Genomic DNA, 280,547 nt, shown 5'->3' with positions numbered 1-280,547 from the left:
TAAATTTCGGATTTTATAACCTTCCCGGCTTCTGGTCTTTGAGCAGGCAGGCTGAAATTTTAGAACGGAGGTAATTTTCTGAAGTAAAATGTGAGCCACATGTAAATTTTAAATTCTCTAGTAACCAAACTTTTAAAAGAAAAAAGGAACAGGTTGAATTGAATTGATTGTAACGATTTAATTAACCCAAAATATGAAAAAATTTTCATTTTAATATGTAAGAAATATGTGATTATTAATAAAGTATATAAATATTTGAAACGAAATCTTTGAAACTAACTCTGTGTTAGCACATCGCAGTTCAGACCAGGAACATTCCAGGCACCCAGGAGCCACACATGACCAAAGCTTCCACATTGAAGTGCAGCTCTGATGTCAGGGGATAAAGGGCCCCAGAGAACCTTTTCTGCCAGAGGTGAAGGCAGAGCCTCTCTCTACCAACATCTCCCTTCAGTTCTGAGGGTGGAAGAGATAGTGGCCATGGAAAGAGCAGAGGGCAGCAGAAATAAAATAACCACAAGAAGACCAGTGATGGCCACCTGTTGCCCATTTTCTTTCAGAGATCAGACAGTGAACAAAGAACGTTGGGGATAATAAAACTCGATGTCTTCAGATCTGTCCACGCTCTTGATCTCAAATGTTTAGATATGGAGAAAATAGATTAAAGGCAAAACTTATTTTGCTATTGGCCTTGGCCCTAATGGGGCTGTAGTTATCTGTTTTCTACTGTAGTGTGTGGGACTATGCAGGTATAAGCGCCAATCACATGCATACATGTCTACCTGTATTTCTGCATTACTCAACATTCTCTTACAAGACATCCAACTTTAAATCAGGGGAAAAAATCAGTACCTATAGGGTGCCCACTGTTAGAAGGTAACTAATAATTAACCTGTCATTGAATCCTGGCATCCTATCTGCACTGGGTACATGTATTAGCCGTTTAAGCATAACAAATCATCCAAAACTTATTAGTTCATAATTGAGATGTTCAGCCATTTAGGGTAGGCTGAGTGGGGTCGTTATTCCGGTCTCAGCTGAGCTCCTTGAGGTATGTATCATCAGCTGCTTGTTGACTAGCCAGCTGTGCTTCTGGGGGTGAGATTTTAGTTCTGGGACTGTCAACAGGGGCACCTTGCTTCTCCTCCCCATTGTATCTTATTTTCCAACTGGCTAACATGGCTTTATTCATGGAGATGGCAGCATTCTGAAAGAAAAGCAGAAGCATTCAAGACCATTTGAACCTGAGCCCCAAACTAGCCCTGTCATGTTCGCAAGTTTCTACCACCCAGAGACAAGAAGGCCAACCATATCTAGGGTTTGGAAAACAGATGCTGGATCTTGATGGAAACAGCTGTAAATGCACCTGACAATGGGCACGGACACAGAAGGGATGAAAAATTGCCACCATTTTGCAATCAGTATCATTCTACTTTTTTTCCATATGTGGTTCGTAGAACTCTTCTACATCAAGCAACTTGTCCAAAGACCCATGGATACTAAGTGGCTGGGCTGAAACTCAGGATTAACTCTGACTCCAAAGCCCATGCACCTCCATAGATCACACTACTAAAGTAGCTACCCTGCCCTAGACCCTTGAAATCCTGGAGAGTGACACTTCTACAAAAGAAGCCACATTCCTTTCAGATTTGTGCTCAGTACTGTTTATCATTGGGAATAATCATCTCAAGAAATTGTAGAAGCACTAGCTGGCTCATACCTGTATTTTTAGCACTTTGGTAGGCTGAGACGGGAGAATTAGGTGAGCTCAGGAGTTCCAGTTCAGGCTGGGCAACATAATAAGATGCCATTTCCATGAAAAATAAAATAAAATTTAGCCAGACATGGTGGTGCATGCCTATAGTCCCAGCTACTTAGGTGGCGGAGGCAGGCGGATTGCTTGAGCCTGGAAGGTGAAGGCTGCAGTAAGCCGTGATTGGTTACACCACTGCAATCAAGACTGGGTGATCGAATGAGACCCGTCTCAGAAAAAGAAAAGAAATTGAAGAAGCAGGCCGGGCGCGGTGGCTCAAGCCTGTAATCCCAGCACTTTGGGAGGCCGAGACGGGCGGATCACAAGGTCAGGAGATCGAGACCATCCTGGCTAACATGGTGAAACCCCGTCTCTACTAAAAATACAAAAAACTAGCCGGGCGAGGTGGCGGGCGCCTGTAGTCCCAGCTACTCGGGAGGCTGAGGCAGGAGAATGGCGTAAACCCGGGAGGCAGAGCTTGCAGTGAGCTGAGATCCGGCCACTGCACTCCAGCCTGGGCGACAGAGCGAGACTCCGTCTCAAAAAAAAAAAAAAAAAAAAAAAAAAAAAAAAAAAAAGAAATTGAAGAAGCATTTTGAAAAGAGATAGAATAATGTAAGGGAACAGCTGAGGGATGAATTTAGGAAATCGAGAGACCAACAACACATTATTTATATTTCATCATAGAAAAAAAATTGAAAACTTTTAAAAGAAAAAAAAAATTTTTTTTTTGAGACCAAGTCTTGCTCTGTTGCCCAGGCTGGAGTGCAGTGGCGTGATCTCTGCTCACTGCAATATCTGCCTCCTGGGTTCATTGATTCTCCTGCCTCAGGCTCCCAAGTACCTGGGATTACAGGTGCACGCCACTATGCCCAGCTAATTTTTTTTTGTATTTTTGGTAGAGACGGGGTTTCATCATGTTGGCCAGGCTTGTCTCGAACTCCTGACCTCGTGATCCACCCGCCTCAGCCTCCCAAAGTGCTGGGATTACAAGCGTAAGTCACCGCGCCCAGTCTAAAAGAAAAAAACTTTAGAGAAATTATATTTAACAGAGTTTATTTGAGCGTAGAATAATTTGCAAATTGGGCAACCTGTGAATCCAGAGCAGGATCAGAGAGACTCCAGCACAGCCACATGATGAAAACAGATCTATGGACAGAAAAAAGCAAAGGGACATACAGAAAATGGACGTGAGGTACAGAAACAGCCAGACTGACTGCAGCTTGGGATTTGCCTTATTTGAACATGGCTTGAACACTTGATGTTATTTTATTAGTAAAAACACAGTGGTTGGTACAATAATAAGTTACAGTCTATTTATATATCCAGCTAGGTTTCAGTTTACTATGTACCAAAAAAAAAAAAAAAAAAAAAACTATTGAGCAAAATTGAACAGGAAAGGGGGCAGCTTTAGGCTATAGTTAATTTAACCATTTCTTGTTTTTGGTCATCTTGTCAATTTTGAGAGATAGACCAAAACTTTATACATTGATATTATGTTGTCACCCTAAAAAATGTACTTATTTAGTCTCAAATCCCACTGTAAAATAGCAGAACTATGGATTTTTTAAAGTGGAAACAAGGATTTCTGGTAATTATTATTTTTTAAGGGTTACAGTAGAGGAGTTCTCCTTGTGTTGCAATCTACTCTTTAAAATTAAAAAAAAAAAAAAAAAAAAAAAGACCTGCTTTAGGATCTACCTATTTTCTTAAATTTTCAGTTTAATTATGTCACATTTAGCATGAGTGACTCCATTTTGGTTTTGTTTAGGCTGTTTGGGCCTAGTGCACAAGATCAGTCCAGAATGATGGTCTACAATTTTGTGTTAAAAATTCTCACATTTTGGTTAGGGTCCCACACAGGTCACAGTGTGACCAAAACTCAGGGTCTTAGTGCATCTCCCAGTTTCCATTGTTTTCAGTTCTTGTTCTTATCAGATAATTCATAGGTTATGTAGAGTATCTTGTAGAGCCAAAATGCTTTTTTTTTTTTTTTTTGAGACAGTTTTGCTCTTGTTGCCCACGTTGGAGGCTGGAGTGCGGTGGCGCGATCTCTGCTCACTGCAACCTCCACCTCCTGGGTTCAAACATTTCTCCTCTCTCAGCCTCCTGAGTAGCTGGGATTATAGGTGCCACCATGCCCGGCTAATTTTTAGTAGAGATGGGGTTTCACCATGTTGGCCAGGCTTGTCTTGAACTCCTGACCTTGGGTGATCCACCTACCTCGGCCTCCCAAAGTGCTGGGATTACAGGTGTGAGCCACTGAGCTCAGCCTCAAAAATTTTTTTTTTTTTAAGCTCTTTAAAAAAATGATGGGAACATGTCAAAGGCAGCCAGACTGAAAGAACTCCCAATGGTTCAATCTGGAACAATAAAAGCATCCAAATGAGTAATTAAAACACTGACCTATAAAATAAATCAAGTCAAATCAAATAAATACCCATGCATTCACACTGAAATAAAAATATTTAAATAAACAAACAAACAAAAAGGAGAGGGCAAATACTTTTTACAGAATTCCAAATACTAATCAACATAGATAAAATGCTAAAGAAATCATCACAAAACCACCACAGTTATTATTGTATCCAAGGCTAACTGAGGAGTGTAAAAATTGTAATTAACACTTAAAAAATAAGCAGTGTACGGCCGGGCGTGGTGGCTCACGCCTATAATCCCAGCATTTTGGGAGGCCGAGGCGGGTGTGTCTCAAAAAAAAAAAAAAAGCAGTATATTTGCATAGCACCAAAGTATCTGACTAAATTGTTCCCTTCATTTTTAAAGCAACCTATGACTAATAAAAGCAACAATTATGACTCTCCATTATTGGATTTATAATACATAGATGTAAAATTGTAACAGCAGCACAAAAGCTCGAAGAAGAAAATAGAATTTTTCTGTCATAAGGTTTTTATATTTTACATTTATGAAAACCATGTAGTACTGTATTACGTTATATAGTATTATGTGTTATGCTAAAGATGTACATTGTCCTCTAAAGAGGACTACTAAAGGGGGATGAAAGGGAGGGGGGCAAGGGTTGAAAAACTACATATTAGGTACTATGCTTACTAGCTGGATGCAATATTCTCATGTAACAAACCTTTAAATGTAACCTCTGTATTTATGATAAAAGTTGAAATTTTTAAAAGGACACTTATTGTAATCTCTTGAGTAACAAGTAAAATAATGCAAAGATGTGACACATGCTGATAAAGAATTAAGTTAAATATTAAAAAATATATGTGTAAAAGCATTCATGGAGGTTTTAATCAAAATAGCTCAAAGCAAGAAACAGCCCAAATGTCTATCAATAGGAAAATAAATTCACACATTCTAGAGCATCCACACAACAGAAAACTACTCAGAAATATAAAGCAGCAGGGTGGGCGCAATGGCTCATGCCTGTAATCCCAGCTACTCACTACTCACTCAGGAGGCTGAGGCAGGAGAATCACTTGAACCCAGAAGGCAGAGGTTGTGGTGAGCCGAGATCGTGCCATTACACTCCAGCCTGGGCAACAAGAGCGAAACTCCATCTCAAAAAACAAAACAAAACAAAACAAAACAAAACAAAAAAAACACAGGTTGGCCGGGCGCGGTGGCTCAAGCCTGTAATCCCAGCACTTTGGGAGGCCGAGACGGGCGGATCACGAGGTCAGGAGATCGAGACTATCCTGGCTAACACGGTGAAACCCCGTCTCTACTAAAAAATACAGAAAACTAGCCGGGCGCGGTGGCGGGCGCCTGTAGTCCCAACTACTCGGGAGGCTGAGGCAGGAGAATGGCGTGAACCCGGGAGGCGGAGCTTGCAGTGAGCTGAGATCTGGCCACTGCACTCCAGCCTGGGCGACAGAGCGAGACTCCGTCTCAAAAAAAAAAAAAAAAAAAAACACAGGTTTTCTCAAACGAAAAGTCTGATGTTGTAACAGTAGCTAAAAGGATATTAAGAAATATGTTTTGCTCATAGGATATTTCTAAAAAAGTCTCCAATACTAAAGGTGCTTATTTCACTAGACAAGTTATAAAACTGTTAAATACGGTATTACAGATGCAATAGTTTTTTATTTTTATTTTTTTCTTTGAGACTGAGTCTCACTCAGTCACCCAGGCTGTAGTACAGTGGTGCCATCTCAACTCACTGCAACTCCCACCTCTCAGATTCAAGCCATTATCCTGCCTCAGCCTCCTGAGTAGCACGGTGGCGCCTGCCACCATGCCCGGCTAATTTTTGTATTTTTAGTAGAAATGAGGTTTCACCATGTTGGCCAGGCTGGTCTTGAGCTCCTGACCTCAAGTGATCCACTTACCTCAGTCTCCCAAAGTGCTGAGATTAAAGGAGTGAGCCACTGTACCGAGCCCCGATAAAATAGTGTTAAGCAAAGCTAACTAAATGAACTGGATTTCTATTGTAATTGAGATTGATGACAATCAGATTCACTGAGAGTGAAAAAAATGTGTTGACTATTATAAAATAGTCATTGGAAAGCTTAGGCACCTGATAATAGAACCTCATGTATCTTCTGCTACTGAAGTCTAATATGATTAAATGCAGCAAAGCTTCAGTGCATTATGGCAAAGCATATTTTTACCAGGTAAAGAATGCTTTTAATGGTCTACTGACTGAGGACAGTAAAACTCTTTATAATCTAGAACCCAGAGATTGAGTCTGCCTGCCATCTACACTGCAGCAAGACTTCAGGACCTCGAACCTTGGGTTGATAATCTCATGACTCAGAAGGGCCCCTGCAAACATTTGAAATTGTATACCCATTGGAGATCTTAAGGTAAAGCTAACCAGTAAAGTTTCTTCTCAAGAGCAGATGGCAACATTAATATAGATAGCTTTTTTTTTTTTTTTGAGACAGAGCCTTGCTCTGTCATCCAGGCTGGAGTGCAGTGGTGTGGTAATGGCTCACTGCAACGTCTGGCTCCGGGTTCAAGCGATTCTTCTGCCTCAGCCTCCCGAGTAGCTGGGACTACAGGCACGTGCCACCATGCCTGGCTAGTTTTTGTATTTTTAGTAGAGTCAGGGTTTCACCACATTGGCCAGGCTGGTCTCGAACTCCTGACCTTGTGATCCACCTGCCTCGGCCTCCCAAAGTGCTGGGATTACAAGCGTGAGCCACCGTGCCCAGCCCAGATAGACTTTTTTTTTTTTTTTACAAGATCAAAAATGAAGACATCGCTGCTATCATACACTCTTTGTTTCTTTTTTTTTTTTTTTTTTTTTTTTTGAGACAGAGTCTCACCCTGTCGCCCGGGCTGGAGTACAGTGGCCGGATCTCAGCTCACTGCAAGCTCCGCCTCCCGGGTTTACATCATTCTCCTGCCTCAGCCTCCCGAGTAGCTGGGACTACAGGCACCCGCCACCTTGCCCGGCTAGTTTTTTGTATTTTTTTAGTAGAGACGGGGTTTCACTGTGTTAGCCAGGATGGTCTCGATCTCCTGGCCTCGTGATCCGCCCGTCTCGGCCTCCCAAAGTGCTGGGATTACAGGCTTGAGCCACCGCGCCCGGCCCATACACTCTTTGTTCACTGTTTTTTTCTTATGACTCTACAAATGACAGAAATCAAAAACGGTCTCTTGCGTGCACCCATGGCACACACTTGTATGTAGAAGATTTTGGCCGGATGCAGTGGCTCACACCTGTAATCCCAGCACTTCCAAAGGCCGAGGTGGGCAGATCAGCTGATGTCCTGTGCAGTTACTCCAGGAGTTCAGTCAACACTCGAGAAAACCCATAACCACAGCCAGACAATTAGGGCCAAGGCCAAATAGCAAAATAAGTGCTTTTAATCTATTTTTTCCATATCTAAACTTTGGAGTTCGAGAATGTGGACAGAACTGAAGACATAGTTTTTTTCTCCTGTGGCCCCATCGCCCTTTGTTCACTGCTTAATCTCTAAAAGAAAGGTGGGCAACAGGTGGCCAGCAGTGGTTTACCTGTGGCTATTTTATTCCTGCTGCCCTTAGCTCTTTCTATGGCCACTATCTGTTCCATCCTCGGAACTGAAGAGAGATTTTGGTAGGGAGAGGCTCTTCCTTCACCTCTGGCCCTTCACAACACTGACATCAGAGCTTCCATGTGTGGCTCCTGTCTGCCTGGAATGTGCCTGGTCTGAACTGCAATGTGCTAGAAAGGTAAAATATAGAGTTAGTTTCGAAAATTTAGTTACAAATATTTATATACTTCATTAATAATTACATATTCCTCACACATTAAAATGATATTTTGGATATATTGGATTACATTGTTGCAACCCATTCAACCTGTTCTTTGTTTCTTTTTAAAGTTTGGCTACTAGAAAATTCAAAATTCACATGTGGCTCACATTTTATTTCAGAGGATTACCTCCTTTTTAAAATCTCAGGCTGCCTACTCAAAGGACCATAAACCAGGAACGTAAAAAAGCTGAATTTTTTTTTTAATTTTTATTTTTTCGTTGAGACGGAGTCTCGCTTTGTCACCCAGGCTGGAGTGCAGTGGCATGATCTCAGCTCACTGCAACATCTGCCTCCTGGGTATAAGTGATTCTCCTGGCTCAGCCTCCTGAGTGGCTAGGATTACAGGCGCATGTCACCAGGCCCGGCTAATTTTTTTTTTTTTTGAGACAGAGTTTTGCTCTTGTTGCCCAGGCTGTAGTGCAATGGCACAATCTTGGCTTACTGCAACCTCCACTTCCTGGGGATTCAAGCGATTCTCCTGCCTCAGTCTCCTGAATACCTGGGATTACAGGCATGCGCCACCAAGCCCAGCTAATTTTGTATTTTTAGTAGAGATGGGGTTTCTCCATGTTGGTCAGACTGATCTCAAACTCTCGACCTCAGGTGATTCACCCACCTTGGCCTCTCAAAGTTAATTTTTTAGTAGAGGCGGGGTTTCACCATGTTGATCAGGCTGGTCATGAACTCCTGACCTCACGATTCTCCTGCCTCAGACTCCCAAATTGTTTGGATTACAAGCATGAGCCACAGCACTTGGCCAAAAAAAAAGCTGAAATTTCAAAACATTTGTTATTATATTATTTTCATTTGTATATAGCCATATATGTTTTTTTGAAATGGAGTCTCGCTCTATCGCCCAGGTTGGAGTGCAGTGGCATGATTTTGGCTCACTGCAACCTCTGCCTCCCTGTTTCAGGCAATTCTCTACCTCAGCCTACAGAGTAGCAGAGATTACAGGTGCTGCCCACCATGCCAGGCTAATTTTTGTATTTTTAGTAGAGAAGGGGTTTCACCATGTTGGCCAGGCTGGTCTTGAACTCTTGACCTCATGATCCACCCACCTCGACCTCCCAAAGTGCTGGGAGTACAGGCATGAGCCACCGTGCCTGTCTGCCATATGATATATTATTTACAAATGTATATGACCTTATATGCAAGGTTGAATGCAAATATCCTCTAGGGTGGGCCTGGCTCAGCTCAGGGAGGAAGTCCTGCCTGAGAGGGCTGCGGCCCATCATCTAAGCATATCTTCTATCACTCAGGGCCTGAGAGGGTGAGATTTTAAACATTATGCAGGCTGGGCACCATAGCTCATGCTGTAGTCCCAGCTATTCGGGAGGTCGAGGGAGAAGAATTGCTTGAACCTGAGAGGCGGAGGTTGCAGTGAGCAGAGATTGTGCCGCTGCACTCTAGCCTGAAGGACAGAGTGAGATTCCATCTCAAAAATAAATAAATAAATAAAAAGTTATCCAATCAGTGACTCTGGGCTGGGAACTGTCCCATCGGGCAAGCAGCTGAAGTGAAACAGTGTGGCTTCCAGGTTTGGTGGGGCATTTGTCTCTTGCTGCAGCTTGAGTTCCATGTCGTGTCTTCATTGCTCTGTGTCTTCTGCCCCTATAGACTCAGCCTCTGTGGCCCTGTGACCTGCAGGTATTGGGAGATCCACAGCTAAGACACTGGGACCCCCTAGAAACCTAGAAATGATGAGAGTGCCAGGAATGGGAAGAACTTTGTTCTGTGGGGTTCCCAGGTCGGTCCTACTTTTGCCTATTAAAACTTTATGGGAGTCACTGCAAAAATATTATAGAATTTAATCAAAGAGTGGTTCTAGAATTGTAGAGCACCCAGCTATGGTTTGTAGTTTGTGGTCTATGGGAGAGGCCTAAACGAAAGTGTTTTGTGTCAGGCATCTGACCCGAAACTCAGCCATTGTAACCCCTATGACCTGCACATATATGTCCAGATGGCCTGCAGGAGCCAAGAAGCCTGGAGCAGCCAAAAAAAACCACAAAGAAAGTGAAACAGGCTGTTCCTGCCTTAACTGATTAACCAGCATTACAACATTCCAACATTGTGACTTTTCCCTGCCCCACCTTAACTGATCAATCAACTCTGTGACATTCTTCTCCTTGACAATGAGTCCCATGATCTCTCCACCATTCACCTTGTGACCCCCTCCCCTGCTAACAATAGATAACCACCTTTAACTGTAACTTTCCACTGCCTACCCAAGCCCTATGAAGCTGCCCCTATCCTATCTCCCTTTGCTGACTCTCTTCGGACTCAGTCCACTTGCACCAAAGTGAATAAACAGCCTTGTTGTTCACTCAAAGCCTGTTTGGTGGTCTTTTCACATGGATGCACTTGACATTTGTTGCCGTGACTTGAATTGGGGGACCTCCCTCAGGAGATGAATCCCCTGTCCTCCTGCCTTTTGCTCCATGAGAAAATCCACCTCTGACCTTGGGACCTCAGACTGGCCCAAAAAGCACTTCACCAATTTTAAATCGGGTAAGCGACCTCTTTTTATTCTCTTCTCCAACCTCTCTTGCTATCCCTCAACCTCTTTCTCCTTTCAGTTTTGGTGCCACCCTTCAATCTCTCCCTTCCCTTCATTTCCTTTCCCTTTCTGGTAGAGACAGAGGAGACACGTTTTATCCATGGACCCAAAACTCCAGCGCTGGTCACAGACTTGGGAAGACAGTCTTCCCTTGGTGTCTAATCACTGCGGGGATGCCTGCCTGATTATTCACCCACGTTCTAGAGGTGTTTGATCACCACTGGGATGCCTGCCTTGATCCTTCAACTTGGTGGCGAGTACCACCTCTCCTGGGTGGCAAGTACCACCCCTCTCTCTCTCTGTGTCTCTACCACCTCTCTTCTCTAAACTTACCATTTTACTATGGGCAAATTTCCACCCTCCATTCCTCCTTCCTCCTTAACCTGTGTTCTAAAAAACTTAAAACCTCTTCAACTGTCACCTGACCTAAAACCTAAGCATCTTATTTTATTCTGCAACACCACTTGGCCCCAATACAAACTTGATAATGGCTCTAAAGGGCCAGAAAATGGCACATTCTATTTCTCCATCCTACAAGATCTAGATAAGTTTTGTCAAAAAATGGGCCAATGGTCTGAGATGCCTGACGTCCAGGCATTCTTTACACATTGGTCCCTCCCTAGTCTCTGCTCCCAATATGACTCATTCCAAATCTTTCTTCTTTCTCTCCTGTCTGTTCCTTCAGTCTCCATCCCAAGCTCTGAGTCCTTTAAATCCTCCTTTTCTACGGATCTATCTGAACTTTTCCCTCCTCCCCAGGCTGCTCCTCTCCATGTCAAGCAATTCTTCCTCAGCCTTCACTCCCTCACCCTATAATCTTTCTATCACCTCCCCCTCTCACACCTGGTCGAGCTTACAGTTTCATTCTGTGACTAGCCCTCCCTCACCTGCCCAACAATTTCCTCTTTGAGAGTGGCTGGAGCTGAAGCCATAGTCAAAGTTAATTCTCCTTTCTTCTTTATCTGACCTCTCTCAAATCAGTTAGCATTTAGGCTCTTTTTCATCAAATATAAAAATCCAGCCCAGTTCAAGGCCCATTTGGTGGCCACCCTTAGACTCTTTACAGCCCCTAAACCCTGAAGAGCCAGTAGGCCATCTTATTCTCAATATGCATTTTATCACCCAGTCAGCTCCTGACATTAAAAAAAAGCTTCAAAAATTGGAATCTGGCCCTCAAACCCCACAACAAGAATTAATCAACCTCACCTTCAAGGTGTTCAACAATAGAGAGGAGACAGTCAAGTGGCATCATCTTTCAGAACTGCAACTGCTTGCCTCCACTGTAAGACAAACTCCAGCCATGCCTTTGGCACATAAAAACCTCAGAACAACCAAACTGCAGCCTCCGGGCACTCCTTTAAAACCTCCTCATGGACCTTGCTTCAAGGGTCACAAAACTGGCCACTGGGCCAAGGAATACCCACAGCCTGGAATTCCTCCTAAGCCATGTCCCATCTGAGTGGGACCCCACTGGAAATTGGACTGTCCAACTAATATCACAGCCATTTCTAGGGCCCTGGAGCTCCAGCTCAAAGCTCTCTGGCTGACTCCTTCCCAGATCTCCTCAGCTTACTGGCAAGAGTGATGCTGCCCAATCACCTTGGAAGCCCCCTGGACCATCACAGATGCTAAGCTTTGGATAACTCATACAGTGGAAGGTAAGTCCATCCCCGTCTTAGCCAATACAGAGGCTGCCCACTCCATGCTACCTTCTTTTCAAGGACCTGTTTCCCTTGCCTCCATAACTGTTGTGGGTATTGATGGCCAGGCTTCTAAACTTCTTTAAACTCCCCAACTCTGGTGCCAAATTGGACAACATTCTTTTACATACTCTTTTTTAGTTATCCCCACCTGCCCAGTTCCCTTATTAGGCCAATGAAGGGGTGGCCTACCCCTCCACACCTGTGGGCATTTCTTGTTAGATGGAACGAGAGACTTGAGAAAAGAAATGAGACACAGAGACAAGGTATAGAGAAAGAAAAAGTGGGCCCAGGGGACCGGCGCTCAGCATACAGAGGACCCACGCCAGCACCGGTTTCTGTGTTCCTTTAGTATTTATTGATAATTATCTTTACCATCTTAAAGATAACGGAGTGGCAGGACAATAGGATCATTGAAGGGAGAAAATTAGCAGTAAGACATATGGATAAAGATCTCTGTGACATGAATAAGTTCAAAGGGAAATGCTGTGCCTTGATACGCATATGCAAACATCTCCATAAACCTCTTAGCAGCACTGCGCCAGCAAGTCCCGCCAGCAAGTCCCACCTTATGCCGTAAGGCGGTTTTCTCCTATCTCAGTAAACAGAGCATACAATCGGGTTTTACACCGAGATGTTCCATTGACCAGGGATGGGCAGGATTTTTAACCAGCAAGCTGCCTTCAGGCACTTGTTTAACAAAGACACATCCTGCATAGCCCAAAATCCATTAAGCCTTAAGTCACCACAGCACATGTCTCTTGCAAGGACAAGGTTGGGAGTAGGGTCAAGGATTAACAGCATCTCAAATACAGAACAAAATGGAGTCTCTTATGTCTACTTCTTTCTATATAGACACAGTAATAGGCTGATCTTTCTTTCTTTTCCCCACAGGCCAAAACACTTTAACAAAATTATCTGCTACCCTGACTATTCCTGGACTACAGTCACATCTCATTGCCACCCTTCTTCCCAACCCAAAGCCTCTTTTGCATCCTCCCCTTGTATCTCTCCACCTTAATCCACAAGTGTGGGATACCTCTACTTCCTCTTTGGCAACTGACCATGCCCCCCTTACCATTCCATTAAAACCTAATAACCCTTACCCTACTCAATGCCAGTATCCCATCCCACAACAGGTTTTAAAGGGACTGAAGCCTGTTATCACTTGCCTGCTAGAGCATGGGCTTCTAAAGCCTACAAACTCCCTTACAATTCCCCCATTTTACCTGTCTAAAAACCAGACAAGTCTTACATGTTAGTTCAGGATCTGTGCCTTATCAACCAAATTGTTTTGCCTATTCACCCTGTGGTGCCCAACCCGTACACTCTTTTGTCCTCAATATTTTCCTCCACAACTCACTATTCCATTCTTGATCTTAAAGATGCCCTTTTCACTATTCCCCTACACCCCTTGTCTCAGCCTCTCTTTGCTTTTACCTGGACTGACCCTGATACCCATCAGTCCCAGCAGCTTACCTGGGCTGTACTGCCACAAGCCTTCAGAGACAGCCCTCATTACTTCAGCCAAGCCTTTTCTCATGATTTACTTTCTTTCCACCCTTCTGCTTCTCACCTTATTCAATATGTTGATGACCTTCTTTGCAGCCCCTCTTACCAATTTTCCCATCTGGACAGTATCCTACTTCTTTAACATCTCTACTCAAAGAGGTGCCAAGTATCCCCCTCTAAGGCTCAAATTTCTTCCCCTTCTGTTACATATCTTGGCATAGTCCTCCATCGACATACATGCACTCTTTCTACAGACCATGTTCAGTTAATCTCACAGACCTCTATCCCTACCAGCAAAGCAACAACTCCTTTCCTTTGTAGGCATAGTTGGATACTTTCGCCTTTGGATACCTGGTTTTGTCATCCTAACAAAAACGTTATATAAACTCACAAAGGAAAACCCAGCTGACCCCATAGATCACAAATCCTCTCCCCACTCCTCTTTCTGTTCCTTAAAAATAGCTCTAAAAACTGCTCCCACGCTAGCTCTCCCTGACTCATCCCAACCCTTTTCATTACACACAGTGAAAGTGAAGAGCTGTGCAGTTGGAATTCTTACACAAGGCCCAGGACCACGTCCTGTAGCCTTTTTGTCCAAACAACTTGACCTTACTGTTTTAGCCTGGCCCTCATGTCTGTGTGCGGTGACTGCCACCACTCTAATATTTTTAGAGATCCTCAGAATCACAAACTATGATCAAGAGGTCCTCGAAATCACCAACTATGCTCAACTCACTCTCTACAATTCTCATAACATTTAAAATCTATTTCCTTCCTCCCACCTGACTTATATACTTTTTGCCCCCTGGCTCTTTCAGCTATACTCACTCTTTTTTGAGTCTCCCACAGTTACCATTATTCCTGGCCCGGACTTCAACCCAGCCTCCCACATTATTCCTGATACCACACCTGACCTCCATGACTGTATGTCTCTGATCCACCTGGCATTCACTCCATTTCCCCATATTTCCATCTTTCCTATTCCTCACCCTGATCACACTTGGTTTATTGATGGCAGTTCCACCAGGCCTAACTGCTACTCACCAGCAAATGCAGGCTATGCTATAGCCTCTTCCAATCTTTCATTGAGGCTACTGCTCTGCACTCCTCCACTACCTCTCAGCAAGCTGGACTCATTGCCTTAACTCAGGCCCTCACTCTTGCAAAGGTATATGGAGGCAATTGTAAATATGCCTTCCATATCCTGCACCACTGTGCTGTTATATGGGCTGAAAGAGCTCTCCTCAACACACAAGGCTCTTCCACTATCAATGCCTCTCTAATAAAGGCTCTCCTTAAGGCTGCTCTCCTGCCAGCCAAGGCTGGGGTCATTCATAGTAAAGGACACCAGAAACCAACTGATCTTATAGCTAAAGGAAATGCCTATCCTGACAGGACAGCAAAATAAATAGCAAATGCCTCCACACCCACAAATATTCCAGCCCTCACTCCAAAAGGTCAATATTTTTCATTCTCGTCTATCACCACCACCTACTCCTCTTCTACAAACCTGCTCTACCAGTCTTTTCCAACTTAGGGCAAGTGGTTCTTAGATTGTGAAAAATTTATTCTTCCTCACCTTAATCCAGGAAACAAAGATTATTTTACTTATTATCTCTCCCGCATAGGATTTGCAATCAGAACTATTGAACTTTCCATTCACATCACCACCCACACCAATGGGAAAAGGGTAATATAATAGGTCATTGACTTAACAACAGGGAATCCCATTCATATGATGGAAAATGGGGACAAAAAGCTTTGGTATGTAAAACATTATGCCTTCCTTGGTCTAAAAACTCATCGCCACTTACATTAAAGCTAATATGCCTGATTACTGTTTTTAGAGAACTTATACTATTAGGGCAGTTCCAAGCTCAAAAATATGCTAACTGGCACCTTTTAAGCCACATAAAAATGCACCCTAGACCCAAAACTTACTGGACTAACTCATTATAAAATTTTCTGTAAGATGTTCACGCAGTCTCTGGTCACACTTGTAGCAGTCCTGAGAAATATCACCCCTACCCCAATGACCCTCACTAAAAACTTACATTTTCTTTATCTTTTCTTATAACTTTATATTTTGTAAATAAACAGACAGGAATGTCAGGCCTCAGCCGAAGCTCAGCCATTATAACCCCTGTGACCTGCACATGTACGTCCAGGTGGCCTACAGGAACCAAGAAGTCTGGAGCAGCCAAAAAACCACAAAGAAGGGAAACAGCCAGTTCCTGCCTTAAATAACTAACCCACCTTATGACATTCTACCATTATGACTTGTTCCTTCCCTATCCCAACCGATCAATTGACCCTGTGACATTCTTCTCTTTGACAATGAGTCCCATGATCTCTCCACCATTCACCTTGTATACCCCTCGCCTGCTATCAATCGATGACCACCTTTAACTGTAACTTTCCACTGCCTATCCAAGCCCTATAAAGCTGCCCCTCTCCTATCTCCCTTTGCTGACTCTCTTTTCAGACTCAACCCACTTGCACCCAAGTGAATAAACAGCCTTGTTGTTCACAGAAATCCTGTTTGGTGGTCTCTTCACATGGATGCACTTGACATTTTGCAAAATACGTAATGAAGAAAACCAAATTTAGTAATTGGTTAGGTACAGTTACGTGGTTTCTTAATTTGTACTGTTGCGGGAAAGTAAGGAACTGGAGAGACCAAATGGAGTGCAGGAAAGTGCTTATTTAAGGTGTACTCTGGCACAGCAGACACGTGTCCTGAAAGTCTGAGCCCAGAACAAAGGAAACGAGTCCCCTTTAAGCATTTTGAGGTGGGCACTGCGTGAAGCAGGAAGCAGGCTTACAGAAATGAGAACAAAGGTTGCTGTGACATGTTTTCATGTCTTACATCTCTGGGAAAACTTGGTTTGCAGCTTGTGCTTATCTGTCTTGTGACTTTGCAGCTGTGCCGGGAAGAAAGAAACAGGAGCTTACAGAGCCTACAAAATGTGTGGAGGGTAGATATGGTTAATGTTTCTTGGGACAGACAGTTAATATTCTCTTCTAACTTTAACTTCAAGAGGGCTACTCAAATTCTTTTTAGCCTTGGCTAATACAGCAATTCATTCTATGAGCTATTGTTATTTCTCTTACTATTACTATAATCTTTACTATTATTACTTATGTTATTATTCTGTTATTTTATTAAGTTTCTACTTCAGTACATTAAAGGTGAAAATTTCCTGGTTATGTAATCAGAGCTTAATTGGTAGTTTATAATTGGTGAAGCCTGAATTTTGTTTCTCTGAATGTAATAATTAATAATAATGCACCTGAGTTACTTTTTTTTTTTTTAACTATGAACCCAGAAACTAGAGACACAGTCTAATTGCCTGCAACTTAATTATTTTCACACAGCATGGGGAACTGATTTTCTGCTGCATTTTTCACCTGTGTCCCAAGCAGGGTCTTAAGTCTAAACACACATGCCCTGTATCTCCAGCCTCACTCTGGCTTGCAGTAAGATACTAAATTTCCACTTTCTTCTGGAATTCCCAAATGCCAGCTTTTTCTCCCTAGTTCATATTAACACTTCTTTGTCTTTTCGTGTACTTTTTTATACCAAATTTTAATTAATCATTTTTTGGCAAAGCTCTAAATGGTGCTTTTAAGAAGTTATGTTATCTGTTTGTAAATATTTCCCGTGAGGAGAAGGCAAATAATAATCCCCTGATGCTGTATTGTAGAAAATCTCTGTGTCTCGCCGGGCGCGGTGGCTCATGCCTGTAATCCCAGCACTTTGGGAGGCCGAGACGGGCGGATCACGAGGTCAGGAGATCGAGACCATCCTGGCTAACACGGTGAAACCCCGTCTCTACCAAAAAATACAAAAAACTAGCTGGGTGAGGTGGTGGACACCTGTAGTCCCAGCTACTCGGGAGGCTGAGGCAGGAGAATGGCGCAAACCCGGGCGGCAGAGCTTGCGGTGAGCTGAGATCTGGCCACTGCACTCCAGCCCGGGCGACAGAGCGAGACTTCATCTCAAAAAAAAAAAAAAATTAAAAAAAAAAAAAAAGAAAATCTCTGTGTCTCTTTTCATTTTATCTTCTCTAGGCACAGATGTCTTATCAGAATGTTTTTGGGTCAAAGTTCTGTTTTGGAAAATTTATGGGGTGATGTGTCCTTAGCCACCCTTTAGTTTTTTGCTGGTCCTGGGTTTAGTACTATCTGAGGATAAACCAAGATATCTGCTATGGTTATGTCAGCTAGAGTGTCCAATGGATATCAGTTTCTGGTTTATTTTCTCTCTTAGGATGACCCGAAGTATGGAACATATCCTCTCAAGGGAGAAAGTGGGTACCCTGGGGCTAAGAGGAATCTTCTAGTATACTCTAACTTTGAAAAGGTGTTAAAATTGCCTTCACCCAACCCAGATTTCATTTCTTGGAGACAAATTGCTGGTCAACCAATCAGATGCTGGTAATGAGAGGAAAACACAGAAATAATTTCTGCCCGCTGGATTCTGTAAGGGGGCAGAAGAATAGTGAAATAAATATAGTAAAAGAAAAAGAGTTAAAAAAAAAAGTAGACCAGATGCAGTGGCTCACGCCTGTAATCCCAGCACTTTGGGAGGCTGAGGCGGGCAGATCACAAGGTCAGGAGATCAAGACCATCCTGGCTAACACAGTGAAACCCCATCTCTACTAAAAATACAAAATATCAGCCAGGTGTGGTGGCAGGCACCTGTAGTCCCAGCTACTCAGGAGGCTGAGGCAGAAGAATGGCTTGAACCTAGGAGATGGAGTTTTCAGTGAGCCAAGATCGCATCACTGCACTCCAGCCTGGGTGATGGAACAAGACTCTGTCTCAAAAAAAAAAAAAAAAAAAAAAGTGAAAAATTTGTGACCAAAAACAAAAAAAACAGTATTGGAACAGAAATTAAAAGAAATTAAAGAATGTGTAAGCAGAAACTCAGTTGTATGTAAGAAAACCCAATTCCTCCTGAGAAAGAGAAAGAGCTGGAATCCTTTAAAAATTAACTGCCTGTTTTTCTGTGGCTAGCGAGCCTCATCTCTCCTCCTTTCCTAGACATTATAAAGACCCTGTTTCTCTAGCTGTGCAGCTGCAAGGTCACTAGACAGATAAACTCAGGTCATAAAACATGTTTTTCCCTGGAAAGTAAAAAATTATGTAATGCGTGTGTCAGTTAATTGAATAACCGTCTTTGTTTCTCGCTTCTGTAATATGCTTCCCCCTGCACAGATCTTCCCCTGTTACCCCACGAAATGTTTAAAAGGTAACTTAAATCTTTGTTCAGGGCTCGGTCCTTTGAATGTTAATCCGACTGGGCTGGTGCACCTAAATAATAAGTATCCTCCTCAACCCCATCAGTCTCTCTGATTCCTTATCAATCCCACTACATTTCTGGGGGTTTGTCTGGAATTGGTGATTACAGATTTACTGTCTCCTTTGCCTGCAGGACTAGGGCCCTGGGGCCAGGGGAGACCCAGGGGAGACCCAGCCTCCAAGGCGTGCCACAGGGGAGCTTTACCCAGATGGAGACCGACTCTCCCCATGTCCCAGCACCCTGCCTGGCAGCACAATGGAACCAGGGATGGGGCTGCAGGACAATACCAGCACTTCAGGAACTGTGGTAAAGAGTAAGGGCCCAAGGTAGGAATGCCTGTCCCATAGGGATGAAGGGGAGCTTGATCATCTCCTGGGGACCAACCGCTAATCCAACCCAGAGTGGCTGGGGTAGCAGTAGTGGCCTACCAATTTGGACGAATTTCATGTCCCCACTAACGAAGTGAAAGTGGTTCACTTGATCTGGAGCCAGGAATTGGGAGTGTGTGGGTGCATGTGAACCTACCCAGGACATGAGAGAGGCTCGTTTCATCCGATGAGGAGTCCTGGGGTATGAGTGGTGTGTGTATGTGTGTGAATGTGGAAGCCTAACTAGGCTCACCCGGGACACGAGAGAGGCTTGTTTCATCCAATGAGGAGTCCTTGGTCAGGGGAGGCACATGAAAGTGTGTGAAAGAAACCACCACTCCTGCCACCCCCAGCCACTCTGGGTTGTTGTATTAGTGGTCAGCCCCCAGTCTTGGGAGAGGCCAACACAGGAGTGATGTGCGTCGACACAGATCCCTTAGCACGGACTGTGTGCTCCGAGGCGAGTGTGGGGGAATTCAGACCTAGGATGCTGCATACGGCTGATAGGACCAGCTTCACAGCCACAGCAAGCTGTGACAGGGGAAGGCATGTTCCTGGCTAAGCAGCATCCGAAACTCTCATAATAGGACCCAGTCTGGTGGACCTGAGAGTGAAAGTGAAAGTGAGAGTGAAAATGTGCCACAAGGAAAGAAGTGGGAGGGAAAGCATCAAAACCAACTCCTTTGAAGTGCATGATAAAGAATTTTAGAAAAGGATTTAGAAGTGATCATGGGATGAAACTGGATGCTCAAAAGTTAAGGACATACTGTGAATTAGAACAGCCCTCTTTTAGTGTCAGATGGCTGGCCGAAGGCAATACGGATGAAGAAATTGGTCATGTGTTTTAAGGTGGTGACTAGGGTCAGAGGACAGCCAGGGCATTCAGATCTAGTCTTTATATTGACTCATGGCTAAATGAATGCAGCTCTGCCTAGCAGTTTAATGTAGAAAGCTCGCAGCTCATGTCAAGAGAAATCAGCTGCGCTGGAAGCTACAGAGTTACAGGGAAAATCACAGAGGCTTGTAGCACTGCCGAGCCGAAAGTGAAAGTAAAAATCAGCTGCCCCAGAAGCTATGGAGACAAAACAAAAGTCTCAGGAAAGAGGAAATCAGTTTTGCAAGAACCACAGGAGGGAATGGAGACCCCTCCTCCGTACATTCCAATCTACCCCCCCTTTGCCAAAACTGACTGCCCTTAAGGAGCTGTGCAGCTGCAAGGTCACTAGACGGATAAACTCAGGTCATAAAACATGTTTTTCCCTGGAAAGTAAAAAATTATGTAATGCGTGTGTCAGTTAATTGAATAACTGCCTTTGTTTCTCGCTTCTGTAATATGCTTCCCCCTGCACAGATCTTCCCCTGTTACCCCACGAAATGCTTAAAAGGTAACTTAAATCTTTGTTCAGGGCTCGGTCCTTTGGATGTTAATCCGACTGGGCTGGTGCACCTAAATAATAAGTATCCTCCTCAACCCCATCAGTCTCTCTGATTTCTTATCAATCCCACTACATTTCTGGGGGCTTGTCTGGAATTGGTGATTACAGATTTACTGCCCCCAGTCTCACCAGAGAAGGAGAAGTCAGAGCTCTGGGAAGTTAAAGTGAAAGGCTCAAAAAGTCAGGCAGGCCATCTCAGGTCTAGCTATGCCCAAGTCATGCTTATGCCTCTTAAGAAGAGGACCCCCACTAGGACCCAGATGATGCAGTTCACCTTCAGCACCCACAAAAGTGCTGAGAAGCACTTCTGCAAAGGCTTAAAGGATGATACAAGAAAAAGGCAACCAATATAAAAATCTCAGAGGTTCTCCAGGGTGCATATAAAAGCACCAGCCAGTTTTATGAAAGACTTTATGAGGCATTTTGGTTGTTGTACACTCCATTTAACCCTGAGGCTGCTGAAAATCAGTGCATGGTGAATATGGCATTTGTAAGGCAGGCCCAAGGAGATATCAGGTGTAAATTGCAGAAGTTAAAAGCTCCATGGGTGTGAATGCTACTCAGCTTATTAAAGTGACTACCACAGTGTACATTAACAGAGATCTGGAGGCAAAGAAAAAGGCTGATTGGAGGCTTAAAAAAGGCTAATTTACTAGCAGCAGTCCTTACAAGAAAAGAAGCTGGCTTTGCAAGGAGGCGTGGATACAGGCATGAACGCAGTCATGGAAAAGGCTACTCTGGACAGGAGTTTGAAAGCTGGCCAAGGCTAAAGAGAAATTAATGTTCACAGTGCAGAAGGAAAGGACACTGGAAGGATAAAGTTCAAAAGAATAAAGGAAATGGTCAAGGCCATGGTATTAAAAAAAAACACTGGCCAAGGGCTACTGCACCCGGGAGAAACCCAAGACCCCCTGCACCTGCTGCGGAAGGCAGACTATAAAGTGTCGGGGAAAATAGCTGAAATCTCCTCTAAAAGTGTCCAGTATTTAAGCTTTTATGTAAGCCAAGAGGAAAGATGATTTAGTAGTGAACAAAAGCAGGCCGTTTGTGCACTTTGTATTCCAACCACCCTGCATCCAATAAGAGAGTTCCTAAGGGCAGCAAGGTTCTGCAGCATGTAGATCCCAAATTTCTTGCTCATCGCTAAGCCATTACATGAAGTGACAAAGGAGAGGAAAGAAAAATACCCTCCTCTAGGAGGCCAACCAAGAGAAGGCTTTTAAAGAAATCAAAGAAGCCTTAACTCAGGCCCCAGCTTTAGGACTGCCAGATCTAACTAACTAAGCTTTTCTTTTTATATATCCACAAGTGAAAGGGAGACCATAAGGGTTCTAACTCAACCATAAGGTCATGGCATCACCCAGTGACATATTTATCTAGACAATTAGACTCTGTGGCACTTGAGTGGCCTCCTTATTTAAAATTGCTGCCACTGCCCTACTGGTACAAAAAACTAATAAATTGACTTTAGAGACTGTGAATACCCTAAACCTGGCTACCTGGCTCCTCATCAAGTCAGTGCCAGGAGACCCCCCTTCTTTACTGCGTGGACATGGTAGATAAAGTGTTCTCAAGCCGGAGAGATTTAACACATTGGCCCCTCAGGGACCCAGACATTGAATATTTTGCTGATGGAAGCAGTTTCATACTAAAAGGAGTCTGCTGAGCTGGATATGCAGTGGTGACTTTGGACTCAGTAATAGAGGTGTGATCTTTGTCTACAGAAACCTCTGCTTAGAAAGCAGAGTTGATAGTTCTGACAAGAGCTCTCTGGCAAGCAAAAGACCAAAAGACAAATATTTACACAGATTCCAAATATGCTTCTGCCACTTTGCATGTTCATGAGGCTATTTACAAAGAAAAAACACTTTTAACTGCTGGAAGTAAATAAATAAAATACAAGGAAGAAATTTTACAGCTCTTAAATGTTGTATGGGCCCCAAAAGAGGTGGCACTGATGCACTGCAAGGGGCACCAAAAAGCAAGAACACTAAAGACTAAAAAAAAAAATAAAAAGGCAGACAAAGAGTCAAAGCAGGCTGCAATGACAACTCCACCTTCTAAAGAGGAAGCCTTAGCTATGCCTCTCCTCCTGGAGATTCCACTCCCAGAGATCTCAAGCTATGCTCCAAATGAAAAGGCTTGGTTTGGTCGGAAAACAGGAAAATATCTTAAAGATGCAAGGTGGCTATTCTCCGATGGGAGGCTAGCCACCCCAGAGACAATAGTCCAAGGTTTGTGAAGTAGATCCATCAAGGAACACACATTAGAAGGATGGCCCTAGAGACTTTGATAGGTTGACATTTCTACGTGCCACCGCTCTCTGCCATCACCCATGCAGTTTGTGAACAGTGTCTATCCTGTGCCCGGAATAATCCAAAACAAGGACCTGCTCAGCCCCCAGGAGTTCAGGAAACAGGAGCCATGCCCTGTGAAAAACTGTTTATGATCTTCAACGAATTGCACTGAGAGGGGGGTGTTGCAGGAAGTCAGGGATCCCAAATGGAGGGACTGGCTGAAACCATGGCAGAAGAACATAAGTTATGAATATTTCATGGACATTTATCACTTCCCCAATCAATACTCTTAAAATTTCCTATGCCTGTCTTTACTTTAATTTCTTAATCCCATCATCTTTGTAAGCTGAGGATGTATGTTGCCTCAGGACCCTGTAATGACTGCTTTATCTGCACAAATTTTTTGTGAAGCATGTGTGTTTGAATAATATGAAATCTGGGCACCTTAAGAACAGGATAACGGTGATTTTCAGGGAACAAGGGAGATAACCTTAAAGTCTGGCTGCCTGTGGGCTAGGCAGGACAGAGCCATATTTCTCTTATTACCAAAAACAGGTAAAATAAATATCGCTGAATTCTTTCCTCAGTAAAGAATATTAATAATTAACAGCACTGGGAAAAGAATGCATTCCCGGGGGTGGCCTCTAAAATGGCCGCCCTGGGAGTGTCTGCCTTATGCAGATGAAGATAGGAATGAAACATGCCCTAGTCTCCTGCAGTGCCCCCAGGCTTGCTAGGATTAGGAAATTCCAGACTGGCAAATTCTAGTCAGACCAGTTATCTGCTCTTGAACCCTGTTAAGATGTTTATCAATGACAATATGTGCCCAGCAGGACATGGACCTTCATTAGCAATTCTAGTTTTGCCCTGACCTTGTGATCTCTCTCTGACCTTCTGCCTTGTGATCTTTTGTTGCCCTTGAAGCACGTGATCTCTGTGACCCACACCTTTGATAATTGCTAATAAAAATTTGCAATTGCTAATAAAAATACATTCCCACCCCTTTGATAATTGCTAATAAAAACTTGCTGGTTTTACGGCTCAGGGGGCATCACAGAACCTGCTGACATGTGATGTCTCCCCCGGACACCCAGCTTTAAAATTTCTCTCTTTTGTACTCTTTCCATTTATTTCTCAGACTGGGTGACACTTAGGGAAAGTAGAAAAGGATCCACATTGAAATACTCGGGGATGAATTTCCCCTGATAGGGGGGTTATCAATACATGTTGGTGTTCATTTGCACCTTTTCAGGATAAGTCAAGTCCTTCCTCACCCAGACAAAGAAGGCACTAGAGGTGACCAAAGTGTTGTTAAAAGACATTATTCCCAGATTTGGACTGCCTCTAACTCTAAGGTCAGACAATGGGCCAACATTTGTGGCTGAAATAGTTCAGGGCTTAACTCAACTATTAAAAATAAAGTGTAAATTACATACAGACTACAGGCTGCAGAGCTCAGGTAAAGTGGAGTGCATAAACCAGACTCTCAAACAGCTGCTGAGGAAATTTTGTCAAGAAACTCATCAAAGGTAGGATCAGGTCTTGCCCATGGTTCTCTTCTGAGTCAGGTGCACTCCCACCCAACAAACTGGGTATTCACTCTATAAGATTTTGTTCGGCCGGCCACACCCCATCATAAGTCAGATTAAAGGGAATCTCTATAAACTAGGAAAACTAACTTTGAGAAGGCAAATGCAGGGTTTAAATATGGCCATGCAAAAGATGCATGGCTAGGTATAAAAAAAAATGCCTGTAAGTCTAACAGACCCAGTATACCCTTTCAAACCTAAGGACTTTGTTTAGGTTAAAAAAAATTGAAACCAACCACTCTAAGACCCATAGAGGATAGGCCCCATACTGTAATAATGTCCACTCCCACTGCTGTTAAATTTGCAGGTGTCACACCTTGGATTCACCATAGTCGGCTGAAACCAGCAGCAGCAGCGACTCCTGATGATGACCAGTGGATTAGCCAACAAGACCCAGATCACCCCACCCGAATAGTCCTACAGCAAAACCCAACCACCAGTAAGAAGGACAACTGCCCTGATCTGACCACACCGGAGGCTGGTCAGTCTATGTATGACTGAAGCTTGAGGATCCTGCAAGCTCTATGTAGTCACATCCCGGAAGCTGACTAGTTTATGCACAGCCAAAGCTAAAAGGACCATCTCCAGATAAGTAAATGTAGATACAATTCATAAGCCTAGCTATAATTCTGTCAATACTGATTGTTCTGTTGTTATATTATTACTGCAAATGCTTCAAATGTCTAAGCCCAGAGAAAGGTTTGCTGTGCCCATGTGTAGTATAAGCATGTTTCTATTACATACACTGATGTTCTTACCATTTTTGCCTACACTAAAAGGGGAGAAATCTCTAAAAAAAAAAATGCCCACACTGTGTAGACACTACCTGAGTAAGGAATACCATAATTACAACTCTACTGGACCATACCTACTATAAATGTACAGAAACAAAGTTAGGAACCTGCACATACAACCAGACCACCTACTCAGTCTGTGACCCAAGAAATAATCAGCTAGATGTGTGTTATGATCCTATGTTCTTACCCTATGAATTCTGGTTTAAGGTACACATTAAATCAGAGAAAAAAAAAAAGGAGAGCTTATAGCTTGAACCAAAAAAGCCCCTCCCTCCTATAAGGGCCTGTTTCCTTGTACTTTGATGCCTGCCATGCCACTTATGTTCATAATCCCAAAAACCAGATTATAAGACAAGGACATGCAATCCATTAAATTTTACTATCTTAAAGCCAGAGCTACCTTTTTGGTCTACAGGACGGACAGCACTATTAAGAGTTAATAGACAAGGAGCAGGCCTTGGAGTTCCACTACTAATTGTCAAAAAGACTAGAAGGACCCAAATGCTTCCAACCCCACAATTCCGGGTCCATAAGTCATTCTATAAGCATTTTCATCAGACAGTGCCTGAGCTTCCCCCATCAACTGAAAACTTATTTGCTCAACTAGGTGAAAACATAGCTGGCAGTTTAGGAATTTCCTCATGCTGTGTATGTGGAGGAACTAATATGGGGGACCAGTGGCCATGGAAGGCAAAGAAATTAATGCCACAAGATAACTTCACTTCGCTTAACCCTGCCAGTGAATCAACAGCCTCAGTCAGTGTTTGGCTGTGAAAAATCTCCATAATTGGAAAGTACTGTATCACCTGATGGGGAAAGGCTTTCACAGAGGCAGTAGGAGAAACAACTTGCCTAGGACAACAGTATTATGATGAGTCTAAAAACAAAACTCTATGGAGAAATGCCCAGAACGAATTCTATTTACCAGATCCAAACCCTTTCTCTCTTTTTATTATTATTATTATTATTATTATTATTATTATTATTATACTTTAAGTTCTAGGGTACATGTGCACAATGTGCAGGTTTGTTACATATGTATACATGTGCCATGTTGGTGTGCTGCACCCATTAACTCGTCATTTACATTAGGTATGTCTCCTAATGCTATCCCTCCCCGCCTCCCCACAATAGGCCCTGGTGTGTGATGTTCCCCTTCCTGTGTCCAAGTGATCTCATTGTTCAGTTCCCACCTATGAGTGAGAACATGCGGTGTTTGGTTTTCTGTTCTTGCAATAGTTTGCTGAGAATGATGGTTTCCAACTGCATCCATGTCCCTACAAAGGACACGAACTCATCCTTTTTTATGGCTGCATAGTATTCCATGGTGTGTATTCACCACGTTTCCTTAATCCAGTCTGTCACTGATGGACATTTGGGTTGATTCCAAGTCTTTGCTATTGTGAATAGTCCTGTAATAAACATACGTGTGCATGTGTCTTTATAACAGCATGATTTATAATCCTTTGGGTATATACCCAGTAATGGGATGGTTGGGTCAAATGCAAATCCTTTCTCTTGATTCTCTAAGCCACACTTGGCATCAACTAGAGGCTCCAAATGCTTGGAAGGCACCCGCTGGCCTATATTGGACCTGTGGAGCACAGGCATATCGGCAACTGCCGGCTAAATGGACAGGGGCATGTGTGTTAAGAACAATCAAGCCATCCTTCTTTCTAATTCCTCTAAAGCAACTGGAACTCTTAGGATACCCAGTCTATGATGAAAATAAAAGAACTAGAAGAAGCATAATCACAAAAATAGACACAAATGTCAAAAAGGATGTAGACATAGGAAAGTAAAAAGATAATGAATGGCCTCTTGAAAGAACCATTAAATATTATAGGCCAGCTACCTGGGTGCAAGACAGGTCATGGAGATACCGCACCCCAATCTATATGCTCAACTGCATCATAAGGTTGCAGGCAGTCCTTGAAATTATAACCAATGAAACATCAAAGGCACTAGATTTAGTGGCAATACAAGCAATACAAATAAGAAGTGCTATATATCAAAATAGACTGGCTTTAGATTAGCTCTTAGTCTCAGAAGGGGAATATGTGGAAAATTTAATTTAACCAACTGTTGCCTAGTAATTGACAGTAATGGCCGAGCTGTCATTGAAATCACAGCTCGAATGCACAAGTTGACCCGTGTTCCAGTTCAGACATGGTCTGGGTGGTCCCTGGATTCCTTTTTTGGAGGATGGTTCTCAAATTTTGGAAGATTCAAAACCCTCATTGGTGAGTTCTTGCTTATTCTTGGCATCTGCCTCATCCTCCCTTGCCTTTTATCCCCTGTTTATTAGGAATATTCAGTCAACTATGGAGGCAATAGTAACCTGACACGCTACCGTGCAGTTGATGGCATTAATAAAATATCAGTCACTGCCAGTAGAAGAAAAAGCTCAGCTCCATGAAGAGGTGGCAAATAGTGGTGCTTTCTATTAACACCTTTGTTATAAAAAGCACCAAAGGGGGGAAATGGAACAGAAATTAAATGAAATTAAAGAATATGTAAGCAGAAACTCTGTTGTGTGTAAGAAAACCTAATTCCCCCGAGAAAGAGAAAGAGCTGGAGTCCTTTAAAAATTAACTGCCTTGTTTTTCGGTGGCTAGTGAGCCTTATCTCTCCTCCTTTCCCAGACATTGCAAAGCCCCTGTTTCTCTAGCTGTGCAGCTGCAAGGTCACTAGACGGATAAACTCAAACCATAAAACATGTTTTTCCCTGGAAAGTAAAAAATTATGTAATGCGTGTGTCAGTTAATTGAATAACTGTCTTTGTTTCTCACTTCTTTAATATGCTTCCCCCTGCACAGATCTCCCCCTGCCACCCCACGAAATACTTAAAAGGTAACTTAAATCTTTGTTCAGGTCCTTTGGATGTTAATCCGACTGGGCTGGTGCACCTAAATAATAAATATCCTCCTCAACCCCATCAGTCTCTCTGATTCCTTATCAATCCTGCTACAGTATCCCAAAAGACAAGCAACAAAAACAACAACAAACTGACTCCAGTGAGATGGTGTAAGAACTTGCAAAGTAAAATGCACCTGGGACAGTCACCGAGAAATAGTGCAGTGTCTCCTGAATGGGTCGTTCTTGGGCACATAAGTGAGCAGGAGTGGGTGGAAGAATCTCTCAAGTGATTGAATGGCCTGATTTGAAACCTGAGTCAGACACATCTGTTATTTAACCAGCACTGCTATTTCTGGATTTGTCACCTTGAAGAGATTTGTTCACTTATTTTGATCTCAGTTTTTTAGCTGTAAATTGCATTATATTAGTAGGGCTTGAAAGGTAGAAAAATATTTACAAAGGGCATAAAAGAAGTGGGTTTCAAAAAATTAATATCATATATTTCATTTGTTAAAAATTCTCACTGGTGTGGTGCCTCACGCTTGTAATCCCAGCACTTTGGGAAGCCAAGGCTGGTGGATCACGAGGTCAAGAGATCGAGACCATCCTGGCCAACATGGTGAAACCCCGTCTCTACCAAAAATGCGAAAACTTGGCTGGGTGTGATGGCGCGTGCCTGTAGTCCCAGCTACTCGGGAGGCTGAGTCAGGAGAATCACTTGAACCCGGGAGGTGAGGGTTGCAGCGAGCGGAGATGGCACCATTGCACTCCAGCCTGGTGACAGAGCGAGGCTCCGTCTCAAAAAACAAACAAACAAAAAAATTCTCACGTGCTGGCCAGGCAGGGTGGCTCACACCTATAATCCCAGTACTTTGGGAAGCTGAGGCAGGCAGATCACCTGAGGTCAGGAGTTCAAGAGCAGCCTGGCCAGCATGGTGAAACCACGTCTCTACTAAAAATATAAAAATTAGCTGGGCATGGTGGTGACGTGCCTGTAATCCCAGCTACTTGGGAGGCTGAGGCTGGAGAATCACTTGAACCCAGGAGGGGGAGGTTGCAGTGAGCAGAGATCGTGCCATTGCACTCCAGCCTGGGCAACAAGAGCGAAACTTCATCTCAATAAATAAATAAATAAATAAATAAATTCTCCCATGCCTTTTTCTTTTTCTTTTTTTTTTTTTTTTTGTGACGGAGTCTGGCTCTGTCGCCCAGGCTGGAGTGCACTGGCCGGATCTCAGCTCACTGCAAGCTCCGCCTTTCGGGTTCACGCCATTCTCCTGCCTCAGCCTCCCGAGTAGCTGGGACTACAGGCGCCCGCCACCTCGCCCGGCTAGTTTTTTTTGTATTTTTTAGTAGAGACGGGGTTTCACTGTGTTAGCTAGGATGGTCTCGATCTCCTGACTTTGTGATCCGCCCGTCTCGGCCTCCCAAAGTGCTGGGATTACAGGCTTGAGCCACCGCGCCCGGCCTCCCATGCCTTTTTCTTTCCCAGAGTGAGTTTGCAAATTTTCTCAGTGTGTTTTTTATGTAGCTAGGTGATTTCAAGCAGAATTTCAAGGCTTAGCTTTCAGAATGCTACCAAGAAAAAGAAGAGGAAAAATATTTTATTTTTGCTGTTGGAAATGAACACATTTTCATGAGAAAATGTGGTACATAATTGGTGAGTTACATAGATTCATGAAAACATCAGTTTCTTTTTTTGCAGGGTAATTTTTGACAGTGAGTGTCTCTGTTCAAATCCTGTTATCTTGATTTCTGGGTTTCATGCTAAATTTTATGAGATGAAACTTGGTGCTGCCTAGAAGTGTTTCCATATAACTAATTGCTTACTTCGTGATTTTTAATGGAATTAATAAAATAATACATTTATTTTCTGAAAGAAATAGATACTTTTGCTTTTATTTTTATTTTATTTTATTTTTTAGAGATGAAGTTTTGCTCTTGTTGCCCAGGCTGGAGTGTAATGGCGTGAAAAATTAGCCAGGTGTGGTCGCAGGTGCCTGTAGTCCCAGCTACTCAGGAGGCTGAGACAGAAAAATGCTTGAGCCCGGGAAGCAGAGGTTGCAGTGAGCTGAGATCATGCCTACTGCAATGATCGATGTGTGACAGAAGACTCCATCTCAAAAAAAAAAAAAAAAAAAGAGAGAGAGAGAGAAAGAAAACATGCAATAAGTTTGTCCTGCATTTCTACACAAAGAGTAGAACTGCCATATATTTTACAACAAGTTCAGGCAGCTGCTTCTTGGTAGCAAAAAGATCTTTTCCAACAGTCCCATCAACTCTCAAGTTTCTCCTTTTGGAGACAAAAAATCTCCCCCGTGTCCCATGGTCCTGTAGAAGCCTAATTTTGTCACCCATAGCCACTAGCAAAGAGTGCAAGACAGATTAATCCAAAAAGATGGCAATTAACATCCTGTAGTGTGAAACCAGTTATTAGATGAGAGGGACTTTACTGAGTCTCTAACCTTCTAGATCTTAGGAAGGACTATAACCTTCCTAAGTTGGCCCTTGAATCCAAGTACAGTCAAGCATCCTTGCCTTGTATTAGGAGGAGCCTTTAACACACTCCGTCCTAGGAGAGACTCTGACTTTCCTAAGTTGTGCCTGTAACCCAATCTCATCCTTTACCCAGGTATATGCATCCCATTCACTCAAAGTCAGCCAATCCGTATCCACAGATAATTTTTTGAGGGGAGGATCTGAGGTTTCTTCAGTACAGTCCCTTTGTGGTTGCCAGGAAAATGTTACCAGAAAGAAGTCCTGATCCAGACTCCAAGAGAGGGTTCTGGGATCGTGCTCAAGAAAGAATTCAGGGTAAGTCATAGAGTAAAGTGAAAGCAAATTTGTTAAGAAAGTAAAGAAGGAGCCCGGTGCAGTGGCTCATGCCTGTAATCCCAACACTTGGGGAGGCCAAAGTGGGCAGATGACGAGGTTAGGAGATCAGGACCATCCTGGCTAACACAGTAAAACCCAGTCTTTACTAAAAACACAAAAAATTAGCCGGGCGTGGTGCCGGGCACCTGTAGTCCCAGCTACTCGGGAGGCTGAGGCAGGAGAATGGCATGAACTGGGGAGGTTGAGCTTGCAGTGAGCCCAGAACACACCACTGCACGTCGCCTAGGCGACAGAGTGAGACTTCGTCTCAAAAAAAAAAAAAAAAAAAAGGAAAAGAAAGTAAAGAAGGCCGAGTGCGGTGTGCCTCATGCCTGTAGTCCCAGAATTTTGGGAGGCTGAGGTGGGTGGATTACAAGGTCAGGAGTTCGAGACCAACCTGACCAACATGGTGAAACCCTGTCTCTACTGAAAATACAAAAATCAGCCAGGCGTGGTGGCACGCTCCTGTAATCCTGGCTACTCAGGAGGCTGAGGCAGGAGAATTGCTTGAACCCGGGGGGCGGAGGTTGCAGTGAGTCAAGATTGCACCACTGCACTCTGGCCTGGGCAACAGAATGAGACTCCATCTCACAAAAACAAAAACAAAAACAAAAAACAAGAAAGTAAACAAATAAAAGAAATGGCTGGCCGGGCATGGTGGCTCACACCTGTAATCCCAGCACTTTTGGATGCTGAGGCGGGCAGATCACAAGGTCAGGAGATCGAGACCATCCTGGCTAACATGGTGAAACCCCGTCTCTACTAAAAATACAAAAAATTAGCCGGGTGTGGTGGCGGGTGCCTGTAGTCCCAGCTGCTGGGGATGTTGAGGTAGGAGAATGGCGTGAACCCGGGAGGCGGAACTTGCAGTGAGCCAAGATCGCACCACCGCACTCCAGCCTGGGCGACAGAGCGACACTCTGTCTTAAAAAAAAAAAAAAAAAAAAAAGGGCATGGTCTTCTCTGTAGGCTGGTTGCACATTTTTATGCTTATTTCTTTTTTGTCTTTTCTTTTTTTTTTTTGAGATGGGGTCTCTCACCCTGTCACCCAGGCTGGAGTGCAATGGCACAATCTCAGCCCACTGCAACCTCCGCCTCCCGAGTTGAAGCAATTCTCCTGCCCCAGCCTTCCAAGTAGCTGAAATTACAAATGCACGCCACCATGCCCACCTAATTTTTTGTATCTTTTTTTTTTTTTTTTTTTTTTTTTTTTTTGAGGCGGAGTCTCGCTCTGTCGCCCAGGCTGGAGTGCAGTGGCGCGATCTCGGCTCACTGCAAGCTCCGCCTCCCGGGTTCCCGCCATTCTCCTGCCTCAGCCTCCCGAGTAGCTGGGACTACAGGCGCCGCCACCACGCCCAGCTAATTTTTTTGTATTTTTAGTGGAGACGGGGTTTCATTGTGTTAGCCAGGTTGGTCTCGATCTCCTGACCTCGTGATCCGCCCGTCTCGGCCTCCCAAAGTGCTGGGATTACAGGCTTGAGCCACCGCGCCCGGCCTAATTTTTTGTATCTTTAGTAGAGGCCGGGTTTCCCCATGTTGGCCAGGCTGGTTTCGAACTCCTGTCCTCATGATCCACCCGCCTTGGCCTCCCAAAGTGCTGGGATTACAGGTGTGAGCCACCGCAACCGGCCCTGGTTATTTCTGAATTATATTCTAGATAAAAGGTGGCTTATTTATGCCTCTCCTTTTTAGACCTTTATGGTGTAACTTCCTGATGTTGCCAGGGCATTTGTAAACTATATGGCACTGATGGGAGTATAGCAGTGAGGATGACCAGAGGCAGTCTCATCACCATCCTGATTTTGGTGGTTTTTATCCCGCTTCTTTACTGCAAGCTGTTTTATCAGCCAGGTCTTTATGACCTGTATCTTGTGCTGACTTCCAATTTCGTCTTGTGACTCAGAATGCCTAACCATCTGGAAATGCAGCCCAGTAGGTCTCAGCCTTATTTTACTCAGCCCCTATTCAAAATGGAGGCTGTGTACTTCTGACAGAGTCTATGTCTGGCTATATAATAAATAAGAAAAGAGAGCACTGTCTAAGTCATAATAGGAGGGATATTTCTTTCTATAAACTGTTCCTGGAGAACACAAAGGATGAAGAATTTTAGTAATCACAGCTATTTACCAGGGTTATCTATGAGTTTCATCTTTCCACCTCTTTTTTTGTCCTATGCATTTCTTCCATTTGACTTTTCCTCAGTTGTATATTATATAATAAATTGGTAAACATAACTACAGTGTTTTTCTGAGTTCTGTGAGTAGATTGATCAGATCATTGAACAATTTTTAAACAGTAGCTCAGGCACATGGATGGGCCTATGGGGTTTGTGACTGGCATCTGCAAAGAGGACAATGTTGTGGGACTGAGACCTGAACCACATCTGTGCTGACTCTGGGTGGTGTTAGAATTCAAATGTTAGACACAGAGTTGGTGTTAGAGAACTGCTTGGTATTCAGCAAAGTCTACTGATTTGGTGACAGAAGAAAGATATCACAGAGGCCTGGCCCAGAATAAAACTCTGGGTGTTTGGAAAGGGCAGGCTCTGCTCTCCTGTACACAGGTTGTCACATTTCATTGTCCTGTGATTCCAGGTCTCTTCCCAGGGTGAGAGAGAATGAAAACTCAGAGGAAAGGAGCTCTGATGACAGATCGCTTTTTCCCACAGCTGCCACCACAAAATTCCCACAAACTCACACACACACACACAAAATTGGAAATGAAACTGTTGACCACTTCAGTTCCTTTTAATGGTAGTTAGATGGCAAGAGCTGGCATTTGGGTTAAGTCAGCCAATTCAAAACCCACAGAGATCAGTTACCACGTATCAAATTTTAAAGCAGATTTGATTCATTAAAAGTATCTTAAGCAGCAGCAGAAATTGCAGAAATGAAGCAATTCAGTATTTCCACTAATGATAATTTGTATTAAACATGTCTTTCTATTCTGTGTTGACCATTTGACATCTGCGATTCTTAACTGCTTCATAAACCTGCTGAATCACAGGCCATAGGAGGAATCACGGTTGTTTACATGCTTTTTTCAGGCAGCTCTTATGAGCCTGCAAATGTTACATTATTCCCAACTACTGACACCAACATGCATTATTTTACTTTGTATTCAACAGGGAAATGCCCCCACGTTTTTGCTTCCAACCATCATGTTCATAAAGAAATAGTCCCAGTTCCCTGATAAGTGTGGTTTCCCGCCCCTGCATGACACAACCTTTGTGAGGCACCCCATGGCCTGCCTTGCCTCTTGTTTCTGGTGGAAGTGTATTAAACATCTTTTAATGGCATTCACCTTTCTTTTATGAATTAGGATTCAGGCAAAATTCAAAAAATCATGTTGCTGTGCTTTGTTACCAGAAATATGTGGTTGAGCCCAGCATGGTGGCTCATGCCTGTAATCCCAGCACTTTGGGAACCCAAGGCAGGCGGATTACTTAAGGGCAGTTCAAGAGCAGCCTGGCCAACATAGCAAAACCCCATCTCTAACAAAAATACAAAAACTAGCCAGGTGTGGTGGTGGGCGCCTGTGATCCCAGCTACTCAGGAGGCTCAGGTAGGAGAATTACTTGAATCTGGGAGGTGGAGGTTGCAGTGAGCCAAGATCACACCACTGCACTCCAACCTAGGCGAGAGTGAGACTCTCAGGAAAAAAAAAAAGTAATTGACAGTTTGATAAAAATAACAATTTGTAGGCTGCTCTAGGCAGAATAGACATTTATATTCATTCTTCAAATCCATGAACATAGAATGCTTTTTCATTTGCACTATCTCTGATTACTTTCAGTAAAGTTTTGTAGTTGTTCTTGTAGATATTTTACCTCCCTGGTTTGTTTTTTAGATGGAGTCTGACTCTGTCACCCAAGCTGGAGTGCAATGGCGTGGTCTTGGCTCACTGCAACCTCTGCCTCCGGGGTTAAAGCGATTATCCTGCCTCAGGCTCCTGAGTAGCTCAGACTACAGGCACGTGCCACTATGCCTGGTAATTTTTTTGTATTTTTAGTAGAGACGGGGTTTCACTATGTTGGCCAGGTTGGTCTCAAACTCCTGACCTCGTGATCCACCCACCTCAGCTTCCAAGTGCTGAGATTACAGGCGCCCGGCCTACCTCCCTGGTTTAATGTATTTCTAGGTATATTATTTTTTGTTTATGGCTATTGTAAAGAAAACTGTTCTTGATTTTTGTCATCAGCTTGAATGTTACTGGTGTGAGGAAATGCTATTATTCATTTGTGTATATCAATCAATTTTGTAGCCTGAGACTTTGCTGAAGTCATTTTTAAGGTTAGGAGTCTTTTGGTAAAATCTTTAAAGTTTTCTAGATAAAGAACTATATCATGGGTGAATAGTTTGACTTCTTTTCCTATTTGGATGCCATTTATTTCTTCATTTTGTTAGATTGCTCTGACTAGGCCTTCCAGAACTATGTTGAATAGGATTGTTTAGAGTGAAGTCTTATTTTTATTCTAATGAGAAATGCATGCAGCTCTTGCCTGTTCAGTATGTTAGCTGAGGATTTGTCATAGATGGCTCTTATTATTTTGAGGTATGTTTCATTAATGTCTACTTTTTTGAGAATATTTTAATGAATGAATACTGGATTTTCTTGAATGCTTTTACTACATCTATTTTGTTGATCTATTGTGTTGATCACATAACTTTTTGCTTTTAATTACATGGTGAATCACACATATTGACTTGCATATGATGAAACATCCTTACATATGTGATACAACGCTCACATGTTTGTGGCAACATAACTTTTTGATTTGCCTGTGAACTAAGCTTGCTAGTATTTCATGGAGGATTTTTGTTTCAATGTTCACCAAAAACATTGGCCTGTAGTTTTTTTGCTGTAGTTTTGTTGTTATGTCTTCACTAGATTTTGGTATCAAGATGATACGAGTTTATATAATGAGTTAAGGTGGAATTCCACGTTGATATTTTGGAATACATTCAGTAGAATTAGTACCAGCTCATCTTTGTATATATGGTAAAATTTGGCTGTGATTTTATATAATCCAGGGCTTTTTATGGTTGGTAGGTTTTTTATCACTAATTTTATTATATATTTTATACATTTTTGCCCTATTCAAGAATTCGGTTTCTTCCTGGTTCAATCCTTAAAAGTTGTGTGTATCCAGGAGTTTATTTATTTTCTCCAAATTTTTCTAGTTTTCAGGCATAGAGATGTTCAAAGTCTCTCATTTTTTGTATGTATGTAGAATTAGTGATTTCACATCTCTAATATTTAAATAGATGCAGAGTGCAAAAAAGAAAAAATAGATGCACAATAGAAGTTTGATAAAATTTAACATTCCCTTATGATAAATCTCTGAAAATATTAGGTATAGAACAAATGCACTTCAACCAATAAATGGCACATATAACCAAAAAATGCCATACTAAACAGGGATATGTTGTAAGCTTTTACTTTAAGAGCTAGAACAAGGCAAGAATGTCCACTCTAGTCAGTCTTTCTAAACATAATACTAAATATCCAAGAGAAAGAAATTAGAGAATAAAATCAAAGGCATGCAGATTGGAGAAAAGGAAGTTAAATGATTCCTGTATAATTTTATACAGAAATATATCCATGTATTTACAGCTAACTGATTTTAAATACAGGTGACTGTTTTTTAAGGGAAATAACAGTATCTTCAATAAATGATGTTTAGAAAACTTTATATCCACCTGCAGAGAAAGAAAAGTGAGACCCTCATCTCACATCATACATAAAAATAAACTCAAAATAAACTAGTCACTTAAATGTAAGGCCTAAAACTCTTAAACTACCAAAAAATAGAGTGAAAGCCCCATAACATTGGTCTGGGCAGCAAATTTTTTAATTTAACCTAAGTATCCCAGGACAGAAAAGGAAGAACAAGTCAGTCAGATCACTTCAAACTAAAAAGCTGCTGCACAGAATCTGATACAATCAACAGAATGCGACAACTAAAAAAAGGGAGAAAATATTTGCAAATTATATATGTGACAAGGGGTTAATATAAAAAATATATAAAAACTCAAATGACAATACAACAAAAATAAGTAACTATTAAAAATAAGTAGCTGAAATAAGTATTTTTCAAAAAAGATACATACATAATGGCCAACGGATATATTTAAAAATGCTCACTGTCAATTGTCACAAAAAGGCAAGCCAAAAAAGAAAAAACAAAACTAGGAGATGTCAACTCATTCCTGTTAGAATGACTCTTATTAAAAAGTGTTGGTAAAGATGTGAAGGGAAGGGTTGCACACTGTTGGTTTGAAATGTAAATGAAGACAGCGATTATGAAAAACAAAATAGAGATTTCTCAAAAAACTTAAACTACCATGTCATAAAAGCAATTGCGCTACAGGGTATGTATCCAAAACAAATAAAATCAGAATGAAGAAACATTGGCTGTTCTGTTGTTTGCAGCACTTTTCACAATAGCCACAATATAGAATAAACAGTTCAACATCTAATGAGTAAATGAAGACTATGTGGTAGATATATACAGTGGAATACTATTTATTATTTAAATAACAAAATTCCTTTTTTTTCTCGAGATTGAATCTCACTCTGCTAGCTAGACTGGAGTAGAGTGGCACGATCTCAGTTCACTGCAAACTCTGCTCAAGGGATTCTCATGCCTCAGCCTCTGGAGTAGCTGGGATTACAGGCGTGCACTACCATGCCCAGCTGTTTTGTTTTGTTTTTTTAGTAGAGACGGGGTTTTTCCATGTTGACCAGGCTGGTCTCAAACTCCTGGGCTCAAGCAATCCACCTGCCCTGGCTTCCCACAGTGCTGAGATTACAGGTGTGAGCTACCATACCTGGCCTAAAAAAAAAAGAAAAAAAGAAAAAAGACTATATTATTTTAAATCACATGGATTCAGCTGGAGGACATTGTATTAGTTCGGATAGGCCAGGCACAGAAAGATTAGTATCTCGATTTTACCTACACATGGATTCCAAAAAACTTAATCCCATTGATGTAGAGAGTAGAGTAAAATGGTGACTATCAGATGCCAAGGTATTTAGAAGAAATGGAGGGTTGGAAAAATGTCTGCCAAATAATACATAATTATAATCAAATAGGAGAAACAGGTTCAAGAGATTTATTGTTCAACATGGTGACTATAGTTCATAATGTATTTGGATTTTTGAAAAATGATAAGACAATGTCACATGGTCTCACCACAAACATGTTAACTATATGAGGTAAAGTATTAATTACCTAGAAATAATAACAATGTATATATACTTCAAAATATTATGTTCTACAGAAAAAGTACACATTTTATCTGTCAAGTTAAAATATTTTTAAAACATTATAAAAGAATAATAATGTGTCAAATACTGTGTCTTTGTGATTATATTGGCTAAATAGTATAAAAATGCATAGTTTGGGGACTATTGTCATTTAATTTTTTAGTCATAATCATAGGAACTTTGATATTTAACAGTATGTTCAAAATATTGTTTTACAGAAAAAGTGCACATTTTATCTGTCAAGAGAAAATATTTTTAAAACGTTATAGAATAAGAATGTGTCAAATACTGTCTGTGTCTTTGTGATAATCTTGGCTAAATAGTATCAAAAATATGTATTTTGGGGCTATTATTGTCATTTGTCAGTCATAACCATAGGAACTCTGATATTTAACAGCGTGTTCTGGACCCAGCACATTGCATGGGAGAAGCTTATGTACTTTAGGACTTTTACTTTAAGCTTAGGGCACCTGGAGTTTCTGGTGCTGATGATAATGGTATGAAAGACACTAAAGGGGCAGGTATTGCTTATGGTCCCATGACTGGCCACTCTGTGAACACAGTAAACTAGTTTGCATGCAAAATAACAGAGAATGTTTTAATCCAAAAGCTGTCATGATCTCCAAATGTTTTTCAGAGAAAATGACCCAGGAGTTGGCTATAGCTTGGTGATTAAAAATAAAAACCGTAGACTAAACTTCTCCTACTAAATATATATAAAATAAGATAATCATATAATATATATAAAAATATATAAATAAAAAAATAAGAGAAATTTCTTCAAATTGTAAAATCAATATGGAAAAGATATATTTTTCTAAAGTTTAAATTCAGAGGTCATTTCATTATTTTGCAACCTTTAACACCACGCTTAAAAGATTGTGCATGGAAATGTAAATTGTGCTGTAACTATATCATAGAAAATTAAATTTGTGGCTGGGCACGGTGGCTCACACCTGCAATCCCAGCACTTTGGGAGGTCGAGGCGGGCGTATCACAAGGTCAGGAGATCGAGATCATCCTGGCTAACACGGTGAAACCCTGTCTCTACTAAAAATACAAAAAATTAGACGGGCGTGGTGGCAAGTGCCTGTAGTCCCAGCTACTCGGGAGGCTGAGGCGGGAGAATGGCGTGAACCTGGGAGGCGGAGCTTGCAGTGAGCCGAGATCACACCACTGCACTCCAGCCTGGGAGACAGAGCGAGACTCCATCTCAAAAAAAACAAAAACAAACAAAAAACCCATTAAATTCATTTACTTACTATTAACTCTCTTAAAAATTTAATTTCCATATTTTAAAGCAAGTTTTATGTTTGCCACACTTTGTATAAGAATCTGATAAGATTTTTCTTTTAAAAATAAAGAAAACCAATGCTAATTTAATCCGCTTACCTATGGACAGTGTGTGCCTTTTATCATTTTTTTTTTTTTTTTTTTTTTGAGAGGGAGTTTTGCTCTTGTCCAGGCTGGAGTGCAATGGTGCAATTTCGGCGCACTGCAACCTCCGCCTCCTGGGTTCAAGGGATTCTCCTGCCTCAGCCTCCCAAGTAGCTGGGATTACAGGAATAAGCCACAACATGCGGCTAATTTTGTATTTGTAGTGGACACGGGGTTTCACCATGTTGATCAGGCTGGTCTCGAACTGCTGACCTCAAGTGATCCACTTGTCTGGGCCCCCCAAAGTGCTGAGATTACAGGAGTGAGCCACCACACCTGGCTGCCTTTTATCTTAATTAATTAATCTGAAAGTTATATTGATAAGCAAACTCTCCAGTTAAAATCCATTTTTGAGCGCACTAAAAATAGAATTTTCTCATCAAAATCTAGAAAGTACCATGTGAAATCAAACGAGGTGAAGAGAACAGTGAGAAAACTGTAGCTATAATTCAGAAGAGCTGTGATGCATATAGTTGGAAAATACATAACAGAAACGTATCTGAAGTAGAAAATAAGCAGAATTTCTCTTTTTTTCTGAGGAGTCTTGCTCTGTCACCCAGGCTGTAGTGCAATGGTACAATCTCGGCTCACCACAACCTTTGCCTCCCGGGTTCAAGCAATTCTCCTGCCTAAGCCTCCTGAGTAGCTGGGCTACAGGTGGATGCCACCACGCTCAGCTAATTTTTGTAGTTTTCCTAGAGACCAGGTTTCACCAGGCTGGTCTGAAACTCCTGACCTCAGGTGATCCATCTGCCTCGGCCAGAATTTCTCTATAAATTCAGCACAATTGTTTTATAGTCTGGAAAAAAGGTCCACTCCATATGAAGAATCAATCTTATTTCTTCACCATTGATATTTTTCATCTGAGTTGAAATTACAAACTAACTCCAGCAGGAATACTTATGAATTATTATGGAGCATTGATTACACAGTAAGAACTGTAATATGTTTGCCACATTTATATATAAAAAATCCTCATGACTTATGAAGCATCCCTAGTACTTACCTGAACAAATTGACTCAATAAATAAATATACTCATGTCAATTATAAAAAGTGAAAGGAACAATCACTAAAGAAAACTCAAAACTTATTGTTCTCTCCTTAAAAGAAAAAAATCAACTGCTCTAAGTAAAATGTAACTTAATACATTACTTTTGGAATTACATCTAAAAATTATTTTGTGTGCACTACATTTCATACAATTCTTATAATCACAGACCAGTTCATATAATACTTCCTAAACTATAAAACAAAAAAATATGTAAGAAACAAAGTATGGGTCTAGCATGAGTATCAGGCAAGTATATACAGACAGTTTGCATGAAAAGATTCAGAACTGTAAGTCATGGATTGTACAGTAATAAATTCAATACAAAGCACAAAGTATACATTTGCTTTTGGTATTTTTTAGGTTTTTAGTTTTATAGTAGTCACCTTATTAAAATGATTTACCATATTATTCTTTTCTTTTGAAAATAGTTACAAACTCACACACACACACGCACACTTATTCCATAATTTTCTTACATCTAAAGTTTGTCTTTAGACTAATATATATTTAACTCTATGTGAATCAAAAAGTCTGTGTGTGTGCAGGCAGACAGGCCACATGTTCAAAGAAAAATATATAGCAAATTTGAAAAAATATTAAGAGTTTAGAAATGAATTTTTGCTCATATATAATTTTTATTACAACCATAAAAATAACCCTATGGTAAATAACAATTTAATTGTTTATTTTAAAATTTTTAAAAAGTGGCTGGGCGCGGTGGCTCACGCCTGTAATCCCAGCACTTTGGGAGGCTGAGGTGGGTGGACCACAAGATCAGGAGATCAAGACTATCCTGGTCAACACAGTGAAACCCCGTCTCTACTAAAAATACAAAAGTAGCCGGGCATGGTGGTGGGTGCCTGTAGTCCCAGCTGCTTGGGAGGCTGAGGCAGGAGAATGGTGTGAACCCGGGAGGTGAAGCTTGCAGCGAGCCGAGATGGCGCCACTGCACTCCAGCCAGGACAACAGAGCGAGATGCCGTCTCAAAAAAATAAATAAAAATAAAAATAAAAAATAAAAAAAAGTGTAGAATTGGATTCTTTGTAAAACAAAGGAGAAATGTTACAGGTGAAGGATGCCTCACTTAACCCTGATATTATAATATATTGTATTCTTGTATTAAAATATGCCATATAGTGCACATATACTCATGTACCCACCAAAATCAAAATAAATTTAAATGATTAAAAACAAAATAAAAATTTAACCTACAGAAATATTAACTTATTTGCAGTTTAAAGCCACTGGCAAAAAAAAAAATTACTACAGATGTTAATCCATCATGTTACTAAATAGCATATTGTTACATCTTTTACCTATACCCTTGAGTAAGGTGGAAGAGGGTAAAGTTTGTGGTATAAAAATGCTTCATTGAATGCACAATAGTATTTAACATGTTAAAAATGTTAAGGTAAACTATTAACTTCATACAATCTAAAATTTTAAAAAATGTACTGCATCTTATCATATAAAAGTACAATAAGTACGATAATATACTACTAAATTTAATTTTAAAAATTAAACGTTTTTTCATAATGCAGAATTACTCTGAACACCAACCTCATGCATCACTCAATATTATAAGTTAACTCCAAAGAGCCTCTCCACTTATATTTTCACTATGCATCTTACATTCTAATGTCTTTACTTTTCAATAGAAAAGATCACAAATAATGCCCACCTAGTAAAAAAGAATCTCTTGCCAGCAGTGGCTCATGCCTGTAATCCCAGCACCTCGGGAGGCCGAGGTGGGTGGATCACGATGTCAGGAGTTCGAGACCAGCCTGGCCAACACGATGACATCCTGTCTCTACTAAAAATACAAAAATTAGCTGGGTGTGGTGGTGTGCACCTGTAATCTCAGTTACTCGGGAGGCTGAGGCAGGAGAATCGCTTGAAACTGGAAGTCGAATGTTGCAGTGAGCCAAGATCACACCACTGCACTCCAGTCTGGGTGAAAGAGCGAAACTCCATCTCAATAAACAGAACAAAACAAAAAAAGAATTTCTCATATCTTTGATACAGCAACAATTGATCCCATACTTTCACACACGAATCCAATAGGAATGAAGAAACAGCAGGAAACTATTTCAGAGTTGAATGACATCATTATTTACTTTTCAGAAAAATCTGTAATATTTTTCAAGAAATAAAGTATACTTTGAATGTAATTGTAACTGTAAAAAACCTTCTGATCCTCGTAAAGTCATATACAAATAATTTTTCTACCTTTAATTTTCTATACTCAGCCCTCTGATTTAGTATATCTGACACGTCAGTGCCTTATGTATTTCTACCGCAAATTCTCTGATATTTACACAGACTTAATTATGGATTAAATATTTTTTACTTTTACTGCATCTGCAAAAACATATTCTAGTATGAACTTTTTGTGTGTGTGCGTATTACAAATTTTTACTCTCTATTTACATACCTTAGGTTCAGTGCTTAATAACGTTAGTAGCTTTGCTATGTGATCTGTTTGATGAAATATTGATTGGGGTAAGTATTCCCAGACCATCTTAGGGCATTCTGTTAATATGTTCTGTTCTTTTCCCCTCCCTGCCAGGATTTCACATTTCATCTTAAAGGATTCATTGGTTCACTTCTACTATGTAAAAATATCTTTATATCTTATATTCCCATTGTTACAATAAAAGTTTATATTATAGCAGTTGATATGCAAAGTATGTGTTAAGCAAATTGCATATTAGATGTTTTATTCAAATGTCAAAGTAAAACTTTGTCAGTTAAACAGCTCATAACAATACCAATAAATTTCAAGTTGTCAAATTGTATGTATTGTTAAGATTTATGTCCCAATACAGGGGCAGCAATCTTTTTAAAAGCCACAGAGTATCAAAATGGTTGTCTAATAACTGAAACATATGTAGCCTTCTAGCTATGTAGCAACAATTGCCACTTGATGTTTTCCTGCATCCTATTTTCTTTTTTCCAAGGTAGGTATTTTGACAGAAGTGACAAATCTCATCTTTTAAAAATTAAAATCACGATGTTTAATAAAACATGTTTAATGTTACTTAGAATCGATGTGATGAATTTATTGTTTTCTTTTTTTTTTTTTTTTGAGACAGAGTCTCGCTCTGTTGCCCAGGCTGGAGTGCAGTGGTGCAATCTCGGCTCACTGCAAGCTCTGCCTCCCTGGTTCACACCATTCTCCTGCCTCAGCCTCCCGAGTAGCTGGGACTACAGGTGCCCGCCACCACACTCAGTTAATTTTTTGTATTTTTTGGTAGAGACGGGGTTTCACCATGTTAGCCAGGATTATCTTGATCTCCTGACCTCGTGATCTGCTTGCCTCGACCTCCCAAAGTGCTGGGATTACAGGCGTGAGCCACCACGCCCAGCCATGGACTCTCGTTTTCTAAGCTGTAGTTTTTGAAAGAGTGTTTTTCCAAATTTATCACATATTTGCACGATTTTTCTTCAACATGAATTCCCTGATATTGAACAATGTGTGAGAAACTGCTTCAGAGTTTTTCCTCTACAAAAAATGTCTACAATAAGATCTATGAAACAAATAAAGGCACTACAACCCTCTTTATATTTGTAATGTTCATCTTCAAAATAAATACTCTTCACTGTAAAAGTTTGTATTTTCTTTTCTTTTCTTTTTTTTATTGATGTTGTCTTGCTCTGTGGCCCAGGCTAGAGTGCAGTGGTGTAATCTCAGCTCACTGCAACCTCTCCCTCCCTGAGTTCAAGTGATTCTCCTGCCTCAGCCTCTTGAGTAGCTAGGATTACAGGCATCACAACCATGCCCGGCTAATTGTTATATTTTTAGTAGAGATGGGGTTTCAGTATCTTGGATAGGCTGGTCTCAAACTCCTGACCTCGTGATCCACCTGCCTTGGCCTACCAAAGTGTTGGGATTACAGGCCTGAGCCACCGTGCCTAGTCAAAAGCTTGTATTTTCTGAAAGATCTTTTGACAGTAATTGTACATATAATGATTTTATTAAGTATGAACTCTCTAGTGTTAAGACATGAACATATATTAATGACTTTTTCAGTCTTTATGTTTGCATAATTTATCTCAAGTATAAATGCTTTCCTGTGCAATAAGGTGTGAGCATTGGTTAAGTTTTGCCACATTGTTCACACATGTAGGTGTTTTCTCTAGTATGAATTATCTTACCTACAATCAAATGTGACAACAATTTAAAGGCTTTGTCTCATTCTTCAGATTTCTAAGATTTCTCACCAGCATAATTTCTTTTATGGTTAGAAAAGTTTGAGGTGTTGTCAAGAGCATTGTCACATCTTTCTTGTTTGTAGAATTTCTTTCCAGTATAAATTATCTTATGTCTGTTAAGAATTGAAAGCTTGTTAAAGGCTTTGCCATGTTTTTCACCCTCATAGGGTTTCTGTACAGTATGAATTTTTTTAATGCTTAGTAAGAGTTTGAGGACTGGTTAAAGGCTTTGCCACATTCTTCACATTTGTAGAGTTTCTCTCCAGTGTGAATTATTTTCTTCAATAAGATTCAAGGACTGGTTGAAAGCATTGCAATATTCTTCACAGTTATGAGGTTTCTTTCCGGGATGAATTTTCCTTTTTTTTTTTTTTTTTTTTGTGACAGAGTCTTGCCTTGTGGCCCAGGCTGGAGTAGAATGGCACGATCTTGGCTCACTGCAAACTGTGCCCCCTGGGTTCAAATGATTCTCCTGCTTCTGCCTCCTGAGTAGCTGGGATTACAGGTGCCCGCCACCACACCCAGCGAATTTTTGTATTTTTAGTAGAGACAGGGTTTCACCATGTGCCAGGCTGGTCTCAAACTCCTGACCTTGCGATCTGCTCGCCTCGTCCTCTCAATGTGCTGGGATTACAGGCGTGAGCCACCACGTCCTGCTGAATTTTCTTATGTTTAGTAAGAGTTGAGGACTGGTTAAAGGTTTTACCACATTCTCCACGTTTGTGAGATTTCTTTCCAGTATGAATTATGTTATGTTTAGCAAGGTTTGAGGATCGGTTAAAAGCTTTGCCACATTCTTCACATTTGTAGGGTCTCTCTCCAGTGTGAATTCTCTTATGTGTAGTAAGGTTTGAGGATCGGTTAAAAGCTTTGCCACATTCTTCACATTTGTGGAGTTTCTCTCCAGTATGAATTATCTTATGTTTCCTAAGGTTTGAGGATTGGTTAAAAGCTTTGCCACATTCTTCACATTTGTAAGGTTTCTCTCCAGTATGAATTATCTTATGTGTAGTAAGGTGTGAGGAATGGCAGAAGGCTTTGCCACATTCTTCACATCTGTAGGGTTTCTCTCCAGTATGAATCATCTTATGTGTGGTAAGGGTTGAAGAGTGCTTAAAAGCTTTGCCACATTCTTTACATTTGAAGGGTTTCTCTCCAGTATGAATTCTCTTGTGTCTAGTAAGGGTTGAGAACCGCGTAAAGACTTTGTCACATTCTTCGCATTGGTAAGAATTCTCTCTAATATGAATTCTTTTATGTTGACTTAGGTGTAAAAGCATGCAAAACGATTTGTCACATTTTTTACATTTGAAAGGTTTCTTTCCAGTATGTCTTGTCTTATGTCTATTTGAATTTAAATTTTCATGAAAGACTTTTATATATTTATCACATTGAAATATTTTGCTCTGGGTAGTTGTCAAACACTGGTTTAGTTCATTATAACCTTCTTTGTGCACCTTACACTCATCCACACTTGTGGAAACTTTTCTTAATTGTAAATTCTCATGTTCACATTTTCTGTATCTTCTCAGTATCACTTGTTGGAAAGAATCTTTTATGTCTTGCTCTGGCCAAAGGTCTTTGGTAAAATAAGAACACATAGCTGAAAGAAATAAAAACAACAAATTATTCAATTTACTAGACTCTGATAAACATACTTTACAAATCTAACCTATATTATACAAACTACATAAGCAAGATGCCATAATAAAATACCACAGGCCCTAAATCCTTCATAGACATAAAAATGTAATAAAAACATACTGACCAAAATACATGAGGAAAACTTATAAATAACTGTGTAAATTTCCCCAGGTGAGTACACAGGTGAGTACACAAGAATGCAAAGACACAGAAGAAAAAGAAAAGTCTGTTACATTTATCCAACACAGTTCTTCCTACTCCCCAATATAACATAGTGCCTTTCCACATAAATTGCTAACTTTTGGTTTCTTTTTTAGTAAACAAATACAATACTGGCACATATATCTACATTACTTGCTACTAGAGGCCTTTCCAGAAACTGGTCTCCCATAACATAAAGTGCTGAAAAAAATGGTGGTATATTTTGGAATTACAGTTTGGGTCTGCTGAGACCAACAGTAAATGTTACAGCAGCAGAGAGACTGCAGTACAACAGACAGAAAACAGATATAGCAAATGGTTACTGATTAAGATGAAGCAGAAATAAACTCCTTTAACTAAAATGTAAACACAAAATTTTAGACAAGATACATTCTAAGAACATGTTTGAGAATCTCCCAGGATCCGAGATAATTGTTTTCAGACTATGCCAGGAGAAAGCTACATGATAAAAATTGTGTCAGGTAGCTTTATTTAATGCCCGAATTTTAATCAAAGATTACAATGAATACAAAATAGGGCAAAATGGTTCTATCAAAAACATAAAATTGTCAGAAAGAAACCAAAAAAAAGTATATACTAATTTTAAAAATTAAAAATAAACTGAATACTCAATGAGTAAATTAGGAATACAGAGAACTACAGAAAATCAGAAAAAACTGAAGAAAAAAATATTCAAAATATCCAAAAAACAAATTGTAAAAGGTAAAAAATATCAAAAGAAAATATAACTCAAAAATTCTGAAAGAAAAAATAATGTCAAAATGAAGAAGCTCAACAAACAATTAGGATACACACAAAGATATTTATAACAAACACATATATAAGCACAATTTCAAAAGCCACAGACAAGAAGAGAACGGAGCTGCAAGATAAAAATGGTGTGTCATTTACAAGCATAGTCTCATAAGATAGTCAGTCAACTGTCAACAAAACCTTTGCAGGCTAGAAGGAAACTGTGTGATATAGTCAAAGTCCTTAAAAAAATAGCTATCAAGTCAGAATAATAACAGTCCTGCCAAATAAAAAGAAAGAAACCTTCAAAAACAACCAAATTCTGAAAAAATATATTGGCACTTCATATGCCCTAAACATAAAAGATGCGGAAAGCAGTTGCTTCTACTGAAAATAATATGATTAAACAAAATAATTTTATAAATAATTATATCATATACATTATTTTCTGGGGAAAAAAATGCACATACACAAAAATGGAATTTCTTAGCATTATAATAATATGGCACAAAAACATTTTTAATTATTCTCTAAAATTTGAAAGGTAAAAGAATAGAAATAATTATAAACATTTGTTAATGAATATACAACAAAATATATGATTAGCAACATCAATGACAAATTTGAGGGCAGATATGAGAAAAAATTTATGAATCCAGCTGAAGTTCATTTTTTACCAGATTAAAATACACTGTTGTAGCTTTTAGAGGTTTTATGTAATTCTCAATACACTATCAAGAATATATCTGTATAGATACACAAAACAAAGTAAGAAAGAAGTAAAAGCATATCAAGATAAGTATTTTTAGACACAAAGAAAAAGAGAAAATGAGGAACAAAGATACAAGAATCAAATAAAACAATAAAATAACATTACTAAGTCTTCATAAGCGGAGAAAAATAAAATTCTTTTCAGAGAAGCAAATGCTGAAGGAATACATGACCACCAGGCCTGCCTTACTAGATAGAGCTATGAAAGAAGGAATAAATATGGAAAGAGAAAAACCATTACCAGCCACTGCAAAAACACAGTGAAGTACAAAGATGAACGATGCTATAAAACAACTACATCAATGACTCTGCAAAATAAGCAGCTAGCACCACTTGGATAGAATCAAAATCACACATAACAATATTAACCTTAAATGTAATAGGTTGAATGCCTCAATTGAAAGACACAGAAGGGCAAGCTGGATAGAGTCATGACCCATTTGTGTGCTGTATTCAAGAGACCTATTTCACATAAAAAGACAAGTGTAGGCTCAAAGTAAAGGAATGGAGGAAAATTGACAAAGCACATAAAAGCAGAAAAAAAAGCAAGGGTTGCAATCATAGTTCCTTTTTTATTTTTGAGACGGTGCCTCACTCTGTTACCCAGTTGGAGTGCAGTGGTGCGATCTCAGCTCACTGCAAGTTCCACCTCCTGGGTTCATACCATTCTCCTGCCTCAGCCTCCCGAGTAGCTGGGACTACAGGCGCCCGCCACCACTCTCAGGTAATTTTTTGTATTTTTAGTAGAGACAGGGTTTCACTGTGTTAGCCAGGATGGTCTTGATCTCCTGACCTCACGATCTGCCTGCCTTGGCCTCCCAAAGTGCTGGGATTACAGGTGTGAGCCACCACGCCCGGCCTGCAATCATAGTTTCTGACAAAACAAACTTTAAATCAACAAAGGTCAAAAAAGACAAAGAAGTGCATTACATAATAGTAAAGAGATCAATTCAAGGAGCACCCGGATTCATAAAACACATTCTTAGAGAACTATAAAGAGACTTAGACTTCCATATAATAATAGTGAGAGACTTTAATGCCCCTCTGTTAATATTAGACAGATCATTGAGACAGAAAAGTAACAAGGCTTGAACTCAGTCACAAACAACACAATGCACATTCTTCTAAGTTCCACATGGCACTTACTCTAAAATTGATCACATGGCTGGGCATGGTGGCTCATCTTGTAATCCTAGCACTTTCGGAGGCCAAGGTGGGTGGATTGCCTGAGCTCAGGAGTTCAAGTCCAGCCTGGGGAACATGGTGAAACCCCATCTCTACTAAAAATACAAAAAATTAGCCAGGCGTGGCAGCATGCGCCTGTAATCCCAGCTACTCAAGAGGCTGAGACAGGAGAATGGCTTGAACCCGGGAGGTGGAGGTTGCAGTGAGCTGAGATCGTGCTATCGCACTCCAGCCTGGGCAACAGAGCGAGACTCTCAAGACAAAAAAAAAAAAAGAAAGAAAAGAAAAAAATTGATAACATAATTGGAAGTGAAACACTTCTCAGCAAATGCAAAAGAACTGTTATCATAACATTCTCTCAGACTGCAATGAAATCAAATTAAAACTAAAGAGTAAGAAACTCACCAGGCATGTGATGGCTCAGTAATCCCAGCACTTTTTTTTTTGAAACAGAGTCTGGCTCTGTCGCCAGGCTGGAGTGCAGTAGTGCAATCTTGGCTCGCTGCAACCTCTGCCTCCTGGCTTCAAGTGATTCTCCTGCCTCAGCCACCCGAGTAGCTGAAACTACAGGCATGCGTCACCACACCCGGCTAATTTTTTGTATTTTTAGTAGAGATGGGGTTTCACCATGTTGGCCAGGATGGTCTCAGTTAGAGGCCAAGGTGGGTGGATCACTAGAGGTCAGGATTCGAGACCAGCCTGGCAAACATGGTGAAACATACCATCTCTGCTAAAAATACAAAATATTAGCCGGGCGTGGTGGTGGGTGCCTGTAATCCCAGCTACTCGGGAGGCTGAGGCAGGAGACTCACTTGAACCTGGGTGGCGGAGGTTGCAGTGAGCCGAGATCATGCCACTGCACTCCAGCCTGGGTGACAAGAGAAGAACTCTGTCTCAAAAAAAAAAAAAAAATCAGAAATCAAAAAATTATTTAAAACCAATGAGAATGAAGAGACAATGTACCAGAATCTCTGGCACACAGCTAAAGCAGTGTTAATGGGGAAATTTATAACACTAAATACCCAAATGAAAAAGCCAGAAAGACCTCAAATGGACACCCTAACATCACAACTAAAGGAACGAGAAAACCAAGAGCAAACAAACCTTAAAGCTAGCAGAAGATAAGAAATAACCAGATTCAGACTGGAAATGAAGGACACAGAGACACAAAAAAACCCTTCAAAAAAAAAAAAAAAAATCAATGAATCCAGGAGATGTTATTTTGACAAAATTAATAAAATAGATGCTAGCTAGACTAATAAAGAAAATAGAGATGAATGAAATAGACAATAAAAAATGATAAAAGGGATATCACCATTGACCCCATAGAAATAAAAACAACCTTTGGAAAGTACTACAAACACCTCTATGCACAAAAACTGGAAAACCTAGAAGAAATGGATAAATTCCTGGACACATCCATCCTTTCAAGTCTGAACAGGAAGAAATTGAATCCCTGAAAAGACCAATAACAAGTTCTGAAATACAGGCGGTAACAAATAGTCAATAGCCTACCAACCATAAAAAGTCCAGGACCGGATGAATTTATAGCTGAATTCTACCAGAGGTACAAAGAAGATCTGGTACCATTTCTTCTGAAACTATTCCAAATGACAGAAAAGGAGGGGCCTCTCCTTAACTCATTCTATGAGACCAGCATCATCCTGATATCAAGACCTGGCAGATATACAACAAAAAAACAGAAGAAAACAAACAAAAAAGCCTTCAAGCCAATATCCCTGATAAACATCAGTACAAAAATTCTCAATAAAATACTTGCAAACTGAATCCAGCAACATATCAAAAAGCTTATCCACCACAATCAAGTCAGCTTTATTCCCAGGATGCAAGGCTGGTTCAACATACAAAAATCGATAAACATAATTCATCACATAAACAGATTTAAAGACAAAAACCACATGATTATCTCAATAGACGCAGAAAAAGCCTTCGATCAAATTCAACATCCCTTCACGTTAAAAACTCTCAATAAACTAGGTATTCACGGAACATACCTCAAAATAATATGAACTCTCTATGACAAACCCACAGCCAATATCACACTAAAAGAGCAAAAACTGGAAGCATTCCCCTTGAAAACTAGCACTAGACAAGGATGCCCTCTCACCACTCCTATTTAACATAGTATTGGAAGTTCTGGCCAGGGAAATCAGGCAAGAGAAATAAATAAGCGGTATTCAAACAGGAAGTCAAACTTCTGTCTGCAGAAGCTTGCAGATGACATGTTTGCAGACGACACAATCCTGGATCTAGAAAGCCCCATTGTCTCTTCCCAAAATCTTCTTCACCTAATAAGCAACTTCAGCAAAGCCTCAGGATACAAAATCAATAGGCAAAAATCACAAGCATTTCAATACACCAACAATAAACAAGCAGAGAGCCAAATCATGAATAAACTCCCATTCACAATTGCTACGAAGAGAATAAAGGAATACAGCTAACAAGGGAAGTGATATACCTCTTCAAGGAGAACTACAAACCACTGCACAAGAAAACCAGAGAGGACACAAACAAATGAAAAAGACAGAATCAATATTGTAAAAATGGCCATACTGCTTGAAGTAATTTATAGATTCCATGCTATTCTGACTAAACTACCACTGACATTCTTTACAGAATTGGAAAAAAAACTACTTTAAAATTCATATGAAACCCCGAAAGACCCCTCATAGCCAAGAGAATCCTAAGCAAAAAGAACAAAGCTGGAGGCATCATGATATCCAACTTCAAACTATGCTACAAGGCTATAGTAACCAAAGCTGCCTGGTACTGGTATAAAAACAGACACATAGGCTGGGTGCAGTGGCTCATGCCTGTAATCCCAGCACTTTGGGAGGCCGAGGCAGGTGAATCACGTGGTCAGGAGATCGAGACCATCCTGGCTAACACGGTGAAACCCCGTCTCTACTAAAAAATACAAAAAACTAGCCAGGCGAGGTGGCGGGCGCCTGTAGTCCCAGCTACTTGGGAGGCTGAGGCAGGAGAATCGCTTGAACCCTGAAGGCGGATCATGAGGTCAGGAGATCGAGACCATCCTGGCTAACATGGTGAAACCCGTCTCTACTAAAGAAAATACAAAAAATTAGCCGGGTATGGTGGCGGGTGCCTGTAGTCCCAGCTACTCGGGAGGCTGAGGCAGGAGAATGGCATGAACTCAGGAGGCGGAGCTTGCAGTGAGCTGAGATCACACCACTGCACTCCAGCCTGGGTGACAGAGCGAGACTCCGTCTCAAAAAACAAACTAACAATAAAAACAGACACGTAGACCAATGGAACAGAGTAGAGAACTCAGAAGTAAGACTGCATATCTACAACCATCTGATCTTTGAAAAACCTGACAAAAACAAGAAATGAGAACAGGATTCCCTTTTAATAAATGGTGCTGGGAGAACTAGCCAGCCATAGACAGAAAATTGAAACTGGACCCCCTTTCTTACACTTACACAAAAATTAACTCAAGATGAATTGAAGACTTAAATTTGAAACCCAAAACTACAAGAACCCTAAAATAAAATTTAGGTAATACCATTCAGGACATAGGCATGGGCAAAGATTTCATGATGAAAGTGTCAAAAGCAATTGCAACAAAAGCAAACATTGACAAATGGTATCAATTAAAGAGTTTCTGCACAGCAAAAGAAATTATCATCAGAGTGAACAGTCTACAGAATGGGAGAACATTTTTGCAATCTCTCCATCTGACAAAGATTAATATCCAGAGTCTACAAAGAACTTAAAAAAATTTACAAGAATAAAACAAAAAACCTCATTTAAAAGTGAACAAAAAACAAGAAGAAACGCTTCTCAAAAGAAGACATTTATGTGGCCAACAAACATGAAAAAAAGCTAAGTGCTCATTAAAGAAATGCAAATCAAAACTACAGTGAGATACCATTTCACGCCAGTCAGAATGGTGATTACTAAAAAGTCAAGAAACAACAGATGTTGGTGAGGCCATGGAAAAATAGAAATGGTTTTACACTTTCGGTGGGAATGTAAATTAGTTCAACTATTGTGAAAGCCAGTATGGCAATTCCTCAAAGACCCAGAACCAGATATACTATTGGACCCAACAATTCCATTATACTGAGTATATACCAAAGGAATATAAATCATTCTATTATAAAGATACATGGATGTGTAACTTCATTGCAGCACAATTCACAATAGCAAAGACATGGCATCAACCCAAATGCCCATCTGTAACAGACTGGATAAAGAAGATGTGGTACATATGCACCACAGACTACTACGCAGCCATAAAAAGGAACAAGATCATGTACTTTGCAAAGACAGAGATGGAGCTGGAAGCCATTATTTTCAGCAAACTAACACATGAACAGAAAACCAAACACCACATGTTCTCACTTATTAAGTGGAAGCTAAACAGTAAGAATACATGGACACATGGAGGGAAACAACACACACTGGAGTCTGTTGCAGGATGGGAGAGCATCAGGATAAATAGCTAATGTAGGCAGGGCTTATCACTGAGGTGAGGGGCTAATAGGTGCAGCAAACCAACACGACACACGTTTACTTATGTAACAAACCTGCACATCCAGCACATGTATCCTGAAATAAAATTACATTAAATTAAATTTTATTTTATTTATTTATTTTGAGACGGAGTCTCGTTCTGTCACCCAGGCTGGAGTGCAGTGGCGTGATCTCGGCTCACTGCAAGCTCCGCCTCCTGAGTTCATGCCATTCTCCTGCCTCAGCCTCCCCAGTAGCTAGGACTACAGGCGCCCGCTACCACGCCTGGCTAAATTTTTGTATTTTTTAGTAGAGACGGGGTTTCACTGTGTTAGCCAGGATGGTCTCGATCTCCTGACCTTGTGATCTGCCCGTCTCGGCCTCCCAAAGTGCTGGGATTACAGGCGTGAGCCACCGTGCCCGGCCCATTAAATTAAATTTTTAAAAAATGAAACTGGTAATAGTAACTTTATATCTTTAAGTAGTCATTTTAAATATAAATTAATTAAACTACTTATTTAAAAAATATAATCTCAGAACTTTTGGAGGCTGAGGAATCTGATCACTTTAACTCAGGAGTTTGAGACCAACCTAGACAACAGGGCAAAAAAGTGTCTCTACAGAAAAAGGTACAAAAAACTATCTGGGCTTGGGATGGCAAATATTTGCAACCCAGCTACTCAAGAAGCTGAAATGAGATCATCTGAGTTTGGAAGTTGAGGCTGCAGTGAGTCGTGATCATGCCACTGCAAACCAGCCTGGTTGACAAGAGTGAGACTTTATCTCAAAATTAAATAAATTTATAAAAAAAAAAAAATTAAGATGGCTTAGTGGCTTAAGTTAAAAAGCATACAATTTGCTGTCTATAAGAGACTCGATTTAGCATTGAGTCAAATAGGTTGAAAGTATCCCAATGGAAAAAGTCTGTATTCCATGCAAGTAGTAACCACAATTGGGTGAGGTGGTAATTATTATATTGGATATAATATGTTTTAAGTAAAGTACTAGCATAGGACAAACACGATATTATATAATGGTCAGATGGGTCAATTTACCAGGAAGCTTTAACTATCATATCTATGTATATGTGTACGTATATATAACATGAGGGTTCCAAAATATATAAAGCAAATTTTGGCAAAGGTGAAGCAAGAAATACATAGCAACACAATTGTAGAGATCAAGACGTCATTTGCAATAATAAGCAGAAAATTCAGATAAAAGATCAATAAGAAATCAGAAAGCAGACATTATAGACTGTTATTAGCTATTTTGCAAAAAGAGGAATACCTGAGTGTATAACTTATAAAGAAAGAAGGTTTATTTAGCTCATAGTTCAGCAGACCGTACAAGCAGGGTGTAACAGCATCTGCTTTCAGTGAGGGTCCCAGGAAACTTACAATCATGGTGGAAGACAAAGAGTAACTGGACATATCACATGGTAAGAGATGTCAAGCGTGAGGTAAAGGAGTCAGTTTCTTTAAATGAACCAGCTCTCATTTGAATTAATGGAGTGAAAGCTTTCTCATGACCAGGATGGTATGAAGGCATTCATGAAGAATTTGTCCCCATGACCCAAACACCTCCCACCAGGTTTCACATCTAACATTGAGGATTACATTGCAGAATGAGGTTTGCAGGACATAGACATCCAAACCATACCATAGACCAACTAGGCTTAACAGATAGGTATAAAACTTCTCAGTTAAAAGCAAGAAGCAACACAATGTTCTTATTTGCACCTGATGTATTCTGTTAAGACACATAACAAGTCTTATTAAATACCAGCTGGATGTGTGGTTGGTACCTACAATCCCAACAATTTGGAAGATGAAGGTGGAAGGATCACTTGGGATCAGAAGATTGACACCAGCCTGACTAACATAGTGAGACCCTGTCTAGTGAGACCCGTTACTACAAATAATCAAAAATTAGTGAGGCATGGTAGTGCAAGTCTGTAGTCTCAGCTATACAGGAGGCTGAGGTGGAAAGATCACTTCAGACAAGGAGGCTGAGGTTGCAGTGAGTCAAATTTATGTCAGTGTACTCTAGCATGGGTGACAAATATGATCCTGTCTCAAAACAACAATAAATAAGAAGACCAAAATCATACACTGTGTGTTTTCTGATCAAACCTGAATAAAACTAGAAATCTAAAGCAAAAGTAAAACTGGCAAATCCAAGAATATCTAAAAATAAAACACATGGGTTGAGTGCAGTGGCTCATGCCTCCAATACTAGCATTTAGGAAGGCTGGGCACGAAGATTGCTTGAGCTCAGAGGTTCAAAACTAGCATGGATAACATAGGAAAATCCTGTCTCTAAAAAAATTAAAAACAAAAATAAAAGACACTCTTCAACATACTTTTGTTCAATGGTCAATAAAATTAATTTTGTTAAGATGCCAATACAAACTACAGTAGTAAACAAATTCAATATAAACTCTTTAAAAATTCCAGTAGTACAGTTTCATTACAGAAATCTTGTGTATGGCCAGGCACAGTGGCTTACACCTGTAATTCCAGCATTTTGGGAGGCCGAAGTGGGCAGATCACCTGAGGTCGGGAGTTCGAGACCAGCCTGACCAACATGGAGAAACCCAGTCTCTACTAAACATACAAAACTAGCCAGGCATGGTGGCATATGCCTGTAATCCCAGCTACTCGGGAGGCTGAGGCAGGAGAATTGCTTGAACCCAGGAGGCAGAGGTTGTAGTGAGCCGAGACAGCGCCATTACACTCCAGCCTGGGCAACAAGAGCAAAACTACGTCTCAAAAAAAAAAAAAAGAAATCTTGTCTAAAATTTAAAAATTTGATTATGAACTATAACCAGCCAAACACCCAGGAAAAAGAACAAAGCGGCATTATACTTCCAAATTTTAAAACATATTAAAAGCTAAAATAGGCCAGGTGCGGTGGCTCATGCCTGTAAGCCCAACACTTTGGGAGGCTGAGGTGGGTGGATCACGAGGTCAGGAGATCAAGACCATCCTGGCCAACGTGGTGAAATCCCATCTCTACTAAGAATACAAAAATTAGCTGGGCATGGCAGTGCATGCCTGTAATCCCAGCCACTTAGGAGCCCGAGGCAGGATAAGCACTTGAACCCAGGAGGCAGAGGTGCAGTTAGCTGAGCTCACACGACTGCACTCCAGCCTGGTGACAGAGCTAGACTCCGTCTCAAAAAAAACACAAAAACTAAAATAACAAAAACAGTATGGTACTGACACAAAGGCAGATAAACAGATGAAAAAAATAGTGGAGACCCCAGAAATGAAGCCTTCTGTATGTGATTACATGATCTTCCACAAAGTTACCATGAGCACACAACAGAGAAGAGATAATCTTTTCAAAAAATAATGCCATAAACTGGGTAACACTGATAAAATAAAGTTGAATCATTTCCTTGAACCATATATAAAAAATATTTTATTTGCTGGTTTTTTTTTTGAGACGGAGTCTTGCTCTGTCACCCAGGCTGAAGTGCAGTGGAGTGATCTCGGCTCACTGCAACCTCCGCCTCCCAGGTTCAAGTGATTCTCCTGACTCAGCCTCCTGAGTAGCTGGGATTACAGGCGCCTGCCACCATGCCCAGCTAATTTTTGCATTTTCAATAGACACGGGGTCTTACCATGTTGGTCAGACTGGTCTCGAACTCCTGACCTCGTGATCTACCCGCCTTGGCCTCCCAAAGTGCTGGGATTACAAATGTGAGCCACCGTGCCCGGCCCTATTTGACTTGATTGATTGATTGATTTTTTGAGCAATGGAGTCTCGCTCTATTGCCCAGGCTGGAGTGTAGTGGCGCGATCTCGGCTCACTGAAATCTCCACCTCCCAGATTCAAGTGATTCTCCTGTCTCAGCTTCCCAAGTAGGTGGAACTACAGGCACGTGCCACCACGTCCGGCTAAGTTTTGTATTTTTTAGTAGAGAGGGGGTTTCACTGTATATTGGCCACGCTGGTCTTAACCTCCTGACCCTCATGTGACCTGCCCACCTTGGCCTCCCAACAAGCTGGGATTACAGGCGTGTGCCACTGCGCCCAGCCTATTTTTTTTTTTTTTTTTTTGAGTAGGAGTCTCATTCTGTCACCAAGGCTGGAGTGCAGTGGCATGATCTCGGCTCATTGCAACTTCCACCTTCCAGGTTCAAACAATTCTCATGCCTCAGCCTCCTGAGTAGCTGGGACTACAGGTGCGCAGTAGAACGCCGGGCTAATATTTGTATTTTTAGTAGAGATAGGGTTTCCCCATATTGGCCAGGCTGGTCTCCAACTCCTGACCTCAAGTGATTCACCTGCCTCAGTCTCCCAAAGTACTGGGATTATAGGCGTGAGTCACTGTGCCTGGTCAAAAAGTATTTCAAATAAAATGCTTAGACATAAACAGAAAAAACAAAAAACTAGCCAATCTCTTAGGAAAAAAAACTTGACGTGGGTCTTGGCATCATTTCCTAAGATACGACATTAAATGCATATGCAACAAAGGAAAGAACAGAAACATTTAACTACACTATACTTCAGAATTTCTGCACATTAAAAAAAAATTCAATAGACTGAAAATGTCGGCCGGGCGCGGTGGCTCAAGCCTGTAATCCCAGCACTTTGGGAGGCCGAGACGGGCGGATCACGAGGTCAGGAGATCGAGACCATCCTGGTTAACACGGTGAAACCCCGTCTCTACTAAAAAATACAAAAAACTAGCCGGGCGCGGTGGCGGGCGCCTGTAGTCCCAACTACTCAGGAGGCTGAGGCAGGAGAATGGCGTGAACCCGGGAGGCGGAGCTTGCAGTGAGCTGAGATCCGGCCACTGCACTCCAGCCTGGGCGACAGAGCGAGACTCCGTCTCAAAAAAAAAAAAAAAAAAAAAAAAAGAAAATGTCTTCTAGGAAATGGGTGAAAATATATGGAAATTACAAGTGATAGTTAATATTCAGAATATATGAACAACTCTTAAAACTGAACAATAAAGTTGAATAACTTGATTTAGAAATGAAAAAGTAAGGCCGGGCATGGTAGCTCACTCAGGTAATGCCAGCACTTTGAAAGGCCGAGGTGGGTAGATCACGAGGTCAGGAGTTCGAGACCGGCCTGACCAAGATGGTGAAACCCTCTCTCTACTAAAAATACAAAAATCAGCCAGGCGAGGTGGTAGGCACCTATAATCCAGCTACACGGGAGGCTAAGGCAAGCTGAGGTAGGCTGAAGCAGGAGAATCGCTTAAACCCAGGAGGCAGAGTTTGCAGTGAGCAGAGATTATGCCACTGCACTCCAGTCTGGGCGACAGAGTAAGACTTCGTCTCAAAAAAAAGAAAAAAGAAGAAATGAAAAAATAATTTTCATCAAAAAATATACCCAAATGGGAAAAAGAAATTTGAAAAGAAAAGCAAAATTAATGATTTGCAGAGAAACACATACAAATAAAAATGAGGCCAAGTGCTTGCCTCACGACTGTAATCTCAGTACTTTGGGAGACCAAGTCAGGTGGATCACCTGAGGTCAGGAGTTCGAGACCAGCCTGGCCAACATGGTGAAAACGCCGTTTCTACTAAAAATACAAAAATTAGCCAGGCATGATGGTGGACGCCTGTAATCTCAGCTACTCAGGAGGCTGAGGCAGGAGAATTGCTGGAATCCAGGAGGCGGAGGTTGCAGTGAGCCACTGTGCCACTGTACTCCAGCCTGGGTGACAACAGTGAGACTCTATCACAATCAATCAACCAATCAATAAAATGAAAAAACAAAATTGCCTCACACTCATTACAATGGCCACTCTACATTTTTTTAAAACACCAAATCTGTTGATGATGCAATGAAAATAAAACCTGTGTTGATTGTTGGTAGAAAACAAGGATGCAGCCATTATTTTAAATTGTTATAAATGCTTCTTAAATAATTAAAAATAGAATTATCATCAAATAGAGCAATCCCACTTAGGAATGTATTTCCAAAATATCCAACACGGGACCTGGGACATATTTGAACATCCATGTTTATTGTACCCGTATTCACAAAAGCCAAAAGGCAGAAGCAACCCAGGTGTCTCTTAATTTATAAACACATCAAAAATGTAACATATACATTCAGTGGAATATTATCACAGAAATCAAAGATTATCAAATATTATAATTAAATCAAATATTATCAAAGAAATCTTGTCACATTTTAAGATAAACTTTGAAAATATTATGTCACATGAAATAAGCCCAAAACAAAATGATGAAAACTATATGATTCCACTATGTATATGAGATATCTTAAGTAGTCACACTTTAAACAGAAAGTGGAAGGGTGTTTGTTAAGGGCTGAGGAGAGGGTAAAATGGGTTCTTGTTACTTAAATGGATACTGAGTTTTAGTTTACAAGATGTAAAATTTCTACTTTTGCATAACAATGTGAATATATTTAACATGACTGAAATTTACAGCTTCTTTTTGACACAGGGTCTCACTCTGTCACTCAAGCTGAAGTGCAGTGGCACAATTATGCCTCACTTCAGCCTCAAACTCCTAGAGTCAAGTAATCCTCCCCTCAATCTCCCAAACAGCTGGGACCACAGGTACACACCACCATGCCTGGATATTTTTTACAATTTTTGTAGAGAGGGAATCTCTGGATGCTGCCTAGGTTGGTCTCAAACTTTTCGGCTCAAATAATACTCCTGTCTTAGCCTCCCAAAATCCAGGGATTACAGATGTGGGCCACCACCAAGTCTGGCCCTGAAATGCGCACTTAAATAGGTTTAAGATGCTAAATTTTATGTTATGTGTTTTTACTGTTTTTTCTTCTCTTTTTTTGAGACGAAATCTCGCTCTGTCATCCAGGCTGGAGTGCAGTGGCATGATCTTGGCTCACTGCAACCTCTGCTTCCTGGGTTTAAGTGACTCTCCTGCCTCAGTCTCCTGTGTAGCTCAAATTACAGATGTAGGCCACCATGTCCAGATAATTTTTGTATTTTTAGTAGAGAGAGGGTTTCACCATGTTGGCCAGGCTGGTCTGGAACTCCTGATCTCAAGTGATCTGCCCGCCTCAGCCTCCCAAAGTGCTGGGATTACAGGCGTGAGCCACCACGCCAGGCCTGTTATGTGTTTTTACAACAATTAATTTTTCTAAAGGAAAAACAGAAAAAATACTGAATTATAAATCTTCTCAAAAATTACCTTCAAATCACAAAAGTGTTTCTCTCACACAAAGGAAATATATATTCATCATTAGACACAGGGAGAAAATAAGACATAATGAAAATATTTCCATGTCTACTCACTTAGACAAAATAGCCACTGAAAATCAGCTACGAAAATATATACAAGATAAGCCATAACTAATATTGGGGTCATATTTATAGATAAACACATACATATATAATCTGATTGTGACAGACATATGGCTGATTTATCTCTTAAACATCACATTGACTTAAAGTATACAAACAGAATTGCAGATTGGCTAAAATTATATAAGAAAAACTAAAAAATAAAATAAGCTAATATTAAGAAACCTACACTGAAAAACACTAATACGAAAACTGCACAACAGTAACAGACATGTTTACTCATAAAATCTGGTATGCAATATTAATATGCTATTAAAAAAGAATTGTCTAGATAACTACAATATTTGACTGTGTACTCATGGAAGGCATGTATTTCGAATAATTGGCATGCACTATGTGGCAGTAAAATTTCACAGAATATGCAGTATAATTATAAATAGAATATACTAATGAGAAACTTTTAATAAATAAGCATGTAAAAAAAGTGATAATTTTTATGTTTTAAATATATGCTATTCTTACACAAAATGAAACTGCTATAATCCAATTTCAGAAGCAAAGAATAGCATTACACTGCTAAATTAAAACTTATATTTTTCAAACTAGAGTTAGAGCCTCTGATATGTAAAACAAATATTTAGAAAATTATGTTACCATTTAGATATATGCTGAAGAAAGTGGTTGAAAATCCTGTAAATCCTTTTTACCTGCAGCAAACTTAAGTAACCATTCTAGTAATATGGAGTGCCTACCAATTATCTAATTTACTTCAGGCATAACATGTACATTCTAGCATATTGTCCTAAATTTGAAAAGGAAAGCAAAATTAATGATTTGCAGAGAAACATATAAAAATAAAAATGAGGCCAGGCACTTACCTCCTGACTGTAATCCCAGCACTTTGGGAGGCCGAGTCAGGTAGATCACCTGAGGTCAGGAGTTCAAGACCAGCCTGGCCAACATGGTGAAATCTAAAATTACAGACAAGTTTGAAATGGAAAATAGAAAGTAAAAATGTATGGAAAGAGTAACATCAGTGACATGAAAAAATAAAAGGTGCTGTATTTTATTATCCTCACCACAGCAAAAAATATTTTCAGTCATCCCTGACAAAAAATGCCTTTATGAGACAGTCAGGCATCAAGGCTCACATCTGTAATGACTGCTACATGGTACATTGAGGTTGGAGAATTGCTGCAGGCCAGGATTTCAAGACCAGCCTGGATGATTAACAAGATCCCATCTCCAAAGCAAATGCCTTTAGAAGAGCTTTGAGACCCAGGGAGAGAGATGTGACAGTCTGCTAAAGCCCAAGATTGAGAAGTGTTTTTTTTTTTTTCAGAGGACAGGCACTTATTCACGTGGGAAACTACAGGACCCCTGGTATTGGCTACACACCAAGAAATGGCCCACCGAACTTAGTCCAACAGAGAATTCTGAAGTTACTCTGTAACCATCCCAAACTCCTCCCAGTTACAGTCTAAGAGAGGTCCTGCCCTTCCAGAGACCTGGAGGAAGACACCCATTTGCAGCCATGCAGACAGGTCTACAGACCTTGGTTTTTACCGTGGTCCCTGAAGCAGTTCAGTGACTCAGTTCCAGCTCTCAGCCACAGTGCATGACCAGTTTTGCCTAAATAGAAATCCACACAGTGACCTGGGGAAATCCTCTCTGGTACTCAGTGAAAGGCAAACCCATTCACATCCTGATATAAGGGCTATTATGTATGGAGCTGACTGCAGAAACTGCCCTAGTGTCTGCCCTACAGATCAAAGTCTTAAAGAATATTCAATCTGTCCAGAAATAAAACGGAAATTACAACTACCCAAGCCCTTGTAACAAACCGTCTAAAGGTGGATGCTAGCGCAGACCAAGCAGTCCTATGACCGAGCTACAACCCCTCTTCACTACAAACCGAGAGGGCATAACATCACCCTAGGGACACAACAGAAAAAGATCTTTACCTCCTGAAACCTGTTTACAAAACCTAAGGAGCTGTTTGCTCCTGCAAATTCACAGATACCAATATAAAACTACATTGTGCCCATTGTCAATGTTTCTACTTTAATGTAGCACTGAAAGTGTGTGGCACAAAAATTAGTCAAAAACATTTTGAAAAAGCCATTGGAATTGAAGAGAATAAGTAAAAAGTTGCATTTTGTGGACCGTGTGATCTTATATAAAAATAACATAAACAGTACATTAAAATTAGTGTAAAAAGCCAGGCATGGTGGCTCACACCTGTAATCCCAGCACTTTTGGGGGCTGAGGCAGGCAAATCATGAGGTCAGCAGTTCAAGAACAGCCTGGCCAACGTAGTGAAACCCTGTCTCTAGTAAAAGTACAAAAAAAAAATAGCCAGGCATGGAACCAGGCACCTGTAGTCCCAGCTACTTGGGAGGCTGAAGGAGGAGAAGCATTTGAACCCAGGAGGTGGAGGTTGCAGTGAGCCGAGATTGCGTCATTGCACTCCAGCCTGGGTGACACAGTGAGATTCTGTCTTGAACAACAACAAAAAATTGTCTAAACTAGCCGGGCGCGGTGGCTCAAGCCTGTAATCCCAGCACTTTGGGAGGCCGAGACGGGCGGATCACAAGGTCAGGAGATCAAGACCATCCTGGCTAACACGGTGAAACCCCGTCTCTACTAAAAAATACAAAAAACTAGCCGGGCGAGGTGGCGGGCACCTGTAGTCCCAGCTACTCTGGAGGCTGAGGCAGGAGAATGGCGTGAACCCGGGAGGCGGAGCTTGCTGTGAGCTGAGATCCGGCCACTGCACTCCAGCCTGGGCGACAGAGCGAGACTCCGTCTCAAAAAAAAAAAAAAAAAAAATTGTCTAAACTAATAAATACAGTCAGTAAATTAGCAAAATATAAAATTAACATAAAAGTTATGGTGCCATACACTTAAACTATCTGATACAATAGAAAAAGAAAACAATCTTATTTTATAATAGTATTAAAATAATAAATTTCTCAAAACCAATTTAACCAAGAAGGTAAAAAATCTTTTTTTTTAGATCATACCTTTTTTTTTTTTTTTTTGAGACGGAGTCTCACTCTGTCACCCAGGCTGGAGTGCAGTGGTGCGATCTCAGCTCACTGCAAGCTCCGCCTCCTGGGTTCACACCATTATCCGGCCTCAGGCTCCCGAGTAGCTGGGACTACAGGCGCCCGCCATGGCACCCAGCTAATTTTTTGTATTTTTAGTAGAGACAGGGTTTCACCGTGGTCTCGATCTCCTGACCTCGTGATCCACCCCCCTTGCCCTCCCAAAGTGCTGGGATTACAGGCGTGAGCCACCACACCCAGCCTTTTATTATACTTTAAGTTCTAGGGTACAAGTGCACAACATGCAGGTTTGTTACATATGTATACATGTGCCATGTTGGTGTGCTGCACCTGTTAACTTGTCATTTACATTAGATATATCTCCTAATGCTATCCCTCCTCCCTCCCCCACCCCATGACAGGCCCTGGTGTGTGATATTCCCCACCCTGTGACCAAGTGTTCTTATTGTTCAATCCCACCTATAGGCGAGAACATGCAGTGTTTGGTTTTCTGTCCTTGTGATAGTTTGCTCAGAATGATGGTTTGAAGCTTCATCCATGTCCCTACAAAGGACATGAACTCATCCTTTTTTATGGCTGCATAGTATTCCATGCCGTATATGTGCCATATGTGCCACATTTTCTTAACCCAGCCTATCATTGATGGACATTTTGGGTTGGTTCCAAGTCTTTGCTATTGTGAATAGTGCCGCCATAAACATACGTGTGCATGTGTCTTTATAGCAGCATGATTTATAATCCTTTGGGTATATGCCCAGTAATGGGATGGCTGGGTCAAATGGTATTTCTAGTTCTAGATCCTCCAGGAATCGCCACACTGTCTTCCACAGTGGTTGAACTAGTTTACAGTCCCACCAACAGTGTGGAAGCATTCCTATTTCTCCACATTCTCTCCAGCACCTGTTGTTTCCTGACTTTTTAATGATCAACATTTTTTTTTTTTTTTTGAGGCGGAGTCTCGCTATGTCGCCCAGGCTGGAGTGCAGTGGCGCGATCTCGGCTCACTGCAAGCTCCGCCTCCCGGGTTCCCGCCATTCTCCTGCCTCAGCCTCCCGAGTAGCTGGGACTACAGGCGCCGCCACCACGCCTGGCTAATTTTTTTGTATTTTTAGTGGAGACGGGGTTTCATTGTGTTAGCCAGGATGGTCTCGATCTCCTGACCTCGTGATCCGCCCGTCTCGGCCTCCCAAAGTGCTGGGATTACAGGCTTGAGCCACCGCGCCCGGCCCAATGATCAACATTCTAAATGATGTGACATGGTATCTCATTGTGGTTTTGATTTGCATTTCTCTGATGGCCATTGATGATGAGCATCTTTTCACGTGTCCATTGGCTGCATAAACATCTTCTTTTAAGAAGTGTCTGTTCATATCCTTTGCCCACTTTTTGATGGGGTTGATTTTTTTCTTGTAAATCTTAAGTTCTTTGTAGATTCTGGATATTAGCCCTTTGTCAAATGGGGAGATTGCAAAAATTTTCTCCCATTCTATAGGTGGCCTGTTCACTCTGATGGTAGTTTTTTCTGCTGTGCAGAAGCTCTTTAGTTTATTTAGATCCCATTTATCTGTTTTGGCTTTTGTTGCCATTGCTTTTGGTGTTTGTCATGAAGTCCTTGCCCATGCCTATGGCCTGAATGGTAATGCCTAGGTTTTCGAGGGTTTTTGTGGTTTTAGGTCTAACATTTAAGTCTTTAATCCATCTTGAATTAATTTTTGTATAAGATGTAAGGAAGGGATCCATTTTCACCTTTCTACATATGGCTAGCCAGTTTTCCCCAGCACCATTTATTAAATAGGGAATCCTTTCCCCATTTCTTGAGTTTTGTCAAGTTTGTCAAAGATCAGATGGTTGTAGATGTGTGGTATTATTTCCAGGGGCTGTATTCTGTTCCATTGTTCTATATCTCTATTTTGGTAGCAGGATCATGCTGTTTTGGTTACTGTAGCCTTGTAGTATAGTTTGAAATCAGGTAGTATAGTTTGAAATCAGGTAGCGTGATGCCTCCAGCTTTGTTCTTCTGGCTTAGGATTGTCTTGGCAATGTGGGCTCTTTTTGGGTTCCATATGAACTTTAAAGTAGTTTTTTCCAATTCTGTGAAGAAAGTCATTGGTAGCTTGATGGGGATGGTATTGAATCTATAAATTACTTTGGGCAGTATGGCCATTTTCACAGTATTGGTTCTTCCTATCCATGAGCATGGAATTTTCTTCCATTTGTTTGTGCCCTCTTTTATTTCATTGAGCAGTGATTTGTAGTTCTCCTTGAAGAGGTCCTTCACATCCCTTGTAAGTTGGATTCCTAGGTATTTTATTCTCTTTGAAACAATTGTGAATGGGAGTTCACTCATGATTTGGCTCTCTGTCTGTTACTGGTGTATAGGAATGCTTGTGATTTTTGCACATTGATTTTGTATCCTGAGACTTTGCTGAAGTTGCTTATAAGCTTAAGGAGATTTTGGGCTGAGACAATGGGGTTTTCTAAATATACAATCATGTCATCTGCAAACAGGGACAATTTAACTGCCTCTTTTCCTAATTGAATACCCTTTAGTTCTTTCTCTTGCCTGATTGCCCTGGCTAGAACTTCCAACGCTATGTTGAATAGGAGTGGTGAGAGAGGGCATCCCTGTCTTGTGCCAGTTTTCAAAGGGAATGCTTCCAGTTTTTGCCCATTCAGTATGATATTGGCTGTGAGTTTGTCATAAATAGCTCTTATTATTTTGAGATACATCGCATCAATATCTAGTTTATTCAGAGTTTTTAGCATGAAGGGCTGTTGAATTTTGTCAAAGGCCTTTTCTGCATCTATTGAGATAATCATGTGGTTTTTGGCTTTGGTTCTGTTTATATGATGGATTATGTTTATTGATTTGCTTATGTTGAACCAGCCTTGTATCCCAGGGATGAAGCCCACTTGATCGTGGTGGATGAGCTTTTGGATGTGCTGCTGGATTCGGTTTGCCAGTATTTTGTTGAGGATTTTTGCATCGATGTTCATCAGGGATATTGGTCTAAAATTCTCAGTTTTTGTTGTGTCTCTGCCAGGCTTTGGTATTAGGATGATGTTGGCCTCGTAAAATGAATTAGGGAGGATTCCCTCTTTTTCTGTTGATTGGAATAGTTTCAGAAGGAATGGTACCAGCTCCTCTTCGTACCTCTGATAGAATTCAGGTCTGAATCCATCTGGTCCTGGACTTTTTTTGGTTGGTAGGCTATTAATTATTGCCTCAATTTCAGAACCTGTTATTGGTCTATTCAGGGATTCAACTTCTTCCTGGTTTAGTCTTGGGAGGGTATATGTGTCCAGGAATTTATCCATTTCTTCTAGGTTTTCTAGTTTATTTGCATAGAGGTGCTTACAGTATTCTCTGATGGTAGTTTGTATTTCTGTGGGATCAGTGGTGATACCCCCTTTATCATTTTTTATTGCATCTATTTGTTTATTCTCTCTTTTCTACATTAGTCTTGGTAGCAGTCTATTGATTTTGTTATCGTTTCAAAAAACCAGCTCCTGGATTCATTGATTTTTTTGAAGGGTGTTTTGTGTCTCTATCTCCTTCAGTTTTGCTCTGATCTTAGTTATTTCTTGCCTTCTGCTAGCTTTTGAATGTGTTTGCTCTTGCTTCTCTAGTTCTTTTAACTGTGATGTTAGGGTGTCAATTTTAGATCTTTCCTGCTTTCTCTTGTGGGCATTTAGTGCTATAAATTTTCCTCTACACACTGCTTTACATGTGTCCCAGAGATTCTGGTATGTTGTGTCTTTGTTCTCATTGATTTAAAAGAGCATCTTTATTTCCGCCTTCATTTCGTTATGTACCCAGTAGTCGTTCAGGAGCACGTTGTTCAGTTTCCACGTAGTTGAGCGGTTTTGAGTGAGTTTCTTATTCCTGAGTTCTAGTTTGATTGCATTGTGGTCTGAGAGACAGTTTATAATTTCTGTTCTTTTACATTTGCTGAGGAGTTCTTCCAACTATGTGGTCAATTTTGGAATAAGTGTGATGTGGTCCTGAGAAGAATGTATATTCTGTTAAATTTGGGGTGGAGAGTTCTGTAGATGTCTATTAGGTCCGCTTGGTGCAGAGCTGAGTGCAATTCCTGGATATCCTTGTTAACTTGCTGTCTCATTAATCTAATGTTGACAGTGGGGTGTTAAAGTCTCCATTATTATTGTGTGGGAATCTAAGTCTCTTTGTAGGTCTCTAAGGACTTGCTTTATGAATCTGGGTGCTCCTGTATTGGGTGCATAACTATTTAAGATAGTTAGCTCTTTTTATTGAATTGGTCCCTTTACCATTATGTAATAGCCTTCTTTGTCTCTTGATCTTTGTTGGTTTAAAGTCTGTTTTAGAGACTAGGATTGCAACCCCTGCTTTTTTTGTTTTTCATTTGCTTGGTAGATCTTCCTCCATCCCTTTATTTTGTGCCTATGTTGTCTCTGCATGTGAGATGGGTCTCCTGAATACAGCACACTGATGGATCTTGACTCTTTATCCAATTTGCTAGTCTGTGTCTTTTAATTGGAGCATTTAGCCCATTTATATTTAAGGCAAATATTGTTATGTGAATTTGATCCTGTCATTATGATGTTAGCTGGTTATTTTGCTTGTTAGTTGATGCAGTTTCTTCCTAGCATTGATGGTCTTTACAATTTGGCAAGTTTTTGCAGTGGCCAATACCGGTTGTTCCTTTCCATGTTTAGTGCTTCCTTCAGGAGCTCTCGTAAGGCAGGCCTGGTGGTGACAAAAATCTCTCAGCATTTGCTTGTCTGTAAAGGATTTTATTTCTCCTTCGCTTATGAAGCTTAGTTTGGCTGGATATGAAATTCTGGGTTGAAAGTTCTTTTAAGAATGTTGAATATTGGTCCCCACTCTCTTCTGGATCTCTTTCTGCCAAGAGATCTGTTAGTCTGATGGGCTTCCCTTTGTGAATAACCCGACCTTTCTCTCTGGCTGCCCTTAACATTTTTTCCTTCATTTCAACTTGGGTGAATCAGACAATTATGTGTCTTGGAGTTGCTCTTCTTGAGGATTATCTTTGTATTTCCTGAATTTGAATGTTGGCCTGCCTTGCTAGGTTGGGGAAGTTCTCCTGGATAATATCCCAAAGAGTGTTTTCCAACTTAGTTCCATTCACCCCATCACTTGCAGGTACACCAGTCAGATGTAGATTTGGTCTTTTCACATAGTCCCATATTTCTTGGAGGCTTTGTTCATTTCTTTTTACTCTTTTTTCTCTAAACTTCTCTTCTCACTTCATTTCATTCATTTGATCTTCAATCACCGATACCCTTTCTTCCACTTGATCAAATCAACTACTGAAGCTTATGCATGCATCATGTAGTTCTCGTGCCATGGTTTTCAGCTCCATCAGGTCATTTAACAACTTCTCTACACTGTTATTCTAGTTAGCCATTCGTCTATCTTTTTTCAAGGTTTTTAGCTTCTTTGCGATGGGTTCGAACATCCTCCTTTAGTTCAGAGAAGTTTGTTATTGCCGATTGTCTGAAGTCTTCTTCTCTCAACTCGTCAAAGTCATTCTCCAGGCAACTTCGTTCCATTGCTGGCGAAGAGCTGCGTTCCCCTGGAGAAGAAGAGGCACTCTGATTTTTAGAATTTTCAGCTTTTCTGCTCTGGTTTCTCCCCGTCTTTGTGGGTTTTTGTTGTTGTTGTTGTTGTTGAGATGGAGTCTCGCTCTGTCGCCCAGGCTGGAGTGCAGTGGTGCAATCTCAGCTCACTGCAACCCGGCCAAGGTAAAAAATCTTTACAATGAAATATATAAGATATCAATGAAAGAAATTAGAGAAGACAAAAATAAATTTAAATATATTTTATGTTGGCCGGGCATGGTGGCTCACACCTGTAATCCCAGCACTTTGGGAGGCCAGGGCGGGTGGATCACAAGGTCAGGAGATTGAGACCAGCCTGGACAACATGGTGAAACCCTGTCTCTACTAAAAATACAAAAATTAGCACAGCATGGTGGCGCATGCCTGTAATCCCAGCTATTAGGGAGGCTGAGGCAGCAGAATCACTTGAACTCGGAAAGTGGAGGTTGCAGTGAGCCGAGATTGTACCAGTGCACTCCAGCCTGGGTGACTGAGACTCTGACTCAACAAGACCAACAAAAAAATTCATGTCTATGGATTGAAAGAATAAATATTGTTAAAGTACCATATTATCTAAAGTAATCTATACATTCAATAAACTTCCTATCAAAATTCCAGTGGCGGCCGGGCGCGGTGGCTCAAGCCTGTAATCCCAGCACCTTGGGAGGCCGAGGCGGGCGGATCACAAGGTCAGGAGATCGAGACCACAGTGAAACCCCGTCTCTACTAAAAATACAAAAAATTAGCTGGGCACGGTGGCGGGCGCCTGTAGTCTCAGCTACTCAGGAGGCTGAGGCAGGAGAATGGCGGGAACCCGGGAGGCGGAGCTTGCAGTGAGCCGAGATCGCGCCACTGCACTCCAGCCTGGGCAACAGCGTGAGACTCCGTCTCAAAAAAAAAAAAAAAAAAATTCCAGTGGCATTTTTTTCACAATAGGAAATACAGTTTTAAAATTTACAAGAAACTACAATAAACTTCAAATAGCCAAAGAAGTCTTGAGAAAAAAATAACAAAGCAGAGAGACAGGACATCATAATTTATAATGTCAAACTATACTATAGTAATAAAAACAGGATGGAATATGTAGAAAAACTAATAAGAAACCCCTAATGGAACAGAAACCACTACTCTCACATATTTCAGACAGGATGCAAAAAGAGAACTAAAAAATAATTTAACAGAGTTTTTCAGCCGGGTGCAGTGGCTCACATTTGTAATCCCAGCACTTGGGGAGCCCAAGGTGGGTGGATCACTTGAGGACAGGTGTTCAAGACCAGCCTGGCCAACATGGTAAAATCTCTACTAAAATATCTCTACTAAAAATACAAAACAATTAGCTGGGTGTGGTGGCAGGCACCTGTAATCTCAGCTACCAGGAGATTGAGGCAAGAAAATTGTCAAACCCAAGAGGCAGAGGTTGCAGTGAGTCAAGACCACGCCACTGCAATCCACCTGGGCAACAAGAGCGAAACATGAGCAAATATTTGATGTTTGTGTGTTCACCCAAGGAAAAGGAGAAAGAGAATTTAAAAGCATAAAACAGAAGATGCCCTTTAGTGAGAGAAAATTTTAAGAAAATATTTAGTGTTCCCAGAAACTATATGCTTTGCAACACAGATTCCCAAATCACATTGTAAGGACTGGGTTGCCCTTTTTTTTTTTTTTGAGACAGAGTCTCGCTCTGTCGCCCAGGCTGGAGTGCAGTGGCCGGATCTCAGCTCACTGCAAGCTCCGCCTCTCGGGTTCACGCCATTCTCCTGCCTCAGCCTCCCGAGTAGCTGGGACTACAGGCGCCCACCACCTCGCCCGGCTAGTTTTTTGTATTTTTTTAGTAGAGACGGGGTTTCACCACGTTAGCCAGGATGGTCTCGATCTCCCGACCTCGTGATCTGCCCGTCTCGGCCTCCCAAAGAGCTGGGATTACAGGCTTGAGCCACCGCGCCCGGCCTTTTTTTTTTTTTTTTTTAACCTTTGTACCTCTCACCTGTGTCATCTCTTGTGTTCACTCTTACCTACCTGGGGATTCATCCACCATCTCATGTCTCTTCATATTCCAGGGCTCTTTTTCTTGCTCCAGACTGGTGATTGGGTCTTGCTTAGAGATATCAATACCTGCTTTATTAAAAATAAATAGCATAAAGATTGCTTATCTTCTCCAGTTACCAACCTAGTACTGTGCTCAGTAAAAAGGATGTAATAGAATATTCTAGAAAATTAATTCCAAACTACTAATTAATGAGACACATCTCTAACTACTTAGAAAATATTTTAAATTTATAGGTCCTTAATTTTACTACCTGGTACTCATGAATCAAAAACTGATGGTGGAAAATAGATTTTAAGATACGGGCAATGATATTTTATGCCACCAAATTTCTGGAATTACCACTAATCTAGAGTGAAGGATGCAGACCAGCTCAGGAATGTGGAAAGTTCAGGTCAAGATGAAACATGTTGAAGAAATTCTTTTCTACAGACAAATCATCAAGATTTTCTTGAAAACTGGGATCAGAAACTCATTTATACAAAGCATAAATTACCAAAAAAAAAAATTCTACAAAAAAAGAGACATAAAACCTTTAGAGTATATTAAGAATCGCGTATTAAAGTTATTCTCACCCAAGAAGACCAGGTTTTTGTAGTTCTCCAACATCACATTCCTATATAAATTCTGCTGAGCAGGGTTCAGGCATTCCCACTCTTCCAGAGAGAATTCTACGGCCACATCCCTAAATGTCAATGTCTCCTGAAAAACACAAGCACAGAGACACACATATATTTACCAGGTGGCCATGGGCAAAATGTATTATTTGACTTAAGGTGAAATAAGAGAGTAAAGGGAATTGGTTCTGAATTATAAGAATAACTGAAATTATCCAATAATTTTTAACACAGAAATATTCACAACACCAGTGTGTGTAATACTTTTCTGGATCATAAAGAATATAATTAAGGACACAAATGTATACATGTTTGAGTGCTATATTTACATCATAATGAGTTGTGTATGTTTTCAGACAAAAAAAGACATGTTGAGTTAGATGGTACCTCTCAAATTTAAATGCGTAAGATAAACTGGAGATCCTGTCATGAAGCTTATTTTTTTTTTCTTCCAGAAGATCTGGAATAAAGTCTGAGTTTTTAAAATTCTAACAAGGTCACTAGTAATGCCAATGTTTTTGACCCAAGAAGACTATTTTGTCAAACATTCCATAAGTGAAAGAGACTGTGTTTTTCCCAATTTTTCTGGCCTATAAACAAAGAGCCTTCATTTTCCGAAGACAGATACTTGCAAAAAACAAACAAAAAAACCTAAGAAAAAAGGGCAGGTGCCAGATTAAATGTGATGGTTTATGCACATTAGCAACATAAAGATACTTAATAATAAAGAGAACAACAATTAACTCTACAGTGAAAAAAAGTCAGAGAGCTCTTTAACCAAGCAAATTATTAACATCAATAACACTAGAATAAATTTTACGATGTGCTGACGCACACAGAACACAACATCACTGCTGAGATATTGCCCCTCAAAAAGTCAATTATAGACTGAATTTAACCATAAAGAAAAATCAGTTTTATGTGGTCAAGATATCTCCCATGTTCTATAATTTTTAATAATGATTTTAAGCAGTCCTTCTTTAGCATCCTAGAAAGCAGGTATCTCTGAATAATTTTCTCCAGAACTTCCTGGGTAATAAAAGCCATCCTGTTTAAATAAGCATTTTCTTAATCCTGTTCTGCATAGAACTAATGGAGAACACAGGTGACACCTCAACATTACATGTTCTCCATCCTTCCTAAGGACCCTAGCTTTCCCTCAATAGGAATCTTGAGTATCCACATCTTCCCACGTTCAACAGCCACAAAAGGAACACTTTAATATGGCAGATCATAAATTCATGGTAGGAATTCTGCATTGCATATAAGAAGCCATGATGTAGAGAAGGCTCTGGTACATAGGATAGAAATATTTTTTAGAGACCCTTGACTATCACAATAATTTTTAAAAGTACGTGAAACAAAATCATTGGGGAGGAAAAACACAAGTAGAGAAGTAAAGATTTGCAAGTACTAAACACATGGCACTCCAGCAGGCAGAGTGGACACAGCTCTTGATCTGAGACATGTTTAGCTGAAAAGAAGCCATTTTTCCTTTCTCCTCCTCCTCTGAAAATCCTTTTCAGATAAAACTATCAGACAAGTAACACCTGCATCTTGAGAACATTCCCTTAAAGACATCAGCACCACCTGCTTACCTACCAGCCTCACACTCACAGAAGGACCAAGACCAAAAAGTCTACCCATTTTTCTCGTTTATAACAGAAGAGATTCAGGAACAATGAGCTGCTCCACAGAAATAAAATATACGTTCCTCTTTTCCCGTCCACAGGTGCCCTCCACTGCCACAGACACCAACAATTTTTACTACAGTAATGAAAATATGGGCCACTGCCCTGCCCTGTCCCTACCAAACCCAAACAGAACAGATCCTAAAACCACCCTTTAGTGCAAATGTGGCACTTAACTCTCAGGAATGTATCTTGAAGCCTTCATACTTGATTCTGGTCTCACCAGAGTCACATGAGGCCCTTCATTAAAACAACATAAATGCTTCCACCCAGAATACACAGAACCTGTGGAAAGGGCATAAGTAAAGAGATTTCAGCAACTTTTTTTTTTTTTTTTTGAGACAGAGGTCACTCTCTTACCACACATATCTACATGTACCATGACGAAGATACCAAAAGCAACCTCAACAAAAGCAAAAATTGACAAATGGGACCTGTTGGGATAATCAGACCCAACACTAAGTCATGGGGGTGACAAAGTCTGGTGAAGTCAAAGGATTGAGAAAAAGGCAGTTTGAGAGATAAAGGTGGGACACCAGAGGGCCATCACCATCGTGGAGGCTGCAAAGGCCCTGAGCTCTGGGAGCCCAAGCTATTTATTGGTAATCCAACAAAAAAACAGGTGGTGAGAACAAAAAAACAGGTGGTGGAGGTCAAAAGGGCAAGCACATGATCTACAGCTGTGACAGTTTAGCATTTATAAGGAACACGTTCTGCTACTTGAGATCATGGGAGTAGGAACCTAGGAAGGCTAGAAGCAAGGAGCCAGCAGGTCTAGACACATTCCAGAGGACATTATGCAAGCCCTGCCTCAGTTTCCCTCCCAACACTCAGCTTTTTCCCAACAGGGACCTAATTAAAGAGCTTCTTCACAGCTAAGGAAACTACCAACGGAGTAAACAGACAACATACCAAATAAACAAAAATATTTGCAAACTATGTTCCTGATAAAGGTTTAATATCCAGAATTCATAAAGAAGTTAAGGTTTACAAAGAAAAAAAAAACTTCATTAAAAAGTAGGCAAAAAACATGAACAGATGCTTTTCAAAAGAAGACAAACATGTGGCTAAGAAGCATGTGCAAAAAATGCTCACCACTCATCACTAGAGAAATGTCAAAAACAAACAAACAAAAACCACATGAGATACCATCTCACACCAATCAGAATGGCTGTTTCTTAGAAAGTCAGTAACAGGCTCGGTGCAGTAATCCCAGCACTTTGGGAGGCCAAGGCAGGCAGATCACTTGAGGTCATGAGTTTGAGAGCAGCCTGGCCAATATGGAGAAATCCCATCTTTATTAAAAATACAAAAATTAGTGAGGCTTGGTGGCATACATCTGTAGTTCCAGCTACTCTAGAAACTAAGGCATGAGAATCTACTGAACCCAGGAGGTGGAGGTTGCAATGAGCTGAGATCACACCACTGTACTCCAGCCTGGATGACAGAGTGAGACTCTCTCTCAAAATCCAAAGTCAGTAACAGATGCTGGCAAGATTGCCGAGAAAATGGAATGTTTATACACTGCTGGTGGGAGGGTAAATTAATTCAACCATTGTGAAAAGCAGTGTGAAGATTCCTCACAGAACTGAAATTACTGTTTGACGCAGCAACCTCCAAATTGGGTATATACCCAACTCTGTCTCTACTAAAAATACAAAATTTAGCCAGGTGTGGTTACATGTGCCTGTAGTCCCAGCTACATAGGAAACTGAAGCAGGAGAATCGCTTGAACCCAGGAGGCAGAGGTTGCAGTGAGCTGAGATGGTGCCACTGCACTCTAGTCTCGGGAACAGAGGGAGACTCTGTCTCAAACAAACAAAAAACAAACACATGGAACAAATCTAATTGCCTATTAATGTAGACTAGATTAAAACAATATGGTATGGTCAGGTGAGGCGGTTCACACTTGTAATCCCAGCACTTTGGGAGGCCAAGGCAGCTGCATTACCTTAGCTCAAGAGTTCAAGACCAGCCTGGGCAACATAACAAAACCCCAGCTCTGCAAAAGACAGAAAAAGAAGTTAACCGGGCATGGTGGTGCATGCTTGTAGTCCCAGTTACTTAGGGGGCTGAAGTAAAAGGGTGCCTTGAGCCTGGAAGGTTGAGGCTGAAGTGAGCCAAGATTGCACCACTGCACTTCAGCTTTTGTGATAGAGTGAAACACTGTCTCCAAATAAATAAATTAATTAAATAAATTAGAAGATTTAATAAAAACAAAGTATGGTACATAAACATGATAGAAGATTATGTGGCCATTAAAAAAAGGAAAAAAAAAAAAAAAACAACCAGCTGGGCGTGGTGGCTCAGCCTATAATCCCAGCATTTTGGGAGGCTGAGGTGGGCGGATCACCTGAGGTCAGAAGTTCAAGGCCAGTCTGACCAAACACGGAGAAATCCCATCTCTACTAAAAATATAAAATTAGCCGTGCATGGTGGCACATGCCTGTAATCGCAGCTACTCGGAAGGCTGAGGCAGGAGAATCACTTGAACCCAGGAGGCGGAGGTTGTGGTGAGCTGAGGTGGTGCCATAGCACTTCAGCCTGGGCGACAAGAGTGAAAACTCTGTCTCAAAAAATAAATATATAAAACAAAAATAAGATTAAGTTATTTGCAGCAACATAGATGACGCTGGAGACCATTATCATTAGGAAGCTAAAACAGAAACAGAAAACCAAATGTATGTTCTCATTGATAAGAGTTAAATAATAAGAACACATGGACACAAAGAGGAGAACAACAGACTGAGGCCTAGTTGAGAATAGACAATGAAAGTACAAAAAGAAACAGAAAACATAACTGTTTGGTGTTATGCTTAGCACCTCAGTGACAAAATAATCTACACAAAACCCCCATGACACAATTTTACCTATATAACAAAGCTGCACATGGATCCCTGAACCAAAAGGAAAAGTCGAAAGAAGAAAAAAAATCCATGTGTGGGGAAGAGTGCAATGTAGGTGGAAGGAGCTGTTTGTTCCACAGATAGTGGCCCAGGTGGGGCTGGACTCTGATTTATTTCTGTGCCCATCCAAGTAGATGAGATTATGAACAGGTGGCTCAGAACCCTAGGTTGATGGGGAAAACAGGTTGCTGCTGCAGATTCACTATCTAGGGGTTGGAATATGCCAGCAGACTTAACACTTTTGTGGGTTTTTGTCAAGAAACACTAAGATCAACAATGCTGTGGAGAAATTCCTGAGGGTGGTGCCTAGTCCTGGGAGTGGTGTGCACATGTCAATGTCTAGTGGGCATGTTTGGAAGTGGATGGGAATCCTGTGGTGGCAGCTGTGGGAAAAGGGAATCTGTCATCAGAGCTCCTTTCCTCGAAGTTTTCATCCTCTCTCATCCTGGGAGGAGGCCTGGGATCCCAGGACAATAGGTAGTGTGAAAGCCTGTGTACAGGAGAGCAGAGCCTCCCATTTCCAGACACCAAGAGTTTTATTCCAGGACAGGCCTCTGTGATATCTTTCTTCTGGCACCAAATCTGTAGAGGTAGGTGAATACCAAGCAATTCTCCAATAGCAACTCAATGTCTAACATTTGAATTGTGACACCACCCAGTCAGCAGACCCTGATTCAGGGCTTAGTCTCACAACATTGCCCTCATTGTAGATGCCAGTCACAAACCCCATAGGCCCATCTATGCTTCTGAGCTACTGTTTAAAAACTGGGGACTCCCACAACCTTCCTCAAGTTCAATAATTAGATCAAGCTACTCACAGAACTCTGCAAAACACCGTAGCTATGTTTACTACTTTATTATAAAAAGTACAACCCAGGAAAAGTGAAATGGAAGAAATGTACATGAGAAAGAAAAGAGGTGGGGAACAATGAAGCACATACATAATCTAGGTAAATAGCTGTGATTAATAAAATCCTTCATCCTTTGTGTTCTCCAGAAATATTTTATGGAAAAAAACACCCTTCCCATTATGACTTAGATGGTGCTCTCTTTTCCTATTTATCACATAGCCAGACACACAGTCTGTCAGAGGCGTATTGAACCAGAGCAACTCCATTTTGAATAGGGGCTGAGTGAAAATAAGGCTGAGACCCACTGGGCTGTATTCCCAGATGGTTAGGCATTCTAACTCACAGGATGAGATAGGAGGTCAGCACAAGATACAGGTCATAAAGACCTAGCTGATAACACAGGTTGCAGTATAGAAGCTGGATAAAATCCACCAAAATTAACATGGCGATGACAGTGACCTGTGGTCAACCTCTCTGCTACACTCCCACCAGTGCTATGATAGTTTATAAACGCCATGGCAACATCTGGAAGTTATCTTACAACAGTTTAAAAAGGAGAGGCATAGGCCAGATGCAGTGGCTCAGGCCTTTAATCCCAGCACTTTGGGAGGTTGAGGTGGGTGGATCACGAGGTCAACAGATTGAGACCATCCTGGCCAACATGGTGAAATCCCCGTATCTACTAAAAACACAAAAATTAGCTTTGCGTAGTGCGCGTGCATGTAGTCCCAGCTACTCGGGTGGCTGAGGCAGGAGAATCGCTTGAACCCAGGAAGCGGAGGTTGCTGTGAGCTGAGATCACGCCACTGCACTCCAGCCTGACAAAACAGGGTGACACCGTCTCAAAAAGAAAAAGAAAAAAGAGGTATATATATTCCACCCCTTGTTTAGCATATAATCAAGAAATAATCATAAAAATGTGCAACCATCAGCCCTCAGGGCTGCTCTGCCTATGGAGTAGTCACTCTTTTATTCTTTTACTTTCTTAATAAACTTGCTTTCACTTTATGGACTCGCCTTGAAGTCTTTCTTGAGTAAGATCCAAGAACCCTCTCTTGGGGTATGGGTCAGGACTTCTTTCCAGTAACGTCTTTCTGGCAACCACAAAGGGAGTATACTGAAGAGACCTCTGACCCAAAGGAAAATCATCTGTGTGCACCAACTGGCTGACTTTGGGTGAGTGGGGTGCATATACCTGGGTAAAGGAGGGGATTGGGTTAGAGGCACAACTTAGGAGAATTAGAGTCTCTCCTAAGACAGAGTGGGTTAAAGCCTCCTCTTAAAAGACAAGGATGCTTGACTGAATTTGGATTCGAAGCCCAACCTAGAAAAGTTATATTCCTTCCTAAGATTTAAAAAGTTAGAGACCCCTCTCAGTAAAATCCGTCTCAGCTAAGAAGTGGTTTGACACTATGGGATATTCATTGCTATTCTCTTTGGATTAATCTGTCTTGCACTCTTTGCTGATGGCTATAGGTGACAGAATTAGGCATCTGCAGGACCATGGGACATGCGGATCTTTTTCTTGTCCAAAAGAGAAAACTTAGGTGCCAATAAGACTGCTAGAAAAAATCTTCTTTCCTACCAAGAAGCAGCCACCTGAACTTTTTATTATTGCTGCAATCCGTAGGTCTTTCTCTGGCCTCCTGAGCTCTTTGCTTTCCCACTCTGCCACAGGCAATGCTTTTTCTCTTTTCCCTTTCTTATCTTTTCTATTACTCAGAGTAACCATCTTGCCCAGAGGCCTCAAGTTGAAACCAGATCAGAGGTTGAATTGACAACAGGGCCCACGAGACTCCGTCTCAAAAAAAAAAAAAGAAAAAAGAAAAAAGAAAAAAAGAAAAAAGACAACAGGGCCCAACAGGGGCCAAGTTTAAGAGTTGCCAGTTTGATATTGGTTGCTAAGCACAGTGGCTAATGTCTATGCTGTCATACATATTTTGCTATGGCCAGAATAGAAAAAGATAATTTTCCTTTGTGTTGTGGCTTGGCCCCCCAGGGCTATGGCGGAGCCAGCCATGTGCAACTCAGGAAAAGGGAACTCAGAAGCCAGAACTCATGCTGGCAAAAAGGGTACACATTTCTTACCAGACTTCTGGCCTCTCTCTATGCAAACTGATGGAATGAATGGTAAAAAATTACTGTTACCGGCCGGGTGCGGTGGCTCAAGCCTGTAATCCCAGCACTTTGGGAGGCCCAGATGGGCGGATGACGAAGTCAGGAGATCGAGACCATCCTGGCTAACACGGTGAAACCCCGTCTCTACTAAAAAATACAAAAAACTAGCCAGGCGAGGTGGTGGGCGCCTGTAGTCCCAGCTACTCGGGAGGCTGAGGCAGGAGAATGGCATAAACCCGGGAGGCGGAGCTTGCAGTGAGCTGAGATCCGGCCACGGCACTCCAGCCTGGGTGACTCTGTCTCAAAAAAAACAAAAAAAAAATTACTGTTTATCTCCTATGTAAAGTTCTAATTAATTTGGAGATGTCTTTGTGAGGTTAGTCTTAAGCTGTAACAAATCTGTTGTACTTTGTGCTATAAATTTGTCTTTCTGTATGGCTCTGTCATTAAGAGGGGTACCTTAGGATAGAATGCAGGACCCCTTAAGGCTGCTGTTCAGGATGGCCTGGAAAAGTGCTCAGTCCAGTCCTTGTACGCTTGACTTTCACAATGGTGGCCCAGGTTCAGGGTTCCATTCCCAGCTTAGGGAATGAGTACTTTCTTGTTTGATATTTGGGTGACCTTTACTGTTTGTTGACTCTCTTCCCCTCCAGGAACCATCTTCAAGTTTCCTTTTTCAGAACACCTGTGAAGTTACTTTTGGTAAAATTCAAAAGCCAGAGATATTGGCTGTTTGACCTGACTAAAGTCTGGTAATAAGAAATTTAAAAGGACTTTTTAAAAGAGCACTATGGTTAAAAGTCAGCTTAATTAAAAGCAGATACTCAAGCTCTAACAGCCTGGGACTCCTTGGGAAAAAAAGTGAAAAGATCCTTCTCAAAATCTAAGTTTCTCTTCTGTTTTGCATTGCATTATCTGATTTTTTTTTTACTTTTGGGGGTATCAGGAATTACTTCACATTATAAAAGAACTTTGGCATGTAATAACTGGGTGAGAAATATACTTTTGGAATGGCTAAGGACAGTTATGGGGGAAAACTCAGCTCTTCACGTTTGGATCAGAGAAACATACTTTGGACCACTTAGGAAGTATGGAGGTGTCCCCATGTCCTACGGAGAAATAAGACTTCCCTTGGGATGAACTGATTCTCTCCTTTTTAGATCCAAGATCTGATGTAAAAATGGGAGCCTTAATTTAAGGGGATCCATTTTGTTTTCCAGCTGTTTACTTATTAAGCCATAAAAACTACATGCTTTCCTTGTTGTGGGCTAGTAATCCAATTAAGAAGCTGACAAAGAAAAACCTTACAACTACTGAATATTTTGTCAGAAAAGTAAAAAGTGCAATACCTTTTAGTTCATGTGACAAGCAATCTTTTGAAAATAAAAACAGTTTTAAAGATCATTGGGAAAATAAAAATGTCTTCAAAATATAAACATTTGATCTAAATTATACAGGTCACATATTAGATTTGCCAAATACTTAAAGGTCATAAATTGGTTCTTTGACTTTTAAAAACTGTTCAATTTACCTATCTTGAGGCCAGTAGATTCGAAATAAGGTCTTGGGACATACGGAATTAGCCATGCCCCCTAAATGTACAAAGGTTATAAAGAAAAGAGATTTTATATAAGAAAAGATGTTGTATAGTAAATTATTATCCTAAAATGACTGGTTATTTAAAAAGAGGGATGTTTAGGACAAATCAGAAAGCCCAAACATATTGTAGATGGTCTGTATAAGTCATGAAATAATTCACTAAAGGAAATTTATGCAAGAAATGTTGTACAATTTAAAGGTCATTAGGCCTCTGAAAGACTTCTCAAAATGCCACTATGACTGTTCACTGTATAACTTGCCTGCTTTACAGCTAGATAAGGCCTGGGACACATCAAGTTAGCCACACCCCCTAACTATTAATACACTGGAGTCAGACCTTATATATACTTGTGTCTGTGTCCTAGACTCCACGCCTAGTATGTAATTAAAATCCCTTACTTACCAAGGGTTTCATCAAAAGTAAAAGTTGCTAAGAGTTAACATTGTAACATGTAACTCTGACTACTAAAAAACAGTTTTACATGCAAGGTATGCAGAGAAAGTGAAATGTATTTTTGATAAAAGATTATAAGACATGGAAATGTGGATTTTTTGCCTAGATTAAAAGGTTAAAGGATTGTTTTAAATTAGAATAAAACTGAAGGTTTAAACAAATTGTGGAAGACCTGCTAAAATTTAATTGCAAAAGATTCTGTGTGTGAACATACTGACTAAAGTTAAATGGGTATTATTCAGTTTTTCCAGAAATTGAACATTGAGATAAAAACAATAGGTTTCTCTTAAAGCACTCATCTACTCTTTAACAACAAGGACTTTGTGAAGAGTTATAGAAGGTTTATGAGAGTATTACCTTATGGTCAAATACGAAAATTGGACATATTTTTCTATAAAGATTAAGAATTGGGTTTGACATCAATAATACACAAATATAACAGTAAAATTTGGCTCATTTAGTATAAAAATCACACAGAAAACATTGTCAAATGTGAAATCATGTTTGACTATTTTTGGACTGTTTGTGTAAATATGTTATTGGTATGTGTTTCAAAATTATGGGAAACTCCTGTAATTCTAATGACTACATGTATATCATTAATAATCACAATTGTTACATAAAATTATTGTATGGGCCGGGCACGGTGGCTCAAGCCTGTAATCCCAGCACTTTGGGAGGCCGAGACGGGCGGATCACAAGGTCAGGAGATCGAGACCATCCTGGCTAACATGGTGAAACCCCGTCTCTACTAAAAATACAAAAAACTAGCCGGGCGAGGTGGCGGGCGCCTGTAGTCCCAGCTACTCCGGAGGCTGAGGCAGGAGAATGGCGTGAACCCGGGAGGCGGAGCTTGCAGTGAGCTGAGACCCGGCCACTGCACTCCAGCCTGGGCGACAGAGCGAGACTCCGTCTCAAAAAAAAAAAAAAAAATTATTGTATGCCACAGAGCTAACCAAATTTCCCTGTCAATCATGTTTTTGTTTTTTTTTTTTTACTGTGACTGCTCTAAGACTTTTCCATCCAGACAATCATCTTATGTTGATCCTCCTCAAAAGATGATTCATAGTTAACTTAAGACTGTGACAGATGTTCTTAAATGCAAGTCTGTTGTAACTTTAGAAATTGTGACATTAGAGAAAAAACTTTCAGTATTCATGGAGAACTGAAATGTTCATGACTATGAAACAGAATAGGAATTAACTGAATGGAGTGAACTAATAGAAGACTGAAGTAATATTTTTTGACTTTGCATAAAATGTCACTGATCCTTTGTTTTGTTTTTCAAGGTCAAGAAAACTCTGACTAGTTAGGCAAAAATATCATCACCCCATTCAGCATGAAGTAGTTACAGAAAATGAATCTTCATCCCTCTACAACCCTTAGGATTAAGGATGCCCTTGTGGAAAAGAACGAGGAGATGTCAGAGGCATATGGAACCAAAGCAAATCTATTTTGAATAGGGGCTGGGTAAAATAGGGCTGAGACTGACTGGGCTGCATTCCTGAATGGTTAGGCATTCTAAGTAGGATGGACAGAAGGTCAGCACAACATACAAGTCGTAAAGACCTTGTGGATAAAACAGGTTGCAGTAAAGAAGTCAAATAAAACCCACCAAAACCAAGATGTGATGACAGTGACCTATGATCGCCCTCACTGCTACGCTCCTACCAGTGTCATGACAGTTTACAAATGCCATGAAAACATCAGGAAGTTAATGTATGTGGTCTAAAATTGAGAGGCATAAATATTCCACCCCTTGTTTAGCATATAATCAAGAAATAAACATAAAAATGTGCAACCAGCAGCCCTCGGAGCTGCTCTGCTTATGAGTAAGCCATTCTTTTATTCCTTTACTTTCTCAATAAACTCCCTTTTACTTTACTGTGTGGACTCACCCTGAATTTTTTCTTGAGCAAATTCAAGAATCCTCTTGTGGGGCTTGAATTGGGACCTTGTTCTAGTAAGAACTCTGCACATTTTCTTCTTTTTCCCATTAAAAGATTCAGCTGAATTTGTCTTCAGTGGTCTAAATAAAATTTTTCACAGGCCCCAGAACTTTAAACTATTCTCAGTCTGAGTCAACATAAAACCTCATTTTATGTCTCTTCTAAGAACATGCTGACTTCACGGTAAAAAATTCTCTGATTTAAAATCTGATTTTTCACCCTTCATTTGCCATTCCCCTCCCACTTTCTTTTCTTTTTTTTTTTTTTTTTTTGAGACGGAGTCTCGCTCTGTCACCCAGGCTGGAGTGCCGTGGCCGGATCTCAGCTCACTGCAAGCTCCACCTCCCGGGTTTATGCCATTCTCCTGCCTCAGCCTCCCGAGTAGCTGGGACTACAGGCGCCCGCCACCTCGCCCGGCTAGTTTTTTTGTTTTTTTTTTTTTTTAGTAGAGACGGGGTTTCACCAGGTTAGCCAGGATGGTCTCGATCTCCTGACCTCGTGATCCACCCGTCTCGGCCTCCCAAAGTGCTGGGATTACAGGCTTGAGCCACCGCACCCGGCTTCCCCTCCCACTTTCTTTCTAATCTTGTTTGCTTCTCCCTAGGAAAGAAACCCCTTTTTTGCCTAAACTATGCAATCCTTAAAGTTTTTATAGTTGGTACTTTTTCCTGTGGCAATACTCCTTTGGAATTCAATTTTTTTTTTTTACATAAACCTAACTTTGTTTGATATTCCAAAGCCTAGAAACTGCCTCAAAACAATAACACTTCATCATCAGTAAGACCCTCTCAGTTCCCTTTCATCTTAACCTTAACTGCATTTGCCTGTGGGTCCCCAACTTTCCAGGGCTCTGTTAGCAGAAAGGCTTCTTCCATGGCCGAGGTGAGTAGGCTGGACATCTGCAGGGGAGGATCCCCAGAAATAAACTAGCTGGTCCTTTAATAACCACCTTTTGTAGGCTCAATATTAGCCTTAGCTCTGAGACATTGGACTCAGGCTTTAATTTCCATGTTAGAGTTACTCACTTGGTTTTTGAAACTACGTGTTTGAAAAATCCAGCAAAATTACTCACAGTGTTCACATAAGGGAAGGAAATTTTAAGGTACTTACATTTTATACCTCAATAAGAAAAGCAAAAGTATCTACTCCTTTAAGAAAAATATATCTATTATTTTATTGTTTTCATTAAAAATCATGTAGTGGGCCGGGCGCGGTGGCTCAAGCCTGTAATCCCAGCACTTTGGGAGGCCCAGACGGGCGGATCACGAGGTCAGGAGATCGAGACCATCCTGGCTAACACGGTGAAACCCCTTCTCTACTAAAAAAATACAAAAAAACTAGCCGGGCGAGGTGGCGGGCGCCTGTAGTCCCAGCTACTGAGGAGGCTGAGGCAGGAGAATGGCGTAAACCCGGGAGGCGGAGCTTGCAGTGAGCTGAGATCCGGCCACTGCACTCCAGCCTGGGCGACAGAGCGAGACTCCGTCTCAAAAAAAATAAAAATAAAAATAAAAAAAATAAAAAAAATAAAAATCATGTAGTGAACAATTAGTTATATGGGAACACTTCTAGGTGGTACCAAGTTTCATCTTATAAAATTTAGCATGAAACTCAGAAATCAAGATAACAGGATTTGAACAGAAATATTCACTGTCACAAATTTACCCTGCAAAAAGAGCAACTGATGTTTTCATGAATCTATGTAACTCACCAGTTATCTACATTTTCTCATGGACACGTATTCATTTTCTACAGCCAAAACAGAATATTTTCCCTATTCTTTTCTTCAGTAGCTAGCATTCTAAAATCTAAGCCTTGAAATTCTGTTTCAATTCACTTACCCATAAAAAATACACACCTGAGAAAACTTTTAAACTCACTCTGGGAAAGAAAAAGGTAAATGAGAATTTTTAACAAATGGAATATATAATTAGACATTAATTTTTTTTCTAAAACCCATCTCTTTTATGCCCTTTGTAAATATTTTCCTGCTGGCCGGGAGTGATGGCTCACGCCTGTTATCCCAGAACTTTGGGAGGCAGAGGCGGGCAGATCATCTGAGGTCAGGAGTTTGAGACCAACCTGGCCAACATGGTGAAACCCTGTCTCTATTTAAAAAATACAAAAATTAGCCAGGCGTGGTGGCATGCACCTGTAATCCCAGCTACTCAGGAGGCTGAGGCAGGAGAATCACTTGAACCCAGGAGGTGGAGGTTGCAGTGAGCCGAGATCGTGCCACTGCACTCCAGCCTGGGCAACAAGAGTGAAACTCTGTCTCAAAAAAAAAAAAAAAATTGTCCTACCTTTCAAGCACTACTAATATAATGAAATTTATGGCTAAAAACCTGAGGTCAAAATAAGTGAACAAATCTCTTCAAGGTGATAAATCCAGAAGTGCCAGTGCTGGTTAAATAACAGATGTGTGTGACTCGTGTTTCAAGTCAGGCCATTCAATCACTTGAGAGATTCTTCCACCCACTCCTGCTCACTTATGTGCTCAAGAACCACCCATTCAGGAGACACTGCAGTATTTCTTGGTGGCTGCTCCAGAGGCATTTTACTTTGCAAGTTCTTACACCGTCTCACTGGAGTGAGGTTTTTGTTTGTTTGGTTTGTTTTGGGTCTTTTGGGACACTATTTTTTCTGTCACAAATTTTTTTGCTTTTTAACACTATTTTTTCTTTCACTATATTTATTTCATTATATTTCTGCCCCCTTAGACAATCCAGGAGGCAGAAGTTATTTCTGTGTTTTCCCCTCAGTACCAGCATCTGATTACCTTTTCAAAATAAGAGTGCACGAGAAGCTTCCTCTCTGCCCCAACGGATCCACTTGCTCCCTTGAGAGGATACACTTCAGACCCCTGATCTTCCTATGGAGGAAAATAAATCAGGACCTGATATTCACTAGGCACTTTAGCTGACATAACCACAGTGGATACCTTGGTTTATCCCCAGACAGTACTGAAACTCACGACCAGAAAAAACTAAAGGGTGGCTGAGAACACATCACCTCATAAAGTTTTCAAAGGAATACCTTGACCCAAAAACATTCTGATAAGATCTCTGTGCCTAGAGAAGATACAAGGAGAAGAGGCACAGAGAGCTTTTACAGTACAGTGTCAGAGGATTACTCTTTGCTTTCTTCTCATGGGAAATAGTTACAAACAGATAACAAACCTTTTTAAAAGCGTCATTTAATGCTTTGTCAAACAATAATTAATTAAAATACGGTATAGAAAAGTACACTAAAAGACAAAATAGGTGATAACGTGACTTAGGGAGGAAAATCTGGCATTTGGGAACGCCAGGAGGAACTGGAAATTTAATATCTTACTGCAAGCCAGAGTGAGGCTGGAGATATGGTGGAGGGGGGGTTAGATTTAAGACACTGCTTGGGACACAGTTGAAAAACGCACCAGAGGCCGGGCGCGGTGGCTCAAGCCTGTAATCCCAGCACTTTGGGAGGCCGAGGCGGGTGGATCACGAGGTCAGGAGATCGAGACCATCCTGGCTAACACGGTGAAACCCCGTCTCTACTAAAAAAATGCAAAAAACTAGTTGGGCGAGGTGGCGGGTGCCTGTAGTCCCAGCTACTCGGGAGGCTGAGGCAGGAGAATGGCGTGAACCCGGGAGGTGGAGCTTGCAGTGAGCCGAGATCTGGCCACTGCACTCCAGCCTGGGCGACAGAGGGAGACTCCGTCTCAAAAAAAAAAAAAGGAAAAAAAAAAAAAAAGAAAGAAAAACGCACCAGAAAATTAGTTCCCCACGGAGTGTGAAAATAAATAAAGCAGGATATTAGACTGAGGTGTCTCTAGTCTCTGGATTCCTACTTTTAAAAAAATCTGGCCAGGTGCGGTGGGCTCAGGCCTGTAATCCCAGCACTTTGGGAGGCCGTGGCGGGCGGATCACCTGAGGTCGGGAGTTGGAGACCAGCCTGACCAACATGGAGAAGCCCGTCTCTACTAAAAATACACAATTAGCCGGGCGTGGTGGCTCATGCCTGTAATCCCAGCTACTTGGGAGGCTAAGGGGCTGAGGCAGGGGGATCACTTGAACCCAGGAGGCAGAGGTGAGCCAAGATCGCCCCATTGCACTCCAGCCTGGGCAACAAGAGCGAAAATTCTTCTCAAAAAAAAAAAAAAAAAAAAAACTAACTGAAGTGCATTTGTAGTAAATTACTACATTGAGAGAAACAAAATTCAGCCTTAACCAACTATAAACTGTCAGTTAACAGCTAATTACATAACCAGGAAATTTTCACCTTTATTTTACAAATTAAGAAAACTATGTATCTGAACCTAACCAATTACTGAATTTGGTTTTCTTCATCATGCTGTTTAAAAGTCTTTCCTTCAAGCCCCGCCCATGAACCACAAATTACAAACCACAGCTGGCTGCTCCACAATTTTTGAATCACTCCTTGATTAAACACTTTAGTGTTTTTACGGTGACTCCTATACATTTTCAACAGAAGAAAAGAGGAACTGGGAACCCCACGGACCAAAGCTCTTCCCATTCTTAAACCCGCACCCCGAGTCAGGATTCTCCCCCGGGGACCCTCCAGTGGCCCCTGCACAATCCGGGTGAGACTCGGCGCTGCGGGTTCACAGCTGCCCTGAGAGGGCTCCAGGTCAGGGCCCAGCCACTAGGCAGGAAAAAGACAGCACGCCCGGGGTCCCGCAGTCAGGGCAGCCGCCATCTTATAGCTGAAGGGGACTGAGGCCGAGCTGAGCAAGGAGAACTCGGGACGCAGACTGTGAAGCTGACTGCCGGGAGGACCAAGTCCCGCCACAGCCACTTCCCACCGGTTACAACCCGCCCCTTCCCCTCTCTCGGGACGTCGGCCCCGGCACTCTCACCATTTCTAGGCTTCCAGGGGGTCCTCGCATCTTAGCTGTGGATCTCCCAATAACTGCAGGTCACAGGGCCACAGAGGCTGGGCCTCTGGGAGCGGAGTACACAGTGCAGTGACGGAGTGACCTGGAGCTCCAGCTGCAGCGACAGACAAAGACCCCGCCACATCCGGGAAGCCGTCCTGTCCGCTCCAGCTGCATGCCTGATTGGACGGTACCCAACCCAGCGTCGCTGATTGGATAACGTTTAAAACCCCACCCTCTCATGCCCTGAGTGACGGAAGATGTGATCAGATGCTGGGCTGAGTGAAGAAAGGGTGACAGCCTACCTAGACTGCAGCCTTCTCAGGCAGGGCTTCCTCCCAGAGCTGAGCCAGGCCCACCCCAGAGGGTATTTGCCTTTAAACTTGTGTGTAAAGTTATATGCATTTATAAATCATATATTATATGGCTATTCACAAAGGAAAAAATATAATTTTATAATAATTATTTTAAAATTTCAGATTTTATGACCTTCCTGGCTTTTGGTCTTTGAGCAGGCAGGCTGAGATTTTAGAAAGGAGGTAATCCTCTGAAATAAAATGTGAGCCATATGTGAATTTTAAATTTTCTAGTAGCCAAACTTGAAAAAAACAAGAACAGGTTGAATTGATTGTAACAATTTAACCCAATATGTCAAGAAATTTTCATTTTAATATGTGAGAAATATGTAATTATTAATAAAGCATATAAATATTTGGAACTAAATCTTTGAAACTCACTCTCTATTTTACCCTTCTAGCACATCGCACTTAAGGCGCCACACATGACCAACAGCTGCCACATTGAAGTGCAGCTCTGATGTCAGCGATGTGAAGGGCCCCAGCAAACCTTTACTGTCAGAGGTGAAGGAAGAGCCTCTCCCTACCAACATCTCTCTTCAGTTCCGAAGGTGGAACAAATAGTGGCCATAGAAAGAGGAGAAGGCAGCAGGAGTTGTTGGGGTCCGCGTGGTTCCCAAACAAAGGAATGAGCACACAGCACAACAACACAAGACAAGACAAACATGGCGGCCGCCTCCAATGGCGGGCTCTGCTTTATTTTATACAGTGGTTTGTGGAATGTTGCCAAGTCACAAGACACATTGTTGTTTTTCTGACCTTTCCCTTTCTGGATTTTCAAGATGTGTACACATAAACAAGCCCCCAGGGTCTGCTGTTAGCAGCTGGCTCCTTTGTCCTCCCTGTGCAGGGAAGGAACGCCCTGTTTGCAAGAGCAGGACTTATCCGGAATGCCCTGCTTCCTTTGCAAGAGCAGGACTTATCCAGAACGTCTGGTTTGCGAGCACGTAGTCCTCTACAGGAGTAAAATAATCACAGGTAAAGCACTGCTGGATGAGATCACAGGAGCGCGCCACCATGCTCGGCTAATTTTTTGTGTTTTTAGTAGAGACGAGGTTTCACCACGTTGGCCAGACTGTTCCTGAACTCCTGACCTCAGGTGATCTGCCTGCTCCGGCCTCCGAAAGTGTTGAGATTATAGGCGTGAGCCACCACGCTCAGCCTCAACATGTTTTTTTTTTTTTTTTTAAAGTTATTTTTGAAAATGTTGGGAACATGTCAAAGGGAGCCAGCCTGAAAGAATTTCCAATGGTCCAAACTGGAACAATGTAAGCATCCAAATGCATAATTAGAGCACTGACCTCTAAAATAAATCAAGTCAAATAAAATAAATACCCATGCATTTACACTGATACGAAAAACTTTAAATAAATAAAAAAGAAAAAAGAATAAGGAAAAACTTTTTACAGAATTCCAAATACTAATCAACATAGATAAAATGCTGAAGAAATCATCACAAGGCCAGGCGCGGTGGCTCAAGCCTGTAATCCCAGCACTTTGGGAGGCCGAGGCGGGTGGATCACGAGGTCAGGAGATCGAGACCATCCTGGCTAACATGGTGAAACCCTGTCTCTACTAAAAATACAAAAAACTAGCTGGGCGTGGTGGCGGGCGCCTGTAGTCCCAGCTACTGGGAGGCTGAGGCGGGAGAATGGCGTGAACCAGGGAGGCGGAGTTTGCAGTGAGCTGAGATCGCGCCACTGCACTCCAGCCTGGGCGACACAGCGAGACTCTGTCTAAAAAAAAAAAGAAAGAAAGAAATCATCACAAAACCACCAAAGTTGTTATTGTATTCAAGGTTAACTGAAGAGTGTAAAAATTGTAAATAACACTTAAAAAATAAGCAGTGTATTTGCATAGCACCAAAGTATCTGACTAAATTTTACCCTTCATTTTTAAAGCAACCTATCACTATTAAAAGCAACAATTATGACTTTCTGTTATTGGATTTATAATATGTAGATGTAAAATTGTAAAAGCACCACAAAAGATCAAAGAAGAAAATAGAATTGCCCTGGCGCCGTGGCTCACGCCTGCAATCCCAGCACTTTGGGAGGCGGAGGTGGGCGGATCACGAGGTCAGGAGTCCAAGACTATCCTGGCTAACAAGATGAAACCCCGTCTCTACCAAAAATGCGAAAACTTGGCCGGGTGTGATGGTGCGCGCCTGTAGTCCCAGCTACTCGGGAGGCTGAGGCAGGAGAATCCTTTGAGCCCGGGAGGTGGAGGTTGCAGTGAGCTGAGATCGCGCCATTGCACTCCAGCCTGGTTACAGAGGGAGACTCCGTCTCAAAAAAAAAAAAAAAAAAAAAAAAGCTGCCTGGGCAACATAATAAAAGCCTATTTCTACAGAAAACAATTTTAATTAGCCACTGTAATGGTGTGTACCTGAAGTCCCAGTTACTAGGAGGCTGACAGCTAAGAATTTTGAGGTTTGATTGAGCTATAATTGTGACACTACACTCTGGCCAAGATGACAGAGCTGTCTACAAATTCATGCACACACGTGCAAAATATAAGCTTGCAAGTTCTTTTATGATCCCGTGTCTGTGCATTACTGTAATAATATTGATTAGAAGCAGAGTAACTGTATCCAATACGGAGTTTGAGAGAAAACAGAAATATATCATTTGTACTTCAGGTGTCCTGATAAGGATCAGCGGAGGCCTCTGCCCTCTGACTTTATCTCTACTAAATGCATGAGAGGCAGAGTTTTTAACGTACTTTTTTTTTTTTTTTTTTTTTTTTTGAGACAGAGTCTTGCTCTGTCACCCAGGCTGCAGTGCAGTGGCGCCATCTCGGCTCACCACAACCTCTGCCTCCCAGATTCAAGCGATTCTCCTGCCTCAGTCTCCAGAGTAGCTGGAACTACAGGCGCGCTACCACGCCCAGCTAATTTTTTTTTTTTTTTTTTTTTGTATTTTTAGTAGAAACGGGGTTTCACCATGTTGGCCAGGATGGTCTCGATTTATTGACCTCGTGATCTGCCTCCCTCGGCCTCTCAAAGTGCTGGGATTACAGGGGTGAGCCACTGTGCTAGCCCAACATAAATGATTTTAACACAAGCAATATTCTGTAATATTAATGAACATAGAGGTTTTCTACTGATTATGATTTTTGAAATTCTTATGCCCTGGTAGACCAGATAGATCATCTCTGTCAACATCATTTTGTTAATACGTTTTCAACCTATTCTGATTCCATCCTTGCTTTTATTTTGAAAAAACGTAGATGCTAGAAAACGTTTCTACTAAATGGAAGAAAAAGCAAACATAAATTTCAATATTTACAAGTCACATTTATGAATATATTTTCTAATTAGAGAGTTACAACTTCAACTTTCAAAGAAAATGGTAAGGGCAGCTGGGCGCAGTGGCTCACCCCTGTAATCCCAGCGCTTTGGGAGGCCGAGGCGGGTGGATCACCTGAGGTCAGGAGTTCAAGACCAGCCTGACCAACATGGAGAAACCCCGTGTCTACTAAAAATACAAAATTAGCCACACGTGGTGGCACATGCCTGTAATCCCAGCTACTCAGGGGGCCAAGGCAAGAGAATCGCTTGAACCTGGGAGGTGGAGGTTGTGGTAAGCCAAGATTGTGCCACTGCACTCCAGCCTGGGCAACAAGAGCAAAAATTTCATCTCAACAAAAAAGGGTAAGGGCCAAACATAAAGAACATTTTTATTATAAAAAATTATCTAGTCTCTATATTTTGCAAATTATTTTTCTCTCATCAGTAAACAATTTCACCTAAACTAATATACAACCAATTTTATAAGTTTAGCTTTTTTAAATAAAATAAAATAATAAAACATTAAGACAACATGAAAAATTATAATACATATTACAATCCCCCATTCAGGTAAAGTATTATTAACTATGAAGATTTGATAAGTGGCAAATGTGACATTTTCAGATAGTTTTGTGATAACCAGAAAAAATTTATTAGCAATTTTCATAATAAGACAAAATGATACTTGAAATATTATAAAGTATTTAAATTATCTCATGTATTAGGATATCATGAATTCTAAAATATTATAAATATAGTAGAGGTTCTCCAAACTAAAAAATTAGAAGCAAAATAATTTATCATTAAAAATTGGATCTTTCTTTGTTTTAAAAATAAAGTTTGGCCGGGTGCGGTGGCTCAAGCCTGTAATCCCAGCACTTTGGGAGGCCGAGACGGGCGGATCACGAGGTCAGGAGATCGATACCATCCTGGCTAACATGGTGAAACCCCGTCTCTGCTAAAAATACAAAAAACTAGCCGGGCGTAGTGGCGGGCGCCTGTAGTCCCAGCTACTCGGGAGGCTGAGGCAGGAGAATGGCGAGGCGGAGCTTGCAGTGAGCCGAGATCGCGCCACCGCACTCCAGCCTGGGCGACTGAGCAACACTCCGTCTCAAAAAAAATAAAAATAAAAAATAAAAATAAAGTTTAAGTGTGATCATATGCAGAACACAACTAGACCCCTACCTATGTTAATACAATTACAATCTGACATGAGATTTGGGTGGGGATACAGAGTCAAACAATACCATTCTGCCCCGGCCCCTCCCAAACCTCATGCCCTTCTCACATTTCAAAACACAATCACCCCTTCACATCAGTCCCCCAAATTCTTAACCAATTTCAGCATTAACTCAAAAGTCCAGTTTAAAGTCTTGTCTGAGACAAGGCCAGTCTCTTCCACCTATGAGTCTGTACAATCAAAAACAAATTAGTTACTTTCAAGATACAATGGATGTGCAGGCATTGGGTAAATGTTCCTGTTCCAAAAGGGAGAAATTTGCCAAAGCAAAAGGGCTCCAGGTCTATCAAACTCCAAAACAGGGCAGTCATTAAATCTTAAAGTTCCAAAATAATTTCCTTTGTCTTGGTGTCTCACATCTATGCCACTTTGATGCAAGGGGTGAGCTCCCAAGGTCTTAGGCAGCACCACCCCTGTGGCTCTGCAGAGTACAGCCCCTGCAGCTGCTTTCACAAGCTGGCATTGAGTGCCCATGGCTTTTCCATCCAACTCATCTAAACGTACTTAACCTTAATCACTTTCTAAAATTGCTGTTTTCTGCCAGGCACGGTAGCTCACACCTGTAATCCCAGCACTTTGGGAGGCCGAGGCAGGGGGATCACGAGGTTAGGAGATCAAGACCATCCTGGCCAACATGGTGAAACCCCATCTCTACTAAAATACAAAAAAAAAAAAAAAAAAAATTCACATTGCAGGTTAGGGCTTACCATATACATTTTGATGAAAACTAAATTCAGTCTAAATCAAGGTAAAAGAACCATCTAGAGGTAATATTTTTATATCTCATTGGAATTAAGTTAACATAAACATGAAGCAGATTACAGTAAGTTAAGATATATGTTTTAAGGCCTAGAGAAAATACGAAAGTAGCTGGGTGCAGTGGCTCATGCCTGTAATCCCAGCACCTTGGAAGGCCAAGGTGGGCAGATCACGAGGTCAGGAGTTCAAGACCAGCCTGGCCAACATAGTGAAACCCCATCTATACTAAAAATAAAAAAAATTAGCTGAGCGTGGTGGCAGGCGCCTGTAGTCTCAGTTACTCAGGAGGCTGAGACAGGAAAATTGTTTGAACCCAGGAGGCAGAGGTTGCAGTGAGCTGAGATCAAGCCATTGCACTCCAGCCTGGGCGACAGGGCAAGACTCCGTCTCAAAAAAAAAAAAAAAAAAAAAAAAAAAAAGAAAGTAACTTCAAAAACATAAACAGTCTCCCACTATTATTGTGTGGGAGTTTGTTTAAGTCCCTTTGTAGGTCTCTAAGAATGTGTTTTATAAATCTGGATGCTCCTTGAATTGATTCCTTTAGCATTATGTAAACAATCACTATGGAAATTTAAATATTACATGGGACGTATCTAATATAAAAGGAAGCAGTAAAGGAAGAATAAAAATATGCTGGGCACGGTGGCTCACGCCTATAATCCCAGCACTTTGGGAGGCTGATGTGGGTGGATCACCTGAGGTCAAGAGTTCCAGACCAGTCTGGCCAACATGGTGAAACCCCATCTCTACTAAAAATAGAAAAATTAGCCAGGCATGGTGGTGGGTGCCTGTAATCCCAGGTATTCGGGGGGCTGAGGCAGGAGACATGCTTGAACCCAAGAGGTGGAGGTTGCAGTGAGTGGAGATCATGCCACTGCACTCTAGCCTGGGTGATAGTGTGAGACTTTGTCTCATAAAAAAAAAAAGAAAGAAAAGAAGAGAAAAAAAAAGAAAAATACGTGAAACAAATAAAAAGTAAAAAGCAAGCCGGGTGCAGTGGTTCACACCTGTAATCCCAACACTTTGGGAGGCCGAGGCGGGCAGATCACGAGGTCAGGAGATTGAGACCATCCTGGCTAACACAGTGAAACCCTGTCTCTACTAAAAATACAAAAAACTAGCAGGGCGTAGTGGCGGGCACCTGTAGTCCCAGCTACTCAGGAGGCTGAGGCAGGAGAATGGTATGAACTTGGGAGGCAGAGCTTGCAGTGAGCCGAGATTGTGCCATTGCACTCCAGCCTGGGCAACAGAGCAAGACTCTATCTAAAAAAAAAAGTGTAATAGTCAATGTAAATCCAACTATATTGATAATATCACTGGCTATGAATGGGTTAAATAATTAAATCCAATGGCAGAGATTGTCAGATCAGAAACTTTTATACCCGAACTTAAATAATAGAAAAAATAGACAGAATATCAGCAAGAAAATATAACACATGAACAACACTGTTAACAAATATAAATAGCCTTCTATAGAAATCACTCAAGATTAGAAGTACACATAGGTGGCTGGGTGCGGTGGCTCACGCCTGTAAATCTCAGTAGTTTGGGAGGCTGAGGCGGGTGGATCACCTGAGGTCGGGAGTTCAAGACCAGCCTGGCCAAGATGATGAAACCCCGTCTCTACTAAAAATACAAAATTAGCCAGGCGTGCTGGCAGGCGCCTGTAATCCCAGCTACCCGGGAGGCTGAGGCAGGAGAATAGTTTGAACCCAGGAGGCAGAGGTTGCAGTGAGCCGAGATCGCGCCACTGCACTCTAGCCAGGTGACAGAGTGAGATTCCATCTCAAAACAAAGAAGTACTCATAGGTTATTCTTTAGGCTAGATCATATGGTAGGCCATAGAGCAAGGAAACATCAATAAATTAAAAGGATAAACATAATCCAAAGTATGTTCTTTAACTTTCCTAGAAGGAAATTAAAAATAAATAAATGCAGAAAGTTTGAGAAACTCACAAATATGTGGAAATAAAACATACTTCTAAGTAACTAATGTGTCAAAGAAAAAAGACAAAATTTGAAAATATTTTCAAATGAATGAAAATGAAGCCACAACCTATCAAACATATGAGATGCAGCAAACTGTTCAGAGAAATTAATAGCAATAAATACCTACATAAAACATAAACAATTTAGAATCAATAACCTAATTTTTGGCAAAAATATTTAAGGACAAATTAACTATACCTGGGAAAAAGAATATCAGTTTGGGCAAGCAAAAGTCATGTAGTTAGTATATATGAGAAAAAACTGAGGAGTGAGGTGCTTGTAGGATTAGGGCTTTGAAAATTGTCCACATATTTCTAAGAATCGAGAAGCTCATAAGCATGTTCAGGGTCAGTCAAGGGCCAGGCAGATGCTCAGAAAGACCTAAGAAGATGTTTTCGCTCATCTCTGCTTTACCCTCAATCTCCAAACATGCAAGAAGAGAAGAAAGTAGCAAAGTTGTAATCTTCCTGGCTGTGTAATCCCAGCTGCAAGAATTATGAAATGTACATTTGAGGTGAGCAGGCATTTGAGGTAAATCTCTTTCAAATCACTAGTTCACATTAAGCTAAAGAAACAGATTTTTATTGCCAAACACAACAAAAAACAGTATTTTTAAAAAGTAACTTTTAGCCTGTAATCCCAGCACTTTGGGAGGCTGAGGCAGGTTAATCACGAGGCCAAGGGTCCAAGGTCAGCCTGGCCAAGATGATGAAACACCATCTCTACTAAAAATACAAAAATTAGCCAGGCGTGGTAGCAGATGCCTGTAATCCCAGCTACTCGGGAGCCTTAGGCAGGGAATTGCTTGAACCCAAGAGGCGGAGGTTGCAGTGAGCCGAGATCACGCCACTGCACTCCAGGCTGAGCGACAGAGCGAGACTCCATCTCAAATAATAATAATAATAATAATTTTGAAAACTAAACACAAAACTACAAGTTAAAGTAAGCAGCAACAAAAACCCAAAGGATAAGAGTACATGTGATTTTATGGTTTTTACATTATAGTAGAACAATGTCCAGTTTTCAGCAACAATAAGATAACCAGGCATGCAGAGAAATAAGAAAATATGGCCTATGAATAAGTAACAGATATGAACAGAAAAAGTCCTAGAGGAAGCCTAGGCATTAGAAAGCCTAGAAAAAGTCTAAATTACCTATCCTAAATACGCTGCAAATAGAAAATATTAATAGAGAAAGGGAGTATAAAATAAATTGAAGATAAAATTATGGGTTTTTTTTGTTTTTTTTTTTTTTTTTTTTTTTTTGAGACGGAGTCTCACTCTGTCACCCAGGCTGGAGTGCAGTGGTGTGATCTTGGCTCACTGCAACCTTCACCTTCTGGGTTCAAGTGATTCTCCTGCCTCAGCCTCCTGAGTACCTGGGACTACAGGTACCTGCAACCACACCCGGCTAATTTTTGTATTTTTAGTAGAGACGAGGTTTCATCATCTTGGCCAGGCTGGTCTTGAACTCCTGACCTCAGGTAATCTGCCCACCTCAGCCTCCCAAAGTACTGAGAAAACAGGTATGAGCCACCGCACCTGGATTCAAGAAATTTATGTTATCTACAAGATACTCTCTTTAGTTCTCAACTCACAAATAGTTTTAAAATGAAAGGATAGATGAAAAGATTTCATACAAATAGTAACCAAAAGAGAGCTGGGGTGGCTACACTTAGAAAATAAAGGTGTTAAGACAAAAGTGTTGTAACTAACTGACAAATGACAACATTTTATATTGAAAAAATTGTAAATCTATCAAGATAATATGACAGTTATAAATATATTTGTACCTAACAAAGATCCCAACATATAAAGCATAAAATGACAGTTAATGGCAGAAGTAGAAAGTTCTCAATAAGAACTGTTCGCTTGGGCTGGGCACGATGGCTCATGCCTATAATCCCGGAACTTTGGGAGACCGAGGCAGGTGGATCACATGAGGCCAGCTGTTCCAGACCAGCCTTGCCAACATGGTGAAACCTCATCTCTACTAAAAATACAAAAATCAGCCAGGTGTGGTGGCACACATTTGTAATCCCAGATACTCGGGAGGCTGAGGCACAATAGTCACTTGAATCTGGGAGATGGATGTTGCGGTGAGCCAAGATCACACCACTGCACTTTAGCCTGGGAGACAGAGTGAGACTGTGCCTCAAAAAAAAAAAAAAAAAAAAAAAAAAAATTGTTGGCTTTAATATACCAATTAGACCTAGCAGACACATTCAGAAACTCCTGTTAAAGTATTTTGAAATGGGCAAAAAATTAATTTTATTTTCAAATTGTGAGTTTGTTTACAGCAAGTAATTTAGCCACCTTACTCTTTTATGGCATTATTATTATTATTTTTTTTTTGAGATGGAGTCTCGCTCTGTCGCCCAGGCTGGAGTGCAGTGGCCGGATCTCAGCTCACTGCAAGCTCCGCCTCCCGGGTTCATGCCATTCTCCTGCCTCAGCCTCCCGAGTAGCTGAGACTACAGGCGCCCGCCACCTCGCCTGGCTAGCTTTTTGTATTTTTTAGTAGAGACGGGGTTTCACCCTGTTAGCCAGGATGGTCTCGATCTCCTGACCTCGTGATCCGCCCGTCTCGGCCTCCCAAAGTGCTGGGATTACAGGCTTGAGCCACCGCGCCCGGCCGGCATTATTATTTTTAAAAATATTTATTATTAAGAGCTTCGGCTTTCTTGCCATCATCATGTTTCACCTTACCTTTTAAATTTCCACCACAGTTTCACAGTTTCCATGAGGATGAGTGGGGAGCACAGAAACTTAAAACAACTAGCTCCACCCAGACCCCCAACAGGAAGTTACATCTGTGGGGCCCCCACAAATTCTGATGAAGATCATGTTAAGTGCCTTGTTGTTTATGTACTTGTAGTTTTTTGTTTTGTTTTCTCTCTTTCTTTTCTTTTTTTTTTTTTTTTTTTTTGAGACGGAGTCTCGCTCTGTCACCCAGGCTGGAGTGCAGTGGCCGGATCTCAGCTCACTGCAAGCTCCGCCTCCCGGGTTCACGCCATTCTCCTGCCTCAGCCTCCCGAGTAGCTGGGACTACAGGCGCCTGCCACCTCGCCCGGCTAAGTTTTTGTATTTTTAGTAGAGACGGGGTTTCACCGTGTTAGCCAGGATGGTCTCGATCTCCTGACCTCGTGATCCGCCCGTCTTGGCCTCGCAAAGTGCTGGGATTACAGGCTTGAGCCACCTCGCCCGGCCCTTTTCTTTCTTTTTTTTTTTTTTGTTTTTGAGATGGAGTCTCTCTCTGTCGCCCAGGTTGGAGTGCAGTGGCCCCATCTTGGCTCACTGCAATGTCCACCTCCCAGGGTTCAAGCGATTCTCCAGCCTCAGCCTCCCAAGTAACTGGGATTACAGATGTGAGTCACCACACCCGGCTACATTATCCCATTTCTATGTAGAATATTAAAAAATTCAAACTAATAAAAGCAAAGTGTAGAATGATGATTGCCTGGGGCTGGTGGTGGAGGAGAGATGTTGGTCAAAAGTCATGAGGCTCCCCTACATCCATTACCTTAGCAAGTAAGTTATTCTCTTCTCAGTTTTGATTCACCAGGGAATTGAATCATATCCTGAAGAATCAAAACTAAAGAAATAATTTCTTTATTAAAGCAATACAGGTTGTATACTAATATTTATTCCCTAAAGAGTAGAGTGACAAATTAACTCTATAGTCTAATGTACAGTTAATAAAAAATAAAGATGTAGAGTCATTTATTTTAACTGCATACTTGGGAAGAAAACCTTGGACTATAGGCCAAGAGCTTTTACAGATGTTAGCTCATAAAATTTGGGGAGACCTGGAATAGAAACATTCACCCTGTGCCCAAAGGGGATATAATTCCGTGTCTTTCACCCCAATTCCAGCTAGAAAAATGTGACATATTATAGCCCAAAGCATTTTATTATTTTTATTTTAGATTTGAGGGTATGTGTGCAGATTTGTCACATAGTTATACTGCATGATGCAGACATTTAGGCACTTAATAATCCCATTGCCCAAGTTATGTACATATGTACATTATACCTGATACATAGTTTTTCTTTCTTTCTTTCTTTCTTTTTTTTTATTGAGATGGAGTTTCGCTCTTGTTGCCCAGGCTGGAGTGCAATGGCACGATCTCGGCTCACTGCAACGTCCGCCTCCCGGGTTCAAGCGATTTTCCTGCCTCAGTCTCTCAAGTAGCTGGGATTACAGGCATGTGCCACCATGCTCAGCTAATTTTGTAGATACGTAGCTTTTCAGTGCTTGTTTTCCCTTCCTTCTTTCTTATTTTTAGAATTCCCAGTGTTTATGGTTCCCATCTTTGTTTCCATGTGCATCCAGTGTTTACCTCTCACGTGTGAGAACATGCAGTATTTGTTTTCCTGATCTGTGTTAATTTGCTTATAATAATGACCATTTGTTGCATTCATGTTGCTGCAAAGGACATTACTTCTTTTTTTTAATGTGGCTGCATAGTATTGCAAGGTGTATAAGGACCTCATTTTCTTTATTCAATGTAAGTTTCATGAGTACCTGGTTTATTTTGTGTCTTTTTTATTGTGAATAGTGATGCAATAAAGATCTGATTGCAGTGTATTTTTTTTTTTTTTTTTTTTTTTTTTGAGACGGAGTCTCGCTCTGTCGCCCAGGCTGGAGTGCAATGGTGCGGTCTCGGCTCACTGCAACCTCCTCCTCCTCCCAGGTTCAAGCAGTTCTCCTGCCTCAGCCTCCCGAGTAGCTGGGATTACAGGCGCCTGCCACCACACCTGGCTAATGTTGTAGTTTTAGTAGAGACGGGGTTTCACCATGTTGGCCAGGCTGGTCTCTAACTGCTGACCTCGTGATCCACCCGCCTTGGCCTCCCAAAGTGCTGGGATTACAGGTGTGAGCCACTGTGCCTAGCCGACTGCAGGTGTCTTTTTAGAAAAATAATTTATTCTCCTTCGGGTAGATACCCAGTAATGAGGCGTATGGGTCAAATGGCAGCTCTATTTTTAGTTTTTTTCAGAAATCTCCAAACTGTTTTTTAGAGAGGCTAAATTAATTTGCATTTTTACCAACAGTGTATAAAGATTCCCTTTTCTTTACAACTTCAACATTTTCAATTTTTAAATTTATTCTTATTATTTTTTTGAGACAGAGTCTCGCTTTGTCACCCAGGCTGGAGTGCAGTGGTGTGATCTCAGCTCACTGCAACCTCCGCCTCCCAGGTTCAAGTGATTCTCTTGCCTCAGCCTCCCAAGTAGCTGGGACTACAGGTGCTCACCACCAAGCTGGCTAATTTTTGTATTTTTATTAGAGACGGGTTTTGCCATGTTGTCCATGCTGGTCTCCAACTCCTGACCTCAGGTGATCCACCCGCATTGGCCTCCCAAAGTGCTGAGAATACAGGCATTAGTCACTGCGCCCAGCCAATGACATTTTAATAACAGACATTCTAACTGCTGTGAAATGGTATCCCATTGTCACTTCGATTTACGTCTCTCTGATGATTAGGGATGTTGAGCAATTTTTGCATGTTTATTGGCAGCTCTCATGTCTTCCTTTTGGAGATGCATATTCATATCATTTGTCGCCCTTTTTCTTATTAAATATCTTTCTTTCTTTCTTTCTTTGAGACAGAGTTTCATTCTTGTTGCCTAGTCTGGAGTGCTGTGGCGCGATCTTGGCTCACTGCAACCTCCACCTCCTGGGGTTCAAATTATTTTCCTGCCTCAGCCTCCCAAGTAGCTGGGATTACAGGCATGCGTCACCATGCCTGGCTAATTTTTGTATTTTTCTTTTAGTAGAGATGGGGTTTCACCATGTTGGCCAGGTTGGTCTTGAACTCCTGACCTGAGGTGATCCACCCGCCTCAGCCTCCCAAAGTGCTAGGATTACAGGCGTGAGCCACCGCGCCCGACTATTTCTTATAGATTCTATATATTAATCTTTCATTGTATGCAGTTTGCAAATCTTTTATTTCATATTGTAGCTTGTCTGTTCACTTTGTTGATAGTTTCTATTTCTTTGCAGAAGCTCTTTAGTTTAGATGCCAATTTTTGATTTTTATGTTTGTTGCACTCACCTTTATTAGTTTTAAGGTTTCTTTATTTTTTTTTTTCCAGAGGCCAGTGTCTAGAAGAGTACTTTCTAGGTGTTCTTGAATTTTTGTAGCTTGAAGACTCACAGGTAAGTCTTTAATATGTCTTTAGTTACGTTTTTTTGGTTGTTGTTGTTGTTGTTGTTGTTGTTGTTTTTTGAGATGGAGTCTGGCTCTGTCACCCAGGCTGGAGTGCAGTGGCCGGATCTCAGCTCACTGCAAGCTCCGCCTCCCAGGTTTACGCCATTCTCCTGCCTCAGCCTCCCGAGTAGCTGGGACTACAGGCGCCCGCCACCTCGCCCGGCTAGTTTTTTGTATTTTTTAGTAGAGACGGGGTTTCACCGTGTTAGCCAGGATGGTCTTGATCTCCTGACCTCGTGGTCCGCCCATCTCGGCCTCCCAAAGTGCTGGGATTACAGGCTTGAGCCACCGTGCCCGGCCTTAGTTACGTTTTTTATATGGGAAGAGGTAGGCATCCAGTTTTCTTGTGCATATTACTAACCAGTCTTCCCAGTACAATTAATTAAACAGGGAGTTATTTCCCCTTTATTTGTTGACTTTGTCAAAACTAAGTCGGCTGTAAAGATGTAGCTTTATTTCAGGGCTCTCTCTTGTGTTCTATTGGTCTATATGTATATTTTTGTACCTGAACCATGTTACACTGGTTACTGTAGCTCGTAGTAGTTTAAAGTCAGGTAATGGGAGGCCTCCAGGTTTATTCATTTTGTATAAAGTTGCCTTGGCTATTAGGGTTCTTTTATTATTCCGTATAGATTTTAGAATAGTTTTTTTGTTTTGTTTTGTTTTTTTGTTTGTTTTTATTTTTCTGAGACAGAATCTTACTCTGTCGCCCAGGCTGGTGTGCAGTGGCGGCAATTTTGGCTCACTGCAACTTCCGCCTCCCAGGTTCAAGCGATTCTACTGCCTCAGCCTCCCGAGTAGCTGGGACTACGGGCGTGTGCCACCAATGCCTGGCTAATTTTTTGTAGCTTTAGTAGAGATGGGGTTTCACTGTGTTAGCCAGGATGGTCTCGATATCCTGACCTTGTGATCTGCCTGCCTCAGCCTCCCACAGTGCTGGAGTACGGGTGTGAGCCACCACACCCGGTTTTTTTGTTTTGTTTTGTTTTGTTTTGTTTTTTGAGACGGAGTCTGATTCTGTCGCCAAGCTGGAGTGCAGTGGCATAATCTCAGCTCACTGCGACCTCCGCCTCCTGGGCTCCAGCGATTCTCCTGCCTCAGCCTCCCAAGTAGCTGGGACTGCAGGCGCCTGCCACCACACGAGGGTAATTTTTCTATTTTCAGTAGAGACAGGGTTTCACCATGTTGGCCAGGATGGTCTCGATCTCTTGAACCTTGGGATCTGCCCGCCTTGGCCTCCCAAAATGCTAGGATTACAGGTGTGAGCCACTGCGTCCGGCCTTCTTTTTTTTAATTCTATAAAAAATGTCATTGATAGTTTGATAGAAATACCACTTAATCTGTAGGCTGCTTTAGGCAGCATAGACATTTTAGTTACATTTTCTTCAAATCCATGAGCATAGAATGCTTTTTTATTTATTTGCATTGTCTCTTATTTCTTTCAGTAGTGTTTTGGACTTCTTCTTGTAGAGATATTTTACTACTTTGGTTTAGTGTATATGTAGGTATATTATTTTTTGTCTGTGGTTATTCAAAATAAAACTGTTCTTGGCCGGGTACAGTGGCTCACGCCTGTAATCCCAGCACTCTGGGCGGCCGAGGCGGGTGGGTCACCTGAGGTCAGGAGTTCAAGACCAGCCTGGCCATGGTGAAACCACGTCTCTACTAAAAATACAAATAATTAGCCTGGCGTGGTGGTACGTGCCTGTAATCCCAGCTACTCAGGAGACTGAGGCCAGAGAATCGCTTGAACCTGGGAGGCAGAGGTTGCAGTGAGCCGAGATCGTGCCATTGTACTCCAGCCTGGGTAACAAAAGCAAAACTCCATCTCAAAAATAAATAAATAAATAAATAAAACTGTTCGGGACTTTGAATGTTATTGGTGTACAAAAATGCTACTTGTGTGTATTAATTTTGTATCCTGATGCTTTGCTAAAGTCATGCATTAAGCTTTGGAGTCTTTTGGTGAAATTTTTTTTTTTTTTAGATGGAATTTTGCTTTTGTTGCCCAGGCTGGAGTGGCTGGAGTGCAATGACGTGATTCCAGCTCACTGGAACCTCTGCCTCCCAGGTTCGAGTGATTCTCCTGCTTCAGCCTCTCATGGATTTCAGGCATGCACCACCACACCCGGCTACTTTTGTATTTTTAGTAGAGATGGGGTTTAGCTATGTTGGCCAGGGTGGTTTTGAACCCCTGACCGCAAGTGATCTACACGCCTCGGCCTCCCAAAGTGTGGTATTACAGACATGAGCCACTGCACCCGGCCCAAAATCTTTTGTTTTCTAGGTAGAGAATTATATAATCAGTGAAGATTATTTGACTTCCTCTCTTTCTATTTAGATGACTTTTCTTCGGGGGTGGGGTCAGGGGGACGGAGTTTCGTTCATGTTGCCCAGGCTGGAGTGCAATGGTGTGATCTCCGTTCATTGCAAACTCAGCCTCCTGGGTTCAAGCGATTCTCCTGCCTTAGGCTCCTGAGTAGCTGGGATTAGAGGCATGTGCCACCACTCCTGGCTAATTTTGTATTTTTAGTAGAGATGGGGTTTCTCCATGTTGGTCAGTCTGGTCTTGAACTCCTGACCTCAGGTGATCCACCCGCCTTGGCCTCCCAAAGGGCTGGGATTACCGGCATGAGCCACCGCGCCAAGCTTTAGATGCCTTTTATTTCTTTATTTTGTTGAATTGCTCTGACTAGGACTTCCAGAACTGTGTTGAATAGAAGGGATAAAGTGGATATTCTTGTCTTATTTTTATTCTAATAGAGAATGCGTACAGCTTTTGCTTGTTAAGTATAATGTTAGCTGAGGATTTGTCATAGATGGCTTATTATTTTGAGGTATGTTTCATCAATGCCTACTTTGTGGAGAATATTGTCATGAATGTTGAACTTTCTTGAATGCTTTTTTCTGCATCTATTGTGTTAATCATATCATTTTTTGGTTTTATTATCTTTACATGGTGAATCACACTTGGTAGTTTTTTTAATTACTAATTCAATTAATTTTTTTTACATTTTTGCTTTGTTCAAGACTTCTGTTTCTTCCTGGCTCAATCTTGGAAGTTTGAGTATCCAGGATTTTATCTATTTTCTCCTAATTTTCTAGTTTGCAGGCATAGAGATCTTCATAGTAGTCTCTGAGGAGTTTTTGTATCTATGTAGGATTTATTGTAATTTCACAACCTTAACATTTAAATAGATGCAAAGTACAAAAAGAAAGAAATAGATGCAGAAGAAAAGTTTGACAAAAGTTGACACTCCCTTATGATGAATCTCTGAAAAAAAATAGGTATGGAACAATTGCACCTCAGCCAATAAATGCCACTTATAACCAAAAAATGCATAGCTAATAACATGCTAAACAGGGATATGTTGCAAGCTTTTACTCTAAGAGCTAGAACAAGACAAGGATGCCCACTCTAGTGAGTCTTACTAAACATATTACTAAATGTCCAAGACAAAGAAATTAGAGAGTAAAATCAAAAGCATCCAGCTTGGAAAAAAGGAATTTAAATTATCCCTTTATAATAATCTTTTATTTCTATACAATATCTGAAGTATAGAAAAGCCTAAGTCTTTACAAAAAACTATTAGAACTAATAAACAAAGTTATTAAACTTTCAGAATAAATAAGCTACTAAGTAGCATTTCTATACAATAACTATCTCAAAATGAAATTAAAAACAATTCCATCTAAAATAACTTTAGTAACTATGCTCTGAAATAAATATAACCAAAAAGTTGAAACATCTTACATTATACTCTAAAGAACATGAAAGAAATTAAGTAATATACAAATAAAATAATATTATTCATTTGTGAATTGGCATTATTAGTAATTAAATATCTGTATTATGCAAAATGATCTACAGATATAATGCAACCTCTATCAAAATACCAGTGACATACTTCATAGAAAATTTAAACAGTAGGTTGAGCATGGCAGCTTACGCCTGTAATCCCAGCACTTTGGGAGGCCGAGGCAGGCAGATCACAAGATAAGGAGTTTGAGACCAGTCTGACCAGTCGTGAAACCCCATCTGTACTAAAAATACAAAAGTTAGCTGGGCATGACGGTGTGCACCTGTTGGGCCTGTAGTCCAAGGTACTCAGGAGGCTGAGGCAGGAGAAACACTTGAACCCAGGAGGTGGAGGTTGCAGTGAGCCGAAATCACACCACTGCACTCCAACTTGGGCGACAGAGTGAGACTTTGTTTCAAAAAAAAAAAGAAATTTAAAAATGTATATCTAAAATTTGTATGGTACCATAAAAGATCCGAATAGCCAAAGCAATTAAAAGAAAAAAAAGTGAAGATATCCCTCTACTTGACTTTGAAATGTACCACAAAGCTATAGTAACTAAAACAGTATGGTACTGAATAAAAGCAGACATATAGGCCAACTGAGCAGAAAAAGAGAGACCAGAAATACATCTGTGTATTTACAGCTAGCTGATTTTAAATAAAAATGATGATTTCTTAAGGAAAGAACAGTATCTTCAATAAATGGTGTTCAGAAAACTATATCCACAGGCAGCACAGTAAAATGAGATCCTTATCTCACACCATATAAAAAAATCAACTGAAAATAAATTAGATACTTAAATGTAAGGCCTGAAACTACTACCAAAAAATAGAGTGAAATCCCCATAACATTGTTCTGGGCAGTGAGTTTTATTTAACCTCAAAATCCCAGGGAATAGAAGAAAAAATAGATTAGTCAAATTACTTCAAATTATAAAGCTTCTGCACAGAATATGGTACAATCAACAGGATGAGACAACTAAGTAATGAGAGAAAGTATTTGCAAATCGTACATGTGACAAGGAGTTAATATTAAAAATATATAAGAAACTCAAATGACTACAACAAAAAACAAATAAAATAAGCAAAAGGCTTAAATAAGTCTTTTTCAAGAAAAGACATAGATATGGCCAACAGAAATATTTAAAAATGCTCAATGTCAATTATGATCAGGGAAAGACAAGCCAAAAAACAATATGAGATATCAAGTCACTCCTGTAATATGACTCTTATTAAAAAGAAAAAGAATAAAGTGCTGGGAAAGATGTGAAGAAAAGGGAATGCTTGCATACTGTTGGTTTGAATGTAAATGAAGACAGCTATTATGAAAAATGAAATAGAGATTTCTCAAAAAACTTACAATCAAACTACCATGTAACACAGCAATTGCACCACTGGATGTGTGTCCAAAACAAATAATGCCTAATGAAGAACATTTGCACTTCTATGTTGTTTGCAGCACTCTTCATAATAGACAAAATATAGAATCAACAGTTCAAGGCCGGGCACGGTGGCTCACGCCTGTAATCCCAGCACTTTGGGAGGCCAGGGGTGGATCACCTGAGGTCGGAAGTCTCCCACTGTCGCCTGGGCTGGAGTGTAGTGGCTCCGTCTCGGCTCACTGCAACCTCCACCTCCCAGGTTCAAGTGATTCTCCTGCCTCAGCCTCATGAGTAGCTGGGATTACAGGTGTGCGCTACCACACTGCCTAATGTTTTTGTATTTTTAGTAGAGATGGGGTTTCACTACATTGACTAGGCTGGTCTCGAACTCCTGACCTTGTGATCCGCCAGCCTCAGCCTCCCAAAGTGCTAGGATTACAGGCCTGAGCCACCACGTCCGGCCAGGAAGTCTGATATTTTACCAGCATGTTCTGGACCCAGCACATTGCAAGGCAGGAGCCGATGTACTTCAGGATTTTGGCTTTAAGCTTGGGGCACTTGGAGTTTCTGGTGATGATGGTAATGGTATGAAAGACACTAAGGGGGCAGGTGTTGCCTATGCTCACATAACTGGCCACTCTGTGAACACCGTATAACTAGTTTGCATGCAAACTAACAGTAAATGTTTTAATCCAAAAGCTGTCAGGACCTCCAAAAGTTATCCAGAGAAAATGACTGAGGAGTTGGCTACAGTTAGGTGACTAAAAATAAAAACTGAAGACTGAACTTCACCCATTTAAAAAATTATACAGGGCCGGGCACGGTGGCTCAAGCCTGTAATCCCAGCACTTTGGGAGGCCCAGATGGGTGGATCACGAGGTCAGGAGATCGAGACCATCCTGGCTAACACGGTGAAACCCCGTCTCTACTAAAAAATACAAAAAAAAAATTAGCCGGGCGAGGTGGCGGGCGCCTGTAGTCCCAGCTACTCGGGAGGCTGAGGCAGGAGAATGGCATAAACCCGGGAGGCGGAGCTTGCAGTGAGCTGAGATCCGGCCACTGCACTCCAGCCTGGGTGACAGAGCGAGACTCCATCTCAAAAAAAAAAAAATAAATAAATAAAATAAAATAAAATAAAAAATTATACAAAATAAGAGTGAGAAATTCCTCCAAATTGCAATATCAGCATAGAAAAAAAATATTCCTCCAAATTGCAAATTCACAGAGGTCATTTTACTATTTTGCAAACTTTAACGTTTACACTTAAAAATAGAAGATTCTGCGTGGAAACATAAGTCATGCTATATCAAAGAGAATTACGTATAAAATTGCTCACTTACCATTAACTCTCGTAAAAATTTAATTTTTGCCAGGTGCAGTGGCTCATGCTTGTAATCCCAGCATTTTGGGAGGCCGAGGAGGACGGATCACCTGAGGTCAGGAGTTCAAGACCGGCCTGACCAACATGGAGAAACTCTGTCTCTACTAAAAATATAAAATTAGCAGGGCGTGGATGGCGCATTGTAATCCCAGCTACTCGGGAAGGCTGAGGCAGGAGAATCCCTTGAACTCGGGAGGTGGAGGTTGCGAAGCCGAGATCACACTATTGCACTCCAACCTGGGCAACAGGAGCAAAACTCCATCACAAAAATAAATAAATAAATAAAATAAAATAAAAAATAAAGTCTGGGTGCCGTGGCTAACGCCTGTAATCCCAGCACTATGGGAGGCCAAGGTGGGTGGATCACGAGGTCAGGAGTTCGAGACCAGCCTGGCCAACATGGTGAAACCCCATCTCTACTTAAAATACAAAAATAGCCAGGCGTGGTGGTGAGCACCTGTAATCCCAACTACTCAGGAGGCTGAGGCAGGAGAATCGCTTGAACCTGGGAGGCAGAGGTTGCAGTGAACCGAGATTGTGCCACTGCACTCCAGCCTGGGCTGTAGAGTGAGACTCCTTCTTGAAAATAAATAAATAAATAAATACATTTTAAGGTATATTTTCTAGCAAATTTTATATTTGCCACACTTTGTATAACAATGTAGTAAGATTTTCCTTTTACAAACAAACGAAACCCATGCAACTGATTTAATTCTCTCACCTGTGGACAGTGTATGCCTTTATCTTAATTCACTGATCTGAAAGTTATATTGATAAGCAGACTCTCCAGTTAAACCCACTTTTGGCTCACACCTGTAATCCCAGCACTTTGGGAGGCCGAGGTGGGTGGATCACCTGAGGTCAGAAGTTCAAGACAAGCCTGATCCGCCGGGCACAGTGGCTCAAGCCTGTAATCCCAGCACTTTGGGAGGCCGAGACGGGTGGATCACAAGGTCAGGAGATCGAGACCATCCTGGCTAACACGGTGAAACCCCGTCTCTACTATACAAAAAAAACTAGCCGGGAGTGGTGGCGGGCGCCTGTAGTCCCAGCTACTCGGGAGGCTGAGGCAGGAGAATGGCGTAAACCCGGGAGGCGGAGCGTGCAGTGAGCCAAGATCCGACCACTACACTCCAGCCTGGGTGACAGCGCGAGACTCCGTCTCGGGGGAAAAAAAAAAAAAAAAAAAAAAAAAACAAGACAAGCCTGATCAACAGGGTGAAACCCCATCTCCACTGAAACTACAAAACTAGCTGGACGTGGTGGCGCATACCTGTAACCCCAGCGATTTAGGAGGCTGAGGCAGGAGAATCACTTGAACCCAGGAGGCAGAGGTTGCAGGGAGCTGAGATTGCACCATTGCACTCCAGCCTTGGCAACAAGAGTGAAACTCCATCCTTTTTTTTTTTTTTTTTTGAGACGGAGTCTCGCTTTGTCGCCCAGGCTGGAGTGCAGTGGTGCGATCTCGGCTCACTGTAAGCTCCGCCTCCCGGGTTCACGTCATTCTCCGGCCTCAGCCTCCTGAGTAGCTGGGATTACAGGCCCCCGCCACTACGCCCGGCTAATTTTGTTTTTGTATTTTTAGTAGAGACGGGGTTTCACCTTGTTAGCCAGGATGGTCTCCATGACCTTGTGATCTGCCTGCCTCGGCCTCCCAAAGTGCTAGGATTACAGGCGTGAGCCACTGCGCCCGGCCTAAACTCCATCTTAAAGAAATAGAAAACAAAAACATTTTTTCAGGGCATTAAAAAATACCAAGTTTCTCATCAAAATCTACAAGGTACCATGTGAAATGAAACGGCATGAAGACAACAATGAGAAAACTGTAGCCACAACATAGAAAAATAAGGGCTGTGATGCATACATAGCTGGAATACACATAATACGAACAAATCTGAAGAAAATGAAAGCAGCATTTTTTTTTTTTTTTTTGAGACGGAGCCAGAGACGGAATCTCTCTGTCGCCCAGGCTGGAGAGCAGTGGCGTGATCTCGGTTCACTGCAACCTCTGCCTCCCGTGTTCACGCCATTCTCCTGCCTCAGCCTCCCGAGTAGCTGCAACTAGAGTAGCTGGAACTACAGGCCCCCTCTACCATGCCCAGTTAATTTTTTGTATTTTTAGTAGAAACAGGGTTTCACTGTGTTAGCCAGGATGGTCTCCATCTCCTGACCTTGTGATCCGCCCACCTCGACCTCCCAAAATGCTGCGATTACAGGTGTGAGCCACCGCACCAGGCCAGCTTTTTTTTTTTTTTTTTTTTTTAAAGGCAGAGTCTCGTTCTGTCGCCCAGGCTGGAGTACAGTGGTGCAATCTCGGCTCACTGCAACCTCCACCTCCCGGGTTCAAGTGATTCTCTGCCTCAGCCCCCAAAATAGCTGGGATTACAGGCACCCACCACCATGCCCGGGTAACTTTTGTATTTTTAGTAGAGACGGGGGTCTCACCATCTTGGCCAGGCTGGTCTTGAACTCCTGACCAACTTGTCTTAGCCTCCCAAAGTGCTGGGATTGTAGGTGTGAGCCACCATGCCCGGCTACATTTTTTTTTTTTTTTTTTAAATTCCAGCAACACTCAGCTTTGCAGCCTGGAAAAAGTGTCCTCTCCACATAAAAAATCAGTTTTATTTCTTCACCACTATTTTCTATCTCTGACTTGAAGTTACAAACCAACTTTAGCAGAAATGTTTATGGCTTTTTCTGGAGCATGTTACACAGCAAGAACTGCTATATATGCTTTCCACATTTACATATAAAAACATCTTCATGACTTACTAAGCTTCCCTTGTATTTACCTGAACAATTTGACTCCATAAATAAATTTACTTATATCAATTATAAAAAGCAAAAAGAACAATAACTAAAGAATAGTAAGCTTATATACAGTTCTCCAATTGAAAACAAAATGGAGTGTTCTAACTAAATAAAATGTAACAAAATACTAATTGTGGAATTACATATAAAAATTATTTTGCATGGACTACATTTCATAAAAATTATTCTTATAGTCACATTCCAGCTCATATAATGAATATTTCATAAACTATAAAATATAAAAAACACAAAAAAATTAGAGGTCTGTCATGAGTACCAGGCAAGTATAAACAGATAATTTGCATCGGGAGATTTGGAAGCATAAGGCATAGATTATACAGTAATAAATTCAATACAAAGTAGAGAGTATACGTTTGCTTTTGGCGTTTTTGAGGTTTTTAGTTTTCTAGTAGCCACCTTGTTAAAATGACTTGCTTTGTTCCTATATTGCTTTTTTTTCTGAAAATGGGTACAAACTCATACTCCATAGTTTTCTTACAGCTAAGGTTTATCTTTAGACTAATATATATTTAACTCTATGTAAATCAAAACTAAAAGTCTGTATGTGTTTGCAGGCAGACAGGCCACATGTTCAAAAATATATGTAAGAAAAATTTAATATTTATTTAGGACTCAGAAATGTATGATTTTATACTTGCATATTTTTTATTATGACCATAAAAATAACTCTGTGACCAATAACAATTGTGCATTTTAAAATAACTAAAAGTGTAGAATTGGATTGTTTGTAATACAAAGGATAAATGCTAGAGGTGATGGATACCCCATTTGCCCTGATGTGATTATATATTTTACTCCTGCATCAAAATATGCATAAATATGGCATAAATATATACTCATATTAGGTACCCACAAAAAATTTTAAAAATAAATTGAAATGATTGAAAAAGAAAAATTTAACCTACAGAAACAATATTCTTTAACTAATTTGTGGTTTAAACCCACTGACAAAAGAGATAACTTGAGATGTTAATCCAGGCGCAGTGGCACGATCTCAGCTCACTGCAACCTCTGTCTTATGGTTTTAAGCTATTCTTCTGCCTCAGCCTCCCAAGTAGCTGGGATTACAGGCACCAGCCACCACGACAGGCTAATTTTCGTATTTTTAGTAGAGACAGGGTTTCACCATGTTGGCCAGGCTGGTCTCGAACTCCTGACCTCGTAATTCATCCGCCTTGGCCTCCCAAAGTGCTGGGATTACAGGCGTGAACCACTGCGCCTGGCCCCTTATTGTTGTGATCTTTCATCTATACCCTTAAGTAAAGTGGAACAGGTTAAGGTTCGTGGCATAATAACACTTCATTAAATGCACAATAGTATTTAACATGTTAAAAATATTGGATTAAAATATTAACTTCACACATAATCTAACATTTTTAAAATATACTGGATTTTATTATACAAAAGTACAATTAGTACAATAATATACTAATTTATTTTCATTTAATTTTAAGTAAAATTAAAAATGTTTTCTTCTCATAATGCAAAATCATATTACTGTGAACACCTACCTAATGCATCATTCAATATAAGTTAACCACAAAGAGCCACTTCACTTAATTTTTCATCATGCATCTTACATTTTCATGTCCTTACTCTTTCATAGAGAAGATCATAATGGCCACTTAATAAAAAAGACTCTCACGTTTTTAATGCAGCAGTAACTGATCACATGCTTTCACACGTGAATACAACCAAAATAAACAGTAGGAAATATTTTGAGAGTTGAATTACATCATTATTTACAAAAAATCTGTAATTTCTTCAAGAAATAAAGTATACTTTGAACATAATAACTCTGCAAAAAACCCTTCCTACTCCTTTTAAAGTTACATACAAATAATTTTTCTACCAACTTTAGTTGTTGCTTTTTTTTTCCTTTTTTTTGAGACAGAGTTACGCTCTTGTTGCCCAGGCTGGAGTGCAGTGGCGCAATCTCGGCTCACCACAACCTCCACCTCCCAGGTTCAAGCAATTCTCCTGCCTCAGCCTCCCGAGTAGCTGGAATTACAAGGCATACACCACCCTACGTGGCTAATTTTGTATTTTTAGGAGAGCCGCGGTTTCTCCATGTTGGTCAGGCTGGTCTCAAACTCCTGGCCTCAGGTGATTCACCCACCTCAGCCGCCCAAAGTGCTGGATTACAGATGTGAGCCACTGCATCCGGCCCCAACTTTAGTTTTATTTTCTATACTCAGCACTCTGATTTAGTATATCTGAAGTGTCAGTGCCTTATATATTTGTACTGTAAATTCTCTGACATTTATACAGATTTAATTTTGGTTAAATATTTTCATTTTTACTGCATCTGCAAAAATATATTTTAGTATGAACTCTGGTGTCTTCTAAGCTGTACTTTTTGAAAAAGTGTTTAAAATTTATTAAATTTGCAAGGTTTTTCTTCAATATAAATTCCCTGATGTTGAACAAACTTTGAGCAACTACTTCAGAGTCTTCTTCTAGTACAAAATATGTACAATAAAATCTGTGATACAAATAAAGGTACTACAACCCTCTTCACATTTGTAATGTTCATCTTCAAAATAAATACCTTCTTCACTTTAAAGGTTTGTATTTCCTGAAAGATCTTTTGATGGTAATTGCACTTATATTCCTTTTATTAAGTATGAACTCTCCAGTGGTAAGATGTGAATAGATATTAATGGCTTTTTCATGGTCTTTATATTTGTACAATTTTTCTCAAGTATAAATGCTCTCCTGTGCAATAAGGTGTGAGCATTCGTTAAAAGTTTTGCCATTGTTCACACTTGTAGTTTTCTTCAGCATGAACTATCTTACCTATAATCAAGTGTGACAACCATTTAAAGGCTTTGTCACATTCTTTACATTTCTAGGATTTCTCACCAGTATGATTTTTTATGTTTAAAAAAGTTTTAGTTGTTGTCAAAAGCACTGTCACATCTTTCAAGTTTGTAGAGTTTCTTTTCAGTATGAATTATCTTTTTTTTTTTTCTTCCTGAGACAGAGTGTTACTCTTTACTCTTGTTGCCCAGGCTGGAGTGCAATGGCACGATCTCGGCTCACTGCAACCTCTGCCTCCCGGGTTCAAGCAATTCTTCTGCCTCAGCCTCCCAAGTAGCTGGGATTACAGGCATGCACCACCACGCCTGGCTAATTTTGTATTTTTAGTAGAGACGGGATTTCACCATGTTGGTCAGGCTGGTCTCGAACACTCGACCTCATGTGATTCACCCGTCTCAGCCTCCCAAAGTGCTGGGATTACAGGCGTGAGCCACTATACCCAGCCCATGAATTATTTTATGTCTGGTAAGAATTGAGGACTTCGTTGAAGGCTTTGCCATATTCTTCACATTCATAGGGTTCCTCTTCAGTATGAATTTTCTTATGTTTAGTAAGAATTCAGGACTGGTTAAAGGCTTTGCCACATCTTCACATTTGTAGCGTTTCTCTCCAGTATGAATTACTTTGTTCAATAAGGTTTGAGGACTGGTTGAAAGTTTTGCTGTATTCTTCACAGTTGTAGGGTTTCTCTCCGGTATGAATTACTTTATGTTTAGTAAGAGTTGAAGACTGGCTAAAGGCTTTATCACATTCTAGATATGTGTAAGATGTATCTCCAATATGAGTTATCTTATGTTTAGTAAGGTTTGAGAATTGGTTAAAAGCTTTGCCACATTTTTCACATTTGTAGGGTTTCTCTCCAGAATGAATTACCTTATGTGCAGTAAGTTTTGGGGACCGGTTAAAGGCTTTGCCACATTCTTCACATTTGTAGGGTTTCTCTCCAGTATGAATTATCTTATGTGCAGTAAGGTTTGAGGACTCATTAAAAGCTTTGCCACATTGTTCACATTTGTAGGGTTTCTCTCCAGTATGAATTCTTTTATGTTTAGTAAGGGTCGAGGACCAATTAAAGCCTTTGCCACATTCTTCACATTTGTAGAACTTCTCTCCGGTATGAATTATCTTATGTTTAGTAAGGTATGAGAATCGGTAAAAAGCTTTGCCACATTCTTCACATTTGTAAGGTTTCTCTCCAGCATGAATTATCTTATGTGTAGTAAGGGTTGAGGATTGGTTAAAAGCTTTGCCACATTCTTCACATTTGTAGGGTTTCTCACCAGTATGAATAATCTTATGTGTAGTAAGGTGTGAGGACCGGTTAAAAGCTCTGCCACATTCTTCACATCTGTAGGGTTTCTCTCCAGTATGAATTCTTTTATGTGTAGTAAGGTGTGAAGACCGGTTAAAGGTTTTGCCACATTCTTCACATCTGTAGGGTTTCTCTCCAGTATGAATTATCTTATGTGTAGTAAGGGTTGAGGACTGCTTAAAAGCTTTGCCACATTCTTCACATTTGTAGGGTTTCTCTCCAGTATGAATTCTTCTGTGTCTAGTAAGGGTTGAGAACCAGTTAAAGACTTTACCACATTCTTCACATTGGTAAGAATTTTCCCTAATATGAATTCTTTTATGTTGAGTTAGGTGTAAAAGCATGCAAAACGATTTGTCACATTTTTTACATTTGAAAGGCTTCTTTCCTGTATGTCTTATCTTATGTATATTTGAATTTGAAAATGTATAAAAGACGTTCACATATTTATCACATTGAAATATTTCACTCTGGGTAGTTGTCAAACACTGGTTTAGTTCATTGTAACATTCTTTGTGCAGATTACACTCATCCACACTTTTACAGTCTGTTCTTAACTGTAAATCTTCATGTCCACCTTTTCCATATCTTCTCAATATGACTTCTTGGAAAGAATCTTTTATGCCCTGCTCTGGCCAAAGGTCTTGGGCAAAATGAGAATATATAACTGAAAGAAATAAAAATAACAAATTACTCCATTTACTAGACTCAGATGAATATGCTTTACAAATGTAACCCATAAAATTATACAAACTACATAAACAAGATGGCAAAGCAAAAGAACAAAGGCCCTAATTTTTTTTTTTTTTTGAGACGGAGTCTCATTCTGTAGCCCAGGATGGAGTGCAATGGCATGATCTCGGCTCACTGCAACCTCTGTCTCCCAGGCTCAAGCTGTTCTCCTGCCCCAGTCTCCAAAGTAGCTGGGATTACAGGCACGCGCCACCATGCCCAGCCAATTTTTGTATTTTTAGTAGAGATGGGGTTTTGCCATGTTAGCCAGTCTGGTCTTGAACTCCTGACCTCAGGTGATGCGTCCACTTCAGCCTCCCAAAGTGCTGGGATTACCGCACTTTGGCGCACTGGCCACCATGCCTGGCCCAAAGACCCTAATTTTTTATGGACATGTAAATGTAACAAAAACATACAACAAAAATACATCTGAGGAAAATGTATAAATAAGTTACATGTGTGAAATGCCCCAGCTGAGCACAACATAGAGAGTGACATAGAAGAAAAAGAAAAGTCTGTTACATTTACCCAACACAGCTCTTCCTGCTCCCCAATATAACTGTGCCTTTCGAAGTAAACTGCCAAGGTTTGGTTTCTTCTTTAAAAGACAATTAAAATACTGGCACATACATCTTTATTACTTGCTTCTAGGGTCCTGTCTAGACACTGGTTTCTGTCTCCTATGGACATATACTGCTGAAAGAAACTGGTATACTTTGGAATGACAGTTTAAGTCTGCTGAGACCATAGCTAAATGTTACAGCAGCAGAGAGGCTGCAGTTCCACACACAGAAAACAGGTGTAGCAAGTTCTTACTATTAAGAAGAACCAAAAATAAACCAGGCGTGGTGGTTCACGCCTGTAATTCCAGCACTTTGGGAGGCTGAGGCTGGTGGATCACTTGAGGTCACAAGTTTGAGACCAACCTGACCAACATGGTGAAACTCCATCTCTACTTAAAAAAAAAAAAAAAGTAGCCAGGTGTGAGAGTGTGCACCTGTATTCCCAGCTACTTGGGAGGCTGAGGCGGGAGAATCGCTTGAACCCAGGAGGTGCAGGGTGCAGGGAGCCAAGATTGCGCCACTGCACTCCAGTCTGGGAGACAGAGCAAGACTCTGTCTCAAAAAAAACTAAAAAAAGAAGAAACACAAACTCCTTTAATTAAAAAATAAACACAAAATTGTAGATAAGACACATAATAGGAACATGTTTGAGAGACTCCCAGGATCTCTAATCAAGACAATTGTTCAGACTATGCCAGGACAAAGCTACATTATAAAGATTGTGACAGGTAGCATTTTTTAATGTCCAAATTTCAATCAAAGATTACAAATGCATACAAAATAAGGCAATATGGTTTTATCAAAAATGTTATAAAAGTTTCAGAGAGAAACCATAAAAAATGTATGTATTAATTTTAAAAATTGAAAACAAATTGAATACTCAGTGAGTGAAACAGAAAATGAGAACTACAGTGAGAACTACAGAAAATCAGAAAAATGAGGGTAAGAACAAAAATATGTAAAATATCAGAAAAACAGAAATTATGACAGCAAAAAATATCAAAAAGACTAACTGAAAAATCCTGAAAGAAAAAAATGACATAAAAAATGAAGAAGCTCAAAAAACAAACTAGGATATACACAAAGATACTTATAACAAACATATATGTAAGCACAATTTCAAAAGTCACATGCAAAAACAGCCTCTTGGAAACTGCAAGATAAAAGTGATGTATCATTTGCAAGCATAGTCTTATAGCCAGTGAATTGTCAACAAAAATTTTGCAGGCCAGAAGGGTACTGTCTGATATAGTCAAAGTCCTGAAAAAAATAACTATCAAGTGAGTATAATACCATCAGCAAATATGTCCTGCTGAATAAAAAAAACAAAACCTTCAAAAATAACCAAATTCTGAAAAAGTGTATTGGCACTCCATATGCTCTACATATAAAAGGTGCTAAAAGCAGTTGCTTCTACTGAAAATAACATTATTCAATGAAACAACACATAGTCATAGAAAAATACATTATTTTCTGGAAAAGATATCCACAAACACAAAAATTGAATTTTTAAGAATTATTATAATGGTACAGAAAACATTTTTAATTATTCTCTAAAATTTGAAAATTAAAAGCATAGAAATCATTATAAACATCTTGTTAGTGAATATACAACATTAAAAAATATAATTCAAACATCAATGAAAACTTTGAGGGCAGATGTAATGAGAAAAAACATTTGCATGCAACTGAAGTTTTTTTCTTTTTACCAGACTGAAATATATTGTTGTATCTTTTAGAGGTGTTATGTAATCCCCAAGATAGCACAAAGAATATATTTGTATAGATACATAAAACAAAATAAGAAAGAAGTAAACATATATCAACAAAAAAATAAAAAAGACACAAATTAAGAGAGAAAATGAGGCCCGGCACAGTGGCTTACGCCTGTAATCCCAGCACTTTGGGAGGCCGAGACGGGCGGATCATGAGGTCCAGAGTTCAAGACCATTCTGGCTAACATGGTGAAACCCTATCTCTACTAAAAATACAAAAAAATTAGCAGGGCATGGTGGCGGGCGCCTGTATTCCCAGCTACTCGGGAGGCTGAGGCAGGAGAATGGCGTGAACCTGGGAGGTGGAGCTGGCAGTGAACCGAGATCTGGCCACTGCATTCTAGCCTGGGCGACAGAGCGAGACTCCGTCTCAAAAAAAAAAAAAGAGAATGAGAGACAAAGATACAAGAATCAAACAACAAAATAACATTAATGAGTCTGTTTCAGAGTTTATATATATACACATACATATATATAACTAACTTTCCAATCAACAGACATACGTTCAATAAAGTGATTTATTAAAAAAATTTTGGGGCCAGGCACGGTGGCTCACACCAGTAATCCCAGCACTTTGGGAGGCCAAGGCAGGCGGATCACGAGGTGAGGAGATTGAGACCATCCTGGCTAACACAGAGAAACCCCCTCTCTACTACAAATACAAAAAATTAGCCGGACGTGGTGGTGGGCACCTGTAGTCCCAGCTACTCGGGAGGCTGAGATAGGAAAATGGCGTGAACCCGGGAGGTGGAGCTTGCAGTGAGCCGAGATCGCGCCACCGCACTCCGGCCTGGGAGACAGAGGGAGACTCCATCTAAAAAAAAAAAAAAAAATGTGGCTGGGTGCGGTGGCTCAAGCCTGTAATCCCAGCACTTTCAGAGGCCAAGATGGGCAGATCACCTGAGGTCAGGAGTTTGAGACCAGCCTGGCCTACATGGTGAAACACCATCTCTAACAAAAATACAAAAATTAGCTGGGTGTGGTGGTACCCACCTGTAATCCCAGCTATTCGGGAGGCTGAGACAGGAGAATCACTTGAACCTGGAAGGCGGAAGTTACAGTGAGCTAAGATCATGCCATTGCACTCCAGCTTGGAGGACATAGTGAGACTTTGTCTCAAAAATAAAAATAAAAATAAAAAACCAATGTAGAAAATAACCTATATGTGATAGTCCGTTCTCAATTCTAAGTGCGTTTTAAGCAGGTTACATGGAAATAAAGTGATAAAGAAGCAGAGTGTACTGAGTCACCAGCTACCTCCTTACTGCCTTCTCTTTTACCCAGCAGCCAGGCACCAATGGGTCAGGGCCCTTGCAACTACCCCCTCCCCATCCCACTAAAAAATTTAGGTTAATTTGCAACATAGATAATTGTACCCTTTCTTATCAGCTAAGTGCAGCCACTAGGGCCACAAGTCAAATGTCTGAAGAGTTCTGAACAGTTGCGATGCATTTTGGGCTGCAACAAAATGCAACAAGACAACTCAAAAGGAAACACCTAAAGCCCTTGCCAATAGGTGACATCTGGGAAGATTGTGGCCCCATAGTAGTCCCCATAGTAGTCAGTCTATGAGGAACTGGGGGAGGGGCCTGTGCGCTAAGAGACAAATTGTTTGCTGAAACTGTGCTGTGTGTGCCTGCATGCCAGACACTCAATCTTGCAAGACTGTCATTAAGTCTCACTTTTGCTGTTCTCCAGGTCTCTGAGTCCATTCTTTGGGTTTGGATGTGTGAGTTGGTTTCTCACACCAAGATCCAACTTGCCTTTCTACAACAGTCAGCTAAAATCTAATGATAAAAAAGGACTGAAAGTGGCAAGATGGATTTAGACATTCCATACAAATATTAACCAAATGAGAGCTGAAGAGGCCAAAATAATATTACACAAGCTACATCTTAAGTCAAAAACTGTCACATTTTATAAAATATACTTTAAGTCAAAACTGCAAAGAGACAAAGAAGGACATTAAACAATAATACATTCATTTACTGGGAGCCTATGTATATATATGTGTTTGTGTGTGTTTGTATCTCACGTTAAGTTTCCAGATATATATAGCAAATATTTACAGAATGGAAAAAACACCTAGACAGTAATATAATTATGGTAGGACATTTCAATACCCAACTTTCTGTAATAAAAATAATACAAGACAGAATATTAGTAAGTGAAGAGAGGACTTGAAGGCAGTATAAAACAATTATTTCTAACAGAGGTATAGAGAAGACGCCTCAACAATATCAGGATGCATGCCCTTCTCAATAGCTCATACAACATTCTCCTTGATAGACCACCTGGTAGGCAAAAAAAGAAGTGCTAACAAATTTTTTAAAACTGAAAATTTATGAATTACATTCTATGACCAAAATGAAATGAGTATAAAACAGGCAAAACCTGAAAAATTTACAACTATATAGATATTAAACACACTCTACAGCATGCTCCTGTTCAAAGGCTGAAATAATATTTTGAAGATGTCCATACTGCTCAATGTAATACAGAGATTTAATGCAATTTTTTTAAAATTTCTCATTGCATTTTTGAGGAAATAGAAACAGCAACTCCAAAAGTAGTATACGGACTCTCAAAAGACTATAAAGTACCCAAAGTCTTCAAAAAAAAAAAGGGAACAATGTTGAAGTCATTATAGTTCCTGATTTCAAAATACATTACAAAGTTACAGAATAAAAACAATTTGGTATGAGTACAATGGCTAAAAAGTAGACTAATAGGCCGGGCATGGTGGCTCACGCCTGTAATTCCAGGACTTTGGGGGCCAAGGCAGGTGGATCACAAGGTTAAGCGATTGAGACCATCCTGGCCAACATGGTGAAACCTTGTCTCTACTAAAAATAAAAAAATTAGCTGGGCTTGGTGGCATGAGCCTGTAGTCCCAGCTACTCAAGAGGCTGAGGCAGGAGAATCGCTTGAACCGGGAAGCAGGGGTTGCAGTCAGCCAAGATCGCGCCCCTGCCTCCAGCCTGGGTGACAAAGTGAGACGCTGTCTCAAAAAAAAGTGAACTAATAAAATAGAAGTTAGCACATATATAAATGTTCACATGGATGGCCATATGAAGTTATTTGCCTACCCATAATTATTGCAGCATTGTTACTGAAAGCCAATAGGTAAAAGGAATGCAAATTTCTGTCTCCAAATTATTCAGTAGATATAATTTAAAATATAAAAATATTGGAATATCACCTAGGACTTAAAAAGCCAAAAATATTCTAACAACTATAAAGATAAACCTTGATGACATTATGCAAAATGAAATGAGTCAGCCACAAAAAGAGACTGTAGGAGATATATGAAGCAGTTATACTCCTAGAAAAAGAAAACAGAGTGGTGTTTGCAAAGTGCCAGAAAATCAGAAAAATTGGTTCTTGTTTAATGTGTATTGAGATTTAGCTTTGCAACATATAAATGTTCTAGAGATAAGTTGCATAACATTGTCATATAATTAATAAGACTAAACAGCATATTTTATTTTTTTCAAAGATGGAATCTTGCTCTAGGATGGAGTGCATTGGCGTGATCTCAGCTCACTGCAACCTCCACCTCCCAGGTTCAAGTGAGTCTCCTGCCTCAGCTTCCTGAGTAGCGGGACTACAGGCACCACCATGCCTGGGTAATTTTTGTATTTTTAGTAGAGACAGGGTTTCACCATGTTAGCCAGGCTGGTCTCGAACTCCTGACCTCAGGCAATCCGCCAGCCTTGTCTCCCAAAGACCTGGGATTACAAGCGTGAGCCATTGCACCTGGCCTAAACAGCATATTTAAAAATGTTTGATAATAAATTTTGATATGTGGTTCTGACAAGTAAAAATAAATACCTAAAAAAGATACAAAGTTATGATAATTTGTATATAATCTTCAAATCCAAGAGTGTTTCTCCCACACAAAAATAATATAGGTTCACAATAGATATTGAAATTAGGAGATGACTGCTCACCTAGACAAGACTGAACAACCATTTACAACAAACCTACATAACAAATACATGTCATAAAAAATACAGAGATAATATTTATACAGGGAAACAAACAGAGATAATTACATTGGCAATAGACATATGGCTGATTTGTATTTGATTCTGCTCCAAACTGCCTTAAATTGCACAGAGTTAAACATTGTCATACACAATTATAATATAAACAAAAACATCAAAACACACTTAACTGGTGTGAAGTGGCATACCCTAAAATATATAACATAAAAATATAAAATCGCAAAACAAAAGAAAAATATGGAATGTAAAACTTATTGGACACCATCAAGTACATCAATATATTCATGAAATAAATCTTAGAAGATGATGAATATAAGGGAAAAAGTAATACAGAGGTAAATTAAAGAAAAAGAAAGCTGAGAACTTCCCAAATTTGATGTAATAAAAAAATTCTAACCAATAATACTCAATTCAAAGTAATTTTCCTTGAAAAACAAAATAAAAATAAAGACTTTCCTAAATTAAATTTCAGGGTGTTCATTACAACTAGCACAGTCCTACAAGAAATGGTACATGGTAGCCAGACACAGTGGCTCATGCCTGTAATTCTACAGCTTTAGGAAGCCAAGGTAGTCAGATCTCCTGAGACCAGGAGTTCAAGATCCAGTCTGAGAAACACATACTCTGCACATAAACAAACACAAATGCTAAAATGAATCCATTATGTTGAAAAATAAAATGATGCTAGATGGCATCATAAAACCATATGTAAATATAAAGCTCTCTATTAAATGTAAATATACAGACAGAATTTTTTACTATCATAATAATGATACATAAAACCATTAAGGTTCTGTAGATATCCTGCCTCAGTCTCAGATGCCCACCACCACACCCAGCTAATTTTTGTATTTTTATAGAAACGGAGTTTCACCATGTTGCCAGGCTGGTCTCAAACTCCTGACCTCAGGTGATCCATCCACCTCAGCCTCCCACAGTGCTGTGATTACAGGTGTGAGCCACCATGCCTGGCCTTATTTTTTTAATTTTAAGATGTTTTATGTAATCTCCATTTTAAGATAATTACAATATACTTCAAGATGATTACATATTTATAGAAAGTATGCAAATCAAAATGAAAAAATAAAGCATGTAACAATAAAGTTAAAATAAACAAAAATTAAGGTAGTAAAACAGGAAATGAGAAAAAACTTATCTACAAGAAACACATAAAACAGGAACAATGAGGTAGTTTCTGCAGATCAACAGACTTAGTCTTTCCCCCTGCTGGCTCTGAGCAATCCGGGCAGTACAGATGTACGGAATTTCCCCCAGTGCAGCACAGCCACTCCACCAAGGGGCAGCCAGAGTGCTTTGTTAAGTGGTTCCCAGATCTCACACATCCTGACTGGGTGAGACCCCCCGCAACAGACATCATCAGATAACTTATAAAGGAGTGTTCCCACTGTCATCGGGTCATTCCCCTTCTGGGACAAAGATCCCAGAGGAAGGAGCAAGCAGTCATCTCTGCTATTCTGCAGGCTCCACTGGTTGACACCTCCAGGTGTGGGAGAAACCCAGGCAAATAGGGTCTGAAGTAGATCCCAAGCAAATCACAGCAGTGCTACAGAAAAGTGGCCTGATGGTTAGAGAAACAAACAAACAGAGGCCGGGTGCGGTGGTTCACGCCTGTAATCCCAGCACTTTAAGAGGCCGAGGCGGGAAGATCATGAGGTCAGCAGATCGACACCATCCTGACTAATACGGTGAAACCCTGTCTCTACTAAAAATACAAAAAATTAGCCAGGCATGGTGGTGGGTGCCTGTAGTTACAGCTACTCGGGAGGCTGAGGCAGGAGAACGGCGTGAACCTGGGAGGCAAAGCTTGCAGTGAGCCGAGATCGCACCACTGCACTCCAGCCTGGGCAACAGAGCGAGACACCATCTCAAACAAAAAAAAAGAAAAAAGAAAAACAAACAAACAGAAAGCAACACCAAAAACAGCACAAACAAAAAAGTCCCCGCAAGAATCCCATCCAAAGGTCAGCAGCCTCAAAGATGCAAGCTAGAAAATCTCACAAAGATGAAAAGAATAAATCAAAAAATGCTGAAAACTTAAAAAGCCAGAGTGCCGCCTCTTCACCAAATGATCCCAGCTAGCATATCTCCAGCAAGGGCACAGAACTGGGCAGAGGCTGAGGTGGATACATTGACAAAAGTAGGCTTCAGAAGGTGGTTAATGATGAACTTTGCTGAACTAATGGAGTATGTTCTAACCCAATGCAAAGAAGCTAACAACCATGAAAAACATGACAGGAGCTGTTAACCAAAACAACCAATTTAGAGAGGAACATAAATGACCTGATGGAACTGAAAAACACAACATCAGAACTTCACAGTGCAACCACAAGTATCAATAACCATGTAGACCAAGCTGAGGAAGGAACTTCAGAGTCTGAAGACTATCTTGCCGAAATAAAACAGGCAGACAAGGTTGAAGAAAAAAGAACAGGAATGAAAGAAAGCTCCGAGGTCTATGAGATTATATAAAAAGACTGAACCTATGACTGACTGGGGTACCTTGGATAGGGAGAATGGAACCAAGTTAGAAAACATCCTTTAGGATATCATCCAGAACTTTTCCAACATAACAAGAAAGGCCAACATTCAAAATCAAAAAATCCAGAAAACCCCAGTAAGATACTCCATGAGAAGATCATCCCCAAGACACAAAATCATCAGATTCTTCAAGACTGAAATTCAGGAATAAATGATAAGGCAGCCAGAGAGAAAGGCCACATCACCTACAGACAAAAGTTGGTCAGACTAACAACAGACCTTTAAGCAGAAACCCTACAAGTCGTAAGAGATTGGGGGCCACTACTCAACATTCTTAAAGAAAAGAATTTCCAGACAAGAATATCCAGGAAAACTAAGCTTCATAAATAAAGGAGGATTACAATCATTTTCAGACAAGCAAATGCTGAGGGAATTCATCACCACCAGGCCTGCCTTGCAAGAGCTCCTGAGAGAAGGGTTAAACATGGAAAGAAAAAAAAACCATTACTAGCCACTGCAAAAACACACTGAAGTACAAAGACCAATGACACTATGAAAAAACTACATCAAAGAGTCTTCAAAATAACCAGCTAGCACCATGAAAACAGGATCAAATTCATACATAGCAATATTAACCTTAAACTTTTTTTTTTTTTTTTAGATGGAGTCTTGTTCTGTCACCCAGGCTGGAGTGCAGTGCACAATCTTGGCTAACTGCAACATCTGCCTCCCAGGTTCAAGCAATTCTGCCTCAGCCTCCCGAGCAGCTGGGATTACAGATGTGCACCACTATGACAGGCTAATTTTTATATTTTTAGTAGAGGTGGGGTTTTGCCATGTTGGCCAGGCTGGTCCTGAACTCCTGACCTCAGGTGATTCACCTGCCTCAGCCTCCCAAAGTGCTGGGATTACAGGCATAAGCCACCGTGCCTGGCCTAATCTTAAATTTAAATGGGCTAAATGCCCTCATTAAAAGACACCTAATGTCAAGCTGATTAAAGAGTCAAGACCCATTGGTGTGCCATATTCAAGAAACCCATCTCACATGCAAAGACACACACAGGCTTAAAATAAAGGAATGGAGGAAAATTCATCAAGCAAATAAAAGAAAAAAAGAGGAGTTGCAATTGTAGTTTCTAACAAAATAGACTTTAAACCAACAAAGATCAAAACAGAAAAAGAAGGGCATTATATAATGCTAAAGGAATCAATTCAAGGAGCATGCAGATTTATAAAACACATTCTTAGAGACTTACACAAAGGGACTTAAACAAACTCCCACACAATAATAGTGGGAGACTTTAACACCCTACTGCCAATATTAGACCAATAATTGAGACAGAAAAGTAACAAAGATATTCAGGATTTGAACTCAGCTTTGGGTCAAATGGACCTGACAGATATCTACAGAACTTTCCAGCCAAGAACAACACAATACACATTCTCCTAAGTGCCACATGGCACTTACTTTAAAACTGATCACATAATTGGAAGGAACACTCCTTAGCAAATGCAAAACAACTGAAATCCTAACAGTCTCTCAGACCACAGTGTAATCAAATTGGAACTTGAGAGTAAGAAACTCACTCAAAACTACACAAGTACATGGAAATTGAACAACCTGCTCCTGAATGACTTCTGGGTAAATAATAAAATTAAATCAGAAACCAAGAAATTATTTGAAACCAATGAGAACAAAGAGACTATGTACTGGAATCTCTAGAACACAGCTAAAGCAGTGTTAAGGGGAAAATTTATACCACTTCATAGCCAGGTCGAAAAGCTGGAAAAGATCTCAAATTGACACCCTAACATCACAACTAAAAGAACAAGAGAACCAAGAGCAAACAAACCCCAAAGCTAACAGAAGACAAGAAATAACCAGAATCCGAGTGAAACTGAGATAGAGAAAGAGACAGAGATAGAGACAAAAAACCCTTCAAAAAATCAGTGAATCCAGGAGCTATTTTTAAAAAACATTAATAAAATAGACAGAACACTAGCTAGAGTAATGGAGAACAAAAGAGAGAAGAAGAAATAGATACAATACAAAATGATAAAGAAGATACCACCACTGACCCCACAGAAATATGAACCATCAGAAAATATTATAAACACCTCTATGCACATAAACTGAAAAATCTAGAAGAAATAGATAAATTACTGGACACACACACCCTCCCAAGACCGAACCAGGGAAAATTTGAATCCCTGAATAGACCAATAACAAGTTCTCAAGTTGAGCAAGTAATAAATAGCCTACAAACTAAAAATGCCCAGGGGCAGATGGATTTACAGCTGAATTCTACCAGAGGTACAAAGAGGAGTTGGTACCATTTCTTCTGAAACTATTCCAAATGATAGAAAAAGAGGGACTTCACTCTAACTCATTTTATAAGATCAGCATCATTCTGGTACCAAGGTCTGGCAAAGATATAACAACAACAACAACAACAACAACAACAACAACAAGAAACTTCAAGCCAATATCTCTGATAAACATTGATGCAAAAATTCTCAATAAAATACTGGCAAACCAAATCTAGCAGCACATCAAAAAGCTTATGCACCGCAATCAAGTCAGCTTCATCCCTGGGATGCAAGGCTTTTTCAACATAAACAAATCAATAAATATAATTCATCATATAAACAGAACTAAAACCAAAATCCTTATGTTTATCTCAATAGATGCAGAAAAGGTCTTTGATCAAATTCAACATACCTTCATGTTAAAAATGCTCAATAAACTAGGTATTTATGGAACATACCTCAAAATAATAAGAGTCATTTATGACAAACCCACAGCCAATATCATACTGAAAGGGCAAAAGCTGGAAGCATTCCCCTTGAAAACTGGCACAACAAGAATGCCCTCTCTCACCACTCTTATCCAACAGAGTATTGGAAGTTCTGGCCAGGAAAATCAGGCAAGAAAAATAAATAAGGGGTATTCAAATAGGAAGTCAAACTGTCTCTGTTTCCAGATGACATGATACCATATCTAGAATGTCCCAGTGTCAGCCCAAAAGCTTCTTCAGCTGATAAGATGCTTCATCAAAGTCTCAGGATACAAAATCGATGTGCAAAAATTACAAGCATTTCAATACATTAACAATGAACAAGCAGAGAGCCATATCATGAATGAACTTCCATCCACAATTGCTACAAAAAAGAATAAAATATCTAGGAATAGAGCTAACAAGGGAAGTGAAGGACCTCTTTAGGAAGAACACAAACCACTGCTCAAGAAAATCAGAGAGGACACAAATAAATGGAAAAGATAGAAAGAATCAATATTGTAAAAACAGTCATACTGCCAAAAGTAATTCAATGCTTATCCCACTAAACTATTACTGACATCTTTCACAGAATTAGAAAAAACTATTTTAAAATTCATATGGAACCCAAAAGACCCCATATAGTCAAGACAATTCTAAGCAAAAAGAACAAAGCTGGAGGCATCATGCTATCTGACTTCAAACTACACCACAAGGCTATAGTAACCAAAACAGCCTGGTACTGGTATAAAAACATACACATAGACCAATGAAAAAGAATGCAGAACTCATAAATGACTGCTTATCTACAACCATCTAATCTTTGAAAAATCTGACAAAAACAAGCAATGAGGAACAAACTCCCTATTTAATGAATGGTGTTGGGAGAACCAGCTAGCCATATGCAGAAAACTGCAATGGGAACCCTTCCTTACACCTGTACAAAAATTAACTCAAGATGGATTAAAGACTTAAATGTGAAACCCAAAACTATAAAAACCCTAGAAGAAAATCTAGGCAATACCATTCAGGACATAGGCATGGATAAAGATTTCATCATGAAAACATCAAAAGCAACTGCAACAAAAGCAAAACTTGACAAATAGAATCTAATTAAACTAAAAACCTTCTCCACAACAACAACAAAAAAACTATCAACAGAGTGAACAGAATCGGAGAACATTTTTGCAACCTATTCATCTGACAAACGTTAATATCCAGAGTCTAAAAGGAACTTAAGGAAATTTATAAGAATAAAACAAACAACCCCATTAAAAAGTGGGCAAAGAACAGGGACACTTCTCAAAAGAATACATTTATATGGCCAAAAAGCAAACAAAGCTCAACATCAGGGATCATTAGAGAAATGCAAATCAAAACCAGAATTAGATACCATCTTATGCCAGTAAGAATAATGATTTTTTTTTTTTTTTTTTTTTTGAGACGGAGTCTCGCTCTGCCGCCCAGGCTGGAGTGCAGTGGCCGGATCTCAGCTCACTGCAAGCTCCGCCTCCCGGGTTCACGCCATTCTCCTGCCTCAGCCTCCCGAGTAGCTGGGACTACAGGCGCCCGCCACCTCGCCTGGCTAGTTTTTTGTATTTTTTAGTAGAGACGGGGTTTCACCATGTTAGCCAGGATGGTCTCGATCTCCCGACCTCGTGATCCGCCCGTCTCGGCCTCCCAAAGTGCTGGGATTACAGGCTTGAGCCACCGTGCCCGGCCAAGAATAATGATTATTAAAAAGTCAAGAAACAACAGATGCTGGTGAGGCTGTGGAGAAACAGAAATACTTTTACACTGTCAGTGGGAACGTAAGTTAGTTCAATCATTGTGGAAGACAGTATGGGAATTCCTCAAGGACCTAGAACCAGAAATACCATTTGACCCAGCAATCCCATTACTGGATATATACCCAAAGGAATATAAATAATTATATTATAAAGGTATGTGGATGTGTATGTTCATTGCAGCACTATTTACAATAGGAAAGACATGGAATCAACCCACACACCCATCAATAGTAGACTGGATAAAGAAAATGTGGTACATATACACTATGGAATACTATGCAACCATAAAAAAGAATAAGATCATGTACTTTGCAAAGGCATGGATAGAGCTGAAAACCATTATCCTCAGCAAACTAATGCAGGAACACAAAACCAAAAACCACATGTTCTCACTCATAAGTGGGAACTGAACAATAAGAACACATGGGCCAGGCACAGTGGCTCATACCTGTAATCCCAGCACTTTGGGAGGCTAAGGTGGGCAGATCACGAGGTCAGGAGATCAAGACCATCCTGGCCAACATGGTGAAACCCCATCTCTACTAAAAATACAAAAATTAGCTGAGCATTATTAGGTGCGTGCCTGTAATCCCAGCTACTTGGGAGGCTGAGGCAGGAGAATCGCTTGAACCAGGGGGTCAGAGGTTGCACTGAGCTGAGATCATGCCATAGCACTCCAGCCTGGCGACAGAGGGAGACTCTGTCTCAAAAACAAAAAAACAAACATGGACACACAGAGGGGAACAACATACACTGGAACCTGTCAGAGTGGGGGAAACAGCATCAAGAAAAATAGCCAATGCATGCAGGGTTTAATACCTAAGTGATGGATTGATAGGTGCAGTAAACCACTATGGGACATGTTTACCTATGTAACAAACTTGTAAATCCTATATATGTATCCCAGAATACACAAAAAATATTTTTTAAAAAACAATAACAATGAAACTGGTAATAGTAACTTTATTTCTTTAAGCAATCATTTTAAATATAAATTTTTTTTTTTTTTTTTTGAGACAGAGTCTCGCTTAGTCGCCCAGGCTGGAGTGCAGTGGCGCGATCTCGGCTCACTGCAATCTCCGCCTCCCGGGTTCACACCATTCTCCTGCCTCAGCCTCCCGAGTAGCTGGGACTACAGGCGCCCGCCGCCTCGCCCGGCTAATTTTTTGCATTTTTAGTAGAGACGGGGTTTCACAGTGTTAGCCAGGATGGTCTCGATCTCCTGACCTTGTGATCCGCCTGCCTCAGCCTCCCCAAGTCCTGGGATTACAGGCGTGAGCCACCGCGCCTGGCCTTAAATATAAATTAATTAAACTACTTAATAAAAAAATGTAATCCCAGGACTTTGGGAGGCCCAGGGGGGCTGATCACTTTAACTCAGGAGTCTGAGACCAGACTGTACAACATGGCAAAACTCTGTCCCTACTAAAACAAAAACAATAAAACAAGCTGGGCATGACGGCACATATTTGCAGCCCAGCTACTTGAGAAGCTGAGATGAGATCATCTGAGTTTGGGAGGTTGAGGCTGCATTGAGCTGTAATCATGCCACTGCAAACTAGCTTGGTTGACAGAGTGAGACTCTATCTCAAAAATAAATAAATTTATAAAAAGAAAAAGAAATAAGATGCCTGAGTAGTTTAAGTAAAAAAGCATACAATATGCTGTCTATAACAGACTCATTTTAGCATTGAGTCAAATAGGCCGAAAGTAACAGAATGAAAAGAATCTATATTCCATGCAAAGAGTAATCATAATTGGGTGAGGTGATAGTAATTATATTGAATATAATATGCTTTAAGTCAAGTACTAACATGAGACAAACACTGATATTATATAATAGCCAAATGGGTCAAGAATCTATAACTATCATATCTATCTATTTATGTTTACGTGTGTGTGTGTGTGTGTATATATATATATATAACATCAGGACTCCAAAATATATAAAGCATATTTTGGCAAAGGTAAAGCAAGAAATACATAGCAACATAATAATTGTAGACATCAAGATCCCATTTGCAATAATAAATAAAAATTTAGATAAAAGATCAATTAAAAAAACAGCATTATAGACTGTATTAACTATTTTGCATATAGACAAATACCTGAGAGTGGATAAATTATAAAGTAAAAAGGTTTATTTGGCTTACAATTTGGCAGACTGTATAAATAGTGTGTGCCAGTCAGTATCTGCTTCTGGTGAGGGTCTCAGGAAACTTACAATCTTAGTGGAAGACAGAGTAGCTGGACATATCACATGGTAAGAGACAGAGCAAGTGTGAGGTGGAGACAGGTTATTTTAATGAACCAGCTCTCATTTGAATTAATGTAGTAAAAACTTTCTGATTACTAAAAGGATGGTGCCATGGCATTTATGAGAATTTGTCCCTATGACCAAAACACCTCCTACCAGGTTCCACATCCAATATTGAGTATTAAGTTGCAGCATGAGCCTTGCAGAACATGGACATCCAAGCCATACCACAGACCAACCAGGCTTAACAGCATGTACAAAATTGTCCAGTTAAAAGCAAGAGAATATACAATATTTTTATCTGGACATGATATATTCTGTTAGGACACATAAAAAGTCTTATTAAAGAATACCACCTGGGAGTAGTGGCTGATACATCTAATCCCAACAATTTGGAAGATGAAGGTGGGAGGATCACTTGGGACCAGAAGTTTGATACTAGACTGGATAACATAATGAGACTGGGTCACTACAAATAGTCAAAAAATTAGCGAGGCATGGTAGTGCATGTCTGTAGTCTCAGCTACTCAGGAAGAAGAAAAGATCACTTAAGTGCAAATATGTGCTGAGGTTGCAGTGAGCCAAAATTATGCCACTATACTCCAGCCTGGGTGACGGAGTATGATCCTGTTTCAAAACAACAATAAATATAAGACGACCAGAATCATACACTGTGTGTTTTCTGACCAAAACTGAATGAAACTAAAAATTAAAAGCAAAAGTAGGCCGGGTGTGGTGGCTCACACCTGTAATGCCAGCACTTTGGAAGGCAGAGGTGGGCAGATCACCTGATGTCAGGAGTTCAAGACCAACCTGGCTAACATAGTGAAACCCTGTCTCTACAAAAATACAAAAATTAGCCAGGCATAATGGTGGGTGCCTGTAATCCCAGCTACTCAGGAGGCTGAGGCGGGAGAATTGTTTGAACCCAGGAGGCAGAGGTTGCAGGGAGCCAAGACCATGCCATTGCACTCCAGCCTGGATGACAGAGTGAGACTCCATCTCAAATCAATCAATCAGTCAATCAATCAAACACACTCTTCAGCTCAAGGTTCAAAAAAGTTTAATTTAGTTAAGTTGTCAATACAACCTACAGTGGTGAACAAATTCAATATTATCTCTATAAAAATCACAGTAACACACTTTTATCACACAAATATTGTTTAAAATTTTTAAATTTGATTATGAACTATAGCCAAACACCCATGAAAAAGAATAAACAGGCATTAAACTTCCTGATTTTTAAACATATTAGGCAAGGTGCAGTGGCTCACACCTGTAATCCCAGCACTTTGTGAGGCCAAGGTGGATGGATCACCTAAACTCAGGAGATCGAGACCAGCCTGGTCAACACTGTGAAACGCTGTCTCTACTAAAATACAAAAATTAGCCACGCATGGTGGCGAATGCCTGTAATCTCAGCTACTCGGGGGGCTGAGGCAGAAGAAGCGCTGAAATCCAGGAGGAGGAGGCTGCAGTGAGCTGACTGAGCCACTGCACTCCAGCCTGGGTGACAGAGCCAGATTCCATCTCAAAAATAATAACAATAAAAAATTAAAAGCTACAGTAACAAAAACAGTGTAATATTGACACAAAGGCAGATAAACAGATGAAAGAACAGAATACAGAGCCCAGAAATGAAACCTTTTGTAAATAATCAAATGATCTACAAAGCTGCCAAGAGTAAACAATAAAGATAACCTTTTCAAAAAATAATGTTAAAAACTAAATATCAATACTGATAAAATAAAGTTGGATCGTTTCTTTGAACCATATACAAAAACATTTTAAGTAAAATACTTAGACATACAAAAACTAATAAGTCTCTTAGAAAAAAATAGAAAGAAAACAGGACATTGGTCTTGGCACCATTTTCTTAGATAAGACACTAAATGCATGAGCAACAACAAAAAAAATTATACTATACTTCAAAATTTCTGCACATTAAAACAAAACATTTAACTGAGTGAAAATGCCTCCTAGAAAATGGATAAGAATATTTCCATATTACATGTGATAGTTAATATTCAAATATATATAAAACTCTTGGCCGGGCGCGGTGGCTCAAGCCTGTAATCCCAGCACTTTGGGAGGCCGAGACGGGCGGATCACGAGGTCGGGAGATCGAGACCATCCTGGCTAACACGGTGAAACCCCGTCTCTACTAAAAAAATACAAAAAACTAGCCGGGCAAGGTGGCGGGCGCCTGTAGTCCCAGCTACTCGGGAGGCTGAGGCAGGAGAATGGCGGGAACCCGGGAGGCGGAGCTTGCAGTGAGCTGAGATCCGGCCACTGCACTCCAGCCTGGGAGACAGAGCGAGACTCCGTCTCAAAAAAAAAAAAAAAAAAAAAAAAAAAAAAAACTCTTAAAACTGAGTAAGTTAAATAACTTGATTTGAAAATTAACAACTGGGCCGGGCGCGGTGGCTCAAGCCTGTAATCCCAGCACTTTGGGAGGCCAAGACGGGCGGATCACGAGGTCAGGAGATCGAGACCATCCTGGCTAACACGGTGAAACCCCGTCTCTACTAAAAAATACAAAAAACTAGCCGGGCGCGGTGGCGGGCGCCTGTAGTCCCAACTACTCGGGAGGCTGAGGCAGGAGAATGGTGTGAACTCGGGAGGCGGAGCTTGCAGTGAGCTGAGATCCGGCCACTGCACTCCAGCCTGGGCAGCAGAGCGAGACTCCGTCTCAAACAAAAAAAAAAAAAAAAAAAAAAAAAGAAAAGAAAATTAACAACTGAACTAAATTTTTATCATAAAAGATACACAAATGAAAAAAGCATTTGAAATGACATGCAAAATTAGTAATTTGTAGAGAAACACATAAAAAAACAATGAAAAATGAAATCATGTCATACCCACTACAATGACCACTATAAATTATTTAAAAACACCAAATCTGTTGATGATGCAATGAAAATAAAACTTATGTTGATTGTTGGTAGAAAACAAAGATGCAGTCATTATTGTTGAATGTTATAAATGTTTCTCAAATAATTAAAAATGGAATTATCATCAAATACAGGAATCCTGTTTAGCAATTTAAAATATGTAACACATGGAAGACATATTTGAACATCTATGTTTATTGTACTAGTATTCACAGAAGCTAAAAGGCTGAAGCAACCCAGTTGTCTCTTGATTTATAAACACATAAAAAATGTAACATGTGTACAGTGAAATATTATTCAGTCTTAAAAAAGAAAATCTTGCCAAGCGGTATGACTCACACCTGTAATCCTAGCACTTTGGGAGGCCGAGGTTGGCAGATCACCTGAGGGTCAGGAGTTCGAGACCAGCCTGGCCAACATGGTGAAACTCTGTCTCTACTAAAAATACAAAAAATTAGCCGGGCATGGTGGCACACGCCTGTAGTCCCAGTTACTCGGGAGGCTGAGGCAGGAGAATTGCTTGAACCCGGGAGGCAGAGGTTGCAGTGAGCCGAGACTACGTCATTGCACTCCAGCCTGGGCGACAGGAGACTCCGTCTCAAAAATAAAAAAGAGAAAAGGAAAAAAAAGAAAATCTTGTCACATTTTAAGATAAACTTTGAGAATATTATGTCACCTGAAATAAGCCAGTAACGAAAAGATGGCTACAGTGTGATTCCACTTATATGAGATATCTTAATTAGTCTTACTCATAAAAACAGAAAGAGGAAGGGTGTTTGTCAAGGGCTGGAAAGAGGGTAAAATGGGTTGTTGTTATTTAATGGTATTGAGTTTCAGTTTCACAAAATGTAAATATCTAAAAGTCTTTTGCATAACAATGTGAATATCATTAACATGACTGCCTGAAATGTAGAGTTGTGTTTTTTTTTCTTTTTTGGAGACAGAGTCTCATTCTGTCAAAAAGCTGGAGTGTGGTGGTACAATTATGGCTCACTTGAGCCTCAAACTCTGAGGCTCAAGTAACCCTTCCACCTCAATCTTGCAAGTAGCCTGAACCACAGATGCACAACACCATGCCTGGCTATTTTTTAAAAACATCTTGAAAAACATATGTCCATATTTTCCCAGACTGATCTCAAACTTTTGAGCTCAAATAATTCTGGATTACAGATGTGAGCCACCACCATGTCTGGCCCTAAAATGTACACTTAAATAGATTTAAGATGGTAAATATTATGTGTTTTTACAACAATTAATTTTTCTAAAGGAAAAACTGAAAAAAATACAGTTTTATAAATCTTTTCAAAAATTACCTTCAAATTATAAAAGTACACAAAGGTGAGAGAAACACCATCATTAAACACATGGTGAAAATAAGAGATGGCGAAAATATGTCCATGACTACTCACTTAGGTGAGATAAAACCACTGAAAATTAGTTAAGAAAGAACATATACAAGATAAGCCATAACCAATATTGGGGTCATATTTATAGATAAACAGACACACATATATATCTAATTGTGACAGACATATGGCTGATTTATCTCTTAATTACAAGAGATAAACCGAATTGCAAGCTGTCCAAAATTATAATACAAAAGTGAAACAAAAAAACACAATAACTCGATGTTAAGAAACCTACATTAACAAAACACTGAAACTGCACAATAATAAGTGACATATTTACTCATAGAATCTGCTGTGCAACACTGATATACCATTACAAAAGAATTTGTCTGCATAACTACAGTAATCCTCTCTGGTACTCAATAAAAGCCATACTCATTCACATCCCGATATAAGGGCCATTATATATGAGCCTGACTGCAGAAACCTGCCCTACTGTCTGCTCTACAGATCAAAGTCCTGAAGGATATTCAGTCTGTCCAAAAATAAAATGGGGATTACAGCTACCCAAGCCCCTGTAACAAGCCAACTAAAGGTAGACCCTAGTGCAGTCCCAGCAGCCTTGTGACCAAGCTACACCCCCTCTCCACTACAAACCCAGACAGCATTCTATGACCCTGGAGACATAACAGAAAAAGATCTTTACCTACTGAAACCAGTTTATAGAAGCTTGAGGAGTTGCTTGCTCCTTCAAATTCACAGACACTAATGCAAAACAATATTGTGCCCATTGTCAATGCTTCTATTTTAACGTAGCACTGGAAGTATTTGGCAGAATAATGAGTCAAAAACATTTTTAAAAAGCCATTGAAATTGAAGACAAGTAAGTAAAAAGTTGCTGTTTATGGATCATATGATTTTATATATAAAAAACCATGAACACTACATTGAAATTTGTCTGAATTAATAAATACACTCAGTAAATTAGCAAAACATAAAATTAACATGCCAGTATTGTTATTGTTCCATACACTTAAAACAAACTATCTAACAGAGAAAGAAAACAATTTAAAATAGCATTAAGATAATAAATTTCTGAGAACAAATTTAACCAAGGAAGTAAAAAATCTTTACAAGGAAAGACATGTTATTAATACAAGAAATTAGAGAAGACACAAATTTAAAAATATTGCATGTCTACAGATTGAAAAAATAAATATTGCTAAAGTGTCCTATTATCTTTTTTTTTTTTTTTTTTTTTGAGACGGAGTCTCGCTCTGTCGGCCAGGCTGGAGTGCAGTGGCTGGATCTCAGCTCACTGCAAGCTCCGCCTTCCAGGTTCACGCCATTCTCCTGTCTCAGCCTCCCGAGTAGCTGGGACTACAGGCGCCTGCCACCTCGCCCGCCTAGTTTTTTGTATTTTTTTTAGTAGAGAAGGGGTCTCACTGTGTTAGCCAGGATGGTCTCGATCTCCTGACCTCGTGATCCACCCGTTTCAGCCTCCCAAAGTGCCGGGATTACAGGCTTGAGCCACCGCGCCCGGCCTAAAGTGTCCTATTATCTAAGTAATCTATAGATTCAATAAATTCCCTATCAAAATTTCAGTGGCATTTTTCTTCGCAGTGATGGAAAATACAATTCTAAAATTTGTAAGAAACTACAATAAACTTCAAATAGCCAAAGCAATCGTGAGGAAAAAGAACAAAGTAGAAAGACATCACACTTTATAATTTCAAACTATATATCAAGAATATAGTAATAAGAACAGAATAGAATGTGCAGAAAAGTTAACAACAACAACAAACAATGGAACAGAAACCACTACCTCTTACACATTTCAAACATGATACAAAAAGAGAACTAAGAAAATAGTTTGGCCAGGTGCAGTGGCTCACACCTGTAATCCTAGTACTTTGGGAGGCCAAGGCAGGCAGATTGCTTGAGGTCACGAGTTTGAGACCAGCCTGCCCAACATGGTGAAACCCTGTGTCTACTAAAAATACAAAAAATTAGCTGGGCATGGCGGCGGGTGCCTGTAATTCCACCTACTCGGGAGGCTGAGGCAGGAGAATTGCTTGAACCCAGGAGGCGGAGGTTGCAGTGAGCCTAGATCGCACCATTGCACTTCAGCCTGGGCAAAAAGCGCGAAACTCAGTCTCAAAAAAAAAAAAGAAAAAAAGAAAAGAAAAGAAAATAGTTTAACGTAGAGTTTCTCAAAATCATGTAGATATTTGTGTGTCCCCAAAAACAATGGAAAAGCAGTCAGATTGTGAATCTCGTATGCCATGAAGAGGACTTTGGTTCTGACGGCAAACTTGAAGGGAGCTCACCAAAGGGAAAGAATCCTTAAAGAATTTAAAAGCATAAGACAGAAGATGCCCCTATGCAAGAGAAAAATTAAAAAAAAAAAAACAAAAAACCAAAAAACACTCAGGCTTCCCAGAAAATATTTGCTTTGGAACACAGCTTCTCAAATAACATTTTAAGCATTGGCTTTCTTTTTTTTTTTTTTTGGACCTCTCATTCATGTCATCTGTTGTGTCACTCTCACCTACCTGGGGGTTCATCTGCCATCACATGTCTCTTCATATTCCAGGGCTCTTTTCCTTGCTCTAGACAGGTGATCAGGTCTGGGTTAGAAACAGCAATACCTGCTTTATTAAAAATAAATAACATGAATCTTTCTCATATTCTTCAGTTACCGACCTAGTACCGTGCTTAGTAAAGAGGATGTATTAGAATATTCTAGAAAATTAATCCTAAAATACTAATTTATAACAGAAATTTCTAAGTATTTAGAAAACATTTTACATTTGTAGGTTCTTAATTTCACTACCTGGTATTCATTAATCAAAAATTGGTGGTGGCAAATAGATTTTAAGATATGGGCAACAATATTTTATGCCACTAAATTTCTGGAATTGCCACTAATCTAAAGTGAAGGATACAGATCAGCCCAGGAATGTGGAAAGTTTAAGTCAAGATAAAACATCCTGAAAAAATTCTTTTCTACATGGATAAATCCTCAAGATATTTTTTTTTTTTTTTTTTTTTGAGACGGAGTCTCGCTCTGTCACCCAGGCTGGAGTGCGGTGGCCGGATCTCAGCTCACTGCAAGCTCCGCCTCCCGGGTTCACGCCATTCTCCTGCCTCAGCCTCCCGAGTAGCTGGGACTACAGGCGCCCGCCACCTCGCCCGGCTAGTTTTTTGTATTTTTAGTAGAGACGGGGTTTCACCGTGTTAGCCAGGATGGTCTCGATCTCCTGACCTCGTGATCCACCCGTCTCGGCCTCCCAAAGTGCTGGGATTACAGGCGTGAGCCACCGCGCCCGGCCAAGATTTTCTTAAGAACAAGTATCAGAAACTCATTTATACAAAGCATAAATTACCAAAAATTATTCTACAAAAAAAAAGAGAAATGAAACTTTTAGGGTATATTAGTAATTGTGTACTAAAGTTATTCTCACCCAAGAAGACTAGGTTTCTGTAGTTCTCTAACATCACTTTCCTATACAAATCCTGCTGAGCAGTGTCCAGGCACTGCCACTCCTCCAGAGAAAATTCTATGGCCACATCCCTAAATGTCAACGGCCCCTGAAAAACACAAGCACACAAGACACATGTATATTTACCAAGTGGCCATGGGCAGAATTTATTATTTGAATTAAAGTGAAATGAGAGAATAAAGAGAATTGCTTCTCACTTACAGGAATAACTGAAATTATCTAATAATTTTTTTTTTTTTTTTTTTTTGAGACAGAGGCAACTTCTGCATGCTGGCTTCAAGCGATTCTCCTGCCTCAGCCTCCTGAGTAGCTGGGATTACAGGCATGCACCACCACATCTGGCTAATTTTGTATTTTTAGTAAAGACAGAGTTTCTCCATGTTGGTCAGGCTGGTCTCTAACTCCCAACCTCAGGTGATCCACCCACCCTGGCCTCCCAAAATGCTGGGATTACAGGCGTGAGCCACCATGCCTGGCCCCAATCATTTTTAACACATAAATATTATCTAACGTTTTCTCGAACTCTGAGAGAAGAGAATGGCATAAGCTCCATAACACCAGTATATATGAGATACTTCTGTGGATGAGAAGTATAAAATTAAGGGCATAAACAAAAATTTGTACACTTTGACTGCTATATTTACATCATAAAATTTGAGTTGTGTATATTTTTCAAACAAAAAAGACATGTTGAGTTAGAAGGTACCTCTCAACTTTAAAGGTGAACAATAAACTGGAGATCCTGTTGTGCAGATTTTTTTTCTTCAGAAGCTCTGGAGTAAAGTCTGAATTTCTAAATTTCTTTCTTCTTTTTTTTTCTTTGAGACGGAGTTTTGCTCTTGTTGCCCAGACTGGAGTGCAATGACACCATCTTAGCTCACTGCAACCTCTACCTCCTGGATTCAAGTGATTCTCCTGCCTCAGCCTCCCAAGTGGCTGGGATTACAGGCATGCACCACCATGCCCAGCTAATTTTGTATTTTTAGTAGAGACGGGGTTTCTCCATGTTGGTCAGTCTGGTCTCGAACTCCCGACTTCTGGTGATCCACCCACCTCAGCCTCCCAAAGTGCTGGGATTACAAGTGTGAGCCACCACACCCAACCAACAAATTTTTATGATATGCTGATGCACACAGAAGAACATGGCATCACTGCTAAGATATTGCCCCTCAAACAGTAAATTATAGTCTGAATGTAACTATAAAGATACATAGTTTTATACAAAGTTAAAGATACAGGTATCTCCCATGTTCTGTTACTTTTAATAGTGATTTTAGTCTTTCTTTAGCACCGTAGAGAGCAGATATCTCCTAATAATTTTTTTCAGAACTTTCTGGGTAATAAATGGCATTCTGTTTAAATAAGGATTTCTTAATCCTGTTCTGCATAGAGTTAATAGAGAAAACAGATGAAAACTCAACATTACATGTTCTCCATCTTTACTAGGGACCCCAGCTTTCCCCCAGTAGGAATCTTGAGTATTTACACCTCCCCATGTTGTTTTTTTTTTTTGAGAGGGAGTCTCGCTCTGTCGCCCAGGCTGGAGTGCAGTGGCCGGATCTCAGCTCACTGCAAGCTCCGCCTCCCGGGTTCACGCCATTCTCCTGCCTCAGCCTCCCGAGTAGCTGGGACTACAGGCGCCCGCCACCTCGCCCGGCTAGTATTTTTGTATTTTTTTAGTAGAGACGGGGTTTCACCGTGTTAGCCAGGATGGTCTCGATCTCCTGACCTCGTGATCCGCCCGTCTCGGCCTCCCAAAGTGCTGGGATTACAGGCTTGAGCCACCGCGCCTGGCCTACATCTCCCCATGTTTAACAGCCACAAAGGGAACATTTTTAATAGTGCCGATTATAAATTCATGGTAGGAATTCTGCATGGCATATAAGAAGCCATGATGTAGAGAATGTAGAGAAAGCTCTGGTATATAGAAAGGAAATGTTTTGCAGAAAGCCTTGAATATTATAAGAATTTTAAAATGTAGTTAAAACAAACTCCTTAGGGAGGAAAAACACAAGTAGGGAAGTAAAGGTTTGCAAGTACTAAACGCATGGCATTCCATGAAGCAGAGTGCACACAGCTCTTCATCTGAGACATGTTTAGCTGAAAAAAAGCCATTTTTTCTCTCCTTCTCTGAAAATCCTTTTTAGATAACATTCTCTGGACAAGTTACACCTGCATCTTGAGAATATTCATTTAAAAATGCCAGCACCACCTCTTTGTCTGCTGCCATCACACGCACAAACAGAAGGAAAATCCTGCAGAAAAAGTCCACCCATTTCTCTGTCCTTTATAATAGAAGAGATTCAGGAACAATGAGGTGCTCTATGAATATAAAAGTATGTTTCTCTTTTCCTGTCCTCCGGTGCCCTCCCCTGCCACAGCCACCAGCAATTTCTGCTACAGTAATGGAAATATGAGCCACACTCCCTTGTTCCTACCAAACCCAAACAGAACAAGCTCTGTGACCACCCTTTAGTGCAAAGGTGGCACTTAGCTCTCATGAATGTATATTGAAGTCCTCATACTTGATTCTGGCCTCACCTTAGAGTCACATGAGGCACTTCATTAAAACAACATGGATGCTTCCACCCACAACAATAAACAAAATCCGTGGAAAGCGCGTAAGTACAGAGATTTCTGCCATGTAATCCTAATTAGAAGACTGGGCAGAGGCCAGGTGCAGTGACTCACACCAGTAATCCCGGCACTTTGGGAGGCCGAGGCACACGGATCACCTGAGGTCAGGAGTTCAAGATCAGCCTGGCCCACATGATGTAACCTCATCTCTACTAAAAACAAAAAATTAGCCAGGAATGATGGCGGGTGCCTGTAATCCCAGCTACTCAGGAGGCTGAGGCATGAGAATGACTTGAACCCGGGAGGCGGAGGTTGCAGTGAGCCGAGATTATGCCATTGCACTCCAGACTGGGTGAGAGTGAGATCCTGTCTCAAAAACAAAAACAAAACAAACAAACAAACAAAAAGACGAGGCTGATAACCACTTAGCTAAGCATTGCCTCTCAAACTTTAAAGAGCTTAAAACTCGCTTGGTAATTTTGGCCCCACTCTATGTAATGTGAATATGCAAGTCTGAAAAGGGTCCATGAATGGGTGTTTCAAACGAGTTCCCTGTCAATGCTGATGTTGTTCCCACTGGGCTCATTATTAGCATTAGTTAGAGAAGCAGACATAGCACAGAGTCCCTTACACTCAGCACTCATCACAACACAAATACTTCTGGTACAAATAAAACCAATCTCCATCTTAAAGTTTTATATTCTTTGCTGGCTGTTTAAAGTTTACAGAACAAACAGAAGGCAGCAATGTCTGAATAAATCTGCCTTTGGAAAATAACATGTACACACATACTAATGCAATGTTTATTAAGCAGGTACTATGGGCTTAAGAGTATGTTACAGAGCACTGTGCTGGGCATAACACATTATGTGATTTAATCCTAATGACACCCTGAAAGTTGACACTAAGTGTTCAATAATTCCCAGGATTTAGATAAAGGGTTCGGCATTTTTATTTCTTCCTCTGTGTCTCTGTCATGGATTTTGTTTTAAATGTATAGAATAAAAGCTAAATATAGGCAGATGAGAAGAACATAGAAAAAGTTTAATGTAGTTTAAAGAAATTTTTATTGTGTATATATTTTCTTGTTTGTGGCTTGTGGAGCAACAGCTACACTGGCAGAAATAGAAAACAAGTCGCTAAATGGAATGCTTCTGTAAGCACTGGTTTTAATATAAAATTTAAAAAATAAGATCCTAAAATAAATAGTTTATTTCTCTCATTTACCTGTTTTTGGGTTTCAGAAAATTGTGAGCACCAGCTCTAGAAAGGCAGCAAGATTCACCAGACACAACTCCAATCTTTTTTTTTTTTTTTTTTTTTGACAGAGTCTCGCTCTGTCGCCAGGCTGGAGTACAGTGGCACAATCTTGGCTCACTGCAACCTCCACCTCCCGGGTTCAAGTGATTCTTCTGCCTCAGCCTCCTGAGCAGCTGGTATTACAGGCATGTGCCACCACGCCCAGCTAAGTTTTGTATTTTTAGTAGAGACGAAGTTTCACCATGTTAGTCAGGCTGGTCTCGAACACCCGACCTCGTGATCTGCCTGCCTCGGCCTCCCAAAGTGCTGGGATTACAGGTGTGAGCCACCACACCCGGCCAAAACTCTGATTTTTATAAATCAGTTTTGTGAGGCAAGGCTCCGGAGTGGGGCCAGACATAAATAAGGCCTCCACAAAGGATGAATCTGAACAGAATTTGGGCAGGGAAAGGACCCTATGTAGAATTCTGTTTTCTCTGCCACCAAGGTATTTCCAGTTCTGTTTTTCCTAAGCTTACCTACGAGAATCTTAAATCCTAGAGCTTATGTAACTTTAATCCATTTTTGCCACTGCCCTGTCAATTTTATAACATATACTAATAAGCAATTTAAACAAATTTCTTAAAGTTCTTTAGAATAATTATATTAGAAGATAAATACATATTCTTAGCAAAGTAAAAAAAACACAAATAATAACAAATCTTCACTCCATAAATATCCCTTCAGGTGATGATATCAGAAGTAACAATAAAAAAGAGTGGCCCAAATTTCTTTTGGACACATCTATTCATTGTATCAACCATATAATGCTTAATTCACACATGTATCCAGTTGTTAGTCTAGACAAAATGTTTCTGGATAGTAGGGACCATGACTGCTTCATCTGTTTTTTGAATGGCCATATAAAATGAAAACAATTACTTTATCTGTTTGAGTCACCAGACCTATTGCTTTCATCCAAGTACCCGGAAACTTGAGAAACTCTCATCTGGGGACCAACCAAAGTTATCTCTTGTATGAGGGGAGAAAAAAACACAGAATTGCCGGGTGTGGTGGCTTACGCCTGTGATCCCAGCACTTTGTGAGGCTGAGGCAGGGAGATCACAAGGTCAGGAGTTCAAGACCAGCCTGTGCAATATGATGAAACCCTGTCTCTACTAAAAATGCAAAAATTAGCCATGTGTGGTGGCAAGTGCCTGTATTCCCAGCTATTTGGGGGGCTGAGGCAGAAGAGTCTCTTGAACCCGGGAGGCAGATGCTGCAGTAAGCTGAGATCACACCACTGCACTCCAGCCTAGGCAACAGAGCAATACTCCATCTAAAAAAAAGAAAAAAAGAAAAAAACAAAACACACACACACACAGAGAATGACTCATTTTTCTTACACTAAGCCAGAAGCAGAATTAACCACTCTTGTCAGCCTGACACAATTCTGCCCTAGACATCCTCAAATGTCTCAAAGACGCCTAGGTGATTGTGAGAGGTTTCTTAGTGACCCTGGCTGATGGCCCAATGATAATCCAGGCTGGAGAGATTCAGGCTGATTCTAAATAGAAAATGGCCTGGTGGAGTTTCAGAACCTAATCACTTGTCCCAAATTGCTAGCTTTTGGGTAAGGGGAAGGACAAGAATACTGTACTCCAGTATCATATTTTATAGGTAGGTATAGTTGTGGTCATGGCTATGGATACATTATGACTTTGATATCTCACTCTTAAAATGCTGATTCTGTCATCAGATTCTATTTATATCTGGAGCCTCTCACAGGACTGTGATAAATCACTGAACAAGATCTGAAAAGTTTTAAGAACCACACTCTCAAAGGGGGCTTTAAGATGTCTATGTTGACAACTCACAATGGAGAAAATGCCTCCTGTTGGTTTTCTGTACATTCTCAATCTAAAGTCTGACCCTGTCCTGTAAATCCCAGGAAGAGGCCAGACCTTATGTGCAGATTCTAGGTAGGATCAACCACACTCTTGCATTCTTGGGTGTTACAGCAAGTGGAGTACAATCAAAGGAGAGATCCCCTCATAGAGGCTGCTCTAGCTCATTCTACGTAATATGACTACCTAAAAGGAAAAAGTGGAGGCAACATGAATATAAGAGAGTTTATTTGGGCCAAGCTTGAGAATAGTAACCTGGGAGCAAAGACACATTTTCCAAAGACTCAACAAATAAGAAACTGAATCCCTGAATAGACCAACAAGCTCCAAAATTGAATTAGTAATAAATAGCCTACTAACAAAAAAAAAAAAAAAAAGAAAAACCAAGAACCAGACAAATTCCTAGCTGAAGTCTACCAGTTGTATAAAAAAGAGCTAGTACCACTTCTACTAAAAATATTTCAAAATATTGAAAAGAAAGGACTCCTTTTCAACTCATTATATGTAAGAATAACATCATTCTGATATCAAAACCTGGCAGAGACCAAACAAAAGATAGAAAACTTCAGGCCAATATCCTTGATGAACATTGATGAAAATATCCTCAACAAAATACTGGCAAACTGAATTCAGAAGAACATCAAAAAGCTAATCCACTATAATCAAGTACGCTGCATCTCTGGGATGCAAGCTGGTTCAACATACAATCAATAAATGTTATTCATCACACAAAGACAACTAATAACAAATACCAAAAGATGATCTCAATAGATGCTAAAAACACTTTCAATATAATTTAACATTTTTCATGTTTAAAACCCTCAACAAACCAGACATTGAAGGTACATACTTCAAAATAATGAGATATCTATGACAAACTTACAGCCAACATACTGACTGGACACAAGCTGGAAGCATTCCTCCTTGAAAACTGGCACAAGATAAGGATGCCTTCTCTCAAAACTCCTATTCAACATAAAATTGGAAATCCTGGCCAGAGTCATCAGAGAAGAGATGAAAATAAAAGGCATTCGCCGGGCATGGTGGCTCACACCTGTAATCCCCGCACTTTGGGAGGCCGAGGTGGGCGGATCACAAGGTCAAGAGATCGAGACCATCCTGGCCAACATGGTGAAACCTCGTCTCTACTACAAATACAAAAATTAGCTAGGTGGCCGGGCGCGGTGGCTCAAGCCTGTAATCCCAGCACTCTGGGAGGCCGAGGCGGGCGGATCACGAGGTCAGGAGATCGAGACCATCCTGGCTAACACGGTGAAACCCCGTCTCTACTAAAAAAAATACAAAAAACTAGCCGGGCGAGGTGGCGGGCGCCTGTAGTCCCAGCTATTCGGGAGGCTGAGGCAGGAGAATGGCGTAAACCCGGGAGGCGGAGCTTGCAGTGAGCTGAGATCCGGCCACTGCACTCCAGCCCAGGCGACAGAGCGAGACTCCGTCTCAAAAAAAAAAAAAAAAAAAAAAAAAAAAAAAAAAAAAAAATTAGCTAGGCATGGTGGCGTGCGCTTGTAGTCCCAGATACTCAGGAGGTTGAGGCAGGAGAATCGCTTGAACCCAGGTGGGAGGCGGAGGTTGCAGTGAGCCGAGATCATGCCACTACACTCCAGGGTGGTGAGAGCAGGACTCTGTCTCAAAAAAAAAAAAAAAAAAAAAGAAAAGAAAAGGCATCCAAACAGGAAGAAAGGAAGTCTAACCATCCCTGTGTGCAGATGACATGATTCTATATCTTCAAAACCCTATAGTCTCAGCAGGAAAGCTCTTTAAACTGATAAACAACTTTAGCCAAGTTTCAGGATATTAAATACATGTACAAAAATCAGTAGAATCTCTGTACATCAAAACATCCAAGCCAAAAGCCAAATCAAAAACATTATCCCATTCACAACTGCCACAAAAAGAATAGAATATCTACGAATATAGCTAATCAGAATGGTGAAAGATCCCTATGACAAGAATTACAAAACATTGCTTAAAGAAGTCAGAGATTGACCAGGGTCGGTGGCTCACGCCTGTAACCCCAGCACTTTGGGAGGCGGGGGCAGGCAGATCACGAGGTCAGGAGTTTGAGACCAGCCTGACCAACATGGTGAAACTCCATCTCTACTAAAAATACAAAAATTGGCTGGGCGCAGGGGTGTGTGCCTGTAATCCCAGCTACTCAGAAGGCTGAGGCAGGAGAATCACTTGAACCCGGGAAGCAGAGGTAGCAGTGAACTGAGATCAAGCCATTGAGCTCCAGCTGGGGCAACCGAGTGAGACTCGGTCCCAAGAAAAAAAAAAAAGAAGTCAGAGATTACGGCCAGGCGTGGTGGCTCATGCCTGTAATCCCAGCACTTTGGGAGGCTGAGGCAGGTGGGTCACGGGGTCAAGAGATGGAGAACATCCTGGTCAACATGGCAAAACTCTGTCTCTACTAAAAATACAAAAATTAGATCCAGGAGTGCATCCAGAGAAAACCATGCCATGGATCTGGGGCCCACATCACTGTGTCATAAAAAGTGCGATGACCAGGTTTATGGATCACCCTATTCTCAATGACAGAATCTTCAGTCTATTAAGAAGATATGGCTGCAGAAAGACAAGATGAATTGTGGAAAGAATGCAAAGAGGGGGAAAGTAGGAGGTTTCCCAGTTCCAATGGCTGACTAATGGGAGGAGGAGATGGAGAAAGCAGAGTAAACTGATTGGACTAAAAAAAAAAAAAAAAGTACAAAAATTAGCCGGGCATGGTGGCAGGCGCCTATAATCCCAGCTACTGGGGAGGCTGAGGCAGGAGAAATACTTGAACCCGGTAGGTGGAGGTTGCAGTGAGCCGAGACAATGCCATTGCACTCCAGCCTGGGCAACAGAGTGAGACTCCATCTCAGATTTAAAAAAAAGAAAAAAAAGGAGAAATGTCAGAGGCATATCATTTCAAATGAATCAGGGCAAATCCATTTTGAACAGGGGCTGGGTAAAATGAGGCTGAGACCTACGGGGCTGTACTCCCAGATGGTGAGGCATTCTAAGTCACAGGATAAGAGTTCAGCACAAGATACAGGTTATAAAGACCTGGGTGATAAAATAGGTTGCAGTAAAGAAGGTGGATAAAACCCATCAGAACCAAGATGGGATGAGAGTGACCTCTGGTCGTCCTCACTGCTACACTCCCACCAATGCCATGACAGTTTACAAATGCCATGGAGACATCATGGAAACATCAGGAAATTACTTTACATTGTCTAATTGGGAAGGCAAAAATAATCCACCCCTTGTTTAGCATAGAATCAAGAAATAAACACAAAAACGGGCAACCAGCAGCCCTCAGGGCTGCTCTGCCTATGGAGTAAGCCATTCTTTTATTCCGTCTGTTTCCTAATAAACTTGCTTTTACTTTATAGACTCACCCTGAATTCTTTCTTGAGCAAAATCCAAAAACCCTCTCTTGGGGTTTGGATTGTGACCCCTTTCCGATAAGAACTCTGCACATTTTCTTTTTCTCATTAAAAAAAAAAATCAGCTTTTTGTCCGACATCTTAGCAAGCCTGCGGTGTCTGCTGCTGCTCCCCGAGCTTTGCAATGCCGCCCAAGGACGACAAGAAGAAGGACACCGGAAAGTTGGCCAAGAAAGACAAAGACCCAGTGAACAAATCTGGGGGCAAGGCCAAAAAGAAGAAGTGGTCCAAAGGCAAAGTTCGGGACAAGCTCAATAACTTAGTCTTGTTTGACAAAGCTACCTACGACAAACTCTGTAAGGAAGTTCCCAACTATAAACTTATAACCCCAGCTGTAGTCTCTGAGAGACTGAAGATTCGAGGCTCCATGGCCAGGGCAGCCCTTCAGGAGCTCCTTAGTAAAGGACTTATCAAACTGGTTTCAAAGCACAGAGCTCAAGTAATTTACACCAGAAATACCAAGGGCGGAGATGCTCCAGCTGCTGGTGAAGACGCATGAATAGGTCCAACCAATTGTACATTTGGAAAAATAAAACTTTATTAAATCAAAAAAAAAAAAAAAAATCAGCTGAATTTGTCTTCAGTGGTCTAAATAAAATTTTTCACAGGCTCCTGAATTTGGAGCTACCCTCAATCAGAGCCAATATACAACTCCATTTTATGTCCCTCCCAAGAACATGCTGACTTCAGGGTAAAACATTCTCTGATCTAAAATCTGATTATTTCACCCTTCATTTGCCAGTCCCTTCCAACTTCTAATTTTGTTTGCTCCTCCCCAGGAAAGAAAGCCCTTGTCTGCCTAAACTTTGCAATCCTTAAAGTTCTTACACTTGGTATTTCTTCCTGTTGCAATAGTCCTTTGGAATTCAAATTTTTAACATAAATCTAACTTTGTTATATATTACAAAGTCTAGAAACTGCCTTCAAACAGTAACAACTGTATCATCAGTAAGACCCTCCCAATCCCCTACCATCTTAACCTTAACTGCATCTGCCTGTGGGTCCCCACCTTTCCAGGACTCTGTAGCCTCTCTCAGCAGAAAAGCTTCTTCCTCAGGTAGAGTGAGCAGGCTGGGACATCTGCAGGGGAGGCTCCCCAGAAAAAAACTAACTGAGCCTGTAATAAACTCCTTTTGCAGGCTCAATATTAGCCTTAGCTCTGAGTCACTGGGCTCAAGCTTTAATTTCTATGTTAGACTTATTCACTTGGTTTTTGAAAATATGTGTTTGAAAAATCTAGCAAAATTAGTCAAACACAGTGTTCAGATAAGGGAAGGAAATTTTAAGGTGTCTGCAATTTATACCTCAATAAAAAAAGCAAAAGGATCTATTTCTTTCATATATGCATTATTTTATTAATTCCATTAAGAATCATTTAGTAAACAACTAGTCATATGGGAAAACTTCTAGGTGGTACCAAGTTTCATCTCATAAAATTTAGCATGAAACTCGGAAATCAAGATAAAAGGGTTTGAACAGAGATATTCACTGTCACAAATTTACCCTGCAAAAAGAGGAAATGATATTTTCATGCATCTACGTAACTCACCAATTATCTACCACATTTTCTTATAGAAATGTATTTATTTTCTACAAAAAAAAAAATGGAATAGAGATTTTCCCGACTCATTTCCTTGGTAGCACTCTAAAAGCTGAGCCTTAGAATTCTGTTTGAAATCACCCAGCCATAAAAAACACACCTGAGAAAATTTCTAAACTCATCTGGGGAGAAAAAAAAAGGGAATAGAGATTTTTTAATGAATGAAATATATTGTTAGATACCAATTTTTTTCTTAAACCCACCACTTTTATGCCTTTGGTAAATATTTTCCTACCTTTCAAGCCCTACTAATATAATACAATTTACAGCTAAGAAAACTGAGGTTAAAATAAGTGAACAAATCTTTTCAAGGTGACTAACCCAGGGAGTAGCAGTGCTGATTAAAAACAGATGTGTCGGCCGGGCGCGGTGGCTCAAGCCTGTAATCCCAGCACTTTGGGAGGCCGAGACGGGCGGATCACGAGGTCAGGAGATCGAGACCATCCTGGCTAATGCGGTGAAACCCCGTCTCTACTAAAAAATACAAAAAACTAGCCGGCGAGGTGGCGGGCGCCTGTAGTCCCAGCTACTCGGGAGGCTGAGGCAGGAGAATGGCGTAAACCCGGGAGGCGGAGCTTGCAGTGAGCTGAGATCCCGCCACTGCACTCCAGCCTGGGTGACAGAGCGAGACTCCGTCTCAAAAAAAAAAAAAAAACAAAAAAAACAAAAAACCAGATGTGTCTGACTCATGTTTCAAGTCAGGCCATTCAATCACTTGAGAGTCTTCCACCCACTCCTGCTCACTTATGTGTTCAAGAACCACCCATTCAGGAGACACCACACTATGCCCCAGTGACTGCCCCATGGGCATTTAAGTTTGCAAGTTCTTACACCATCTCACTGGGGTCAGTGTTTTTCTTTTTCCTTTTGTCTTTTGGGATACTATTTTTTCTGTCACAAATGTTCCACTTTTTTCCCACTATTTCACTTTCACTATATTTATTTCACTATTTTTCTGCCCCCTTAGAGAATCCAGGGGGCAAAATTATTTGTTTTCCCCTCAATACCAGAATCTGATTGGTTGACCAGCAATGTGTCTCCAAGAAATGAAAGCTGGGTTGGGTGAAGACAATTTTAACATCTCAAGGGGTTACCTTTTCATAAAAAGAGTACACCAGAAGATTCCTCTCAGCCCCAGGGCATCCATTTGCTTCCTTGAGAGGATACACTCCAGACTTCAGGTTCTCCTATGGGAGAAAATAACCCAGAAGCTGATATCCACTAGACACTCTAGCTGACATAACCACAGCAGATATCTTGGTTTATCTCCAGACAGTACTGAAACTCAGGACCAGGAAAAAACTGAAGGGTGGCTGAGGACACATCACCCCATACAGTTTCCAAAGGAAAACCTTGACCCCAAAACATCCTGAGACAATCCTGTAATCCTAGCTACTCGAGAGGCTGAGGCAGGAGAAGCTTGAACACGGGCAGCGGCAGAAGTTGTAGTGAGCCGAGATTGTGCCAGTACACTCCTCCAGCCTGGGCGACTAGAGCGAGACTCCATCTCAAAAAAAAAAAATATATATATATATATATATATATTTTATATATATATATATATAAAACTCAAGAGCATCGTTTTGAAAATTACTACATTGAAAGACATAAAAATCAGGCTTAACCAACTATATACTGCCAATTAAGCTCCGATTACATAACCAGAAAATTTTCACCTTTATTGTACAAACTGAGAAACTACACAACTGTACCTAACCAATTACTGAATTTGGCTTTCTTCATCATGCACCTTATAAAAGTCTTTCCTTCAAGCCCCACCATGAAAAACAAATTACAAACCATAGCTGGGTGCTATACAGTTTTTGAATCACTCTTTGATTAATTTCTTAAATATTCTTGCGGTGACTTCTGCGCAATTTTTCCCCCCCGACACGGAGTCTTGCTCCGTGTTACACAGGCTGCATTACACAGGCTGGAGTGCAGTGCGCCATCTCGGCTCACTGCAACCTCCACCTCCCAGGTTCAAGTGATTCTCCTGCCTCAGCCTCCCAAGCAGCTGGGACTACAGGCGTGTGCCACCATGCCCGGCAAATTTTTGTATTTTTAGTAAAGACGGGGTTTCACTATGCTGGCCAGGCTGGTCTTGAACTCCTGACTTCGTGATGCGACCGCCTCGGCCTCCCAAAGTGCTGGGATTACAGGCGTGAGCCACCCCGCCCGGCCTGTACATTTTTAATCGGAGAAAAGAGGAACTAGGAACCCAGGACCAAAGTTCTTTCCATTCATGAACTCGCACCCCAAGTCAGGATTCTCCAGTGAGGCTCCTCCCGTGGTCCCCGCACAGTCTGGGAAAGACGCTGCGCTGCGGAAGCAGAGCTGCCCAGAGAGGGCTCAAGGCCAGGGCACAGTCACTGCGCAAGGAAGAGACAGGACGTGCGGGGGCCCGGCTGTCAGCGCAGCCGCCATCTTATGGCTGATGGGTACTGACGCCGAGCTGGGCAAGAGAACTCGGGGCGCAGATTGTGGAGCTGACTGCGGAGAGGCCTGAGTCCCGCCACAGCCACGTTCCACCGGTTCCAACCAGCCCCTCCCCTCTCGGAATGTCGGACCCGGCACTCTCACCATTTCTAGGCTTCCAGGTGTTCCTGGCGTCTTAGTTGTAGCTCTCCCAATACTTGCAGGTCACAGGGCCACAGAGCCTGGACCTCTAGGAGGAGAGGACACAGAGCAGTGAAGGCGAGACCTGGAGCTCAGGCCACAGCAAGAGACAAAGGCCCCGCCAAACCCGGAAGCCGCCCTGTCGGCTTCACCTGCGTGCCTGATTGGACGGTTCCCAGCCCGGCGCCTCTGATTGGATAACATTTAAATACCCGCCCCCTCAGGTCCTGATTGACTGGAAGATGTGAAGAGATGCCGGGCTGAATGAAGAGTGACAGCCTAGGCTGCATCCTTCTCTGACAGGGCTTCCTCGCCGAGCTGAGCCAGGCCCACCGCAGAGGTTATTTGCATTTAACCTTGTGTATAAGGTCATATGCACTTATAAATAATATATGGGGCCGGGCGCGGTGGCTCACGCCGGTAATCCCAACACTTTGGAAGGCCTGGGGGGCAGATCACCTGAGGTCGGGAGTTGGAGACCAGCCTGACCAACATGGAGAAACCCAGTCCTTACAAAAAATACAAAATTAGGCGGGCGTGGTGGCCCATGCCTATTATTCCAGGTACTCGGGAGGCTGAGGCAGGAGAACCGCTTGAACCTGGGAGGCGGAGGTTGCGGTGAGCCGAGATTGTACCATTGCACTCCAGCCTGGGCAACAAGAGCAAAGCTCTGTGTAAAAAAAAAAAAACACACACACACACACACACGTATACACACACACACACATATATATATAGTGGCTATTCAAAAATGAAAAGAATGTAACAATAATTATTTTAAAATTTCAGATTTTATGACCTTCCTGGCTCCGGTCCTTTGAACAGGCAGCCTGAGATTTTAAAAAGGAGGTAATCTTCTGAAATAAAATGTGGGCCACATGTGAATCTTAAATTTTCTAGAAGACAAACTTGAAAAAGAAACAAGGAACAGGTTGAATCGATTGTAACAATTTAATTAACCCGATATGTCCATAATATTATCATTGTAATGTGTGAGGAATGTGTAATTATTAATAATGTATATAAATATTTGAAACTAACTCTGTATATTACCTTTCTAGCACATCACAGTTCAGACCAGCCACATTCCAGTCACTCAGGAGGCACACATGGCCAATAGCTGCCACATTGAAGTGCAGCTCTGATGTCAGGGGGGTGAATGAACTGAACATTCCTTTTCTGCCAGAAGTGAAGGCAGAGCCTCTCCCTACCAACATCTTTCTTCAGTTCTAAGGGTGGAATAGATAGTGGCCATCAAAAGAGCAGGTGGCAGCAGGAATAAAATAACTGCACGTAGACCACTGCTGGCCACCTGTTGTCCACTTTTCTTCCAGAGATCAGACAGTGAACAAAGGATGTTGGGGTCACAGGATAAAAAAACTCTGTGTCTTCAATTCTGTCCACACGCTTGACCTCCAATGCTTAGATATGGAGAAGATAGATTAAAAGCAAGCTTATTTTGCTATTTGGCCTTGGCCCTAATTGTCAGAGTATGGTTATCTGTTTTTACCTGTGGTGTGGAGGGTGTGTGGGTATAAGCACCAATCACATACATACATGTCTACCTGTATTTCTGCATTACTCAACATTCTCTTACAAGTCACCCAACTTTAAATCAGGGGAAAAAATCAGTACCTATAGGGTGCCCACTGTTAGAAGATAACTAGTAATCAACCTGTCATTGAATCCTGGCATCCTATCTGCAGTGAGTGCATGTATTAGTTAGCTATCGCAGCATAACAAATCATCCAAAACTTATTAGTTCATAATTGAGATGGTCAGCCATTTAGGCTGGGCTCAGTGGGGCCATTCTTCTGGTTTCAGCTGAGCTCCTTCAGACATGTGTCATCAGCTGCTCGTTGACTAGGCAGCTGTGCTTCTGGGGGTGATGTTCTGCTTGTGGGGTTGTCAACAGGGACACCTTGCTTCTCCTCCCCATGATATCTTATTTTCCAGCTGGCCAACATGGGATTTTTTCCAAGGCGATGTCAACATTCTAAAAGAAAAACAGAAGCATTCAAGACCATTTGAGCCTAGGCCCCAAACTAGCCCATTGCCATGTTCACAGGTTTCTACTGCCCTAAGCAAATAAGGCCAGGCTGATCTAGGGTTTGGAAAACAGATTCTGAATCTTGATGGAAACAACTGTAAAAGCATCTGGCATTGGGCATGGATACAGGAGGGATGAAAAATTGCTACCATTTTGCAAACATGGTGGCTCAGACCTGTATTCCTAGCACTTTGGGTGGCTCAGATGGGAGAATTTGAACTCGGGAGTTCCGGTGCAGCCTGGGCAACATAATAAGATTTTGTTTCCATGAAAAAAAATGAAAAAAATGCCGGGCGCGGTGGCTCAAGCCTGTAATCCCAGCACTTTGGGAGGCCGAGACGGGCGAATCACGAGGTCAGGAGATCGAGACCATCCTGGCTAACACGGTGAAACCCTGTCTCTACTAAAAAAATACAAAAAACTAGCCGGGCGAGGTGGCAGGTGTCTGTAGTCCCAGCTACTCGGGTGGCTGAGGCAGGAGAATGGCGTAAACCCGGGAGGCGGAGCTTGCAGTGAGCTGAGATCCGGCCACTGCACTCCAGCCTGGACGACAGAGCCAGACTCTGTCTCAAAAAAAAAAAAAAAAGAAAGAAAATAATTAGCCAGCCATGGTGGTGCATGCCTGTAGTCCCAATACTTAGGTGGCAGAGGCAGGAGGACTGCTTGAGCCTGGAAGGTCAAGGCTGCAGTAAGCCATGATTGGCTGCACCACTGCTATCCACACTGGGAGGTAAAATGAGACTCTGTCTCAAAAAAATAAATAAATAAATAAAATAAAAATTGGATAAGCATTTTGAAGACAGAATAATTTGAGGAAATAGCTGAGGGATGAGTTTAGAAAATCAAAGTCCAACAGCACATTATTTATTTTTATCATAGAAAATATTTGAGGCCGGGCGCGGTGGCTCAGGCCGGGCGCGGTGGCTCAAGCCTGTAATCCCAGCACTTTGGGAGGCCGAGACGGGCGGATCACGAGGTCAGGAGATCGAGACCATCCTGGCTAACACGGTGAAACCCCGTCTCTACTAAAAAAAAAAATACAAAAATAAAAACTAGCCGGGCGAGATGGCGGGCGCCTGTAGTCCCAGCTACCCGGGAGGCTGAGTCAGGAGAATGGCCTGAACCCGGGAGGCAGAGCTTGCAGTGAGCTGAGATCTGGCCACTGCACTCCAGCCTGGGCGGCAGAGCGAGACTCCGTCTCAAAAAAAAAAAAAAAAAAAAAAAAAAAATTGAGCCAGGCACTGTGGCTCACACCTGTAATCCCAGCACTTTGGGAGGCCGAGACAGGCAGATCACAAGGTCAGGAGATCGAGACTATCCTGGCTAACATGGTGAAAAGCTGTCTCTACTAAAAATACAAAAAATTAGCCATGCATAGTGGTGGGTGCCTGTAGTCCCAGCTACTTGGGAGGGTGAGGCAGGAGAATGGCATGAATCCGGAAGGCGCAGCTTGCAGTGAGCTGAGATCACACCACTGCACTCCAGCCTGGGTAACAGAGCGAGACTCCATCTCAAAAAAAAGAGAAAATATTTGAAAACTAGGCTGTGCGGTGCCTCACACCTGTAATCCCAGCACTTTGGGAGGCTGAGGTGGGTGGATCACCTGAGGTCAGGAGTTCGAGATCAGCCTGACCAACATGGGGAAACCCTGTCTCTACTAAAAATACAAAATTAGCCAGGCATGATGGCACATATCTGTAATCCCAGCTACCCAGGAGGCTGAGGCAGGAGAATCGCTTGAACCTGGGAGGCTGAGGTTGCAGTGAGCCGAGATCATGCCACTGCACTCCAGCCTGGGCAACAAGAGCGAAACTCCGTCTCAAGAAAAAAAAAAAGAGAGAGAGAGAAAACAAAACATTTGAAAACTTTTAAAAGAGAAAAACTTTAAAACTTTACATAAATTAAATTTAACAGAGTTTAATAGAGCATAGAATGATTTGCAAATCGGGCAGCTGGTGGATCCAGAGTAGGCTCAGAGAGACTCTAGCAAAGCCACATGATGAGAACAGATTTGTAGACGGAAAAAGCAAAGTGACATACAGAAAATGGAAGTGAGGTACAGAAACAGCCAGATTGATTACAGGTTGGGATTTGCCTTAAACATAATTTGAACACTTGATGTCCTTTTATTGGCAAAAACACAATTTTTGGCACAATAATGGAATACGGTCTATGTATATATCCAGTTAGGTTTCAGTTTACTATGTTTAAAAAAACCTAGTGACCAAAGTTAAACAGAAAAGGGAGCAGCTTTAGGGATAATTAATTTAACAGTCTCTCCCTTTTGATCATCTTCTCAATTTTGAGAGATAGACCAGAACTTTAGACATTGATATTATTCTGTCACCATCAAAAACGTACTTCTTTATTCTCAAATCCCACTGTGAAATAGCCGAACTGTAGCTTTTGTAAAGTGGAAACAAGGACTTCAGGTTATTATTATTTTTTTAAGGGTTACAGTAGAGGTGACCTCCTTGTGTTGAAATCTGCTGTTTTCAAAAGAACAACCAAACCTGGCCTGTTTTAGGATCTACCTATTTCCTTACATTTTCAGCTTGATTATGTCACATGAACACGAGTGACTCCATTTGGTTTGGTTTAGTCTCTTTGGGCCTAACGCACAAGCTCAGTCCAGAATGATGGCCTTCAATAATTTTGTTTATAAAATCCCCCCCTTTTGGTTAAGTTCTCACATAGGTAAGAGTATGACCAAAACTCAGTGTCTTAATGCCACTCTCAGTTTCCATTATTTTTAGTTTTTGTCCCTATCAGGTCATTCATAGGTTATGGTGTCCTCATGGTCACATATGCATTTGAGTTTTTGTGATTGCAGTTAAAGAGAGACCATTTGACATTCTAGAGATAACTGCATGCAAATATTTATAACTTTTGAGAGAATACACTGCAGTAGCGAGACTACTATTTTGACTATAAGAAGGATGATAACAAGAGCTTCAAGTATGCTTTTTTTTTTTTTAGAGACAGAATCTCGCTCTTTTGCAGAGCTGGAATGCAGTGGCACGAGCTCGGCTCACTGCAACCTCCACCTCTGCCTCCTGGTTCAAGCGATTCTCCTGCCTTGGCCTCCCGAGTAGCTGGGACTACAGGCGCAAGAACCACCATGCCCAGCTAATTTTTGTATTTTCAGGAGAGAGGGGGTTTCACCATGTTGGCCAGGATGGTCTCGAACTCTTGACCTCATGATCTGCCCACCTCGGCTTCCCAAAGTGCTAGGATTACAGGCGTGAGCCACCATGCCTGGCCTCAAGTATGCTTTTTAGCCAGGGTCTTATGAACCCTACCATCTAACATTAAATAGGTCAAATAATTAGCTAAATTAATGGTCTCCTCATTTCAACCAAGCAGCCTATTTATTAATCTCCTACAACTGAATCTCTGTAATACCCGATGTATTTTTCCATATGCAACTACAAGTTTTAGCAACTGCACAGATACTTCTCTGTTCATCCAGTAACTAATCTAGAGAAATTCTATTATTTCGCACAACTTTAGTAAGAAAAATTAAAGTCTATTGTGTAACCGTGGCCTTTACAATAGAATATGCTATAAAGCCCTATTATGGGGAATAAATTTCTAACCACTGCCTCATTTATTGTAAACCATGGGGAACAAAAAGACCTAACAAATGATAGTCATTCAGAAGAGTAATGGTCTCCTGGCAATGCTCTATAATCTATTTTGAATAAGTTCTCTTTAACTTATGAATTAGGTTAACGGCAATGAAACAATATTCTGTTTCTGATATTATGAGGCAACATATGTCCCATTAAAATTTCTCACCCTCATTGGCCCTTCATCTTTTACTTATGAAGGCATAAGTTGGTTCATATATAATGTAGGCTGCAAAATCTACATATAAAAATGTACCCCATGAGTGCACACAAGAGGCCCCTTTTTATTTCCGTTGTTTGCAGACCCATAAGAAAAAAACAGTAATCTGGCCGGGCGCGGTGGCTCAAGCCTGTAATCCCAGCACTTTGGGAGGCCGAGACGGGTGGATCACGAGGTCAGGAGATCGAGACCATCCTGGTGAACATGGTGAAACCCCGTCTCTACTAAAAAATACAAAAAACTAGCCGGGCGAGGTGGCGGCGCCTGTAGTCCCAGCTACTCGGGAGGCTGAGGCAGGAGAATGGCGTGAACCCGGGAGGCGGAGCTTGCAGTGAGCTGAGATCCGGCCACTGCAACTCCAGCCCGGGAGACAGAGCGAGACTCCGTCTCAAAAAAAAAAAAAAAAAAGAAAAAGAAAAAAACAGTAATCTAAGAGTGTCATGATAGCAGAGATGTCTTGATTTTTCATCTTGTGAAGAAAGCGATCTACATCAATGCTGCCATCTGCTTTTCAAGAGAAACTTCCCCGTTTAACTTAACCTTAAGATCTCTGGCCGGGCGCGGTGGCTCACACTTGTAATCCCAGCACTTTGGGAGACCGAGCGGCTGGATCATGAGGTCAGAAGATCGAGACCATCCTGGCTAACACGGTGAAACACCGTCTATACTAAAAATACAAAACAATTAGCCGGGCGTCGTGGTGGGCGCCTGTAGCCCCAGCTACTAGTGAGGCTGAGGCAGGAGAATGGCGTGAATCCAGCAGGCGGCGCTTGCAGAACCCAGGAGGTGGAGTTTGCAGTGAGCCGAGATCGAGTCACTGCACTCCAGCCTGGCCAACACAGCTAGACTCCATCTCAAAAAAAAAAAAAAAATCTCCAATGGGCATACAATTGCAAGAGTTCGGAGGGCCTCTTCTCAGTTGTGAGGTTATCAACACAAGGTTCGGGGTCCTGAAGTCTTGCAGTATAGATGGCAAGCAGACTCAGTAAGATTATAAAGGGTTTACTGTCCTCAGTCAGTAGACCATAAAAGCGTTGTTTACCTGGTGAAAATATGCTTCGCCATAATGCATTAAAGCCTTGCTGCATTTAGTCATATAAACTTCAGTAACAGAACACACATGAGGTTCCATTATCTGGTACATAAGCCATCCAATGACAATTTTATAATAGCCAGCACAGTTTTTCACTCTCAGTGAATCTGACTGTCATCAATCTGCAATTACAAAAGCAATCCTGTCAATTTAGTTCGATTTTCTCAATACTATTGTATCTGTAATACCTTATTTAACAGTTTTATAACTTCTCCAGTGAAATAGTTTTTTTGTTGCTGTTTTTTTCTTTTCTGAGACAGAGTCTCACTCTGTTGCCCAGGCTGGAGTGCAGTGGCGCGATCTCAGCTTGTAGTAGGACAAGCCTCAGACAAAACCCCTCAGACACCAAGTTAAAGAAGGAAGGGCTTTATTCAGCCAGGAGCTTCGGCAAGACTCACGTCTCCAACAACCAAGCTCCCCGAAAGCAATTCCTGTCCCTTTTAAGGGCTCACAACTCCAAGGGGGTCCGTGTGAGAGGGTCGTGATCGATTGAGCAAGCAGAGGGTACATGACTGGGGGCTGCATGCACTGGTAATTAGATCTGAACAAAACAGGACAGGGATTTTCACAGTGCATTTCTATACAATGTCTGTAATCTATAGATAATAGAACCGATTAGGTCAGGGGTCGATCTTTAACTACCAGGCCCAGGGTGTGGCGCTGGGCTGTCTGCCTGTGGATTTTGTTTCTGCCTTTTAGTTTTTATTTCTTCTTTCTTTGGAGGCAGAAATTGGGCATAAGACAATTTGAGGAGTGGTCTCCTCCCTTAAGCTCACTGCAGCCCTTGCCTCCTGGGTTCAAGCGATTCTCTGCCTCAACCTCCTGAGTAGCTGGGATTACAGGCACCCGCCACCACGCCCGGCTAATTTGTGTATTTTTAGTAGAGACAGGGTTTCACCATCTTGGCCAGGCTGGTCTTGAACTCCTGACCTCGTAATAAACCCTTCTCGGTCTCCCAAAGTGCTGGGATTGCAGGCGTGAGCCACCATGGCTCCCTGCCAAAGTAAGTATGTTTATTATTGGAGACTTTTTCAGAAGCGTCCCATGAGCAAAACGTATTTTTTAATATCCTGTAAGCTACTGTTATAATATCAGACTTTTCCCATGAGAAAGCTTTCATTCTACAAGAAAATATGTATTAAACATGACAATTCAATAAAATTTTTGTGTAAATGCTTAAATAGTTCCTCAGGTAGCAGAAAGGTACATGAAGTTTTGATTGTCTTCTCAGATTATATGTTTGAGAGAAAAAAAAAATGGTCCTAACCTATTTTAGTAATTAGGATAGTCACCACACACACATACATTTAATTTATATTTAACTTAGATTATTGTTATTATTATATATATTTTTGAGACGGAGTTTTACTCTTGTTGCCCAGGTTGGGCAGTGGCGTGATCTCAGCTCACTGCAACCTCTGCCTGTCTGGTTGAAGTGATTCTCCTGCCTCAGCCTCTGAAGTAGCTGGGATTACAGGCATGCGCCACCATGCCCAGGTAATTTTGTATTTTTAGTAGAGTCGGGGTTTCTCCATGTTGGTCGGGCTGGTCTCGAACTCCCGACCTCAGGTGATCTGCTGGCCTCGGCCTCCCAAAGTGCTGGGATTACAGGCGTGAGCCACCACGCCCGGCCTGATAAAGGAAGCTTTAAGAACTCAGGAATGAACAAGTCACTGCTGTCTAGATTCTCCATGAGTTCACACTTATTATGTCCTCTTAAATATCATGTTTGTTTCTTCAATTTAGGTACATAGCACTGATAACTGTGAAGTTATCTTAGATAATTTGACTTGGAACACACAGTTTATTCAAATGGCACATCTAAAAAATTTCAGTACTGGCTGATTTAGTATAAAAATGTGGCAGAGTATTTTCATAATGTACGATTAATTTTTGTTTTGCCTGGATTACTAGTTTTATTTTATATATATATTTTTTGAGACAGAGTTTCACTCTATGACTCAGGCTGGAGTGCAATGGCACAATTTTGGCTCACTGCAACCTCCACCTCCCAGGTTTAAGTGATTCTCCCCTCAGCCTCCCAAGTAGCTGGGATTACAGGCATGACAACTATGCCTGGCTAATTTTTGTATTTTTTTTCAAGTCTCTTTTTTCCCATAAGTTACTGGGGTATAGGTGGTATTATGTTATTTAGTGGTAATTTGTGAGATTTTGGCACACCCATCAACTAAGCAGTATACACTGCACCATATTTGTAGTCTTCTATCCCTCGTCCCCCTCCCATTCTTTCCCCAACATCCCCAAAGTCCATTGCATCATTCTTATGCCTTTGCATACTCATAGCTTAGCTCTCACATGTCAGTGAGAACATTTGATGTTTGGTTTTCCATTCCTGAGTTACTTCACTTAGAATAATAGTCTCCAACCTTATCCAGGTTACTGCAAATGTTATTAATTCATTCCTTTTTATGGCTGAGTAGTATTCCATTTTGTGTGTGTGTGTGTGTGTGTGTGTGTGTGTGTGTGTGTGTGTGTGTGTGTGTGTGTATGAGATATGATTCTGTCCTTCATCTTAAAGTTAGATAACCTGATGACAATGTGATTAGGTGATGATCTTTCAGCGATGATTTTCCCAGGTATTATTTGTGCTTTTTGTGTTTGAGTGTCTAGGTCTCTGGCAAAACCAGAGAAGTTTTCCTCAATTATTTGTCCAATTATGTTTTCCAAACTTTTATGTTTTTCTTCTTTTTCAGAAACACCAGTTATTCTTAGGTTTGGTTGTTTAACGTAATCTCAGACTTCTTGAAGGTTTTGTTCGTATTTTCTTTTTTTTGTCTTTGCTGGATTGTGTTAATTCAAAGATCTTGTCTTTGAGCCCTGAATTTCTTTCTTCTACTTGTTCAATTATATTGCTGAGAGTTTCCAGAGCATTTTGCATTTTTATAAGTCTATCCAATGTTTCCTGACGTTCTGATTGTTTTTTCTTCATGTTATTTCCTTGCATATTTCTCCCTTCACTTATTTTTTATTTTATTCATTTATTATTATTATTATTTTTGAGATGGAGTTTCACTTTTGTTTCCCAGGCTGGAGTGCAATGGCTCAGGCTTGGCTCACTGCAACCTCCGCCTCCCGGGTTCAAGCGATTCTCCTGCCTCAGCCTCCCAAGTAGCTGGGATTACAGGCATGCTCCACCACGTCTGGCTAATTTTGTATTTTTAGTAGAGATGGGGTTTCTCCATGTTGGTCAGGCTGGTCTCAAACTCCCAACCTCAGGTGATCCACCCACCTTGGCCGCCCAGAGTGCTGGGATTACAGGTGTGAGCCACCATGCCTGGCCTATTTTTTATTTTTTTTTTGAGACAGAGTGTCACTCTGTCACCCAGGCTTGAGTGCAATGGCACAATCTCAGCTCACTTCAACCTCCGCCTCCCGGGTTCAAGTGATTCTCCTGCCTCAGCCCTCTGAGTAGCTGGGATTACAGGCATGTGCCACCACGCCCGGCTAATTTTTGTACTTTTAGTAGAGACGGGGTTTCACCATGTTGGTCAGGTTGGTCTTGAACTCCTGACCTCGTGATCTGCCCATCTTGGCCTCCCAAAGTGCTGGGATTACAGGAGTGAGCCACGGTGCCCGGCCCTCCTGAATTCTTTTTCAGGTAAATCAGGGATTTCTTTTTTGTTTGGATGGATTGCTAGAGAGCTAGTGTGATTGTTTGGGGGTGATAAAGAGCTTTGTATTGACATATTACCAGAATTGATTTTCTGGTTTCTTCTCATCTGGGTAGCCTCTGTCAGAGGAAAGGTCTAGGGCTGAAGGCTGTTATTCAGATTCTTTTGTCCCATGGGGTGTTCCCTTAATGTAGTACTTTCCCCCTTTTCCATGTATATGGCTTCCTGTGAGCCTAGCTGCACTAATTGTTGTCTCTCTTCTGGATCTAGCCACCCAGCAAGTCTACCCAGATCTACGCTCGTACTTGTGGTTGTCTTCACAGAGTCCTGTGATGTGAACTGTATACGAGTCTCTCAGCCGTGAATACCAGCACCTGTTCTGGGGCAGGTAGCAGAGGGGTGAAATGGACTCTGTGAGGGTTCTCAGCTTCGGTGGTTTAATGCTCTATGTTTGTGCTAGTTGGCCTTCTGCTGGGAGGAGGCACTTTCCAGAGAGCGTCAGCTGTGGTAGTATGAGGAGAACCAGGTGGTGGGTGAGGCCCTAGAATTCCCAAGAGTATATGCCCTTAGTCTTCAGCTATGAAGGTACAGAGGGAAGGCCCATCAGGTGGGGGCAGAGCTAGGCAAGTCTAAGCTCAGACTCCCTTTGGGTGGGGCTTGCTGTGGCTGCTGTAGGGGAAGTGGGTGAGGTTCCTAGGTCAATGAAGTTATGTTCCCAGGAGGACTATGATTGCCTCTGCTGTGTGATGCAGGTTGTCAGGAAAGTAGGAAAAAGCAGGCAGTAACAGGCCTCACCCAGCTCCCATACAACCCAAAAGGCCAGTCTAGCTCCCACCATGCACCCCCCAACAGCACCGAGCTTGTTTCCAGGCAGTGGGAACTTGCCACAGGCCTGGAAACTTGCCACAGGCTACAAGCCTCCCTGCTGAGAGAGCAAGCAGGACTTCCGTGCCTCTGCATCTGTCAAGTCTGCACACCGGATTCATTCCCTCCTCTGAGTTCTGGCTAGGAAACTTCATGTTCAGTTGGAATTGTTACAAAGTTCAGCTGGAGGAAAAAAAAAAAAAAAATATATATATATGTATTATTTTATATTTTATTTATTTATTTTTTTGAGATGGAATCTCGCTCTGTCACCAAGGCTAGAGCGCAGTGGCGCAGTCTCCACTCACTGTAAGCTCTGCTGCCTTCTGGGTTCACGCCATTCTCCTGCCTCCCGAGTAGCTGGGACTACAGGCATCTGCCACCACGCCCAGCAAATTTTTTTGTATTTTTAGTAGAGATGGGTTTTCACTGTGTTAGCCAGGATGGTCTCGATCTCCTGACCTCGTGATGAGCCACCACGCCTGGCCTATATTTTTAATAAAAGATTTTTTTTTCAAATTTTCTGTAAACTAACAGATCTAAATATATTTAGCTTTTCTATATCATATAAAAAGAAGATTCCAGTCAGGCATGGTGGCTCATAGTTGTAATCCCAGCACTTTGGGAGGACAAGACACAAAGTCTGTTTAAACTCAGAAATTTGATACCAATATGGCAAAAGCCCATGTCTACAAAATATACAAAAATTAGCTGGGCGTGGTGGCCTACACCTGTATTACCTGCTATTCAGGAGGCTTAGGCAGGAGGATTGCCTGAGCCCAGGAGCTCGAGGCTGCAGTGAGCCATGATCCTGGGTGAGAGAGTGAGATCATTTCTAAAAAAATGCCAGGCTGGGCGCAGTGGCTCATGCTTGTAATCCCAGCACTTTGGGAGGCCGAGGTGGGCAGATCACTTGAGGTCGGGAGATCAGGACCACCCTGACCAACATGGAGAAAATACTAAAAATACAAAATTAGCTGGGCATAGTGGTGCATGCCTGTAATCCGAGCTACTCGGGAGTCTGAGGCAGGAGAATTGCTTAAACCCAGGGGGCTGAGGTTACGGTGAGCTGAGATTGCGCCATTGCAATCCAGCCTAGGCAACAAGAGCGAAACTCCATCTCGGGAAAAAAAAAAAAAAAACACCAAAAAATTAAAAAAAAAAAAAACACCAAAAAATGCCAACACATATAAACTTACGTGGGTATTTTTGGAAATTTTTGTTATTATTATTATTCTAATAGTTTTTGGGGTACAGGTGGTATTTAATTACATAGCTTCTTTAGTGGTGATTTCTGAGGTTTTGTAGCACCCAGCAACTAAGCAGTGTACACTGTACCCAATGTGTAGTCTTTTAACCCTCACTCCTCTTGCACTCCTCCCCTTGAGTCCCTGGAGTCCATTATATAATTCTTATACTTTTGAATCCCCATAGCTTGTCTCCGACTTCTAAGTGAGAACATATGATGTTTGTTTTTTTTGTTTTTTTTTTTTTTTGAGACAGAGTCTCGCTCTGTCGCCCAGGCTGGAGTGCAGTGGCCGGATCTCAGCTCACTGCAAGCTCCGCCTCCCGGGTTTGCGCCATTCTCCTGCCTCAGCCTCCTGAGTAGCTGGGACTACAGGCGCCCACCACCTCGCCCGGCTATTTTTTTGTATTTTTTAGTAGAGACGGGGTTTCACTGTGTTAGCCAGGATGGTCTGGATCTCCTGACCTCGTGATCCACCCGTCTTGGCCTCCCAAAGTGCTGGGATTACAGGCGTGAGCCACCGCGCCCGGCCAATGTCTGGTTTTATATTCCTGAGTTACTTCACTTAGAGTAATGGTCTTCAGACCAGGCACGGTGGCTCACACCTGTAATCTCAGCACTTTGGGAGGCTGAGGTGGGCAGATTACCTGAGGTCAGCAGTTCAAGACCAGCCTGGCCAACATGGTGAAACCCAGTCTCTATTAAAAATACAAAAAATTAGCCAGGTGTGGTGGCACACACCTGTAGTCCCAGTTACTCGGGAGGCTGAGGCGGGAGAATTGCTTGAACCTGGGAGGTGGAGGTTGCAGTGAGCCGAGATCATGCCTCTGCACTCCAGTTAGGGTGACAGGATGAGATTCCGTCTCAAAAAAAAAAAAAAAAAAAGAATAGTGGTTTTCAACTTTATACAAGTTGCTGTGAATGTCATTGTTCATTTTTTTGTTTTATGGCTGAGTATTTCATGATATATACATATATATCACATTTGCTTTACTTGATAGCTGATTGGCATTTAGGCTGGTTCCATATTTTTACAATTGCAAATTGTGCTGCTATAAACATGTATGTGCAAGTGTCTTTTTACATAATGACTTTTGTCTGCATGTAAATAGTAGTAGGATTGCTGAATCAAATGGTAGTTCTACTTTTAGTTCTTTAAAAAATCCCCTGATGGGATGGGCATGGTGACTCACGCCTGTAATCCCAGCACTTTGGGAGGTCAAGACGGGTGGATCACCTGAGGTCATGAGTTCAAGAGCAGCCTGACCAACAAAGTGAAACCCCGTCTCTAATAAAAATACAAAAATTGGCCGGGCGCGGTGGCTCAAGCCTGTAATCCCAGCACTTTGGGAGGCCGAGACGGGCGGATCACGAGGTCAGGAGATCAAGACCATCCTGGCTAACACCGTGAAACCCCGTCTCTACTAAAAAGTACAAAAAACTAGCCGGGCGAGGTGGCGGGCGCCTGTAGTCCCAGCTACTCGGGAGGCTGAGGCAGGAGAATGGCGGGAACCCGGGAGGCGGAGCTTGCAGGGAGCTGAGATCTGGCCACTGCACCCCAGCCTGGGCGACAGAGCGAGACTCCGTCTCAAAAACAAACAAACAAACAAACAAAAAAAAAACAAAAATTAGCTGGGCGTGGTGGCATGTGCCTGTAATTTCAGCTATTTGGGCGACTGAGACAGAAGAATTGCTTGAACTTGGGAGGGGGAGGTTGCAGTGAGCTGAGATCGTGCCACTGCACTCCAGCCTGGGTGAGGGAGCGAGACTCTGTTTAAAAAACAAGAAACAAAACAAAACAAAAACCTTGGCTGTTTTCCATAGTGACTGTATTAGTTTACGTTACCACCAACAGTGTAAACGTTCTGGTTTTGATTTGAATTTTCCTGATAATTAGTGATGTTGAGACGTTCTGGTTTTGATTTGAATTTTCCTGATAATTAGTGATGTTGAGACATTCTGGTTTTGATTTGAATTTTCCTGATAATTAGTGATGTTGAGCATTTTTTCTTTTCTTTTTTTTTTCTTCAGTATTCACATTTTTTATTTTGAGGTTTAAAATATATGTGGCCAACACCGTTACTTTCATCGGCAGATAAAATAATTGGGATGTATAAAAAAACCTGTACTTGACCTTTTATCAAGATTATCTGCCATCAAATTACCCATATCCAGGTTTCCATGAGCCTGGAATTTTCTTTCCACTTGATAGGGGTATGTATTAGAAAGTCCAGTTGATAACATTTTTATTTAAAACAAGAACAAAAATAAAAACAATCAGCATAGTCAAGTTGTCTTAGTCTTTTTTTTTTTTTTTTGAGAGGGAGTCTGGCTCTGTAGCCCAGGCTGGAGTGCAGTGGCGCAATCTCGGCTCACTGCAAGCTCTGCCTCCCGGGTTCACGCCATTCTCCTACCTCAGCCTCCCAAGTAGCTGGGGCTACAGGCGCCTGCCACCACGCCCGGCTAATACTTTGTATTTTTTAGTAGAGACGGGACTTCATTGCGTTAGCCAGGATGTTCTTGATCTCCTGACCTCGTGATCCACCCACCTCGGCTTCCCAAAGTGCTGGGATTACAGGCGTGAGCCACCGTGCCCGGCCTCAAGTCTTAGTCTTAAGAATTTCTGGTTTCCTTTTTGGAAGAGGTCAGGATCTTTCCAAGACCTGAGTCCTTGAATATTCTTCAAGCCATCAAAAATGGAGTCCTTTATTTTCTCATATTCTAACTCTAAAGATACTTTATTCGCTTTAAGGTTTTTTTTCCAACTCGGGATCAGTTTTAATCTTCACAGCATCATATCAGATTTGTGAAAACTCACAAAGACCAAAGGAACCTCCAACAATCAGCAACATGGGGACGCTGTAGCAGAGTCTTGTTCCTACACAAAGCACACATTATCACGGGTGCAAACATGATTGAACTCTTCCATTTGCTTAGAACTCCAAGCAGGCCCAGTGCTGACTCCCAAAGCTCAGCAACCCGAGCTCTCCAGAGGAGTACATCCTTGACTCACCTTCTTTCTTTGGTTATTTGGCGTTTGGTCCTTACTGATAGGTTTCCAAGCATTTTTATTTATTTATTTATTTATACATTTGTTGGTCATTTGTATATCTTATTTTGAGAATTGTCTATTCATGTCCTTCAGCCACATTTTCAGGGGATTATTTTTTTTCTTGCTAATTTGTTCAAGTTTTTTGTAGATTCTGGATATTAGTTATTTTGTTGGATGCTTTGTTTGTGAAGATTTTCTCCTATTCTGTGAGTTATCTCTCTTTACTCTGCCGATTTTTTCTTTTGTTGTGCAGAAGTTTTTAGTTTAATTAAGTCCCATTTATGGAATTTTTTTTGCATTTGCTTTTAGGTTCTTGATTATAAACTCTTTGCCTAAGCCAAGGTCCAAAAACGGTTTTTCTGATGTTATCTTCTAGAATTTTTATAGCTTCAGGTCTTAGATTTAAGTCTTTGTCCCATGTTGAGTTGACTTTTGTGTAAGGTGAGAGATGAAGATCCAATTTCCGTATTCTACATGTGGCTTGTCAATTATCTCAGCACCATTTGTTGAATCGGGTGTCCTTTTCACACTATGTTTTTGTTGACATTGTGAAATATTAGTTGGCTTTAAGTATTTGGCTTTATTTCTGGGTTTGCTATTTTGTTTCATTGGTCTACATGCTATTTTTGTCCTAATACCATGCTGTCTTGGTAAATATTGCCTTGTGGTATAGTTTGAATTGGGTAATGCTGTGCCTCCAGATTTGCTCTTCTTACTTAGTCTTGCTTTGGCTATGCGGGCTCTTTTTTGGTTTTATATTAATTTTATTTATTTATTTATTTATTTATTTTTTGAGACGAAGTTTTGCTCTTGTTGCTCAGGCTGGTGTGCAATGGCGCGATCTCAGCTCACTGCAACCTCTGCTTCCCAGGTTCAAGTGATTCTCCTGCCTCAGCCTCCTGAGTAGCTGGGATTACAGGCATGTGCCACTACGCCCAGTTAATTTTGTATTTTTAGTAGAGATGGGGTTTCTCCATGTTGGTCAGACTGGTCTCAAACTCCCAACCTTGGGTGATCCACCTGTCTCAGCATCCCAAAGTGCCGGGATTACAGGCATGAGCCACTGAGCCTGGCCTTCCATATGAATTTTATAATTGTCTTTTTTTTTCTTTTTCTTTTTCTTTTAGTTCTGTGGAGAATGATTATATTATTTTGATGGAGATTACATGGAATTTGTAGATTGTTTTTGGCATTATGGTCATGTTCACAATATTCACTCTACCTATCCATGAGCATAAAATGTGTTTACATTTGTTAGTGCCATCTGTAATTTATTTTAAACCTGTTTTGTGTTTACCTTGTACAGATCTTTCATGTCCTTGGTTAAGTATATTCCTAATTATTATTATTATTTTTGCAGCTGTTGTAACAGGGCTTGAATTCTTGACTTGATTCTCAGTTTGGTTGCTGTTTGTGTATAACAGTGCTACTGAGTTATATACATTGATTTTGTATCCTGAAACTTTACTGAATTCATTTTTCAGATCTAGGAGCTTTTTAGATGAGTCTTCAGTGTTTTCTAGGTATAATATATCATCAGATGATACAATACAATCCGTGAACAGTCACAGTTTGACTTCCTGTTTACCAATTTGGATGCCCTTTATTTCTTTCTCTTGTCTGAATGCTCTGGCTAAGACTTCCAGTACTATGTCGAATAGAAGTGGTTGAAAGTGGGCATCCTTGTCTTGTTCTAGTTGTCAGGGGTAGTGCTTCCAACCTTTTCCCATTCAGTATAATGTAGGCTGTGGGTTTGTCACAGATGGCTTTTATTACCTTAAGGTATGTCCCCTCCATGCCAATTTTGCCGAGAGTTTTAATCCTAAAGCAATGCAGAATTTTGTCAGATGGTTTTTCTGCATCTATTGAGATAATCATGTGATTTTTTAAATAATTCTGTTTATGTGGTATATCACATTTATTGACTTGCATATGTTAAACCATTCCTGCATCCTTGGTATAAAATGCACTTGATCATGGTGTATTATCTTTTTGATATGCTGTTGTATTTGGTTAGCTAGTATTTTGCTGAGAATTTTTCATCATCTGTGTTCATCAGAAATACTGACGTATAGTTGTTTTTTTTTTGTCATGTCTTTTCCTGGTTTTGTTATTAGGGTGATACTGGCTTGATGGAATGATTTAGAGATTTCCTCTTTATCTTTTGGAATAGTTTCAGTAAGACTGGTATCAATTCTTCTTTGAATGTCTGACGATAAAATATATCTGTGAATCCATGTGCTCCTAGATTTATTTTGTTGGCAATTTTTATTACTGTTTCAATATGGCTACCTTTTTTCAGTCTGTTCAGAGTTTCTATTTCTTCCTGATTTAATCTAGGAGGATTGCATATTTCCAGGAATTTATGCATCTCCTCTAGGTTTTCCAGTTTGTGCACAGAGATATTTATGGTAGCAATTCAATAATCTTTTGTATTTCTGTGGTATTGCCTGTAATATCTTCTATTTTTTTTCTAATTGAGCTTATTCAGATCTTCTCTCTGTTTTTCTTGGTTAATCTTGCTAATGGTCTATCAATTTTGTTTATCTTTGCAAACAACCAGCTTTTTGTTTCATTTATCTCCTTATGGAATTTTTGGTTTCAATTTCGGTTGGTTTTTTTTTTAATGATGCTTTGCTCTTGTTGCCCAGGCTGGAGTGTGCAGTGGTACACTCCCAGCTCGCTGCAACCTCCAACCTCCGCCTCCCAACTTCAAGCGATTCTCCTGCCTCAGCCTCCGGAGTAGCTGGGATTACAGGCTTCCGCCACCATGCCCTGTTGGGTTTATTTTTTTGTATTTTTAGTAGAGACGGGTTGTTGGTCAGGCTGGTTTCGAACTCCTGACCTCAAGTGATCCACCCACCTCGGCCTCCCAAAGTGATAGGATTACAGGTGTGAGCCACCGCTCCCAGCTCAGTTAGGTCTTCTCTGATCTTTATTTCTTCTGTTCTGCTGAGTTTGGGTTTAGTTTGTTTCTGCTTCTCTAGTTCCTTGAGGTGTGACCTTACACAGTCTATTTGTGCTATTTTAGACTTTTTCCTGTAGGCCTTTACTGCTATAAACTTTTCTCTTAGTACCGCTTTTGCTGTATACCAGAGGTTTTGATAAGTTGTGTCACTATTGTCATTCAGTTCAAAGAGATTTTTAATTTCCATCTTGATTTCATTGTTTATTTAAAGATTATTCAGGGCCAGGTGCAGTGACTCATGCCTGTAACTAACCCTAGCACTATGGGAGGCCAAGGTGGCTAGATCACTTCCATCCTGGACAACATGGTGAAACCGTGTCTCTACTAAGAATACACAACTTAGTAGGGCATGATGGCTTGCACCTGTAGTCCCAGCTACTCGGGAGGCTGAGGCAGGAGAATCACTTGAACCCGGGAGGTGGAGGTTGTAGTAAGCCAAGATTGCATAAATGCACTCCAGCTTGGGCACCAGAGCGAGACTGTCTCAAAAAAACAAAACAAAACAAAACAAAACAAAACAAAAACCCTTCGTGAGCAGGTTATTTAATTTCCATGCATTTGTATAGTTTTTAGGATTTTTTTGGAATTGATTTCTAATTTTATTCCATTGTGATCTGAGAGAGTAGTTGATATAATTTCAATTTTTAAAAATTTATTGAGACGTGTTCTGTGGCCTATCATATGTCTGTCTTGGAGAATGTTCCATGTGCTGATGAATAAAATGTATATTCTGCAGTTGTTGGGTAGAATGTTCTGTAAATATTTGCTAAGTCCATTCATTCAAGGCTTTGGTTATCATTACTGTGAGGAAAAAATTTTCTGGGAAAAAATGTTGCATTTCCCTAAAATAAAAAACATGCCAGGTACCAAATTGAGGCAAAAATAAAAAGACCTATGGTCTCATCCATCCCACCCAAGGATTAGGGCTTTAATTCCTTTTTTGGAATATTAAAATCTGTATGATCATCTCTTGAGAGAGTTTTCCACCATAAAACAAAAAACAAAATGATGCCATTATTCTGAAATACTGAGTTAGCATTTTTGTGCAAATATGTACTATTTATTTTATTTCTATTTTTATTTTTTTTGAGACAGTCTCGTCCTGTCACCCAGGCTGGAGTGCAATGGCTTGATCTTAGCTCACTGCAACCTCCGCTTCCCAGGTTCAAGCAATTCTCATGCCTTAGCTTCCCAAGTGACTGAGATTATAGGTGTGAGCCCTTATGCCCCGCTAATTTTTGTATTTTCAGTAGAGAGGGTTTCACCATGTTGTCCAGGTTGGTCTCCAACTCACAACCTCAGATGATCTGCCTGCCTCGGCCTCCCAAACTGCTGGAATTACAGGCGTGAGCCACCGTGCCTGGCCACACTATTTAATTTTCTATTGATATATAACATGCATTCAGAAATACATGCACAAAGAATTCATTCATGTAAAGCTCAATGAATTGTTCATTGTAAGTACAATGAATTACACAAAGAAACGCACTTGTGTAATCAGAAAATTAAACTGGGCACAGTGGTTCATGCCTGTAATCCCAGCATTTTGGAGTCCAAGGTGGTCAGATCACTTGAGTTCAGGAGTTTGAGACCAGCCATGGCAACATGGCAAGACCCTGTCTCTACTAAATAAAAAATACTACACACACACACACACACACACACACACAGCCAGATGTGGTGGTGCATGCCTGTTGTCCCAGCTACTTGTGAGGCTGGTATGGGAGGATCACTTGAGCTTGGTGGTGCAGGGGGAAGTTGGAGGTTGTAGTGAGCCAAGATCAAACTCCTGCACTCTAGCCTGGCTTACCAGAGCAAGACCCTGACTCAAAAACAAAATAAAAACAAAATATAACTAGCCTCATCCATGTCCCAACAATCACCTTCTCCCAATTGTAATCTTGTTTTCTGTTTGTTTGTTTTTGAGATGGAGTTTCACTCTTTTGCCCAGGTTGGAGTGCAATGGCATAATCTCGGCTTACTGCAACCTCTGCCTCCCAGGTTCAGGCGATTCTCCTGCCTCAGCCTCCCGAGTAGCTGGGATTGCAGGCATGTGCCACCATGCCCAGTTAATTTTGTATTTTTAATAGAGACGGGGTTTCTCCATGTTGGTCAGGCTGGTCTCAAACTCCTGACCTCAGGTGATCTGCCCGTCTCGGCCTCCCAAAGTGCTGGAGTTACAGGCGTGAGCCACCACGCCTGGCCAACTCTTGAGTTTTTATCTTGCCCAAATTCTTATCTTAGGTGTCTGGGGAGTCATGCCCTACAAACCATAAATTCTCATCAGATGGGTTTTATTTGACCCTGTATATCATGACTTACTTTCCAGTGTGACTCGGGCATAACAAGAAAGAAAATAAAAATATTTTACCCTAAAATATATTTCTTTACCATACCTTGAAATTGCCCTCCAAAGTCTCTTGTGGGAGAAATCCACATCCTATAGAGAATCCCTTTTCCCCTTGTTTTTCTCCCTTCCTTCCCAGATCCAGGAGATAATCAACTAAGAGCCAGGAACCCTTTTAAGTCTGACAAAAACTACAACCTGCTCTCTCTAAAGTCTGCTATCTAAGAGCTTCCTCTACACAATAAAACTTGGTCTTCACAGTCCTTTCTCTCTCTCTCTCTCTCTCTCTCTCTATATATATATATATATATATATAATTTTTTTTTTTTTTTTTTTTTTTGAGGCAGAGTTTCGCTCTTGTTGCCCAGGCTGGAGTGCAATGGCATGATCCCAGCTCACCACAACCTCTGCCTTCCAGGTTCAAGTAATTCTCCTGCCTCAGCCTCCCGAGTGGCTGGGATTACAGGCATGCGCCACTATGCCTGGCTAATTTTGTATTTTTAGTAGAGATGGGGTTTCTCCATGTTGGTCAGGCTGGCCTCGAACTCCTGACCTCAGGTGATCCACCCACCTCGTCTTCCCAAAGTGCTGGGATTACAGGCGTGAGCCACCATGCCTGGCCCACAATCCTTTGTATGTAACCTGAACATTTTTTTCTGTTGACCCCAGGTTTTTAGATAAACTCAACAACTGTCAACTAGAAAATGTATAAATATACCTATACCCTGGAAGGCCCCACTTTGAGTTGTCCTACCTTTCTAAAGCAAACCAATGTATTTTTGTTTGTTTGTTTTTTGAGACAGAGTCTCATTCTGTCACCCATGCTGGAGTGCAATGGCACAATCTCGGCTCACCACAACCTCCACTTCCCGGGTTCAAGTGATTCTCCTGCCTCCACCTCTTAAGTGCTAGGGTTACATGCACACACCACTGTGCCCAGCTAATTTTTTAATTTTTAGTAGAGATGGGGTTTCACCATGTTGGTCAAGCTGGTCTCAAACACCTGACCTCGTGATCTGCCCAGCCTGGCATCCAAAGCACTGGGATTACAGGCATGAGCCACCACGTCCGGCCCAAACCAATGTATTTTTTAAATGTATTTGATGTCTCATGCCCTCTTAAAATATATAAAACCAAGCTGTACCCCAACCATCTTGGACACAGGTTCACAGGACCTCCTGAGGGCTGTGTCATGGGCCATGGTCACTCATATTTGGCTGAGAATAAATCTCTTAAAATGTTTTACAGAGTTTTACTCTTTACATCAACACGACCTATTCTTCATGTAAAAATGCAGATTCACTGGGCCAGACTAAATTGTGTATTCAGTGGAAGGCCGATCAAGGACTCAAAATAATGCAACCTTTGTCTCTTATCTACTTATGACCTGGAAGCACACACCTCAAGTTGTTCCACCTTACTGAACCATACAATGTACATCTTACCCATATTTACTGATGTGTCATGTCTTCCTAAAATATATAAAAGCAGGCTGCAACCTTGATGTGGAAAGTAAAAAGTTCCTCTTCAAAGTTTTCTTTCTTGTTAAAGAATAAATTGTAAACATTAGAAATAATAGTTTCTTTTAAAGACTAACTTCCTTCAAAGCCTTCTGCTTTTTGCTAATAACTCTTTGTTAAGCCTTATCCTATGTAGCTGTTAGATATAAGGGAATAAGTACATTCTATGTCCTTGTACTTTTAACCAAGATGTTTGTTCTGGACATGCTCAGGCATGTCCCAGCTCACAGCCTATGCCCTTTACTTACTTGGAAATGTTATTACTTCTCTACGTCCTTTCACAAGCAACTTCCTCTTTTCCTTTTGTTATCTGTTGCTTTTACCTATTTAGGAAAGTTTTAAGTTGTTAGCTAATCAGGTTTAGCTTAGACTGTGAGATCTAGCTCCAACCAATGGAGATACGACACAGCAGTAAGGACTCAATGCATAAAGGATAAATATTCCTGCATTTCTTTGTTCATTGTGCTGTCATGGCAAGATTGCTGATGAGCAGCACCCTTTCTGCAGAAAGTAAAATTGCCTTGCTCAGAAAACCTTTTGTCTGAATGCTGATTTTTCCTTGCAGCACTGAGGAACAAGCATTTTGTTTCTAACACCTGACCACGAGCACATGTCATCAGGATCTCCTGAGGCTATGTTACAAGCATGTCCTTAACCTTAGGAAAATAAACTTTCTAAATTGATTAATCTCAGGTAACTTTTGGGTTACACAACCAAGGCCCTGCTAGCTGGTCACTACTGCACCCCAGACTGATGTACCATTATTGCAGTGACTCTAGTGTCTTGATAACAACTGTTTCATTTGGGTGGCAGATGGCCAGGTGTGTACCTGAGACTGCAGCACGGAGCTCCTGGGAGATGTGGAATATTCCAAGCAGCAGCCTCCAGCCAGTCTAGCCTGTGACTGTTTAATAAAAACTATTTAATGTAGAGTGAAGATGGAAATAAACAGCTCCTGAATGCTAACAATGGCTGTTAGTATATTCTAGGCTGGTCCAAGGTAGCCATTCGGAGGTTCTGGGTCCTTCTGTGGCTCCTCTCTCAGTGGCTGGTGGAGTGGTTTTGTCGGTCTTGTGATCCAGGGTGTGTGTGTGTGTGTGTGTGTGTGTGTGTGTGTGTAAGAGGAATTGAGGGCAGGGTGGAAAAGGAGGTGAGAGCCAGGTTCCTGGAGGTCACCTCCAGGCATTCTTCTTGAGGCTTGGCAAGTTTCTAATTTGAATTAATTTGTTTCTTGTTAATGGTTCATGTGTCCTGAGCAAGGGGGGTGAGAAAAGAAAATAACTCAAAGCAGTCTGAGCTCTGTGAGGTCTGCACAATTTATCAAGTCCAGAGAGATGAGAGGATGGGACTTAGGTCTCACCTCACACCTGTGCCCAGGGGCAATTGTTTGAAGACATTTTGTTCTTCACTAACTGTCTTGCCCATTATTTCTTTTTTTCCGAAATTTATAAAACAAAGAAAAATGTATATAGCCAATCAATAGCTTATTATTTTAATGCAGTCTCAGTAAACAATTTAGGAACCGCCTCCTCATTTATTAGAAAAGACCCACTTGTAATGGCTGGTAATTTGAATATATATTCAGGACAACTTAACTCTATCCTTCTGGTGGCCATCCTCAATATCTGACCTTGAATAAATTATTTTCAAATTAGATTCTGACCTTTTTATTATTTTAGGTTGATGGGGATCTGGCCTGGAACCCTTCTGGGTATAAATAGCCCAACCATGAACCACCTGCTCAGCAGAGGAGATGAATAGACATCTCTGGGGCCTGGCTCCTAATTGCAAAAACAGTTGCACAGGTGTCCCTGAATGCTTGGACAGTCTGTCTTTTCCTGAACCAACTCCCCCCAGCAATGTTTTCAAGCGCACCTTGACCTCTTATCGTCTGTTCTCTGGGATAAAAATTCATCTTCAGGGTTGTCTCTAACAGGAGAGGAACATCAGGTTACTAAAACCTCAAGAACACAGATTATAGATTCGTTTTGGTGTGTACGCTTTTTTTTTTTTTGAGGCGGAGTCTCGTGCGATCTCGGCTCACTGCAAGCTCCGCCTCCCGGGTTCACACCATTCTCCTGCCTCAGCCTCCCGAGTAGCTGGGACTACAGGCGCCCGCCACCACGCCCGGCGAATTTTTTGTATTTTTAGTAGAGATGGGGTTTCACCCTGTTAGCCAGGATGGTCTCGATCTCCTGACCTCATGATCCGCCCGCCTCAGCCTCCCAAAGTGCTGGAATTACAGGCGTCAGCCACCGCGCCCGGCGGACGCTTTCTTAAGGATGGTATGTATGGCAAGGCAGGAAGCAATTTCAGGAGGATACATAAAAATGTGTCCCTAATCGGTAATTAAAGTAGTGAGGCTGGGGTAAAAAAGCTTTTCATTTTTAGGGCCCTTTTTACTATTTATTTATTTATTTATTTATTTATTTATTTTTTTGAGACGGAGTCTTGCTCTGTAGCCCGGGCTGGAGTGCAGTGGCCTGATCTCAGCTCACTGCAAGCTCCGCCTCCCGGGTCCACGCCATTCTCCTGCCTCAGCCTCCCGAGTAGCTAGGACTACAGGCGCCCGCCACCTCGCCCAGCTAGTTTTTTTTTTTGTATTTTTAGTAGAGACGGGGTTTCACTGTGTTCACCAGGATGGTCTGGATCTCCTGACCTCGTGATCCACCGTCTCGGCCTCCCAAAGTGCTGGGATTACAGGCTTGAGCCACCGCGCCCGGCCTTTACAATTTATTTATTTGAATTTTACAAGGTACTATTTTTACTTTTATGAAGCCAAGATAACTCCTCTACCGTCCCAGGAGATTAGGAGTTAAACTGGAAGTTTTAATCCTCTATCACAGGGTTGGTTTCCCTGGCAACCAACCTCCATCCTGAAGCTGTTGAGAAGCCCGCCCCCACCCCCCACCCCCGCAGTCATCTCATTAGCATACAAAAGACACCTTATATCAGACATTTCAAAGATTTCAGGGGCTGCATACAAAGACACTGAAACAGACTCTAACCACATCCTTACACTGACAGGAACCTCCGGGCCTGGCTCTGCTCTGGCTCTCCCTGGGGAGGGTTGCTCTACCCTTTTCCTTTCATGTAGAATCCACCCCCATAGCTGTGTGCATACACATCCTTTATAGCAGCAGCATGTCCTGGCACTGGGCATTCTCTGAAATGGTCTTGGTGTTTTTTTTTTTTTTTTTTTTTGAGACAGAGTATCTCTCTGACCAGGTTGGAGTGCAATGGGGAGATCTTGGCTCACTGCTACCTTCGCCTCCCGGGTTGAAGCGATTCTCCTGTCTCAGCCTCCCTAGTGGCTGGGACAACAGGCGCTGGGTTTTGTATTTTTTAGTATTTGTATTTAGTTTTTTTTTTTTTTTTTTTTTTTTGAGACGGAGTCTCGCTCTGTCGCCCAGGCTGGAGTGCAGTGGCCGGATCTCAGCTCACTGCAAGCTCCGCCTCCCGGGTTCACGCCATTCTCCTGCCTCAGCCTCCCGAGTAGCTGGGAATACAGGCGTCCGCCACATCGCCCGGCTAGTTTTTTGTATTTTTTTAGTAGAGACGGGGTTTCACCGTGTTAGGCAGGATGGTCTCGATCTCCTGACCTCGTGATCCACCCGTCTCGGGCTCCCAAAGTGCTGGGATTACAGGCTTGAGCCACCGTGCCCGGCCTGTATTTAGTTTTTGTATTTTTAGTATAGATGGGGTTTCACCATGTTTGCCAAGATGGTCTCAATCTCCTGACGGCATGATCCGCCCGCCTCGGTCTCCCAAAGTGCTGGGATTACAGGCATGAGCCACTGCTCCTATTTCTTTATGCATTTGCTCTTGGGAGCTGTTGCTAGATGCAAGAGGCAGATAAGGGGGAGGGGCCCCAGAGAATCTCTGACCTGCCTGCTCATTGGGAGAAGGGGTGGAGCCACAGTAAGTTGATGCTGTGTGCAATTGGGAGGAGCCTGAACTCTTCAGTTCCTGTGTGGTGGCCTGGAATTCCATCTGTGAGATGGGAACCCAGTGGTGTAACAGCTCTTGCTTTGCCGAGAGTTTTTTTCTTGCCCAATAAATTGTATTCCCCTCACCCTTCAATGTGTCTGCATGCCTAACTTTTCCTGGTCATGACACAAGAACCCAGGTTTAGCAGAATTAAGGAGTAGAAATTCTGTAACACTCTGTCTAGTTCACCACTACGTTCCCAGTGCTGGGCATAGTGCTTGGCTCAGGGCAGGTGCCCAATGAGCAGTTGTTTAATCAATGAATGTAGAAAGCAAACGTTCCTCTTCAAAGCTTCCCTTTTATTGATATATTTTCTCAGAACTTTCTTCAAGTTTCTTATTTTATAGTAATAACTCTCTGTTAAGCCTTATGTAGCAAATATAACAAAATAAGCATACTCTGACTTCAGTATCTACGATAAACATGATCACAGGCACGTAGTACATTCTATGTCCTTGTACTTCAGTCAAAATATTGGTGCTGGACTTGCCTAGGCAGGTCGCAGCTTGCAGCCTACACTCCTCCCTTATTTGGGAATATTACTACTTTTCTAAAGTCCTTTCGTAAGCAACTTCTTTTTTTCCTTTGTTCCTCACTGCCTTTACCTATATAGAAAAGTTTTTAACTGTTAGCCAATCAGGTTTTAGTTGAGATTGTGAGGTTTGGCTCCAGCCAATGGAGCCAGGACACAGCAATAAGGACATCATGCATAAGGAGTAAATATTCTAGTGTCTTTTTTACTTTGTGTGTGTTCGTGGCAGGATTGCTGATGGGCAACACCCTTTCTGCAGACAGTAAAAATCGCCTTGCTCAGGAAACTTTTTGTCTAATTGCTGATTCTTCTCTGCGACATCAGAAGAATAAGCATTTATTTCTAACAGCTTGGTGGCTTGCCCAGGATCACCCATTCTCCTTCGGGACAGGATCTCTGATCCCCCCACAAGGGGAGGTGCCCCGCCGCCTCTTGCGGTGGCCTCAGAGGCTGGGGATCGGGACTCACCCATTGTGACAAATAAATCCGGACCCTCAGCAACAAGGGAAAGGGCGGATAGGCTTGCATTGCGCTGCCCCAGCGACCAGATAAAACTCTGTGCACAGACCAAAGTAAAGAAACATCGCAAGGGGCTGACAAAGAACTTCGTTGGTGATGGGGATATTCTGGAGGTTAAAAGCGTGTGTGAATGGTCACAAGCCTCACTGCACGTGGTGTTGCTTGTGTGAATGGTAATAAGTCCTAATGCTGGACAGAGTGAGTGGGTCCTGCCTGTGGTTCCGTAGCTACCTCATACGGTTTAGTGTGGATCCTGCTGTGGTGTTTATACCGGCAAGCCAGTACTAAGAGGGGCCTAAATTCCCGCAAGGGAAGTGGCCAGGTACGGCGAAATGAGTGGAGAGTGTAAGAAGCCTCCAGGGGGAAAAAGAGGAGTTAAATCTTCCTCAGGGAAAACAAAACCTCAAGCACCTGAGGTTAAGAATGTAAGCAACCCAGAGAAAACAGGATAGACAAGAAGTCTCCAGGATGAAGAGGTTAAGTCTACCCGATATTCAATATGGGAAATGTTACTAGTAAATCCGGGGTGAAGAAAGATGCAAGTGATCAAATCCCTCCCCATAGTCCTTTAGGGCTTATGTTAAAGTATTGGAAAGACAACAAAAAAACTAAATTTAAAAAGCAGCAGCAAATAATTAAGTATTGTTGCTTCATTTGGACTAAAAAACCAATTCTCAAGCCAGCAGTTTTTTGGCCAAAATTTGGGTCAGATGAAGATTAGGTCTGTCAACTTTTAATAATGTGTGTTAATAGCAAGAGTCCTGTGTCACAAGAAGAAGATTATGCGTTATGCTGGCAGCAAGGACCTGTTATTCTTTATCCATTAAAAACGACTGAAGGGGCCTAGAAAATAAGGAAGAGTCAGAAATGGCCTCATCTGATAAGAGATGGGACCCTCTAGAACACCTTCCCTCATTTCTTAATAACCCTCCGCCACCTCCCCAGGCAGCCTCTTCTGTCCTGGATCTCCTCCTGGACCGATCCCAGACCCGGCTGCCACTCCAGGCCCTCCTACCCATGTTATTCCTCCCCCATATAACCCAGATTCTTGTGAATCCCAGGAGCCTGAAAATTCTAAATATTCCTTCTTTAAAGAAAGGACTCCAGCAAGAATTAGAACAATGTACGAAGGATGTTCGGAATTTCCCTTTTGCTCCCTGCCCCAACCCATGAAGAGTTAACTTCAACATTCTTTCCTTTAAGGAACGTTCCTCAAGGAGGAGGAGCTATTGGTTTTGTGGATGTTCCCCTTACTGGGTCTAAAGTTCGGAGTTTAAAAAGGGAACTAACTAAAGCCACTATTAGATGATCCTGATGGGGAGGCAGATCAAATTGATCAGTTTTTAGGCCCTCAGTTATATACTTGGGCCGAATTAATGTCCAACATAGGTGTCTTTTTTTCAAGGGAAGAAAGAAATACCATCCACAGAGCCACCAAATGCGAACATCCTCCAGGTCAGAATATTCCAGCAGAAGATCATAAATTCCCCACTCAGGACCCTCAGTGGGATAACAATAATGCTGCCCACTGAGATAATATGAGGCATTTAAGAGAAATGATAATCAGGGGGATTCGAAAGTCAGCACCCTGACCCCAAAACCTTTCCAAAGCATTTGATGTCCAACAAGAGAAAGATGAAGGATATATGAGGTTCTTAGATAGATTAAAAGAACAAATGAGAAAATATGCTAACTTAGACCCAGAGAGCCCCCTTGGGCAAGGAATGTTAAAACTGCACTTTGTTACTAACGGTTGGACATTGCTAAGAACTTACAAAAATTAGAAAATTGGAAGAATAGGTCAATAGAAGAGTCATTAGGAGAAGCTCAGAAAGTATATGTAAAAAGGGATGAGGAAAGACAAAGGCAAAAAGCAAAAATCTTTTGGCAAAATTCACCACGGCAGATGATGCTAGGGACTAGATCTAGACCTGCGTCTATAAGATTTTCTGGGGGAGGTGAAAGGAGAAAATTTGGAAATTCAGGAATGTAAAAAGAAAGAAGGCAAGGTCGGTATTTTAGAGAAGAAAGTCAGAGTAAGCGTCATGGGAGCTGTGGATGTGGAAATGAAAAGGAGAAGCAAAGGAGCCTTGGGCTTGGTAGGGAGGGAGGACAAAACAAATGCTATAGATGCGGGAGACCAAGTCATTTAAAAAGGGAATGTCCTGAGTTAGAAAAGGCAGAGAAAAGCTCTCCCACTTGTAACCACTTTTGAAGAACAGTAGGGGGGTCTGGTGCTCTGTATTTTCTATTTGAAGTCCCATAAGAGCCCTTGATGAATTTAGAGGTAGGACCCAGACATGAATTAATCACCTTTCAGATCAACTCAGGAACATCCCATTCATCTGTTTTCCTCCAGCTAGTTTAGTTTGGTCCCCAGAAGAATTAACATTTTCTGGAGTTAAAGGGGAAGGATTCAAGGCAAAAGTTTTAGAAAATAACAGAAGTTAGGCCAGGCATGGTGGCTGACACCTGTAATCCCAGCACTTTGGGAGGCCAAAGTGGGTGGATCACGAGGTCAGGAGTTCAAGACCGGAGTTCAAGACCAGCCTGGCCAAGATGGTGAAACCCCATCTCTACTAAAAATACAAAAATCAGCTGGGCATGGTGGTGAGTGCCTGTAATCCCAGCTACTCAGGAGGCTGAGGCAGAGAACTGCTTGAACCTGGGAGGTGGAGGTTGCAGTGAGCTGAGATCGTGCCATTGCACTCCAGCCTGGGCAACAGAGTGAGACTGCATCTTAAGAAAACAAAACAAAAAAAAATGCAGAAGTGAAATATCTAGATTGATCAACTTATATACAATTTTTATTAATTCCTGAAGCAGGAACCAATTTTTTAGGAAGGGATTTAATGTTAAAGTTAAGTATAGGTTTACAAGTTAGTCCAAACTGTTTCGTAACCTCTTTAAATTTGTTAACTACAGCAGATGAAAAATACATTCATCCAGATGTCTGCTCAAGGGAAGATAATCGGGGAAAGTTACAGATTCCTTCAATATGTGTTCGGTTAAAGACTCCAGGGGAAGTAGTAAGGAGAAAGCAATACCCTATTATTTTAAAAATAAGAATAGGGTTAAAACCTGTTATTAAAGGACTTATTAAAGATGGGCTGCTTGAACCTTGTATGTCTCTATACAATACTGCAATTTTACCGGTCAAGAAATCAAATGGATCATATTGATTAGTGCAAGATCTTAGAGCTATCAATCAAATAGTTCAAACCTATTGTGCCTAACCCCTACTCTATTCTTCGTAAAATTCCATATAGTCATCAGTGGTTCACAGTAATAAACTTAAAAGATGCATTTTGGGCATGTCCTTTGGCTAAAGACTGCTGAAATATATTTGCCTTTCAGTGGGAGGACCCCTATTCAGGGCAGAAGCAACAATAGAGGTGGACAGTTTTACCCCAAGGATTTACAGATTCTCCCAATCTTTTTAGTCAAGTATTAAAGAAGATTATTGTCCCCAAACAGTTACGCTTGCTTCAATATGTAGGTGATATTCTTATATCTGGGGAAGATGTAGAAAAGGTAGCTGGATTTTCTACATAAGTTCTTAACCACCTACAAGATGAAGGGTTACGGGTTTCAACAGAAAAGCCTCAATATGTAGAACCTGAAATTAAGTATCGAGGCCATTTAATAAGTGCAGGTAAAAGAAGAATAAGACCAGAAAGAATTGAGGGAATTGTGTCTCTACCCTTGCCCCAAACCAAACAAGAACTTAGAAAATTCCTAGGATTAGTTAGGTACTGTCATTTATGGATTGCGTCATATGCATTAAAAAGTAAACTCTTACATGAAAAGTTAACTAAAAGGGAGCCTGATCCCCTTATATGGATTTCTGAAGAAGTTAATCAAGTGGGGAATTAAAAGAAAGACTCATCACTGCTCCCATCCTAGCCTTACCCTCTTTAAAGAAGCCATTTCATCTTTCTCCTAATGTAGACAATGGAGTAGCCCTAGGGGTGCTCACTCAAGAACAGGGAGGCAGTCGGCAACCAGTAGCCTTTCTATCAAAAGTATTAAATTTGGTTGCCAGTGAATGGCCTCAGTATATTCAGTCTGTAGAGCCACAGCAATACTAGCTGAAGAAGCTAGGAAATTAACTTTTGAAGGGTATCTAACAGTGAGCACCCCTCACCAAGTTAGCGCAATCCTAAATAAAAAAGCCAGGAGATGGCTTACTGATTCTAAAATTTTAAAATATGAGGCTATTCTATTAAAAAGAGATAATTTAACTTTAACCAGAAATTAACCACATCCCAAGCTATGTGTGATGCAGTTCTTAAAGTTTATAGATGTATTGGAAGTTATACTTTAGCCAAAAAATTACAGACAGTTGTTTATTTTGCAAGAAAAACAAATAAACAAGCCTTAAGAAAATTACCCCTTGAAGGAAGAAATCCAGGACTAAGGTCATTTCAAAGTGTTCGAATTGACTATACTGAAACGCCCCCAGTTGGTCGCCAAAAATATTTGCTAGTAATAGGAGATCATTTTTCCCATTGGGTAGAAGCCATTTATTTTTCAAGTGCAACTGCCAGTAATGTAGTCAAAGCCTTAATTGAACATATTGTGCCTAGGTTTGGACTAATAAAAAATATTGATTCAGACAATGGAATCCATTTTACTGCCCATGTTATTAAAAAGCTGGCCCAAGTACTAGACATAAAGTAGGAATATCACATTCCTTGGCATCCATCCTCTTCAGGAAGAGTAGAAAGAATAAGTCAAACTTTTAAAATGATTTAATTAAATTCATCCTAGAGACTCGGTTGCCATGAACTAAATGACTTCCTATTGCTTGATTAAGAATTAGAACTGCCCCTGGGAAAAATGTTGGGTTGTTCCCTTATAAAATGTTATATGGATTACCGTATTTACATTCTTTTATTGATGTCCCTACGTTTAAAACAAAAGATCAGTTTCTCCGAAATTATATACTTGGTCTCTCCTTTACTCTCTCTTCTCTTAAAACGAAAGGGCTCCTAGCACAAACACTACCCTTGGAATTTCCAGTACGTCAACACCAGCCTGGGGACCATGTCCTTATCAAAGGACGGAAAGAAGGAAAACTGGAGCCAGCCTGGGAAGGACCTTACCTTGTACTTCTAACCACCAAGACTGAAGTTCATACAGCAAAAAAAGGATGGACACATCATGCCCGAGTCAAAAAAAAGCATCATCATCTTCGGAATCATGGACTGTTATTCTGTCAAACCCTAGCAAGTTAAAGCTAAGAAAAGTTTAATCTTCTATTCGTTCTTTTTCTTTTCTACCCTCTAACCATTCCTTATCTTATTATCAGTGTAACTTGATCTAACCTCAAGTTGTTCCATTTGATGTTTGTTCAATTCTGTCTGATGGGAATTTACAAAGTCAAAAACAGCTTGCTACTTTAGACAAGTATCTCTGTCCTTCTTGGACCTCCTTAGACTGCAAAGATGTCATGTCTTCCTGTACAGACAAAAACCCTGAAAATAGTACTTGTATTACTTGGTGGGAATAGGATTCTTGCTCTTTCCAAACTGAATCTTTATGTTATACTTGGTCTAATATTTAATAGAACACAAAATGTCCACAGTGGAGTTAAACTTCTTCTACAAGTCTTTGCCAGTCGTTAGAGCCGTATAATCATTTCACCAAAGGAGTTGCTCTTTCTAATTGCCAACATAACCAATATAATCCTATACAGCTTACTATTACTATTGCAACTTCTAAAGACTCTTCTCCTTCATTAGGTCATATTATGGTATAGGAGCCCATGGTTCAGGAAAAGATCCTGAAGAAATGTTTGAAATACTCTTTATTACTCCTTCCACCTCTTTATCAATCCCTCCTCCTAGACACAATGACAAAACCAAAGTCTCTGTAGTAGAAGTAAAAGACCAAGGCAAATCAAAGCATTTAAAATAGGATATTAGGGTATAATGCCTGGTTAGAATGGATTAAATATTCCATTCGCACTCTAAATAAAAGCAATTGTTACTCTTGTGCGCACGCTAGGCCAAAGGCTCAGATTGTCCCCTTTCCACTGAAATTGTCTTCTAATCAACAAGATCCGGACTGCATGGTTGCTCTTTTTCAAAGTCCTACAGCCTGAAATAGTGAGTTATGCCAAACTCTCTTACTACTATTTCCTGAAGTCCGGCACCCTGTGGGTCAGCCCCCGAGGGCCATCCAGCCTCCATCTTCTGATACCCCTTTCACTTCATGTCTCTCAAGACCAGGGGAAAATTTGGTGTTTCTTGGAAACTTAACAGGATGCAGTGAGGTCAGGCACTTCCAAGAGCTGACCCGTCAGTCAGCCCTTGTTCATCCCCCAAGCAGATGTATGCTGGTATTGTGGAGGACCTTTACTTGACACTCTGCCAAATACTTGGAGCGGTACTTGTGCTCTAGTTCAAATGCCTATCCCTTTTACCCTGGCATTTCATCAACCAAAACAAACAAACAAACAAACAAACAAAACAAAAAACCCCACGACATCGTAAAACAAGAGAAGCCCCTCTTGGGTCCTTTGACCCCATGTTTATTTAGATGCAACTGGCATTCCACAAGGTATAGCAGGTAAATTCAAAGCTAGAGATCAAATAGCTGTGGGGTTGGAATCCCTCCTCCCACAAAAACAACTAATAAGAATGTAGACTGGATAAACCATACTTATTCCAACCAACAACAATTTATTAACTACACTCAAGATGCTATTAAAGAAATAGCAGAACAGTTAGGATCCACTAGTAAAATGGTCTAGGAAAATAGAATGGCTTTAAATATAATATTAGCCAAGAAAGATGGTGTTTGTGTTATGATTAAAACCAAATGTTGTACCTTCATCCCAAATAACACTGCTCCTAATAAAAGTATAACCAGAGCCTTACAAGGTCTCACTGCTTTACCTAAAGAGCTAACTAGAAATTCTAGAATTAATAACCCTATTTCAAATTGGCCACGAGGACGGTTTGGTCAGTGGAAGGAAACTATACCCTCCATTCTCACTTCTATTGCAACCGTAATAGGTATACTTCTCCTTCTCGGATGTTGTATTATACCATGCCTCTGAGAGGTAGTGACAAAATTAATAACAACAGTTCTTACCAAAAATACTAAAACCTCTCTTAACTCTCTGCCACCTTATTTTAAAAAACTTTTCCTCTTGGAAGCTCAAGTAAAACAAGCCAAAACATGCTAAAACAATTTAAAGAGGAAAAATAAAAATTAAAAGGGGAGGAATTGTAGAAAGCAAAAGTTCCTCTTCAAAGCTTCCTCTTTAAATCGTAAATGTTACTCATATCTTTTCTCAGAACTAATTTTCTTATTTTATAGTAATACCTCTCTGTTAAGCCTTATGTAGCAAATATAACAAAATAAGCATACTCTGACTTCAGAATCTATGATAAACATACTCACAGGCACGTATTATATTCTATGCCCTTGTACCTTAGTCAAAATATTTGTGCTGGACTTGCCCAGGCAGGTCCCAGCTTGCAGTCTACACTCCTCCCTTATTTGGGAACATTATTACTTTTCCAAAGTCCTTTCATAAGCAACTTCCTTTTTTCCTTTGTTCTTCACTGCCTTTACCTATTTAGAAAAGTTTGAAACTGTTAGCCATTCAAGTTTTAGTTTAAATTGTGAGGTTTGGCTCCAGCCAATGGAGTCAGGACACAGCAATAAGGACTTCATGCATAAGTGATAAATATTCTAGTGTCTTTTTTACTTTGTGTGTGCATGTGGCAGTATTGCTGATGGGCAACACCCTTTCTGCAGAGAGTAAAAATTGCCTTGCTGAAGAAATTTTTTTCTGATTGCTGATTCTTCTCTGCGACATCGGGGGAATAAGCATTTATTTCTAACAATGAACAATGGCACTGTCTGTGCAAGGGAAGCAGAGAGGAGGTCAGAGCACACCTTAGCTCAGCCACTTCCTATCTGGGTGACTTTGGGCAAGCCCCTAAATTTGTTTTCCTTCAGTCACCTTGTCTGTGACATGAGGAATAATTAAACTTACCCAATAGAGTTTTTGCTGATGAGAATTAATTAATTAATTAATTTCTTTATTTATTTGAGACGGAGTCTTGCTCTGTCGCCCAGGCTGGAGTGCAGTGGCCGGATCTCAGCTCACTGCAAGCTCCGCTACCCGGGTTCATGCCATTCTCCTGCCTCAGCCTCCCGAGTAGCTGGGACTACAGGCGCCCGCCACCTCGCCCGGCTAGTTTTTTGTATTTTTTTAGTAGAGACGGGGTTTCACCGTGTTAGCCAGGATGGTCTCGATCTCCTAACCTCGTGATCCGCCCATCTCGGCCTCCCAAAGTGCTGGGATTACAGGCTTGAGCCACCGCGCCCGGCCGCTGATGAGAATTTAATAAGCAAAATTATCTAAAAATGTTTTGAAACACAGGCTGGCACAGTGAGAGTCCTGCACACATGGGAGCTGTTTGCATTTTCATGCCGCTGGGTGTTGCAATTTTTTCATTCATTTTTTAGACCTTGAAACTGTATTCACCTTATTCCACATAAGTGTCACCAGTGGAGAGTGTCCAGATTCTTGGTGTCTTTTTTTTTTTTTTTTTTTTTTTTGAGATGGAGTCTCGCTCTGTCGCCCAGGCTGGAGTGCAGTGGCCGGATCTCAGCTCACTGCAAGCTCCGCCTCCCGGGTTTACGCCATTCTCCTGCCTCAGTCTCCCGAGTAGCTGGGACTACAGGCGCCTGCCACCTTGCCCGGCTAGTTTTTTGTATTTTTTAGTAGAGACGGGGTTTCACCGTGTTAGCCAGGATGGTCTTGATCTCCTGACCTCGTGATCCGCCCGTCTCGGCCTCCCAAAGTGCTGGGATTACAGGCTTGAGCCACCACGCCCGGCCCGATTCCTGGTGTCTTGAACAAAGAATTGGACAAAATGCATAAACAAAGCAAGGAAAGAATAAACACATGATTAGTAATCATTGAGGCTTCATGACAGCTGTTATTTTTGTTTTGCATCTGCTTAAAATTTTCTATAATAAAACATTGAACAAAAACAGAACTAATCTACGTTAATTTTTTTTCTTTTTTTTTTTTTTGAGATGGAGTCTTGCTCTGTTGCCAGGCTGGAGTGCAGTGGCGCAATCTTGGCTCACCACAACCTCTGCCTCCTGGGTTCAAGCGATTCTCCTGCCTCAGCCTCCCTAGTAGCTGGGACTACAGGTGTGCACCACCATGCCCAGCTAATTTTTATATTTTTAGTTGAAATGGGGTTTCACCATGTTGGCCAGGATGGTCTCAATCTTGTGACCTTGTGATCCACCCACCTTGGCCTCCCAAAGTGTTAGGATTACAGGTGTAAGCCACCACACCCAACCCAGTGTTAATTTTTAAGATTACAGTTATTGGCTGGGTGTGGTGGCTCATGCCTGTAATCCTAGCACTTTGGGAGGCTGAGGCAGGCAGATCACCTGAGGTCAGGAGTTCGAGACTAGCCTGACCAACATGGAGAAACCCCATCTCTATTAATAATACAAAATTAGCTGGGCGTGGTGGCACATGCCTGTAATCCCAGCTACTCGGGAGGCTGAGGCAGGAGAATTGCTTGAACCTGGGAGGCGGAGGTTGCAGTGAGCCGAGATCGTGCCATTGCATTCCAGCCTGGGCAATAAAAGTGAAACTCCGTCTCAAAAAAAAAAAAAAGTTACCATATATGGTCTAAAAACGGGAAGAAGTCTCAGTTCTGGTAAGTCCCTGCCCCTTTCTTGGAAAACTCATGAATAATTCACTCCTTGTTTAGCATATAATAAAAAAAACACAGGTATACTTAGTCAAGCAGGCTATACCACTGCTCTGCCTATGGAGTAGCCATTTTTTTTTTGTTTTTGTTTTTTTACTTCTCTAATAAACTTGCTTTTACTTCACTGTATGGACTCATCCTGAATTTTTTTTGTGTGTGTGAGGTGCAAGAACCATCTCTTGGGGTACGGATTGGGACCCCTTTCTGGTAACATTAAGATAATGTTATGTTTGTTATGTATGTGAGATTGACGATAAGCTCCCCAAGGAGTTCTTTACTCAGTGTGTGAAGTCAGAGACTACAAACTTGCAGTGGGAGTAAAAATGTTTTTAAAAGAAAGACAAAAGTCACAGAAGTGATTCTCACTGGAATCGCTTAAACCCCTGAGGCAGAGGTTGCAGTGAGCTGAGATCGCGCCACTGTACTTCAGCCTGGGCGACAGAGCGAGACTTTGCCTCAGGAAAAAAAAAAAAAGTGATTCTCACTGGTTTTGACTGACACGTATATTCTCACTTTAGAAGGAACTTCATCTAATTTCAGACTTTGGTTCATAGAAGATGCCATAAACCAGCAGCAAGTTCATATCCAGAACTACTCACTGCAGAGAATTTTGTCTCCTGGCTGGTGCTGTAAAATTATCTTTCACGAGTTCCTCTAAAACTTCAATAATGGCGGTAGATTTCAGTGAATCGGAGCCCCCCAAGTCTGCCCACCCCTTGCATCCAGCCGGCGGTGGCATCCACCTTGATCATGGTGAGGTAGGGATTGCCCTCAGTGCCCACCTTCCTGCCATTTGCCTCCACATGCTAAGTCACTGCACACCTTGCAGTGGAGCTCCACCTCACTGCCTAGCAGCACTGTCTGGTTGGCCAGCAGCCATGCCTGCAGAATGGGCCAGTGAGGACAGCAATGTGCAGGGGCACGCAAGAGCTGTAAGGACGCTCTGCTGCCTGACCCTGACTGCAGCTCTCACTCAGCATGTCCAGTGTGTACAGCTGCAGGATTCTGCCTGATATGGTTTGGTTCTGTATCTCCACCCAAATCTCATGTTGAATTGTAATCCCCGGTGTTTGGAGGAGGAGCCTGGTGGTTGGTGATTGAATCATGGAGTCAGACTTCAACCTTGCTGTTCTAATGATAGTAAGTTCTCATGAGATCTGGTTGTTTAAAAGTGTGTGGCACCTTCTCCTTTGTTCCCTCTTCTTCCTGCTCAAATCATGTAGGACATGCTGGCTTCCTCTTCACCTTTTGCCACGGTTGGAAGTTTCCTGAGCCTCCCCAGCCATGCTTCCTGTACAGCCTGCAGAACTGTGAGTCGACTTAACCTCTTTTCTTCATAAATTGCCCAGTCTCAGGTAGTTCTTCATAGCAGTGTGAGAATGGACTAACACATAGGGAGCTTATTCTCCACCATCCATGACCAGGTTTCACAGCTGGTGCTGCAACTGTGGGTGAATGCTGAGGTGAGAAGACTGGATCACAGGCCCTGCCCTGCAGAGGCCCCTACCCTAGACCCACCCTCACCTTCTCCTAGGTCCAAAGGTCATGTCCCCGCCACCAGGCCCACTTTGATGCCCTGATGTGATGCTCTCGGTGGACCTCCTTGTGGCTCTTTACCCAGGAAATGAAGAAAGCTGAATTACTGGTGGCCAGACAGTGGAAGTGAACAGGTTGGGTGGGCAGCATGGCTAGCAGCTTCTTGTCCATCCACCGAGGCTGAGTCCAGCAGGGGGACCCAGGCACGTGAAGGCCACAACAGAAATGGAAAACAGAGGCCCTTCTGATCTGACCCCTTTCAAAGGCTCCTTCTAACTCCAGCCTCAATTTCCCTTTCTATGGAGGGAAACTGTTGGCCTTTTGAGGACTCCTGCCTGAACTGGACAAGGCTCCCAGGAACATCACCACAGTGTCCCCAAACCCCCAGCCATTCTCAGGGCTGGGCTGTGTGTCTCCTCCCCTCTCTGTCTGCTTCCTCCAAGCTACTGCTCCTGCCCAGAGCCTCAGGGGCTCCATCCTGGCCTGAGGAACTTCAGGGCATGAGGGCATCCTCCAGGGGAGCCCCCACCCTCCCAAGGAGGCACACTGAGGCAGGTCCAGAAGGGGCATGGTCCAGAACCCAGCGGGCACCCCAACTGGGTGGAGGAGCCAGGACAGGCCTTGGGAGCAGTTTACCAGGAGGGGGAACTCAGATGCCCACAGTGCCAAGACTAGAAGGCAGCTGGGTGGTGTCTGCCAACTAGAAAATAAGATCCTAGGGCCAGGTGCAGTGGCTCATGCCTGTAATCCCAGCACTTTGGGAGGCCGAGGTGGGCAGATCACCTGGGGTTGGGAGTTTGAGACCAGCCTGATGAACATGGAGAAACCCCGTCTCTACTAAAAATACAAAAAATTAGCCAGGCGTGGTGGCACATGCCTGTAATCCCAGCTACTCAGGAGGCTGAGGCAGGAGAATCACTTGAACCTGGGAGGCGGAGGTTGCAGTGAGCTGAGATTGCACCATCGCACTCCAGCCTAGGCAACAAGAGCAAAACTTCGTCTCAAATAAATAAATAAATAGAAAATGACATCCTAGGCCACCCTCTGCAGTGTTCCAGGGCCTGGTGGGCACCTAATAAGGATGGAGTTCTAGAGACCTTGCCTCCTCCCCATCCTGGTGTCCAGGACTGCTGCCACCCCCGGCCCCACAGTCCGACTGGTTTTCTTTTTTCCTGGAGGCTGCAGTGGGAGCTGCCTTTCTGTGAGGTTTCATGGGGAGGCTGGGCCAGCAGCTGTCAGGGGAAAGGCACCAGGGACCCAGGACAGAGGAGGGAGAGAGGCCCTCCCCATGGTAACCTTGCAGCCATCCACCTGCAGAGACACACCCATCTTTCAAAGGAGGACACAGAGGTGTCACAGGTGGAAGCAGTGTGGACAGAAGCTGGGAAGAGGTACCTCCCAGAGCTCCAAGCTGCCCTCCTAGGGTGGGTGGTGGCCCCCAGGGTGATGGAGAGCCCAGGAGGCTGTGGCAGAGGCTGTTTTCCAAAACTGAGAGACCACAGTTGTGGGGGGCACATGGCAACATGTTCAAGCTTATGTACAAGGCATTTGAGGTCGGGGCATAGAAAAATACTGAGGCGCTGCGTGTATGTTATTTGTGCATGGGAATGAAACTCCTTGACTTTGAAAACAGGACAGGGAGTGGAGTGTGTGGTGTGACAAGGAACGCTGAAAACAGCCTCCTGAGAATGCGGTTTAAGTGCTTTTACAAGGCCACAGTTGTCTCATGACCCGACCTCAAAAAAGCCATCTAGTGGATGTTTGTGGTTTAACAAGCCTTTTCAATAAATACTTGGCGGACCGATGCTCGGGCCAACTCTCTCAGAAGAGCTGCTTCACCCAGCCCGCTCAGCTGGAATTGTCTGACAACTCGTTCTTTGCATTCACTGCAAGCTATAAGCTCTGCAAGTGGTACCCCCGATGTGACCGCCTTGAAGTTACGTGTGAAGGAGGAGAGCTCGTCAATTTTTGAGGAATCCCAGTAAAGGACAGTCCTGACTCCCATCAGGACTACAGGACCCACATGTAAAATACCAAAAGTTAACTTATCATAAGTCAAGAAATGACCAAAGAGCAGAAAATATTTTTTAAAACAGTGCAACAGCTACTTGAGGCTATCCAGTGCACTGTAGCGCCTGGAGCTCTACATAAGCTTATGCTTTTAATTCAGCAAGAATGCCCTTAGTTTCCTGATCAAAGAACCTTAGATTTAAAGTTACAAGAGCAAGTAAGTCATTGCCTGAAAAGAGGATATGAGCAAAGTCATTTTACTAATGTTACTATTTTGACCACCTAGGCGCTAGTACGCTCTGCGTTGTATCCTCTTTATCTGCCAGATCACGGTGAGTTAGACCACCCATTATCTCCACCTGAAAGGAATTCAGAAGATTTAAAAGGAGAGATTTCTCTCCCGCTTCATTCCCTTCTATGGGGAGTAAAGAAGAGACTCTTTCTAGTGACGAAAAACAAACCAGAACAGGAAGGAGGTGCTCCTCTCTCTACTTCATTCCCTTCTGTAGGGCATAAGGAAGATATTTTTTCTAGTGAAGGTAAGGACGGACCAGAGCCTTTTCCTCCCCCTATAGAAAAGCCATTGCCCTCCTTTCCTCCTACCCTTTTTTTTTTTTTTTTTTTTTTGAGACGGAGTCTCGCTCTGTCGCCCAGGCTGGAGTGCTGTGGCCGGATCTCAGCTCACTGCAAGCTCCGCCTCCCGGGTTCACGCCATTCTCCTGCCTCAGCCTCCCGAGTAGCTGGGACTACAGGCGCCCGCCACCTCGCCCGGCTAGTTTTTTGTATTTTTTAGTAGAGACGGAGTTTCACTGTGTTAGCCAGGATGGTCTCGATATCCTGACCTCGTGATCCGCCTGCCTCGGCCTCCCAAAGTGCTGGGATTACAGGCTTGAGCCACCGCGCCCGGCCTAATCTTACTGAAATCTCTAATGAAGCTATACAAGTGCCTAATCTTCCTAAATGCCATCCGAGTAAGGACTGGCAAGATGAGTTTGAGGCCTTCCAGTAGTCGCCATGCAGACAGCCTGCGCTGCGCCAAGAGCCTCTGTTTAATAATGGCCCCTTACTTGGTTAAAGTCCCCATAGTTATCTTCTGTCTGGAAATCCGACTATTAGATTTAAGAGTCCCTCCGATAGTTCTATTACCTAGTCAAAGTATAGGCTTTCAAGACCAATATTACAACTAAAAAAGAAACACACTTTCAGCCCCGTTCATACCCAAATTCAGAGATTAAGACTTCCTTTTTTATTCAAGTTATTTCACATAGTGAGCATATTACTAGAAGTGGCAACGCTACGCTCTCTTTGCATAACAATGTTACTGACACAGTCTTAATTTCTACTACGCACCCTTATATACTTTTGTTTAAGCAAAGTGTTCCTAACATAAAGCAAAATCAATCCTTTTATAATATTAAAGTCTCTTCCAGTAGTTAGTATGCTACACGCTTGTCTCATCAAAACGTTACACAGTGAAATATACCTATGTCATGATCTTAAAACGGTGTGCAAAACTGTGGCTGCCTGTAAATTTAACCCAGAGCTAAGAAAGAGATTCTACCCTGCAGCTATTTAGAAAAACACTGTCTCATACACACACAAAAAGATTTCTGGCCACTTTAATTGCCTTTTTAGTCTCAGCTATTACTATATCAGCAACTGCCGCTACTGCAGCTGTTTCTCTAACGGAATCTACTCACACAGCCTCAGTGGTGAACCATATAGTATATAATGTAATCCATGAATTTCAACAAGTAAACATTAATAAAACTATTCTGTCTCGCCGAGAGGCTCTTGAAGCCACTGTTAAATAGCTGAGGGATTGGTAGCAGGCATTCACTACCTGTCAAAATTTACATTGTGACTGGCAATAAAATTCTATCTATGTCACGCCTCTGCCACATAATAGCTCCCAATATGCTTAAGAGAGAGTAAAAGCACATCTGCAAAGAGCTTATCAGGACCACCTATCTTCTTAAATTTCTACTCTTGAGTGTGAGTTAAAGAAACACTTGAAGAATAGTCACAGCAATTACAAACAAGTACCCTTCAGCAATTACAAGAAGGCTTTCAATAGTTAAACCCCAAAACTGCCTTGTCTAAGTTAAACATACATATCTAAGTGATAGCCACTATACTGACTCTTTTTTGTATCTGTTTGCTAGGCATCTGCAGATGGTTCTGTGCTGCCATCCAACCCATCCATGACCAGAGAAGAACAATAGAAGCTTGCCTTGCATTAGATGACCAGCATGCTCTAAGAATTAAAGAAGGGGGAGATATGGGGGGGCACACGGCAACTTATTCAAGCTTATGTACGAGGCATTTGAGGTCAGGGCATAGAAAAATACTGAGGCACTGTGTGTATGTTATTTGTGCATGGGAATGAAACTCCTTGACTTTGAAAACAGGACAGGGAGTGGAGTGTGTGGTGTGACAAGGAACGCTGAAAACAGCCTCCTGAGAATGCGGTTTAAGTGCTTTTACAAGGTCACAAGTGTCTCACGACGCCACCTCAAAAAAGCCATCTAGTGGATGTTTGTGGTTTAACAAGCCTTTTTGATAAATAGATGCTAAGTCGGACTCTCAGACCAGCTAACCCTGCCCTGGGCCCGCTCAGCTGGAATTGTCTGAGAACTCATTCTTGGCATTCACTGCAGGCTATAAGCTCTGCAACAGTGACAGTGCTGCCCACTGCCAGACAGTGCCTTCTGAAAGGTGACCTTCACAGCCCAAGCACACATGGGGTGGAAACACCATCACCTGCCTAGAATAACCAGGTGGGCTGAGGCAAGCAGGGACTCAGGGTGAGAAAACTCAAGTGTGTGGTCAAGGGCAGGGGCCGAGGGCTCAGCTGAGCTGGAAAATTCAGATCTTCTTTCAGAATGTGCGTCTCTCCTGGGATCTGGGAAGGAATGAAGCCAGCCATGATTGAAGCCTCCACCAGTGCAAAGTGAGGAGCGGGGTAGGGCTCTGCATGAGGCTGAGTGCTGACCCCTGACAGAGCTGATCCTGACCTTTGACAGGCTCATCCCCGTCCCCTACGTGCAGGCAGAGGCCAGGGACCCCAACTTCAGGCAGAGGTTGGTAGCAGGTTTCCTGCCTCCTGAAATCCCATCCCAGGGCCCACAGGGTCTCTGGGGAGACCGAATAGGGGCTGAGTTGAGGGAGTCAGGCAGGGGGCTGCCAGGTGAAGGACAGTGTGGGACTGGGCATGAGTGGGCACTAACAGTGCAGGGTCTGGCTCTTCCTGGAGAGGTGGCAGCGGGGCACAGGCCAGCTGAGCCCCCCGATGCTCCACCCAGCTGTCAGGCACACCTGGCCCGTAATCCCCCAAGCAGCCCCAGTATGGGTTCTTTCTTGATCAAGAAAAGAGGGGACCCACCTCCACCCCCACAGACACTTGTCCTCATATACATCAGAGAACAAAACTCTTGCTGTGCCCAAGGCCAGGGAAAGGGGGGTGATATCTCTCTACCTCACAGTGCCCTATTCCTTTTTTTTTTTTTGAGACAGAGTCTCGCTCTGTTGCCCAGGCTGGAGTGCAGTGGCGTGAACTTGGCTCACTGCAAACTCCGCCTCCCAGGTTCAAGCGATTCTCCTGCCTCAGCCTCCTGAGTAGCTGGGACTACAGGCACCCACCACCACACCCAGCTAATTTTTGTATTTTTAGTAGAGACGGGGTTTCACCATGTTGGTTAGGCTGGTCTCGAACTCCTGATCTCATGTCCACCTGCCTTGGCCTCCCAAAGTGCTGGGATTACAGGTGTGAGTCACCACACCCAACCCATAGCACCCTTTTTTTTGCCAGAAAACCCACCTTACCCCCACAAGGTGCTGATGTCAACCAGGATCCCACATGCCAAGAACAGGCCACTGCTGTAGCCCAAAGGCTACTGAATCCTGTGGGGGCCTTGTTGAGCCTGGGGAGCATTTTCCAGCCACTTAGTCTTTGTGATTCTGTCACTCACTGGCCCTGTGCTTCAGTTTCTCCCACCATGGCACAAGATAAAAATCCCTTCCTGGCCGGGCGCAGTGGCTCACGCCTGTAATCTCAGCACTTTGGGAGGCTGAGGCGGGCGGATCACGTGGTCAGGAGATCGACACCATTCTGGCTAATACGGTCTCTACTAAAAATACAAAAAAGTAGCCGGGTATGGTGGCTGGCGCCCGTAGTCCCAGCTACTCGGGAGGCTAAAGCCGGAGAATGGTGTGAACCCAGAAGGCAGAGCTTGCAGTAAGCCGAGATCACGCCACTGCACTCCAGCCTGGGCAACAGAGCAAGACTTCATCTCAAGAAGAAAAAAAAAAAAAAAAAAATCTTCCTGAAGGCCAGGGTGCCCGGACAGGCTACCATACCCCAGTAAATGGCTGCAGCATGTGAAAGTCGGGGGTGAGAGATGCTCCCTTCCCTAGGTCTCTTGCCCCAGGTCTGATGTCCATCAGGCTATGCCAGGCCAGCCTGCTTGGGAGGGGCACATCCCCTGCTGGGGAACCCTGGTTTCCAGTCCCAGGTCACTACAGTTAAGAACCCCCAACACATTGTGGGAGGCACAGGGGTTGGATGGAGGAGGAGAAAGGCTTCATCATAAGGGCCTTGGGTCCATCCCCAGAGGACAAGAATCAAATTCAGACTGCTATCAGAAGCTGACCACCCAAAGGGGTTTGGATTTTGGGGTGAAACGAGGCCCTGCTGTCAGGAAACAAAACCATTTTGTTTTGGGCTCTGCAGCTGGCTTGGATAGGAAACTTGTTGCCAGCTATGTGCTTTAATTGAGCCTAAATGGAGGAGGGGCCCGGAAAGGACTCTGAAGCAAAAGGTGAGATTCCTGCCTTCCTGCCTCCCCAACTCACTCCCCAAAAGTAGACACTGGGCAGCAAAGTTTCTTAACAAAGTCAGGAAAGAAAAAAATCCAGAGACCAGGCAGGCTAATAAACCCTTAGCAGGAATATCTGACCTCATCAGCCAAATGGCTCTGCCATATTCATGGTCTTGGACAGGTGAGGAAACTGAGGTTCAAGGAGGACAGCAAGAGTCTGGCCAGGAATCTGGCAGCCTGGAGCCCTAAAGGTCCCGGCAGACATCGCCCTCCAACTCCTTTCAATCCCCAACCCCCACCACCGCCCAGAGGCTCCACCCTTCCGCCAACCAGGCGGCTCCACTCCCAGCTTATTCACCCTAAAATCAGTCAGGGGTCTGCTGGGCCACCTGCCCTCCTCCAATCCCCTTCACTCACCAGTCCAGGGCCTCCCTGCACATGGTTGTCAGGCTGGGGATGGGGGTGTCACTACCCCCTTGCCCAGGCTGGAGGTTGCTTGTTCCCAGGGGGTGGGTCCTTGGTAGCCTCCTCCAGGCCACTCCTCTCTGGTTGGTAGCCAGGAGTCTGGCAGCGCGTGTGCAGGGCAGATGGCCCCCGGAGCCCTTGGCGATTTGGCGAGGGGTTGCCAGGGCCACACCTCGGAGACTGCGGCGTCTTTGCAAGGTGGGTCTGGAGCTCCGTCTCCTTCCCTGGCTTCGGGGCCCCTCCTAGAAGACCCTCCTGGTCTCGCAGGACCCTGACTGCCGGCAGCCCCACACTCCTGAGACATGACCCTTACCTCTGCCTGGCGTTGGGTATGCACTCCATGGGGCAGAAAAATCCCTTAGCCCACCCGGCTTGAGAGTAGGGTAGGGGCCGTGGTGGCACTAGAGAGTGTCACCGCGTCATGCTGGCCACTGTTGGGCAGGGGCTGAACTTCAGTTGAACCCGCTCATCCAGCCTTCAAATTCCAGCCTCTGGCTTTGGCGAATCTGGCCAGGACCTGGGGCCTAGAGGCAGGGTCTGTGGATGCCACGGGCCAGGCTCCCCTCTCACACTTGGGTGGTGGCCCTGCGGCTCCGGGCGCCACACACACTGCTGTGCCCGCTCAAGAGGTGACCTTCTGGAGCAGTGGCAGCAGAACCCGGGACTCACCTGGCAGTGGCACGCACTCGCAGCCTTTTCCCCAACCAGGCGCCTGGAGTGTCAGGTTCCCCGCCTGCCGCCACCCCCGTAACCCTCGCTTCTCCTGGCTCAGGGGCTCCAAGGCGGTGCCGCCACCAAGGCCACGGCCAGGTTGAGCACGCAGCAGGGCGGGTGTCCCGGTCCTCAGACTCCCCGCGGGCAGACACGTCCGCTCGGGAACCGGCGGGACGAATGACCCCCAGCCCCGGAATCCGGCGGAGGAGGAGGGCGGATCCTTACTTGGGCTGGCGTGGCCCGTTTGGGTCTCCCGGAATTCTCCAGCCCCGCCAACCCTAGGGCTCCTGGGCCGCCTGGCTCCGCCTCCTCCCCGCCAGGATCCCTCCCAGGAGGCCGCAGAGCCCTCCGGGGGCAGCGGGGACTAACTTCCTAGAGCGGGAACCACGGCGCTCCCCGACGGCAAGGGCCACCGCGAGTCCTGCCACGCGACACTCCGACTCCTCCGCGCCCGCTCGGTCCCAGGGCTGGAGACCCCCAGTGCGGGCATGCAACCCACTGGACCCTGCCCAGACCACCTAGGCCCCGCGCTCTTAGACGCCAGACACTGCCCTGCTGGTGGGGGGGACCAGTGTGTATGTATGTCGGGACTATTGGGTAAACGTGGCTGGTTTCCCCAAAGGTAGGGACTCCTTTGAAGTTTTATTTATTTTTTCTTATTTACTTAAAACTGGTAGAGTCTAATTATTTAGAGGTACCCGTGATCATGTCAGTACATTTCAGCACTTTTTTTTTTTTTTTTTTTTTTTTTGCGATGGAGTCTCGCCCTGTCTCCAGGCTGGAGTGCAGTGGAGGGATCTCAGCTCACTGCAACCTCCGCCTCCCTGGTTCAAGCGATTCGACGGCCTCAGCCTCCGGAGTCGCTGGGATTACAAGCATGCGCCACCATGCCTAGCTAATTTTTGTGTTTTTAGTAGAGACGGTTTCACCTTGTTGACCAGGATGGTCTTGATCTCCTGACCTCGTGATTCGCCCGCCTCGGCCTCCCAAAGTGCTGGGATTACAGGCGTGAGCTACCGCTCCCAGCCGAGCACGCTTTTACTAGTTTTTGTCGGTTAGTCCTTTTGTTTCTGTTTTTAAGGAGAATTTAAAATTCTACCTGAAATCAGTAAAGTAACTTCAGAAAAAATTTAATGAGAAAAGAGTGGTTTTCAGGAAGAATTGATTATCTCGGGCTAATGTAAAACAGTCTGGCACAGTGATTTAGAATCTCAAATATTCTGACGTGTCAAATTGAAGCCATGTTTAAAAAATCCGAGTTACAGCTATTATATTATTTTTCAATGCTACTCTTTGCCCTGGAAGGAAGCCATGCATTCCTCATAATCCAAGCAACCTGGAGAGCTGGCTACAACGCCCTTCGAATATTACATTTTATTTATTTATTTATTGAATGGAGTCTCGCTCTGTTACTATTTATTTATTTATTTATTTATTTATTTATTTATTGACGGAGTCTCGCTCTGTCTTCCAGGCTGGAGTGCAGTGGCACGATCTCAGCTCACTGCAACCTCCGCCTCTCGGGTTTAAGCGATTCTCCTGCCTCAGCCTCCCCCTCCGAGTAGCTGGGACAAGAGGCACGTGCCACCACGCCCGACTAATTTTTTGTGTTTTTAGTAGAGACAGGGCTTCACTGTGTTAGCCAGGATGGTCTCCATCTCCTGACGTCGGGTGATCAGCCTGCCTTGGCCTCCCAAAGTGCTGGGATTACAGGCGTGAGCCACCGGCCCGGCGGAAGACATTTTAGTGAGGTAGACCAGGAATACGAAAAAGTCTTTTAGCTTTTCCTGTCCTTTGTAGTCGGAAAGACTGTTCAGAAAGTATAATTTGGGTATGTTAGGTCTTCATTCTGTTGGGGGTTCTAAAAAGTAATATATGTAATGTATGTAATCCATGGTAGATGTTCATTTCTTTTTGCTGAATTTTAAGTGTTTGTTACATATCTTAGATAATATTTCTTTCCAGATAGGTGTTTTGAAAATGTTTTTCTTCTAGTCTGTGCCTTTTCTTATTCGAATGAGACCAATGCCTTTCACAGTTTTTGTTTTTAAATTTCAATGAAGAATAGCATATTATTGCTCTATTTAAGAACATCTAGATTTTTTTCCTGTTTTCTTCTAGTTTCATTGTTTTGTGTTTACATTTAGGTCTATGATACGTTTTGAGATAATTTTTGTTTTTGAGGTGGAGTTTTGCTCTTGTTGCCCAGGCTGGAGTGTAATGGTGCGATCTTGGCTCACCTCAACCTCTGCTTCCTGGGTTCAAGCGGTTCTCCTGCCTCAGCCTCCCTAGCAGCTGGGATTACAGGCATGCACCGCCACGCCCAGCTAATTTTGTGTTTTTAGTAGAGACGGGGTTTCACCGTGTTGGTCAGGCTGGTTCCAACTCCTGACCTCAGGTGATCTGCCTGCCTGGGCTTCCCAAAGTGCTGGGATTACAGGCATGAGCCACCGTGCCTGCCCTTGAAATAATTTTTGAGGAGTGCAAAACTATGCCTAGATTCAATTTTTTTGCATGTGGATGTCCAGTTGTTACAGCACCATTTGTTAAAAGACTATTTTTTCTCCATTGTATTGCTTTTTATTCTTTGTGAAAAATCAGTTAACTGTATTTTTGTAGATCTTTGAGATTTGTATTTGTTCCTTTGATCAATTTGTGGATTATTTTGCCAATACAATGTCTCATGATTACTACAGATTTATAATAAGTATTGAAGTTGAGTAATAACAGTCCTGTTACTCTGTTATTTTTCAATATTGTATGGGTTTTGGTTTTTTCTCTTCATATGTTAGAAAGTGTTCTCAAAATCCACAACATAATTTCCTTGGGTTTAGATTGGGATTGTGTTGATCTACAGATGAAGCTGAGAAATGACATCTTGACAATACTGAGTTTTCTTGTATGTGAGAAGAGAATATTTCTTCTGTGAAATACAGATTACACTCTGTGAAATACATGCTTCTTATTTGAATAAGACAAGGCTCAGACTGGAAGAAAAATATTTTCAAAATACCTATAACATTGTATATAGTTATTGAATTTTTTCATCAGAATTATAGTTTTTATAAAAATGATCTTGAATATATTTTGTTAGGTTTATCTGTGTTTCATTTTGAAAAGTGATAATTTAAATGTTAAGGCATTTAAAATTTCAAATTTGACTTGTTCATTCCTGCTGTATTGGAAACAATTTACTTTTGTAAATCTTGTTCTCTGTACCCTTATTGTAATTACTTATTAGTTTCAGATTTTTTAGGTTGATCATTTTGGATTTACTATATAGACAATCCAGTCATCTGCAAAAAATGGCAGTTTTATTTTATCCTTCGCAAGCAGTATACACTTTCCTCCCCTGTATTATACTATACACATTTTCAGTAAAATGCTGAGATGGAGTGCTGATAGAGGACATGGCTGACCGGATCCTGATCTCGGCAGGATAACTTCTAGTTCTCACCATCTAGGTTATGATGGTAGCTGTTGGGTTTTTTTGTTTGTTTGTTTGAGATGGAATCTCACTCTATTGCCCAGGCTGGAGTGCAGTGGCATGATCTCAGCTCATTGCAACATCCACCTCCCAGGTTCAAGCAATTATCCTGCCTCAGCCTCCTGAGTAGCTGGGACTACAGGCACTCGCCACCACACCTGGCTAATTTTTTATTTTTAGTAGAGATGGGATTTCACCATGTTGGTCAGGCTGATCTTGAATTCCTGACCTCAGGTGATCAGCCCGCCTCGGCCTCCCAAAGTGATGGGATTACAGGCATGAGCCACCACGCCCAGCCAGCTGTTGGGGTTTTAAAAACTATTCTGTATAAAGTTGAGGAAGTTCCCTTCTGTTCATTCTTTGCTCAGTCTTTTAACCACGAGAAGGTACTGGATGTTTTCAAATGTTTTTCTCTCCATTTATATGCTCATGTTATTTTTCTTCTTTAGTCTCCATGGAATAGACTGCATTAATTGTTTTTTAAAAGTTAAAACATATTTGCATTATCTGAAATAAATCCAAATTGTCCATAGTGTGTAATTGTTTTTGTACCTTGTTGAATTTGAATTGCTAGTATTTTGTTGAGGTTTTTGCATGTATATTTATAAGAGATATTGGTCTGTGGTTTTATTTTCTCGTAATGTCTTTGTCTGGTTTGATATAGGTTAATGCTGGTCTCATATAGAGTTAGGAGGTATTCTCTCTTCTCTTGTCTTCTGTAAGAAATTGAAGAGAATTGATATTATTATTATTTCAGATGGAGTTTCCCTCCTGTTGCCCAGACTGGAGTGCAGTGGCATGATCTTGGCTCACTGCAGCCTCCTCCTCCTGGGTTCGAGCAATTCTCCTGCCTCAGGCTCCTGAGTAGCTGGGGGTACAGGCATTCATCGCCACACGTGGCTAATTTTTTGTAGTTTTAGTAAGTAGAGATGGGGTTTCACCATGTTGGCCAGGCTGGTCTTGAACTCCTGACCTCAGTGATCCACCGACCTCAGCCTCCCAAAGTGCTGGGATTACTGGCATGAGCCACCACTCCTGGACAATGAATTGGTATTATTTCTTACTTTAAAATTGGGTAAAATTGACTTTTATGCTGGGGGTCAGAAGTAGACGATGTAAAATGGAGGAGGACAGGCAGAGCTGGGAAGTATCTATTCTGGGGATGGGTATCTTGGACCAGCGTTGAGTTCTAGCCTCCCTACCCCTTGGCAGGGCATCTCTGGCCCCATCCACAGATTTTTTTTTTTTTTTTTTTTGAGATGGAGTTTGGCTCTTGTTGCCCAGGCTGGAGTGTAATGGCATGATCTTGGTTTATTGCAAACTCTGCCTCCCAGGTTCAAATAATTCTCCTGCTTCAGCCTCCCAAGTAGCTGGGATTACAGGCACCTGCCACTATGCCTGGCTAATTTTTGTATTTTTAGTAGAGATGGGGTTTCACCATGTTGGCCAGGCTGGTCTCCTGACCTCAGGTGATCCTCCTGCCTCGGCCTCCCAAAGTGCTGGAATTACAGGTGTGAGCCACCACGTCCAGCCAGATATGTTTTTTTCCTCTTTTTTTTTTTTTTTTTTTTTTTGAGATGGAGTCTCACTTTGTCGCCCAGGCTGTAGTGCAGTGGCATGATCTCGGCTCACTGCCACCTCCGCTTCCCGGGTTTGAGCAATTCTCTTGCCTCAGCCTCTGGAGTAGCTGGGACTATAGGCACCCATTACCATGCTCAGCTAAGTTTTGTATTTTTAGTAGAGATGGGGTTTCACCACACTGGTCAGGCTGGTCTTGAACTCCTGACCTCAGGTGATCCGCCAGTCTCGGCCTTCCAAAGTGCTAAGCCCCCGTCATTCCTCTCATGGGACACATAAGATGTATGGAACCCAAAGTTCTGTCTATCTCTCCTCAGCCACAGTTTATATATTCTTCCCATACTCTTGGGTGACAGGAGGTCTTCCTTCTGGACCTGAAGTCCACCCAGTTTGTAGTTGGCCCTGGACTCTGTAACCCTGATCAGAATCTGAGAGGACGCATCCATACATAGAGGAGGTCATGAGGGCCTCCTGAGGCGGGTGGATCACCTGAGGCCAGGAGTTTGAGACCAGACTGGCCAACATGGTGAAACCCTGTCTCTACTAAAAATACTTTTCACATTCTCTGAAAATGACCTTTTGATGTCTACTTGGAGTGTCTGAGTCCCCAAACAGAATTGAGGCCCAGAGAACGTTGCTGCTTCAGTCACTAAATTATGCCAAAGTTCTAGAAAAGTGACTGCACAAAGTAAGTACTTAAGATATGTGTGTTGAATGAATGAACCCCAACCAAAACATTCCTAGATATCTGAGTCAGCATGGAAACTCTCTTTCTGTGCCCTGATCTATTTATATCAAGGACAAAGACCAGCTAAAAAAATATATCAAACCTCCTTACAAAATCTAAAAACAGATTTGCTTTTTATATGCTTTCAATACAAAAAGTAAAGGTTGTGACAAAGTATTTAATTATTGTTTATACCTTAGTGCAGGGGCTCCAACTTTCAGGTTGTGAACCAGTACTGTTCCATGGCCTGTTAGAACCAGGCTACACAGATTCTCATAGAAGCAAAAACTCTGCTGTGAACTGTCCATTCAATGGATCTAAATTGTGCACTGCTCATGACAATCTTGGTCCATGGAAAAATTGTCTTATATGAAACCAGTCTCTGGTTCCAAAATGTTTGAAGACTGCTGCCTTAGTAAACGTCAGAGAGCTTATAATACAGAAACTCTGTACATGTAATGAATGCAGAAATAATTTTCTCCAAATTATACATCTAAAAACCAATGTTCACATTAAAAAAGATTTAGGGATGTAATACATGTGAGGAAGTAGTAAAAAAAATCAAGTCTGTGGGATACAGTGTCTCACACCTGTAATTCCAGCACTTTGGGAGGCTGAAGCAGGCAGATCAACTGAGGCCAGGAATTTGAGACCAGCCTGGCCAACATGGTGAAACCCTGTCTCTACTAAAAATACAAAAATTAGCTGGGCATGGTGGCAGGTGCCTATAATCCCAGCTACTTGAAAGGCTGAGGCAGGAGAACTGCTTAAACCTGGGAGGCGGAGGTTGCAGTGAGCCGAGATCACACCATTGCACTCCAGCCTGGGCAACAGAGCAAGACTCCAGCTCAAAAACAAATACAAAAACATCAAGTCCAGTGTCTCTGCCTATAATTCTAGCATTTTGGCAGGATGAGGTAGAAAGATCACTTGAGGCCAGAATTTTGAGACCAGCCTAGGCATCATAGCAAAACACCCTTCTCTATAAAAAAGAAAGAAAAACTCATTATAAAAAAAGTAAATAAACATCAGAGTATCACACAAAAAAGTACTAACACTTCAAAGTTTTATGCTAAACAAGAGTATTTAAGATAGGAAACAATCCAAAATCTAAACAATTAGAAAACTTGTTTGTATGTTTTAAAGAATTAAGACATTAATATTTGGATAGATATATTTATATTCAATGAATAGTTATTCTGTATTGACAGTATTTGAGATTTTTGAAAAGTAATGATTATTGATGTAATTAAACTGTCACATCAGTGGATGCAATGCCTACATTTCTAGTGTTTATAAGAAAACATGTTGCTACATGATTTGAGACCAGCCTGGCCAACATGGTGAAACCCTGTCTCTACTAAAAATACAAAAATTAGCTTACCCTACTGTTGCTGCTTCAGAGCTATGAGAGGCCATTCTGTATTAGGGGGGCATCATTAGTATGATGGAAGCTTAGTGGGAAATGTAAAATTCATGAAGAAAATCTTTTTATTTTTGAGACGGAATCTCGCTCTACTGCCCAGGCTGCAGTGCAGTGGCACGGTGTCAGCTCACTGCAACCTCTGCCTCCTGGGTTCAAGCGATTCTCTTGCCTCAGCCCCCCAAGCAGCTGGGATTACAGGTGTGCACCACCACGCCTGGGTAATTTTTGTATTTTTAGTAGAGACAGGGTTTTGCAATGTTGGCCAGGCTAGTCTTGAACTCCTCGAACTCCTGACCTCAGGTGATCTGCCCGCCTCGGCCTCCCAAAATGCTGGGATTACAGGCATGAGCCACTGCGCCCAGCCTCATGGAGAAAAATTTAAGGAAAGTTGCCCCTTGTTGTTGACTTATAACAGTGATGCAGGTCACCATGAGGCCGGTGTTCAGGGCATCAGTTTTCTTTACTAATGTAAGAGAGAAACATTCTGAATGTTTGAAATACATAATTATATGAATTTCTCCTCATTAAAAAAAAAAAAACAAACAACCGACCAATTTCCTAAAATACCAATATCTTTTTTTTTTTTTTTTTTTGAGATGGAGTCTCATTCCGTTACCCAGGCTGAAGTGCAGTGGCATGATCTTAGCTCACTGCAACCTCCGCCTTGTGAGTTCAAGTGATTCTCCTGCCTCAGTCTTCTGAGTAGCTGGGACTACAGGCACATGCCACCACACCCGGCTAATTCTTGTATTTTTAGTAGAGATGGGGTTTCACCATATTGGCCAGGCTGGTCTCGAACTCCTGACCTCGTGATCCGCCCACCTCATCCTCCCAAAATGTTGGGATTACAGGCATGAGCCACCGCGCTCGGCCAAAAGTGTTTCTTGTTGGCTGGGTCCAGGTATGAGAGTCATCATCGTGCCTGTGAGCTTGGTCCAAAAATGAATGACCATCCCACCTGTGTCAAGATTCACATGGGAGAGTCGCAATTCCAACTGTCGAGTATGTTTGACTATAAAATTGGGGACCTCACTAGTGAGCTGTGTCCATGTGTAAGAGTAACAAGCCTAACTTTCAGCTGGATGTGCATGAGAGCCACAATGTGTTAACTCTACCACTTGAGAGTTTTATGTGATATGCTTGAGAGTCACAAATCTCTCTGGGACTTTCGTACAAGTATGAGATCCATGACCTTACCTATTTCCTTAAGGCTAGCTATGAGAGTCAGAATGTCTCCTGTTCGCTGGGTCCAGGTATGAGAGTCATCACTGCCTGTGAGCAGGGTCCAGCTAAATCTCACAGTTCCCCCTGTGGGCTTGGCTCAGGCAGAAGTCTGGGCCCATGTATCTGTCACAATCTCTCCTATGGTTGAGGCCCAGCAGAAGAGTCACATCACCTAGGCGCGGGGCCCAGGTATATTACAATCCCCTGTTTGGCAGGTCCCAGGCAAGATAGCCACATCACCTAGGTACTGGGCCCAGGTACGTGTCACATTCCCTCCTGTTGCTTGGGCTCATGCTGGAAATTCATATCACCTAGGTTCTGGAATTAGCCATACATCACAATCCCACCTATGGCCTTGGCCCAGGCAGAAGAGTTACATCGCCTAGGTACTGAGACCACGTGTATGCCACAATCTCTGCTATGGGCAGGTCCCAGGTGAGAGAGCCACGTTGTCTAGGTGCTTAACCCTGGTATATTGTCCAGTCTCTTTCGTCGGCTTGGCCCAGGTGAGATATACACCTCCCATAGGTGCCGAGCCCCGGTATGTATCGCAATACTTCCTGTGGGCTGGGCTCAGGCTAAAGACTCACATCATCTAAGTGCTGGGCCCAGGTATATGTCACAATGCCCCTTGTGACTTTGGCCAGGCATGAGAGTCAGAACACATAGGTGCTTGGTTCAACTATATGCCACTATCCTATTTGTGGCCTTGACCTAGGTGAGAGAGTCGCATGACCTGTGGGCTGGGCCCAGGTATATGTCACAATCTCCCCTGTGGATTGGGCCCATGCAGGACAGCCACATCACTGTAATTCCTGAGCCCAGGTATATGTCAGTCCCCGCCTGAGAACTTGACCTAAAAAAGACTCAAATCACCTCAGTACTTGGCCCAGTTTTATGTAATCCCACTTGTGGCTTTAGCCTAGGCAGCGGAGTCACACATCTTAGGTGCTGAGCTAAGAAATCTGTCAAAATCTTTTTTGTGTTTTAGGTCCGGGCAAAGTGTAACATCACCTAGGTGCTGGGTCCAGGTACATGCCACAATCTACCCTCTGGGCAGGATGCAGGAAGAAGAGCAACACGACTCAGATGATGGGTTCAGGTATGTGTCACAATTACCTGGAGGCAGGGTCCAGGCAGGAGAGACACATTACTTAGGTGCTGGAAGCAGGTGTATGTTACAGTCCTCCATTTGGACAGGGACCGGGAAGGAGAGCTCCATCACCTAGGTGATGGAAACAGGTGTATACCCCAATTTCAAATGTGGGCAGGGATCAAGCAGAAAAGTCACATCCACAGATGTGTCACGATACCTTCTTTGGGTAAAATCCAGGCAAGAGACTCACGTCACTTGGATGGTGAGCCCACCAATGTGTCACAATCTCCCCTGTGGGCAGGGCACAGACAGGAGACACACGTCACCTTGGTTCTGGGCCCACTGATATGTCACAATCCCACCTGTGGGCAGAGACAGGGCAAGAGAGTCACCTAACCTGGATGCTGGGCCAGGAATCAGTCACAATCCTTTTTGTGGGCAAAGCTGAGGCAAAAGAATTATACCACCTTGGTTCTGGGCCCAGAAATATGTTACAATTTCTGCCCAGAAATTCTGTGGGCGGGGCCCAGGAAGAAGTGTCCCATTACCTGGGTGCTTGGCCCAGCAATAAGTTACAAATTTCTCTGAGGGTAGGACCAAGGAAGAAAACGAGGGGCATCACATAGGTGTTGGCCCCTGTAATCTGTCACAGTCCCCACTGTTGGCAGAGCCCTGGCAGGAGAGGCATATCACCTGAGTGCTGAGCCCAGCAATATGTTACAACATCTCCTATGGGCAAGACCCAGGCAGGAGATTTACATCAACCACGTGCTAAATCCAGTGATAGATCACCATGCACCCTGAGGACAAGGCCCAGAAAAGAGTCACATTACCTGGGTGTTGGGCCCAGCAATATACCATAATGCCCTGTGTGGGCAGGGCCCAGGCAGCAGAGTTACATCACCTAGGTGCTGGGCTCAGCGATGTGTCACAATCTCCCCTGTAAGTACAGCCCAGATAGGAAAGGAGAGTCATATCATCTAGATACTACGTCCAGCAGTATAGCAAAATCCCCCATTGTGACAGGGCCCACGCAGGAGAGTCACATCACCTGAGAGCATGGGTCCAGGTATATCTCACAATCCTATTTAGGAGCCGGACCCAGGGAGGAGAGGCACCTCACTCAGGTGCTGGGCAAAGGTATATGTCACAACCACATCTGTGGAAAGGCCCAGAGAAGAGCTTAACAATCCCACACATGTCCTGGCTTCAGGTATGAGAGTCGATGCCTGTGAGTTTGGTCCAAGTCCATGAGTCAAAGTCTCAAGGGTTGACTGGATTTGTGCGTAAGATCCCCAATCCTGGCTGCAGGGGACTGTGTTTCAGCAAAGGAGTCACAGCCTCACCTGTGTTCTAAATCCTGGTCTGAGAGCCATTATCCAACCTGTGGAAAAGATTCACGTAGGAGAGTCACAATTTCAACTTTTGACTGAATCCAGGCGTGAGATTAAGAACTTCGGCTGGGCGCGGTGGCTCAAGCCTGTAATCCCAGCACTTTGGGAGGCCGAGACGGGCGGATCACGAGGTCAGGAGATCGAGACCATCCTGGCTAACACGGTGAAACCCTGTCTCTACTAAAAAGTACAAAAAACTAGCTGGGCGAGGTGGCGGGCGCCTGTAGTCCCAGCTACTCGGGAGGCTGAGGCAGGAGAATGGCGTAAACCCGGGAGGCGGAGCTTGCAGTGAGCAGAGATCCAGCCACGGCACTCCAGCCTGGGTGACAGAGCAAGACTCCGTCTCAAAAAAAAAAAAAAAAAAAAAAAAGGAACTTCAACAGTGGGGTGGGTTTATGAAAGAGGGTGACCATCCTTACTGCTGGTTGGGTGTGCATATGAGAGTCACAATAACTGCTGTGTGCTGGGCCACGTTATGAAACTCTCTGTATAACCCAAGGGCTCTGTACAGTGTGCAAGACAGTTGCTGTGTGCTCTAGAAACTTGTGCTGGTATGGAGCCAGGATCTTACTCATTGCCCTAGGTACAAGAGTCAACATCTCTCCTATTGGCTGGGTTCAGGTATGAAAGTCCGCATTGCCCCTGTGTGCTGTGTCCAGAAATGAGTCGGCATCACACCTGTGGCCAGGCCTATGTATGACAGTCACAATTCCAACTGTGTACTCCTGTGAGATCCAGGACCTCACCAGTGGGCTGTGTCCATGTTTGAGGGTGACAATTCTGGCAGCTGAGTGTGAATATGAGAGTCATAATCTCATCTGAGTGCTGTGTTTTTGTTTTTGTTTTTTGAGACGGAGTCTGGCTCTGTCACCCAGGCTGGAGTGCAGTGGCGCAATCTCGGCTCACTACAACCTCCGCCTCCCGGGTTCAAGTGATTCTCCTGCCTCAGCCTCCTGAGTAGCTGGGATTACAGTCATGCGCCACCACACCTGGCTAATTTTTGTATTTTTAGTAGAGACGGGGTTTCACCATGTTGGCCAGACTGGTCTCGAATTCCTGACCTCAGGTGATCTGCCCTCCTCGGCCTCCCAAAGTGCTGGAATTACAGGCGTGAGCCACCGTGCCCTGCTCCTGTGTTCTGTTATGACACTTTCTGTACCACTCAAGGGCTTTATATGATATGTGTGAGTGTCATAATCCTCTGTTATCTTCATAAAAGTAGGAGACCCAGGGCCTTACCAGTTGCCCTAAACGTATCTATGAGAGTCAAAATCCCTCCTATGGGCTGGGTACAAGAATGAGAGTTATTTTCACAGCTGTGAGTTGAGCCCAGGTATGTCACACTCTCACCTGTGGGAAGGAACAAGGCAAAAGAGTCACATCCCCTAGGTGCTGGGCCCAGTGTTATGTCACAATTCCTCCTGTAGGCAGGGCCCAGGCAGGAGACGTGAGTTACCTCACCTAGGTGATGGAACCGGTGATATAATTCCTTCTGTGGGCCAGGCCCAGGCAGGAGTGTCATCTCACCTGTATACTGTGCCCAGAAATATGTCACAATCTTTTGTGCATAAGGCCCCCCAAAATAAGTGAAATGACCTAGATTTTAGGCCCATAGATCTGTCACAAAGCCTTCTGTGGGCAGAGCCTAGGCAGGAAAGTGATATATCACTGGATGTAGCATGTAGGTGATGTCACTCTCCTTCCTGAACTCTGTCCCCAAGGGACATTGTGACACATCACTGGGCACAGCACACAGGTGATGTGACTTTTTTTTTGCCTGGGCCCTGATCTCGGGGGGCATTGTGACATATTGCCTTGCCCAGTACCCAGGGCAGGTATTAAGCGGGAGAGGAGAGTAACACCACCTAGATGCTGGGCTCAGGTACATGTCACAATCCCAGCTGTGAGCACATCCAGGGAGAAGAAGAGTAACATCTGGGTGCTGGGCCCAGTGATATGTCACCATGCAACCTGGCGCCGGGCAAAAGAGAACAGTCACATTACCTAGGTGCTAGGCCCAGTGAGGTGTCACAATCACCAATTGGGCAGGTCCTAGACAGGAGAGGAGAGTCACATCACCTAGGTGCTGAGTCTGGTAATGTGTCACGGTCCCAGAGCAGGGAGGGGGCAGGAGAGGAGGTTCACATAATCTAGAAGATTGGCCCAGAGAGATGTCACAATTTCTCCTTTGGGCAGTGCTAAAGCAAGAGGGTTACATTACTTGGGTGCTGAACCCAGCAATATTTTACAATCCTGAGGGCGGGGCTCAGGCAGAGAGGAGATTCATATCACATGGTTGATGGGCCCAGTGATATGTCACAATGCCCTCTGTAGGCAGTGCACAGGCAGGAGAATCACATTACCTGGGTGCTGGGTCGAGGAATATGTCACAATTTTCTCTGTAGGCAGGGCCCAGACAGGAGAGGCGAGCCACATCACCTAGGTGCTGGGTTCAATGATATGTCAAATTTCCTTGGGGGCAGGGCTCAGGCAGGAGAGTCACATAACCTAGGTGCTTGGACTGAGTATATGTCACAATCCCATTTGTGGGCTTGGCCCAGGCAGGAGAGTCAAATCATTCAGATTCTGGGCAAAAATATCTTTCACAATTACACCCGCAGAAAGGTCCAGGGATGACATTTACGATCCTGCACATGTCCCGGGTTATGTATGAGAGCTGATATCTCCGTGGGTTGGGTCCAAGAATGCAAAGCAGTCTCAGTGCTGGACTGAATCCCTGCATGAGAGCCCCAATTCTATCTGAGGTCCAAGAGTCATTATTCCACCTGTGGACCAGATCCATGTGTAAGAGTCACAATTCCAACCTTTGACTCACTCTTGGTGTGACATTCAAAACCTCAACAGTGGTCTGTGTCTATCTGGAAGGGTGACAGTCCTTACAGTCAGCTGGGTGTGCATGGGAGAGTCACAATCTCTTCAGCATGGTTGTCCCTATTGACACTTTCGGTGTCACTTGAGGAATTTACATGATATGTGTGAATGTTGTCATTCTCTTTGACTTTGGTACAAGTAGGAGACCCAGGACCTTATCCATTGTTGTGAGCCAGCCTATGAGAGTCAAAATCTCTTCTCTTGGCTGCGTCCAGGTATACAAGTCATTGTAGCATCTGTATACCTATGTGGGCCCAGGTATATTTAATAATCCCGCCTATGGGCAGAGATGATGCAGGAGAGTCACATCACCTAGGTTCTGGGCCCAGTGATATATTCAGGATAAATGAATTACAATTTTTGAAAGAAATATAGTAAAATAACAGGCCGGATGCGGTGGCTCATGCCTATAATCCCCACACTTTGGGAGGCCGAGGCAGGTGAATCACCTGAGGTCGAGAGTCCAAGACCAGCCTGGCCAACATGGTGAAACCTTGTCTCTACCAAAAATACAAAATTAGCCAGGCATGGTGGCATGTGCCTGTCGTCCCAGCTACTTAGGAGGCTGAGGCAGGAGAATCACTTGAACCCGGGAGGTGGAGGTTGCAGCGAGCCAAGATTGTGCCATTGCACTCCAGCCTGGGCAACAGAGCGAGACTTCACAGTCTCAAAATAAATAAATAAATAATAAAATACAAATAAATAAATTATTAATAATATCCAGATGAAACAGTTACCTGCATGTTCAAGTTATTTAACTTATATCATTCAAAAACTATAAATTTTTATAAACGATTGAAAAACTATTAAAAATATATCTTTTTAGTTTTAAAATACTGTCATGTGGGCCGGGCGCGGTGGCTCACGCCTGTAGTCCCAGCTACTTGGGAGGCTGAGGCAGGAGAATGGCGTGAACCCGGGAGGCGGAGCTTGCAGTGAGCTGAGATCCGGCCACCGCACTCCAGCCTGGGTGACAGAGCGAGACTCCGTCTCAAAAAAAAAAAAAAAAATACTGTCATGTGGCCGGGTGTGGTGGCTCACACCTGTAATCCCAGCACTTTGAGAGGCCGAGGTGGGCAGATAACCTGAGGTCAGGAGTTCTAGACCAGCCTGACCAACATGGAGAAACCCCGTCTCTACTAAAAATACACAATTGGTCGGGCATGGTGGTGCATGCCTGTAATCCCAGCTACTCAGGACGCTGAGGCAGGAGAATCATTTGAACTTGGAAAGTGGAGGTTGCAGTGAGCCAAGATCACACCATTGCACACCATTGCCTGGGCAACAAGAGTGAAACTCTATTTCTAAATAAATAAAATGAAATGAAATAAAATAAAATAAAACAAAATAAAATAAAATAAAATAAAATAAAATAAAATACTGTCATTACTTCTAGTTGACATAACACAAGAATTCAGATGTTGTTGCTGTAGAAACTAGATGTCATGGTTGACTCCACTTTACTTCCGGTCTTTCTATTTTACACAATCAAAGTAGCACACCAAAGCCAGAAATGCTACACCTTGATTGCAAAAACACCAGTGACCTTCTAGTAAGAATATATGTGTGAGGATATTAACTTGAAATTCTTGGCATCTTTTGTTGAAGTACGGACTTCTATATGACAAATAATAATAATATAAAAAAAGAATTTAATACTGCAATAGAATCAGAAAAGTATTCTAACAATACCTTCTTATCAATTTTTTTTTTTCTTCACCAGAATGGTTGTGAAAGGGTGGTTGCAGTAGTGTGGTCATCAATAACCCATATTGTGTATTTCATCATTTTTGGTATACGACCATAAGGCTTTTATGCTTTAAAAAAAATGTTTTCTTGCCAGGTGGAGTGGCTCACACCTGTAATTCCAGGACTTTGGGAGGAGGCAGACAGATCACCTGAAGTCAGGAGTTTGAGACTAGCCTGGCCAACATGGCAAAATCCCATCTCTACTAAAAATACAAAAATTAACTGAGCATGGTGGCAGATATCTGTAATTCCAGCTACTCAAAAGGCTGAGGAAGGAGATTTGCTTGAACCTGGGAGGCGGAGGTTGCAGTGAGCTGAGTTCATGCCACTGCACTCAAGCCTGGGTGACAGAGTCAGACTCCTGAAAAAAAAAAAAAAAAATCTTTTCTTAATTCAGGAATTTAACATGATTTTCACAGCCTCACGTTTTCAAAAATGGTTTATTCTAAAAGAGAAATGTGATTAAACCACATTTTTTCCCCAAAAAGAGTAGAGTAACAAATTATAGTGGACAGTTAATAAATAAAATATAAAGATGTAGCCATTTATTTTAGCTGCACACTTGGGGATAAAACACTTTTTGGGCTATAAACCAAGAGCTTTCAGAGACATTAGCTCGTAAAACTTGGGGGGACCTGGTATAAAAACATTCACCTCTATACCCAAAAGAGACATAATTCTGTGTCTTTCACTCCTAATTTCAACTATTAACCCAGAAATGGAGAAATGTAACATGCCATTATACCACAAAGCATTTTATTATTTTTATTTTAGATTCATGGGGGTACATGGGCAGATTTGTAACTTAAGTACACTGCATGATGTCGAGGTTTGGACACTTAATAATTCCATTGTCCAAGTGGTGTACCTCATACCTGATAAGTAGTTTTTCAATGCTTGTCTTGGCTTTTTTTTTTTTTTTTTTTTTTTTAGAATTCCCAGCATTTATTGTTTACATGTTCACCCAATGTTTAGCACCCACTTATACGTGAGAACATATAGTATCTGAAATACTTATATACCGTGTAATACCAAGAAACCACAGAAAAACATGTTCTTTGCAGCAACATGGATGCAGCAGAAGGCCTTTATTTTTTTTTTAATTTTTTTTAATTTTTTTTTTTTTTTTTTTTTTTTTTTTTTTGAGACGGAGTCTCGCTCTGTTGCCCAGGCTGGAGTGCAGTGGCCGGATCTCAGCTCACTGCAAGTTCCGCCTCCCGGGTTCCCGCCATTCTCCTGCCTCAGCCTCCCGAGTAGCTGGGACTACAGGCGCCCGCCACCTCGCCCGGCTAGTTTTTTGTATTTCTTAATAGAGACGGGGTTTCACCGTGTTAGCCAGGATGGTTTCGATCTCCTGACCTCGTGATCCGCCCGTCTCGGCCTCCCAAAGTGCTGGGATTACAGGCTTGAGCCACCGCGCCCGGCCTATTTTTTTTATTTTTTATTTTTTTTAACCTCTGAACTTTTTTTTTTTTTTTTTTTTTTTTTTTTTTTTTTTTTTTTTTGAGACGGAGTCTCGCTCTGTCGCCCAGGCTGGAGTGCAGTGGCCGGATTTCAGCTCACTGCAAGCTCCGCCTCCTGGGTTCACGCCATTCTCCTGCCTCAGTCTCCCGAGTAGCTGGGACTACAGGCGCCCGCCACCTCGCCCGGCTAGTTTTTTGTATTTTTTAGTAGAGATGGGGTTTCACCGTGTTAGCCAGGATGGTCTCGATCTCCTGACCTCGTGATCCGCCCGTCTCGGCCTCCCAAAGTGCTGGGATTACAGGCTTGAGCCACCGCGCCCGGCCACCTCTGAACTTTTTATTGGTCTCTTGCTCCCCAAAGGGTACCCTGCTTCTGCTGGCTCAGACAGCACTTTGTTGATCTCAGACAGCTCTTTGTCATCCACCCTCCGGCCGGTGGTTTTCTTTTGGATGGTTTGCATGGAGTTGCTGCTGTCCAGGGCATCACCAAGATTGAAGTCCTCGCCATCTTCCAGCAGGCGGCAGTAGGTGGCGATCTCAGCCTCCAGTTTGACTGGTGTTCAGCAGGGTCTCCTACTCCTAGGCCTGGTGCTGTCCCTCTGCCTGGGTTTGTGCCAACTCTGACTACAGGTGCAGCAGGATCCCATCGAGCTGCTCCATCAGCAGGGCGTAGAGGGCTTCCACGTTCCTCAGGCTGTCCTCCAAGCAGGCGGAAGGCCCTTATTCTAAGCAAATTAACAAATAACATGAATCTAAGATTCATGGGTACCTAGTTTAATTCTGTCTTTTCTATGGTGAATAGCACCGCAGTAAACATGTGAGTGCTGGTGTCTTTTTGGTAAAATAATTTCTTATTCTATGGGTATATACGCATTAGTGCGATTAATGGGCCAAATAGCAATTCTATTTTAGTTATTTGAGAAATCTTCAAACTGTGTTCTACAGGGGCTGAATTAATTTGCATTTCCACCAACAGTGTATGTAGATTTCCTTTTCTCCACAAACTCAACATGTTTTTATTTTTGTTGCATTAACTTCTAAGGTGTTAGTTATAATTTTTTTTCTCTAGAGCCCTGTGTCTAGAAGAGTACTTTCTACATGTTCTTCTAGGGTTTTAATAGCTCGAAGTCTTGCAGTTAAGTCTTTAAACTATATTGTGATATATTGTTTACATTGTGAAAGGTAGGGTTTTTTTTTTTCTTCTGCATATGACTAATGAGTTTTCCCAGTATCATTTCTTTTTTTTTTTTTTTTTGAGACGGAGTCTCGTTCTGTCGCCCAGGCCGGAGTGCAGTGGCCAGATCTCAGCTCACTGCAAGCTCCGCCTCCCGGGTTCACGCCATTCTCCTGCCTCAGCCTCCCAAGTAGCTGGGACTACAGGCGCCCGCCACCTCGCCCGGCTAGTTTTTTGTACTTTTCAGTAGAGACGGGGTTTCACCGTATTAACCAGGATGGTCTCGATCTCCTGACCTCGTGATCCGCCCGTCTCGGCCTCCCAAAGTGCTGGGATTACAGGCTTGAGCCACCGCGCCCGGCCTATATTGTGATATATTGTTTACATTGTGAAAGGTAGGGTTTTTTTTTTCTTCTGCATATGACTAATGAGTTTTCCCAGTATCATTTCTTAGATGGGGGGTTGTTTTCTTTTTATTTCTGTTGACTTTGTCAAAAGTAGGTTGTAGGAGTGTAGCTACAACTACACTCTCTCTTCTGTTCCATATGGTTTGGCTCTGTGCCCCCACCCAAATCTCACCTTGAATTGTAATAATCCCCACATGTCATGGGAGGGTCTGGGTGGGAGGCGATTAAATCGTGGGGGTAGGTTTTCCCATGCCGCTCTCTGAGTAGTGAATAAGTCTCTTAAGATCCGATGGTTTTATAAAAGGGAGTTCTTCTGCACATGCTGGCTCTTGCCTGCTGCCATGTCTTGCTTTCCCTTTGGCTTCCATCATGAATGTGAGGCCTCCCCAGTCACATGGAACTGTGAGTCAATTAAACCTTTCTTTTATAAATTACCCAGTCTCAGGTGTGTCTTTATTAGCAGCATAAAAATGGACCAATACAGTCTATATGTCTATTTTTGTACCAGAACCATGTTATACTGATGACTGTAGCTTGTAGCACAGTTTGAAGTCAGGTAATTCGATGCCTCCAGGTTTTATTTTGTTTGTTTGTTTAATGTTGACTTGGCTATTTTGGCTTTTAAAAAAATTCTCCCGTATAAATTTTAGAATAGTTTTTTCCCCTAATTCTATAAAAATGGCATTGACAGTTTGATAGGAATAACGATCTGCAGGTTACTTTAAGTGGCATGGACATTTTAATTATATTAAATCGTCAAATTCATGAGCATGAAATGCTTTTCCATTTATTTGTGTTTTGTCTGATTTCTTTTTCTTTTTTTTTTTTGAGACGGAGTCTCGCTCTGTCGCCCAGGCTGGAGTCCAGTGGCGCGATCTCCGCTCACTGCAAGCTCCGCCTCCCGGGTTCACGCCATTCTCCTGCCTCAGCCTCCCGAGTAGCTGGAACTACAGGCGCCCACCATCGCGCCTAGCTAATTTTTTGTATTTTTAGTAGAGACAGGGTTTCACCGTGGTCTCGATCTCCTGTACTTGTGATCCGCCCGCCTCGGCTTCCCAAAGTGCTGGTATTACAGGCGTGAGCCACCGCGCCCGGCTGTCTGATTTCTTTCAGCAGTGTTTTGTTGTTTTCTTTGTAGAGATATTTTACCTCCTTCGTTTAATGTATTCTTAAGTATGTTATTTTTGTGTGTGTGTGGCTATTGTAAATGGAACTCTATTATTTATTTATTTTTACCTCTGAACTTTTTATTGGCCTCCTGCTCCCCAAAGGGTATCCTTCTTCTGCTGGCTTAATGTCTCAGAACTTTGGTGTCGTTGGTCTCAGACACCACTTTGTCATACACTATCTGGTGGGTGGTGGTCTTTTGGATGGTTTGCATGGATTTGCTGCTGTCCAGGGCATCACTGGGATTGAAGTCTTAACCATCTTCCAGCAGGTGGCAGTAAATGGTGATCTCAGCCTCCAGCTTGACCTTGATGTTCAGCAGGGCCTTGTACTCCTGGACCTGGCACTGCCCCTCTGCCCCAGTCTGTGCCAGTTCTGACTCAAGGTGCAGCACGATCCCATTGATCTGCTCCATCTGCAGGGCGTAGCAGACCTCCACCTCCCTCAGGCTGTTCTCCAAGCTGGCCTTCAGATTTCTCATTGAGTCCAGGTCAATCTCCAAGGACTGGACTGTACATCTAAGATCCGTGAGCAACATCTCAGCAGCTACAACCTTGGCGGACTGCGTGGTGACCACTGTGGTGCTCTCCGCAATCTGCTGAGGCTAGTACTTGTCCAGCTCCTCTCAGTTCTTCCGAGCCAGCTCGTCATATTAGGCCCAGATGTCTGCCATGATCTTGGCAGGGTCCTGAGCTTTGGCGGCAACTACCTCCATGGTCAACCCAGAGCTATCAACCTGGGCTTACAGTCCTTTTACTTCCTCTTCATGGTTCTTCTTCATAAGGAGCAGCTCCTCCATGAGAGCCTTGATCTCTGTCTCCAACTGCAGCCAAGTGACATAGGTGTCATCAATGACTTTGCAAAGCCCATATGTGTCGCTCTCCACAGACTGGCACGTGACCAGCTCTGTCTCATACTTGAATCTAAAGTCATCAGCAACAAGATGGACATTGTTGATCTGCAGAATGATGTGGGCATTGTCCACAGTATTTGTGAAGATCTGAGCCATCAGGTCCTCGATGGTTCTGAAGTAATGGCTTGTCTCTGACCTGGGGTCCCATCTTCTGCAGGTGCTCCCAGATTTTGCTCTCCACTTTCCGGTTCTCGGTCCTCAGGCTCCTCACTCTGTCCAGGTAGGAGACCAGGCAGTAGTTCAGGCTTTGCATGGTCTTCTCATTCTGGATGCCTCCCATTCCTCTCAGACCCCCGGCCATCCCTGCAGCCAGGCCCCTGGACCCCATGCTGCCTCAGAAGCTGGTGAAGCAGGACATGGAGATCCGGGAACCAGAGCCCCCTGTGCCTGCATAGATGCTGGCTGCGCTGATGACCATCTAGGTGCCTGGACAGAGCCCAGGGATCAGTAGTTGGTGAAGGTGGAGTGAGTGGTGAAGCTCATGATGTCCGGGTAGGAGAGCGAGAGGACAGGACTCAGGCTTTGCCGACAACCAGAACTGTGTTTTTGATTTTGTTCTCAGCTTGAATGTTATTCATGTACAGAAATTCTACTCATTTGTGTATGGTAATTTTGTATCCTGAGACTTTGCTTAAGTCATTTTTTAGGCTTAGGGGTCTTTTTGTGAATCTCCAGTTTCCCAGGTAGAGAATTATGTAATCTGTGAGGATAATTTGACTTTCTCTTTTCTTATTTAGATCCCTTTTATTTCTTTATCTTGTTTAATTGCTCTAGCTAGTACTTCCAGAACTATGTTGAATACGAGTGTTTAGAGTGGATATTCTTGTCTTATTTTTATTCGTATGGAGAGTTCATCCAGCTGATTCCGTTCAGTATGATTTCAGCTGAAGATTTGTCACAGATGGCTTTACTATTTTGAGATGTTTCTTTAATGCCTAGTTTGTTGAGAATATTTTTATAAATATTGGATTTTTTGAATGCTTTTTCTGCATCTATTGTGATAATCATGTTTGCTTTTAATCATCTTTATTTGATGAATCACATTTATTGACTTGCATATGATGAAACATTCTTGCATTCATGAACTAAAGCTCCCATGATTGTGACAAAATTTTTTGATTTGATTATGAACTCAGCTTGCTAATACTTTATGGAGAATTTTTGTTTTAATGATCACCCGAAATATTGGCCTACAGCTGCTGTTGTTGTGTCTTCACTAGATTTTGGTATCAAGATGGTATTGGTTTTATATAAAGAGTTAGGAAGAAATCCCACCTTGATTTTTTGGAGTACATTCAGAGGATTAGTACTGGCTTGTCTTTGTGTATGTGGTAGAATTTGGTTGTGAATTCATCTGATCTAGGGCTATTCATGGTTGGTGGGTTTTCTATTACCAATGTATATATTTCTGTTACTATTCTATAATGTATAATTTCTAATGCTAAATGTATAATTTCATTATACATTCTATTAATTTTTGCTGTGTTCAAGATTTTTGCTTCTTTCTGGTTCAATCTTGAGAGGTTGTGTGTATCCAGGAGTTTATCTATTTTCTCTAAATTTTTTAGTTTCCCTGTGTGGAGATGTTCATAGTAGTCTCTGAGGATGTTTTGTATTTATGTGGAGTTAGTTGTGATTTCACAACTCTAACATTTAAATAGATGCAGAATAAAAGTTTGACACATTCCCTAATGATAAATCTCTGAAAAAATTAAGTATAGGACAAATGCACCTCAAGTCAATAAATGCCACATATAACAAAAAAGTGCACAGTAAATAGCATACTAAACAGGGAAATGTTGTAAGCTTTTACTCTGAAAGCTAGAACAAGACAAGGATGACCACTTTCTTCAGTCTTACTAAATATAGTACGAAATGTCCAAGACAGAGAAATTAGAGAATAAAATCAAAGTCATCCAGATTGGGAAAAAAAGTTAAATTATTATTATTTGCAGAAGACATAATCTTAAGTATAGAAAAGCGCAAGACTTTACTAAGAAACTAACAAACAAATTCATTAAATTTACAGAATACAAAATCCACATGCAAAAGTCAGTAGCATTTTTGTAAACAATTAACTATCTCAAAATAAAATTGAAAAACAATCCTATCTACAATAACTGTAGTAACTATACTTTGAGATAAATGTAACCAAAAAGTTGAAACACCTTACATTATAATCTCAAGAATATTAAAGTAATACATAATACACAAATGAAAAATATTATGAATTGGCATTAATATTGTTAAATATCTGCATTATACAAAATGATTTACAAATATAATGCAACCTCTATCAAAATATCAGTGACAAACTTCATAGGAATTTAAAAATATACATCTAAAATTTATATGGTACCACAGAAGACCCTGAATAGCAAAAGCAATCAAACAAAACAAAAAAGGCCAAAGGTATTACCCTACCTGGATTCGAAATATGCTACAAACCTATAGTAACCAAAACAGTAGGGTACTTCAATAAAAAAGGACACATAGGCTAATGGAGCAGAAGACAGAAATGAGAAATATATTCATATACTTATAGCTGATTATATTAATAGTTGACAGTCTTTTAGGGAAATGACAGTATCTTCAATAAATGGTGTTAAGAAAACTTTATAGCCACATGCAGAGCAATAAAATTAGACCCTCATCTCACACCATATAAAAAAATCAACTTAAAATAAATTAGGTATTTAAATGTAAGGCTTGAAATTCTGAAACTAGTACAAAAAATATACAGTGAAAGCCCCATAACATTGGTATGGGCAGTGACTTTCTAAAATTTAACCTCAGAATCCCAGGGAACCAAAGAAAAAATAGAGGAGTCAGATTACTTCAAATTAAAAAGTTGCTGCACAGAATCTGACACAATCAACAGGATGAGACAACTAAAAAATGGGAGGAAACATGTGCAAATTATACACGTGACAGGGGTTTAATATCAAAATATATAAGAAACTCAATTATAGAACAAAAAACAAATAATACTAAAAATGAGTTAAAGGCTTAAATATTTTTCAAAAAAGACATAGGCAAGAGATATAAAAAATGCTCAATATCAATTATTACCAGGAAAAGCCAAAAAAATAAATAAATAAAATTTAAAAAACTATGATTATCAACTCACTTCTGTTAGAATGACTTATTAAAAAGAAGAAAATATTAGTAAAGGTGTGAAGAAAAAGGAATGCTTGCACATTGTTGGTTTGAATGTAAATGAGAACAACCATTATAAAAAACAAAATAGGCCGGGCACAGTGGCTCACGCCTGTAATCCCAGCACTTTGGGAGGCCGAGGCAGGTGGGTCACCTGAGGTCTGGAGTTCGAGACCAGTCTGACCAACATGGAGAAACCCTGTCTCTAGTAAAAATATAAAATTAGCCAGGTGTGGTAGCGCATGCCTGTAATCCCAGCTACTCGGGAGGCTGAGAGAGGAGAACCGCTTGAATCTGGGAGGCAGAGGTTGTGGTGAGCCAAGATCACGCCATTGCACTCCAACCTGGCAACAAGAGCGAAACTCCATCTCAAAACAAACAAACAAACAAAAATAAATAAATAAAAAATAGAGAAGTCTCAAAAAATTTAAAATAAAACTATCTTATAATACAGCAATTTTAATATTGGATATATATCCAAAACAAATAAAATCAGAATAAAAAAATATTTGCACTTCTATGTTGTTTGCAACACTCTACAATTGCCAAAATATAGAATCAACAGTTCAACATCAAATGAGTAAATAAAGACAATGTAGTAGGCTGGGTGCAGTGGCTCATGTAATCTCAGCAGTTTGGGAGGCCGAGGTGGGTGGATCACTTGAGGTCAGGAGTTCAAGGCTAGCTTGGCCAATATGGTGAAAACCCATCTCTACTAAAAATATAAAAGTTAGTTGGCCATGGTGGCATGTGCCTGTAACCCCAGCTACTCAGGAGGCTAAGACAGGAGAATTGCTTGAACCCGGGAGGTGGAGGTTGCAGTGAGCCGAGGTGGCACTACTGCACTCCAACCTGGGCTACAGAGCAAGACTCTGTCTCAAAAAGAAAAAAAAAAAAAAAGACAATATGATATATGTAAACAATGGAATACTACTTATCTTCAAAAAAGAAAATTCTATTATTTTCAATCACACGGATTAACCTGGAGGACATCACATTACCTAAAATAAGCCAGGCACATAAAGATTATTATTATTTTTGTGACAGTCTTGCTCTGTCACCCAAGCTGGAGTGCAGTGGCACGATCTCGGCTTACTGCAACCTCTGCCTCCCAGGTTCAAGAGATTCTTCTGCCTCAGCTAGGACTACAGGCGCCCGCCTCCATGCCCAGCTAATTTTTCCGTTTTTAGTAGACGGGGTTTCACCACATTGGCCAGGCTAGTCTCAAACTCCTGACTTTGTGATCTGCCCGCCTCAGCCTCCCAAAGAGCTGAGATTACAGACGTGAGCCTCGGCGTCCGGGACAGAAAGATTATTTCATAATTTTACTTACACATGGATCCTAAAAAAATGTAATCTCATTGAAGTAGAAAGTAAAATGGTGACCACCAGATACCAAGGTGTTTAGAAGGGGGGTTTGGAAAGATGTCAGTCAAAAAATACTTAATTATACTTGAATAGGAGAAAAAATTTCAAAAGATTTTTTTGTACAGCATGGTGACTATAGTTCATAATAATATATTTGTATTTTTGAAAAGCACTAAGACTATGTCACGTGCTCTCACCACAAAAATGTTAACTATGTGAGGTAAAGCATTAATTATCTAGAATTAAACATTTGACAATGTATACACACTTCAAAATTCATGTTTTACAGAATAAATATTTATTTATTACAGATAATGACTGCATAAAAGACACCAAAAGGGCAGTTGTTGTTTATGGTCTCCTGACTGGCCACTCTTTGAACACAGTAAACAAGTTTGTGAGCAAACTAATAGGATATGTTTCAATCAAAAGCTGCCATGATCTCCAAGTTTTCCAGAGAAAATGATCAAGAAGTTGGCTACAGTTAGGTGACTAAGAATAGAAACTCTAGACTGAACTTCACCCACTAAAGAAACTATATAAGACTGAGAAATTTTTTCAAATTGTAATATCAATATAAAAAAGAAATATTATTCCAAATTTTAAATCCATGAGGTCATTTTATTATTTTACAAACTTTAACATTCACACTTAAAAATAGAAGATTCTGCATGGAAACGTTAAGTTGTGCTATATCATAGAAAATTAAATTTAAAAAATTTCACTTACCATTAGCTCTCTTAAAAATTTAATTTCTGAGATATATTTTTTAGCAAATATTTGCCACACTTTGTGTAAGAATTTAATATTTTTCTTTTACAAGCAGAGAAAAAGAACACTAACTGACTTAATCCTCTCACCTGTGGATACTGAATGCCTTTTATCTTAATTAACTGATCTGAAAGTTGTATTGATAAGCAAACTCTCCAGTTAATACTAATTGTTTAGTACATTAAAAAAAACAACTTTCTCATCAAAACCTACAAAGTACTGTGTAAAATGGCATGGCATAAAGACAACAATGAGAAAACCATAGCTATAATACAGAAAAAGAAGGGCTGTGATGCATACATAGCTGGAATACACATAATAAAACAAAAGATACTTAGAAAATAAAGGAAGCATAATAATGGGAGACTTTAACATCCCACTGTCAACATTAGACAGATCAACGAGACAGAAAGTTAACAAGGATATCCAGGAATTGAACTCAACACTGCACCAAGTGGACCTAATAGACATCTACAGAACTCTCCACCCCAAATCAACAGAATATACATTCTTCTCAGCACCACATCACACTTATTCCAAAATTGACCACACAGTTGGAAGTAAAGCACTCCTCAGCAAATGTAAAAGAACAGAAATTATAACAAACTATCTCTCAGACCACAGTGCAATCGAACTAGAACTCAGGACTAAGAAACTCAACCAAAACCGCTCAACTACATGGAAACTGAACAACCTGCTCCTGAATGACTACTGGGTACATAATGAAATGAAGGCAGAAATAAAGATGTTCTTTGAAACCAAAGAGAACAAAGATACAACATACCAGAATCTCTGGGACACATTTAAAGCAGTGTGTAAAGGGAAATTTATAGCACTAAATGCTCATGAGAGAAAGCAGGAAAGATCTAAAATTGACACTCTAACATCACAATTAAAAGAACTAGAGAAGCAAGAGCAAACACATTCAAAAGCTAGCAGAAGGCAAGAAATAACTAAGATCAGAGCAGAACTGAAGGAGATAGAGACACAAAAAACCCTCCAAAAAATCAATGAATCCAGGAGCTGGTTTTTTGAAAAGATCAACAAAATTGATAGACTGCTAGCAAGACAAATAGAGAAAAGAGAGAAGAATCAAATAGACGCAATAAAAAATGATAAAGGGGATATCACCATCGACCTCACAGAAATACAAACTACCATCAGAGAATATTATAAACACCTCCACGCAAATAAACTAGAAAACCTAGAAGAAATGGATTATTTCCTGGACACTTACACTCTCCCAAGACTAAACCAGGAAGAAGTTGAATCCCTGAATAGACCAATAGCAAGCTCTGAAATTAAGGCAATAATCAATAGCCTACCAATCAAAAAAAGTCCAGGACCAGACGGATTCACAGCCGAATTCTACCAGAGGTACAAGGAGGAGTTGGTACCATTCCTTCTGAAACTATTCCAATCAATAGAAAAAGAGGGAATCTTCCCTAACTCATTTTACGAGGCCAACATCATCCTGATACCAAAGCCTGACAGAGATACAACAAAAAAAGAGAATTTTAGACTGATATCCCTGATGTACATCGATGTAAAAATCCTCAATAAAATACTGGCAAACCGAATCCAGCAGCACATCAAAAAGCGTATCCACCATGATTAAGTGGGCTTCATCCCAGGGATGCAAGGCTGATTCAACATACGCAAATCAATAAACGTAATCCAGCATATAAACAGAATCAAAGACAAAAACCACATGATTATCTCAATAGATGCAGAAAAGGTCTTTGACAAAATTCAACAGCCCTTCATGCTAAAAACTCTCAACAAATTTGATATTGATGGAATGTATCTCAAAATAGTAAGAGCTATTTATGACAAATCTACAGCCAATATCATACTGAATGGGCAAAAACTGGAAGCATTCCTTTTGAAAACTGGCACAAGACAGGGATGCCCTCTCTCACCACTCCTATTCAACATAGTGTTGGAAGTTCTGGCTAGGGCAATCAGGCAAGAAAAAGAAATAAAGGGTATTCAGTTAGGAAAAGAAGAAGTCAAATTGTCCCTGTTTGCAGATGACATGATTGTATATTTAGAAAACCCCATCATCTCAACCCAAAATCTCCTTAAGCTGATAAGCAACTTCAGCAAAGTCTCAGGATACAAAATCAATGTGCAAAAATCACAAGCATTCTTATACACCAGTAACAAACAGAGAGCCAAATCATGAATGAACTCCCATTCACAATTGTTTCAAAGAGAATAAAATACCTAGGAATCCAACTTACAAGGGACGTAAAGGACCTCTTCAAGGAGAACTACAAACCACTGCTCAGTGAAATAAAAGAGGACACAAACAAATGGAAGAACATACCATGCTCATGGATACAAAGAATCAATATTGTGAAAATGACCATACTGCCCAAGGTAATTTATAGATTCAATGCCATCCCCATTAAGCTACCAATGACTTTCTTCACAGAATTGGAAAAAAACTGCTTTAAAGTTCATACGGAACCAAAAAAGACCCTGCATTGCCAAGACAATCCTAAGCCAAAAGAACAAAGCTGGAGGCATCATGCTACCTGACTTCAAACTATACTACAAGGCTACAGTAACCAAAACAGCATGGTACTAGTACCAAAACAGAGATATAGACCAATGGAACAGAACAGAGCCCTCAGAAATAATACCACACATCTACAGCCATCTGATCTTTGACAAACCTGACAAAAACAAGAAATGGGGAAAGAATTCCCTATTTAATAAATGGTGCTGCGAAAAATGGCTAGCCATAAGTAGAAAGCTGAAACTGGATCCTTTCCTTACTCCTTATACAAAAATTAATTCAAGATGGATTAGAGACTTAAATGTTAGACCTAAAACCATAAAAACCCTAGAACAAAACCTAGGTAATACCATTCAGGACATAGGCATGGGCAAGGACTTCATGTCTAAAACACCAAAAGCAATGGCAACAAAAGCCAAAATTGACACATGGGATCTAATTAAACTAAAGAGCTTCTGCTCAGCAAAAGAAACTACCATCAGAGTGAACAGGCAACCTACAGAATGGGAAAAAATTTTTGCAATCTACTCATCTGACAAAGGGCTAATATCCAGAACCTATAAAGAACTCAATCAAATTTACAAGAGAAAAAAAAACCACCCCATTGAAAAGTGGGCAAAGGATATGAACAGACACTTCTCAAAAGAAGACATGCATACAGCCAACAGACACATGAAAAAATGCTCATCATCACTCACCATCAGAGAGATACAAATCAAAACCACAATGAGATACCATCTCACACCAGTTAGAATGTCAATCATTAAAAAATAAGGAAACAACAGGTGCTGGAGAGGATGTGGAGAAATAGGAACACTTTTACACTCTTGGTGGGACTGTAAACTAGTTCAACTATTGTGGAAAACACTGTGGCGATTCCTCAAGGATCTAGAACTAGAAACACCATTTGACCCAGCCATCCCATTACTGGGGATATACCCAAAGGATTATAAGTCATGCTGCTATAAAGACACATGCACATATATGTTTATTGCGGCACTATTCACAATAGCAAAGACTTGGAATCAACCCAAATGTCCATCAGTGATAGACTGGATTAAGAAAATGTGGCACATATACACCATGGAATACTATGCAGCCATAAAAAAGGATGAGTTCGTGTCCTTTGTTGGGACATGGATGCAGCTGGAAACCATCATTCTCAGCAAACTATTGCAAGAACAGAAAACCAAATACCGCATGTTCTCACTCATGGGGGAATTGAACAATGAGATCACTCGGACACAGGAAGGGGATCGTCACACACCGGGTCCTATTGTGTGTGGGGGGGAGGGATAGCATTAGGAGATATACCTAATGTAAATGACGAGTTAATGGGTGCAGCACACCAACATGGCACATGTATTCATATGTAACAAACCTGCATGTTGTCACATGTACCCTAGAATTTAAAAGTACAATAATAATAATAAAAAAAAAAAGGAAGCAGAATTTCTCTTTAAATTCAGCAAGAGTCAGCTTTGTAACCTGGAAAAAATGTCTTCTTAACATGAAGAATCAATATTATTTTTTCACCATTGATATTTTCCATCTCTGACTTGAAGCTACAAACTAACCTCAGCAGGAATATTTATAGCTTGTTATGGAGCATCTGTTACACAGCAAGCACTCTCATGTTTGTTTGCTATATTTATATATAAAAACATCCTCATGACTTATAAAGCATCCTTAGTACTTACCTGAAAAAAAATTGGCTCAATAAATAAATATAGTTATTTCAATTATAAAAAGTGAAAACAACAACTAAAGAAAAGCAGATTAAATAGAGTACTTCAATTAAAAGAAGAAATGAAATGTTCTAAGAACATAAAATATAACTTAATACACTAATTTTGGAATTACATCTAGACATTATTTTGTGTGTACTACTAAATTTTATAAAAGCATTATAATCCCTGACAAACTCACATAATAATGCCTCAGCAACTATAAAAATAATTATAAAAAGCAAGAAAATTATAGGTCCAGCATACGTACCAGGCAAGTCAAAACAAAAATATTTGCATGAGAAGATTCTGAACCATAAGCCATGATATATTACAGTAATAAATTCAACATAAAGCAGAGTATACATTTGTTTTCAGCATTTTTGAGGTATTCAGGTTTCTAGTAAACTACCTTATTATTCTTCTTCTTATTTTAGAGATGAGTCTTACTCTTTCACCCAGGCTGGAGTGCACTGGCATAATCTCAGTTCACTGCAAACTCCACCTCCTGGGTTCAAGCAATTCTCCTGTCTCAGCCTCTTGAATAACTGGGACTAGAGGTGTACACCACCACACCCAGCTAATTTTTGTATTTTTAGTAGAGATGGGGTTTCACCATATTGGTCAGACTGGTCTCAAACTCCTGACCTCAGGTGATCCACCTGCCTCAACCTCCCAAAGTGATGGGATTACAGGCGTGAGCCACCGCACACAGCCAATTATTAAGATGATTTGTTTTGCTCCAATATTGTTTTCTTCTGAATATAGGTACAAATTCATATTCACAAAACACACATACTTTATAATTTTCTTACCCCTAAGGTTTATCTTTAGAGTAATATATGTGTATTTTACTTCTATGTAAATAAAAATTAAGAGTCTGTATGTCTGCAGGCAGAGAGGCCACATGTTTAAAAAAAAAATTAACAAATTTTTAAATGTTTATTCAGAATTCAGAAATGTATGGATTTTATGAATACTTCTATACAATTCTTATTATGACCATAAAATGACCCTGTCACCAAAAACAATTGCACTATTCAAAATAACTAAATGTGTAGAATAGGTTTGTAATACAAAGGATAAATGCTGGAGGTGATGGATACTTCACTTACCCTGATGTGATTATTACATATTATACACCTGTATCAAAATATTCTATATATGGCATAAATATATACACATACTATATACCCACAAAAATTTACAAAAATAAGTTCATATAAGAAAAAAAGAATAAAAATTTAACCTACAAGAACAATATTCTTTAACCAATTTGCAGTTTAAAGTCACTGGTAAAAGAGATGTTAGTTCATTATGTTACCAAATTGAACACTGTAACCATCTTTTAACTACATTCTTGAGTAAGCTAGATAGGTTAAACTTAGTGGCATAATAACGCATCGCTGAATGCACAATGGTCATAATGTTAAAAAAGTTTAATTAAAAAACTAAGTTTACATGTAATCTGACAAATTTAAAATGTACTGCATTTTATTACAGAGAAATATAATTAGTAAAATATTACTAATTTTAACTAAAACTAAAAATGTTTTTCATTCACTATAATGCAGAAGAATATTACTCTGAACAACTACCTCATATATCACTCAATATTATTTTAACCACAAAGAGCCCCACCACTTAGATTTTCATCACGCATCTTACATTTTAATGTTCTTGTTCTTTTTTTTTTTTTTGAGATGGAGTCTCGTCCTGTCACCCAGGCTGGAGCGTACATAAGAATAGTGTATTTTTCTTTTTTTTTTTTGAGACCGAGTCTTGCTGTTCCCAGGTTACAGCGGAGTGGTGCGATCTCGGCTCACTGCAACCTCCGCCTTTTGGGTTCAAGTGATTCTCCTGCCTCAACTTCCCCAGTAGCTGGGATTACAGGTGTGCACCACAGTGCACAGCTAATTTTTGTAGTTTTTAGTAGATGGAGTTTCACCATATTGGCCAGGTTGGTCTCAAACTCCTGACCTCATGATCTGCCCGTCTCGGCTTCCCAAAGTGCTGGGATTACAGGCGTGAACCACCACACCCAGCCTAATGTTCTTATTCTTTAATAGAAAAGGTCATAAATACTGACCACCTAATAAAAAAAAAAAACTCATGTCTTTGATGCAGCAACAAGTGATCACATGCTTTCACATGTGAATATAATAGCAATGAAGAAGAAAGAGCATGAAGTAATTTGAAAATTGAATTACATGATTATTTGCTTTTCAAAAAACCTGTAATTTTTTTAAGGAAAAAAAGTATACTTTGAATGTAATGAAAACTCTGCAAAAAATGTTCTACTTCTTTTAAAGTTATATACAAATAATTTGTCCACCAAATTTAGTTTTGGATTATTTTCTATACTCAGCACTCTGATTTAGTGTAGTGTCTGAAGTGCCAGCGCCTTAGATATTTCTACTGTGAATCCTCTGATATTTACATAAACTTCGGATTAAATATATTTTTATATCTACTGCATCTGCAAAAATACATTTTAGTATGAATCCTCTGCTGCTTTTTAAGCTGTAGTTTTTGAAAAGGTCTTTCAAAATTTGTTACATTTGCAGGGTTTTTCTCAAATATAAATTCTCTGATGTTGGCCAGGTGTTGTGGCTCACGCCTGTAATCCCAGCACTTTGAGAGGCTGAGGTGGGCGGATCACCTGAGATCAGGAGTTTGAGATGAGCCTGACCAACATGGAGAAACCCCGTCTCTTCCAAAAATACAAAATTATCCAGGCATGGTGGCACATGCCTGTAATCCCAGTTACTCGGGAGGCTGGAGCAGGAGAATCGCTTGAACCTGGGAGGCAGATGTTGCGGGGAGCCGAGATCACGCCATTACACTCCAGCCTGGACAACCAGCAAAACTCCATCTCAAAAAAAAATATTCTCTGATGTTAAACAAACTTTAAGCGACTGCTTCAGGGGTTTCCTCTAGTACAAAATCAGTACAATAAGATTTGTGATACAAGGTACTACAACCCTCTTTATATTTGCAGTGTTTGTCTTCAAAATGATTACTCTTTTTCACATTAAAGGCTTATATTTTCTGAATGCTTTTTGGACAGTAATTGCATTTATAATGCTTTTATTAAGTATTAACTTTCTGATGCTGAATAAGATGTGAGCAGATATTAATGGCTTTTCCACACTCTTTATATTTGTATAATTTTTCTCAAGTATAAATTCTTTTCTGTGCAATAAGGTATGAGCATAAATTAAGCTTTGCCACATTGTTCGCACTTGTAGTTTGTTACAGTATGAATTATCTTACCTAAAATAAAGTGTGACAACCATTTAAAGACTGTCACATTCTTCACATTTTTAGAATTTCTCACCAGTATGATTACTTTTATGCTTGTAAGTTTGAGGTGGTGTCAAAATTATTGTCATATCTTTCAGGTTAGTAGGGTTTCTCTCCAGTATAAATTTTCTTATGTTTAATAAGACTTGTGAATTGCTTAAAAGCTTTGCCATAATTTTCACATTTGTAATTTTTCTCCGGTATGAATTATCTTATGTTTAGTAAGGACTGAGGACCATTTAAAAGCTTTGTCACATTCTTCACATTTGTAAGGTTTTTCTCCAGTATGAATTCTCTTATGTTTAGTAAGGTTTGAGGACTGGTTAAAGGCTTTGCCACATTCTTCACATGTGTAGGGTTTCTCTCCAGTATGAATTTTCTTATGTTTAGTAAGTTTTGAGGATTGGTTAAAAGCTTTGCCACATTCTTCACATTTGTATGGTTTCTCTCCAGTATGAATTACCTTATGGATAGTAAGGGTTGAGGGCCATTTAAAACCTTTGCCACATTCTTCACATTTGTAAGGTTTCTCTTCAGTATGAATTTTCTTATGTCTAGTAAGATTTGAGGACTGGTTAAAAGCTTTGCCACATTTTTCACATTCATAGGGTTTCTCTCCAGTATGAATTTTCTTATGTTCAGTAAGTTTTGAGGATTGGTTGAAAGCTTTTCCACATTCTTTACATTTGTAGGGCTTCTCTCCAGTATGAATTATCTTATGTTTAGTAAGGGTGGAAGAGTGTTTAAAAGCTTTACCACATTCTTTACACTTGTAAGGTTTCTCTGCAGTATGAATTATCTTATGTGTAGTAAGGTGTGAGAAATGATTAAAGGCTTTTCCACATTTTTCACATTTGTAGGGTTTCTCTCCCGTATGAATTATCTTGTGTGTAGTAAGGTGTGCAGACTGGTTAAAGGCTTTTCCACATTTTTTACATTTGTAGGGTTTCTCTCCAGTATGAATTATCTTATGTGTAGTTAGGTTTGAGGACTGCTTAAAGGCTTTGCCACATTCTTCACATTTGTAAGGTTTCTCTCCAGTATGAATTTTTCTGTGGGAAGTAAGGGTTGAAGATCGGTTAAAAGCTTTACCACATTCTTTACATTTGTAGGGTTTCTCTCCAGTATGAATTATCTTATGGGTAGTAAGAGTTGAGGATCGGTTAAAAGCTTTGCCACATTCTTCACATTTGTAGGGTTTCTCTCCAGTATGAATTTTCTTATGTTTAATAAGATTTGAGGACTGGTTAAAAGCTTTACCACATTCTTCACATTTGTAGGGTTTCTCTCCCGTATGAATTCTCTTATGTTTAGTAAGAGTTGAGGACCAGTTAAAGGTTTTTCCACATTCTTCACATTTGTAGGAATTTACTCTAGTATGAATTCTGCTATGTTGAGTTAGGCATGAAATCATTCGAAATGATTTGCCACAGTCTCTACATTTGAAAGGTTTCTTTTTAGTATGTCTTATCCTATGTCTGTTTGAATTTGAAAATTTATGAATGACTTTTACATATTTATCACATTGAAATATTTTGCTCTGGGTAGCTGTGAGACATTGGTTAAGTCCATTATAACCTCCTTTGTGCATCTTACACTCATCCACACTTTCACAGCCTTTTCTTAATGGCAAATTCTCAAGTCTACACGTTCCGTATCTTTTCAGTGTCGCTTTTTGGAAAGAATCTTTTATATTCTGCTCTGGCCAAAGGTCTTGGGCAAAATGAGAACACATAACTGAAAGAAATAAAAATGACATATTACTCCACTTGCTAGACTTAGATGAAGACAGTTTACAAATGTAACATATAAAACTAAACAAACTACATTAAGTAAGATGGCACAGCAAAATACCATAGGCCCTAAATGCTTCATAGATATATAAATGTAACAAAAACATACTGACCAAAATACATCTGTGGAAAATTTATAAATGAGTTAAGTGTGTGCAGTGCCCCAGGTGAGCATAATGCAAAGAGCCACATAGGAAAAAAACAGTTTATTACATTTACAACATAGCTCTTTCTGCTGCCCAATGTAACAGAGTGCCTTTAGAAGTAAATTGGCAACTCCTGGTTTCTTTTATAAAAGACAAGAAAAATAGTGGCAAAAACATTTTTATTTCTGATTTCCAGGGACTTTTCCAGACACTGGTTTCTGTACTGAAATAAATGGTATAGGCATTGGAATGGCAGTTTGAGTCTGGTGAGATCAAAGGTAAATGCTTCAGTAGCGAAGAGACTGCAATACTATAGGCAGGAAATAGTTGTAGCAAATGATTACTGACTATTAAGAAGAAACATGAACAAACTCCTTTAACTAAAAAAACCTAAAAAATTCCAGACAAGACATATCCTAAGAACATGTTAGAGAAACTCTCAGAATCTCTATCCAAGACCATTGGTTTCAGACTATGCCAGGACAAAGCTATAATATGAAGATTGTTACAGGTAGTTTGTTTTTAATGTCTAAATTTCAATGAAAGATTACAATGTATACAAAATATTAGGGCAACATAGCCCCATCAGAAATATAAAAATTTCAGAAAGCTACCATTAAAAATAAACATATACAAATTAGTTTTAAAAACCTGAATAATATTCAATGAGGAAAATAGAAACACAGACAGCTATTGAAAATCAGAAGAATGAGGATAACAAAATATTAAAAATATAAAAAACAGAAATTGTGGAAGTGAAAAATACAAAAAAAATTTAATGTAAGAAAAAGTGATGTAAAAATGAAGAAGCTCAACGAACTAGAATACATACAAAGATATTTTTAACAAACACATACATGAGTGCAATTTCAAGTCACAAACAAGTAGAGAATCCTGAAAGCTGCAAGATAAAAGTGATGTGTCATTTATAAGCATAGTCTTATGAGATAACCAGTAAATTTGTCATGAAAATTTTGCAAGCCAGAAGGAAACTGTGTGATTTTGTGATAGTCCTGAAATTAGTTTAAAAAGTATACTGGCACTGCCATTATTAGACTCGACTGCAGAAACCTGCGCTAGTGTCTGCCCTATATATAGAAGTCCTGAAGGATATTCAGTCTGTCCAAAAATAAAAAGGGAGTTACAGCTACCCAAGCCTCTTATAACAAACCAACTAAAGGTAGACCCTAGTGCAGACCCAGAAGCCTTGTGATTAAGCTACAACTCCTCTGAACTATAAATCCAGAGGGCATCCCATCACCCTGGGGGCCCAACAGAAGATCTTAACCTTCTGAAACCGTTTTATAAAAACTTGAGGGCCAGGCGTGGAGGCTCATGCCTATAATTCAAGCACTTTGGGAGGATGAGGCAGGTGGATCATGAGGTCAGGAGTTTGAGACCCGCCTGGCCAATACGGTGAAACTCTGTCTCTACTAAGATACAAAAAAATTGTCCAGGTGTGGTGGTGCACACTTGTAGTCACAGCTACTTGGGAGGCTGAGGCAGGGGAATCACCTGAACCCAGGAGGCAGAGGTTGCAGTGAGACGAGATCGTGCCACTGCACTCCAGCCTGGTGACAGAGCGAGACTCCGTCTCAAAACAAACAAACAAAACAAAACAAAACAAAACCTGAAGAGCTGTTTGCTCATTCAAATTCATACACACCAATGCAAAACTATATTGTGCTCATTGTGAAATGTGAAATAGAGGTTCCTCTTCAAAGGGACTTTTCTCCTCATCTAATTAGGAATAAATAGTAACTTCTCTTAGAATCAAAATGTATTCAAAGACCTGTGCCAACATTCTTAGATATCTGCTAGCCATAATAAACTAATCAATGTACTTTGTGTTCTTAGCTCCCACATTTTAGCCTAAATATTTGCCCTGGCATGCTTATACTGGTCCAAGCAAGCATTAGGTCATAGCCTGTTAATATTCCTTATTTGGAAGTGTTTTCACCTTTCTCAGCATTCCACAAGTTGCTCCCTCCTTCCTTTGTTCTCCTCTGCCTTTGCCTCTTTTAGAAAGTTCTAAGTTGCTAGCCAATTGGGACAAATACAGAATGTGAGGTCCCGTTGTAGCCAGTGGAAACCGGACATAGCAGTAGGGTGAACACATCAGGTTATAAGTGACCCTGTCTCCTTTGTTCAGTGCATTCTTGTGGCAAAACTGTTCGCGAGTGTACTCTTTCTGCAGAAAGTAAACTAGCCTTGCTGAGAGATCCTTTGTCTCTCAAAGGATTTTTGTGACATCAAGCACCCGTTCCCAATACTATTGTCAATGCTTCCATTTTAATATAGCACTGGAAGTATGTGGCAGAATTAGTAAAAAAAAATTTTTAAAGCCATTGAAATTGAAGACAAATAAGTAAAAGTTGCTGGTTGTAGATCATATAATCTTATATATAGAAAACCATCAACCATAGTACATTAAAACCTGTCTAAACTAATAAATACACTCAGTAAATTAGCAAAATATAAAATTAACATACAAGTATAAATTATGGTTCCATGTATTTAAAACAAACTATCTGATAAAGAAAACAATCTATAATAGCATCAAAATAATAAATTTCTGAGAACAAATTTACCCAAAGAGGTAAAACATTTTTACACTGGAAGATATAAGATATCATAGAAAGAAACTAGAGAAGACACAAATAAATTTTAAAATATTTCATGTCTATGGATTGAAAGAATAAATATTGTTAAAGTGCCATGTTACACAAAGTAACCTATAGATTCAATAAACTCCCTATCAAAATTCTAGTGGCGGCCAGGCGTGGTGATCACACCTGTAATCCTAGCACTTTGAGAGGCCAAGGCAGGTGGATCACCTGAGGTCAGGAGTTTGAGACCAGCCTGACCAACATGGAGAAACCCTGAGGTGGAGGTTGCAGTGAGCCAAGATCATACCATTGCATTTCAGCCTGGGTAACAAGAGCGAAAAAAAAAAATCTAGTGGCAGTTTTTACAGTAATGAAAAATACAATTCTAAAACATACATGAAACTACAATAAACTTTGCAGAGCCAAAGCAATCTTGAGGTAAAAGAACAAAGCATAGGGGCATCATACTTTATAATTTCAAACTCTATTTCAAGACTGTAGTAATACAAACAGGATGGAATGTGCAGAAAAATGAACAAAAAAACCCCCTCAATGGAGCAGAAACCACTACTCACACATTTCAAAAATGATGCAAAAATAGAATTTAAAAAATTGTTTAACAGAGAGTTTTTCAAAATTATGCAGATATTTGTGTGTCCCCCAAAACAATGAAAAAGCAGTCAGACTGTGCAGTCTCTTATATGCCACAAAAAGGACTTTGGCTCTAACTGTAAACTTGAAGATCACCAAAGGGAAAGTGGAAGATACCCCCATGTGAGGGCAAAAAAAAAAAAAAAAAAAAAAGAAGAAGAAAAGAAAAGAACAAAAAGAAAAGAAAAGAAAAAAAAAAGAAACCTCAGGCTTCCGAGAAACTATTTTCTTTGGAACACAGTTTCCGAAACCACATTTTAAGGACTGGTATTCTCCTTGACCTTTGGACCTCTCATCTCTGCTGTCTATTGTATTCATTTTCACTTTCACCTACCTGGGGATTTGGCCACCATGATCTCATGTCTCTTCATACTCCAGGCCTCTTTTCCTTGCTCTAGACAAGTGATCAGGTCTGGCTTAGAAACAGCAATACCTGTTTTATTAAAAATAAATAATATAAATCCTGCTCATCTTCTGTAATGACCAATCTAGTAATGTGCTTAGATAGTAAATCCCAAAATACTAATTTATAACAGACATTTCCAAATACTTAAAAAATATTTTTGATTTGTAGGTTCTTAGTTTTACTATCCAGTACTACTGAATCAAAAATTGGTGTTGGCAATTACGTTTTAAGGTATGGGCAAAAATATTTTATGCCACAAAATTTGTGGAATTTAGTAATCTAGAGTGAAGGATACAGATTAGCTCAGGAATTTGGAAAGTTAAGGTAAAAATGAAACATCTTGAACAAATTCTTTTCTACATGTATTAATCCTCAAGGTTTTCTTGAAAACAGGGATCTGAAGCTAATGTATGCAAAGCACACTTTACCAAAAAAAATTCCACAAAGAAAAGAAATAACACCTTTAGGGTATATTAGGAATTGAGTATTGAAGTTATGCTCACCCAGGAAGACCAGGTTTCTGTAGTTCTCTAACATCACATTCCTATATAAATTCCGCTGTGCAGTGTCCAGGCATTGCCACTCCTTCAGAGAGAATTCTATGGCCACATCCCTAAATGTCAATGGTCCCTGAAAAATACACACACATACACACGCACACACACACATACACACGATTACCAAGTGGTTACGAAAAGCATTTTTAATTTGACTCGAGGTGAAATGAGAGAGTAAAGGTAATTTTCTGACTTATAGGAGGAACTAAAATTATAAAATAAAATAATTTTCTATTATTTAGAAATATTCTCTAATGTATTTTTTAACTCTAAGAAAAGAGAGTGGCATAAGATCCACAATATCAGTGTATACATGATACTTTTCTGGATGACATAGTATAAAATTAAGGGCATAAAAATGTATATTTTTTGAGTGCTGTATATGCATTGTAGAGAATGAATTGTGATGGAAAAGACAGGTTGAATTAGAAGGTACTTTTTAAATTTTAATGTGTACAATAAACTGGAGAACTTGTTAACGCAGGTTGTTTTTTCAGATGATCTGGAATAAAGTCTGATTGTCTGAATTTCTAACAAGCTCACCAATAAGGTCAATGTTTTTGGTCAAGAATAATATTTTGTCAAACATCCAGTAAGGGGAAGAGTCCTGTGTTTTTCCTAATTTTTCTGGCCTGTAAACAAAGATAAGAGCTTTGACTTTCCAAAGACAGATATATGCAAAAAAACAAAAAACAAAAAACAAAAACAAAAACAAACAAACAAAAAAACTCCCAAAAAACTAGGAAAAAAGGGCAGCTGCTAGATTAACTGTGATGGTTTATGTATATTAGCTGCATTAAGATAATAATGAAGAGAAAAAAAATTAACTATAGTGACAAAATCTGTCAGAGAACTCTTTAACCAAGTGAATCGTTAACATGAACTGCACTAGGACAAATTTTTATGATGTGCTGATGCACACGGAATGACACAGCATCATGGCTGTGATACTGCCCCTCCAAAACTAAATTACAGTCTGAATTTTAACATTAAAAAATCAGTTTTATGCAAAGTTCAGGATACAGATATCTTCCCTGTTCTATAATTTGTAATAACAATTTTAAGTCATCTTTCTTTAGCACCCTAGAGAGCAGGTATCTCCTGACAATTTTTGTTTAGAACTTTCTGGGTAATGTCATCTTGTTTAAGCATTTCCTTGATTCTGTTTTGCATAGAGGTAATGGAGAATACAGATGGAACCTCAACATTACATGTTTTCCATCTTTACAAATGACTCCAGCTTTCCGCCAATAGAAATCTTGAGTATCCACACCTTTTCATGTTCAACAGTGACAAAGGGAACATTTTAAATAGTGCAGATTATAAATTCGTGGTAGGAATTCTGCATGGCATATAAGAAGCCACAATGTGAAGAATGTAGAAAGGGCTCTGGTATATAGAAACAAATATTTTTCAGACACCCTTGACTATCACAAAATGTTTTAAAAGTAGTTAAAATAAACTCTTTAGGGAGGAATAATACAATAGAGAAGTAATGATTTGCATGGCATTCTAGGAGGCACAGTGGACACAGCTCTTGATCTGAGACATGTTTTGCTTAAAAAAAAAAAAAAGCCATTTTTTCTTCTTTCTCCTTTTCTGGGAATCCTTTTCAGATGAGATTCTTCGAACAAATTACAGCTGCATGTTGAGAATATGTCTTTAAAGATGTCAGCATCACCTGCTTATCTGCTACCACGAGACCCACAGGCAGAAGGATCAAGACCGGCAAAAAAAGCTCACTCATTTCTGTCCTTTATAACGGAAGAGATTCAGGAACAATGAGCTGCTCCATGGAGATCAAAATACATTTCACTTTTCCTGTTCTCAGGTGCCCTCCCCTGTCACAGACACCAGCAATTTCTGCTACAATAATGAAAATATGGGCCATGGCTGGGGTTGGTGGCTCACTCCTGTAATCCCAGTACTTTGGGAGGCCGAGGCAGGCAGATCATGAGGTCAGAAGATCGAGACCATCCTGGCTAACACAATGAAACACCGTTTCTACTAAAAATACAAAAAATTAGCCAGGCGTAGGGGCATGCGCCTGTAGTCCCAACTACTAGGGAGGCTGAAGCAGGGGAATCGCTTGAACCTAGGAGGCAGAGGTTGCGGAAAGCTGAGATTGCACCACTGCACTCCAGTGAAACTCCATCTCAAAAAAAAAAAAAAAAAAGAAAAGGAAAAGAAAATATGGGCCACATTGCCCTGTCCCTACCAAACCCAAACAGAAACAGTCCTGTGGCCACCCTTTAGTGCAAAGGTAGAACTTAACACATCAATGTACCTGGAACACCTCATACTTGATTCTGGCCTCAATTTAAGAGTCACATGAAGCACTTCATTACTACAACATGGATGCTTTCCCCCAGAACAATAAACAGAATACATGGAAAGGGCACAAGTAAAGAGATTTCTGCAAACTGGCCATGGAATCCTAATGAGAAGCCTGGGCTGATAACCACTTAGCTAAGCATTGCCTCTCAAGCCTTAATGAGCTTATAAATCACTTGGTAATTTTGACTTCATTCTATGTAATGTGATTCTGCAGGTTTGGAAAGGGTCCATGAATGGGTGTTTTAAACAAGTCCCCTGTCAATGTTGATGTTGCTCCCCCTGGGCTCATTATTAGCATTAGAGAAAGCAGACACAGCACAGGGTCCCTTACACTCAGCACTCTTGTCACAACCAAATACTTCTGGTACAAATAAAGACAACACATCTCTGCCAGGCGCGGTGGCTCATGTCTGTAATCTCAGCACTTTGGGAGGCCGAGGCAGGCGGATCACATGAGGTTGAGAGTTTGAGACCAGCCTGACCAACATGGAGAAACCCAGTCTCTACTAAAAATACAAAAAATTAGCCAGATGTGGTGGTGATTGCCTGTAATCCCAGCTACTCGGGGGGCTGAGGCAGGAGAATCACTTGAACCCGGGAGGCAGAGGTTGTGGTGGGCTGAGATCATGCCATTGCACTCCAGCCTGGGCAGCAAGAGCGAAACTCTGTCTCTAAATAAATAAATAAATAAAACCCATCTCCTTCCTAAAATATCATATTCTTTGCTGGTTCATTAAAGTTTACAGAGGAAACAGAAGGCAGCAATGTCTGAATAAGCCTGCATTTGGCAACAACATGTACATATGTACTAATGCAAGATACATTAAGTGGGAACTATGTACTCAAAAGGATGTTAAAGAGCACTGTGTTGGCAATAACACATTACGTGATTTCATCATCATAACACTCTGAAAGCTGTTATTGTTTAATAATTCTTAGGACTTAAATAAAGAGCCCAGCCTTTCTATTTCTTCTTGTTTCTCTGTCATTTTTTTTTTTAATTGCATAGAAGAAAAGCTAAATGTAGACAGATAAGAATAATACAGAAAAGAAGGTTTAATGTATTTTAGAGAAGTTTTTACCATATTTATATTTAATTTTATGTGACTTGCAGAGCAACTACTGGATTTGCAAAAGTAGAAAACAAGTCGTTAAACAATGTAGAACTGCAAGCACTGGTTTTAATTAAAAAATTAAAAATTAAGACCCTAAAATACATACTTTATTTTTACCATTTATCTGTTTTGGGGTTTTAGGAGATTGTGAGCACCAGCTCTAGAAAGGCAGCAGGATTCACCAGGCAAAAACTCTGATCTTGTCTTCTTTTTTTTTTTTTGAGACGGAGTCTTGCCCTGTCACCCAGGCTGGAGTGCAATGGCATGATCTCAGCTCACTGCAACCTCCACCTCCTGGGTTCAAGAGACTCTCCTGCCTCAGCCTCCCAAGTAACTGGGATTACAGGTGCACACTAGCACACCAGGGTAATTTTTGTATTTTTTTTTTAGTAGAGATTGGGTTTCACTATGTTGGTCAGGCTGGTCTCAAACTCCTGACGTTATGATCTGCCCACCTTGGCCTCACAAAGTGCTGGGATTACAGGCGTGAGCCACCGCGCCTGGCCCAAAACTCTGATTTCTTCTAACAAATTGTGTGAGGCAAGACTCCAGCGTGGGGCCAGACCTAAATAAGGCCTCCAAATAGGTTAAATCTAAACAGAACTGGGGCACGGAGAGGACTCTGTGTAGAATTCTGTTCTCTATGCCACTGGGGTATTTCCAGTTCTGTTTTGCCTAAGCTTACCTAACAGAAACTTAAATCCCAGAGTTTGTGTAATTTTAATCTTTTTAAGCCACTGCTCCCTCAATTTTACGACATATACTAATCAGAAATTTAAAGAAATATTTTAAGGTTTTCTAGGGTAATTTTATTATAAGATATATATGTATTCTTAGCAAGGTAAAAGAAATAGAAATAGGCTGGGTGCAGTGACTCATGCCTGTAATCCCAGCACTTTTGGAGGCTGAGGTGGGAGGATCACAAGGTCAGGAGTTCGAGACCAGCCTGGCCAAGATGGTGAGGCCCTGTCTCTACTAAAAATACAAAAATTAGCCAGGTGTGGTGGTGTGCACCTGGAGTCCCAGCTAGTTGGGAAGCTGAAGCAGAAGAATTGCTTGAACCTGGGAGGCAGAGGTTGCAGTGAGCTGAGATCGTGCGATTACACTCCAGCCTGGGTGACAGAGCAAGACTCTGTCTCAAAAAAAAAAAAAAAAGAGATCAGAGTTTTTGTCTAGTGAATCCTGTCACTGTACTCCAGCCTGGGCGACAGAGCAAGGCTCTATCTCAAAAAAAAAAAAAAAAAAAAAAAGTAAGAGCTCAATAACAACATGTACACAAAAAAAGAAACAACAGACAACGAGGCCTAGTAAGGGTAGAGGCTGAGATGACAAGGAGAATTTGAATAAATATTTGTTTGGTGTTATGCTTAGTACCTCTGTGACAAAATAATCGACACCAAACCCCCGTGACACAATTTTACCTATATAAGAAACCTGCACATGTATCCCTGAACCAAAATCAAAAGTTAAAAGAAAAAAACTTCATGGGTGGGGAAAAGTGCAATGTAGGTGGAAGGATTGTAGGTTTTTGCTACATATAGATAGCGGTCCCAGTGGGGCTGTACTCTGATTTATTTGTGCCTGTGCAGGCAGATGGGATTATGAACAGGTGGTCCAGAACCCTAGCTTGGTGGAGAAAACAGGTTGCTGCTGCAGATTCAGTGTCTGGGGGTTGGGATATGCCAGGAGACTTGTAGACACTCTTGTGGGATTTTGGCAAGAAACACTAGGATCCACAATGATGTGGTAAAAGTCCCAAGGATGATGACTAGTCTTGAGAGGGATGTGGATACGTCAATGTCTAGTGTGTGTTTGTGAGTGGGTGGGACTCCTGTGGTGGCAGCTGCAAGAAAAGGGGGTCTGTCATCAGAGGTCCTTTCCTCCAAGTTTTCAGTCCACAGTCACCCTGGGAGGAGACCTGGAATCACAAGACAATGGGCAGTGTGACAGCCTGTGTACATGAGAGCAGAGCCTCCCATTCCCAGACACCCAGAGTTCCATTCGAGGCCAGGCCTCTGTGATATCTTTTTTCTGGTATCAAATCTGTAGAGTTTGCTGAACACTAAGCAATTCTCCAATACCTACTAATTATCTGAAATTTGAATTCTGACACCACCCAGAGTCAGCACAGACCCTGATTCAGGGTTCGGTCCCACAACATTGTCCTCATTACAGATGCCAGTCACAAACCCCATAGGCCAATCTATGCTTCTGAGCTACTAGTAGTTTAAAATGTGGGGATTCCCATAACCTCCCTCTAGTTCAATAATTTGATAGAGCTACTCGCAGAACTCAGCAAACATTGTAGTTATGTTTGCTGGTTTATTATAAAAGACACAACCCAGAAAAAGTCAAATGAAAGTAATGTAGAGAATAAAGAAGTGGGGAAAAATGAAACACATACATAATCCTGGAAAATAGCTGTGATTAATAACATTCATCCTTTGTGTGCTCCAGCAACAGTTTATGAAAAGAAACACTTTTTTTTTTCCCCCCTCAGACGGAGTCTTGCTCTGTCTCCAGGGTGGAGTGTAGTGGCACGATCTCGGCTCACTGCAAACTCCGCCTCCCGCTTCAAGAGATTCTTCTGCCTCAGCCTCCCAAGTAGCTGGGACTACAGGCACATACCACCACGCCCGGCTAATTTTTGTATTTTTAGTAGAGACAGGGTTTCACCATTTTGGCCAGGCTGGTGTTGAACTCCTGACATCATGATCCTCACGCCTCGGCCTCCCAAAGTGTTGGGATTACAGGCGTGAGCCACCATACCCGGTCAGAAACACCCTTCTTTATTTATGACTTAGAAGGTGCTCCCTTTTCTTACCTATCACATAGCCAGATATATACTCTACACATTTTCTTCCTTTTCTCATTAAAAAATCAGCTGAATTTTTGAGTAGGTGTTGGAATTTGTCTTCACTGGTCTAAATAAAATACTTTATTTATTTTTTTAATTTTTATTTTTTTTGAGACAGAGTGCAATGGCACAATATCGGCTCACCACAACCTCCGCCTCCTGGGTTCAAGGGATTCTCCTGCCTCAGCCTCCCGAGTAGCTGGGATTACAGGCATGTACCACCATGCCTGGCTAATTTTGTATTTTTAGTAGAGACAGGGTTTCTTTGTGTTGGTCAGGCTGGTCTCAAACTCCTGACCTCAGGTAAAGTGCCCACCTCAGCCTCCCAAAGTGCTAGGATTACAGGCATGAGCCACCATGCACAGAAATAAAATACTTCTTAATCAAATGTCACTTAACTTTATTTTTTTTCCCACAGGCTCCTGAACTTTGAGCTACCCTGAGTGTGAGTCAACATACAACCCCATTTTATGTCCCTCCTACAAACATGCTGACTTCAGGGTAAAACATTCTCTGATCTAAAATCTGATTTTTTTCCCTCTCCATTTGCCATTCCCCTCCCACCTTTCTTCTAAACTTTTATGCGCCTCCCTAGGAAACAAAGCCTTTGTCTGCTTAAACTTTGCAAGCCATAAAGATTATATAGTTGGTACTTCCTCCTGTTGCAATATTCCGCTGGAATTCTTTTTTTTTTTTTTTTTTTTAACACAAATCTAACTTTGTTTTATTTTACAAAGTCTAGAAAGTGCCTCAAAACAATAAAAAAGTTTCTCATCAGTAAGACTCCCAGTTTCCTTTCATCTTAACCTTAACTGCATTTGCCGGTGGGGCCCCAGCTTTCCAGGGCTTTGGAGATTCTCTTAGGATAAAGACTTCTTCCATGGCTGGGGTGAGCAGGCTGGGACATCTGCAGGGGAGGCTCCCCAGAAAGAACTAACTGGGCGTTTAATAACCTTTTATTGTAGGCTTAATATTAGCCTTACGTTGCAGTCACTGGGTTCAAGCTTTAATTTCCACATCAGATTTATTCCCTTGGTTTTTAAAACTGAAAACTCCAATGAAATCACTCAAACATTGTGTTCATATAAAAAAAGAAAATTTTTGGTGCTTACATTTTATACCTCAATTAGAAAAGCAAAAGCACCTATTCCTTTTCAACAATAAACATATTATTTTATTATTTCTATTAAAAATCATGTAGTAAACAATTAGTCATGGGAACACTTCTAAGAGGTACCTTCTAAGAGGTACCAAGTTTCATCTCATAAAATTTAGCATGAAACTTAAAAATCAAGATAACAGGATATGGGACAGAAATATTCACTGTCACAACTTTACCCTGCAAAAAGAGAAATTGATGTTTTTCATGAATCTATGTAACTCACCAATTATACACCACATTCTCTTGTGGAAATCTATTTATTTTCTACAGCCAAAATGGAAGAGAGATTTTTCCTAATTTTCTTCTTGATAACATTCTAAAAGCTAAGACTTGGAATTCTGTTTAGAATCACCCAGCCATAAGCACACCTGAGAAAAATTTTAAACTCACACTGACAAAGGAAAAGGTAAATGAGAATTCTTAACAAATGGAATATATGATCAGAGTTTAATTTTTTTTTCTAAAACCCTCTTCTTTCACACCCTATGCAAATATTTTTGTGCCTTTTAAACTTCACTAATTAAATGCAATTTACAATTAAAAGAAGCTGAAGTCAAAATAAGCGAACAAATCTTTTCAAGGTGACAAACCCATGGAGTGACAGTGCTGATTAGAAAACACATGTGTCTGACCTGTGTGTCAAGTCAGGCCACTCAATCACTTGAAAGATTCTCCCACCCACTCCTGCTCACTAAAGTTCTCAATGACCAGCCTCTCAAGAGACACTGCACTATACCCCAGTGACTGCCCCAAGTGCATTTTACTTTGCAAGTTCTTGCACCATCTCACTGGGGTGACTTTTTTCTGTCTTTTGGGATACTATTTGTTCTTTCACAAATCTTAGAGAATCCAGGGGGTAAAAATTATTTCTGCATTTTTCTCTCAATACCAGCATCTGACTGGCTGACCAGCAATGTGTCTCCAAGAAATAGAAGCTGGGCCGGGCGCGGTGGCTCAAGCCTGTAATCCCAGCACTTTGGGAGGCCGAGACCGGCGGATCACGAGGTCAGGAGATCGAGACCATCCTGGATAACCCAGTGAAACCCCGTCTCTACTAAAAAATACAAAAAACTAGCCGGGCGAGGCGGTGGGCGCCTGTAGTCCCAGCTACTCGGGAGGCTGAGGCAGGAGAATGGCGTGAACCCGGGAGGCGGAGCATGCAGTGAGCTGAGATCCGGCCACTGCACTCCAGCCTGGGCGACAGACCGAGACTCCGTCTCAAAAAAAAAAAAAAAAAAAAAAAAAAAAGAAATAGAAGCTGGGTTGGGTGAAGTCAATCTTTTTTTTTTTTTTTTTTTTTTTTTTTTTTTTTAATACAGTCTCGCTCTTTTGCCCAGGCTAGAGTGCAGTGGTGCGATCTCGGCTCACTGCAACCTCTGCCTCCCGGGTTCAAGCAATTCTTCTGCCTCAGCCTCCCTAGTAGCTGGGATTACAGGTGTGTGCCACCATGCCTGACTAATTTTTATATTTTTAGTAGAGACGGGGTTTCACTATATTGGCCATGCTTGTCTCAAACTCCTGACCTCGTGATCCGCCCACCTCGGCCTCCCAAAGTGCTGGGATTACAGGTGTGAGCCACCGCGCCCAGCCGGATGAAGTCAATCTTAATGTCTCAAGGAGTTAGCTTTTCAAAGGAAGAATACACCAGGAGACTGCACTCACACCCAGGGTATCTACCTGCTCCCTTGATGGGATACACTTCATACCTCAGGTTGTCCTGTGAGAGAAAATGACCCAGGAGCTGATATTCACTAGACACTCTAGCCAACAGAGCCACCGTGGTGGGCATCTTGGTTTATCCCCAGACAGTACTGAAAACCCAGGACCAGGAAAAAACTGAAGAGTGGCTGATGATCCATCACCCCATAAAGTTTCCAAATGGAAACCTTGACCCAACACCATTCTGATAGGAATTCTGTGCCTAGGGAAGATAAAAGGAAGAGACACAGAGATTTTTTTACCATATAGTGTCAGGGATTATTATTCGCTTTCTTCTCATGGGAAATATTTACAAACAGAAGACAATGTTTTCAATAGTGCCATCCAATGGTTTGTCAAAGAATTATTAATTGAAATATAATAAAATGTACAATAAAGGACAAATAATTGATTATGTGTATCAGGGAGGGGAAGGTGGCATTTGGGAATGTCAACGACACTGGAAATTTAGTATTTTACTGTAAATCAGAGTTAATCTGGAAGAACACGGAGTAAGAACTAGATTTGAGACCCTGCTTGAGACACGTGTGAAAAATGCAGGGGAAAAGAAGTACCCTGTGGACTGTGCAAATAATTCAGTGGCAGGCAATTAGACTGAGGTGGCTCTAGTCCCTGGGGTCCTCCTTTTTAAAAAAATCTAACTAATAATGTATTTTTTAGTAAATTACCACATCGGGGAAAACAAAATTCAGGCTTAACCAACTATAAACTGCCAATTAAACTCTGATTACATAACCTGAAAATTGCCAACACGATCGCACAAATTAAGAGACTACATAACTGTACCTAACCAATTACTAAATTTGATGTTCTTCATCATGCACCTTATAAAAGTCTTTTATTCAAGCCTCCCATGGACCACAAACTACAAGCCATAGCTGAGTGCTCTACAATACTTGAACCACTTTTTAAGTTCTTTAATACTTTTGCGGTGACTCCTATACTTTTTTTTTTTTTTTTTTTTGAGACGGAGTTTCGCTCCTCTTGCCCAGGCTGGAGTGCAGTAGCGCGATCTCGGCTCACTGCAACCTCCGCCTCCCGGGTTCAAGCGATTCTCCTGCCTCAGCCTCCTGAGTAGCTGGGATTGTAGGCGCAAGCCATGACGCCCGGCTAATTTTTGTGTGTTTTTTTTTTTTTTTAATTGAGACGGGGTTTCACCATGTGGGCCAGGATGGTCTTGAGCTCCTGACCTCAGATGCTCCGCCCACCTCGGCTTCCCAAAGTGCTGAAACTATAGGCGTGAGCCACAGCGCCCGTCCCCCCATACATTTTTAATAGAAAAGAAAGAGAACTGGGAACCCCAAAGACCAAAGCTCTTCCCATTCATGAACCCGCACCCCGAGTCAGGATTCTCCCCTGACGACCCTCCCGTGGGCCTTGCTCAATCAAGGAGAGACGCGGTGCTGAGGATGCAGAGCTGCCCAGAGAGGGCTCCAGTCCAGGGCACAGTCACTGTGCACGGAAGAGACAGGACGCCCGGGCACGGCTGTCAGCGCAGCCGCCATCTTATGGCTGAAGGGGACTAGGGCCGAGCTGGGCAAAAAGAACTCCGAGCGCAGATTGTGGAGCGGACTACAGGGAGGCCCGAGTCCCGCCACAGCCGCTTCCCACCGGTTTCAACCAACCCCTTTCCCCTCTCGGGATGGCGCACCCGGCACTCTCACCATTTCTAGGCTTCCAGGGGGTCCCAGCGTCTTAGTTGTGGATCACCCAATACCTGCAGGTTACAGGGACACAGAGGCTGGGCCTCTAGGAGCAGAGGACACAGAACAGAGAAGACAAGACCTGGAGCACAGGCTGCAGCGAGAGACAAAGGCCCCGCCACATCCCGGAAGCCGCCCTGTCTGCTCCAGCTGCGTTCCTGATTGGACGGTTCCCAGCCCAGCGTCTCTGATTGGATAATATTTAAGGCACGTCTTTTCAGGCCGTGAGTGACAGAAGATGTGATTGGATGCTGGGCTGAAAGAAGAAAGAGTGACAGCCTAGGCTGCAGCCTTTTCAGACAGGGCTTCCTTCCTGAGCTGAGTCAGGCCCACACCAGAGGGTATTTGCCCTTAACCTCGTGTATCAAGTTATATGCATTCAAAAATAATATATTGTATGGCTATTCACAAATGAACAAAGTATAACAACAATTGTTCTAAAATTTTAGATTTTATGACCTCCCTGTATTCTGGTCCTTCGATCAGGCAATCGTCTGAAATAAAATGTGAGTCACATGTGAATTTAAAATTTTCTAGTAGCCAAACTTTAACAAGAACGAAGAAACAAGTGGAATTGATTGTAACAATTTAATTAACCCAATATATTCAAAATATTTTCATTTTAATATGTGAGCAATATGTAATTATTAATGAAGTATATATACATTTGAAACAAAATCTTTGAAACTAATTCTGTATTTTACCTTTCCAGCACATTGCAGTTCAGACCAGCCACATTCCAGGCACCCAGTAGCCACACATGGCCAATAGCTGCCACATTGAAGTACAGCTGTGATATCAGTGGGGGTGGAGGGCCTGAACACCCCTTTTTTGCCACAGGTGAGGGGACAGCCTCTATTTATCAACATCTCTTTTCAGTTCCGAGGGTGGAACAAATACTGGTTATAGAAAAAACTGATAGCAGCAGAAATAAACCACAGGTAAACCACTGCTTACCACCTGTTGCCCACTTTTCTTTCAGAGATCAGACAGTGAACAAAGGATGATGGGGCCACAGGAGAAAAAAATCTATGTCTTCAGATCTGTTGACAGTCTTGACCTTTAATGTTTATATAGGAAGAAAATAGATTAAAGGCACACTTATTTTGCTATTTGACCATGACCCTAATGGTCAGGCTGTGGTTAGCTGTTTTCTCCTGTGGTGTGGGAAACTGAGTGAATATAAGCACCAATCACATGCATACATGTCCACATGTCCACATGTATTTCGGCATTTCTTTTTTTTTTTTTTTTTTGAGATGGAGTTTCACTCTTGTTGCCCAGGTTAAAGTGCAATGGCAAGGTCTTGGCTCACCGCAATGTCTGCCTCCTGGGTTCAAGCGATTCTCCTACCTCAGCCTCCCGAGTAGCTGGGATTAGAGGCATGCGCCACCACGCCTGGCTAATTTTTTTGTATTTTTAGTAGAGACGGGATTTCTCCATGTTGGTCAGGCTGGTCTTGAACTCCCACCCTCAGGTGATCCAACCGCCTTGGCCTCCCAAAGTACAGGGATTATAGGTGTGAGCCACCACCCCCGGCCATATTTCTGCATTTCTCAATATTATCTTACTAGATATCTAACTTTAAATGGGAAAAAATATCAGTACTTTTATGGTGCCCAATGTTAGAAGGTAACTAGTAATCAACCTGTCATTAAATCTTAGCATTCTGTCTGCACTGGGTGCATGCATTAGTTGGCTATGGCAGCATAATAAACCATCCAAAATTATGATTAGTTCATAATTGAAATGCTCAGTCATTTAGGCTGGGCTCAGTGGGGCCATTCTTCTGTTCTCAGCTAAGCTCCTTCAGACATGTATCTATCATGAGCTGCTCATTGACTAGGAAAGCAACTGTGCTTGCAGAGGTGAGCTTCTGCTTCTGGGACTGTCAACAGGGATACCTTGCTTCTCCTCCTCATAGTATCTTATACTCCAGTTGGCTAATACGGGCTTTTTTTTTTTTCTTTTTTTGAGATGGAGTCTTGTTCTGTAACCCAGGGTGGAGTGCAGTGGTGCGATATCTGTTCACTGCAAGCTCCACCTCCTGGGTTCAAGTGATTCTCATGCCTCAGCCTCCTGAGTAGCTGGGATTACAGGCGACCACTACCATGCCCGGCTAATTTTTTTGTATTTTTAGTAGAGACGGTGTTTCACCATGTTAGCCAGGATAGTCTCCATCTCCTGACCTCGTGATCCGCCCACGTTGGCCTCCCAAAGTGCTGGGATTACAGGTGTGAGCTACCGCGCCTGGCCTAATATGGGCTTTTTTTCATGAAGATGGCAGCATTCTGAAAGAAAAACAGAAGCATGCCAGGCATGCTGGCTCATGCCTGTAATTCCAGAACTTTAATAGGCCAAGGCGGGAGGATCACGTTAGGTCAGGAGTTTGAAACCAGTCTGGTCAACATGGTGAAACGTCACCTCTACTAAAAACACAAAAATTAGCTGGGTGTGGTGGCACACACCTGTAGTCTCAGCTACTCAGGAGGCTGAGTCAGGAGAATTGCCTGAATCTGGGAGGTGGAGGTTGCAGTGAGCCGAGATCATGCCACTGCCCTCCAGCCTGGGTGACAGAGAGAAAGACTCCTCTCAAAAAAGGAAAAAAACAGAGAAAAGAAAAGAAAAACATAAGCAGTCAAAATTGTTTGAGCCTAGGCTCCAAACCAACACATTGTCATGTTCTCAGGTTTCTACTGCCATGAGCAAATAAGGCCAGCCAGATCAAGCGTTTGGAAAATAGATTCTGAATCTTCATGGGAATGGCTGTAAAAGCACCTGTCAATGTACATGGGTACAGGAGGGATGAAAAATTGCTACCATATTTGCAATCAGTATCCTTCTGCTTGTTTTTTTTGTTTTTTGTTTTTTTTTTTGAGATGGAGTCTCACTCTGTCACCAGGCTGGAGTGCAGTGGCGCGATCTTGGCTCACTGCAACCTCTGCCTCCTGCGTTCAAGTGATTCTCATGCCTCAGTCTCCTGAGTAGCTCAGATTACAGGCCTGCACCACCACACCCAGCTAATTTTTGTATTTTTAGTAGAGATGGGGTTTCTCCATGTTGGCCAGGATGGTCTCGATAATCTGACGTCGTGATCTGCCCAATTCAGCTTCCCAAAGTGCTGGACTTACAGGCGTGAGCCACCGTGCCCAGTCCATTCTGCTTTTTCTGCATATGCTGTCTGTAGAACTCTTCAACATCAAAAAGTTGTCCAAACACCCACAGCTACTGAGTGGCTTGGGCCAGGACTCAGGATCAACTCTGTCTAACTCCAAAGCCTCTGTACCTCCACGGATCACACTACTCAAGTAGCTGTCATAGACTCTTAAAATCCTGGAGAGTGACATTTCTAAAATAAAAGCCAGATTGCTTGTAGATGTGTGCCCATAAAGTATTTTTTATTATTGGGAAAAATCTCAAGAAATTACTGAAGCGCATAGTGGCCCAAATCTGTAATTCCAACACTTTGGGTGGCTGAGATGGGAGAATCATTTAAGCTCAGGAGCTCAAGTGCAGCCTGGGCAACATAATAAGATCCTGTCTCAATAAAAGAAATTTAAAAAATTAACCAGGCATGATGATACTCAGGTGTCCAGGGCAGGAGGATTGTTTAAGCATGGAAGGTGGAAGCTGGATTAAGCCATGATTGCTTACACCACTGCACTCCAGCCTGGTTGATAGAGTGAGACTGTCTCAAACAAAACGAAACAAAAACAAAAAAGAAATTGCAAAAGCATTTTGAAAGAACATAGAATAATTTGGAAAAAATAGCTGACATAGCTGATATAGAGTAATTTGGAAAACATAACTTGTTTTAGATAATCAAAACCCAACAACACATCGCTTATTTTTTATCATAGAACAAATTTGAGGCCAGGTGTGGTGGCTCACACCTGTAATCCCAGCACTTTGGGATGCCGAGATGGCAGATCACCTGATGTTGGGAGTTCAAGACCAGCCTGACCAACATGGTAAAACCCCGTCTCTACTCAAAATACAAAATTAGTCGAGTGTGGTATCTCGCGCCTGTAATCCCAGCTACTCAGGAGGCTGAGGCATGATAATCATTTGAACCCAGGAGGCAGAGGTTGCAGTGAGCCGAGATTGTGCCACTGCGCTCCAGCGAGACACTGTCTCAAATAATAATAATAAATAATAATAATAATAATAATAAAAACGTGGAAATTTTTAAAAGAAAAATAATTTCAGAGAACTTAAATTTAACATAGTTTAATTGAGCAAAGAATTATTTGCAAATTAAGCAGCCTGTGGGTCCTGAGTAGCCTCAGAGAGACTCCAGCACAGCCACATGGTAAAAAAGAGTTATACACAGGGAAAGCAAAGTGACATACAAAGAATAGAAGTGGTACAGAAACAGCCAGATTAATTACAGCTTGGGATTTGCCTTATTTGAATATGGTTTGAGCAGTTGATGTTCTTTTATTGGCACAAACATAGTGGTTGGTACAAGAATAGGTAAAAACCTATTTAGATATCCAGTTCGGTTTTAGTTGACTATGTACCGAAAAACCTATTGACCAAAATTAAACATTAAAGGAGTTAGCTTTAGGCTATAATTAATTTAACAATATCTCCCATTTGGTTAGTTTCTCAATTTTGAGAAATAACCCAAAACTTTAGACATTGATATTACCTTGTCACCATCAAAAATTTACTTATGACCAGGTGCAGTGGCTCATGCCTGTAATCCCAGCACTTTGGGAGGCCAAGGCAGGCAGATCACAAGGTCAGGAGTTCAAGACCAGCCTGGCCAATATGGTGAAACCCCATCTCTACTAAAAATACAAAAATTAGCCGAGCGTGGTGGTGGGCACCTGTAATCTCAGCTACTTGGGAGGCTGAGGCAGGAGAATCCCTTGAACCTGAGAGGCAGAGGTTGCAGTGAGCTGAGATCATGCCACTGCACTCCAGCCTAGGTGACAGAGTGAGACTCTGTTTCAAAAAAAAAAAAGAAAAAAAAGAAAAAAAAAAGACATATTTAGTCTCAATTTCCACTGTAAAATAGTAGAACTGTGGGTTTTGTAAAGTGAAAAACAGGACTTCGGGTTACTATTGTTTAAAAGGATTACAGTAGAAGAGACCTCCTCGTATTGAAATCTGCTGTTTACTAAAGAAAAACAAGACCTCGTCAGTTTTAGAATCTACCTATTTCTTTAAATTTTCAGTTTGACTATGTCACATTTAGCATGCATGACTCCATTTTGGTTTGTTTTGGTCTATTTGGGCCTAGTGAACAAGCTCAGTCCAGAATGATGGCCTCTAATAATTTTGTTTAAAAAAATTCCCCTCTTTTGATTAAGTTTTCACATAGGTCAGAGTGTCACCAAACCTCAGGGTTTTAGTGTCACTCTCAGTTTCCATTGTTTTAGGGTTCCGTTCTTATCAGATCATTCATAGGTTATGGTGTTCTCACGGTCAAATACATCTTCAAGTTTTCATCATTCCAGTTAAAGAGAGACCACTTGACATTCTAGAGATGACTGCATGCAAAGATTTTTAAGTTTTGAGAGAATAGAGTGCAGTAGGAAGACTATTATTTTGACTATCAGGAAAATAATATCAAGAGTTTGAAGTATGGTTTTATTTATTTATTTATTTTGAGACAAAGTCTTGCTCTTGCCACGCAGGCTGGAGTGCAATGGCGCGATCTCAGCTCACTGCAACCTCTACCTCCGGGATTCAAGGGATTCTCCTGCCTCGGCCTCCCAAGTTGCTGGGATTACAGGTGTGTGTCACCACAGCTGGCTAACTTTTGTATTTTTAGTAGAAAGGGGTTTCAACATGTTGGCCACGTTGGTTTCAAACTTCTGACCTCAGGTGATCCACCTGCGTTGGCCTCCCAAAGTGCTAGGATTTCAGGCATGAACCACAATGCCCAGCCTGAAGTATGCTTTTTAACCAAGGTCCCCATTGAACTAACCAACTATGATTAAATAGATCAAATGATTAGCTAGATAAGTTGTCTCCTCATTTCAACGAAGCAGTGTGTTCATTAATCCCCTGCAACTGAATCTCTGTGATACTCAATGTATTTCTCCATGTGTAACTACAAATACTAGCAACTGCACAGATACTTCTCTGTTTATCTAGTAAGTAAACTAGATACATTCTTTTATTTAGCACGACTTTAGTAAAAAATTTTAAAGTCTATTGGGTAACCATAGCCTTTACAGTAGAATCTGCTATAGAGCGTATTATGGAAGATAAATTTCTAACCATTGCCTCATTTACTCTAAACCTTTGAAAGAAAGACCTAACAAATCATGACCACTCAGAAGAGTAATGGCCTCCTGGCAATGCTCTCTAACTTATTCTGAATAAGTTTCTCTTTAAGTTAATGTTGCTCCAAGAGCAGTGGATTAATATTCTGTTTCTTATATTATGAGGCAAAAAATTTCCCATGTCACATTTAGCAAGAATGTGAGAAATTTCCCATTTCTCACTGACAGTGGCCCTTCATCTTTTACCTATCCAGACGTAAGTCTGTTGATATATTTGGCTGAAAAACCATGAGTGCACACAGAGATCCCTTTTTTATTTCTGTTGTTTGTAGAGCCATAAAAAAAGTGATCTAGGAGTGTCATGATAGCAGAGATGTCCTCATTTTTGATATTCTGGAAAAAGCTATCTATGTCAAGGTTGCCATCTGCTTTTGAGGAGAAACTTCTCTGCTTAGCTTTACCTAAAAATCTCCAATTAAGATCTCCAATATGATTGCAAGAGTTTATAGGGCCCCTTGTGAGTTTAAAGATTATGAACCCAAGGTTTAAGGTCCCAAAGTCTTGATGCAGTGCAAGTGGCAAGGAGACTCAATCACTTTGCTCTAGATTATAAAAGGTTTTCCTGTTCCCAGTCAATAGACTATTAAAAGCTTTTCTGGCCAGGCACAATGGCTGAACAGGTTCTCACTGTGATGAATGAGTGGGTTACAGTGAACAGGTTCCTTCTGTAATGAATGAGTGGGTGAGAGTGAACAGGTTCCCACTGTGTTGAATGAGTGGGTGACAGTGAATAGTTTCCCACTGTGATGATTGAGTGGGAGATAGTAACAGGTTCCCACTGTGGTGAATGAGTGGCTGACAGAGAACAGGTTCTCACTATGGTGAATAAGTGGGTGAGAGTGAACAGGTTCCACTGGGGTGAGTGAGTGACTGACAGTGAACAGGTTCCCACTGTGGTGAATAGGTATCAGACAGTGAAGATGTTCCCCCTGTAATTAATGAGTGGGAGACAGTGAACAGATTCTCACTGTGATGAATGAATGTGTAACAGTGAACAGGTTAATCCTGTAATAAATGAGTGGGAGGCAATGGACAGGTTTCCAATGTGATGATTGTGTGGGTGACAGTGAACAGGTTCCCACTGTGGTGAATGAGAAGCTGAAATTGAGCAGGTTCCTACTGTGGTGAATGAATGCCTGACAGTGAACAGGTTCCCACTGTGGTGAATGAGAAGCTGAAATTGAACAGGTTCCTACTGTGGTGAATGAATGCCTGACAGTGAACAGGTTCCCACTGTGATGAATGAGTGGTTGATTATGAAAACGTTCCCACTGTGACGAGTGAGTGGGTGTGAGTGAACAGGTTCTGACTGTGGTGTATTAGTGGGTGAAAATAAACAGTTTCCCACTGTGATGAGTGAGGGGCTGACAGTAAACAGGTTCCCACTGTAGTGACAGAGTGGCCAACAGTGAACAGGCTTCTATAGCGGTGAACGAGTGGGTGACAGTGAACTGGTTCCCACTGTGATGAATGAGTGGCTGAAGGGAAAAAGTTCCCACTGTGGTGAATGAGTGGGTGGCAGTGAAAAAAATTCTAAGATGGTGAACCTGTGGATGATAGTGATCAGGTTTCTCCTGTAATGAATGAGTGGCTGACAGTAAACAGGTTTGCACTGTGATGAGTGAGTGGGTGACACTGAACAGGTTCTACTGTAATGAATAAGTGGGTGACAGTGAACACGTTCCCACAGTGATGAATGTGTTGGTGACAGTGAACAGGTTTCCACAGTGGTAAATGAGTGGGTGAGAGAGAAGAGGTACACACTGTGATGAGTGAGTGGGTGACAGTGAAGAGTTTCCCACCGTGGTGAAAGGGTGGTTGAGAGTGAACAGATTCTCACTGTGATGAATGAGTGATTGACAGTGAACAGGTTTCTGCTGTGATGCATGAGTGGGTGTCAGCGAACAAGTTCTCCCAGAGATGAATGAATGGGTGACAGTGAACTGGTTTGCACTATGCTGAATGAACGGCTAAAAGTAAACAGGTTCCCATTGTGATGACTGAGTGGGTGACAGTGAACAGGTTCCCACTGCAATAAATTAGTGACTGACAGAGAATAGGTTTCCACTGTGGTGAATGAGTAAGCAACAGTGAACAGGTTCCCACTCTGGTGACTGAGTGACTGACAGTGCACAGGTTTCTACTGTGGTGATCGAGTGGGTGACAGTGAACTTGTTCCCACTGTGGTAAATGAGTGGCTGACGGGGAAAAGGTTTCCACTGTGATGAATGGAACTACTGTGATGATCGAGTGGGTGACACTGAACAGGTTCCTACTGTGGTGAATGAGTGTGTGACTGTCAACAGGATTCTACTGTTTTGAACGAGGGGGTGACAGTGATCATGTTCCTCTGGTAATGAATGAGTGGGTGACAGTGAACAGGTTGCCACTGTGATTAGTGATTGGGTGAAAGTGAAAAGGTTTCTACTGCGGTGGACAAGTGGATGACAGTGAACAAATTCTACTGTAGTGAATGAGCGGCTGAGAGTAAACAGGTTCCCACTATGATGAATGAGTGGGTGACAGTGAACAGGTTCCCACTGTGATGAGTGAGTGGCTGACAGTGAACAGGTTTTCAGTGTGGTGAATGAGTGTCTGACAGTGAACAGGTTCCTACTGTGATGAAAGAGTGGGAGACAGTGAACAATTTCACACTGTGATAGATGAGTGACAGTGAACAGGTTCCTCCTGTAATAAATAAGTGGGAGACAATGAACAGGTTCCCATTGTGATGAGTAGGTGGGTGACAGTGAACAGGTTACCACTGTGATGAATGAGTGGCTGACAGTGAACAGGTTACCAATGTGATGAATGAGGGGCTGACAGTGAAAAGGTTGCCACTGTGGTGAATGAGTGGGTGACAGTGAACAGGTCCCACTGTGATGAGTGAGTGGGTGACAGTGAATAGGTTTTCAGTGTGATGAATGAGTGAGTGACAGTTAACAGGTTCCCATTCTGGTGACTGAGTGGATGACAGTGAACAATTTTATGTTACAGTGAACGAGTGGGTGACAGTGAATTGGCTCCCACTGAGGTGAATGAATGGCTGAGAGGAACAAGTTCCCACTGTGATGAATGTGTGGCTGATAGTGAACAGGTTCCTATTGTGTTGAAGGGGTGGGTGACTGTGAACAGGTTTCTGCTGTTTTGAACGAGTGGTTGACAGTGATAAGGTTGCTCCCATAATGAATGAGTGGGTGACAGTGAACAGGTTCCCACTTTGATTAGTGAACAGGGAGGAAGGAGTAACTGTCAGTCAACTATTTGATTTAACAAAGGCACACATGATTGCTTTCTTTGTTCAACAGGCTCCAGATGTTTCTGTAGATAACCTCAAGGAACATGGTGCCTGGAATGAGATTTCTCTCAGCATTCCTTCTGGTGGCAAACACAGTTGTCAGCTTGTCAACATCCTGCTTTCATAAGGACAGTTTACTGTTTTCTCATATAGCCTCCAGTGGTATACTCAGTTGGTCATGACCCTCATTCCTTCAGCCTCCAACAGGATTACAGGCATACACCATAACACCTGGCTAATATATATATATATTTTTTTAGTAGAGACAGGGTTTCTACATGTTGGTCAAGATAATCTCAAACTCCTGACCTCATGTGATCCATCTGTCTTGGCCTCCCAATAATTTTTGTATTTTTAGTAGAGACATGGTTTCACTATGTTGGACAGGCTGGTCTTGAACTCCTGACCTCAGGTGATCTGCCTGCCTCAGCCTCCCAAAGTGTGGGATTACAGGTGTGAGCCACCAACCTGGCCTAAAATAAAATATTTCTTAATCAAACTTTACTTAAGTTTATCTCCCTCCCTCAGGCTCCTGAACTTTGAGCTACCATTAGTCTGAGTCAACATACAACCCCATTTTAAGCCCCTCCTAAGAACATGCTGATTTCAGTATAAAACATTCTCTGATCAAAGATCTGACTCTTCCACCCTCTATTCACCATTCCCCTCCCACCTCCTTTCTAATCTTGTTTGCTTCTCCCTAGGAAAGACAGTCCTTTTCTGCCTACATCTTTGCAAGCCATAAAGATCTTTTAATTAGTTGGTACTTCCTCCTGTTGCAATACATTTTTGGAATTCTTTTTTTTATATAAATCTAATGTTTTTATTTTACAAATTCTAGAAAGTACTTCAAAACAACAACAACTTCATCATCAGTAAGACCCTCTCAGTTTCCTTTCATCTTAACCTCCACTGTGTCTGCCTGCGGAGCCTCAGTTTTCCAGGGCTCTGTGGTTTCTCTCAGGATAAAGGCTCCTTTTATGGCTGGGGTGAGCAGGCTGGGACATCTGCAGGAGCAGCTGCCCAGAAAGAACTAACTGGGCTTTTAATAATTTCCTGTTGCGGGCTTAATATTAGCCTTAGCTTGGAGTCACTAAGTTCAAGCTTTAATTTCCATGTCAGAGTTACTCACTTGGTTTTTGAAACTGTTTTAAAAAACCGGGGAAATTACTCAAACACAGTGTTTACATAAGAAAAGGAAATTTAAAGGTGATTACTTTTTTTTTTTTTTTTTTTGAGATGGAGTCTCACTCTGTCACCGAGGCTAAAGTGCAATGGCACAATCTCAACTCCATGCAACCTCTGCCTCCCAGGTTTAAGCCATTCTCCTTCCTCAGCCTCCCAAGTAGCTGGGACTACAGGCATGTGCCACCACACCTGACTCATTTTTGTATTTTTAGTACAGATGGGATTTCACCATGTTGGGCAGGCTGGTCTCGAACTCCTGACCTCAAGTGATGAATGCCTGCCGACCTCCCAAAGTACTGGGATTACAGGCATGAACCACTGCACCTGGCTAAGGTGCTTGCATTTTATACCTCCATAAGTAAAGCAAATATATCTCCTTCTTTCAGACAATACATGTATTATTTAATTATTTACCTTAAAAATAATGTAGTAAAAATTAGTCATATGGGAACACGTCTAGAAGGTACCCATTTCATCACATATAATTTAGCATTAAACTCAGAAATCAAGACAACAGGATATAGAATTTAGATATTCATGGTCACAAATTTACCCTGCAAAAAGAGGAACTGATGTTTTGACAAATCTATGTAACTCATCAATTATCTACCACATTTTCCTGTGGAAATATATTCATTGTCTATGGCCAGAATGGAAGAGAAATTTTCCCTGTTTTTTTCCTTGGTAGCTACCATTCTTTAAGCTGAGGCTTAGAATTCTGTTTGAAATCACTCTACGATAAAAAACAAACCTGAAAAAATTCCTAAACTCACTCTGGGAAATAAAAAGGTGAATGAGAATTATTAACAAATGGAATATATAATTAAATGCTAATTTTTTTGAAACTCATTTATGTCCTTTGTAAATATTTTGTTACTTTCAAGCCCTACTAATAAAATGCAAATTACAGTTTAAAAAATGATGCAGCTGGGTGCAGGGGCTCACGCCTGTAATCCCAGCACTTTGGGAGGCCAAGGCAAGTGGATTACTTAAGACCAGAAATTTGGAACCAGCCTGGTATATCTCTACTAAAAATACAAAAACTAGCCGGGTGCAGTGGTGCGCACCTGTAGTCCTAGCTGCTCAGGAGACTGAGGCATGGGAATCACTTGAACCCAGGAGGTGGAGGTTGCAGTGAGCTGAGATTGAGCCACTGCATTCCAGCCTGTGCAACAGAGTGAGACTGTCTAAAAAACAACAACAATAAAAAAACAAACAAACAAAACAAACCTGAGGTTAAAATAAGCGAACAAATCTTTTCAAGGTATAGATCCACTCAATAACCACCCTCCCAGGAGACACTGTGCTATGCCCCAGTCAATGCCTCAGGTGCATTTTACTTCGTAAGTTTTATGCCATCCCACTAGGGTCAGTATATTGTCTTCTGAAGTGTTTTTTTCCCGCAATTTTTTTACTATTTTTCTTTCACTATTTTTCTGCCCCCACCCCACACAGAATCCAGGGAGCAAAAATTATTTGTTTTCCCCTCAATACCAGCATGTGATTGACTGACTAGCAATGTGTCTCCAAGAAAAGGAAGGAGGTTGGATGAAGACAATCTTCATGTCTCAAGGGGTTAGCTTTTCAAAAAAAAGTGAACTAAAAGATGCCTTTCGGCCCCAAGGCTGCCACCCCACCTGCTCCCTTCAGAGGCTACACTCCGTACTTCAGGTGGTCCTATGGGAGAAAACGACCCAAGAGCTAATGTTCACTAGACACTCTAGCAGACATAGCCATAGTGGGTATCTTAGTTTATCCCCAGAAAGTACTAAAACCCAGGACCAGAAAAAAACTGAAGGTTGGCTGAGGACACATCACCCTATTAAGTTTCCAAAGGGTAATCTTGACCCAAAAACATTCCAGTAAGTTCTCTGGAAAAATAAAAAAAAGAGAGGTACAGACATTTTTTTTATAATACAGTGTCAGGGGATTATTTTTTGCTTTCTTCTCAAGGGAAATATTTATGAACAGAAAACAAATCTTTTCAATCGTGTTATGCAATGCTTTTTAAAAAATGATTAATTGGCTGAGCATGGTGACTCACACCTGTAATCCCAGCATTTTGGGAGGCCGAGGTGGACAGATTACCAAGTCAAGAGATTGAGACCATCCTGGCCAACATGGTGAAACCCCATCTCTACTAATAATACAAAAATTATCTAGGAGTGGTGGTGCACACCTCTAGTCCCAGCTACTCGGAAAGCTGAGGCACGAGAATTGCTTGAACCCCTGAGGCAGAGGTTGCAGTGAGCTGAGATCGGATCACTGCACTCCAGCCTGGCTACAGAGCAAAAGTGCGTGTCAAAAAAAAAAAAAAAAAAAAGAATGATTAATTGAGGAACATGGGATACACTTGAGGCCCTGTTTGGGACACATGTGGAAAATGCCAGGGAAAATCTGTCCCCTGTGGGGTGTGAAAATAATTAAGTGGCAGGCAAGTAGACTGAGGAGGCTATAGTCCCTGGATTCCTGCTTCTAAAAAATAAAATCTAAACTCAAGTGCATTTTTTAGCAAATTACTACACTGGGGAAACAAAATTCAGGCTTAAGCCACTATAAACTGCCAGTTACACTCTGATTACATAACCAGGAAATTTTCACCTTGATTGTACAAATTAAGAAACTACGTAACTAAACCTAACTAATTATTGAATTCGGTTTTCTTCATCATACACCTTATAAATGGCTTTCCTTCAAGCCCCTCCCATGAACCACAAACTACAAACTATTACTGGGTGCTCTATGATTCTTGAATCACACTTTGATTAAATTATTCGATATTTTTTCAGTAAGTCCCTTTTTTTTTTTTTTTTTTTAAGAGAGAGTCTTGCTCTGTCACCCAGGCTGGAGTGGTATAATCTCAGCTCACTACAACCTCCGTCTCTGCCTCCGGGGTTCAACCATTTCTGTTACCTCTGCCTTCCTAGAATCTGGGACTACAGACATTTGCCATCACACCCAGCTAATTTTTGTATTTTTAGTAGACATAGGTTTCCCCATTTTGGCCAGGCTTGTCTTGAACTCCTGAAATGAAATAATCCACACGCCTCAGCATCCCAAAGTGCTGGGATTACATGCATGAGCCACCATGCGCGGCCCCATAAATATTTAATAGGAGAAAAGAAAAACTGCCAACACCACGGACCAAAGCTCTTCCCATTCATGAACCCGCACCCTGAGTCAGGATTCTCCCCTGATGACCCTCCCCTGGTCCCTGCACAATCTGGGTACCACCTGTGGGTGCAGAGATGCACGGAGAGGGCTCCAGGCCAGGGCACAGTCACTGTGCAGGGAAGAGACAGGACACCTGGTGGCCCGGCTGTGAGCGCAGCTGCCATCTTATGGTTGAAGGGGATTGAGGCCGCCCTGGGCAAGAACTCCGGGCGCGGATTGTGGAGTTGACTGCCGGTAGGCCTGAGTCCCACCACAGCGGCTCCCCACCAGCTTCAACCAGCTCCTTCCCGCTCTTGGGATGGCGGACCCGGCACTCTCACCATTTCTAGGCTTCCAGGGGGTCTTAGCTGTGGATCTCCCAATACCTGCAGGACACAGGGCCACAGGGGCTGGGCCTGTAGGAGAAGAGGACACAGGGCAGTGACGAGGTGACCTGGAGCTCTGGCTGCACTGAAAGATAAAGGTTCCACCAAACCCGGAAGCTGTCCTGTTCGCTCCAGCTGTGTGCCTGATTGGACAATTTCCAGCCCAGCATACCTGATTGGATAATACTTAAGGCCCCGCCCCCCTCAGGCACTGAGTGACAGAAGACGTGATCAGATGCTGGGCTGAATTAAGAGCGAGCCTATGCTGCAGCCTTTTGCAACAGGACTTCCTTATCTGCCCTGAGCCGGGCCCATCCCAGAGCATGGGAAAATTCTCTTTTTTACTCTCTCTCTTTTTGAATGTATTCAAAAGGTGAACAGAAGTATTTTGCTGTCATATTAATAATACATAAAATCTTCGTTCAAGAGAAAATCAATTTTATTTGATAATAGTGCATTATCAATTAAAGCTAATTTTAATAAAACCGTTTAAATAAATTTGTCATTTTTGACCACTCCAGATTTACATATATATTTTGTAATTTCTTGTAATTTTTTAAACTTTTTATATTTTATTTTTATCCACATTCTTTTTATTTTTCCATTTGAAACAACCTTCAAGTAATTTCAAACTGCTATAGGAGGTAGAAATAAATAATTTTGGGCGGTGGCTCACGTCTGTAATCCCAACACTTTGGGAGGCCAAGGTGGGTGGATCACTTGAGGTCAGGAGTTCAAGACTAGCCTGGCTAACCTGGTGAAACCCCATCGCTACTAAAAATACATAAAGTTAGCCAGGAGTGCTGGTGCTCACCTGTAGTCGCAGCTACTCCGGAGGCTGAGGCAGAATCACTTGAACCTAAGAGGCGGAGGTTGTGTTACAGACCAAGGGGTTCACCTTGCCCTTTGCCTAGACAGAGCTGTTTTATCAAGACAGGAGAATTTGTGGAGGAAAAGTTAAATATTAAATTTGAACTCAATTGAACGTGGATACTAACAATGGTCACCAAGTCCTGGAACAGGTTATGTGAGCCCCTTGAGGCATTTATCCAGCGCTGATTTAGAGAAATCTCTCTTTCAATCTACTCCTATACAATGGTTATTGAAAAAAATTAGACAATCGCAGAAAAACAAGTTGACCATTTTGTGCTCTTTGAGCACAATCACAAAGGGGCCCCGTGACTGGGCCTCATGCCAAGGGACTTGTTACAAAAAGAGCTAGGGTCCCAGACTGTGCCGAAACTTCATGACACCTCTCCTCATCTGTGCACGAATGGGTGGCCGACTCCGGAGCCCAGGCTGTTGCTTCCCAATCTGGTAGTGAATTCTCCATAGTCTGGTGAGCACATATATATATATATATATATATATATGTATATATTCCCATCTCCTCTTCCCATTGCAATTTGCTTATTTTATCAATCTCTGTATTATATTTATTTGCTTATTGTATTATTTGCTTATTATATCTGCATTGCCATTTACATGGAATAAATGTTGTTTACCCTTAAAAATATTGTGTGTGTGTGTTTTCTTCTTTCCTCATACGTTTCCTGCACAGAACATTTTTGTCATCACAAACAAGATTAGAAACCATAATGTGCTATTTTTTGGCAGAACGACTGGGCTGGAGGCTCAGGGACTTCCCATATCCCAGGATGGGGACTCCCCCAGTTCTCCCTCTTGGCGATTGAATATTCCAGGGGAACCGGCCTTTGTGAGAATTGGGAATCTAAATTAGTGCAATTTAAACCTTTGTGCATGAAGTGCTGCAGGGGATTGCAGTGAGCAAAGGAGATGCTGAAGGGCTCTCCCAAAGTGGATGGTGTTTGCTTACTGCTTGTAACTTAATGTATCAAGATATGGGCTGGTTGCAAAAAAAGAAACGTAAGTTGGAAATGGAAAATGCTCATCTGACTTCCAGACTGGCCCTGGCCCAATGCCAGGCCTATGTCTTGACTGATCAGGCTCAAAGCTATCAGCCTATTGCTGAAAAAAGCAGCTGTACAATTGGCCCAATCAGGGTAAAAACTGAAGAACTAGTTAGCCGGGCTTGGCACAGGTAAAAACCCAGCTCCTATCTCAAAAATGGGAAATTAACCCTAGTGAAATTCAAGGACCTGAACAAACTGTAAAATTCCTTGGCGTCCTGTGGAATGCAGGTAAATAGTCCATTTTACCAAAGACTAAAACTAAAATACTAGAATTTGCAACCCCTACCTCTAGAAAGGAGGCCCAGAAATATATTGGCATGTTTGGATTCTGGAGACATCATATTCCCCACTTGGGTAACATGTCACAACCTCTGCATGTGGTCACTAAAAAACACTATAACTTTCACTGTAGAGAGAGAGAGAGCACAACTTCTGAGCAAGTTAAACAAGGAGTGCAACCGGCCCTGGATCTATGACCCGTATGGGATGGGCCAGTAGAATTGCAAATAATTGTCCTAGATCAACATGCTAATTGGAGCCTTAGGCAGTTCAGAAACAAAATAAGAGGGTACCTTTCAGGTTATTGTGTGATATGATGAGGTTTCTCTTCAAATAGCCTGATTAATACTTTATTCTTTAATTCGTAATACCCCACACCTTTTTTCCTTTTTCTCCTTTTTTTGCTTCCTTTCTGCCTTTGTTACATGCCCAGACATGCAACAGTACCAGGTGTTATCAGTACCAGCTAACATTTCCTTTCTTATTTGGAGGAAGACTAGCTCTCAAGCTCATTGCACACACCCCTTCCCCTTTCCCCTCTCTCCCTTAGGTGTCCATCTTATCTAAAGAAAGTTCAAAGGTTTAGCCAACCGGCACTAGTTTAGATTGTGTGGCCTGACCCCAGCCAATGGAGAAAAGGTACAGGGGCAGGGCTTGCATTAGGAATAAGGGCTCTTGTGCTCCTTTGTTTAGGTATGCTGTCATGGTGACTGGCCAAGAAGAAGCACCCCCCTGTGCAGAAGTAACATTGCTTTGCTAAGCATCCTTTGTTTGCATGTTCAATTTCCTTACAATTTGAGTGTTATTCCCAACAATTCTGGTGCCCAAATGTGGGCCTTGAATATTCTCCTTCAGGAAGGGGATCTTTGGTCACTTCACCCAGGGGGTACGCATCCAACTGTCGAGTTATGGTGACCTGAGGGTGAGGAGGATCAGGACTCACCCATTGTGATGAATGAATCTGGGTTCTCAGCAAAGCGGGGAGGAGAGGCTTGGAAGACCATGGGAATAAGAGGACCAGGTAATTCTTGTGCACCGAATAAGGTAGGAGACTTTGCAAAGGCAACAAAGTATTGCCTTGGTGGTCGGGAAAATTTAAAGATTGAGTGTGTGTGAATGAGGCTAAGCATTATGGTTGTGTGGAGTGAGTGAGTCTTCTCTGTTTTTTTGCTGCCATCTATTGACTAGGGGCAGGAAGAGTCAGAGTAGACGAAAAGAAGGGTGCAAGGAACCTCCAGGAGGGTGAGCTATAGGATATGCAGGAAACCCCTAACGGGAGGGGCTGAGCCTCCAGAAAGTGGGAGGTAAAACACCTGTAACACGAGAGGTTGGACCCCCTATTAAAGCCTCAGTAAGCCCCCAGAAAGGGGGCGGTAAAACATCTCTAACAAGAGAGGTTGAGCCCCCTCTTAAAGCCTCAGTAGAGAGAGGGAGTTAGACAGCTCTAACAGGAGAGGTTGGGGCCCACTCATAACCCCTAAGATGGGGAATGTTTCAAGACAGGAAAGCTAAAGAGTCAAGAGAGTGATGGAATTCCTTCTGATTGCCCCTTGGAGCTTATGCTAAAGTATTGGAAAGATAATGAGAGAACCAAGTATAAAGGTAAACAGCAGATAATAAAATATTGTTGTTTTATTTGGGTTTGAGAACCCACCCTTAAACCCTCACTTTTCTGGCCAAAATTTGGGTCTAATGAGGAGCGGATTAGTCAGCTCTTAATCGAGCACGTTAATGATAAGAACCCTGTCTCCCAAGAAGAAATCGATTACGCCCTCTGTTGGCGGCAGATACCTGCCCTCCTTTACCCTTTAAACTCTGGAGGGAGAAAGCCAGAAGCCAACCCCTCTGGAAGGGAAAGGGTTCCCATGTCTAGACAACCCACATCCACTAACACTTGGGACCGTCTAGATCATCTTCCTCCATTCAGTGCCCCGATCCTGCCACTCCAGTTTCCATTTCAGGTCCCTCCCCTGCTTGCATCACTCTTCCAGTTGTCCCCGATGCCGCTCCTCTGGTTTTCTTCCCTCCGGCTGCGGTGTCAGGTTATTCCCCAGCTGTTTCAGGCCACTTCCTCACCTGCGTCACCTGCCCGTGTTCCATTCCCCCAGCTGCTGCTGCTGCAGATCCCTCCCCAACTTGTGGTGCCTCTACTCATATTGCTCTTCCTCCCTATTGTACTGACTTTGCAGAATTACCTTCTTGTGAGCTTGCCCCCAACCTGTTAAGTAGCCCTCTTTAAAGGGGTTTCAACATAAGACAGATCAATGTAAAAAAGATATTCAAAACTTTCCATTTCCCTCCACACCTAAAGAGCCAGATCCAACTTTCTTTCCTATAAGAGAGGTATCACAAGGAGAGGGAGCTATTGGCTTTTTAAATGATCCCTTAACTAGTTCCGAAGTCCGGAATTTACAAAAGGAGATTAAGCCATTAGTGGACGACCATTATGGAGTAACATATCAAATTGGTCAATTTCTAGGGCCTCAGATATACACTTGGGCCGAGTCAATATTCATCTTGGGCATCCTCTTTTCAGGAGAAGAATTAAGTATGATTTGGAGGGCTGCCACGGCGGTTTGGGAACGTGAGCACCCTCCCGGTCAAAATGTTTCTCCTGCAAACTACAAATTTCCCACCCAAGATCCCCAGTGGGACAATAACAATGCAAATCACTGAGAAAACATGCAGTATCTAAGGGAGATGATTAAAAAAACGGAATTCGAGAACCAGTACCCCAAACTCAGAATCTTTCTAAAGCATTTGATATTCAACAGGGAAAAAAGGAGGGACCCGCTAGATTCTTAAATAGATTGAGGGAGCAAATGAGACCGTATGCAGGCCTTGATTTGGAAAAACCCCTTGGACAAGGAATGTTAAAACTTCACTTTGTTACTAAAAGTTAGCCAAACATTTCAAAAGAATTACAAAATTGGGAGGACCGTCCCCTGAGTGAACTGCTCAGGGAGGATCAAAAAGTATATATAAGAAGAGACAAGGAAAAACAAAAACAAAAGACAAAACATATGTTATCTACCTTCCAACAGATGGCTCCAAGTCCATATATCTCTAAGCAGGGCTTTTAAGGGGCCAGACATCATAAGGGGCCTAAACCCTCCTTTAGAGGACCCAAGCCTCCATCTGGATGGTCGAGGTCCTCATTTAATAAGTCCCCTAAGTGGTAAAGGAGAGCAAGGGCAGGGAATACCAAGACTGAGAAGGAAGAAGGACAAGATAGATGCTACAGATGTGGAAGAACAGGCCACTTTAAGAGACAATGTTCTGAACTAAAGAGGGAGAGAGAAACTTTCACACTCATGACTTTTGAAGAACAATAGGGGAGGTAGGGGCTCTGCCTCTTTTATTTTGAGTCCCACCAGGAGCCCTTGATAAATTTGGAGGTGGGACTTAAACGTGAATTTATCAGCTTTTTAGTAGATTCAGGGGCTTCATGCTCCTCTGTTTGTTTCCCTCCACCTGGTCCTTCTTGCTCTTGAGAAGAACTTTTGGTCACCAGGGTAAAAGGAGAAGGATTTAAGGCAAAATTTTAGAAAGCACAGAAGTCAGATGTCAAAATCCATTTACTCATATTCATTTTTTTATTAATTACTGAAGCGGGAACTAATCTATTAGGAAGGGACTGAAGGTTAAGTCTAGGCATAGGCCTTCAAGTGGGCCCTAAAGGATTCCTCACTTCACTACATTTACTCACTGCTGTGGATGAGAAATATATTCATCCTGCTGTCTGGTCAAAGGAAGGAAATAGAGGCAAACTCCAAATCCCTCCAATATATAAAACTAAAAACTCCTGGGGAAATAGTAAGAAGAAAGCAATACCCTATTCCTTTAGAGGGCAGAGTAGGGCTAAAGTTTGTAGTTGAAAGTCTTGTTAAAGATAGGCTTCCTGAACCATGTATGTCTCCTTACAGTACCCCAATCTTGCCTGTCAAGAAATCAGATGGGTCATATTAATCAGTGCAAGACCTTAGAGCTATTAATCAAATAATCCAGACCACTCACCCAGTTGTTCCTAACCCTTACACCATTCTTAGCAAAATTCCATACAGTCATCAGTAGTTTATAGTGATAGGTTTAAGGATGCCTTCTGGTCACGTCCCTTGGCTGAGAATAACCAAGATATATTTGCTTTTGAATGGGAAGACCCCCATTTGGGGCAGAGACAACAATATCAATGGACAATCTTGCCTCAAGGGTTCACAGACTCCCCCAACCTCTTTGGTCAATCCTAGAACAAGTACTAGAGAAAGTCACAGTCCCTAAGCAAATATGCCTGCTTCAGTACACGGATGATCTTCTAATATCTGGTAAAGATATAAAGGAAGTAGGTGACTTCTCTACACACATGCGCAATCACTTGCAATGTGAGGGGTTGCAGATCTCAAAAGCGAGACTTCAGAATGTAGAATCTGAAGTTACATATTTAGGTCACCTAATCAGTGCAGGTAAAAGAAGAATAGGACCCGAAAGAATGGAGGGAATTGTTTCCCTACCCCTGCCTCAAACTAAACAAGAACTCAGGAAATTTTTAACACTAACTGGATATTGCCATTTGTGGATTGACGCATATGCATTAAAAAGTAAACTTCTATATGAGAAACTTGACCAGTGGAAGCCTGATTGTCTCTTGTGGACTTCTGAGAAAATCCAGCAAATTGGGGAATTAAAAGAGATGCTTATAACTGCCCCTGTTCTAGCTCTACCCTCCCTAGAAAAGCTATTTCACCTTTTTGTTCATGTAAATAATGGGGTAGCTCTAGGTGTGTTTACCCAAGAGCATGGAGGCCGTCAACAGCCCATGGTCTTCTTGTCAAAGGTCTTAAGCCCAGCCACTTGTGGGTGGCCCCAGTGTATCCAATCCATCATGGCTACAGCAGTATTAATTGAAGAAACTATGAAGTTAACCTTCGGAGGTAAGTTAACAGTAAACGCGCCCCACCAAGTTAGAACTATTTTTTTTTTTTTTTTTTTTTTTTTGAGATGGAGTCTCGCTCTGTCGCCCAGGCTGGAGTGCAGTGGCCGGATCTCAGCTCACTGCAAGCTCCGCCTCCCGGGTTCACGCCATTCTCCGGCCTCAGCCTCCCGAGTAGCTGGGACTACAGGCGCCTGCCACCTCGCCCGGCTAGTTTTTTGTATTTCTTAATAGAGACGGGGTTTCACCGTGTTAGCCAGGATGGTTTCGATCTCCTGACCTTGTGATCCGCCCGTCTCGGCCTCCCAAAGTGCTGGGATTACAGGCTTGAGCCACCGCGCCCGGCCAAGTTAGAACTATTTTAAATCAGAAAGCAGGAAGGTGGATCACTGACTCAAGGATTTTAAAATATGAAGCTATTCTACTGGAAAAATATGACTTAATATTAATTACTGATAATTCACCTAATCCAGCAGGCTTTTTAACAGGGGATCCAAACTTAAAAAGAGAGCATGCATGTTTAGATCTGATTAACTACCATACAAACATTCTACCAGACATAGAAGAAGCTCCTTTCAAGACAGGGTGGCACTTATACATAGATGGGTCCTCCCAGGTAATTGAAGGAAAAAGACATAATGGGTATTCAGTGATTGACGGAGAAATGCTTGAAGAAGTAGTGTCAGGAAGATTGCCTAATAATTAGTCTGCCTGGAGCTGTGAATTGTTTGCACTTAGCCAGGCTTTAGAACATTTATAAAACCAAGAAGGAACTATCTATACTGACTCTCAGTATGCCTTTGGGGTGGCATACACTTTTGCAAAATTTGGATGGAGAGGGGTCTTATCAGTAGTAGAAGCCAAGATGTAGTTCAGAGAGAACTAATTGCTCATGTCCTCCACAATCTCCAGTTGCCGGAAGAGATAGCTACTGTACATGTCCCAGGACATCAAAAGAAATTGTCTTTCATAAGTCAGTGAAATAATCTCAGAGATCAGATAGCAAAGGAAGTTACCATTTTTTTCCAAAATGCCCGTTTTTCATTTAACTCCATGCCTTCCTTCTCCTACTGCAACCCCCATTTTCTCTTCCATTGAAAAAGAGAAGTTAATAAGAATAGGAGCTAAAGAGAATGCAGAAGGGAAATGGATATTACCAGATCAAAGGGAGATGTTGTCAAAACCTCTCATGAGGGAGGTTTTGTCTCAGTTACATCAGGGGACCTACTGGGGATGCCAAGCAATGTGCGATGCAGTTCTCCAGGTTTATCGGTGTATAGGAATTTACACCCTGGTGAAACAAGTTCTAGATAGTTGCTTAATATGTAAGAAGACTAATAAGCAGATTCTAAGGAAATCGCCACTTGGAGGAAGGAATCCAGGGCCGAGACCATTGCAAAGTGTTCAGATTGATTATATTGAAATATCACCAATTGGTCATTTAAAATACTTAGTAATAATAGGCCACTTTACTCACTGGGTAGAGGCTATCCCATTCTCAAGTGCAACCGTCAATAATGTAGTTAAAGCATGTAGTTGAAAACATCGTACCCAGATTTGGACTAATAGAAAATATTGATTCAGATAATGGAACCTTTCAGTACACATGTCATTAAGAAGTTAGCCCAGGTTCTAGATATAAATTGGGAATACCATACCCCTTGGTATCCACCTTCCTTAGGAAGAGTAAAGCGGATCAATCAGACTTAAAAAAACCACTTAACTAAGTTAGTTTTAGAAACTCGATGGCCATGGACTAAATGTCTTCCTACTGCTTTGTTAAGAATCTGGACTGCCCCTCGGAGAGATATTGGCCTTTCCTCTTCTGAAGTGCTCTATGGATTGACCTACTTACACTCCACTGGTGACATTCCTACATTTGAAATAAAAGATCAGTTCCTCAAAAATTATATACTTGGTATATCCTCTACCTTCTCTTCCCTTAAGACTAAAGGTCTCCTACGACAGATGCCACCCCTGGAGTTTCCAGCACATCAAAATCAGCCTGGAGACCATGTCCTCATCAAAGAGTGGAAGGAAGGGAAACTTGAACCAGCTTGGGAAGGACCCTACCTCGGGCTCCTAACTACTGAGACTGCAGTCCAGACAGTGGAAAGAGGATGGACTCATAACACCCGAGTCAAGAAGGCGCAACCACCTCCAGAATTATAGACTGTCACTCCAGGGCTCAGCCCCACCAAACTAACTCTAAAAAGAGCTTAATAATCACTTGTTTATTTTCTCTTTTCTTTTCAACAGGTCATCTTGTCATCAGTGTAACTTGGGCTAGCCATTCTTTAACCCTTCAGTTGGAAGCCTGTTCAGTCATCCCTTGCAGAGATGAGCAAGGTCAAAAGAAGCTATCCCATGTTGATAAGCATCTATGTCCATACTGCAAAGAGTCAACCAAGTATAAGTATGGAGCTTTAAAGAGGTCCTTGTAGTGACTGGGCAGATGTTTGGTGGACCACTAAGTACAAAGGGTGGATAGCCAGGTCCCCTGCTTCAAATAGCTTATGGGGACTAAAACAAAAACTCCAACTAGAACGTGGTCTCACCCCGCCAAATTGTAAGCCATTGCACTGTATTCCATTGTTGCTGATTATAAATAATCCCTGGACAATGGCCCAAGAACTTTCTATATTCGAATGGTATGGATTAAGAGCAGACGTTGTAGGACAGGACCCTATACGAATCTTCTCCCTAAGGTTAATTAAACCACCGGTTAACAATTATAAAGGAATTCACCAGAGTCCAGGAGACACGTGGAAACCAAGGCTCTGCCCAAGTATAGCGAGTCCAACGTCCTCCTCCCATCTCCAAAATGACCCAACCAAGGTAACTGTTGTGGAGGTAGAAAACTTCAGGAAAACTATAGCTCTAGAGGCATGATATCAAGATGCAAATGCTTGGCTGGAATGGATTAAATATTCCGTCCACATTTTAAACAAAAGTGAACGTTACACTGGTGCTCACGGTGGATCAGAGACCCAGATTGTCCCCTTTCCACTTGGATGGTCTTCCAGTTGACTGGGCATGAGCTGTAGGGTAGCTCTCTTCCAAAACCCCTCAGCCTGGGGCAATAAATCATTCCAAGCTCTTTCTCTGCTGTTCCCTGAAGTTCAACAGCCTGCGGGTCAGCCCCCGAGGGCCATTCAGTGTCCATCTCCCAATGTCAACTTTACTTCGTGTCTCTCACGACAGGGAGAAAACTTGGCATTCCTGGGAGCCTTAACGGGATACAGTGAGCTTAAGTCCTTCCAAGAGCTTACCCATCAGTCAGTCCTTAGCCATCCTCGAGCAGATGCTACAGCGGTATTGTGGTGGACCAATACTGGACACTCTGCCAAATAACTGGAGTGGAATTTGTGCTCTAATTCAATTGGCCATCCCTTTCACCCTGGCATTTCATCAACCAGAAAGGGTAGACGCCAAACATCGTCAAACAAGAGAGGATCCCCATGGGTCCTTTGATTCTCAGATTTACATAGATGCCATTGGGGTCCCAAGAGGAGTGCCAAATGAATCTAAGGCCCCAAATCAAATAACTGACAGATTCGAATCTACATTCTTCTGGTGGTTAACTGTAAATAAAAATGTGAATTGGATAAATTACATTTATTACAATCAACAATGGTTTATTACTTATACTAGAGATGCTATTAAAGGGATAGCTGAACAATTAGGACCCACCAGTCAAATGGCCTAGGAAAATAGTATAGCATTAGACATGATACTAGAAAAGGAGGGTGGAGTTTGTGTCATAATCAGGACCCAATCCTGTACTTATATCCATAATAATACTGCTCCTGGTGGGACCAAAACTAAAGCATTACAAAGTCTTACTGCCTTATCAAATGAGCTAGGCAAAAATTCTGGACTAAATGATCCCTTCACAAATGTAATGGGAAATTGGTTCAGTAGATATGGAAGGGACTTATGTCCTCAATCCTCATCTCTCTGGCCATCGGAATAGGGTTGCTTATTCTTGTAGGATGCTGTATTATACCCTGTGCCCGAGGACTAACACAAAGACTTATTGAAACAGCTCTTGTGAAACCTCTTACAATCCTCTTCCCCCTTATTTGAATGAGCTTTTCCTTCTAGAGCACCAAGTAGAACAACGGAGCCAAATTATGCTAAAAAATTGTTTTGAAGGAAAAGAGTTAGAAGGGGAAGTCTGTGGGATATAATGAGGTTTCTCTTCAAATAGCCTGATTAATCCTTTATTCTTTAATTCATAATACTCCCACCCCTTTTTCCTTTTTCTCCTTTTTTTCTTTCTTTCTGCCTTTGTTACATGCCCAGACACTCAACAGTACCAGGTGTTATCATACCAGCTCACATTCCTTTCCTTATTTGGAAAGAAGACTATCTCTCTAGCTCATTGCCGACATTCTTTCCCCTTTCCCCTCTCTCCCTTACGTGACCGCCTTATGTAAAGAAAGTTCAAATGTTTAGCCAACTGGGACTAGTTTAGATTGTGCGGCCCAACCCTGGCCAATGGGGAAAGGATACAGGGACAGGACTTGCACCAGGAATAAAGGCTCTCATACCCCTTTGTTCAGGTGTGCTCTTATGGCGACTGGCCAAGGAGAAGCACCCCTCTGCACAGAAGTAAAATTGCTTTGCTAAGAATCCTTTGAGTGTTCATCATATTTAGGATTTTAAGTGTTATTTCCAACATCATGGTCCCAGAAACTGCCAGAGTCTAGCAAAGCATATACCCTTTTTGAGAAACAATTGTTAGCTTGCTATAGGGCTTTACTGGAAACAGAACACCTCTGCTTCAATCATAATGTCTTTATGAGGCCTGAAATTTCTGTTATGACTTGGATCATGTGTTCCCCCAAAACTCACCAGAGAGGGCATGCCCAAGTCCTTTCTGGAAACGGTACATACAAGTCCAGCTTAGTCAACACCAAAGGGGGTATCACTTTTACATGAGCGTGTACAAAATTTGCCAGCTCATAAAACCATTGAGAAAGTTCTGCAGATAGGGAAGGAAACCTCCCCTCCCACACAATGGGACAAACCTTTTAAAGAACTAAGCCCAGAGGATCAGAAACATGCTTGATTTCTGATGGATCCACCAAATACATTGGTGGGACCCGATGCTGGAAGGCTGTAGCTTTTAATCCTATTAAAAACATAAGCATTTCTGATGAAGGAAGGGGTGAGAGCAGCCAGTTAGCTGAACTACTAGCCATCCTCTGAGCTATTCAAGCAGAGGCCAAAGGGATTTGTCATTTGTATACCAAGTCTTGATCAGTAGCAAATGGTCTTATTACCTGGATACCCCAATGGTAACAAAACAAATGGTTAATTGGGAATAAAGAAGTTTGGGGAAAAAAATACTGGGAGGATATCTGAATCCTGGTGCACACTACCATTATCATTGTTTTCCATGTTGATGCTCATGCATCTCTACTTTCTCTTGACAGACTGCTTAATCAACAAAAAAAGATCAACAGTCCAAAATTTCTACCATAACTGCAAACTTGAATAAGGATGAATAGACTACAGTGTGTTCAAACCTTGCAATGACAGGCATTATAATGTATGGTGGTATAATTGATAGTGATTATTGGCCTAAATGCTACTAATTTAGTGGCCTAAATGCTCCACTTAAAAGATACAGAATGGTGGAATGGATAAGAGTTTACCAGCCCAGGCGCGCTGGCTTATGCCTGTAACCCCAGCTCTTTGGGAGGCCAAACCTGGTGGCTCATGTAAGGTCGGGAGTTCAAGACCGGCCTGACCAACATGGAGAAACTCCATCTCTACTGAAAAAAAACAAATAAATGTAGTTGGACATGATGGTGCATGCCTATAATTCCAGCTACTTGGGAGGCTGAGGTGGGAGAATTGCTTGAACCCTGGAGGTGGAGGTGGAGGTAAGCCAAGTTCACGCCATTGCCCTCCAGCCTGGGCAACAAGAGTGAAACATCAACTAAAAGAAAAAAAAATAAAGATTTTACCAGCCAAATATCTGCTGTCTTCAAGAGATTCACCCAACACGTAAGGAGTCGCATAAACTTAAGGTAAAGAGTTGGAAAAAGATATACTATGCAAATGTACCCAAAAAGCAAGCAGTAGTAGCCATTCTTACATCAGATAAAATAGACTTTAAAGCAAAAACAGTTTTAAAAAATACAAAAAGTGACATTATATAATGATAAAAAGACTAGTCCAACAGGAAAATATCACAATCCTAAGTATATATGCACCTAACCCTGAAGCTCCCAAATGTAAAATTACTACTAGACATAAGAAATGAGATAGATGGCAACACAATAATAATGTGGGACTTCAATACTCTACAGGCAGCATTAGACAAGTCATCAAGACAGAAAGTCAACAATAACAACAAAACAATGGACTTAAACTATACCCTAGAACAAATGGACTTGACAAATATTTAAAGAACATTCTACCCCTACATTTTATTTGTCAGCACATGGAACATTCTCCAAGATAGACATATGATAGGCCACAAAACAAGTCACAATAAATTTTAGACAATCAAAATTATATCAACTACTCTCTCAGACTACAGTGGAATAAAGTTGAAAATCAACTCCAAATGAACCATCGAAACCATGCAAATACATGGAAATTAAATAAATTTTAGAAATTAAATAAAAACATGGAAATTAAATTAAAAAATAAATTTAATATCAACCTGTTTGTGACTGATCATTGGATGAAATCAAGATTGAAATTTAAAAATTCTTTGAACTGAACAATAATAATGACACAACCTATGAAAACGTCTGGGATACAGCAAAAGCAGCGCAAAATGGAATGTTCATAGCGTCAAATGACTACATCAAACAGTCTGAAAGAGCATAAGTAGACAATCTAAGATAACACCTTAAGGAACTAGAGAAACAAGAACAAGCCAAACCCAAACCCAGCAGAAGAAAAGAAATAACAAAGATCAGAGCAAAACTAAATGAAACTGAAACAACAAAAAAAATACAAAAGATAAATGAAATGAAAAGCTGGCTCTTAGAAAAGATAAACAAAATTGATAGACCATTACCAGCATTAGCCAAGAATTGAGAAGATCCAAATAAGCTCAATTAGAAAAGAAACATAAGATATTGTAACCGATGCCACAGAAATACAAAAGATCCTTCAGGGCTACTGTGAACACCTTTACATGCACAAATTAGAAAACCTAAAGATGAATAAA

The 280,547-nt window shown here is 41.5% G+C and overlaps 3 protein-coding genes, 1 long non-coding RNA gene and 2 pseudogenes across 4 annotated transcripts; 2 read left to right on the top strand and 4 right to left on the bottom strand.

Moving 5' to 3' along the window:
• Positions 1 to 39,963: 39,963 nt before the first annotated feature.
• Positions 39,964 to 154,442, bottom strand: LOC105489704 (zinc finger protein 430). Its single transcript, XM_071086657.1, is given in 9 exon segments — positions 39,964 to 46,602; positions 87,603 to 87,619; positions 115,918 to 116,024; positions 116,027 to 116,064; positions 116,066 to 117,416; positions 139,951 to 140,046; positions 140,863 to 140,989; positions 152,768 to 152,860; positions 154,257 to 154,442. Coding segments are annotated over 9 exon segments (2,598 nt in total). The 5' UTR covers positions 154,260 to 154,442; the 3' UTR covers positions 39,964 to 45,836.
• On the top strand, positions 150,183 to 150,631 carry LOC139360247 (small ribosomal subunit protein eS25 pseudogene; annotated as a pseudogene).
• Positions 154,443 to 155,083: 641 nt separating the features above from the next.
• LOC105489724 (uncharacterized) lies at positions 155,084 to 206,780 on the bottom strand. The gene is made up of 5 exons (XM_071086187.1): positions 206,678 to 206,780; positions 201,639 to 201,774; positions 201,225 to 201,499; positions 197,413 to 197,527; positions 155,084 to 156,288 (listed from the first exon to the last, which is right to left on the bottom strand). Exons 1-5 carry the CDS (start codon positions 206,778 to 206,780, stop codon positions 156,201 to 156,203), a joined length of 717 nt encoding a protein of 238 aa, XP_070942288.1. The 3' UTR covers positions 155,084 to 156,200.
• Positions 206,781 to 209,977: 3,197 nt separating this feature from the next.
• Positions 209,978 to 243,167, top strand: LOC139360251 (uncharacterized). Its single transcript, XR_011617522.1, has 3 exons — positions 209,978 to 210,217; positions 210,703 to 210,813; positions 242,603 to 243,167. It is a non-coding gene; the product is annotated as an uncharacterized lncRNA (long non-coding RNA).
• Positions 218,630 to 224,077, bottom strand: LOC105489706 (keratin, type I cytoskeletal 18 pseudogene; annotated as a pseudogene).
• On the bottom strand, positions 233,199 to 251,974 carry LOC105489705 (zinc finger protein 85). Its single transcript, XM_011754710.3, is given in 5 exon segments — positions 233,199 to 235,014; positions 235,016 to 236,561; positions 240,358 to 240,456; positions 240,933 to 241,059; positions 251,841 to 251,974. Coding segments are annotated over 5 exon segments (1,866 nt in total). The 5' UTR covers positions 251,844 to 251,974; the 3' UTR covers positions 233,199 to 234,923.
• Between the last annotated feature and the right edge of the window lie 28,573 nt (positions 251,975 to 280,547).

The sequence above is a fragment of the Macaca nemestrina genome, chromosome 20, assembly GCF_043159975.1.
Source record: "Macaca nemestrina isolate mMacNem1 chromosome 20, mMacNem.hap1, whole genome shotgun sequence".
NCBI classification, from domain to species: Eukaryota; Metazoa; Chordata; class Mammalia; order Primates; family Cercopithecidae; genus Macaca; species Macaca nemestrina.
The sequence above is the reverse complement of the archived record's forward strand: the minus strand, read 5'-3'. Positions and strand labels throughout refer to the sequence as shown.

Bases quoted from the DNA above. Each gene is read 5' to 3' on its own strand.
- LOC105489724 (XM_071086187.1), bottom strand. From the start codon at position 206,780: ATGGATGCGTCCTCTCAGATTCTGATCAGGGTTACAGAGTCCAGGGCC. The intron at 197,528-201,224 runs GTGAGTCCCGGG...TTTAATTCTTAG, and splicing joins CGAGTGCGTGCCACTGCCAG to AGCATGCTGGTCATCTAATG. The intron at 156,289-197,412 runs GTCAGTATAGTG...TTTTTCTTTTAG, and splicing joins GCAAACAGATACAAAAAAGA to AATGTTGACATCGCCTTGGA.